General features: G+C 41.8%; 15 protein-coding genes and 2 long non-coding RNA genes across 33 annotated transcripts; 10 read left to right on the top strand and 7 right to left on the bottom strand.

Annotated features, from left to right (window-relative positions):
- Positions 1 to 5,528: 5,528 nt before the first annotated feature.
- Positions 5,529 to 12,883, bottom strand: LOC139629703 (protein zyg-11 homolog). 3 transcript variants are annotated; one of them, XM_071492486.1, is made up of 14 exons: positions 12,721 to 12,883; positions 11,983 to 12,148; positions 10,855 to 11,654; positions 10,530 to 10,670; positions 9,461 to 9,637; positions 9,115 to 9,179; positions 8,732 to 8,831; positions 8,447 to 8,497; positions 7,946 to 8,107; positions 7,761 to 7,808; positions 7,150 to 7,350; positions 7,012 to 7,064; positions 6,368 to 6,465; positions 5,529 to 6,065 (listed from the first exon to the last, which is right to left on the bottom strand). In XM_071492486.1, exons 1-14 carry the CDS (start codon positions 12,721 to 12,723, stop codon positions 5,884 to 5,886), a joined length of 2,247 nt encoding a protein of 748 aa, XP_071348587.1. In that variant the 5' UTR covers positions 12,724 to 12,883; the 3' UTR covers positions 5,529 to 5,883. The 3 variants fall into 3 exon arrangements, with proteins under 3 accessions (XP_071348587.1, XP_071348588.1, XP_071348589.1); XM_071492487.1 differs by having other exon boundaries at positions 5,733 to 6,065; positions 7,946 to 8,104; positions 12,721 to 12,861; XM_071492488.1 differs by lacking the exon at positions 7,761 to 7,808 and having other exon boundaries at positions 5,733 to 6,065; positions 12,721 to 12,861.
- A 1,722-nt stretch (positions 12,884 to 14,605) lies between these two features.
- On the top strand, positions 14,606 to 24,430 carry angptl1b (angiopoietin-like 1b). Its single transcript, XM_071492490.1, has 5 exons — positions 14,606 to 14,751; positions 18,543 to 19,381; positions 20,829 to 21,022; positions 22,120 to 22,390; positions 23,210 to 24,430. Exons 2-5 carry the CDS (start codon positions 18,580 to 18,582, stop codon positions 23,395 to 23,397), a joined length of 1,455 nt encoding a protein of 484 aa, XP_071348591.1. The 5' UTR covers positions 14,606 to 14,751; positions 18,543 to 18,579; the 3' UTR covers positions 23,398 to 24,430.
- A 5,669-nt stretch (positions 24,431 to 30,099) lies between these two features.
- Positions 30,100 to 35,051, top strand: tada1 (transcriptional adaptor 1). Its single transcript, XM_071492225.1, has 8 exons — positions 30,100 to 30,198; positions 30,895 to 30,986; positions 31,096 to 31,161; positions 31,457 to 31,551; positions 31,709 to 31,921; positions 32,729 to 32,880; positions 33,131 to 33,287; positions 33,794 to 35,051. The coding sequence occupies exons 1-8, from the start codon at positions 30,116 to 30,118 to the stop codon at positions 33,944 to 33,946; spliced, it is 1,011 nt and encodes a 336-aa protein (XP_071348326.1). The 5' UTR covers positions 30,100 to 30,115; the 3' UTR covers positions 33,947 to 35,051.
- Positions 35,052 to 35,465: 414 nt separating this feature from the next.
- LOC139628893 (transcription factor Jun-like) lies at positions 35,466 to 37,565 on the bottom strand. Its single transcript, XM_071491050.1, has one exon. The coding sequence runs from the start codon at positions 37,224 to 37,226 to the stop codon at positions 36,261 to 36,263; it is 966 nt and encodes a 321-aa protein (XP_071347151.1). The 5' UTR covers positions 37,227 to 37,565; the 3' UTR covers positions 35,466 to 36,260.
- Positions 37,566 to 41,510: 3,945 nt separating this feature from the next.
- On the top strand, positions 41,511 to 52,939 carry fggy (FGGY carbohydrate kinase domain containing). 2 transcript variants are annotated; one of them, XM_071491047.1, is made up of 16 exons: positions 41,511 to 41,647; positions 41,891 to 42,145; positions 43,063 to 43,174; positions 43,627 to 43,778; positions 44,007 to 44,095; positions 44,492 to 44,607; positions 44,827 to 44,955; positions 46,268 to 46,371; positions 47,185 to 47,292; positions 48,814 to 48,875; positions 49,250 to 49,412; positions 50,559 to 50,633; positions 50,772 to 50,892; positions 50,997 to 51,091; positions 52,267 to 52,328; positions 52,702 to 52,939. In XM_071491047.1, exons 2-16 carry the CDS (start codon positions 41,912 to 41,914, stop codon positions 52,781 to 52,783), a joined length of 1,704 nt encoding a protein of 567 aa, XP_071347148.1. In that variant the 5' UTR covers positions 41,511 to 41,647; positions 41,891 to 41,911; the 3' UTR covers positions 52,784 to 52,939. The 2 variants fall into 2 exon arrangements, with proteins under 2 accessions (XP_071347148.1, XP_071347150.1); XM_071491049.1 differs by lacking the exons at positions 41,511 to 41,647; positions 41,891 to 42,145; positions 43,063 to 43,174; positions 43,627 to 43,778 and having other exon boundaries at positions 44,020 to 44,147.
- Positions 52,940 to 53,679: 740 nt separating this feature from the next.
- Positions 53,680 to 57,490, bottom strand: LOC139628895 (peroxiredoxin-6-like). Of its 2 annotated transcripts, XM_071491053.1 has the most exons (6): positions 57,296 to 57,490; positions 56,512 to 56,668; positions 54,970 to 55,119; positions 54,668 to 54,814; positions 54,392 to 54,566; positions 53,857 to 54,013 (listed from the first exon to the last, which is right to left on the bottom strand). In XM_071491053.1, exons 1-5 carry the CDS (start codon positions 57,385 to 57,387, stop codon positions 54,426 to 54,428), a joined length of 687 nt encoding a protein of 228 aa, XP_071347154.1. In that variant the 5' UTR covers positions 57,388 to 57,490; the 3' UTR covers positions 53,857 to 54,013; positions 54,392 to 54,425. The 2 variants fall into 2 exon arrangements, with proteins under 2 accessions (XP_071347153.1, XP_071347154.1); XM_071491052.1 differs by having other exon boundaries at positions 53,680 to 54,566; positions 57,296 to 57,489.
- A 271-nt stretch (positions 57,491 to 57,761) lies between these two features.
- Positions 57,762 to 60,295, top strand: LOC139628894 (polyisoprenoid diphosphate/phosphate phosphohydrolase PLPP6-like). Its single transcript, XM_071491051.1, has 2 exons — positions 57,762 to 58,289; positions 59,741 to 60,295. Exons 1-2 carry the CDS (start codon positions 57,911 to 57,913, stop codon positions 60,160 to 60,162), a joined length of 801 nt encoding a protein of 266 aa, XP_071347152.1. The 5' UTR covers positions 57,762 to 57,910; the 3' UTR covers positions 60,163 to 60,295.
- Positions 60,296 to 63,333: 3,038 nt separating this feature from the next.
- Positions 63,334 to 65,801, bottom strand: LOC139629754 (myocilin-like). The gene is made up of 3 exons (XM_071492557.1): positions 65,171 to 65,801; positions 64,591 to 64,695; positions 63,334 to 64,460 (listed from the first exon to the last, which is right to left on the bottom strand). The coding sequence occupies exons 1-3, from the start codon at positions 65,652 to 65,654 to the stop codon at positions 63,658 to 63,660; spliced, it is 1,392 nt and encodes a 463-aa protein (XP_071348658.1). The 5' UTR covers positions 65,655 to 65,801; the 3' UTR covers positions 63,334 to 63,657.
- An 8,724-nt stretch (positions 65,802 to 74,525) lies between these two features.
- On the top strand, positions 74,526 to 97,604 carry LOC139629226 (dynamin-3-like). 3 transcript variants are annotated; one of them, XM_071491732.1, is made up of 21 exons: positions 74,526 to 74,836; positions 75,355 to 75,718; positions 77,607 to 77,680; positions 77,891 to 78,040; positions 80,147 to 80,350; positions 81,716 to 81,814; positions 82,068 to 82,228; positions 82,585 to 82,727; positions 82,900 to 83,035; positions 83,899 to 83,966; positions 84,616 to 84,754; positions 84,965 to 85,051; positions 86,670 to 86,740; positions 86,938 to 86,992; positions 88,565 to 88,678; positions 92,552 to 92,661; positions 93,532 to 93,646; positions 93,981 to 94,145; positions 94,305 to 94,540; positions 94,699 to 94,872; positions 95,916 to 97,604. In XM_071491732.1, the coding sequence occupies exons 2-21, from the start codon at positions 75,558 to 75,560 to the stop codon at positions 95,956 to 95,958; spliced, it is 2,505 nt and encodes an 834-aa protein (XP_071347833.1). In that variant the 5' UTR covers positions 74,526 to 74,836; positions 75,355 to 75,557; the 3' UTR covers positions 95,959 to 97,604. The 3 variants fall into 3 exon arrangements, 2 of the variants coding, with proteins under 2 accessions (XP_071347833.1, XP_071347834.1); XM_071491733.1 differs by having other exon boundaries at positions 74,599 to 74,879; XR_011692927.1 differs by lacking the exons at positions 74,526 to 74,836; positions 93,532 to 93,646; positions 93,981 to 94,145; ... (1 more) ...; positions 94,699 to 94,872; positions 95,916 to 97,604 and adding an exon at positions 87,423 to 87,490 and having other exon boundaries at positions 75,397 to 75,718.
- Positions 97,605 to 100,293: 2,689 nt separating this feature from the next.
- On the top strand, positions 100,294 to 115,492 carry LOC139629217 (SUN domain-containing ossification factor-like). Of its 3 annotated transcripts, none has more exons than XM_071491714.1 (24): positions 100,294 to 100,597; positions 103,889 to 104,003; positions 104,312 to 104,434; positions 104,776 to 105,008; positions 105,221 to 105,322; positions 105,463 to 105,601; positions 105,689 to 105,806; positions 105,955 to 106,079; positions 106,186 to 106,253; positions 106,375 to 106,482; positions 106,759 to 106,864; positions 107,368 to 107,388; positions 107,841 to 107,896; positions 108,780 to 108,862; positions 109,036 to 109,101; positions 109,193 to 109,258; positions 109,456 to 109,546; positions 110,675 to 112,054; positions 112,153 to 112,240; positions 113,365 to 113,469; positions 113,779 to 113,936; positions 114,226 to 114,317; positions 114,453 to 114,508; positions 114,626 to 115,492. In XM_071491714.1, the coding sequence occupies exons 1-24, from the start codon at positions 100,533 to 100,535 to the stop codon at positions 115,091 to 115,093; spliced, it is 4,032 nt and encodes a 1,343-aa protein (XP_071347815.1). In that variant the 5' UTR covers positions 100,294 to 100,532; the 3' UTR covers positions 115,094 to 115,492. The 3 variants fall into 3 exon arrangements, with proteins under 3 accessions (XP_071347815.1, XP_071347814.1, XP_071347816.1); XM_071491713.1 differs by having other exon boundaries at positions 100,297 to 100,597; positions 105,460 to 105,601; XM_071491715.1 differs by lacking the exon at positions 107,368 to 107,388 and having other exon boundaries at positions 100,298 to 100,597; positions 105,460 to 105,601.
- Positions 115,493 to 125,589: 10,097 nt separating this feature from the next.
- dab1b (DAB adaptor protein 1b) lies at positions 125,590 to 212,827 on the top strand. Of its 4 annotated transcripts, XM_071491725.1 has the most exons (17): positions 125,590 to 125,851; positions 126,030 to 126,136; positions 168,177 to 168,255; positions 186,687 to 187,298; positions 193,423 to 193,562; positions 196,845 to 196,943; positions 198,898 to 199,029; positions 200,877 to 200,996; positions 201,479 to 201,517; positions 203,115 to 203,180; positions 204,608 to 204,667; positions 206,648 to 206,695; positions 206,943 to 207,051; positions 208,369 to 209,016; positions 210,135 to 210,262; positions 210,667 to 210,771; positions 211,156 to 212,827. In XM_071491725.1, the coding sequence occupies exons 4-16, from the start codon at positions 187,229 to 187,231 to the stop codon at positions 210,754 to 210,756; spliced, it is 1,749 nt and encodes a 582-aa protein (XP_071347826.1). In that variant the 5' UTR covers positions 125,590 to 125,851; positions 126,030 to 126,136; positions 168,177 to 168,255; positions 186,687 to 187,228; the 3' UTR covers positions 210,757 to 210,771; positions 211,156 to 212,827. The 4 variants fall into 4 exon arrangements, with proteins under 4 accessions (XP_071347826.1, XP_071347824.1, XP_071347827.1 ...); XM_071491723.1 differs by lacking the exon at positions 168,177 to 168,255; XM_071491726.1 differs by lacking the exons at positions 168,177 to 168,255; positions 203,115 to 203,180.
- Positions 212,828 to 214,429: 1,602 nt separating this feature from the next.
- On the top strand, positions 214,430 to 221,909 carry c8b (complement component 8, beta polypeptide). Of its 2 annotated transcripts, XM_071491721.1 has the most exons (12): positions 214,430 to 214,584; positions 214,933 to 215,083; positions 216,847 to 216,994; positions 217,578 to 217,719; positions 217,847 to 217,979; positions 218,651 to 218,848; positions 219,051 to 219,291; positions 219,586 to 219,714; positions 219,814 to 219,977; positions 220,448 to 220,601; positions 221,389 to 221,460; positions 221,599 to 221,909. In XM_071491721.1, exons 1-12 carry the CDS (start codon positions 214,502 to 214,504, stop codon positions 221,751 to 221,753), a joined length of 1,770 nt encoding a protein of 589 aa, XP_071347822.1. In that variant the 5' UTR covers positions 214,430 to 214,501; the 3' UTR covers positions 221,754 to 221,909. The 2 variants fall into 2 exon arrangements, with proteins under 2 accessions (XP_071347822.1, XP_071347823.1); XM_071491722.1 differs by lacking the exons at positions 214,430 to 214,584; positions 216,847 to 216,994 and having other exon boundaries at positions 214,962 to 215,083.
- Positions 218,705 to 219,131, bottom strand: LOC139629224 (uncharacterized). Its single transcript, XR_011692926.1, has 2 exons — positions 218,999 to 219,131; positions 218,705 to 218,913 (listed from the first exon to the last, which is right to left on the bottom strand). It is a non-coding gene; the product is annotated as an uncharacterized lncRNA (long non-coding RNA).
- A 182-nt stretch (positions 221,910 to 222,091) lies between the features above and the next one.
- c8a (complement component 8, alpha polypeptide) lies at positions 222,092 to 228,475 on the bottom strand. The gene is made up of 11 exons (XM_071491720.1): positions 228,267 to 228,475; positions 228,018 to 228,126; positions 227,449 to 227,593; positions 227,192 to 227,339; positions 226,176 to 226,365; positions 225,901 to 226,083; positions 224,996 to 225,236; positions 224,774 to 224,905; positions 224,325 to 224,482; positions 223,986 to 224,211; positions 222,092 to 222,434 (listed from the first exon to the last, which is right to left on the bottom strand). Exons 1-11 carry the CDS (start codon positions 228,368 to 228,370, stop codon positions 222,283 to 222,285), a joined length of 1,788 nt encoding a protein of 595 aa, XP_071347821.1. The 5' UTR covers positions 228,371 to 228,475; the 3' UTR covers positions 222,092 to 222,282.
- A 215-nt stretch (positions 228,476 to 228,690) lies between these two features.
- LOC139629218 (titin) lies at positions 228,691 to 237,897 on the top strand. 3 transcript variants are annotated; one of them, XM_071491716.1, is made up of 19 exons: positions 228,691 to 229,091; positions 230,064 to 231,003; positions 231,154 to 231,345; positions 231,577 to 232,120; positions 232,201 to 232,316; positions 232,432 to 232,457; positions 232,611 to 232,648; positions 232,782 to 232,832; positions 233,054 to 233,186; positions 233,427 to 233,586; positions 233,807 to 233,930; positions 234,052 to 234,083; positions 234,431 to 234,494; positions 234,685 to 234,719; positions 235,021 to 235,084; positions 236,646 to 236,744; positions 236,898 to 236,911; positions 237,182 to 237,215; positions 237,385 to 237,897. In XM_071491716.1, exons 1-19 carry the CDS (start codon positions 229,083 to 229,085, stop codon positions 237,452 to 237,454), a joined length of 2,745 nt encoding a protein of 914 aa, XP_071347817.1. In that variant the 5' UTR covers positions 228,691 to 229,082; the 3' UTR covers positions 237,455 to 237,897. The 3 variants fall into 3 exon arrangements, with proteins under 3 accessions (XP_071347817.1, XP_071347820.1, XP_071347818.1); XM_071491719.1 differs by lacking the exon at positions 236,898 to 236,911; XM_071491717.1 differs by lacking the exon at positions 228,691 to 229,091 and having other exon boundaries at positions 230,058 to 231,003.
- LOC139629223 (uncharacterized) lies at positions 230,260 to 239,458 on the bottom strand. The gene is made up of 3 exons (XR_011692925.1): positions 239,390 to 239,458; positions 239,206 to 239,275; positions 230,260 to 230,412 (listed from the first exon to the last, which is right to left on the bottom strand). It is a non-coding gene; the product is annotated as an uncharacterized lncRNA (long non-coding RNA).
- Positions 238,046 to 252,871, top strand: LOC139629222 (phospholipid phosphatase 3-like). Of its 3 annotated transcripts, none has more exons than XM_071491728.1 (6): positions 238,046 to 238,948; positions 245,278 to 245,435; positions 249,182 to 249,462; positions 249,559 to 249,616; positions 249,703 to 249,879; positions 250,777 to 252,871. In XM_071491728.1, the coding sequence occupies exons 1-6, from the start codon at positions 238,810 to 238,812 to the stop codon at positions 250,903 to 250,905; spliced, it is 942 nt and encodes a 313-aa protein (XP_071347829.1). In that variant the 5' UTR covers positions 238,046 to 238,809; the 3' UTR covers positions 250,906 to 252,871. The 3 variants fall into 3 exon arrangements, with proteins under 3 accessions (XP_071347829.1, XP_071347830.1, XP_071347831.1); XM_071491729.1 differs by lacking the exon at positions 245,278 to 245,435 and adding an exon at positions 244,302 to 244,456; XM_071491730.1 differs by lacking the exons at positions 238,046 to 238,948; positions 245,278 to 245,435 and adding exons at positions 239,757 to 239,881; positions 244,302 to 244,456.
- Positions 252,872 to 258,208: the final 5,337 nt, after the last annotated feature.

The following is a 258,208-nucleotide window of genomic DNA, read 5'->3' as shown; positions in this document are numbered from 1 at the left end:
ACATGGTTTATTCAGTCACTTAATGGAGCATGGAGTCATAATTCCTATTATTAATTTCTTTACTACATATTGCTTTTCCTGCTATGACAAGTCAAAATGTTTGTTTTGTTGCACTTAGTGACAATGTGATGTAAGAAAACAAAGACGGTGTAATATTTCTCATTACAGCAGTGATATAAGACGCTGAGGAATGAATCTCGCGTGTGTATGTGCGTTTGCTTGCACTCCATCATCATAAACGAGAGTGATCCTGATTCACAGCAGTATGCATAACTATGCATGTACCGCTGTACTGACCCACACATACTCACTGGCATGGCATGTGTAACTGGATGCCAAAAGTGTCAGTCCATCTACTGTACCACCCATCTACTGTACCTGTAAGCTGCCTACTGGAACAGTATGCTGAGATGCCTCTGAACATTTCAACCATTGGTTGCTGGTTGCTCTTATGGCTTTGAGTGTATTATTTGCATGGGTTCCTACAGTATATACAAAATGCAATGCATCATATGCATGTCTATTGAGGTCTGTGAACTAAACTGCTTATAAATCCTCATACAGTGTGCATCCATATACCAGATCTCCACTGTGAGGGTGTATTGCATTCAGCTAAGCACACTGATAAGGGCCATGTGATGCCACAGGCAAGGGTGAGGGTGCTGCCTGGAAATAGGATAGCTGGCTGCTCTAACTCATGCCAGCACAGTGACACAGATGGAATGACAAGGGATACCCACAATAAAAATGTACATAGTTGCTGTTCTTGTGCGCCTCACACAAGGCGAACACCTGGCTCTGAAAACTCTGTATTGACAGTTCTTGCTTTGAGGAGGTTCTGCATAACAGCTGAATACGCTGTCAACAGCATATACTAAGTGGTATGCTAAGTGGACGAGCTGAATTTCAATATTCTGCACTTTTTACACCCCCACACTACAAAATCACCCCATATTAAGGCACATGTATGCATGTGCTCAGACACACAGACAAAAGCATCAGTTCTGCCTCCATAGCTGACTCCAACTCAAATCACCTCTTAGCACATTGCACTGTGTAAAAGCTTAGAAGAAGTGCTCTATGCTCACAAAGCGCCGCACTACAGACAATAACCAGAACCGCATCAAAAGAACAGCATGTAAAAATTTAAAAGAGTTAGTCATTTTGGGAAATACGCTTATTATTAGCTTTCTTACCGAGACAAAGATGAGAAGAGTGGCACCATTCTGATATGTGTATGGTAAATATGAAGCCACAGCTAGCAGCCATTAGCTCAGCTTAGCATAAAGACCGCAAACAGGGGGAAACTATATGGCACTGTCCAAAGGCAAACAAAAAACAAAAAAGAAAAAGAAAAATCAACCTGAAGCTCAGTAATTAACAAACATTTATCTTATTTGTCTAATCCTTACCAACACAAAGTCTAAAAATAACAAATTGTGGTTATGTGTTTGACTATTTCTTAGCCAGGAGCTGCAGATTAAATTACTGAGTGTCTTTTCTATGGGGAGCAGTGAGTAAGTGAATGAAGGAGTGATTTCTGACACAGCCAAGGATTTTGCTTAGCAAATGTTAGAGGAGCTGGTTGGCAGATTTTTTTATCCGTTCGACAGAGCTGTTTCCCCATGTTTCCAGTCTTTATTCTCAGCTCAGCTTACCGGCTGCTGGCTGGAGCTGGCATCAAACTCTCAGCAAGAAAGCGAATAACTGTTTTTCACAGAATATTGAACTCTTGCTTTAAGTTGACATATAATGCTACTAACAGAGATACTGTTGTGCTTGAGAAAGGATGTGTTTGCTTCTCTCTAACCCATCATTCACCAGCCAGGCTGAGGTAGTGGTCAGGATGTGCTTCAGGACAGAGATGCACTCAGCTGGCTATGCTCACATCAATAGCACAGCTGTGACTGCAAGCCAGTTGAGTGAATAGACGAGGAAATTCACATAGCTCTCGGATACAGGAGCTCCTGCAGCCCGCGGTTGTTTAACTCATATTTTTGCACCATTGTGTGCATCTACTGAGCTGATGGCAAACTGGCCACTGTAAAACGCCTGCAGATGGGAGATGTGACATTAAGTAAGAGCGGCTCTAACCGACCGTAATAGACCTCTGACACATCTACTTACAAACAAGCTCATTCGCGTGCACGCATACGCACACGCGCGCGCGCACGCACACACACACACACACGCACCCAAACAAAATGGGAAGAAAATCCTTCAGTCATGGAGCAGTGGAATGACTTACACCAAAGTTAGAAATGAGGGATATATTTTCCAGTGACTGGTGCTTGGAAACTGGGTGCCTGTTTCAGTAATTTCATGAAAATTTCATCATTAATCACTGCCACATATGGATAAGAGCATCGAATTACTGTCAGCCGAATCCAAACCACACATACTGCTGCGCCAAGCTGGAATATGACATGCTCTGGAGCTGGAACCTAAAGGAACTGCTGCAACTTATATTAAGTTAAACATATTTCTTATGCTTTGTAATTGTAAACATGCAACCAGTGTCTACAATGAGTGCTCCAGTTTTGTACTCTTGTTTGCTTTGATGGTTTGTCGCTTCATGTTTTGACCATAGTGAAAAGCACGGAAAAGAGGGACAGGAATAAGCAAAAGACCTGGTTTTCATTACAGGCAAAAAAAAAAAAAGACTTTTCCCAAGTTTTCTCCAGTTTCATTTCCCCCATTTTCTCCATCATTACCACACTGTAATATCAGCAGAAATGATTTGTCAGCTGGGATTTATTTCAAATGAATGAAATTATTGTGTTCGATCCTCTGTTGCATATTGTATATTTTCTAGTGGACTTGATATTGACAAGCTCTCCTTAGCCCTCCTCTAGGAAAGTGGCTATTGATTGATGGTGAAGAGTGAGCCCCTGCCTCCACTTGGCAGACAGGAGGATGATCCCACTGCTGTTACATATCTGCACAGAGGCTCAGGGGCCTGCCAACTCTGTATCCTTCCCCAGCAATAAAAGGTCATTTGAGAGGAGATGGTGTGTCCTTTTGTGCGTCACAGTTCTGCCTGGAGAAGTGTTTCTTTTTTTTTTTTTTTTTTTTTGCTTTGTCTTGTTGTTCGACCTCTCTTCCTGCTCTTCGAATGTACTTTTTCCCTCTTTTAGTCTCTGGGTATTTAGAAGGTTAGCGGGTGTCTAATTTGCATCCCCGTCAAAAACCCATCAACCTCACGGTCTACACTGGGGCCTTGTTAGCTTGCAGACTGAGCTGCGCAAATACATACATGTACATGCACTGCAGAAAACTGCCTCACACGAGTGAACAGGCGCACACACACATGCATACTCACAGCTGGAGATGAGTTGCATTTTCCATTAGTGTATTCTGGGTGCCCAGACTGGTTCACAGTTGCGTTAATCCATTAGAGCTGCCTGCACGAGTGAGATAACGACACGCTTACTCACACTAAGCTCCAACTCAAAAGCAGCACAATGAAATTTCAAACTAAGACAGGGAATCTGCAAATTGGTCTGAGGTATTTTTGCACAAACAATTGTGGAGCATGAAGGGGTCTTTAATACCCTTTGACTCACTCTACTCCTCTCATCTCCAGCATGTCTCTCTTTATCCCTCCCTTGCTTTATTTATCTCATCTGGAGATATTTTTGGCCAGAAGTTGTTTTCTTTTTTTTTTGTTTTTTTTTGCACCTGTCAGTATCACTTTAGACATCTCTATTTCCGTCTTTTTTTTTTCAGTTCCAATCTTTCTGTTCTTCTCTCGCTTGAAGAATTAGATATTTTGGGAAATTATTTATTATTTGCTTTCTTGATTAAACACTGATTGACTCCTCTTCCATTCCTGTACGGTGAACCTTTTCATATACAGTCTATGCACTGACCCCAGCGCTATAATTGGTCGAACTCTTCTTCTCTTGCTCAGCAGACTAAACGCTGTTGGTCCCTTGAGTACTGCAAGAGCAGAGTTCCTTTATTTGAAAGCTTTTTTTCATATTTCACAGCGACAAATCGTACCTGCTAAATGGTTAACTTTAGTTATTATTGAGCGTAGGTGCTATGCAAGTTCTGTTCTCCTCACAAGCTAGCTGTTTCTTACTGTTTTAAGATTTTATGTGAGACTAAACTCCCTGGCTGAAATACTACATATATACAGACCTTGTTATGTCTTTTTTGTTTAATCTGTACAAAAACCAAAGTGTAAAAACACCAAGAGACTAGACTTTCTGAAAGTAGTTGCTGGTAACCTGTAGACACTCCAGGAAGTTGTTAACACAGTCCGGCACCTGGCTTCCCAAATTGTGTTTTTTGACACTGCAGTTGTTGTGCTGCTTGAATGCGTTACTTATTTAGCTTTAGGTGTTGCTGAGGTGTTGGTAGGTGGATGTTGTTACCTCTTAACTATTTCACCCCAGTTTCAATGCAAAGCTGAGCTAACCAGCTTCTGGCAGTAGCTTCATGTTTAGTTTACAGGCCTGAGTGGTATCAATCTCCTGTTCTAACTCCTGGCGTGAAAACAAATGAGCACATTTCTAAAAATGTCCAAGTGCTCTTACAATTCTTTCCTCTCTTGTTTTTCCTCCTCTGTCTATTTGATACAGACTTTGTCTCTCTTTGGTACAGTCTCATGTGTCACTTGAATATTGATGTACTCTTTGAGCCACAGACAGAAACTTAAGACCTGATACACACCACAATTACCCTTTCGGTCCTCTGTTAACTTAACCTCCTCACTCGCTACTTTTTCCATGTAAACAACAGTCACCATGCACGATGCAGAGTAACCTACAGCCCCTGGAAAGCAGGCCAGTTTACCCACACTTCTCAGGACCTGAACTTCTCACGGGAACATTACACCATGTTCACTACAGGGCACTTGACCTTTGATCCCACAGGGCTGCCACAGTGAGTTTAATGTTTAGAGGTTGAAGATGCTGTCGAATGCTGACCCTGGATCAGTTTGCGTCGCTCTTTTCTAACCTACAGCCTACCACTGACACAGCAAGGACTGACCTGGCTGAATCACAGGCATGCAAAGCCAGATTCTATTGAGTAGATTCCTTTAAATTCCTTAAGCGAACTTGACACTTAAAAGTTGAACATGGTGATGCAACTCAAATATTCATGTGAGCTTGTTAATCCACGTTTCAAAAGGAATTATTAATAGGCCAACTTAGAATAGACTCTGTAGATGCCTACAAGCAGTTCTGTCTTCCAGCTGTGTTACATAAAATATAATGAATTCAGCATCATCTCACCGGGGGGAGAGAGAGACAGAGAGAGGGAGAGGAGTGGAGAGATAACTTGTTTCCAAGCATGACTGGTTTATAATGAGGCCCTCAGTAGACAAAGAAAAACTCAGTGGATTCAGGCTGCTTTAGTATCATGTCATTTCTATCATAGATGATTTTCAATCTATACCTGTAATGATCTAACATTTTACACAAACAGATCTTAAGAGCAAAGCAGCCCTGAAGCTACAGTACTAAAGCACCCTCTAGTGACGGGTTTTGGATCTATGCATGATCAACAGCACAACCTTTGGTCTCCAGCCTCAGTTTATTTGGAACACTTCATTAAACTCGGACACTTTTCAAATCTAGCAGCAATTTCACCTCAAAATAGTGCAATAGTTTTTAGGATATTAACTACTCTCTGTAAACATTTTCTTGTTTTCAAAAGGATTTAAACATTCTGACATCTTTATTAAAGTAGACATGGACTCTCTCTATATCAGATGTGTATGTTTGTATATAGATAGATAGATAGATGGACTCACAAGAACTGTCTGTAAGTCAATACTATACCTGCTGCATCTACAACCCTATGTCTAGCACATTTCAGGCTCAGCTCAAAGACGTTACATCAAATAAAATCAGCTCTTTTACATTTTTGTCAAGAGTTTCGAGGCCCCGCCTGGTTGTCGAAGGCCCCCGAGTGACTCTGGTGTTGCTCTACCATTCGCAAGATGTTCTCTGATATTCCTTTAATGTCGCTGTGTGTGTCAGGATGTGCAGCCAAAACCTTCAGAAGTTCGGTCATTCCTTCCCTCTCCAGCATGCTGCTGTAATGTGATGCTAGAAAATGAAGGAGGAAGAAGGAGATGAGAGATTCTTGACATAGAGAGTAACAGACCCTCAACCACAGCACTACCTGATTATTACTATACCAGACAGGTCTATTTGAATCAATTTAATATTAAATAACATGATCATTTCATGGGAAACACAAAGTAATCAAAGAAAGAATGATAATCAGCTCTATTTCACATTTGCATGGGTTCAGTAATACACACACGATAACCCCTAGATATCCTCCTATGTGCTCCCCATAGTCTGATTTCCCCTGTGATCTCCACAGTAGTGTCTGTGTGTCTTACTGTTTTGACTGCAGACCAGATGTATGGCCCAGACTGCCCACAGCTGCACTCCTGAGGGCTGACAAGTCAGAAGCAGAGGACAAAATGGACGGAACGACCTGAAATGTGGGCATCACAGTACACTAAGATTAAAAAGGGTCGAAGAGTACTCTTAAGTAATTCTTGACATTTTTTATTTATTTGTTCTGTGCTTGAGGTACCAGACGGTCCATTTTCATTGGCATCAGTGCAATCCCGGGAATGCAAAGTGAAGTGTCAATCGCAGAAAATCAATTTCTGCAGCTTTCACAATGTTTTCTTGTGACTGTCTGAGCTTTCTCTAGCACTCATGGATAGTATTCTCCTGTGACAAATCCCTATAGCAGCTATCCAAATAAAATAATCTATACAAATAATTGCAACTGTGTTGCATGTGCTTGTGTTTAAACTATGCATATATTACACATAAAATCAGCAACCACTGGGCAAAATGTTATGTAAGAGAAAGTAGGATGTGTAATTGATGGGAAACAATTTAAATAGTGTTATGCAACATGTAAAATCCATTTGATGTTGAACTGAACAGACAGAATGAGTGAATGCATTTAAAACGAGTGCTTCTGCAAAGCTTCCCCTCTGTTCTGTCCAGTTTGTTTTTCTCTCACCTGTAAGAGACCATTTCTCTCTCCAGTTGGGTCCATGTCATTATGGAGGTATGCTGCAAAGAAGGAGAAAAACATTGAAAAGAGCCAGAGGTGAATTTTATTGTCCGTTAAATGAAAACCAGCATCCAAAACACACACCATCTGCTTCAGTATGGTAGTGCGGAGCTCCTCCTCCAGGGTCCAGGCCTCCGGTCTGGAGGTGAGATGTGCCAGAATCCCCCCGGCAAAGTAACGGACCCCAACCTCCACCTGGGAGTCCTGCAGGAGGCTGAGGATGTGTTCCAGCAGGTCCTCCTCCAACAGGTCTGCCTGCAGCTCCTCCACCTCTGCTATGTTGTTCTGAGACAAAGGGAGACAAATGATAGCAGAGATGACAGCAGCAGTAATGTTGTTTGTAACTTAGCAGAAAGGTGTTGAAAGGACAGAGGGGATACAGGAAATGTTTTATATTAGATTACAGATTAACTCCATTTCCTTTCCTGCCAGCAAATTGATTTAAAATTATTTGGAGGTATTGTGAAAATTATTTGACATGACTCCCATATTCAGATGCTGCCTGTTAAAACAGTATTAAGCCCTAAATCTGGGAACGGCTGCAAAAAGAAAATGAGAATATTGTTATTTTGGTAGACGTTCTCATGCAGCTATGGCACCTATTAGTGCAAATAAGCTATAAAAACAAGAACATGCTGTGCTGTGGTCAAAACACATTCACAACCACTAACACCACATACACACACAGCACCCACCAGGAGGCCAAGAACTTTCTGCTGAATAGACGGTTCACTGTAGTAGGACTGCAACACAAAAAAGGGACAGCAAAAGAGGAAAAATGTTTGTGTGTCTGTGACTCTCCATGTAGGTGCATTTTCATCATCTGTACATCAGTGTATTTTATTTGGGGGGGGGGGGGGGGGGGGGGGGGCTCTTCTACCTCCAGAACCTCCTCATACAGCTCCAGGCCCTGGCACTCGATGAAGTTGCGAGCCGCAGCGGGCATCTCATCTGTCAGGTTCCACAGAGCACTCAGGGCGAACTTCAGAGTGGAGTCCACCACTCCCACCATCGCCTTCTGCTGCACGATAGCCAGCAGCTGCTGTTAGAGCCGAGGAGAAGAGAAAACAGGACACAGGACAGAAAAAAAGGAAATAACAACCATTTTTTGTAAATGGGTTTTAAGAAACACGAGAAGCATCCTCTGGTAGAGAGACATGCAGAACCAGATTTGTTGTGAAATAACAGTAGTTTAGAGAGCGGCTTGAGAAAAATGTGACTGGATAATGTGGTAACAGTAAACTGAGATTGATGAGTTCATGGAGAAATGGGTCGACAGTGAGAAGATGAGTATATACAGTAGGTGATGAAAAATATAAGATACACTCATGCATTTCTAGGGCTAAGTTTGAAATGCAATACATTGAAATTGTAAATGTACCTTCATAATAAAGACGTCCTTGCTGAGCTGTGCGGTCTGCTCTGTGGACAACTGCACATAAAACAAACAGATGAATTGGTCTTTGAGTTTTGTCCAGTTTTCTAAATGTCAGACTTAAACAGGAGGTTTTATCCCACGGGGAATATGGCCCCATTTAACAGGACTAAATGAAAGTACAAAGCCGGCTGTTGAAAGCAGTGTCACAGAGCTACAGGCTCTGACCAACAGGTGCCGTACTATTTTCCTGCAGCAGACTAATGCACAGTAAGTGAGCAGTGTCTTGACCTTGGCCACCAGAATGGAGATGACAGCCACAGTCATCCTCTGAAGGGTCGGATCCTCGTGACTGCTCAGCCAGTTAATCACCAGCGTGGCTGCTAAATACCTGAAGTGTGATCACAGGATGGGTAAAAGGAACACAGCATTACAATAAATATACCAATAATGTACAGACAAGCTTCAAGAAAATCTGAGTTCACATCTGCACTTTTACATCTGGAAGGACTATTTCTTTTGGCAGTTAGACTTAAGGACTAAATATATTCTAGCTGGATCACACTCTGCTGGAAAAACATTATAGCACCTCGCTGTTAGTGCAGTGATTATCTTGGCTGCTGCACGACCATGGGCCCATAACTCATATTATAAGTAAATGAAAGTTAACTAACTTGTCAAAAGGGACATCCTGAAGGATGTAGTCACTGCAAAGTGCCAGCAAACAGTTTTTCTGAACCTGGAGAGATGAAACATTTTATGAATTGAAGAAATATATGGGTGTAAGAAAATATATGAGTATGTGTGTGTATAAGGTTTTATAGAGGAACTACAAACACTGTCTGAAGGTGGGAGAATGGGAGCTGGAACCAAATGCATTACTTAAAGCAGAAAATATGAGATCAAGACGTGATGCATGACAATCCAGCTGGCGGTAACCCCTCTGTCACACTTACGTGATGCTGTTGTGTAACGACGTGATATCATTATGGCTGTGTAATCTGAAATAGAGCCCCTAACCTGCTGGTGGCTGGGGAAGGTCTTCATGGCGTGCAGCAGCTGATTGACAGTGGAGGTGAGCAGGCTGACGGGCATGGCCTCTGCCAGGTCCTGGGTGGTCAGGTTGAATGCGCACGCAGTGGCCACCAGGTGGACGTGCAGGGAGGTGGGGTGGCTCTGCATCCCACTCAGGACCAGCTTCAGGAAACAGGAGGTTTGTGTCATAGTCACATGTGTTTTTAGGATAAGAAACTGTTCGTGTTTGTCACTGTTGTCGGTGGAAAGTGTTGAGAACAATTCCCAGCTTTGTATTAGTGTGTGACCTTCCTACCTCCTACGGCCTCTCACCAAGCCAGCTGCGGAGCTGCGCTGTGCTCTCTATCTGCACGGCTTCACTAGAAACTGCCTCATTATCTCCCCTCTCCTCACATCTAAGTACAGTAATTATAATGTCAGACCACAGGACTATTTAACCGCAGCTGTACTGCATGTTCACACTGAACAAAGTGTTTTAAATTCAACGCTCCTTACACACAGAACTGGACACAAAAAAACTTAATTAAAATCTCTCTTCTGAAGATTTCAATTATACTCAAGTTTTCTGACTGTCACAAGATTTTTTTTTTCATCTATTTTTCTTCTTTTTTAAAAATTTTTATCTATCTACTTTATATGTTTATTCTTATGTCCTGGTCTCTCTTGAAAAAGACCTTTTTACGTTTATCTGTTTAAATAATGGCTTAACTTACTAACTAGTTCAAACTAGGACATCTCATCCTGGAGAAAATAAGTGTTACAGATACTGTGCAACACCATAGGAAAACATCATTAACAGTCGTAGTTTATTTACTATACAATGGAGGTACTGAAGTATAATTCTATTCGGGTCCATGAGTTGTTGAGATCTGTGAATATGATGGTGAAGTATTCTTGATTGAAAAATGATTGAAAAGATTCATTGATTATTAGTTTAGGTGTACATTAATTTTCTGTCTGCCACCTAATTGATTGATCAACTTATCGTTCCAGCTCTGGTCCAGATGTTCTGTGTGACAAGAATGCAGTCAAGGAAGGAACCAGACCACGATACCTGTAGCATATCCGGTCGTGGTTTGTCAATGTCTGTGGTTAGATTGTAGAGATGGACGAGGGCCTCTCGTACGAAACACTCCCTGTCTCTGTACCGTCTGAGGGCCTCACACACCTGGTTCTCATTAGCTTCTCCGGTTACCTGAACATACACAGCAGATCAGCAGCGTCACAGAGACAGGAAATGCAGCGGGCATATTCAGTAAATACATAATAAGGAGCCTCAAGTCAAATTCAAATGAGAAACTTATGTGTGAGAAAAGCTCATGTGTCTACCCACGATGTCCTGACGTCTCACAGACCATAGCGTGACATCCGATCCTTACTTTTAGGTTTTCCAGTGAAGAAAGGACATCACAGGAGCTAACTCCGGTGGCTAGCAGCCCCAAGAAGACCAGCCCACTCCTGGCCTCCGCAAACACTCGGACCGCTGCTTCCGTGACCCTCTTCCGCCCGGAGATATCCAGAGAAACAAGGGAAGGGAGAACCTGGGGACTCCCCTCCAGAAGCTGCCGGACTGTCTCGTCCCCATCTCTCCCGTCACTGTCATCCGCAGCAAAGTGGTCATCTGAAAAGTCCAGATGCCTGAGAGCGTGAAGCTGACTGAGGACAAAGAGCAGCCTGGCAGGTGACATATCCAGCTGCCGCAGCCGGTGGGCGATTAAAGACCTCAGGGTGTTCTTGCAGTCAAGGAGCGCCGTGAGGTTTGAGACAGCACTGCAGGAGATATCCAGAGTGTCCAGCTGAGGGAGAGTGCAGATGTCCTCCAGGGCAGCGTCAGTCAGGTCTGTGTTGGCCAAGTTTAGCGTCCTCAGGCCCCGCAGAGAGCTGAAGCCAACTCGGACCCCTCCATCTTCCTCCAGAGACTCCCAGTCCAGATGGAGCCCACTGAGGGACAACCTCTGCAGGCTGGATCTGCACTCCAGGTTGGAGGCCAGGCCTGAGACAATGTTAGCCCCCGTGAGGTCCCCAGGAACCCAGGAGGCATCGAGTTCCTGGAGACGGTGAGGGCAGAGGGCCAGGCGGAAAGCTTCTGCAGATACTGGGCAACAGTGGATGGAGGCTCGGCGCAGGCGGAGCTCTTTGCAGTTTCGGAAAATCCCAACAGTTGTGTCATTCAGTATCCCTTGTAGGGAGAAGCAAACAGAGCCATGTTGTAGGAAAAAGTAGCATCAGTTTAGCCACATTTATGTTTGTGGAGTAGAATTTTCCCATCATTTCTGCCTGGCATAGTACACTGTGAACTAACAAATCATGAGATGACAGGGTAAGTTAGGGACACTGATATTCTCACATTTTATACAGGAAATTGGGAGCATGAAGAATGATAACTAACTGCAGGTCACAGCTAAGTCACAATTGTCATGTCCCTTTTCTGTAACCATAGTAGCTGCGGTTTCCTACAGCTGTTGATACTGATGTTGCCGCAGCCTTTTTCCATCCTCCTGACCTACCTGTAGTTGCCATCTTTCGCAGCAGCTGGTCGGCCATCTCCTGTGGGAACAGTGGGGCCCAGCTGAGGCTCATGGAGCCGTCTGCTCGCCTGCTGCACAGGGAGCCCAGGCTGCGGCACACCTGAGCCAAACAGAGGTCGCACAAGCCCTGGGGGCCCTCAGCATCCTGCCACACATCACCAGGTAATAAGATGAGTCATACTGCTGGATAATTACATAGGTAGTGCAGCAAGAAGCACAAGTGTAGTGACTTTGAAGGGTTGGTTCAACCACATTACAGGAAAAAAACATTAAATAATATATTATTAAAACAATTTGGGTGAAATGACCCTTTTAAAAGTACAATAATCTTATATTAAGGTGTTATTCCATTTCTGTGTTGTAGCTAGAGGGTGTAATACATCTACGAAGTCACATCCTAAATATGTGTAAGAGGTTTTTCTTTATTGTTTGTTCACATTAAACACATTTGTAAAGCACAGAGAGACCGTGACAGTTGTCTCTCAGGCTTTTTCCCCAGGGCTCAACAGATCCACAGTGACACAGGATCTCTAACGCTGCAGGAGTCTAATTTTATCCGCAGCAGAGGAGCATAAGTAAAGCCCGTCTCAATCACCTAATCCCAGCGCTCTGTGCAGGGCGAAGTGGACAAAAGCAAATAGGTCCTTACAGGTCACTGACACACAGAGAATAAACTAAAAAAAAAAAGGCTACATTTATAGACAGGGTCAAACTCACCATGTTTAATAAGTAAACAGTCGACTGGGAAAAAATGAACAAATAAAAAACACGGAACCACGTCGGTCAGCAACGTTTAGACCACAGGTCATTACTGAAACCCATTTCCTCCGGAAACATCAGAGAAAAAGCAGCGACACGTTCTTGCGTTCAGACTGAAGTTGCTGTTGTTGCTCGAACTGTCACAGGCTGACCGCCTCCCATTGGTCAGTCCGTGTGACGTCACGAGAGCTTGTTTATGTCTGCTAATAGTTTGAATCCCGCTATCTATCTATCTATCTATCTATCTATCTATCTATCTATCTATCTACCATAAGTGTCTGCAAAGGTGAGTGGGCAGTAAACCCATTTAACCACAAGGAGGGGCTCAGAGAGAGAGCTGACTTTTGGACCACTTCATAAAAGACAAAATCCCGCTTCTTAAATTAAAAATAATATTATAAGGTGGCACACTCAGAATTTCCTAGGGGCAAAGATAAAGATTAGACATCTCTTCCATGGGGGGTTGGGCCCCTCTGCTGTGTCCTATTAGGATACAGACGTGTTTTCAAAACTCTCTTTCTAACATGTTGCCACCATATTTGTTAATGAAAGGCTATACATTTAATTTTGATATGCAAGTTTATAAAAACAACATACATATAAAAATTCTGTATGCTTTTATATGTTTCTATTATTTAATCCTCATTCATTTCAAACATGTTCATTCTGGGAAAATGGTCTCTGTCTTTTGGACCCTACTGTACAATATGTACAATATAAACATTTATTATTATTATCTATTATTATTTTCCATTGAACCATTCCAGACAACATATACATGTTTACATATAGAGCAGATACAGAAAATTTCTTTCTCTTCTTCTGCTTCTTTCCATGACAGTTATGTCATTTATTTAAATTGGACAGCCTCTATTACATACAACCGACCACCTGGGAGACCTACACTCTCAATCACACGTACACAAACATATGTCCTCACACATATGTGGGTCACACGCAAGCCTCCGCACTCTTTAATGTGCACGCACACACTCTCCTACATTAATGTCCTGCCTCGATTGCTCATAAGCAAAACTGTCCTCCCACATGCTGAAGCATGTCTCCCCACGCAGACAATCCCCATGCATCAAAGCCTGTGCTTCCTCCTCGAATCCAAAACATTTAGCTGAGGGGTGTTTTTTTTTTTTTTGTCTGCAAAGCCCTCTGCATATTGTCCTCATAACAAAATAAACACAGCTGCCAATGGCTCTTGGATTGCAGTGAGAGGCACACACAACCCATATACGGAGCAAACACAAGAGAAGCACTCAGATCCAAAACAGACCTCCTGTTATTGTGTCAAAGCTACTGAATTGCCAGAATCATTCAGTCATTAGGTTAGAGCTGATAGGAAACAGCTTTGTGTGGAGGAGTAAGTAGACTGTGAGAAATATAGAGATATGAGTGAAGCTGGCAGATGAGTGTGTGTTTCTTTGTGTAGCAGAAAGAAAAAAAAAAGAGAGACTGCATGTGTATGTCATCAATTTCCACGAGCCTTACAGACAAATTGTGTGTGTGGGAGACAACCTAACCTTGTAAACAAGATCTTATGAGAATTAAATGATGACAGCTAGCCTGATTTTGAGTGTCTTTATCACTCTTGCTGACTTCAAGCCGATCTGATTCCTCACTCGGTTTTTCATTTGCAGTGAAACCTTATATTAGGAGGAGACTTTTGACTTTCTACCTAAACTTTATGTGACATCAGAGGAGGAAGGCAGGGCCAAGCCTTCCCTCTGCTCAGACTACAGAGAAAATTGCACCATCAGCCGTCCTCTCTCCGTGCACGGACCACCCTCCACTGTTCTCTCCTGGTGGACAGCCTTCGCTCGTGCAGGCCTTCATTCTCAATGAGAGCAAAGACAGAGGGAGACATGAGAGTGAGAGGAGGAGAATGGAGAGCATGAACCTGCACAGCAACCACAAGTGAGACGCCAAGCTGGGTCTGACCTGCACATCCTGGACCACTGAGTGAACCCGCTGACACAGGTATTTATTTTTGCTTTTTTTGTTGATCTTAAAATTAATGTTCAAGATGTGATGTTTTTTCTATCATCTCTGGAAAAGTATGAGAATAGCTGAAACCTTAGATTTTCCCGGTCATAACTGCAAATATGGAAAAAGGTATATTTACTGGTAAAAGGGAATTTCAAACAATGAAGTTAGATTGAACTTTTAGGTGTAAGCTGGATCCTCTGACAGTTTATGAAGAACTATGAAATCGCTGTGAAGCTTTTAAATCAAACATGTGAGCATCTATATGTGTTAACTAAACTCCATATGTACATAAATCCTATGATGAAATTCACTATGTCTATAGCTCCTGCATCATGTCACCCCCCTCAGCAGACAGACTTAATCAGTGGCACCATCAGAATGACTTGTGGGTTAATTGGCACAGTCATAAAAATCTGCCGGCCAAGAGAAAAAGCCACAACAAAGTTGGACTGAAAAAAAGAGATCGTTCTGATTTGCAATATATTTATTCTGTATGTTGAAATAAAGCTGGAAAGAAATTAGGGGACGCTAATGTGATTTTCCAGGGATAAGGTTTTTGAAGGCTTGAACGTAAAAAGAAAATCTTTTAATTGCAGAGCTTAGCAGCAAACAGTCAGAGCTCAGTGGCAGCACTTAGAGTCAGTGGGCCTATTGGCAATGTCCCCCTGTTCCTCTGGGCTGGGAAAACCAGCAACTGCAAAGTTTGACCCGTCTGGTTGCAAGGACTGCATTAATATAGATGAGGTGGCTGGATCTGGTCAGGTCTGGCTCTGAGCGAGGAGAGGAGAAGAGAGGAGAGGAGAGGAGAGGAGAGGAGAAAATACCCTTTTAAAAAGTCAACAAAAAAAAAGGCTGCTGCGGCCGAGTTGATGAAGACCAGCAGGGTGCGAACGACAGAGAGAAACCTGGTGGTAATAACTGCCGATGAGATTCACAGCCCTGGCCAAGGAGCCTCTGTGTAAACACTGTCACTCCTGTCAGGCTGGGGCCTGTGAGATTCATATTGTGTGGTTGGAGACGTGCAGACGGGCCAATTGCTGAGACCGAGCTATTGAAGGGGATGACCTGTGATTACGGAAAGACAGGAAAAAGTTCTCTCCGCCTAATAATAACTGACTGACAGTGCCAAGGTGTCTCTGAGCTCTGACATATGGCCCATTTTCCTTTAAGTGCCTTTTCCTTTGCCCTTAGAGGGATTATAATCTGTGACAAAACAAACGGCAGCTTGTTCCATATGTTAAAGCTAAAGTGATTCTTATGCTCCAACAACATTAAACATTAAAAATTAATGTTGGTTCAGGTATTTTCTTTCTGTCAAGAAGTCATTGTGCTGGTATTATATATTTCCCTTAAGGCTGGCATGTTTCTTTTTCCTATGACAATGATAAAAGGCAACAATCCTGCTATAGCAGCAGTTTGAGCTTAGGTAATGCTCTGGGATCTGTCCCATTAACTGTGGTCAGGATTCTTCAGTGCAACTAAACATCAAGAGGAGACCACAGAAATGATTCAATGCCCCTGCTGTCTCTGTCTTGGACTTGTTTAATTCTGCTTCTGCCATCTGTTAAAATCCTCTGTGGATTTATTTTTGATGAGCTCTGATATGAAGTCATATTGTGTGCCTGTCAGAGGTGTGAGATGAGGCTTACTTAACCTGCTTGGCCATATCCATCAGTCTGCCTTCTGGTTGGATTTGGCACAACTGCCAAAATCAGCCAGCAGTTGGCTCTCCCGTAGCCCCACTTTCAGAGCCAAGCCTGGCTTTTGAATATGGAAGGAGGGATCTTTCACTTAGCACGCATTTTTGAACGTCACCCACCCTTGCTCCATTCGTTGTGCTGTCAAAACCAATAAGATCAAAACACAGGCTTTCCTTCCAAAAATAGACTCCAGAAAACATTACTCATAAATCAGGGATTCCTGCTCCCCCTGCTGCTCCTCATACATCAGTTTATTTTATTCCTCACCAAATTCAAAAATCTATTTTGTACCAGTCAGACAGAAATGGCAGAAGTTAAAATGAGTTAGTGAGACCCAATCATGAACACCTGCCGACTTCTACCACCTTGTTCATTACTGACAGGTCTGCACCTCAAGAATCCGTCACAGACTGGCAGTAGATGCTAGGCCATTAAGGTGATATGTGATCAGCGTCATCCATGGACAGATGAACTCCATTTTCTGCCAAATATGTTCATTTTTAGTCAAACCTTTTGTCGGACTGAAAGATTTTTTTTAACATACTAATATAACATACTAATTCACATGAGCCAATGCAGGTGCACTGAAAAGCTATATGGGAGGTTCATGGAAGCTCTGACCTGGGGGATCTAACAAAAATATGAAAAACAGATCCCAGGGCTTGCACACACCCAGACACCTGATACAGATGTGGTAAGGGCCTTAATGAAAGACAACCCACGAGGGAATGTATTGAAAATATGAGTTAATGATAACAGATTTGTGGTGGGTGGGTGGCACTGCTTTCACTCTACCACAAGGGAACCAGAAGGCACAGCTGGCCGAGGGCAGGACTGTCTGCAGTACCTGATGTGTGAAACGAGCTGTGTCTATGTCAGAGTCTTCTAATTTTCACTCAAGATTTTAATGCTCACTTACTTCAGAATTAAACAAGGCTCTTGTGTTGACCTTTGACTGGAAGCTCTCTCCTGTATCATGCCAACAGATGCTCCTGGACTATTTAAGATGTGCAGGCACAGTGGTTATATTGGATTATTTTGGATAAGAGAAGAAAAGAAAACAGCTGCAAAGCAGTGTAGTCGTCTGGTAGTGTGCCTGGTAGGAAATTGAAAAGAAAGTACGAGATGAGTGGTAGCAAAAAAGGAAGCAAATACTTGGACCAAATTAAAGTGAAATATCTGGTGATATTCTATATTTCTCTTCCGTCAACAAGTCAAGTGAAAATACCAAAACCAACAATGAATTGATCCTACTAACAAGTATTGTCAGTGTAGCCAAAGCATGATAGAGCACAAGCCTCTGTGCCATAGAGCTCCACTGTATAGTCCAAGAACTATATATCAGTGAGCCAATGGGTGACATGTTCCTTCATTATCATGAACATGGGCACTGTGGTTTATTTTGAGTCATTTCCATTCTGGTGATATTCATACTCCTAGGACATCCGTAGGTGTGAATGTGAGCGTGAATAGTTATTTTTCTCTATATGTCAGCACTGTTATAGACTGGCCTCCGGTCCAGGGTGTACCCCACCCTCAGACCAATGTCAGCTGGGATTGTCTCCAGCCACCCCCACCTCCACCCGCAACTCTATACGGATAAGCAATATAAGCAGTCTAGTTAATGGAATATAGGTATAGATAATGAAAATAGTATCCAACAAATGCTCCTTTTACTCCTCTTTGAGTAATGCTTGCTAAAAATGACAATGCCCAGCTGTTTTTGGCAAATTTAGGAGCCCTTTTTAACAGATTCTACAGCCCTCTACCTCCTCTGTGAGGCTGTACGTACACAGTGGAGCTTTAAGCTAACATGTTAACATGCTCACAATGACAATATTAACATGGTGATGTTTCACAGGTAGAATATTTACCTTGTTCACCATCTGAGTTTAGCGTGGAGGAATGTCATCACTTTTTAAGGTATTTCATCAAAAACTAAAGTACTAGAAATTCTGACCTGATGATGAAGTTCTTAGATGGGCAAACCAATTCTTTAAGTGATTTATTAAAATAAATACAAAATAACACAACTTCATCCTTCAAGTAAAAATAATCTCCATTTTTCTTTTCTTTTAATAGATCTGTAGATTATTTGGTGATAAAAATCAAAACAACCATGGGACCTGGAACATGGAGCCTATTTATTCTGCTTGGTTTGGCCCTCTGGAGCGACAGCCAAGCCCTCACTAAAAACCCCATCCTTTCCCGGATACGAAGGGCTCCAGAGGCCAATGGAGAAAACAAGAAATGCTCTTACACCTTCCTGGTCCCTGAACAGAAGATCACAGGCCCCATCTGTGCTGCCCGGGGTTATTCAACTGACAAGGACAGAGTGACGCGCCTGGATGTGGCTGCAGTGCGCGACCTTCTGTCAAAGCAGCGACGGGAGATGGAGACTTTGAAGCTGGTGGTGGATGTTGATGGCAACTTGGTCAATGAGATGAAGTTATTGAGGAAAGAGAGCAGGAACATGAACTCTAGGGTGACCCAACTCTACATGCAGCTGCTGCATGAGATCATCAGGAAGAGGGACAACTCACTGGAGCTGGCCCAGCTGGAGACACGCATCCTTAATGCCACCACTGAGTCACTACGTTTGGCCTCCAGGTACAGGGAGCTGGAAGCCAAATATGCAGCCCTGTCTGCAGTGGTGAACAACCAGTCAGTGCTGATTGGAGCACTGGAGGAGCGTTGTATGCAGGTGTACAGCCGCAGGCATGAGCACTCACCCATGGGACCTCCGCTGGTGCAGGTGGTGCCTGAGAACATTCCTGTCAATGTGCCGCGTTTCACCAATGAGATCCAGAGGGACAACACCAGAGGATTTGCCCGGGAAAGAGGCTCTCGCTCTGGGCCATCACCCACAAGTGGTACCCTGGAAGTCCAGAAACCGCCTGAGAGAAACTTCAGTACTGAAGGTGAGTGAATGGGTTAATGAGTGACTCTTTCATTCATCCATCCATCCAATCACCCATCCATCCATTTATTCCTTGATTCAGTCAGGAAAATCCAACACAGTCACGTTAGAATGTAGAGCAGTCATGACTTTGCAGGCCAACCATAACAAAACAATAATCCCTGACTTTGAATACAGCTGCAGGTGGGCCGGTGGCCTCGTTTTCAAAGGTTACAGATTTGCAAGTTCAGCTGGAACTCTGCTCCCCTCTCAACAGAAAGAGCACAAACCAGGGTGGAAATAAAAATGTTGTAATGTCTGAATTGAGGCAGAGGGACTTAAACCAAAGCAAAGACAGACCTAACCAGTGCGATTTTGTTCATCAACAGAAATTCCTGACACATTTAGATTGCCCTCGCCCAAGAATAATAAAGTGTGTAGGATTTCGGTGCAGCTGTGTATGGAAATGATCCTGTACAAGACTATTCCATTGCATGTGAGATGTAGACAAAACCCAGGCTGGTGTTATAGACTCCTGCAAACCACTAAGTAGATGCACTTCTGGTATACTTCATGAGGTGAATGGACTATACCTTTACTTTATTATATATTATTAGCTAGAAGAGGGTTGGTCGCCCTTTAAATAAACTCAGTGCCACATATGCTTGTAATTAAAACTCTTGTAAAGAGAATTACCTTGACAAAGGACAGACTCACATACACCCATAAACACTGGGTTAACAAGATATCTATTTTGGTTTTTTGACCTCAAATGTAGGCAATTAATTTCTTATTAAAATGACTTAATTAGCCCCATTCTCCTGTGCTGATCTAGGAGGACTCAATAAACAAGTTAATTTGTAGATATGTGTTTTCTATTACTCTGTCTGCTTCTGCGGTTTTGCTCTTTTTACTGGTCTTTCCTACTTATTTAATCCTCAGTCAGACCCTGACTTTTTATTTTTATTTATAAGTTTATCTGAAGTTGTAAGTATGTGGTTGTTTCCGTCCTCGCCAAAAGAGGCTAAAATTGCCCCTCAAAGCCAAAATGTCGTCACTACATGTTTGGTCAGGCTTGAGTTCAGCCTAACCATGAGAAATGTGTTATCTTAAAAAAAACAAAAAAAAAAACATAAAAACTATATGTAAAGTTTTCACAAATAACAAAACAGGAAAAAATTGTGCCATAACTGCGCCCTAGCTAGCCGAGGCTACTTTGACTACTCTTCCTGGCCTGTTTCCTTTAATTAAAAAGTCTATTTTTATGCTTTTGTGATTTCTTTGTTATACATATACAAGACATTAAATAAATCTAACAATAATAGTGAAAAAATTAACACCAAATAAACCAGTCATACTAACTAGCCTAGCTTAGCTACCTTTTACATTGTACGAATTGCAGTACAACATCTGGCTTTATATGAAAGTGATTACCACATGCCTGCTTCTCTTATCGTCCTTTCTTCCAGGTCCATTCAGAGACTGTCTTGAGGCACAGGAAGCTGGCCACAGCACCAGCGGCATGTACCTAATCAGACCAGATGAAGCAGAGAGGCCGGTGCAGGTCTGGTGTGAACAGGATATAGACAATGGGGGCTGGACTGTTATCCAGAGCAGGAGAGACGGATCAGTGAACTTCTTCAGGAACTGGGATAACTACAAGGTGATGACAATGACACAACCCCTGCCCTGTCTGTGTCCTTTTTCCCTCTCCTCTCCTGGGCCAGCCACTGAATACTTGGCTCGTCCAGAGACAACAGTGGTGCAGTTACATGACCATCTAAAGGAACCATCTGGGGGTCTTTAGGACTATATCTTACGCCTGTATCCTTGTGTTTTCACTTACTGTAAAATATAACGCCCTGTCAGCAGCGCTATTCGTCCGAGGTCATTTGGTCTTAGATTCCCATTATGAAACATTAGATGGCCCACTAGGAAGGTATGTTCCACAGCTCAATTTGCAGGCGTTTCTTTCCAAAACCACTACTACTATGGTGCCTTCCTGGATGGATAGCCGGCTGGCTTACTGCACCACACTATATAGAGTCCACTCATCAAAGCTCTGTGAGAATGAGATGGAGTATATCACTGCTGGCAGCCTCAGCAATTCAGTGTTCCATTCAGTCTGGCCAGGCTTGTGCATGTGTAACTGCGAGTTAAATTGCCCTCCTCAACATTGATTTGCCTCTGAGCTCTCCCACAAAGCCACCACATGTACACACACACACAGCACCAGAGAGGAGGCCCCAGACTGAAACCCTACATCATTCATCATCTGTTGGCTCACCCAGCTAATCCACAATCACAAACCTCAACCTCCTTTACCAAGTGAAGTGTTCTGGAGGCACATGGCCAGACGTAGATTGCTTGAGGTTATTCAACACAAGCACCCATTCCAGTTCCGCCATTCCAGTTGATCCGAGAGATCAGTGGGGTTTGAGCGATGAACCAGTATTCTGGAGATAGATTCTTATTTTCCAGCGCAAATTCTGCAACATGTCTTTCTCGAGAATGTCAAAGACGGTTTCTTTCTTTTGCCACAGTGCTTTTTTCTTTTGAAGTTTTCCTTCTACAGAGCCATGAGCAAAGCGTCATCAAAAAGAACATTCTCATTTGTCCTGTTAACAATCACAGGGCCTCTTACAAAGCTCCTAAACAATTCTCATGTTTCTAAACTCCCTGGGATATCACATAACAAACAATGCGCATCATTTTCTGTAATTTTTCTGTAACATTCCTTTTGATCTTCCTTTGACTCAGAGCGGCTTTGGCAACATAGACGGTGAATACTGGCTTGGTCTGGAAGGCATCTACAATTTAGGGAGGCAGAGGGACTACAAGCTGTTGGTGGAGCTGGAGGACTGGATGGGCAAAAAGGTCTACGCTCAGTACAGCAGCTTCCATCTGGAGCCAGAGAGTGAGGGCTACCGCCTGCGGCTCGGCACCTACCAGGGCAACGCCGGGGACTCCCTCAGCAGCCACAATGGCAAACAGTTCACGACTCTAGATCGAGACAAGGATGCCTTCTCAGGTAGAGAACATGGGGTCCCTTTTTTCCTTTTGTATCATATAGTCTCCTTTTAGGGTGCCATGATATTTAATAAAAATTTTAGGTCTCCCTTTTAATATTGTGGCCTTTGAATTGTAAGGTTCTGTCTGAAAAAATCCGATACCCTTAAAGTACCCTAATAAAAAAAAAAACATCTTTGAAATGGGGTGGAAACTGGTGGATCACAGGGAGACCTATACCTCAAGAACAATTAAATGTTTGTGCCTTGCTGGTCCATCCCATGTCACCTGGAATCCCACAATGCTCTATGGAGCAATTCACTCGCATCTCATAGAAAATAAACAGTGGAGGTGAACAAATAATGTGACATCCCCTTCACCTCTTTTCACTTGATTGCTGTGAGAATGTCAAAGCTCAAAAGCTATAGCTTGTAGCTTGTAGTAGCTTGTTCATTAGCAAACATGGTGTAAATAAGCAACGTACTACTTGTGGGATTCCAAGCAATTCAGGCCTGAGCAGCAATGTGAAAAAAAGCAAGGTGTTGTTAGCTGAAAAATTTTCACTTTATGCAAACAATGGCAAAACTTGCCCAGTGACATGACACTAATTTGCTGAAAAACTGACATACAAAAATTCAGTGGTGGCTGCAAGCACACTTTAAGGTGGATGCAATGACTCACCATTTGCCGTGAAAACCAAAAAAAAAGGCCTTAATTTTCTTGAGGTGTTCTGCCATGATGTTGTCAATTGATGTTTTCTGAAGAAAACCTGAAACGTGTTTCTTTGAATTATTCCTTCTTCATAGAGCTAATCATCCCCATTCCTTTTCCCCCACAACAGGTAACTGTGCCCATTTCCATAAAGGAGGCTGGTGGTACAATGCTTGTGGCCAAGCCAATCTTAATGGTGTCTGGTACACCGGAGGCGTCTACCGTAGCAAGTTCCAAGATGGGATCTTCTGGGCCGACTACGGTGGAGGCTTCTACTCCATGAAATCTGTGCGCATGTTGATCAGGCCCATAGACTGAGGAGATACTGTAAGCCAGGCTGGTCCACGGGCAGCTATGGAAGCCAGGTCACACTTGAACCTCATTCTCAATCTTGACTATATATGTCATCAGCAACTGGTTGATCCAAGTTAAAAGAACCGCACCAATGGAGATTACCACCCATCAGTAGTGACTTGAGTTGCCTCCTGTAACAGAAATAGACCATCTTTGAAGATTGTTGTCTTTATATATAATAGATGCACACATAGAGGGATTTAGGGGACATGTCTATTTATAGTAAGCCATACAGCTCCTTTAACAACCAAATACATATGGCAAAGGGAAATTAAAAATAACTCCCAACATGTTGCAGTTAAATAATACAAGCTGTCAGTCTAATTAAGAAACCACAGTATTTTCCTCATTACTCAGTCACCCTGTGTAGAGGAGGCGCCACATCCCTACAGAACTTCATTGGTATTGATTTAATTCATAATCTTTTGTGTCACAAGATCTAAATGCATCTCTTCCTACCTCGCCAAGATAAACATCCGGGGGAAACGCTCATTCATTGTATTTATCTTGTGCTATACTTGCTGGGAGCGGGAAAATACATTTTGTTAATACCTTTATAGATTTATCTGGACTCTGTATTCAGTTCCAGTTTTGAAAAGGCCAAGGAGCTGGGGAAGGGAAAGTGGTTTAAATACATGTTTTATGTACATTTGAAACAGTACTGATTTTATTTTTTTTTCTCCCTACAGTTAATATGACCTGTCTGTTAAACTGTCTGTTAAGCTACTTTGTCCAAGTGCAGATGACCAGAAACTGTAATTTATGTGCACAATTAACTTATCATAACAGTGAAAAGGGCCAGGTATCCTGAGGGAACAGTGAATGATCCTACAGAAAATAGAGCTAATTTCCTCCACTGTATATATGACAATCATTCTCAAAGTGTGCTTGCACGTATGGAAGTGCTGTTATATGTTTTTCTCATTTGGCTGTTGATTAAATTTCAGTATGACTCTGGGAAAAACAAGCATTGTTTAGAGAAAAAAAGATGGAATTACGTTTTGTTTTGAGTGGTTTTTGACCATGAAAAATATGTCGACCAAGCGTCTTGAGACTTATAGGCACTAGGACAGACAACGAGAAGCACATTGCTGAAAGCCAGACAGGATGGAGAAAGAAAAAGAGGGGAAAAGAGGAGAAGGAGGGAGGGGATGAACTGGGATGGAATCGGTCCAAATTTCCAAGTTATTTTCCCCCCCTCTTCCTTTTAAATACAGAGAAATTTACATTCTTTCCACACAAAAGTGCTTGAACTGTATGTTTTCATAAAAAATATCTGTCATTGACAAAGTCATGGGTTCCTGCACTCTGTAATCACCGGTATGGAAAGAAAGTGGTATCCTTTTGGGGAAACCATCCCAGAGGAGAGGGGAGCTAGGGGGCTTTAACTGGTAAGCCCGCTTTGAACAACATCACATCCACAACACACATGAAAGACAAACAGCCTTTGGTCTCTGAGCTGAAAATAGACTCCCATATTGTGCTGTTTTCTTACTGACCACAATGGCCCTCACACCCATCTCTTTAACAAACTTAAAACAAGGAAAACACAAAGCAGGGAGACGTCAAATCCAGCTGGACACAGAAACATGTTTATGGACATGTAAAAAAGCAGCATCTAATAAAAATGGCATTACAGTTTTAAAATTAAACCAATAAAAAGTTGAAACCTCTGAGTCACAATGCTTGGCAGAACAAACATTGCACAACCAACAGTCAATAAATGGAGAACATCAGGGTCACTTCAGGGGACACTCACTGGAATCCAAAGAGTTCATTGCAAGTGCTGATATATACTGTTAACCAAGGTATAATTAGTACATGACTGGTAAGTGTTCAGTCTGTTAAGATTACATGCACATTCCAGTCTTATCGTGTGGGTGTGAGTCATCCCAATAAATTGCTGTTGTTTCCTATAGTTGTTTTAAAAAGATAGGCAACTGTAAATCTTTGTGGAAGGAGGCACCAAAGAAGTTTTCCCACTGACAATCTGAAGCATTTCTGCGTTTAACATTAATGAGAGTTCTCTTAAATGTGCCTGACTGTGTGTATGTTTTGTTGGCATTAAGAAGTAGTGAGGAGAAAGATGAATGTGACATAAAGACATCTCGTTTTAAGTGGTAACACATTTCTGTGGTCTACTGGGTGAGGACAAGTCATAACCTCAAATCTGGCTCACAACCTGAACTGCATGTCTCTTTTTTAGTGTTTCCTACTTTCTTCTTTTTTTTCTTTCTTTTTTTTTTTTTTTTGTTCCACTGTCCAAACATAACATAATGAATACTTATACTGTACATTTCTGTTTCCTGAGGGTAATGCTTCATTGATAGACCTTGAAACACAGCAGTGTGACAAGTTAGATGGGAAGATTGATACCACTCTCTGTATGGTGATTAAAAGCCACATTAGTATAGCACAAAAATTGAGAGCATTTGTTCTTAAATGAATCGTTTTGGCATTTTGGAAAAGGCACTTGTTTTCTTTGCAGCTAAGAATAAAATAAGGTGATTGATAGCACCCTCGTGGCTAAATGATATATAAAAGGAGATCCAGCAGGTGGTTAGCTTACATTAGCATAAAGACTGAAAGCAGAATCAGCAAGACTGGTTCTGTCCAAACTTTAAATCACCATACCAGCACAACAGTGCTTAACATGTTATATCTGGTTTGTTTATCTTTACAGAAAACAAAATGCAAAAACAACAAGTTTGGGGTTTTTTTGGGTTGTAGGCCTACTGGAAATTTTGAGCTGTGTGTTTGAGTGTCTGTACTCAAACACACAACTCCCGCTAAAACCACAACTCTTCATTTTGACACTTTTGTTGTGGACAGAATTTGTGAGATTCAGAGGTAATGTTTGGTGGATTTCTTTTTTAATTTTGGACCCCCCCCCCCCCCCCCCCTTCTCAAGATTGATGTGCTCCTCCAAGTAATTTATTGAACACTGAGCCATCTGAGCACACTTGTCCTTAAAACACAGCATTTTCTGTTCACTCATACAGTCTGGATATTGTGTCCATCCTGTCCTCTGTTGGCCACTGAGCAGCTCTCCTGGAACAGTTCAGGAGTCAAGTACTTTTTTCACAGACACCTTAACAACTTTTGATGAACGTGATGAAAGCGTTGGTTTAATTTCAACACACATTTTCCCAGCCGGGTCCTGGGAATAGAAACGTGGTTATAACAGGCCACCTTCCTGTCACAAACCTGCCTCTCAAACTTTGGTGCTAAACACCCCACAGGCTGCCAGTGTGGGATGCTCGGTTGGTAACTGAAGTCTTCCAATAACTTTGCCCACCACACACTGAACCCTCACATTTTGAACAGCCTCATGGGCGTATGGAAATGTATGATTAGCCCACAAAAACCAAACTCCTACGCAGTCAAACATTGGTACAGTGAAGGTGACATCGTTGGCTCTGGTGAGGGGACCACACTCAGGCCTGCACCACCTTGAATACCTGGCCAGCAGACTGGGGATGGCGGAGTGCTGCTGCCGTGTGGTCCTCTGAAGGTTTTAGAGGTAAAAGCCCTCTTTGTCACTGAGTGAAGCTTGACTGTCTATGTATTTCACCACCAAAATGGCACCAGGCTCAGAAGATTTCTGGAAGAAGCTGGCTCCACAGGCTGTTGCTGTTTGCTGAAAGACATCTGCTGTTGGGGTAATGTCCGTGAGAGTGACTCATTAGTCCACAAAAGCTCAGTTAGTGTCAACCAGCAAATCAACAGACAGGATGTGGTGCTGTTTTCTTTGAAAATAAGCACCATGACTAATTCTTGCCCTAACTGGGACAGTTAAACAACTCCATAACTAAGTCCATTCCTGAGTGCTTATTTGATTTAAAGCTTAACAGACACTTGTGTAAGATGGATGATCACTTGGAGGGATCTGGGAAGGCTCACTGAGCTGCAGACAGCTAAGATTTCCACTCTCCCTTATTTGTCAAAAACATACAGTAGGATGATATTTTATTAAGCTGTGGAGCACACAAGGGAGTACTGAGATTGTGAAATTGAGATTTATTTTAATGAGGTTTTCCTGTCAGAAACAAGTCAATCTAAGCACAGATTGCAACCCAGAGATAACAAACAAAGGAACATTTGAGCCATGAGACATGTGCTCCTTGAGTTTCAGCTGCTTATTAGCAGGCGTTCAGTCTGTTAAATACATCTATTAGTGACCAAATATTCAGATGGTTTTCATTGTTCATGTGGTTGGCATGAAATGCTTGTTTATTCTAGACTCAAACCTTGAAAACCCTTACATGATCAAACGAATCTCCTTTGTTAGGAAGCAGAACAGTGTGGAGTCAGCATTAGTCACCGAACTGGAGGATCCACTAATCATCTACAGTATGACTGTTAACTGTATGTGTTCTGAATATATGATTCTACTTATTGTGATGAATTGCATGAGTCACAGAGGTCTGTTTAAGGCGTCATGACCGCCTGGGGTAAGAGAGCTAAGGGAGCGAGCAACCTGACTACTCGACTGTTTTTATTCCATAGTTAAAACTGTGAAAAACAAAAGGGCCCCCTAGTCTAAACCTGCTCACATGAGCCACAGAGGAAAACAGAAGGAACCACAGAAATATTTTACATCCAGTCCAGCAGAGAAGAAAAAAAGACTTAAAGCAGTCTCTATAGCACTAATTCAGGTCTCGTCTTTTAGCTACTAACCATGAATTCAACATATAACTTTAAAAACGCAACAAAGACAATAGTTTGCAGTCTCAGTTTATCACTTTGCTTGAAGAGAAATAAGAATAGTCAGAAAACATGACGAAAAAAACCAACAGCACCAAAAAGTGATACAAAAGGATTAAGCTTACAAATCTTTACATAAATTAAAACAAAAAAAATCTTTTATTCTTCTTTATTCAGGACTTTATGTCTCAAGATAAATTGAGCCCAGAGCCAAGGATAGCCAGATGAAATTGAAGTCCCGCTACAGCCAAACCTGAATGTGATTTAATGTGATCAGTAACGTTTTTCTACCAGTTCTGAATTCAGTTGGTGACTCTAACACTACACTTTGATGATAGAGCAGGAAATATTGTGTCTTCATTCAGCAGTAGTCCACATTTTAGCTGCTGTGTTCTGAAGTGGCAGCAGATGTGATTGATTCTCAAATGGGGCAGGAATTTCAGTGGTTAAAATGGGATGTGACATTTTTTTGTTTTGTTTTGTTTTGTTTTAATGATAGCTTTCTTCCTTTTTATTAAAACTCCCAGATTCATGCAGCTGGCTTTAGCTGGAGTTAGAGGACCAAAAAAAAATCCCCCCTAGATTAACTTTATTGAGCAGTAAAAAGTTGGAACATCATTAACATAATTAATAATACATTCCAAGAGTTTGAAGGGGGGATAAACTACATTCACTCTTTCTTTGTTGCAAATTCTTGCAACTCAGCTTTATGCTAATGAGATATTTTTTGAAGGGATTTTTGTGTCTTGTTATTGGAATTGATCAGACTTGTATATCAGCCTTACAGCCATACTTAAAATACATCAGCTCAGGCTCCAGGGAACCCGTGTGTGTGTGTGTGTGTGTGTGTGTGTGTGGAGGGGTGTGTGTGCATGTCTGTGTGGGTTGGGGGTTGTAAAATGCACCTTGACCTTGTTTCTATGATGTGTGTAGACACTTAAATAGAGCATATCAAACTGCAAATGCACTGCTTTAACCCTGTAATGCCTGACCCCAGAAATAATGGACAGAAAATTCAGATGTCTTGAATCTGGAACCTTTATTTGGCCCTTTCACAAAATTTGAAAAAAAAAATTACAAAAAATTATTTGATCATAGGTTTTTCCTAATTTTATACACGATTTTACTACATACTAAAATGCAAAAAAAATATGTAATTATAACTTGCTTCAACAGATTAAGTGTTCATGTTAGAATATTACTAAAAATTTCAAAGAAAATGTCACTGGAAAATCGTAAAAATCGCAATTTTCTTTACCTTGATCCAGTGAGTTGGGAACTATCTGAAGGTGGCCAACTTGGATTGTCCCATGTGCTGTGTTTGAATTGTTGTAGTGATAAAGGGATCCACCAGGGGCTGGAAGACAAGTATCAGATTGGATACAAGAGGGTTTTGAGTGAAGTTTTTACCATAAGGTGATGCAATATGTCTCAGAAATGTTTGTATCAAATTTGATGCATTTGGCATTATAGGGTTAATAGGCTTCTCAGGTTTGATGCACAAGTGGACCGAGCTTTGCAGAATTTAAAAGGTAACATGGTGCCATCTAGTGGATGAGTAGTTTTACTACCAAACCACACCATGGTTTCCACAGCTACAGTAAGCAATGCATTTCACACTAGATAGTGCACTGAATGCAATAAAATGACGTGACGTGGGTCCAAGCATAAGCACAAAAATGCTGATATTAAAAACACTAAAGATAAGAAAAATGAGACACAGTTTTGTTGTTTTGGTAAGACTATAAAGTTGTGTAGCTGTCTATAAAACAGCTGTTGCGTCATTACAGCTGGCTGCCTACAGTTGATAGTGCTGGTGCTGTTTGCTAAACATAGAAATATATAAGTGTATTTATTGTCAATTAATATCTTTCATCGTGTTGGTAAAACTACACGAGCAGTGCAATAAAGTTTACGGATACAAAATGGGGGCGGGACTTGTAGTCACCGGGTGATGACGTCCGTGTAGGAGTTTATGAACACTATGGCGGCTCACGCTAGCGAGCTTGAAATTGCCAAGAAAAATTTAACAGATGCCATTGGTGATAATGTCAAACAGTAAGTTAAATTGTATATGCATGTACTTTCTTTTTCCTGGCGTTGATTTTTGACTTTGTGACTTGGTTTCTTGGAAGTAATGTCGACATTAACTTGCATGCTAGCACTTGCTAATGTTTGCAGCATCCATTACTAAGTGTTCTCGTCGTGAAACGATAGAAAACAAACGTTACATCTTTTTTTCACTCGTTTTGAAGTTTAAGAGAACTATCGTGTAGTTGTACTTTATGTTATTGTTGATTTGTATAAACGCAGCTTGAAGATATTAACAAATGTACCTTTTGTTAGCATGAGGTGAAACAAAAAGAGAGAAAAAAAGATAAACGTAGCTATTATATACTTACATATGGATGATTTAACCAGTCGATACTTCAAGCATTCATTTTTGAGAAGATAATGGCATACAGAGGCTACAGTGTGTGTAGCATAGATATTTTGTTGTCCGAACTAAATAGTATGTATGATTGAAGTGAATTGAATTGAAAGCTTTATTGTCATTGCACTAAATAGTACAACGAGATTTGCTCTGCAAAACCCAAAAACACTATGCATACACGCACACACACTCATTTACACACATTCTCTACATTGTCCAATAAATAGTAAAAAATAAAAAACATCTTATTAAAAGCATCAACATCATAAGAGAACATCAATAAGATGTTTTTTTTATTATTTGTCTTGTTGTCTGTGCAGTTACTGGGCAAACCTGAAGCTATGGTTCAAACAAAAGATCAGTAAGGAAGAGTTTGACATTGAGGCCCGTCGTCTGTTGGCACAGGAGAATGGTTAGTAGCCAGTAAACACATTTATACATTCATAATTTTTATGTTGAAAAATTGGTGCTATGCGTTGAAGTGTTGCTTACTTTCTATTTCCTTCTTTGTTCCTCTGCAGTCAAAGTTCACAATGATTTTCTCCTGGCCATTCTCACACGCTGCCAGATAATCGTCTCCACACCAGGTAGGAAGGTTTTTACTCATTTTGTGACTCTGAAACAGCATGTGAGCTTGTCTTTTTGTTTAAGCTATCCTATGTCCTGTGCTTAAATAATTTTAATTTTGCCTGTACCATGTATACCATGTATAAAGACTTAAATTGATGGGTATTGATCAATAGAGGAACAAATGGTGTTGAAGATTCAGTGCTCAAGAGCAAGAAAGAAACGATAAATACTGAAAGTGCTAAATATTTGACTTAAGAGAAATACTGTTTTAAATAATGTATCTGCTGTTGTCTACTCTGTTATGTCCTGTAGAGGGCACTGGACCATTACAGTGGCAAGGTGGCTCTGCTTCAAAGCCTGGCAAACCAAAAGGGAAGAAGAAATGTTCCTCTAGACAGAAATTTGATGTAAGTTGTCTCAAATCAATTATACCAAAACTGCTTGTTTTCCGAATGATGGCTGGCTGTATTATTTTTTTTAAATGTTAGTAATATCTAATTCTTGAGATGTCTGAACAACTGACTACATCATTTGGATGCTTGTATGTCCTGTTTGCATCTTCAGCATCGTTTCCAGCCCCAGAACCCGCTGAGCGCTGCCCAGCCCTTCAGTCCACGAGAGGCGGGAGGTGACGAGGAGGAGCTGCGTCTCAGTGCCCACACGCTGCTCCTGCCCACGCGGGGCCAGCTGGAGGCCCGCATGATGGTGACAGCGTTTGAGCTGGGCCTAGACAACATCACAGACGACGCTGTCAGCACCATGATCTATGCTGTTGAGGTTTGTAGAAACTGTCCACCGAAAGGGTTGCGTGTGTGTTGGGTGGATTTGATGACCAGTAGGTACATGTGGGTCAGAACACATAGAGTTATGAAGAAGTGTGTGTGTGTGTGTGTGTGTGTGTGTGTGTGTGTGTGTGTGTGTGTGTGTGTGTCATTTATACTGCTGGTTCTACCAACATTCACCCTATGGTCCAGCAATGTGTGTATTGTCGTTTGTTTGTGCATGTATGTCAGTGGCCAGTTAAATGCACAAAACTGTGACCCCATGTGACAGTTCTTTCTGTGGCATCAAGAATGACTGACTGAATATTTAAAAAGTCCTTACAATAGAAAAAAAAATCAAGTATCCTCCCTAAAATCTGAAAGCAAGTATCCATAGTTCACTGTTACTGCAAAATTAATGTACATGCTTGTATATACATACAAGGTGAAAGTAGTAGTAGACACTTAAGCAGACAATATATTTAAAGGGCTTCTTTCCAAAATTCAATGCATCTGTTTTGATGCAAGACATGGCGCTGTAATTAGAAAATGGTATTAAATCTGTTCTTTGGAAATTAGTCAATTTTGTATGCAAATGTCTTGAATTATCTGTAACTTCAGTACGAGCTCAATCAGTGGTAGTCTTGGTTTGGTAGAGATTCATTTTGGAGCTGAACTTTTGACATCCTGTGTTTTAACCTCCATGCAGAGGATTAAATGGGTTGGGAGATTTATTTTCTGCAACACTTATTACGTATGACTGACAGCTGTGTTTATTCAGGGGACTGGGGAAAGCTTTACTCACTGCTCTGATTTATTTCAGCACCACTTGAAAGATGTCCTGACTGCTGTAATCACCCGGAGGAAGGCGTATCGGTTACGGGATGGTCATTTCCCTTATGCCTTTGGCAGTGATGTCACGCCGCAGCCTTATCTGAAAAACAGCCTTGCTGCCTACCACAGTGTGACTGAGTGGTATGGACAACTGTGTTAGCTTTTGCTAGCTGATAAGCACTATGCAGGTTTTATATAAGAAAAAGGGTTAATGTAGACATTGATGCTCTTGCTACGCTGAAATGTTACTTTGCTTTGATTCCCATACAATAATATGTAGTTAACCATTGTTTCTGTAGCTGTCAGTAAAGGACAGTAATACTACTGATCACATTTTTCAACTCTCAGTGATTTTTTTTTTTTTTTTTTTTCTTTCTTTTCTTACATGCAGTCCTCCCCCAAGTGCTTCTCTCCCTGCTGGCCCACCACCTCAACTTTCACCTGATGAGGCTGAGCAACAAGCTGTCCACTTACTGGCTTGCTCAGCTGACAGTCTTCCCGCACCTCTCTCTCCAATCAGCTTGTTTGATCTCCTGGAGGCTTTACAGGTAAGAAAATGTGCTCATGCATGGTCCTTAAGGAATTTCTGCTGGTTTCAGTCTTAAGTGACACAAACTTCATTTTTGGGGGTTTTGAACCCTTGTTGTGACAAAACAAGCTATTTGAAGAGCTATTAGAATATTGTAACAGGCAATTTTCACAAATTTGTGACAGTTTATGGACTAAATAATCATTAGTTGCATCCTTTATCTTTAAAAAACAAAAAAAAACAAAAAACAAAATGAAGAGATCTTATCCGAAAAAAACACACACATACATATATATATATATATATACCTCATTATTCATAATCAAAGAGCATATGAGAGGTAGTGTCATGACCTACTTAATACCTGGTCACAAAGAAAATTATTGTACTTGCACAGAATATTTATTCATTACTAGAAGTAAATATTTCAGCAGTGTAAGTTTGTATTTCTTGTTTGTTGTTCCATGGTCATGTTGAGTTGTGCTTGGACCCTGTAATTGCTGTAATGACATTTGTCTACCATAGGTTCACCACGGTGTGATGCCCTCCCACACTATGTATGCCCTGAACATGGAGCGCATCCTGTCGCGGCTCTGGCACCCCAGCCACGAAGAACTAGAACAAGACCACGTCCACCGGCAGCGCCTCGCTGCGAAAGAAGGCGTGCTCGTCAGCTGAGAACCACTGACACTGAACTGTATATGAACTGTGGAGATCATCAGGAACCAAACACAAAAATAATCCCCAAACGGAAATGAACGGGTAACAGTGTGTTCATAAACCCTTGTAAAACCTGGAAAATCACATTCATGTTGCGCGGAAACATAAGAGGATGAGTGGAGCAAGATGAAACAAAATAGTTGGACAGTGGACAGAGAGAGGGCCGTCAGCTCCAGCCAATAGCCAATAGCTGGCAAATTAGCACTGTAGCGGCTTTATTTTTGTCTGGTCCAGCAGCCATTTTGGCGGTTGACCAGCCATCATTTTCAACTTCTATCATACAGTGAGAATCAAATTTTGCAGATATAATATCTGTGTTTAATTTCAGGATTTAACAGCAGCTATGAGCACTGAACAGGAAAATAAGGTTCTGGCCCAGGTTGCTCGATGTCAGTGTTTAGGTGTGTGTGTGGGTAAGAAGTCTGCATAGAAGGAAACATGGCTTTGTTGCCTACAGTTCATCTTGTACATATTGTCAGATTTGCACCACATCTGTTGATAAAAACATCCTGTAAAAACACACAACAGCCATATCTAATCACGCAGCGTTGTGTACATGACCAGGTTCACCACATACCCTCGCAGGTGTTTTTAATTAAACTGGCTCATTAGACCTCATGTCAGACTGATGATAATTAGCTCCAATGAGACTGATAAAGATGGAAATAGTTTTTTCTTTAACAGGTGCAGCAGATGTCAATCTAGCACACCTTGTATGAGATCCTGACGAGGCCTGATCCAGGAGTAAGTGAAAACACCTGTGTGGTTTTACTGTGGGAGTGTGGGGTCTTTAAAATCCACCAGGCACAGCGGCCTCCTCCTGTGCTTCATAAACCTTCCCAAGTATTCCTGCTCCTAACTTCCAGTGGTGACCCTCAGTGTTAGTGTGCACAGATTAAGCTGAATCTTTAATGTCTCTGTCCGCCATGTTTGTCTAGTTCAGGTTCAAATGTGTATACATTTGTATCTTTTTCTTTTTTACAAAAAGCTTGTTTGTAATTTATTTTACACTCAGTATGTCGTAAAATAAATAAAAATGCATCTTTTTCTTTTTTTTTTTTTTTTTACAAAATATCCCTAAGCCTACATCAAAATATATTTTTTCTGTACCTCAATATGCTGCTTTTGCTTCTTAGGTGTCTTCTTCTAGGAGTCACCGGCTGTCGTAGGACGGTGATTCACTCACACACACACTCACACACACACACATACACACACGTCCCAGTGCTCACTCAGGACCTCTTTCCATATTTGGCTGCCTGCGGCTCACTTCCGACATCTCACTGTCCAATGGGAGGCCGAGTAGACTCACCAGCCATTACAAGCGCCTCACACTGCAGTGGTGACTCAATATCCCGTCCGCCCCAGTTCCTTCAATAACAAACACTTCGCATAAAGACTGTGTTCAATTATCTGACCCCCCCCCCACCTCCTCCCCCCTATTGTCCAGCACACACAAACGTACTGACGCATCACGCGTGTCTAACATTTTATTTCGTCATATTTACAGTCGGAAGTGCTCAAAGTACAGCGTACAAATATTACAAAGTGTTATTTCAGGTCTAACATCAGTTACACCTATATCACAAAGTCGTATGAACATAAGGGTTAAGAAAGTAAGGCAGTTCTTGTCAGTAAACGCTACACACACACCTACAAGAGTCGCGTAAAGGTGTGAAACTGTAAGTGTCACTCTGTACATGTAGGCTAGTCGCTGGTGGGATACTCAGTGCTTGACTCAAGTCTATATGCACACACATACATATATACATATACTTCACATAGTGGAAGATTTGCAGGGCAAGACCTGGTTCACATTGTGTTTCTCTCCATTTGCAATTTGATCGCACTCGAGCTCTGGCAGTCCTGTCAGGATGGAGGACCGGAGGGGCCATAATCAGTTGACAATTAGCTTGTGGCAAGGGATGGACACTTGCCATGTTTCCCTGGCTTGACTGAATACAAATTTGATTTTGTAGTTTTAAACGGAAATTAAAAAAAAAAAAAAAAAAAAAGACAAAATTGTCAGAAATATGTAACAAGTCACATCAGAGGTGTAATATGAGCACATGTTCCCTCTGAGCTGTGCGTCTGTGCAGTAAGTTTGGTGGCCTCTGCTCTTATAACTCATTAAACTGGCTAATTACAAGTGTGTTGTCAGTCACCATCATTTGGTGGAAACTTGAAATGAGACTCCTGCAAGACTGAACAGGCCACATGAAGCTGCATTTGGTCCCCAAGAAATGTCCCTTGGTTCTTTTCCCTTGGCAGTCTAGAAAGCTTGGAGCTGCTGCGTCAAAATGAGCTGGCAGCCGCTGTTAACGTGGTCCATGACCTTTTGCTTGAGCAGAGCCAGCTCGTCCCGGAGGACATTGGCGGAGGAAACCAACTCCGTGTTTTGGCTCTTCAGGTTTTTGACCCTGTCCTCCAGCCGGGAGATCCTCTCCAGCTTCCTTTTCCGGCATTTGGACGCGGCCACCCGGTTCCTCATGCGCTTCCTCTCGGCTTTGATGCGCTCCTGGGACTCCATGTCGATCGGGGAGAGCGGCGGGGTGTCGCCGGACATCTCTGGCACCGTCTGCGGTTCCTCTTTCAGCGCATGTAACCGCGGGTGCTGTGCAGCCGCCAGCTGGTGGTCCATGTGATTGTGGGACGGTTGTGGCGCGGCTGGGTAACTGGAGGGGGGGTGCCTCTCGCCGGCGGGGACAGATGCAGAGCTCACAGCCCGGCTGAAAGTGCCCAAGTTTGTGTACTCAGGCGGCTCGGTGCGCACCGTGCAGCTGTAGGGGATCCCGCCGCTCTCCGACGCAGCGCTGCCGGATACGCTGTTGGGGGCGCCGGTCTGTGCGTCCGGATGGACGACCGGTATCTGCTGCTGATAGTGGAGCTCGGCCAGTGCCCTCACAAACCCCTCAGCGAAGCCCTCCTGCTCGTCGGTGATGTTCTTGGGGCAGATGAACTGGGTCGGGGTGGGAGTCGTCAGCCCGCTGCAGGACTGGATGATTAATCTCTCCAGTTCAGGCGAGGCCAGCTTCAGTAACCCGACATCAGGGGACGTCAGGATGTCCAGGGCCTTGGCGCCCAGATGGGGTTTGAAGTTTTTCGGGTCGTTTAGGTTCAGGGTCATGGTCTGTTTGAGGGTTTTGGGGTTGAACCCGTACACTGGCGTCCCGTCATGCTGAGAGTTGGACGCGTTCACGGCTTCTTCGTAGAACGTCGCTTCCATTTTCCTGGACATAAAGTTTTTATCACCTTGAGGGAGGTCTTTCTCCTTGAAAAAAAGTCCAAAATCGGCTGTTTACATATGTCCTGTGACTCCCTATCTCTCAACCGTCTTACGATAGAGTCCGCCTATTGTTGAAGTTCAACTCACTTGACAACTTAGCGTCCTGAGAAAACTTTTCTCTTGTGACCCGAGCGATCGTCAACAAAAAACGTCGTTCCCCCGCCGCCGAGCCTCCGTGTGTTTACACCTCAAGTGTCCGTCCTGATTTACCCTCCTTCCCAAAAACTAGAATCAGTGCCTGAATAGGGATAATACTTTCTATCACTTCCAACGTGGAGACGAACTTTATCCACCTCTAAGCTGCAGCTCTACTGAAAATAACAATGATGTCATTTCTAGGGCTTCTGATTGGCCTGAGCTGATTTGGTGGGCGGTGCATGTCTAATGACATGCAGGTTGCTCTGACAACGAGCCATAACCACGCCCCCCCTCGCGATGGCTTATGGGATTAGGTAATGCAGACAGTGGAGCAATGTACTCTGGGATTACGTAGTGTTTTTGAATATTTAGTTACCCGCTCAATTATTAGTTACCCATCCTGAAGTGAGGGCTGCTCCAGATGGTCTGTTGCGTTTAGCCTGAGCCACAAGAGCCAAAGTTTCACAGATTACCATAAAAGAGCACATGAAAACAAGACCAGTATCAAAATACTGTGATATGAAATCATCAGTGTTTGCAGTTCGAAAAGTGAGTGCTGGTGGCTGGATGAGAAACCAGTGTGGTTACACTGAGGGCAGAGAGATAGAAATAGAGGGAGAGGTGAGAATAAGAGCTCATACCAGCACCAAAAACTCTTCTTGTAAAGAACAACACATTTTAAATATTGATGTCTACAGCTGTGCATGCTTGGAGGAGCCTTTCTGAGTCCTTGCTGTTGAATGAGGTATAAACAAAAACAGCAATGGGCAACAAACATTTAGTATCTATAGCTTTAAGTCAAACTGATAATGTGAATTGATATTGAGGACAAGCATCACATCTCAGGAATATGACTAATAGGATTGGACAAAAAAAAAACTACATTGATCATAACTGTGGTACAGTTTTAAATAAACTGTCCAAACACCATGTAATTAAAGTAAGAAAACATACAACTAACAATGATAATTAAAGTTAAATCAACCAATCAGCTCACAGTCTAATTCAGAGTCCCAGAATCTTTAACAGGTCACATCTGCGTTCAGATAGATGTATAATTAGATACATAGATGCATTAAACCTAATGGAAAATTGCAATATTACATAATTTGGGCAAATATCTGAAGCTGGCCAAAACAAGAAAGGAAATACGTGCATTAAAAAATGTTATCCTTATATTTATTGTCAATTATTAGTTACCCATCTTCAAGTCAGGCCTGCCCCAAATGATCTGTTATAAAATATTTTTGATCCAGTGCATTTTCCCTACACGAGGTCAAACACAAGAACCCATTCATGATCTGAGGTGATTATTTCATCATCAAACTGTAGTGATATGGAAACATCAATAATTACATAGACATAGTAACAGTTCAAAAGGTGAGTCCTGACAGCTGGTAAAGTAAAGTAGTTCAAGGGAAGAGGAAGAGGCACTGAGAAAGAGGAAGAGGTGAAAATGGCAGGTCAGACCTGCACCAAGAGCACCTTTGTTGTAAAGAACAACATACTTTAAAAATGTAGTCCTACATGGTTTGAAGTTCCTCTTCGATTTCCTACAGTGAAATGAGGATGTGTGTTATTGGAATCCCAACTGACCTAATTCAGCAAGTGCCAAGAACAGGTAGCCTATACAGGAGGAAACAGATAAACAAAGATGAGTGAACACAAATATACAGCATCTATATATAAGACCAACTGTAAACTGTACAGGGATGTGGTATGGTTGGTGCTGCATATACAAGAAGTGCAGTTAATAAATGTTGAATTATAGCAGTACTGGACACTTTATAACACACACTAGTAAACGCATTCATGCATTGCACCACCATTGGTAACTTGTACCTCCCCCTCTTCTATAACTACTGTATGTATTTACATATTATTTATATTGTTTTCTACTTATTTTGCTATGTAAACCGAGCATTGTTTGCCCTACAAAAATGTCTGGATTAATTAAGTTATCTTAATCAACCAATCAGCATCGTTTAAAAGTACATAATCTTTAAGTGGCTGTAACAATAACATCACACCATCAGACGTATAAGAAAATTGGATGAAATGATGCATTAAAAAGAGATTATCATTACAATAATCATCACTGAGGCATATGTATCATGATTAAAATTTGAGCCCTTACACATGATCTTTGCTTCCCCCCGATGCATAATACATGTTCATTATATTCTGTGCTCACTCTCACAGGCCTCATAGGTAAATGTGACGCTGCATTAATGCCTGAAGCCTCTGTACAGCTGCAGTCCAGTCTGTCTGGCCTCCCCCATTGTATTATTCAACATGTTCTCCTCAAGCCAACTATAAATAAGTTAACAGCCTCAGACAGCCTGAGAGAACCAGAGCTGGCTGAGGTCAACACTCTTGAGATGACATGTTGTCCTCACAACACAGCCGAGCAACACCCATTTGGAAGTATTTGACACCCTGAAGTAGAAAGCCAGCGCTGGAATGCTTTAAAAAATTTTGGGTCTAATACCGCAGCAGTAATGAAGGCAAACAAAACCTCAGCCTTTCTTTCTTCTCGTCTTCTCACTTCTAACATAACAGAGCAGCTTCCTATGTAATAATAACTGTCTGAGCCACTTTATTCTCCCCGTGTCTCTCTCTGTACACCTGTGTTGAGCCCCACAGATGAGTATTTTCCTATTAAACTACTGCTGTGCTCCGGCCGTGCTTCCTGTTTCTCTGTCAGCTTTTCCCCTTCGCCGGCCCAACGGGTTCGCCTTTAGATAACAGCGCTTTCCTCCTCCCTGCCCGGGCCAGCTGTTTCCACTGCATGTAGTTTTCTAATCAGGAGCTGGTCCTGCCTCCCTCCCAACAGGCCTGCTTTTGTTGTACAGAGGTGGGACAGACCAGGGTCCATGGAAACACTGACCCCTCTTCATGAGAGCACAACACAAAGAAAGACTATATATGCATGTGTTGATGTATCAACAGAGCAAAGTTTTGATTACCTTCGGGCGTGGACCAGACACACACACACACACACACACACACACAATGAGACACACCGAGCAGTGAGAGAGACAGATGAGATTTCAAACACTGTCCATGCAGTGTTTGTTAAAGACCATCTGTTTCTTCCTGTCCTGCTGCTCAGTTTTTCTCTGTACTCCATCTCTGCTGATCATTCCTGGTCAAAACACGCTGATCACAGCCAGCACTACTTCCTTTAGACAGCTGTTTATCTCCTCGAAGAAAAGAACACAATAGAGGAAAGTGGCGAGGCGGGATGCAGAGCAGAAAGTCTGACATGTCAGTCCTTCAGAGTTATGATGGGAGCTTATTGTCCCTGTTTTTTTGCAACCAAGTCAATTTTGCAGCCCTAACACGACACTACAGTAACAGATTTTTTTAGTTAATGTAGCAGACTCTTTTCACAGCAGACATTTTGGCATATCAAAGCACATAAGCACAGGTGTAATGTATAACATCATTGATGGCTGCATGCCATGTAGGTTGGCCAGTTCCACAGCCCATGCATTGGGCTTGCTATCACTGGGACCCTTATACGGAGCAGAGCCAACATTAATGAAAGTATTACTGAATGATTCCAGGTTTCCTGTGTGGCAATTTGTCATAATTTGATTAAACAAGTTTATTGATGAAAAGCATCATAAGAGCAGTTTTAGCTTCAATAACACAGTTCTTAAAAGGCAAAACCACAAGATGAGGGAATAATACAAGACCCTTATTAGTCTTGCAAAGTCCTATAAAAAGTTGCCATTAATAAAATGATGTGCATTTAACTAGTGAACCAGATGGGCAGAGGTTCTTCTATACGAAAATTGAGGGTTTTTGTTTGTTGTGATCTACTGGCCCATTAGGCCCATAGGGCATTTCAATATCCCACTGTTTACTGCGGGCTAATGCACAAAGCTAGCAGCTACATCTGTGGATTTATATTCTTTGCGTTGCAGTGATTTTTCCGTGGCTCAGCAGTCTTCTAGAAACTCGGTCTTTACAACGAGAGAAAGATCCAGAAGTTAAGACAGAGAAAAGTATTAAAAAACAACACATTCACGGTGCCCGCTTGTCCTGCTACGAACTTCACACGGCTAAACGGCAAAAATGCGACTGTGACCTGTTTTGGCCGCTTTCGCGTTCCGTCGCGACCACTGTGCCCAGCTCAAAGTACGTTTATCTGCAACTCAAAAGTGATGTTTTCTGCGTTGGAATTAGACTTTGATCTGCTGGTAAGGGCGAAGATGTCGTACTAGGTGAGTTACAGCGGTCTTATATGTTGGATAATGCTTTTATGTGTATTTGTAATGTTATTCTGTTATATCTGGAAAATCTCTGCGTCTGTGTCGTTGCTGCTCGGTAGCGCTGCGCGATCACATTCAGCTGAGGACGGTGCAGTGTCCGATGAGCCAGGACACAGAAAACAAATCATTATGAAAAGCAAATGCACGATATGCATATGCTAATATCTGTGTTCACTTCCATCTATTTCGAAATAGCCAGACAGTGTGACCTGGTTGATGATCGACTCCTGGCTCTGCCCCCCTCCTGCACACTCAGCCCGTGTCCTCATGGCAGAGGTCTATTATGTCGGAGTGGACGTGGGCACTGCCAGTGTGAGGGCTGCACTGGTGACCAGAGGCGGTCTGCTGAAGAGCACTGCAGAGGAGCCCATCACAATCTGGGGGCCCCAGCCTGACCACCACGTCCAGTCCTCCACTGAGATCTGGGACAAATGCTGCACAGTTGTGAAGGTGGGATGACGTCTGAGTGGCTGGTTCCCAGCTTTATTTTAATATACCAGATGAGCCTAAGTACCTCAACACAAACCCCAGTCTTCCAAATATGTTCATTTCTGTTGAGTTTAAAGTAGATGTTAACATTAACACAACATAAAACAGGATTGTTATTTTTTTATACAAATGAGTGAATGTGAATGTTTAGGTTGATCTAGACCCATCAACCATTTATGCCTTACTTCGAGACAATATTTAAACTCTTTATCCATCACTGTTAGCTATATCAACTGTTTATCCGTCACTTTTACTTAATTATTTCAGCTGTTTTTATTTACCTTTACTCTTTCAATGATTTCTCTGTTACTTTTTTGCTGTTAAGCTGTTCACTGTTTCACCTCCTTTGCTAACTTGCTGACTCTCAGTGAGAACAAGTGGCTCTGATGTGTTACAGCTGCCTCAGGTTGGTTCGACGTGCGCACTGTACAGTCAGAGAAGTAGCTTACTGGCTTTTTGTGACAATACATTTATTAAACATCAGCATCAGAACAGTTTGTTCTCCTGTCTGCAGGTTGATTTTTCAACACAAAACACAGATATGAAGGCATATTATTTTTTTGAACAACAAATATTCATACTCATACTTTAAGTTGAGCTATGTATTTAAGTTGAGCTAGGTATTGTAATCAAGCCAAGTCAGCTTTATTTATACAGCCTAATATCACAAATCAACAGGACAATCTGTACAGTACACAACACCCTCTGTCTGCGGACCCTCGTTGTCACTGGGAACACACAACACACTGTGTGTACGTGCTTTACTATGATGCAGTGCCTGCTGATGTAATCATAACCTGCCCTCTTATAACCCCTTCACAGATATCACCTTTGTAACTGCAGTGAATGAATGTGACCATACTGTTTATCTGTTCCAGAGAGTCACCCAGGGTGTGGAGAGGAACCAGGTTCGTGGTGTTGGCTTCGATGCCACCTGCTCTCTAGTGGTTCTGGACCAAAGCTTCCAGCCTGTGTCAGTCAATCAGGATGGTGAGTGAGTTACCTGACCAGAACACTTTGCATTTATTTACATCTAAGTTCACATTTATAGGTTATTAAAGGCAGGATTGACTTTGCTTTTGAGATGCTGATAAAAAAATGTTGTAAAATGTTTTATGAAATCTTTCAGTTGGTTAGTTTTGCTCGGATGTGTTGTTTTAGTCTAATGTAATGTGATAGTTTATGGATCCCTGAAGGCAAAGCGCCCTCCTCCACAGTGAGGTCAGAGGTCAGGGTCAGCTACAGAACAGAACCCCTGGAGCTTGTAGAGATTCATGTTTTTTTTCAATGAATCAAGGTGGAGTCAGGGGTCAGGACCCAGATACTCAGGTTCAGTGACTGATCATCTCCCAATAGACCGCTTTAATCTTAAAATGACATCTGGCATGTTCAGTCCATGTAGATTTAGCTATGATTTGTTCACTGTCTTTTCTCTTCTCCAGGTGACAGACAAAGGAACGTGGTCATGTGGATGGACCATCGTGCTGCAGAGCAGGCCGCTCGTATAACCAACACCGGCCACAAGGTCCTGAGCAGGGTGGGAGGGGTCATGTCACCTGAGATGCAGCCCCCTAAGCTGCTCTGGCTCAAAGAGGTGAGAGGTGAGCGGGGTCACCACAGGACCACTGATCTCTCGGGGCTTTATTCCTGCTCTCAGTGCTGTGGCCGGTGTTTGTTTTAGCCTCACCTACCTTTTTCATGTGGGACAGATTCTTCAGAAAACGTTATCGTTTCCGAGCTCTGACCAGTTAGTACATACATGTGTTGTTATAACTCACTAATCAGCAGTTCGTTACCATATCTCCTCTTTTCTCTTCATCAGAATCTAAAAGAAAGCTGCTGGAACAAAGCTGCTCACTTCTTTGACCTTCCAGACTTCCTGTCTTGGAAAGCAACCGGCTCTTTGACGAGGTGAACTTTGCTGGTTTATCATGACTGTGGTGGATTATTCAAACCTTTATCTGTGAGTAACTCACAGTTATTTATTGTGCATGTGTAATATGAAGGTGTATGTAGGAGTATGTGAGTAATAAAAATGTCAGAGGTGGGATGAAAAAAAGGTGACCTGATATTAAGATCTTTCATCATGGCTGCTGTTGAAATATTATCCCGGTATCAAATGTCTGTCTTAAAAGAAAGACCGGGGTTGTCCTCAACAGCAGGGTAATTCTAAGAAATGTTTTATCATCATGGACAAAGTGTTTTTGATACTGTGGCCTTCACAGGAGGCTGTTGATCAGCAGCATGTTTGTTTTACTCAAATATCTTTGGAGGCATGTTAAAGTACTAACCTGTGATGTTCCACAGATCTTTATGTACTCTGGTGTGTAAATGGACGTACTGCCCTCCAGAGGGATGGGATGCCAGCTTTTGGACCAGCATTGGTTTGGAGGATCTCCTGGACAATAACTTTTCCAAAATAGGTCAGAGAATAAAAACAAAAAGAGAACAAAAAAAAAATATATATTTTAGTTTGTTCTTTCACAATGAGATTCTCATTAATTCTATAGTTTGGAAATATAAGAAATTCAGAAAATGTATTGAAAAAAGTTTCTTAAACGTTTTTTTTCATCATCTCTCCAGACAGACTGTCTGCACAAGAGGTGTTCTATTATTTAAGCTGTAGCATTTCTGTCATCCAGGCAGCGTGACATGTTCTCCAGGGAGCCCGCTGGGAGACGGCCTCACTCAGCAGGCAGCAGCAGATTTGGGTTTGGACCCAGGAACTGCAGTTGGCGCTTCTCTCATTGATGCTCATGCTGGAGGCCTAGGTATGACACACTGAGACACAGTCACGGGGACATAATGTCGACTTTTGTCATGAAGAAACTGTCATTGTCTGATACAGTCTACACTGTGTTCACACTGAGTTTTCTAAGGTGAATTCAGTAGTTCCACGTGACAGTGGAAGACAGAGGCAACCTTGTGACTCTGGCACAGTCATGCTTCAGAAGAAGTTAAAGAGATGAGGGAGGCAGAGGGTCTAATGTTGGTGATGCATATTTACCTCCGCCAAGGAGGCTATGTTTTTATCCTTCTCTCTTTATTTGTCAGCAAGATTTTGCAAATAGTACTGAACTCTTTTGCACTGAACTTGGTGGAGGGACAGGAAATAGGCCAGTGAAGATTTGGGGCGGATCTACATTATTAAGTATGAATTTGAACTTTTTTCTCTTAAGTCTGGTGTCTGTTATTTGACAGTGGCCTCGGCAGAGGTCTGCGTTCTCTGACTGCCCTTCTATTTTTTTCTTTTTTCTTTTCTTTTTTCTTTTTTTTGCAAAGTTGACACTTTGTTTCAGGATGAAGCTCCTGAATGGTCAAAAATTGAAAAGTTCATCTTCTAAGGAGCATAAATACACTCAGTAAATTTCAAAACTATTTGCCCAGTAGATTTTTATATTTCTTATGCAAAAACATAAAATTTTGCATTATTATGGTGCTTACTCAAATTCTTACTTAAGGGAACATGAATATCCACAGTACGTGAATTTTCAGTATCATATGTACAAAGTTAAACATTTGAGCTGAGGATGGCACCAGAGGAAAAATCAGGCAAAGGTGTGTCTTAAACTGCTGAAAAGTTACTAACCGATGCTGCTGTTTACTGTATCTGTGAGCACGGTTTCTTTGGCTCAGAGATCCTGACCATCTGGTTTTGTTCTGGGAGGTAAACTGTTCATGAACTCTGCCCTCTGACCTCTGGCTTTGACCTCAGCCGATCACACATTGTTGTATCTGTCAGAGGTTAAAACACGGTGAACTTCTAGTTGTTGTACATGTCACAGTGATGTACGCCCCCCCCTGCCCCCGCACATAGATCAGCCCTCCACCTTAAACTCAAACCAGCTTGACAAACATTATTCCAGCAGTTAGTGTCACTGCTGAATCCCACGTGAAGGTTATGAGGCCGCTTCAAAAGGATTTAAAGCTTTTGATCTGCAAATCAGTGTTATTAGTCCCTGACGGGGCTCTAGCAGCAGTTTGTGTAAGCTAACACCAAAAACGTATATTCAACATTTTTCTTCCAATAGATTCTGATATTGACTTATTATAATTCAAATGAAATATTACATCTCATTCCAGGTGTGATAGGTGCAGATGTAAAGGGCTTTAACCTGCCTTGCGAGGACCAGCCAATCACCTCGCGCATGGCGATGATCTGTGGGACATCAACCTGCCACATGGCGGTGAGTGGTTCACAGCTACAGTTCACCTGCCGTGTTAAGATTTTCTCAACATTAGCAGCAGCGTTTCTGTTCTGACCTGATGACCTCTTTCACACCCGTCACTGCATGACTGACACAACGCGTCCGGTTATTAATCATGCACTCACAGCTTCTGCATTGTAACCGAGACTTAACAAGCCTGAAGTGATGTAAAGGTAATACTAATACATAAGTATGCAGTCTATTTAAAGTAGTCTGATTAATCATCTTTCCCTGTAATGCTGATGACAGTTTTTCTTCTCCTGTGTCATATTTTGAGTGTATTTCTGTTGTATGTAGACTGAATTCATCTGCTTTGCATAGGCCAGTGACAATAACTGTGAGCAGTAGGGCTGAACAATTAATCACAATATGAGTGAAATGGGGCCAAGTGCAATATCCAAATCGCGGGAGCTGTAATTTTTTGTTAAAGGTAAAATGTGTCACAACATACCATAAATGAAGGATTGTGGTGATACAGAGACAACATGGCCTAGAAATCATATTCTCCAGATGTAAGAGAGCATGCGTGTGTGGTACAATCTATATATATATATATATATTTTTTTTTTTTTTTTTGAAAAAAATGAAATGCAAAAATGACAAAAATTCAAGCTGTGACTCACCTGCCAAAATATCTTATTTTATTAATCTGACATTGAAATAGCTGTTTCCACTGTCATTTGAAACGTATTCAGTGCCTCTGTTAGGTTTTAGAAAGGTTCATGTCTCTGTTGATGTGAAAACACCCTCATTGATGTAAATCATTTAACTTTTCACCGTGATGTGTGTCAGATCAGCGAGCAGCCTCTGTTTGTGCCCGGAGTGTGGGGACCCTGCCTGTCTGCCATGGTGCCTGACCTGTGGCTCAACGAGGGAGGACAGAGCGCGACAGGAAGGCTGGTCAGTCCACTGTTACTGAAACGCTTCGTGCTGTGCAGTTACATAGAAATGTGTGCAAGTAGAGACAAAATGTGCACAATCTATGTGTGAGTTCACCCCAAAACACATACACATAAAAAAACAAAGGTCTGAGAGAATTAATGGTTTTTATTCACTGTCGATCAGATACAAGCACTCGTCAAAGAAATGCTTGTAAAGATGAACGTGAACGAGGAACAATAAGACAAGGTGTTACCTGTCTTTCTAAGGCCTGCCACCACGCTACATGGTGTGTGGGACATTATGCCATCATGACTCTGTAGACACATTCTTGTGAACGTGAGAAGACTAACACCGCAGGTACCCCATGTGGAGCAGGTGATCTGATCAGGGTTTCAATGTGGCTTAGCTGCAGAAATTTGCATATTAATGAGGTCCAACAGTTTTTGTTTGTTTTTTTTAACTTCTGTTAGTGTTCTTGATGATAAACCACTTGTGCTGTGAGCATACTCCTTTCGTGGCATGAGGCAATCCAAATGCCTCTTGTTAATAACATTATCAAAAGACATAAAGGCTACTTTCTGGCCCCATTCAGACCTGGTGTTAACATGTGTCTCAGGTGATCTGATCACAAGTGGACAGCTCCAAACACGTTTGTTCACACCTGGCATTAAAATCTCCACTTGTGATCGGATCTCACTTCCCCGCTCTACATGCAAATAAACACGAATGCGTTGTTGTTTTTAGCCAGTCTGACAGATGGGTCCGTTGTCAGTGTGTGTGTGTGAGAGAGAGAGAGAGAGAGGGGCAAGGAGGGGTTTAGGGAGTCAGTGTGCTTACAGTGAAATGAGGTTTAAGCCATTTGAAATAGTGAAATATTTTCGCTTCATTATGAAGCTAATTAGACTGTGGCAGAGGACATAATTTGAGTAGGTGGTCCTCCAATGTGGCCCAGGACACATTTGTGTTCACACTGATAAAAGACTGTGGCCACATGTGGCCCAGACCACCTCTGAAAGTGGTGATTGGATCTCAAATGTGTCCTCAGTGTGTTACAACTGTACTTAGAGCTGTCCACTCGTGACCAGATCACCCAAGACAGATGTTAATACCAGGTCTGAACAGGGCCTCTGTAAAAGAAATCTGATTTGTTTAGATATTAGTTTTTTTTTCGTGATAAGGTTTCAGTGTAATTCAGCTGAAACGCATCTCAACACAAGGCAGATATCGGCATTGTTAATGATCAGATATCAAATGTAGAGGTTTGGTGCTTTTTTTTCTCTTGTAAATTGTTTTTAACCTTTTGTTTTTAAACTGTTGGTTTGACAAAATAAGCTGTTATAAATCATCAGTTTAAACTCCAGTAACTTTAGTTGGGAATTTGTAAAAATATTTTAGACATATTATTGATTAAATTGTTACACAATTAAATGAAATTCTGAAACTAATCAGCAGTTGCAGCCTCACCAGCCTTTTTGCTATCAGCTATATTTGATGTGTGATTCTGTCTCTGGTGGACCTTATTGCTCTCTCCTCCCTCAGATTGACCACATGGTGAAGGGCCACACAGCTTACACCCAGCTCCAGGAACAGGCGCAGCAAAGGTCAGCTGATGCGTTTAGTGTTGCACTTACCACAAACATGCTAGCACAGCTGTCATCCCTGTTCAGATGAGTAAGCTTCAGAAACATTAGAAGCCTAGTAAGGCCGTATATTCTGCACCTCTCTGTTCTCTGGAAGTTAAAAATAAAATAAATGAATAAATCAAAATGTGTTATTTAATTGTTTGATTTTCTTTACATTTACTTGCCTACTTTACTTACTTACCATGCTCGCCCACTGACATGGCATAACGCACTCATCAGTCACGCCTGTGCTTTCCCAGTTATGACAAGTTATAATGTCTTCTGTGAAAAATGCCTCTAGCATTTAACATCTTATCTTATTTCATCAGTTTCCTTACTGTGCTTTTTCCCAGATTTCCCTTTACAGGCGAGAACATCTACAGCTACCTGAACAGCCACCTGAGTTCAATGACTGACTCCTGTTCTGCTGTCGACCTGCTGGGATCCAGTCTCCACGTGTGGCCGGACTTCCACGGGAACAGATCACCGCTGGCTGATCCCACATTGAAGGGCATGGTGAGGAGAATGGACTCAAGGCTTGAAAGAACTTGGACATGACATAAAATGTTATTATTTTAAACATTAAGTTTGGGTGGCACAGTGATGCAGTGGTTAGCGCTGTCGCCTCACAGCAAGAAGGTTCTGGGTTCGAACCGCAGACCTGGGGCCTTTCTGTGTGGAGTCTGTGTGTATGTCTGCATGGGTTCCCTCCGGGTACTCCGACTTCCTCCCACCGTCCAAAGACATGCGCGTTAGGTTGCTTGGTGACTCTAAATTCATCGAAGAGGGTTGCGTCAGGAAGGGCATCCGGAGTAAAACTTGTGCCAGGCTAGAATATGCGGCGATCCGCTGTGGCGACCCCTGAGGGGAGCAACTGAATGACAAAAAAAGAATTAAATTTAAACACTGAGTTTAGTATGAGGTTGAACAGTCATAGTTAAGACCCTCTTATAAACTTTAAGTATGTTTAAGGCCTCCAGTGTTGCTATAGCTCATCATATGGGTAAATGCAGAACCATAATAAGTAAAGCATAGAAACAATGTGAAGAGTTAGATGGGAGGCAGTTAGCCTAGCCTAGCTTAGCGTAAAGACTGTAGGCTGGCTCATGAGAGAGGTGTCAGTCTTTTCATCTAACTTGTGAAAAATAGAAATAGTTCATTACCATGTTTCCAGAAATGTTTAATGATTTCTTTAAACAAAATGAATTCTTAATACAGTTAGCTAGCAGCTACTTGAAGCAGCTAACTTCAAGGGGCCATATGTGCCTGGACTCTATAGTGACTCACTATTGGAAAATGACAAGAACGGTTTGGTCGGACCAGGGTAAGCTGCTTAGCATGCTAACTTGGGTAGGAGAAAACAAGTGATAGAAACAAAAGCAAAGCAAGAGTTAAGAGTGGCGTCCCTTCTCACCTCTGGAGACAGCCCTGGTGAGTGAAGGAATAAGGTTAAATACTGAACTTGTGACGTTTTTTCTAGACCGGAAAGTAAACAGCTGTTAATGCTAATGTTGGCTAGGTAGCAATAGCAAAAACTTACAGATGGCTCCTTTCACAAAGCGCTGCAGTCAGGCCTTTGGTCTTTTCAGATATTTAACAGTGACTCATTATTCAGCAGCCAGTGAAATATCGTTGCTTGAATGACTCTTTACTGTTTTGCAGGTGACTGGACTGTCTCTCTCCCAAACCTTGGACGACTTGGCTCTGCTCTATTTGGCCACTGTACAAGCCCTTGCTGTGAGTTTGTTGTTTCTTGTGTTTCACTTTAACTTCCTCCGAGCCTCAGCCCAACACCCTGGTACCTTCAAGCATGAAGGCAGGTTGTATTTGTTGACCTGTAACCTAATCCCCTTGTGTTTTCCTCTCTGGTTTCAGCTTGGTACGCTTCATATTCTGGAGGCCATGAAAGAGGCAGGACATGACATCAGAACCCTCTTCCTGTGCGGTGGACTGAGCAAAAACTCACTGTTTGTACAGATTCATGCCAACGCTACAGGTATAAAATACCAATAATGGATAATAATAGTATCTTTACATGTATATTATTTCCCAATTATTTTTTTCCCCCATCCCACTTTTTCATAATATCATCTCTCTTAGGACTTCCTGTGGTGCTGCCAGACCAGATGGAGGCTGTGTTAATAGGAGCAGCAGTCTTGGGTGCTTGTGCATCACAGGATTATAGCACTATACAGGTAGAGTGATACGTACACACGCACACACACACACACACACACACACACACACACACACACACACACAGTATTTAAAAACAAATGTTGACAGGGACTCGGGCAGAAAAGGCTTTTGAGACAGCTAATGTGTTTCAACAGAAGTATCCTTGTGTTCATTCAACCCAGGTCACGTTTTAATGAGTCCTTTAAATATTCACATGGGAATGCAAATATTGTCCAACATAGGCCACTGCCTGTGATTTGAGGTAGTGACTCACCAGGTAGAGTGTGAGCCATTTAGGGTTAGTTTATTATTTCATTATTTTTCGACATTGAAGAGACTTTGACTTGAATCCTGTATTTCTCAACCGGATAGTTTCTTTCATTAGACCACTCCTGCCTTCTAAATTGCCTTTGCTTTGTAACCACACATCTCCAATTTTTAATACAGGCTTAATGTAAAGTCTCAAGCCTAATATGAAATAATATTTTTTTAATTTAAGATAGCTCCCTCCAGGGCCACAGAAGACGTCACACAGGCTGAGGAGTACTCTGTGCTGAACTTTATGGGTAAAATCAGTGGTGTGCGCCTTTAGAAGCCTGTTTATTTTTGCATTGCATTCAGCAGTTTGTAGTTAATTTTGTATTCCAATAAAGTTGACACGCACAGCAAGCATCTTGTAATCACTGAGTCAGTGGCTCCATCTGCTGGGTGGAAAAATACAATGAATATAAATAAACACAATGTATAACGTGCGCGGCTCTGCACAGAGAAACCGGATTTGTGTTTAAGATATAAAGTTTGGATTAATCTTTTGCTAGGTCAACCCATCACCTCCTTTGTGTCTCAGTGCCAGAGCTTGCAGCAGAAGAGAGTGACAAGCCTTTAAGCCAGATATACTAAAAATAAGACGTTATTGTTTGGACTGGGCTGCACCTGTCAACCCGTTTCCAGCCATAACTGCAGCGGGCAGTTGCTGTGTCTGATCCTCTGAGCTGAACACAGTCAACTGGCTGGATTTTGTAGGTTTAGACAGAAGAGGGGCCCTGCACTGCATTAGTCATAAACTCAGCCACACTGTTACCACCACTGTTGGCCTGTATTCACACTATAACTGGGTCAGGGCTGGTCCAAGACTGAGTGTATGTGAGACATGATTTATTGAGTGATATTTTTCTGTGCAATTATGTTTTAGGAGGCAATGGAGAAAATGGCTAAAGTGGGGAAAGTTGTTCAGCCTGACCATGCACTCCAGAGGTGAGGCAGGAAGATCTTTTTTTTTTTAATATTCGGGGAAAGTGTGTTTATAATTATAGTCTAATGTCATTATCCATGGCACAGTAACATGAATGAATCAAAAATCCATAATGCTCAATTAAAAAAAATATCACTGAAGTTTTGTCCTAAAAAGACTTTTTCAAAGCTAATCAATTTCTACTCTTTGCTTTGCTTTTTTTCTCAACTAATTTCTAAGTTGCTAAATGATCCATGTAGTTAAAATATTTTACTTTTGAATTACTCCATTCATTCAAGGTCATTTATAATATTGCACTAATATTCTTGAAGTCTTGAAAAATTGAATATACGTTGCTATGCATCAAATTTGTGTTTTTTCTTTTCTTTTCTCCAGCTTCTATGAGAGAAAGTACAAAGTGTTCCTGCGACTGTTTGCCCACCAGAGGGAGTACCAGGCCCTCATGAACCAGAGATGACACTGACGGCGGGAGGGAGGGAGAGAGGCCGAGTCTGTGTGACTGAACAGTGATGACAAATCCACACACTGGAAACAAGAACAGAAAGAAGCTGCTGCTTTTCTTGATATTATTTCCTTTTTTAAAAATTTCTCAATAAACTGAAGGAAAACAGTTTTCTGAGGTTGGATGTTTATGAATGAAAATATGTGTGGTGGCTGGTGGAGTTTAGATTTGAGGTTTGCAGGATTTGAAACGAACCCGTCTGAAGACAGAAGATAAGACCTCTGTGGAGACGAGCTCTCTGTGGCTGTCTCCACCGCTGCAGGTGTGGAGGACGGGACGAGGATGCAGGAGCAAATCAACAGATTGTGCAGTGTTTGACTCGCTCGTGGCCCCTCGGCTCCATCCAAGGTGACGGCTCCATCAGCTGCTGTCAGCTTCAAATATATTTCTAATAAATAATAAAAATGGCAGAACTCTGCTCAAGCCTTTCACTGTCACTACAATCTAATGTGTGTGATATATAATTTAGTGTACTTCAACATCACAAGTGACAATCATTCATTTTTAAAGACCTTGTTCTTTGTTCTCCTCACTGCTTTTTATCTTGTCCCTCCACTTCCTGTGTGCGACGCCTCCACTGGCCTTAAATTCTCCTGTCTGCTGCCCACAGAGAGAGGCCTGTTGCCAGCAGTTCCCAGGATCAAAGTGGGTAAGCTCTTTGCTGATGCTGTTGACCAGGTGAGGGGGGAGTGGGGGGGGGCAAATCCCACACAGCTGAGTGAACAAACAGCTGCCTTCACACAGAACTAAGTGATGATGGAGAGGGACGAGGGGAGCGCTGCGATCCAAAGCAAACGTCAGAGACGTCTTGGTGGTTCTTTGATGCCAGACATTCCTCATCAGTCAATATGTTGGTATTAAATCAACCGTTATGCTTTTATTGTCCCACACTGGTGAAAGTCATACTTCATACATTCAACCATTAGAGCACAGGTTCAGTAAATCAATAAGATTTTCGGTGGAATGAACATCTTTGCCTGGCAGAGCAAATGCAAAATTATTGCAATAATTTATTTGACAGTAGACAATTCAGCAACTACTACACCGTTTAATATATAATGTCATATACATTTGGTTTGGTGATGATACAGAAGGTGATGGTGAGTAATTCAATGGTTAACTGTGTTCTGTGAAGTCTCTACCTCACTCTGTGTGTATGGCAGCAGAAAGCACTTCCTCTTGGTCCTAAAATAAAACAGGGGCAATGGGTGACCAACCTTACTTTTCACACCAGACAGTATCACTGCTTCTAAACACAAACTTCATTATAAGATTTGCCATTCTGTGTTCTTTAAGTGTTCAAAATGTATGTTCCCATGTTAACCACAACCTCTCAAAAAATCATTCCCCCCTTTAGAAAAGCTGCAGCTTTTACTACTGAAGCTGCCCTAAAATGTCTGTATTTGTAGAATCCTACATATTTCTTAAACAACTGTTTTTTATTCTATTTACTGGATCGGGGGCTGATTCGTGGCTGGATTGCCTCCTGACTGTGTTTATCCACCTGTTAGGGGAGGAAAGCAGTAGTAGTTAAGGCCCTGAAAACCAGGGGACCATAGAGACCTGTCATATTAAGGTAGAGTTTGTGCGACAGAGGTCACTGTTGTGCTTCAGCCTGGGGTGTGTAGCGCAGGTACTTCTTGCCAGAGGGCAGGTCTTTGGTGTAGACGCCAGCCGGAAACAAAGAGGCAGCCTCCTCCTCAGACATGCTCGGAGGAACCATCACACAGTCTCCTGGCTGAAGGGAGACGGGCACAGAAAAGAAACATTTTCATCTTTGTAGCCTGCTGCTGAAGTAATTGATGCTGAGGTCACTAACAGAGCTGTGACACACTGTACCTTCCAGTCAGCGGGTGTAGCCACTCTTTTCCCTGCTGTGAGCTGGAGCGAATCCACCACCCGCAAGATCTCATCAAAATTGCGTCCTGTTGTGGCGGGGTAGAGCAGTGACAGCTTCAGCCTTTTGTCGGGGCCGATGATAAACACCTAACCACAATCAGAGAGAGGGAGAGATGGAGACTGAGAGGGCTGATGTCTTACTCTCTACAGGAACGAGCAGCAATAAGACGCACACTTTGAAAGCTGCCTGTAAATGAAGCAAATTAAAGTCTGCGTTAGGCAGAGAGTGTGAAGGCGCTCACACAGCGGGCAGTGACTGGCATGCCATCTTTGTCCTTCTCATCTGGGTCCAGCATGCCCAGGGCCACTGCCAGGTCCCGTTTACTGTCTGCTATGATGGGGTAGGGCAGCGAGCAGCAGTCAGACTCCTCACAGTTGTACGCCAGGATGTCCTAGGTAGCACAGAGACACAGGCCCTTAGTTATTTAAACCAACTAGCTGTCACATTAATGAATCTCTGTCTCACATAAACAAATATATTAAAGGTCCCATATTGTATGAAGTGAGATTTCTTTTTTGATTATAAAGCAGGTCTTAGTTCTATATTAATACTGTGAAAGTATCGACGTGCTCAGTCCACAGAGAAATGCACACAGTCTGTGTTCAGAAACTGAGCCTTATAACGAGCCGTCAGGACTTCTGTAACTTTGTGATGTCACAACAAAGCAGTCACTGCTCTCAGCCAATAACACCAAGGCCATCCCACCTAAATCCACTGTCCAGCCTTGCAGGATTTGGTTTCTCTGAGTGTTTACTTTAAGTCTACTAGGATTTTATTTGATTGCTCAGTATACACTCAGCCAATCAGAGGAGAGGACCTCACTGTTGTTCCTGTACCTGTTGTTACTAGAGCTCCAGAGAGAAGCCTGAGAGAGGAGAAAGTAAAACTACATAGAGATGGTTTTTGGTTCTTAAAACCACAAATAACCTCTTCTTATGGCAACTTCAAATAAAACAGCAGAAATTTGTAAAATATGGTCCTTTAAGTGATATCAAAATGTCCCTGTTAGCGTGAGGCTAAATTTGGTGGGAAAGCAAAGGTTTTTCTTTTAGATACTAATTAACATGTAATTTCAGCAGCATTGCATGACTGTATTTCAGTGTGTAGTTAGGACCTGCGGCATAATACTAATACTAATACTACTACTGCTAATACTACTACTACTACTACTACTAATAACAACAACAACAACAACAACAACAATAATATCCTCTACCAGAGGATCTCAGACTCAGACAGGGGGATAAATGCTCAGAAATATAGGGAGGGGCCATCCCAAACCTGGAAAGTAATTAAAAGATTTTTATTTTTTAAAACAATCCTAAAACAAACAGGCAGCCAGCGTAGGGATGCTGAGACCGGGGTGATATGAACACATCTTTTGGACTGAGTTAGGAGCCGAGCTGCAGCATTATGAATTAACTGTAGGCGGTGGATTGATTTCTGACTGAGACAGGTTTACAGGAAATAAAAGCATGAATCGGTTTCTCCAGACCTGTGGCTAAAATAAAAGCTTATTTTAGCCACTAATCTCCCGATAAAACAAGGCTCTTGTGGAACTAATTTTGTTAAAAAACGAGAATAGCCAGTGTAAAAGCAGAGGAACTTTACAGTTTTGCCAGCTGCTCAGTCAAAACTTTGATGCTCAGTATGTCAAGAACCTCCTTCTAACAGCTACAGAAGTGTACATGCTGACCCATTCTGGACGGCCTCAAGCCTTCTCTGTTTTACCGATGCCAGCTCTGTGTGTGGTCTCACAAAACAGATGCCGTAGCTACCACACCTTGGTCCAGCCGTGGTGATCCTCCAGGCAGTCGACGGACAGGGCGATCAACTTGACAGCACGTTTACTGAACTCGCTGTGCAGTCTGGCCACTCGACCCAGCTCTGTGGTGCACACAGGGGTGTAGTCTCTGGGGTGGGAAAACAAGATTCCCCACCTGGATTGAAAGGGAGAGGTGTAGGTCAGGGTCAGGTGCTATCTGAGATTTCACAAGCAGTTTCACTCTGACTCAGTTTCCTATCATCAGACAAACACCTCCTGATGATGTGGTAACTATTGTTGCTTCTTGTTGGGTTGCACAATTAGCCCTCTGGTGTAGCTGACACCAAACTGACAGGATGTGACCTCTGTGTCAATCAATGCTTAAAAATAATGAAGTCGGTGTAATGACTGTGTGTCAGGCATGTGGTGGTGGAGTTTTAGGTCTGCCCTCAGGCCCGATCTGCTCACTGGCCCTTTTGTTTTATATTATCTCACTCTGATCAAGAGCTCTGTGGTCAGATCTTAAACAGCTGTGCACCTGATAAAAGACAGGGCAAATGAACTTGTCCATTTTTCCAACACTTTATAAAATATTATTTTGCCAGTGGTCACTCACTTATTATTGTAGGTTTACAGCGTCAGGTGATAGGATGTAGGTAATTGGCAAAGGTGAAAAGCAGAAGTCAGGAAGCAGTAACAGGAACTGGACTTAACCCAGCTCTCAAATTCTCTCTCTCTCATGTTAACCACATTGTCCTTCAGCCTAAGATTCGTGATAATCACAAGCAATATGGCTACTTACGAATCACCCAGAAACTCGTGGAGTTTAATTTTGCCAGCGGTGGTCTCTGCCTCGAAATCAGGAAATACATCTCCGAGCAGCAGTCCCGGCATATTCACTGTGAGCGTGGAGGTTCAGCAGCTGCTCTGGTGACAGACAGCATGAGGAGAAGAGGAGGCGGGAACTTCCCCCTCGACAGGCTACTGTGTTTACATAAGCATCTATTGAAAAGGTTTGCATATAACCAACCAGGCTCATTGAATGTGGTGCGTTCAGGGCGCGTTGCGAGACCTCAGCGCGGCCTAGTTTCCCACCGAGGACTGAGACACTTTGTTCCAGTTCATCACTGAAAGGTCACGTTTTATTTAGCAGCTATTTCAGCATAAAACCGACAGCATTTACAGATGCGGTGCTTTTCTTTGAGAAGTCACCACCACAACATTTGAAACTCTGCACGCTTGTAATTGCGTGTTAACAGGGAGGATAATGTGGCCACATGACCGGAGCAGCGCAGCTCTGACCCGGAGCCTCCAGTTTGCAGGATGTTTCGCATCTGAGCGCAGCGGGATTAAAGCGTTGACCGAGGGTCCATAAAGAGGGGCGGACAGATTACCGAGGACACTTTGACAAACAGAAATGTCCTCACTGGCGCCCAGACGGAATAGCTGCCGCGGAGCTGTGTGCGGGAGCCGCGCGTCATCTGAGTGGCATGTCCGCCGCCGGGGCTCCAGCTGTTCCTACTTTCCCTCTGGCTCTCAAACTGAGGACTTCTCCGTCAGTCTGAGTCAGCCGATGTTCACCGTAACGCTCCGGTTTCTGCTGGCGATAGATCTGTGGCTGTCCAAGCGGCTCGGGGTGTGCGCCTGTGAGGAGTCCCCGTGGGGCGGAATCCGGCCCCTGGTGCGGCTGGTGGAGCTGTCGGGGCATGTCGTCCCCTGGCTGGTTGGCGCTCTGTACACTCTTCTCCGCGGAGAGACGGTGGCGGAGCAGGAGATCATGCTGAATTTGGCCCTGGGTAAAGATGTTTGTTTCAGTCAGGTGTGACCCTCAGTAGGTAGATGGAGGACAGAGTCAGCAGTGGTGCTCTCTGCCTCTTAAAACTCAACAGAAACCCATACATTTACCGAACATCCACATTTAGGCTTTAACAAAATGTCCAGCATGTTTTACTTTGTCTTGCAACTGGTACACCAGCTTGAAATTCTTTAAACTACGAAGACACGTATCTGTTTGAGAAATCGACTTTCCTGAATACGACACACTTAGAATAATGACTGTGTCTGTTGTTTGCGCACCTTTGTTTGTCACCATTAGCTGCTGCGTAAAGCCAACGCGTTATTACGCACATTTGTGCCAAATCCAAAGTGATGCCTTTGTGGCTTCGTTGAGCTGAATGATGTTAATATTGAAATAGCACAACGCAGCAGGCCAAAGCCTCGTCACTCCACCCAAGCGACAAATAATGCATTAGTAGATGTGCAGGCTATTTGCGCGTCCCAGTGACGAGACACAGCCACGGCGCGGCCACGGTGGCATGTTTTCTCCTTTGAGCCGCAGCTGACAGCATCTGTGGCCACTGAGCGACACGCACGCCACATGCACGTTGCTTTATTTGCACATATAGGTTATATTTGCTGACTGACCGCTTTGAGGTCAAATCCTGTCTTGCATTCTGCTCTGGTTAAAATCCCAGAGCTGTTGCTGGCACTGCAGCCTGTAGAAAAGAAGATCATTTGATACAATTTCCTGATAGGTCACACTTTAAAGATGTCCAAATGTAGTAACTGAAATTAAAAAAATGACTTACTGGTGCTTTATGGATCAGTTAAGATATTAATAAGTACAACTTTGGGGTTGCCAGGTTGTGAAAAAAAACCCATTTTGCTTGCGCTCATTCTTTGGTAAAACATTGACTTTGTCCTTTTGCTCTTTGAGTTGTTTGGACTTTTGGAAAAAGCATTTATCAATGACTTGGTGACATAAGTGCAGACTTAATGACCTATTAGAAAATAAGAAATTCTCAGAGAGATTAGCAACATTTATAACTGCATTATTTTCAAGTACAAAGGATAGATACTACTTATTAATGGGTTACATCAGTTATTAAATCATATCAGTTATTATTTATAAAGAATCAGTAAGTGATTTATTAAGTATTAATAAAGCAAATAGTTGATACTTGTAAACCCTATATAAAGGTTCTAAAGAACACATTGAGTTCTGCTCAACTTTAAACATAAAGTTAAAAACAGAGAACTTGAGGCCTTGGTATGAGTGAAGAGACAAAATAGAAGAAAATGTTATGAAGCGAGATGTTAGAGACTGAATTCCTTTATAAAGCCACTGCAGTTAGGGCAAATGTTTAACAAATGAAAATGACCTTAGAGTTGCTTTTTGAATAGATTTGTTTTGAGCCAGTGATGCAAACTGAAACCAGTGTTGTATCTCTCTTCCTCCTCCTCACAGCTCTGTTGTTGGATCTGCTGCTGGTCAGGGTTGTGAAGACTCTGGTCAGACGTCGAAGGCCTGCCCAGAACCGCTCCGACATCCTCTCCACATTCTTCGTGGAGCGATACTCCTTCCCTTCAGGCCATGCCACACGGGCGGCCATGTGTGCCCGATTCCTGCTAGCCCAGCTGGTGGACACAGGGTCCATGCGGGTCCTGGTGGTGGGATGGGCCGCTCTGGTGAGCCTGTCCCGGCTGCTGCTTGCCAGACACTATGTGACAGATGTGGGCTTTGGCCTGGTTATGGGTTATTGCCAGTACAGCTTGGTGGAAAGGCTGTGGTTGACCTGGGACTGCTTCCAGGACATAATGCTTATGCGACTGCGAGAGAGACTCAACAGGGCTTATGGTGGACTCTGGATGGCAGATTGGAGACATTAGTTTGGGGGAACCGTGTGTCAACTTATATGTATGGGAAAAACATGTAGCATGAGTGTGTGTAATTCAAAAATTCCCTACTGTTAAAAAATCAAACTTTAATTATTGTGTATTGAATCTTTGTGTATTGAAATTGATGGCCTGGGCAGTCACAGGCGAGTTGAAGCTTTTCACTACAAGATGCACTTGCAACATGTTTGCACAATTATACTTATGATGCATGGACTTATTCTCACAAGGCTGAAACCAAAGCTGAAATGATTAGTGCCTTTTTTAATAAAAAGCAAACTAAAATAAGCTGTGTACAATTTACTGATGTAGATACTGAGACAGTGCGTGATAAGCGTGAAGGCCTTCCGCAGAATTTCATCTCAGTATGTGGTGGCACATTGTCACATAAGTAGTGTCTGGTTTTGTATGCTGGGTTCTCTTTATTTGTGTGACCGCTGGTGGGGATGAAGTCAACTCACACTCACCCAAGTTTCCATCAGCTGCTGCTGAGTCTCCTGACTGTCATTATACTGTAATACATCCCATCTCCTCTTACACTGTTGATAAACTGTGCTGTCACCACCCCCTTTTTTACATACCATTTCAATCTCGGAAATAAACTTCACAAACACGTGGTGAGTTTATGTGGATTCAGCTTAAAACTGTTAAAGAGGCCAGAGAGCAGACAAGTCCTTTAGTTTTGCTTGTGCATGACTGAATTAGAACAAACAGCTGGAAGGTGCATGTGTGTGTAAAAGCAGATGCAGCCAGTTTTCCACAGAGGGCAGTGCATAATAATAATATAGCTCCAGGTAGCAACATGGGGTTTGTACAGTACACATGGATTTGGCAGGTGCAGGACTTTTTCACCATGCATCAACCACAAAGACATAAATTATTCTCAAATCTTATCCATCTGTCTGCCACAACACAGGTGAGGGGTGGGTGTGTATGTGTGTGAAATTTCACACATGAGCAAAAGTCCATCAACAAAATCAGTTTGCAACGAGAGCGAGCAACTTCCATACATCTAAACAGCTCACATTTAACAAAGCTCTGGCCTCAGCTAAAATTAGCATAACACCGGGCAACTGACAAAAATGCAACAAATGCAATACTCAAGAAATAAAAGACCAAACAAACTCCTCTCCTTGCCTTCACTGCACATACTCCTTCAGCGGATTGGAGGGGATCCCGTCTCTACTCAGAAAATACCCACATGTCCACAATTTTATTATTCATGTGGGTGCGACACTACCAATCAGCAGTCTGAGGTTTTAAAACGAGGTTTTAACTGTCTTTTTAACAAACTCAAAAGCTGCGGAAAAGTCTCTCTTCGTCACAGGACCCTGACCCTCGTTGGGCAGAGGGATCAGCTGTTTTAGTTGGCTGCTCTCTTTAAACTCATGGCTGCAGTCAGTCTGGGAAAAGGGGCCCCCGATGGCTCCTCACATTTTGCAATAAATATACACCCCCCTCAAATCTCTCATAAACTTACTATACTATGCACTTCCACTGCCTCAAAACCCTCTGAATGGGCCCCTGGTATTGTATTTGTCTCCTCCTAACTTTTGAATGGTTTCTGTTCATGCTGTCTTGCTGTCATTGCTTATAGGTTCACTTCCTGTAAGTGTGATTCTGAAACCTGTTTCAGCCATGCTTTTCCTGCTGTGACAAGCCAGAAAGGCTAATCTCTCCAGCCTGTCCAGACTGGTGTTGCTATAGTGATTAATTGTGATTATAGTGATTGGCTGAGAAGTGCACCTTTTCTACATAGCCATAAGACACTGGTGTGTTATTTATACTTGATGACAGTAGAATATGATAATGATAGCTAGATGGCCAGTTACTGACATTAATATGACAGGCTGTGCCAGTAATATTGGTGGTTTTAGCCGGTCTATAGTATGGAATATTATTTGCACAAATAGTGTCTTAGTGGTTTTGTTTTTCTTATGACATGAAATGCATGTTAACAGGTGTAGAGTGTGAATTATACAATGACAATCAGGGGGGTCAACTTTTCCTCCAGCGCGAAAGGGAACCCAGTATAGTGCAGGCATGTGTTCCAGGGAACTGAAGTATTACAATCCTTACAGTGCCTTGGTTGTTGAACTAAAGCTGTCAAATAAATGCAATGGAGAAAGTACAACATATACCTCTGAAATGTAGTGGAGTGGAAGTATAAGTAGCATAAAATGGAAATACTCAATTCCAAGTACCTCAAAATTGTACTTCAGTACAGTACCACTGATAATACAATTACTTGGCCTTCAGCACACATGGATATTTATATGTTTCACTTACCCAAGCAGGTAAAACTCCACTGAAAATAAAGGGATGCTTATTATAGAAGCTAATATTATAAAAATAAGGCTGGGAAAGAGACTCATGGAGCCATGACTGCCCATCCATCAGTGTTGGTCCCAGTTGTCCTGATAGCCAGTCCGACTGTGGAGGAGAGACCTCCAAGAGCATGAAGATGATGCAGAAGTTGCTCTGTCTCTGCTTGAAAGGTGAGTAACACAGGAGAGTCAACCGTCTCATCCTCTCTGCATGTTAGCTTAGCAGCAGCAGCTGTAGCCACAGCTCGCTCTGTGGTATTTGTCCATATAATGTGCATATATTATTTTGTTGGATACCTAATTTGAAATGCCACGCCAGACCAACTTTACCTTCCTTGGTAGTGTAGCTACAAACCTATGGTCCTCTCATTTATCATTGTAGTTCTGTAAAAATCTAAAAAACTAACCTCAGCTAGATGTGAGTATGTTTGGAGATGTTTTGTATTTTAAAGTTTGGTGTCCACCTCCATGCTGGTGCTCTGAATTCTGCGATTGTCTTGTTACTTTGGCAATGTGTGTTCATGAGTTTGGGGGACGGAGTTTCCAAAGGAAGACTGAAGGTAGAGGTGTTTGTGTTGCTGTTGAGCTCAAATATCAACGGGCTTTCTCTGTGGCTTGCTCCAAATTTAATGTTTGCAGGTAACTTTATTATGATGGTGCACTGTTTGTCCCCTTTAATATCAGTTTCAATTTCAATATCATCATTAATTATTTCCAAATCTGTCTGTTTGTAATGTAACTAGTCCTACCACTAGATGTCACTCTGAAGGTAGCACAAAGTCTTTGTTGACCATTGGTCAAAAGAGTTAAATTGCAATCCATAATTATGACAAAAGGGTTTTTTTTGGTAAGATTTTATTGAGAACTTAAAGAACATGAAGTTTTATCAACAGATAACAAAAATATGTATTATTACTTTTTGTAATAATAACAGATCATCAGGGCTTCTATCACAACTACATGAATATTTCTTCATTGTCATAATACATCTTATTTACAATAGTAATAGACAAAATAGATTTTAATGATACAAAAACACATACATGACTGAGCGTTGTAATGGTCTCAATACAATGTAAATGACTATATGTTTTATCTCATTCACTTGCTCGTGCATCAGCACAGTCCAGTAAACATCAGTCTCTCTCTGTCTGTGTGCTCTCTAGCTGCTGCCGTGGCTGGCCCTGCCCAGTCTGACATCATAGGTGACCATGTGGAAGTTGTCCCAAGCATACAGCTTCCTCTGGGCGTGGTTATAGTCCAACATGCTGTTATAACCGTACTTGTTCTTGAAAGGCACAGCAACAGCCCGCCCCACGCCGGTGGATGTGTCAAACACAAAGTTGATGGTGGTATTGGGTGCAGTGTAGCTGGCCACCGTGTACAGGTGTCCACACACCATGAAAGTATTGGCCACTGTGTTCTTCCTGATGTTGGTCTCCCAGCTCTTCTTCACTACCAGGCTCTCTGGGTCCAATTGGGAAATCACAATGGCACCTTTTGCCTTACTTGTGCTGTAGATAGCCCACAGGCCTTGTTCATCTACTGCCAGGTCGATGTCGGTGTAGCCTCCCCAGGAGTACGGGTGCTGACCATGGAAGCCAGCATGAGGCAGATCTCGACGTGATGCCAGGCTCTCAGAGGCCAGGTCATAGCGGATCAGGGTACGGCTGCGTTTGCGCTGGTAGTAGAGGGAGCCCCGATACATGGTTGCACCTGTGCTTTCCACAGGCTCAGGCAGGACCAGGACCTTCATAGGGAAGCCTCTGGAGAACTGATCCATGTCCTCATATGCAAAAAGCTGACGGACGTCTTTTCCCACTGCGTTGATACGCCACACAGTATTGTTGGTGTAAGGAGGGCCCTGAGGCTCGGGATCTTGCAGCCACACTCCATATTTGCCTGTTATACTGTCAGCCTTCCTGTGCATCACAGGATCTCCCACTGACAGCACCTCTCCACAGCCTACGGAGAAAAGAGAGTTAAACTTTGTGGTGTGTGTTACAGTGCTTTAAAAGGCATTAAACTACATCACCACCCCACGTCTAGGGCAATTTGAGCAGCCACACTAGCATCAGTAGAAACCAATCTTTACCTGTGAAGTTGTAATTTCCCTCAGGAATGAGGTGGGATGCTGGAACCTCTGTCACCTCAGCCTTCATCTCCTGGTACGCCCCATTTCCAAAATCATATGCAGGATCTGGGAGAGACACAATAAAGGAGAAAGTTATGTAGGCAAAATATTAAAAGTTCAGATTGGGAAGAGATTTTGAGAAGAACATAGCAGAAAATAAGAAATTTTAGTAGTAAGCTGCAGATAAACCAGAGTCAGTTCCAACACACGGACAACATCAAAGGGTATTTGCCTCAGAGCACAGCAGGTTCCCCTATAACCCTGCTATTGCTCTCCTGAAAATGATCACACACGTAAACAGACATGCATGAGTGACAAAGCCATAAAAGAAGAGTCTGTTGTAAATTCCTATCCCCTTACTCAACCTGGGACGGCTAACTGCAACCTGACCTGTTACCCAGGGAGACTTTTCATAACCTTAATCTGCCACAAAAACTTATATAAAACAAACAAACAAAAAAACTCAAGCTGCCACCAGCCAAATATACAGAAAAACATGTGAATTTGTATGACGTTTCCCTGCACTCATTGATGTACATACCACTGGCAGGTCTGCTTTCACGCTCAGCCGCCCCTGAGGTGTGTGTTTGTTTGCAGGGCTTCTGCCTGAGGCTCTCTGCCTCCTGGCTCAGCTCGCCCATTCTCCTCTGCAGCTCCTGGATCTGCCGGTTCAGATGCTCCTTGTCCTGTTGCAGCTGGTTTCTTTCCCCTGTAACCTGGGCATAAGCTTCCTGGAGACCCTCTTCACCATTAGACTCGATCTCAGTCCTGGTGCCTCCATCCACTCCTGCTATGAGCCGGCTGACCAAAGCCTCCAGCAGGGTGAGCCGGGACAAGACTCCATCCATCTCTGGTTTGGCGTTGCTGCCAGGGCAGCTGGACTCCTCTGGACTGGCCACAGTGAAGGTGTAGTGGCAGCGTCCAGCAGGGTCATTGGAGCGGCGTAGGGAGGCTCGGTCTTTAGCCTGGCTTTGGATTGATGGAATCAAGCAGGACAGACACAGGAGAGACACTTGGAGCCACATTCTGGCTGATCTTGTAGTTTAGGCGTCTTTGCAGAGATACAATTGTCTATCTTCCTCTTCTTCTCTTTAGAGGATAGCACCCCTTTTTTCTGTCTTTAGCCTGTATCTTCCTACCTGAGTATCCCTGGTCAGTGTAGGTCAGTGTCTGAATCCCAGCAATGCTCAGAGTAGGATATTTATACAGTTAACTGTCAGGGAGTGGGAGGGGACGAAGAGTGTGGCAGGGAATGAAATACCCAGAGGGGTGTGGAGTGTGTGTGTGCGTATGTCAAGGTCCACGTGTTTCTTCTTTTTGCTGGTGGTTGGGTGAGGTGTGCTGGAAGGGACAAACAATGTGAAACTTGTCCAGTATCAGTGGAAAAATACACAATTTGATGTTTGTTTTTTCCTGTATAGAATTCTTTCATTGTGTCTCAGCAGTCGGTATGTCTCTGCAGGTTGTTTTGACTGGACAGCATCTCTTTATGGCTGTCAGCTGTGGTGCTGTTTACTTCCTGCATAACTGATAGTTTTACTATTAAACCACCTTGTGATTAACAGTTTATGACCTGGGTACGAGAATTCGAGAATCTGAAGCCGACGGTAGCCAACTACGCTCGACAGCAATGCAGCCTTAGTGCACGCTGGTGCTCTTCTCCTCCCTTCACAGCTGGACAGGATGTCTGGCACAGGAGGATAGGCTGGCTGTCTGGCAAGAAATGGAGATGTGGTGTAGTTGCTCTTCCTCTCTTCCCATAAAACCCCATAATTTCCACAAAACTCTACATGCCAGTAAATCAGCAAGACTGAAGGCTCTTTGAGTCAGTGCTCTGGCATAGTGATGCTTTGTGTGGGCAAGTGTTGGGCAGGTATGATTTTTACCTTTTTTTACCGAGCTTAGAATGATATCATGCAAACATTTGCTTAAAAAAGTTATTACAGTTCATCCGGAGAGGGACATAAATGTCTGTACCAAATTTCGTAGCAATCTATCCTGTATTTTACTTAAAACCACAAATGTCAACCTCATGGTGGTGCTAGAGGAAATGTCAAGTGATCACCAAAGGTATTTTGATATATAGTACAAAATCTGGGAACCATGAATCTCTGGGCAGAATTGTCCCATCTATCCAGTAGATGATGAAATATTTCAGAGAAAAATAAAAACTGCTGTGGTGCTACAAGAAAAGTCTGTGCCCACCAAAGGGTTGATTAGGCTATGTGATTAGGATTGATTCTCTGGACACCATATCTGTACCAAATTTCATTACAATTGATCCAAAGAGAAATTTCAGTAAAAATCTTGGTTAAAGTCTGTCGCCTTCATCTTCTGGCAAACATGTATGTGTATAGAGATTTTCATAGGAAATAATCTATTAGTTGCGATATTTCAGACTGCACCAAAGAGATGGACTGATGCACCACCTGACAGATAGTGTAGACATTGCCAGCCCCCTGGAACCATGCCATAATCGTGGCTTAAAACATGGCTTAAAAAGCTGAACATAAAAGCCATGGATTTGTATTCGACTGGGTGCATGATTGTAAAAAATAAATCTTTTAATGATCAAAACCAGAAACCATCTTGTGACGGAATCACGCCAGCCACATCGCTCATCGATATTTTGACCTGTACTCAATAGTGATTACTACATTATTACAACATTATCACATGAGTACCCAGACCTCGTGTTGGTCCACATGCTGTCGTGGTTGTTATCGTCCCATCCCTGGCTTTCTTAACACAATGAGGGCCCACCTGTGTTCCAGCTGTCTACACATGATATGACTTGAACCAGGTCTGGTTCTGTGTTGAACAGAAAGGGGAAATACCAAATATATCACCACTGGAATCCAACACAAGTGAACCCCTTGTAAGTATGCAGAAAACATTATTCTGGTCTCTGAGGGGATAAAGGCCATTAGTCACAGATATGTACTGGTAGCAGCGCTTCCTCCAGTGTGCTCCGCAGTTCTTCACCACTGTCTTCTTCATTTGTCTTATATCTTAATCAACATGTTGTCCTTGTTCAGCCTGACTGTTACAAAATATTTCATAAATACCGACATCAATGAACAGTTTTCCCCCAAAGGCAGCTTGCAGTGCACATCTGTGTTTGGTTCCACAGGAGCTATCTGCTGCCTAGTTAACCTGTCTGTTTTATGGCTCATGGAAAGTCACCAGTATTCCACTGTGTTTTTACCACTGAGGTGCGTTTTTCTTACGTAACATAACGACTCAGGCAACTTGTAAAAATTTGCCCCAGCTCCTCTGTCAGTCCCTAAGAGAACAGAGGATCACAATGTGCACACAAACTTTTCCATAGGCAGTCCCACTGTAGGCTGAAGTAGCTCTCCTGGGAACCAGGACCTCAGTGTTTGTCTGCTGAAACGCTCAACATTTGCATCTTCAGCTCAGAGTACATTTTTGGATGATGATGATAAATGATGTTCTTACTGCATATGACAGCAGGCACACTGACTTTTCTGAGGTTTATGAGAGATTAGGCTTTCATAGACTCAAGCTATAGACATGTGCAGAGCATTTCCTAAAATCTATGGTTTGTTGCTTAACTTCTATTTTGCTCTAACCCTTAAATGTCCAGTCAACATTTTCCTCATTACACTTTCTTACCATATTAAATGTATTCTGTATCAGCTTGTTTAGACTCTTCATTGAGGCTATATGATTTCTACATTTAGTAAAATATTCAGACCCATATTTTCCATCAAATGGAAATGCCCTATATGCCTTGTGCATCATTTTGTACACCTTTTCCCAAATTTAGGCCAGACATCAAGGATATCTTTGAAAACTATGTAATAAAATTTTGTGTGGTTAAAAGCAGTGAGGACTTTATAATGACTGACTACCACCTTTCACCACTGGGAGGCAACAGAAGTAATTTGGGAACACACATCACCTTTTAAGACTTTTAAGGCAGACTTGTTAGAAAACAATTACTCATTACTCAACACGGAGAACTTACTGAGCAACTTTATCATATGTTCAGAGTCGTTGTCCACCTGATGAATGTAAGTCCAATGTCCTCTCTCTTTTAGCTCTGTGTTTGGTTTCTACCAAGGGAAATATCTGGCTCTTAAACTTCTGCCCCACTGGGTTCTCCTGCTAGTTGCAAACTATCTCTCTGCTGCGTGATGCTGAGCAGGTGGTGTGCAGTGGGTATAGAGAGCGTTTTCATTGAGAACAACTTCCTGCTGGCACCGAAAACAACATTATTAGAATTGTGAGGCTAAACTGAAACAGTAGTTGTGGACCAGACAGCAAAACAATGAGCTGAAAGTCAGTAAAAAAAAAAAAAAAAACACAGTAAAGACGGGGAGCTGCAGATTCAGGTGGTTAGCTTAGCATAGCGTCTGGAAACAGGGAATCAGCTCACCTGGCTCATCAGGGCCTGTACAGCTCATTAATTAACACATTTTATTTAAGTGTGAAATGTGAAAATGACAATAGATAGGTTTTGTTATGTGTGGAACTAGTAGCAGCTGCACCTACTCTACGGTTATACAGAAAAATAATCAAGTTTCACTGGTTAAAAGTTATGAATAGACAAATAACAATGAATGATATCACCTGATGGAGAAAGGAGAGAAGATGTCATGGTTATTTTGGAAGTTATTTTAAATATCCTCTGAAAATACAGTCCCAGAATTCTTGGCAGTACAGGATTTCCACTGTGTAATCCTGAAGGGACATTTCACTGCCACATGTTTGAATATGAATTTAATAATATTATGCAACAGGAAACTGAGGGAGGGCTGACAGGAATATTGGCATCACAGAGTAAAAACAAAACAGATGAGAGAAACAGTGTGATTGCCGAATCAGGGTACACACATGGAAAATGACATGCTCACCATCAGAGTTGTTTGCACAACAGCTACCTCAGCTCTGTTTTTGAGAAGAAGGGAGGAAAGCAGGCTTGTTAGGAAATCGAATGATGTGCCAGTTCTCTCACAGTGGGAAGAGAAGGGAATGACAACATAATTTTTCAGTGGTGATGAAGAGCAAATCTGAGATACTCCCACAAAGAACAATCATTGGCTCACCAGACGTACATTTACAAGTGTGCAGTGTTGTGTAACGTGCATTCACATGGGTGCTAGTCTGGCTTTTTGATGTACGATGTCACGCGGACGTAAAGCAAACAGTCACCAGAGCACCACTGGGCGCTCGGCGGTTTACCACCCCTGACCACAACCTCGCACCTTAAGGTATAAGTGACACTTTAACAAGAAGTCTCAGTGCTCAGCCTGGAAGTACAGAGCATGAGCCCGAATCGTCTTCTCTGCACGTCTGTGTGTGTTCAGTTTTAAGAGCGAGTGAGACAGATTTCACACTTGAGTCATGGCGTTTCATTCACAGAGAGCAGCCAGTATAGTAAAGGGAAAATGAGCATTTATGAATATAGTTGTGTAATTTAGTGTTCACTGAATGGACCCAGAATGTGACGTGTTTTTGAAGTAAACATGGCTCACTGTCTGCTGTGACTGTCAGGGTATAATCACAGTGGCTAACACACCCACACACACGAAACCTCAACCTTCCAGCAGCACAGTAGGTGTTGTTTGGTCTTTGACAGGTCAGTACAGGTGTTGCAACAGAAGTTTTCATTACTGATGCAGACAGACTGGCACGGCTCCACAGTGTCCTCTGTGAAAACACAGTCACACCATCATATACAAACAGATCAGATCAGCTGACATAACAGCGCACACACCTGGGATCAGGCACTGTGCGTCTTCACAGGAAGTGTTATGGTGCAAGAATGAAATGGTATCATCACTTCCTTTATGTGGTTTTGGAATGTGGATGTCATTTTAAGAATTTATAACCAGGTACCTGACACAAATTATTATTCAAAGCTGAGATTTTATACATCTTCAAACAAGTCTGGAGGGGATCTTTAAAGACAGAGTTCAACATTTTGGAAAATATGCTTATTCACTTTCTTGCTGAAGGTTAGATGAGGAGATTGATACTGCTGTTCTCGTATTTGTCTGTGAGAGCAAGGGGATTGTTCGCTTAGCTTAGCATAGCATAGCATGAAGACTTGAAACCCACAGTGAACACAGGCTAAAAAGACAATCAAAAGCCAGTTCTATAAGGCTGGATTTTGTAGAAATATGTCTTTTTCTAATAAGTGCTTCTTAAATAGGTTGCAATTACATTTTTTGATTCAAAAGATGACAAGCATCGTAACTGATGTCCACCTGTGAATTCTTACATTTCACTGATGTCCATGTCTCGTGATGTAAATACACAGGGTGAAAATAATGAAATTCCTGCCCATTGCACTTCCAGTAATATCTCCTCACAGAGCGTCACCCTCCAGGCACATTGTTTTTATAAGTGTGGGTTACGAGCAGCTCTAATATGTACATTCACCAGTTTCAGTAAATTCCTCTTTTTGTACCTACAACACAAACTGTCATTCCATCTATGGTTGTGTGTGTGTGTGTGTGTGTGTGTGTGGTGCAGTATGTGACTGGGGTGTTTAAGGGTGTGTGTTATGTAACGGGGCCACTGTTTTTCCCCCAATGATGACAGTTTAACAACAGGGCTTTTCCACTGTCGTGCATGCCAGGCAAACAAATTTAGCAGTTATGAAAGTAGCCATCAGAGTAGCTCAAATGAGTAAAATGGAGAAAATGTGTCTATTCATTTATTATTTTTTCCTCAACCACCAGTGCCCTGAAGAGTTTGCAACCGTGCAAACGTCAATCATTGATCTGTTTTCATTTTGAAATGACACAAGCTCATATGTTTCTCCTTAGCTCATCTCAGTGGCCTTGTAATCTCGTTTAAGAGAGGAGGAAAGGGCAAGATCAGTGAATTCCTTCCCTGGCAACAGTTCAAATCAAATACTGTATCAGATTTAACAGCTGCGTCTGCAGTGCTGCCTGTGACTTCTTGTTGGGCTACGCAGGAAATAAAACAGTGACCTTATGTGCAACAGTGGCTTCTGTTCTGGTACCACTCAAAACGGACACAGGAAGGTCATTTTGTGGACTCAGACATAAGCTGACAGCACCATCCTGTGAAAACACACTGCTGCAATGAAGCATGGGTAATGGATGATTCAGAGCGATGATGGAGTGGTGCATGGAGACCAGCATGTTTATAACTACACTCCCTGGCCTCCCTTTGACCTGAAGCCAATAATCTGTTCTCCACCAGCTCTCCACCATCTGTCTCTTATTCAGAATACACAGGCAATATACAACAAATACACATGCGCACATATACACAAGCACAATGTCCTGTATTTCATGTAAACTGAATGTACATCCTTTCCATGGCTGTTAAATTTTAGCCTTTAACTTCCTTGTGAAACATTAATAGCATACTGTGTATCTGTTTGTTCTAGGATCTACATCAGCCAAGGTGGACAAAATAATAAAAACACATCATGGAAAATACTTTAACTCAAAAATAGCTTATTTGCAGTCACGAAAACCTGAAGGCTGCAAAGCATTTGGGAGATATGTTAGTCATTAAAGTGGTCCGACACTCAAGGCTCTAACACAAAGCAGCTCGAGATTACTAGTCATTTCTATCCACATTGAAGATACAAAAAAAAACTACAATCACACAATTATACTGTATATGTGTGTACGTGTACATGTATGTATGTGGTATGTACAGCATATACTATTTGCATTACATTGTAGTGGAAAGTAAGTAGTAAGTACATGTCCATTATTCTACCTATACCTCTTCTCCACAACATTTCACTGGGAAGTCTTACACTTTTTACTCCACTACATGTGTTTGTCGGCTGTAGATGTAGATTAAGATTTGAGCTACTTGAATGATGAGTTTTGAAAATAAAATGCATTCATATAAATTAAACTGCTGAGTTGTACCTCGACCAGGCCACTGCCATCTACATTAAATATGCTGCTTATACAGTAATGCATCTGTCATAATAATCTAATACACTGTAACACTGAAAGGGACCATTATCAGTTTAAGATTTTTAATGCAGGATTTGTTATTTTCCTATTGTTGTGCCGCTACTTTCACTTCTGAATACAGAAGATCTGACTACATCTTCCACTACTGCTTTGCTTTGGTGTTTTTATATGACCTGGACTTAACTATAGAGCGCTATAAATTCTATATAATACTGTGTAATATAAAACATTATGTACAATAAATAACTCAGAATGCGACAACATTCTGCCAATCTGTTATTTCTATCAGTATTCCTGTTTTGTTGTCTATAAACCATACAGTCAAAGAGTGATCCTTTGACAACGACAGTGACACTGTGGTAGGTCGACCACCATGGCAGGGGTTCCTGGAGAAGATACAGCCCCCCGAAAACATCCCACTAACAGCTCTGACCCAGTAAATGAGTATAAGTGACCCGGGGACCCTGTCCAGGTCAAGGGCCATTTTAAAGGTGTCTCCGCTGTGTAGGTGCACAGGTCAGTGAAGTGACTGCCAGTCCCTGGTCTAAAAACAGGCCCACCTATATTTTTAAGCCTCAGATACTGACCTGGAGACCAACTCTCCTGTTGCCCCAGATACCTCAGGAAACAGGATCTTTGGCAGGAGATGAAAGGGGTGGCTCAGGGCGAGAGAGAGAGAGAGAGAGAGAGAGAGAGAGAGAGAGAGAGTGTGTTGGATTGATGTTGATGTTACTGGATACCCCTGCTCACACATCCTTTCCCTGTCAGGTAAATTCACAGGGGTCGAGCCTGAGATGAACCACAGCAGTCCAGCAGTCAGATGGTTTTCATGTCAGCATAACGCTTCATTATATCCTAGTTACACAGGAAATGTAAACAACAACACACTTCAAAGCAGAATTTATGTTGCATATAGGCCTACAAGTTTTTTTCCCCATTATTGTGACTCTACTGAAATTAAAAGCAGGCCTGCTTACTACTACCCCCTTACATGACTATATTCCTACACCGCCAGTTATTTTTGTAAAAGATCAATTCAGGTGTAATGTGCAGTAACTAAATAACAAGTGGACCCAAACTCACCAGTAGTCATGTCCCTACTGCCACCTGGTGACACCCGAGCTCACTACAACATAATGTGTCACCTCGACCTCACCGTCAGAGGCCTGACCACAATGAAAAGGGCGAATACTGACTAAATCGATAATATTTTACTGTCTTTGGCGGATGGTGGGGGGTGGGGGGTGGGGGTGGGGGCGCACGGCGCTTTGCCTGTTATGTTATCGACGCACAGTCCATCAGATTCCTGCTCAACCTCTCAGCGAAGGGCCCGGAGGAGCAAATTAGATCTCTCCTCATAGATCACTTCAGGATAGCAGATATCAGCCAGCGGAGGAGAGACGCTGGTTATTATCTGGCACAGATGTGGTCCCGAGAGAGGATGAGACAGAATGACAGCGTCCCCTCCGCATGACCGCCTCCACCAGCCTCGGCCTGCAATGACAATCTTGGACCAAGCATCGCACTTTTGTGTCCAGTTAACGCAACCCCCTCCCCGGCTTTATGTTTCTGACGCTGACATTATCGCCCCGATAATGTCAGCGTCAGAAAGGACTCAGCTCAACTTAGCAATTTCTTTTGGTATGCACAAAGCAAAGCGACATAAAATGACTGCCACGGCCTATACCATGTATGAAATGGAAGTGAATGAAATTGACGACAGCTGGTTTCTGCTCCTACTGCGGGGATCTGAACGAGCGCATCCGCCTCTTCTGTTGCAGCGATGCGCAGCCGTGCCGCATGACTCACAACGGCAGAAATGGCACGGATGTAAACAGGGGGCGGGCTCAGGTACGCCTAACCTGTACCTGCCCAGCCAATGGGGCGCTGTGTTCCTCTGCCTCGTCTCCAATCCCGCGCGTCTCATTGGTCCTCCGCCGCGTCAATATGGTGTGGGAGCGAGGCGCAGCTTCGCAATTACACCGCGGAAAGGAGAAGAGGGGGGAAAAATGATTAATCTGTCAAAGGCGAATTTGTGTTCGAGATGAGACCTCTCTGACACCCAGCCGACCGTGACGGAGCTCGCAGGCGAACACAGCCAACACGCAGGAGTTGTGGGATCGAGCCGCAGCAGGTGATGCTTGTGTAACCGACCGGGGTCTGGTCGCTCGTCTTCGCTGCCTGATCTGCGCGTCGTTTCAGCACTGGACAGCGACCGGGACCGCCGGACACTGAAAACAGCGAGGGAATCCTGAGGCGGGGTAGGAGGACAGCGACACGGTCACACAGCCTGGGATTATCACAGTGATATATTTGCAGTGGGCACTGTTCGTATTGTGTAGCGGCGTGTGTCTCCGTGTCAGCGGTTGGCGCTTTGTGTGGCGTTTATTCAGCGTAATTCGTGCTCGGTTCGTGGAGCCCTGGGCGCACAGGCTTGTCCGAGGTGACGAGGCTTCGTGGAGCCTGTGGAGCTCCGCTCACCGAATGCCCTTGAAACTATAGGCTTCGTGCGGCTCGCTGTGTGTGTGTGTGTGTGTGTGTTTGTGTGTGAGAAGGAGAGAGAGAGAGAGAAGGGGGAGAGAGGGGAGAGAGGGGTTATGGTGGTGGTGGTGGTAAGCAACTGCGCAATTGTCTGTCCCTGTCTGTTCATATCTCTCTTTCCTGCACATTTCCCCCCTCTCTCTCTCCCCTCCTCTCTCTCTCTGTTGCTCTCTCGGCCCCCCTCTCTCTCTCTCTCTCTCTGTCTCTCTCTCTGTCTCTCTCTCCTCTGCTTCCACAGTCGGTCCGACCCTCGCTTGGCTCGGGGCAATGCGCGGCTAGATGACTTCCCTACATCAACAAGCACCGCGGTATCCTGGACTAATATAGCAGCGGCACATCTCCCCCTCCCTCCCCAACTCCTCTCTCTCTCTCTCTCTCTCTCTCTCTCTCTCTCTCTCTCTCTCCATTCGCTGATCCCGAGTCCCTCCGTCTAAAGGCACCATGGGAAACCGTGGCATGGAGGAGCTGATCCCGCTGGTCAACAGGCTGCAGGATGCCTTCAGCTCCATCGGCCAGGCCTGCAACCTGGACCTGCCGCAGATCGCAGTGGTCGGCGGTCAGAGCGCAGGGAAGAGCTCCGTGCTGGAGAACTTTGTAGGCAGGTAAAGTTGACCACCAGAAATAGGATAATCCCTTGTCCCGTTAACCTTGAGCGTGACATAAGAGGCCTATGGAGCCAATCTCTGTGCAGAGTTCAAACCATCTCCCCCCCCAGCTTTAAGTCACTGCTGTGGCACCTTGTGATGAGCAGAGTCGGTTATGTTTTGTGCAGTGTATATTTTTAAACACACAACACTGTCTTGTGGCTACTGACAGAGGAGGGCAGTGGTATTTGGGTTACAGCAGCACCTTGGGGGTTTCAGTCCAATCAGCACAACTGCAGTCAGGCTCCTTCGCAGTCCTAGAAATATCCAAGCATCCTCTGTAACCATTTGAAACCACATCATCCCACTGTGTGGAGCAGTGTTAGCTCCCACTCCTGAAAATACATGAATATTCAACAAATAAATCATGAGCAGCTGCAAATGAAGTGATATTTTTTTGACAAGGATCAAGCCATTCCCAAACCAAGAATTATATTGGTTGCGTCAGTTACAGTGCTACTGTGTGCTGTGGTCTTGTCTGCTGCAAAAAACTTTATTTTCTGCTCAATAATATGGTACTGCAGATTCGTCATTTCATTTTCTAACCCTGCATTTCAAAGACATGACCTTTTAAATGTGAGCTAATTATAACGGCCTTCAGTTTTTTTATAATTAAAAAAAAAAGCCCTAATCACTTTATCTCAGGATTTGCTAAAAAATGAAGTATTTAAACTGAGTCATTTATTGCCACATTTCTTTTGCTGCGCAGTGTCTGTGCCAGTTGAAATAAGAAGACAAATCAAACAGCTGTACATTGTTGTGTCTGGTTCCAGAGGGAGCTTCCTAATATCTGAGAAAATAACCCTGGTGATGTAATCGGGATCCTCTGGAGTTTGGCTTTAGACTTCAAATATGTGACATAATTGTTGTTGTAAACTTAGAATATGGAGTTTTAAAGATGAGGATGTTTAACATTGAAGGTCTTCAAAAAGCTGCTACTAAGTTGCATTATGGGAATTGTAGGATCCAGAGTTTTTGGAGCTCAGCCCTTAGCAATGACTTATGAAAGTGCAATACTAAATCAAGCTCACAGTTACGTGCCACTAGCTAGAAAGTCTCCAGTGTGACCAAATAGTGGATTTCTTGTGCAGTTCTGACAGACACGTGCTCAGTTCCAGATGGATGCATTGATTTTGTCCTGTTCCATCCCTCATTTAGAGTCGTGATGCTGAGTAATGGTCCATCTGTCCAGCACAGGCTCTGCAGTGTGCTGAATGGACAAACTGTGGGCTTGTCTTTTTTGAAGTCATCCCACTTGAGGGATTTCCGACGGTCGATATGTGTTAATAAGATTTCTTAGAACAGACCTGTAGCATAGGAGGTAGTAGTGATATCTGCCAGGTGTGTGGCACGCTTGCGCTCACATGTGCAAACATACAGCAGTGGACACACACTGACTCACACACACTTTGTCTGTGTGTGTGGAACGCTCCAGGAAATGGTGAAGTCATTGTTTTAAATGAGAGAGCTCCCTGTCAATGATGCAGCTCTTCATTTTAACCTGTTGTTTAAGGAGTCACACTGTCCTGTACTGATGGAGCACTCGGTTGCAGCGGCAGTAGCAGCTGATAGCTACAACTGCTGTGTTTGAAAATGACCTATTCTGCTCGGACCCTATTAAACTGGCTTCGAGCATTATAGATAAATGACACTAAAGGCTCTACAGTAGCTGGCAGGTCATCATAAAGAGTGTAATTATAAGGTATTTCCCCTTCAAGAGTTACAAGTGAAAAAAGCGACATTATGGTATCATTACGCCACCTATAGCCTGGCCTATACTCTTTGATAAATGTTTACATTGGCTGTGGTTTGATATAATGAGTTTTGATTGGCTGTCTTTCCTCAGGGACTTTCTCCCCCGTGGATCTGGTATTGTCACCCGCAGGCCCCTGGTCCTGCAGCTTATCAGCGCCACTGCAGGTGGGCGTGCACACACATTTACACGCCCACACATACTAGCATGCACACATACACACAAATGCAGCCTCCCCCTTTATTCCTTTTTAAATTGTACTGTGTGTTTTTCCCTGGCTTTTTTCCCTCTCAGACTGCCATTATTTTCCTCTCTGACACATGCAGCACAGTCACCACTAATCTCAGGGAATATGTTCTGTATTTTCATCCCCTCAGAATGGGCTGAATTCCTCCACTGCAAAGGGAAAAAGTTTACAGACTTCGATGAGGTTCGCCAGGAGATCGAGGCGGAGACAGACCGTGTCACAGGGGCCAACAAGGGCATATCTCCCGTGCCCATCAACCTGCGGGTCTACTCCCCTCACGGTGCGAAAGCAGTAACTCAGCTTCCTTCCTTTCACTGTCAAGTCACAGTATGCAATAACACTTGTAAATGAAAGTAGGCTGTGACTGCCAATGAGTCAGCGCACTCTTGCTCTCTGTATGAATGTCTGGCAGAAAATATTTGTAAAAACAGGATCTTTAGAAACAAAGAAAATGGGTTGACTAGCAAAATAATTATATATAAATGATTACCATGTTGTTGAGGACTTAAAAGGAGACACACAGTTTAAACACACTTTAAAGGCTCTCTGTTAATATGGCTGAATACAGCTTCTTTTCAAATATGCTAAACTGACTGATGTCCTCAGATGTTTCAGCATCATAAAAGTGAATGTTGTCCCTTAAATTCAGAACCTTCAAAGGAGTGAATCTTAAATTATGGACAAATTTAGCTTTCTCCCATCTGTGATCCTCTGCCACTTCTTTCATTTAGATTACAACTGATAATTGTGAATTGTTGAATTAGCTAACAGCTATTAGCATAATCAAAACATATTCTCTGGTGTAGAGCTCATAGTATGTACAGTAAACATCCAAGATTATTGGAATTACATCTTGAAATGCTAAATTGACAAATTCAACAAGGACATTTTCATCTTTATTTAGTATTCAAATGAAAGTTGCTCTTCCATTTTTGCCACTGGAGTAAGCTGTGTTTTCTGCATCAGAGTTAGGTTCTGGGAGGGACCTTATATACCATGGTATTCATGTGGTATACACATTTAAAAGTGAGTTCTCTCGTTCCCCAGTGATTCCCAAAACATGTGCAGCAGTTTTCTGAAGCTAGCTGCAGCAGCTGATGTAGCTAAGTGAATGTTAACTAAATTAAAATGCATTTCATTACAAAAACTATTTTTATAAGGTGGCTAGTTGTTGCCAAATATTTACACCAACTAACTTCCAGGTGTACCTGTTTTGTAGGCTAGCTAATGGAACCAACTGATAAAATTAGCTTGCTAACACAGTATATAGCTAACTTACTTAACCTGTTTAAAGGAGCTATTGGTAAGTTTTGCAATTGCTACATAGCCAACATTAGCATTACCAGCTGTTTGACTTCCCAGTCTAGAAGAAACATTGAGAGCTGTCTCCAGCAGTGGAAAGCAACGCTAATGTTAACTCTTGTCTCTATCACGTGTTTTCTTCTCCCGAAGTTTGTATGCTAACTAGCTAGCCCCGGCCTGTCTTGTCACTTTCCGATAGCGACTGCCTGCTCAGAGGGAGATAATAACCTCTTGTATTATAAAGACAACGACCACCCTATCCTGACAAGAAACCATGTTCTGTGGCAGAGAAAATTTACAAATTGCCCCTTTAAGAGTAGAGGACGTGGATAAACATGGAATATGGTAGAGATCTGACCACATCATAGTTGCCTAACACCTGACTGAATTTTCTGTTTAATAATGATGTATAGTGGGACAAGATTTTAACACCTCAAGCTATTATGCCAATAACTTTATCTTAATTGACCAAATATAGATTAGATTAGCATAATCTGATATTTCTTAGTCATAACTACAAGTAACTTATGAAACATAACTCAAATATGAGTCAAAGTAAAATCTACGTTTGCAAAGCATTGTCAGCTAGTTTGCCTTCAAACTAGCTGTAACTATATTTGAAAATTTAGTTACTGCTCTTTGTGTTACAGTGACTTCCTGCTTATATTTGATAGCTTTTGATTTTGTAGTAACTAATTTGTTTCAATGCTGCGCCCTCATAGTAATGACTAGTGCGCTAGTTACTAGGAATTTTGGGGGGGGGGGACTTCACACACCAACTTAATAATGGGCAAATAGCTGGTCCAACCCAATCCTGGTCCCATGATCCGATTATTCACGTTTTGGTCTTTGGATATTTATATTATTTATTAACTATTTATATATTATTTATTTATATAACGAGATTTCTGTAACTACAGTTTTCATTGTTTTGGACAGGCTTCTATTTTTCCCATTTCTAGGGGGCAATGTTGAAGCTACAAGGGACCTTCCAAGCTAAAAAATGATGGAGATCCCGCTTTGACTAGCAACAGGTCCCAGAAATGTCACACAGTTCTCATATTGCATTTCTCTGATTGTGCAGTGCTGAACCTGACTCTCATCGATCTACCGGGGATCACTAAGGTGCCAGTTGGAGACCAGCCTGCAGACATCGAGCAGCAGATCAGGGACATGATCATGCAGTTTATCACCAGAGAGAGCTGCTTGATCCTGGCTGTCACTCCAGCCAACACTGACCTGGCCAACTCTGATGCTCTGAAACTGTCAAAAGACGTTGATCCCCAGGGTAAGGAATGGGTGTGGGGGTAAGGAAGGGATATCGGGAACAAAGGGGCCTGTAGGAGTGATATAGGAAGAGGAATCGAAGGAAATAAAGCATGATGCCTCAACAAGATACAGAGTCTGTATCAGCTGCAGTGATAGTGCTCAGTGTCTGACCTTGTGTGCTGACCTCTCTGAATGTGGAAACAGAATTTCCCTACAGGGATCGATCAAGTGTCACAGTATTATTAGATACAAGGGGCTGAGAGAAGGGGAAAATTGAGGATGAGGACGGCAAGAATCAACAGATAAATTAGGAAAAGAAAGATAGGAAGAAGAAAGGAGACACAGAGGGTGAGGTTATGGAAAAAGAGACAGTCGGATGATGAGAGAGGGTTGGGAAGGAGACAGGAATCGGACAGGAGGGGGACACAGGATAGGAGGATGAATTAGCTAGGAAGAAGAGGAGGAGGAGGAGGACTTGGACAAAGTAACCTTGTAGGAGCAATGAATTATATAAGGAGAGTGAGGTGGAGTATGAAAGGAGGGAGCAGGGAGAGAAGGGATGCCATCATGAGGAAGTGGAATTGATTAGAAGAAAGAAGAAGAAGAAAGTGGTAGGGCAAGACAGAAGGAATAAAAAAAAGAAAGGAAGAGCTGGATGTAAAACTGGATTAGGGCCCAGACACACAGGAGCCCTGAAATTCCCAACTCTGCTGTGTGGTGATTGGATTAAATACAAATACATTTATGTTGAATCAAGTTACAATGAACAAATCAACACACAGTAAAACTGGGCCAGGATCATACTGTATGTCTTATTCCAGTTTAGAAGTACTGGTTGGTTTCTGGGACTGTAGTAAAACTATAATCAAGTTGGTCTGATATGTACAAAAAAGAAAGTTCAGAGAATGGATGAGGAGGGGTTTCAGGGAGTGGGATGGTTTAATCCTTTAAGTATAATGAAGAATAAACAATCGATATTAAGTGGGTTGTGATATGCAGCAGCAGATGTGGCACAGTTCCCCCTATATGCTCAATGTGCTTTGCACTACACAGCATTTAGTGCTGCAACAACTGTTTTCATCAAAAATATACCTTGAAAAATATGTGTCACAGTTTCCCAGAGCCCAAGATGACATCTTCCAGTTGCTTGTTTTGGCTCATCAGCAATGCAAAACCCAAACATTTTCAATTTACAATGAACTATGAGGGAGAGAAAAAGAAAATACTTTACATGTAAGAAGCTTGTACCAGCAAATGTTTTAGGTTTTCCGCTTAAAAGTAACACAAACGATTAATCGACTGTTAAAATAGTACCTTCAAACTTCATTTCTAAATTTCCACCACATCCTTTCTCATTCTTTGTGCTTTTTCACTTCTTTTCTAGGACTGAGGACTATTGGAGTGATCACCAAACTGGATTTGATGGATGAGGGCACAGATGCCCGAGATGTACTGGAGAACAAGCTGCTGCCGCTGCGAAGAGGTGTGTGTGTGTGTGTGTGTGTGTGTGTGTGTGTGTGTGTGTGTGTGTTGCAAAGTGAGCTACGCCAGCCAGATTCTTTTTGGCTGTTGTAGTTTGTTTTGTCTTTTCCAACCTTTCGCTCTTAAATTCCCTCTCTCAGTATCCACTAAATCCACCCTTATTTTACCCTCTTTCCCTGCCACTCTTTGTTTTTCTGTTTGTCTTTGTCATTCATTATTTCTCTCGATGTGTCTCCTCGTTTATTGACTCCCAGGTTACATCGGAGTGGTGAATCGCAGCCAGAAGGACATTGATGGAAAGAAAGACATCAAGGCAGCTCTGGAGGCTGAGAGGAAGTTCTTCTTGTCCCACCCATCTTACAGGCACATGGCTGAAAAAATGGGCACCCCACGCTTGCAGAAAGTACTCAACCAGGTGACCAGAGATTTATTCCCAGTGCTTTCCCACAGTGCACTTTCCATAATTAATAAAAGAGCGGCCTACTTTTCTTTTGCACTTCCATTGTACTGCACTTCAGTGTGGGTGATACTGCCAGTAGGTGGAAAACGCACTCACTCTTTCTAGTTCAGCTCCTCATAATTTATAATTTCACTCCACGTTTTCTCTGCATTGCTATTGTATGAACGAAGCATCCTCTGAGAGTACACTGAAACATACACTCTTGACTATTAAACTGACTGTACAGCGAAAATCCCAGTAACATTATCTGCTTATTGACGGCCCTGTGCGATGATAGTGTGTTTCATCTTGCTGGCTTTGTGTCTCCATAGCAACTGACCAACCACATCCGGGACACGCTGCCAGCTTTCCGCACCAAGCTGCAGTCCCAGCTGTTGGCTCTGGACAAGGAGGCCGAGGAATACCGGGGATACCGACCTGATGACCCATCTCGTAAAACCAAGCAGCTGTTGCAGTCAGTGCCCCATTTTTCTCACAGCAAGAACATTTACATTAGATTTAGTTTACAGAAAATATGAATTTCTTTCTTTCCCTCCTTATTCCCTTCCTCATCGGCTTACATTTTAGACGTTGGAAGTAAGTGCTAGATTCGTTTATTTAATTGTTTCCGTTGTTTTGTGTTTCAGGATGGTGCAGCAGTTCTCTGTGGATTTTGAGAAGAGGATTGAGGGTTCAGGAGACCAGGTGGACACAGTGGAGCTGTCTGGTGGAGCGAAAATCAATCGCATCTTCCATGAGCGTTTCCCCTTTGAGCTGGTCAAGGTGACATATTGCACGTAAACAAAGATGGCAGTGAAACAAATCTGATTGGGTGCCATTATTTGACCAATTTCAAGTACACATTTTTTCCTAAACCTGGCCATAGCCAGGATTTTGAAATGACTGAGGTGATGAGTCCAAGTCCCCTCAACACTCCCTCAAAAAATTCTGACTAGATACGAAAATCCCTGAAATCCCTAAAAATGTTTCAGCTGTTTGATTATAGTGTCTGTAAATTTCACAAGAGGAAGATACATATATCTTCATATAGCTATACTGCAATCCCACCATGTCCACTTTGCAAATTGTTGAATTTAATCTCCTGTCAGATTGTGACAATGCCCTAGAAAAATGCACAAGTTCATGACCTCAGTGTCCTGAATGGCAGATACTGCTCTAATTCGTTTGATTGTGTCAAGACTGAGACTCATTTCTAAAAAAAATCCTGACACAGAGGAAACTGCGCAGGTTTAAGATATCTGCTTTTTTTCTAGTTTTAAGAAAAACAATTTTAGATTGAACACAAGACTAAGTGACTCTCTTTTCCAGCCTATTTCCTCCCTTGTTCTTTGTCTTGATTCCTGTCATCTCCTCAAACATATAATGCTCAATGTTTTTCTCTCTACTGTGATTTTCTCTTGAATGATCCCTGAATAGCTTCATTATTATCACTGTCCGTTCAAACTCATTGTACAAATACAGATTTTCAAACAATTTTCTCACTCCTCTTCATCTTGTAATTATTCTCTTTGTCTTTGTCTTTGTCTTTGTCGTGCTTTCTCTCATGCTGTCTCTCATCTTTTAAATATTTTACGACTTTCTTTTCTGTGTCCACCAATGGAAATCCTCCTCTCTGTTTGCTGCAGATGGAGTGTGATGAGAAAGAGATGCGTCGCGAGATCAGTTATGCCATCAAAAACATCCATGGTATCAGGTAGGACATTGTCTACCAGGTTAAAATATGTGATTTTCTTATTCCCATACCCTCTTCTTCTCTTCTTGCCAAAAGAGGCCACTACCTGTCTACTTTTTGCGCATTTTTCTTCAATTTTTCTTAACATAAGTCTGCCAAATATTTGGCTTATCAGTGATCACCACACTTGACTTTCTTCCTGTTAGTATTAAAAAGGTATAAATGCAATTATTTACAGCCTGTGGCCACATATGGTAAATATCATACAGAAAAACAAAATAAAAACAGCCTAAGCCGGTTTGGTCTGGATGGGAATTCCAGAGGGAAGTCCAGTCCAGCCTCTCTGTGTGTTTCTATATTGATTCAGCAGTGGTTGGCCACCACAACCAAAGAAACTGCCACCCAAGTGAGAGAGAAGCTGACATTTAAAGAGACATCACATTTTAGCCTGAATTCCCTCCAAAAACAACAGCAGGTCCAATATTAACACATCTAAAAAAAGTGTTGGTAATGACCCCTTTATTGTTGCAACCACATATATAGTCTATGGTTATGAATTGTAGAACGCAGACCAAACGCAGGGACACCAGTATTGCTACAACAGCAAAGTACACGTCAACCCTTTTCATCACTGTTGCACCTTTGATCTCTTTTTCTTGGTGGGCTTCAGGACTGGACTTTTCACCCCCGACATGGCATTCGAAGCCATTGTGAAGAAGCAGGTCATAAAGCTGAAGGAGCCCTGTGTCAAGTGCGTGGACATGGTCATCCAGGAGCTGATTAACACTGTGCGCCAGTGCTCTAACAAGGTAAATCATGTGATTCATGGGCAGAGCTGATAAAGGGTGAGGACATAATAGATGGATGAATTAAATCAAAATTCAATTGAAAAAAGATTAAAAGAGGGAAACACGATTCAATTAGTTCACTTAAAGTTTGGTTCTGAGTTCGGTGTTTATCATTCATAATTGCATGTTCATTGTGTAGAATGAGTGATAAACTGCGTGATATGTTTTCAGCTGGAATGCTTCCCGCGGCTGCGTGAGGAAACTGAGAGAATTGTGACTACTCATATCCGAGACAGAGAGAGTCGGGCCAAGGACCAGGTAACACTCATTAGTTTGTAATTATGGTCATGTACATTTAAGGGAGTGTTTGTGACACGTATACTCACAAAGCTCTATATCTGTCACTGTAATGCTCTGAAATTACAAACAACTACCAATGATACACGTAGATTACTATGAATGTATATACAATGTAACATATAATGCATTTAAAGGAGCTATTTGTAAGTTTTGCTATTGCTACATAGCCAACGTTAGTATTAGCAGCTGTTTACTTACCAATCTAGGAGAAACATTGTGAGTTCAGCAACAAACTTCACTCCTTCACTCACCAAGAGCTGTCTGCATTAGTGGAAAGCAACGCCAATGTTAACTCTTGTCTCTATCATGTCTTTTCTTCCACTGAAGTTAGCATGCTAACCAGCTAGCCCCGGCCTGTCTTGTCACCTTCTGTTAGCGACTCACTGTAGCCCCAGTCTACTCTGAAGACATAGCGCTGCTCAGAGGGTCTATTATTTCCTCTTGTATTATAAAGACAATGATGGCCAAAGCTCTTGTCAAGCGACAATCACCACCACCCGCTCCTGGCAAGAAACCACATTGGGCGGCAGAGAAAACTTTGAAATACCCCCTTTAAAGGGATAATTTGATATTTTGAGAAATATGCGTCTTGGTCAGAGACAGATGAAAAGATTTATACCATGCTCACATCTGTCTGTTAAATATTAAGCTGTTGCCAGCAGATGGAAGCAATGGAAAGTAGCTAGCATGACTCACAATTCAATTTCATTTGTATATACTGCCAAATCCTAAAATACAATATCTGAAGGCACTTTACAGGGTAAGAACTTACAACATTGTCGAGTGACTGTTCCCACTATGAGTAAGCATTTGACAACAGTGGGGAGGAAAAACTCCCTTTTAACAGGAAGAAACCTCCAACAGAACCAGACAGCTCTGTCTGAAGGTAATAAAATTCTTCTACCAGAGCATCCAAAGATCACAAATTAACATTTTATATCTTGTTTGTGTAAAGCATACAAAATACTTGAAAAAAACAAACAATACACACACACACACACACACACACACACACACACACACACACACATACTTGTACTTCTATCTTTGTGAGGACACTCATTGACATAATGCATTCCCTAGCCCCTTACCCTAACCTTAACCAGCACAACTGAGTGCCTAACCCTGACTCTAACCTTAACCTAAACCTAATTCTAACCATAACTCTAAAACCAAGTCTTAACCCTCAAAATGTGATTTGAAGGTGTCTCAAAAAGTGAGGACCGGCCAAAATGTCCTCATTTTCCCAAAATGTTCTCACTCTGTTAGTAAAATACTTTTTTTGGTCCTTACTATGTAGCAAGTACAAGTACACACACACACACACACACACACACACACACACACACACATACACACACACAAAAATGTCACTGACAGAGATAAGCCAGATGTTTACCTGCCTCTTTATGCTAATAAGCTAACCGGCTACCGGCTCTAGCTACATATTTACCGTCCAGACATGAGGGTGGTATCAATCAGTTAATTTAACTCTCTGCAAGAAAGCAAAAGAAGTGTGTTTCCTAAAATATTATTATATACATCATGATAAATGTTTTGTGTGCTGTTGTTTCAGGTGCTGCTGTTGATTGATATCCAGCTCTCTTACATCAACACTAACCACGAGGACTTCATTGGCTTTGCTAAGTAAAGACTCTATTAGCTTGGCTCCGCAATGATAAATTATTTATTACTAAACACGTCAAGCTAGTGAAAAGAAATGTTTAGAAGATTTCCTTGTACCCCTGTCATGTTTTTCCCCTCCTCGTTCCTCCGTGTTCACCTTGTTCTCACCATCATCCTTTCTTTCCTACCATCTCTGTTCTGATGTTTCTCCACCGCAGCGCGCAGCAGAGGAGCAGTCAGACTAATAAGAGCCAGAGTTCAGCAGGAAATCAGGTGAGCGTTTGTCATGTCTTGTGTGTCACACACAAATAGCAGAGCGCGAGGTCAAGGGAGTACTGCACACCTACACGGCAACAGGCCGGTTACTGCAGAGAGAATACAAAGAGAGAGATGCTGAGATGAAAGAGAGCTGAGATACTCTCTTTCATTACAATCTTTTGTATTGCACAATTTTTATGTTATATACATTTTAGCCTTATATTTTGTTTAAGATTTTACTATTATTAATTTCAGTTCTAGTCATGCATGCTGTATTATGTCTAGTGGGGCACCAGTTGCGCACAGTGGTTTGTTTGCTTCTTTGGTTTTATGATTTTATCTCAGTAAAAGAATCACTTTGGGTTCTATTACTTTATGCCACCATCATCACTGGTGTTGTTGTTGAGACATTTCCCTTTGTTTGAACCCCTCCTGTGTCATCAAGGTGCCACTTTGCATTTCATCCCCATCCCTTAGTGAGAATCTCAGCTGCCCTCTTATGGGTGTCTGTTGGTGAGTATTGCTCATTGTGGGTTATGGTTTGCAATGTCATTTGTGCCTGCAGTAACACTTCTGCCCATTGTGTGGTGCTCTCCAGCACTGCTGCATAAAGAAGCTTTTCTCGCTTTCCACTCTGACAGGTCAAGAATGGTAAATTGGCTGTGTAGGCTACTGCTGGGCAGAGACATTTTCTTAAAGACAAGTTGCACTGGAAAAGTTACTATTTTTTTTTTTTAGTGCGGCAGGGTGTCTAAAACCCCCACATTCCTTCCTGTTGCAGGCCTCCTCTCCTCCCGCATCAGGCCTGATTGTAAGACTTTACTGTCTAACCATTTACTCTCTAACACCCCCTCCACCCACCAAGGCCTGCAGACTACAAGGGGTTGCCAACTAGACAAACAGAAATGAAAATTTCCTCGGTTTGGCAGCTAAAATATCTTATTATCTCTAACATTAAAAGAGTTAGAAGAATGCATTCCTTTAATATCCTGTCATGGATCCAGCCACAAAAAAGAGCTCTCTCATTTGTGCATATGACAGAAAGGCTTTGTAATGATTTGGGTAACCTCCTTAGTGAGTCTTAGGCGGTGCGAGACTGACAGTAATCTAACCTAATAATCACTTGGCACTGTGCCCGCAGGCCTGTTTATTTAGGTCTTGTAGGGTTAATACACCTAACACAGAAGACACACACAGGCTTTATTGTGTGCTCGAAGCACTTAACTCGGTGGTCACTTAACAAGCTAACACGGGTCTCTGCTTGTGGCTTTGTGAACACAGTTCCTTGAATGCACTGACACAGTCACATGCTAGGCTCTGAGTGAGTCACGAAGACACAATGACACACCTAACCTGACCTTCACACACATTTCATCGCAATTCATGCATTGATGATTTGCACAGATTGGGCTAGTGTTGGCCACAATGTGTTTTACAGATTTGTTGTTTTAGAGGCGGGTGAGTTGTTTTTTGTGGATAAAGAGCACCTGTCATCCTTTAATTTTCTTTTTTCTGGGGTTAATAATTTTTATTTTAATCTTTTTTTTTTTTTGGCATCACAGCTATTTCTATTTCCCCTGCCCTTAGGTCATCCGCAAAGGCTGGCTGACCATCAACAACATCAGCATCATGAAGGGAGGAGCTAAGGAGTACTGGTTTGTGCTGACTGCTGAGAGCCTCTCCTGGTTCAAGGATGATGAGGTGAGTTTAAAGTAGCTATGATCAATGTTTTTATATGGATTAAATGATTATGTATAAAGTAAGAGGAGTTGCCCGCAGTTACAAACCTGCAGCTAATTCACCCGACTCTGCATGTCCCTGTTTTAGCTTCTTTCAGGCGATGTTTTGGTTTCCTGGCAACTTTAGCAGGAGCATTTTGCAGCTAAAGAGCCACATGTTTCCCTGAGGGTCTGTGGTCTTCTTTTCTTTTCCTTTTTTCTTTTTCAAGTAGTTGAATTAATATTTGAGATGTCAACTACCAATTATACATTCTAGTGGAGAACAAAAATGACACAGGTCTCTTTAATATTTTTTAAAATTTTATTCAGAATAAAAAAAATTCCATTATCACTGATAATACAGAATACAGACCAACGACAGCACACAGATTTTGTAGGAAAGGACACCATTTGCGCCCACTACTCTCAGTGACAGGATGCAGCATTTGGTCCATCCTGCTGGCTCTTTTGGCGGGCTGATGTCTGTCTGCCTGTCTGTGCCTGCTGTACAGGTTGGAGGATATTCTGCACAGCAAGTGTAGATAGGCAGACACACTGCAGCTCCTTCAGCCAGTTGGTGTTGTTGCTGCTTTGCTGTTTGTTTACTGGACCTGGTTTAGTCACTTGTCAGGGTATAGTTCCAAGAGAGATTCACAGACGAGAATATTTTTTACAAAAAGACAAATCGATTGAGAGAGTAGTGTTCTCTCCAGCCTTGATTATCAATAGATTTTTATATGTGGCTGCACTTTAGGTCAGCTAAACCCAGGGTTGAATTATTATACGTGAGCTTGCAGTCTGTGCTGAATCATGCATCATCACCATTATGGAGCAGTTTATTGCATAAATTACGTATGTGAAGAGACTGGCCATGGTTCTGTCATTCACTCGTTCTTTCCATTCATCTTTCCTTTTGTCCTGGAGTTTCCCCTCTGTTCTCCCTTTCTTCTCTCCCCACCTCTTTCCACTGGGAGTTGAAGCATTCGCTTCTTCTTAGCAAATTTGGAACAGTCCCAGTCCCAACCAAATGTTCACTCACAGACACCCAAAATATATGAGAGCTCACTCAGCCCTCAGACAGCACATGGGCCGCACAGCACTGGGCCTACAGATTGTCATTTGATACGTTAGTGTGGCAATGTAGGAAATTATAGACTCCGCTGGCTTTGCCTTGTATATTTCTGTTTTACACTCCGTGAACTTTCTATAGTCGCATATGCGTGCATGTGCTTGTGCACACGCACAGATGCACATACACACACTCGCACACCCTCCTCCCTCGCTTGGTGTGGTTGGCAGTTACTTTGGAACGGCTCGCATTCTTGGCAGGAAAATCACAAGTTTTTAATCCAAACATCCAGCATCCAATGTTTCAGCGGAGAGAAACCCTTCTATTAAATATCAATATACCCCCCACCCTCCACCCCCCGCTCTCTTTCCAATCTTCAACTTCATAAGCAGATACCACTTCATGACATTAAGTCACTGTTTTGACCCCTAATGCATCAGAGAAAAAGTTGCATGTCTTTTCATACTTTTCACCACAAACCAACAACACAAAAACTTCACTAAATAAACTATCACTCATTAAACTGAGCAGTCAAATGTATAACATCATATGTTCACATATAGTCTTTGTTTCCTGGGGTTTTTGCTGATGTAGTGATCTTCAAAACACTTTCCCTACCAGCTTTTCGCAGTTATTTGACACCACAGCAATCTAGTACACATCAGTATCCCTTGCCTTAAGGCTTCCAAGTCCTTCTTGGCCACCCACTGAAATAACTTCACTGGAGGTGTCTGACTGTATTTTCAAACTCCACTTGATTGATTGGCCCTTCGTTCTTTTGGCCTGTGTTTGATGCTTTGCAGCCACATTCGCTCCTCCCCCTTCCAGTGGACCACATCTTCATCAGAGCACCAGGCTAGCAGCCTGCACACTTACTCATTCATGCTATAAATTATGTGAGCTGGCTATTTTGTGACTTTTGGCTTTAAATCTTTTACCATTCTGGCTCAAAATTCAGATTTTAACACCTTGGTTTTCAGAGCAATTTGTCAAATCTGCAGTTAGTGTTGAAAACTTGTGATATATGTTTATTCCAAAAAGGAGTGAAAAGGAAGTGGTGAGTGTTAGAATGCACAAAATACAAATGAATACAGATCAAATACAGATAATAAATAGATTAAAAATAGCATAGAGTGAGGAGGAAGCAACAGATGCAAAAAACACACATCTTGGAGACCTGAAATGCCAACAGAGAGACAGAGAGAGCGACACAGAAAGACAGACTGACAGAAGAGGGTCCATGCCCAGTCTAACCAATGTGCAGACTACTGTACACCAGTATGACAATGAACAGGTAGTCTGAACACTGGGTGGACGGAGCCGGAGTTAAGAGTCAGGCCTTGTGTGCTGTATTCTGCCATTCCAGATGCTTGCGGCTCTGTCGTCTGTGCCCTCCCTTCGCCCCTCTCCATTTTGGCAGCAAGGATCCTGTCTATCGAAAACCCCTCGAAATTGCGAATCGCCTCATCCATGTTTGCCGCGTTCCCCAGCCTTTTGGTGCGCGTCTCGTGGCTTGTTTATTTGTTTTGGTAGATGTTTGAGCTCTGGGTCCCCTCGCGGTCCGTTTTGGTCACGCCGGCCATGAAGAGTATCCAGCCTTGACGTGGCATATTCGCTCAGACGACTGGGACAGACTGGCTGCACGTTCAGGGAGGGGATATTACAAAAAAGAGGGAAAGAGAGAGAGACGGAGGGGGGGAGTGAGTGAGTGAGGAAGGGAGAGGAAGAGAGAGGAAGAGGGAGGGGACCTGTGTGACCATATATGGGCTGTAGTGACCCCTTGGGGAATACAACACTGAAGGGTCTGCAGAGTTTTCCTGTCCTGTCTTCTTCTTCTCTCCTCATCTCCTTTAATTCTTACCTGCAACCATCTACCACCGCTTTCCAGACCGTCAGACCAGATGTGGGCTTTCTTCTGCAAATCTTTTGCAAATCCACTTCAGTGTTTCTTCTTCGTAGTCTCTCCTCCTCCTTCACCCGCCGTCTCTTTAACTTCTCCCTCCTTCCCTGCTTCTCTGTGTGCTGCTAAGCACTACCAGATGTTGAGTTTTAACGCCAGGCTGTCATTTAATCTCTCTCTCTCGCTCTCTCTCCCCCCGTCTTCAAAAAAATCAGGCAGGAAGTGGGCCCCTCTGGAATGGAAAGAAAAAATATTGAAAAAATATAGAGGGGGAGGGATAAAAGAAAAAAGACAGAGAGAGTTAAGAAAGATGGAGGCTAGGATGGAGTATAAAAATGAGGAGCAGACTTTCGTGAACCAAAGCATCCATCACAGGCCCTCTTTGAATCTGTCAGAGCTTCTACCTAAGACCATCAGCACTGTGTTTGAGCAGTGCATTATGGAGACCTCTGGTGCTTTCATTTATCTGCATTTTCCCCGTCTTTACAACAGCCAGAGAGTTTCCTCGGCCTGTAGCTTCCAGCCCGGCAAAATGCACCGTGAAGAACGACTGTGTCTTGACCCACACTGTAATGACTTCCACATGTGCTCTGCTTCTCCCTTTTTCTTTCTCTGTTTCTGCTACCCCCTCTCCACCCACTCACCCCCCCCCCCAACTCCCACCTCCCACTCTCATTTCTCCCCCATTCCTCCTCCCTCCTGTCACCCCCCCCCCTCTCTTTCTGCTTACCCCCTTTCTCCCGCTTTAAAAACCTGATTTCACCTTTCTCTTACTGATATCATACACCACCGTTGTTTCCACGACAAATCAGAAAAACAACAAACAGAGAACTGTATAATTCATAATGGGCCTCTTCATCCACACCCTCTGTTTTCCTCATTCACAGGAGAAGGAGAAGAAATATATGCTCCCCTTGGACAACCTGAAGGTCCGCGATGTGGAGAAGAGTTTCATGTCCAGCAAGCACATATTCTGCATTTTCAATACAGAGTCGAGGTCAGCTGCAAGGCCCTTAGATTTCTACTTTTCATTAACCTTTTGCGGTAGCTGAATTTGAAACTCATGTGGCTGCAAATAAAACAAAGCTTTTGATAACTGAGGAGTGAGAGAGTTCAAGGGCCGTGCGCTTGTGCAGTGGCTGAAATGTGTTTCGGATTATGTGTTATGTACAGTATGTATGCGTGCATGCGCTATGCCTGAATGTTGGCCAGAACAAACTGGAAGCATTTCCAACAGATCTAAAGCTCAGTTTGTGAAGTTTGTTTAAAATATTTTAAAATACCACACATTTTACAGTGAATTACTGCATGAAATTATTAAGCAATCGGACTCACGTCAAGGTCTTGATGTTGCAATAACGGCTTGATGATAATAATATAAGGAAAACAAAGGGCTAATTGCCCTGACAGGACTGTAACCTATCCATAACACGATGAATCTGCGTAAAATGTTTAGTATCATGCCTGAACTTTCAGTAATTGGTGCAGGATGCCCTGTAAAAAGTTTTATGGTAACTCAGTTTCTTCATCTCATTAAGTGACTCTTGGCTCGAAACCTAAAAAAGGGTTAAATACCAGAATATCTCACATGGAAGGAGGCACATAACCTAATAGACTGTCAATACTTCCAGATGTCAGAGTTTATCTCTTTTGTTGAACAGTTTTTGAACAATGGGGAGTATTGTCTGGTTTTTGTTAAGTCATCATTCATTCATAGGTCAAATAGAAGTTTTAATATTTATCTGTATATATATTTTAGATATATATGTTTTATATCTCTTGTATTTTGTTTATTCTATGACATTTTTGTGTAGGGTCAAGTTGTGGCTACCACTCCATATGTTCTCTCCTGTGTCGTGGTGTTTAGGAATGTGTACAAGGACAATCGCACCCTGGAGCTGGCCTGTGACTCTCAGGATGATGTGGACAGCTGGAAATCTTCTCTCCTGCGTGCTGGAGTCTATCCTGAGAAGACCATCACGGTTAGCAGACCCATTCACTCACCATTCAAATTCTTCCTTTGGTGCCTGAATGGCAGTTCCTTTGTTTTTTGTGATCATAACATCATCTCTTATTGAGCTTTTTTTTTTAAAACTCAGACCAGTAGAAAGCAACCTTTTAATTTCACCTCTCATGAGCTTTGAACATGTTGGAAATTTCCACATTTTCCATATTTTACCAGGCATGGAAAGAAACATTGTTTTTCCTCCATTTTTAAAGCATTCAAAACATTTAAAGCAGCCTGTATTCAAATGTAACTTCCATACAGAGCAGACAATAAAAGTGGATTGGTATTTCTCCTCTCTCCCTCTACAGGTTGAGAGTGAGACCACCACCACCTCAGATAACTTCTCCATGGACCCTCAACTGGAGCGTAAAGTAGAAACTATTCGTAACCTGGTGGACTCCTACATGGCTATTGTCAACAAGTGCATCCGGGACCTCATGCCCAAGACCATCATGCATCTCATGATCAACAATGTAAGAAAAAAATCACTTAACACAGCTTTGCTTTGGTTGTTGCTTATCTGAGTAAAGCTACTACAACTATATTAATGATCATAATACTGATGTGTGAAACAAATAATTCATTTTCACAATTATAATTAGTCACCCTGCACTTCCTCTCTATACCACCAGGTGAAGGACTTCATCAATGCAGAGCTACTGGCCCAGCTGTACTCTGCAGGTGACCAAAATGCCCTGATGGATGAGTCCCAGGAGCAGGCCCAGAGGAGGGATGAGGTGCTGAGGACCCACCAGGCCCTGAAGGAGGCCCTGGCCATCATTGGGGATATCTCCACCTCCACCATCACTGTTCCCCTGCCTCCGCCTGTTGACACATCCTGGGTGGGAGGATCCAGCGGTGGTCGTAGGTAAAGTGAAATTAAAATGATTATACACATGCATGCTGTGACCACTTCAAATAAAAACAAAAAATACCATTATTATAATGTCAAAACACCTTTCTATTTTTGTCTGTGTTCTTTCTTCCCTAAACATTATTCTGTCCTGTATCCTCTCTCCTCCCCAGGTCTCCTCCACCCAGTCCCACTGCCCCCAGGAGGATGTCTTCAGGCCAGCGCCCAGCTCCCCGAGGTGCCCCACCACCACCAAATCGCCCAGGACCCCTGGGGCCCTTCAATAACACTGCTGACAGCCCTCAGGCTCCCAGCCGCCCGAACAGGGCCCCTCCCAGCATCCCCAGGTAACTGCAGTCCTCACATGTTACCCACTGAGAAGACACCAAGCGTGCTCTTTTGATATTTTAATGAAAGCAGGGATGTTTAAAATGCTATTTCACATTGGGATTAATAAATTCCTCTACATATACTATTTTTTCTGACTGAAACATGGAAGAAACTAGAAATTAATTTGGCTTGAAGGAAAACTTTTGATCCACAAACGATGACACGTTACTCTCCAACTTATGACTTTTGCACATTTATCAAAATTATTCTTTTTACATATGATTGAAAATATCACAGTATCATTGAAAAACTTAATAAAAGTTGGCAGCCTGTGGCAACATACATTATCAAGCTTGAGCATCAGCGAGCTCAGTGACATCTAATACCAGCACATATTAGCCTCTAAATTGTGTCGTATTTTAATATCATTTAAAATTGAACGATACATGTGTTTTTTTAAAATAAAGTAAAATGCAAAGCTAATTGTTTGGAGAAGAAAGTTGTTTTGCTAATGCATTGTTGCTGACAGTTAAATTAAAATAAGATGGACACCACTCTCATATCTTCATGCTAAAAGAAACCACAGCTAGGAGACAGTTAGCTTAGCACACAGTCTAGAACTGGCTGCCCTCGTGTCTGCACACTTAAGATTTAGCGTACAGACGTGGTGTTATCCATCTAACTCTCTTTGGCAAGAAAGTGACTAAGTGTGTTGCCAAAATCTCAAACTCTGCCTTTAAGAATCTCTACAGTTCTCAGGTTTGATGCTTATTTTGGCTGCTGTGTGTGAGACACTGAGGAAGTTTGTACCATTTGTGCTTGACGAAAGAGTCAGACACAATATGATGTGAAAATAGTTGATTCAAGCAAAAAGGAAAAGAAATTTATTTTTCTTTCTGTATCTTATTCATAAGATAAGCACAGAATATTTCTTGAACTTGTATAAACACTGAAGATTAATCATCTTCTCCCCCCTCTCTCTCTCTCCTCTCTTCTCTTTTCTTCTCTTCTCTTCTCTGTGACACTTTCCTTATGTCACATTATTTATTCTCTTCCTCAGCCGGCGGCCCCCTCCATCTCCTACACGACAAGCCCCACCGTAATCGCCCAAAGGGGGGTTCCTCATACCATTATCTTCCTCCCTCATCCACCTCATCCCTCCTCCCTCAGCCATGGCTCTGCTGTCCTGGTCTCTCCTTAGTGCAGATACTGAAGTCTTTGACCCCCCCGACCCTCAATTTCCTGCCAGGTGACGATGTCCATATATCTATGTACAGTATGGTACTTGTCTTGTGGTGTATGTGTATGTGCGCTTGTTGCTCGCCTGTGGTCCAGGTTTGCTTAGCGGATCCACTACCCAGTATCAGTCCCTGGGTCCCCCTCCTCCCACAAACCCTTCACCAAGTCAAGCCACCACCCCCACTTGCTGCTTCTACATGAAAATACGCTCAGCAGTCGTACTGCCCTACTCATTCCAAAATGCAGCATGGCACATGAGCTGCTTTTATTGCATGGGAGTGTGTGTATGTAGAGTGTGTGTGCGTATGTATGTATATGGGGGAGGGACTAATTTGCCTATATGTAGGCTGAGTTTGATTTAGTATTGTATTAATTTATTGTATAATGCCCCCTACAGTAAGTGTTAATTATCAGCTTAATGTTCTCTTAGGAACAGAAGTTGTATCTTAGTATGTGTGTGTATGTGCGTGTTTGTGTGCGAGTAATTTTGTGTACGTGTGTAAGAGTGTGTGAGGACATGTGTGCATGTGCTGTCTGTCTGCACGTTTGTTGGCGTTTCAGTTGTATTTGTTTTCATGGTCAAAGCTGTTAATGATGAATCATACAACCCTCGGGGGTAAATTTAATGTTGGACTTTTGTGAGTTGTTCCTGTGTTGTAGTAGCAGCCGTACACACATAGCAAGGCTGAGGAGCACCTTCAGTATTCTCTATATTGAAACAGCCTCAATAATGCATTTAACCTTGTCATAGGTGTCCACCTGTGCTGTATCAATGGTCAACTTGTGACCCTTGCAGCCTTAAGCTCCGATCCAGATGCTGACTGCTGAGATGGAACTTGCTACTTGAAAAAAGAAATATATATAAATATATATACATATATAAACAGTTACGATTTAATGTGGCAAAACACAAGTTCCTCCACAAATGAACATGTTTCCATTTAGCCTTTGTCTCAGGTTTGAAACATGCAAATCCATGCACATCACATGACGTCACACTCGTTCTCTTTTCTCACCTCTTCTCATTTCCGCTACCCTCCAAACCATTAAAGCCAGTCAGTCAGCTTATGCATCAGAGCATAAGGTGGTATTGTCAATGTTCAAGTGCTTCTCTGTCGGTTTGTTATTGTGTATGTGGGCCCAAACTGTGTTCTGATGTATATAGGTAATGATAAGGACATACTGTACCTGTGGACTATAAAGACCTCATCAAGGATCCTAGCGCTTTAATCGTTCTCTATGTCTCTATTCACTAAATGCTCTCTTCTCTCTAATTTAGACTGCCTTACCGGCATGAATTACAATTCTGTATTGCCAAAGCTAAATGTAGAAGGAGAATCGTAAAGTTAAAAAAAAAAAATTCTGCTGAAGACCAACAACGAAATGGTTCCAGTTGTAGTGAGATGGCATTGTTTAGCAGAGGGCATAATGTTAAACTGGGGAATTGCATCAGTTGTTATTTTCTGTGTCTCTGTATCGCTCCTCAATAAACTTCTTCCTCATAATGTCATGTATTGTCAGCAGAGTCTTCACTGGGGGGAGCACATATATTTATGCAGACTTCTCACTGGAGTGCAACAAAAACAATATATCATTCACAAATAATATGCTATGGCTTGCTTGCTTTTTTTTTTTTTTATTGGCGTACACAGAAACTTCATGTATTCTTGGTGGGTACAGTGTCTACCAGACTCACGAGTCAAATAACTATAGTGATTTTACAGCACATTCTGTGACAGCCTATTGCACAGATATTACAGCAAAATGTTAGTGGCATCATCACTGTGCTCAGCAGATAATTACTACTTCAAGAGCACAACAAACTTGATATTAAATCCAAACACCATGTCTTTATGCATTATTCTCCTTTTACTCTGTAGAACAAAAAATGGAAGAGCAGAGGTCCAACTCAAAAAAGAAGATGAAGGAAATAATAGAAAATAAATTAATAATAAATTAACTTCATTTCAGATTTTTTTTTATTAATATATCCACTTTCTTGACAGCCTAGAGGTGTAGGTGTACTATACTTGTAAAAGTGAATTGTAAGAATCAGTTAGTGATAAGGATCAATAGTAGTAGTAGTAATGAAGTGGTACTGTAATTTAATAATCGTGCCCCTTGTGTATTATATATTACATTGGCTTTCAAAGATGAAGCAATATTTAGAACTTGCATCTTAAATCTATAGACTATAGTGTTCAATATGTCAGTACAAAATGTTGCAGGTACCTCTAAAATATCTGGATTCATGAACAGTGCTTCACACCTTGCATCCTCAGACCATCGTCTAGTCATAGACGTTGAACCAGACTGCTTATGTTATGATGAAAAATCTGAAAAATGAAAAAATATGCAAATAAATATCTTAATATCTTTGTCCCCAATGTCCGAACATTCAACTGTATAATTTGGTATTGCCACATGGGGGTGCATGTATTAAAACCACTCAGTATACATTAAATAAAGAAAGTGACTTCAAGACTGCCAAAATGCCGAAATGCTATCCCATCTGTTGTCTATTTGACGTACTGGGAATCAAACCCTTGACTGTGTGTACTGGCTAAGATGAATTGATAGATGTCAAATGCAGTGAATGTGATGGATTTTTTTTTCTTTGTATAGAATACTATGCACACTGCATACTAAAGAATACATGGACCCCCCCCCCCCTTTCCTAAACACCATGATTAGAGGAATCAAAGCACAGTTTTCCACAGGATGGCAGCAGAGGCCCAGTTGAATTTTGTAGTTATTTCAGTAACATGGCCTATCTGGCATACTGTCATTTTGACACATATATTTTTGAGCATGATCAGAAGGAAAGGTATCAAGTGCAATGACTAATTAAAGGACAGGTGGTATGTTGAAGATATACACATAGAACTGGTATATCTGTGTCCTGAGGTGCCTTCTGTGATGTCTGACCTGTGGTTACAGTAGCTGAAGTGCTGCTCTGGTTTGATCATTCATGGCCACTTTCGTTCAGCCCCTCAGAGTCTTGTGCTGGTTCGTCCCCTGTCCCCACGAAGTCAGTTTCAAATCATCTTTTTGGCGCCTGACTAATGTTGCAGGGCTGAGTAGAGGGCTCCCTCTAGTGATATTTACATAATAATGCATTTACTGTTTTATTGGTGTTTTAAATAGTGGGAACACAGCGGCCAAAATTACTTTAAGAGAACATAACACATGTTACCCACTGAGAAGACACCAAGCTTGCCCTTTTGATATTTTAATGAAAGCAGGGATGTTTAAAATGCTATAACTAGAAAGTAATTTGGCTTGAAGGAAAACTTTTGATCCACAAGTGACACATTACTCCCCAACTTATGAGTTTTGCACATTTATCAATTGTACATACAATTGAGAATATCACAGTATCATTGAAAAACTGAATAAAAGTTGGCAGCCTGTGGCAACATACATTTATCAAGCTAAATTGTGTCTTATTTTAATGATTGTAAATTGAACAATACGCGTGCTTTTTATTCTTCCTACTAAAATGCAGATAAATATCTTAATATCTTCATCCCCAATGTCCTAATATTCAACTGTATAATTTGGTATTGCCTCATGGGGGTGCATGTCTTAAAACTACTCAGTATACATTCAATAAAGTGTATATCCAACATGACGCATAAAGATTAATACTTTTATCTAACAAATGGGCGTGACAAACGGTTTTATTAGAACAACTTTGGGCGTTTGCAAATGATTGCATCAAAGCTGTAGTGCTCATCCTCCTCCTCTCCTCTGACCGGCTGTGACTGTGAAACACGCGATGTTTTCGGTATTCAGACTGAGTTCTGGTATAAATCGGCGGACTTTATTATTTGTATTACTTTATTTTAGCAATCATGCATTAAATGAAATAACGTGGATTCAATAATCTAATTATTGAAGGTCAAATAAATGAAAATTTTTTGAAAGGTTATACTATTTTTTTTCAATCAGCTGTTGACACGAGTGTCCATGTTATCCACCCTTTACACGCCACATCTCGGTGAGTCATGTATCAGGTGTGTCCGTCTCTACGTTGGACTGTTTTTGTCATCGTGGGTCCTAATTCCACAACAACGATAACATCTAAAGGCAGGGTTGACCTATCTTACCCGGTCTAAGCACCTCAGCAGGAGAGGCTCCACCCACCCGCGTCGCAGGGGCGTATGAAACGAGTGCTCCCAAAACAGTGTCAGTTTGAACTGCGCAACAGCCCCTCTGCCTTTTCATTGGACAGCGGTCAGGCGGTGACAGTCGGTGGCAGGTTGAGGGGATGACAGCGGCTAGCATCACACACGCCACTGAAACAGCTAACGCCAGCGAGGTGAAGGAGCGACGGCAGAGGAAAACTCCGTTTCACGGCGGAGGAGACCGCTGACTGAAAGGATACAGAGCTATTTTTGAGCACGGCGAGGATGTCTGTCCCGGCAGGAGAGGGATGAAGATGACACCACTGTTATGGCGAGTTGTGTCAGTGTGGCTATGTGTAGCTGTTGTCTCTTGGTAAGTTGGTTAAATTTGTCCTATTTACACAGAGTGCTGTTATTTCGTAGGTAAACATTGGCCGTGAAAAGTATCAAACTATCTGACTGGTTGCTCATGGTTAAAATCAGTCACAGCGCGTTAGCTAGCTAGCTAGCGTTAACACTGCGCTGTGATGTGGCACCTGGCTGACTTTTGACTTGTTGTCAGTGTTAGGAGTTAGCTTAACTTGCTGACCACTAGCGAGGCTTAACGCTGCTAGATTAGATTAAACAAGTTGTCCTTAAAATACTAGCTAACGTTATACACTCCTCTACCTCTCTGGTGATTTGGCAGAATTTTAAATCAGAAGTTTAATCAGTAGTTTAACCATAAACTTGTCACCTCTTTATGAATCTCCTTTGGGCAGTAGCTAACAAGTGTTAAGTTACTTCATGGAGGACACCTGAGTAAAACGACCGGGACATGTCTACTGGGTCACCTGTGCATCAGTGACCGTTGATTCCCACGACCCGTGCTGTCACAGAGCTAACGTTAGCCGACCTTACACAGATTTGGTTCATCAGCTCTTGACAGGATTACAGGCCTGTCACGTCAGCCCTCTTGAAAGCTGGAGGTTGTTAGGTCTGTGTAAATCTGACAGAACACGATAAAGGCAGTATATAGAGAGAGATTATACAGAGCGATTATGGGCTCTAGCCATGATGTTTGAGGATAGTCACAAAACATAACAAACACTGACCACTGCACTTCAGATAGAGAGACAGGGGAGGGAGGGTGATATGATGTAATATGGTATTAAGATCTGATGTTGACCTGGCCTATTTTCAGCAGCTCTCATTCTACAGTGAAGCTTTGAGTGATAGTATTTTTGTCCTTTTCATGTCTGTTACCTACACAGTTGGCACAGAGCATTTAGTTCTAGTGAGGCAGTGGAGGTTTGTCAGCAAGCAGATGTTCATAGACTGTCTCTGTCTTAGCTCTCAGACATGCCATCGCAGCTCAGCTGTCATTAATAACATGAACAGCAGTTGCATAACATGTAGGTGTAAGAGCGTCAGTCGCCTTGGTATTGTGCATCCTAGCTAACTGGAAGGGCACAATGGGACACTTCCTGGAGAGAATTTGATGTCCATCTTTTTTTGATTGCTTCTGTGCTTTTCTTGTATTGAAGATTTTGCTCTCAAATAGGGTTGGCTGACATTTTATGTGATGATATAAATTTGTCCACCATCAAGGTTTTTGCCATGGTCGACTTACTATGATATATACTTGATTTATATATATCTTTTTAATGTATCTGTTTATATAAGACTAGTACCAAACCAGCTCATCAGCTGGACTGTTTTTATGTTTTTTTGTTGTTATTACAACTGTTTATATTTGTATATTTTAATATCAATGTGATTAAGTACCTTGATTTGACACATATTTATTTTGCTGGATTAGCAAATAACAGACATTCCTGTCCAATCCATTTTTACCATCAACACATTTTCAATTAATCATTGATATCGTGTTATAGAATTAAATACATAATCTGTGATAGAAGATCTTATCTATATTGACCACCTCTATTAACAAAATACTAATGATGTGCTGAAGCATAAAGGATTTTAATAAAGGATTTTAAGGCCTGGGAATCAAAGGGATAACTCATTATATATGAGAGTGTTTGTCAACAATTAAAAATAATATAGTATAAGCATTGCCACAACATGCAATATGATAGTGCCCTAATATCAAGAGGCTGCATCATGATACAGTATGTCACAATGCCAGTTACTTATATATTTAGTTATATATATTCCTCTAATTTGAATCCTTTTAAGTGTATGAAATCATAATGATTATAGGGGTGGAGTCATATTGTCATGTACTGATCTTATCTGATTATTATTCAGGTTCATACCTGGAGTAGTCAATGAGACATCATTTGTCACATACATGAGACAGAAGCTGAAAGACTCACCTATCAGACAGCTGTGTTCCAAGGACAATCTTGATGAGTTGACACCAACATGTGATCTTTGCCCTTGTGGGAGACGTGTATGGTGTATTATGAGCAGTTCATTCCTGCTCTGTAAGAGCTCTGTTTTTAGGTATTATGGTCTGCTTTCCCTTATACACTCCATCCTATTCTTGGTAATTCTTTATGTTTATCTTTTCTTTTATCTTATCAGTTACTTCCTTGAAAAATTAATGCAGAGCATGTTAGGCTTTACAACACACAGAACAGCCACTTCATTATGAAGGATACACCTAAAAACATCCTGTACTTGTTATACAATTATATTATATACCTATGCGAAATTCTAGCATTTCCAACCACTTTGGATGTAAAGTCAACTGCTTTAACTCTTTGTCTATAACCAGTTAGTTAATTATTTGGAAAACCATGCCTTAAAACCACTCTTGCTCCTGTGGGAGTTACATTATGGCTGCTGGCTTTCAATTAGAAAACAAATGTGTCGTTGTTCACTTATGTGTTTGTGACAAGTCTGGTCAAGTCAGATCAACAAAGCAGTTGAGCCAGCCAAGTAAAGAACTTGACCTGGAATCCTGAATAAAATCCAGATAATAGTCTGGATTGTTGACAAGTTGCGGTCACCGTTGGAGTGTGGCCTTTGAGACTGGAGCAGAGAGAGCTTTTCCCCCACAGGAACATGACATTATTCGGTTATTTAAAGTGTTGTTATTGCTAATTGTTGTTGTTTTCCTGCCAGGAGTGGAGTCACTGTAACCCAGACCTCTTTTTTTGGCGCAGTGTCACACAACAGAACTGTAGGGTTTAAAACAAAAGAGTATGGGTTCAATATATTTCTACACAGAAACTTAACAGTGGCTATAAAAAAGTCACAAAAGAAAAAGAAGTGAATGTTATTTGTTCTTTATTTTCACTTCCTAAATAGTTTTTTTCCTAAACAGGTGACAAATGCAGCAGCTTTTAGATGAAGGACGAAAATATAACATATCAAAATTCAAGTAACATTTAAAAGTCACTGCAGATTTCACATTCTTAAAGCCCTACGGTCAGGCAGAGTAATGTGCAAATTGTTTGAGGCATGTGTATGCATGCAGATAAGATAAATAGTCTGTGCTGGGGTGAGAGCCACCTGGACTTTCTCAGTGCGTCACACTGTGACACTGGGATGCAGCTTCCTCTATGTCTGACTCACTTCACTCAAGTAAAATATTCAGTTTCCTTGGATCATTGAGCAAACTGATAAATACCATATTCTTATAATCAGAGCTCCTTTTCTTTATGCCAGTCTTATTATGACACTGACTAGTCTTCCCTTCATCACGTAGGTACCCTAGTTGCTATGTTGGTTGCACAGAGTCGCACCAAGAGGCCCAGAGGACTGTGTCCTCACAGGACGTCGGTTCGGAGGAAGAGTCGGGGGAAAAGACTCCTCATCACAAGGTAGCATCATATATACCATACTGCAGCCTGCCTCATGGCCCAGAGGTTTCACAGGCTGCTGTTTGAGATCACTCATGTGACAATACACCTCATATATTTTAAAGTTTATTTAACACACAGGAAAACCACTGGCTTGCCACACATATCAGATTGACAGCAGTTGCACAACAGTCTTTGGATATGTGGGGCAGCAGACAAGTATACTGAGCTTTTTTAGATTTATGGGTGTTTTGGCTTTGGTGATTAAACCTTTCCTCTCATGGGGTCAGTTACAAATGATGTGTGTGTGTGTGTGTGTTATTCTCCAGGTTGAGGAGAGCTGGGACTTAACTGCCCAGCCCTTGTCTGAAAATGAGCCGTTGTTAGAGGATAATCAGCAAAAGGAGGAGCAGACAACACAGGATGTGGACAGAAAAGAACAATATTCAGAGGTATCGTTGCAGCATTGATATAGATTAAAACATAGGTTTGGGACATTCAAATCCCAACTTAATTCTACAAATGGATTCTGTGCAAGGGCATTTGCTTAATGGATGTAATAATTTCATACACATGACCTGATTTTAGCATTTGGTTGCTTCCTGGGCAGTACAACAGTTTCAGACCTGGATGAGAAATCAGATTCTTCATTCCATTCAATTCTTTTTTTATTGATCGTTCCTGGAACATTTGAAGCTTTAAGTGCTTGGTTGATCAATCCAGCCCTAGGTAATGGGCTAACTGTTTTAGCATTTCACTCAACAGCTCAACTATCTCTCTGTTTTTCCATCAGGCCTCTGAAGTGGAGGAGTCCACTGTAGAGCTAGGAGTAGAGGCAGACAAGAAAATTTCACAGTCTGAGCACGAACCTGAGCCAAGCTCAGAAAATCAACATCATGAAACCCATGACATTCAAGACCAGGATTCAGCTGCTCCCCTCCCATCCTCTGACCCTGTCACTGGTTTTGCTGCTGAGCTTAAAGGTAATCCCAGCATCCTCAACCTCCAAGACAACATCCCACCTAGGTAAGCTATTATTACCTCAAAACTTTTTTTTTTGCTTTTTCTCTCTAGCTCTTTTTTTCCAATCTGTTTATTTATCTTTAATCTGTCAGCTGCCTGTAAAAATAATTGCAGCAAGTAGAACAAGTTCTTTTAAATGTTTTTTTTTCTTTTTTCTTGGATGTTTCCCTGCAAATGAAAAGGACATAAAAAAGTAACATTGATTTTCATGTTAGTGTTTCAGATGATGCATCTGATGTAGCTGCACCTGATATCCTTGAATCTGACCTTCCTCCTGCTGACTGTGAAGAAGACAGTAACCCATATGACAATGATAGGTGCGTACTGTAAATCTTGTGGCCTAGAAAAAATATCACAATTTAACCACCTCACAATGTGGCTGAAGTTCTCTTTAAAAGACAAGTATGACTCTTACTCTCTGTAAAAAGACAACAATGTTTTTGTGTTTCCACAGCAGTCCTCCAATGGTTGTGGAGAACACTTCTAATGTTCACACTGCAGGTACTATATCCCACACTGACCCTCCCTTGACTTCTCCAGCTGTTCACAGCACACAGCATGTGGAGGCCAACACATCACACGTGCTGAAAGAGCAGGTAAGGAACTCACATACAGTGTGAACTATTTTTCTCTCCCAATCAGAGGAAGTGACCCAGCTCTGGTTTTCTCATTATCTTTGACAGGACCCGAACTCCCCTGTTACCCCAGAACCAGATTCCATTGTGAGCAGCAAAGACCCCGAGGACATCCCCACTTTTGATGAGTGGAAGCGGAAGATGATGGAGGTGGAGAAAGAAAAGAGTAAGATTACATGCTGATCCTGCTCATGAAGTTGTGTTTATAGGCATCAAACCAATCTATTCCTATTTCATATCAAACTATAGGAATGTAAAGGCTGACTTTTGAACTTATGCCACAATTCTTTGTTGTGTTTTTTATTTCTCCATAGCTCTGTCTACTCATACCTCTAACAATGGAGGTTCTCATGCAGTGAAGAAGGTCCAGAAGAACTTCAATAACTACGCCTCTGTGGAATGTGGAGCCAAGATCCTTGGCGCTAACCCAGAGGCCAAGGTATTGTGTAAATAATGACTACATCCTACTAGGGAATTTGATGGCTGTGTTACATGTTGACTTAATGACAAATACAAATATTGATATGTTCTTTTGTTTCATACAGAGCACTTCAGCCATACTGATGGAGAACATGGACTTGTACATGCTAAACCCCTGCAGTAATAAAATCTGGTATGTAGTATGTGTGTATCCACTGCTTTCTATCCACAAATGTAAACAAAAATGTAATGTAAACAAAATGAGACAATTACTTCCATTCACTACATTTTGCTTCTCGTTCTCTGTTGCTCAGGTTCATCATTGAGCTCTGTGAGCCCATCCAGGTGAAGCAGCTGGACATTGCTAACTTTGAACTCTTTTCCTCGACTCCCAAAGACTTTTTGGTCTCCATTAGTGATAGGTATGCACTGCAGCTACTACTATGATACAATATGGAAATATTTCTGTTACATTTTCACTGAAGCTGGATATGAAAAGCTTAGCCCTAACATTTAACAGCTTGATTCATTTAACTGTTTTGATTTAATCAGATGTTCCATAAAATTAAATTAAAGCTGGTACCACTAGTAAATGATCAAAACCAGATTAGTGACTGTGTCATAACTTCTAATGACACCAAGCTGTAATCATGACATCCACACTGAACTGACTGCGTCGTATAAACTTGCTCCTCCAGATATCCAACAAATAAGTGGTTAAAGTTGGGAACCTTTCACGCCAGGGATGAACGCACAGTCCAGAGCTTCCCATTAGATGAACATCTTTATGCTAAATATGTGAAGGTGAGCATAATATTTTTTTCCTAGTCACACTACCTCTTCGTCTGTCCTTATTCTATGTCAATGTAGTGTAAAGGATTTGCTGTCATCTGTCAATGTAATTGAATATTTAACACGTACCTTAAGCAGGGCTATTTCTTCACACTTTCTCTCTGAATCTCTTTGAATGGAAGTTTTGGCTCCTGTAAAGCCATAAAGTCGTTCTGTGGTTGGTAGAATGACTATTATGGGACTGCATTGTAATTGTAATACTTGTGGTTGCTTAAAGTCAGTTATGTTGGTTAACTGAACGTTAATTTCAGTGTTGTTTACATTACACATCACCAGCAAAAGTCCTGAAATGTAAAGGCTGACTAGGCCAGTCTGGAAAGCGTGTTCTGTTCCATAGCATAATTTTGCATCTCACATGACTCAAATAAAACCAACACACAGCATATGTTCCTGTTCTGAATGCACGTATAAATCTCCTTAATTCCTTTCCCCTTTTTCTGTTTCTCTTGCTTCAGATGTTCACCAAGTACATAAAGGTTAGCCTGCATTTCCTGTAATGGTCTGTGGTTGAGTGAACTGAATAGAAAACATGGAGGGGAATGGATTTTGCTGATGTGGTCATCTTTAAACAGAATTGGATCTAACTTGCTATGCTACCCGCTAACCCATTATAACATCAAGAGATACCCTTTGAAGACATTCATATTAAACATAATTAATATTTAATAACCCACAAATTGATACCAACGTGATGTAATTGCAGTAATCAAGCATATTCTGTCAGATGATCTAACTCATATATTCAGATGTTTCTCTCAGATTTCCTCACCCAGTATCTCACTGCCAATCAGTGCATCTTTTTAATGCATTGTCTTAATTTTACAACAAAACAAAATCATGGCTTTGCTGTGTGTTCATAACACAACCACTGCTGCGAGTGTTGATTTCGTTGAAGTATAATACAGCACACATTTCATGTATTTTTTAGGTGGAGCTGGTCTCTCACTTTGGCTCTGAACACTTCTGTCCCCTCAGCCTCATAAGGTATGTGGAGGAAAAAAAGGCAATATAGTTTTTCTTCAAGCATAGAATGAAATATGACCTATTGTCAGCTTTAACTTTTAAAAGCTGATAAAAAGGAAGTGAGCATTTTTACTTTAAAACAAACAAGAAGGTTTATGAAAAATGTAGTGAGTGCCATGTACAGTATGTGTCATGTTCTTATGGTTGTATCATTCTTTTGTGTGTGTGTGTGTGTGTGTCTTTGTTGCTTATTATCCATTCTTCTGTCTTTAAACAACAGTAATTAAGTCATTTGGCTTGAAGTGTGTGTTTTATGGACGATAGCTTGTTGCATACTGCATGAGCTGTAGATGGTGTCAAGTGATATTATGTAATATTTGGCATGTGGTCAAGGTGATTCAGCTCACACTTACCAGACCATTAAGCCTTTGGTGGGAACAAGTGGAGGTAATGCATATGTTAGCAGCAGCTGCTGCTGCTGCTGTCAGTCCACTTCTGCAAAATGTAAATATAAATCTGGTGGAGGCTTGCACACAAAAGAGGTCACAGATATTGTTAAAACCAACTCACATATAACAAGTGTTGACTATAATAGCTATTATAAGAAGTAGCAAACTATATGTTGCCTGTTATTTCTGGTGCAGTTTCCAGAAGCCCCCATCAAGGGAAATCAAGCACTAGTTTGTTAAAACTGTCTCATGTTGAGAAAAAGCACCACTTATTATTGGATGACTCATACTCTCCCGTGTGTGTTGTATGCTTGCAGTGTAGTGCTCTGTCCCATAGAGGCTATTAGAAGATTTCAGAATGGACTCCTTACAAATTGCTGTAAAAAAAACAGATGAGATTTTTACTGCTATGTGAGCATGGTTATAGAAGGATTTTGATGTATTTTTTATGCCAGGGTGTTTGGCACGAGCATGGTGGAAGAATACGAGGAGATAGCTGATCCCTCAGAAAGACCAGATGATCAGGATGATGACGTGGGTAAGAACTGAAAACGTCATATAGTTAATACAGTTGGAATTAAGCATTACAACATGCAAGGTACACTTTGTGTATCTAGGCATCATTTTTCATGTTCTGTTTACAAAGATTAAACTGGTTTCATAGTCATATTTTTTGTGAGACTGATTTTTTTTGGGCACTGCTTCCTTCAGATTATCCTCCTGGATATTCAGCCAGTGAGGTCAAGTTATCCAAGAATCTGATTGGATCAGCAAAGGGTAAGTCTGTCAGAAAGGGATTTCTACTGCATACAGATGATCTGGATTACTGTATTAACTTGTTACTCTGGTGTTTAAACTTTCTCTTCAGATGTCATTTTGAACATGGTCAATAATCTTGCTGTCAATGTTCTCGGTGGAGGCCCGGAGATGGAAGGTACCAACACAGTCAGCTGTTTGTTTCTGCTCACTGGCAGCTCAAGCATGTTATAAATGAGATCCAGTTCCTCTTTTATTTTCCCTAAAAGTAAAAAACGTTTTGCCTTTCCACTTCTTTAAATATGATGAAGTTTGTGAATATTAATAATTTCTGCAGTTAATCTTAATGCTTTATTTCTTATTTACATTTTTTAGGCAATGTTTCATCCCACGAAGTGAACATGACTGAGCCATCAGCGCAGCTTGAAACTACCTCCCAAACTGCTACTACAGATCTTACTTCAGTGTGAGTACCTGTCATCAGCTCTCATAGTTACTTTCAACAATGAACTGACCAACACCCTCAGTGCAACAAAAGTCAGTTGACCTGTGATCACTTCAACAAATTTGCTTACATCTGTGATTTCTAATCAAGGCATTAACAATAAATGGCTACAGGCAGGAAGAGCCATTTTACCAGGTGCAGTGGTGCATTCACAGTTCGCATGTAGCATTGCATTGAAAAACAGATGGGTAAGTGTCTCTGACTTGGAGCAAGACTTATCTGTGCTGACTGGTGTTTCAGTGACTGACAGTGTGAAGGACATCACAGTCTTTGGATGGCGTCCAATAAGAAAACCATTACTCACAAAACAAGATCACAAGATTAAACTGAATGTTGGCAGCACATTTTTTGATCAGATGAAACCAAAATCAATTTGTTTGGATCAGCTGTTATCTGGTGAAAAATGGTCAAGTATGTCCCCTGACTTGAATCCAATAAAACACAATTGGAGAATTTTAAAGCAGAGGACGGGCAACACATCCCTTCCAGCAAATAGCAGCTGAAAAGAATCATCTGTGACGAATCACAGAACGTCTCTTCACAGATTTGTGCAAGACTGGTATCATCCATGACCAGGGGGATTAAGTCTGTCATCAAAAATAAAGGTGTACATACAAAATACAAAAAAAAAAAAAACAAGAATGGAATCTCATTAATGAAGTGTGTACTGACTTTTGTTGCGGTTGGTTCTTTAATATGGACCTTTCATACTATTCATTTAGTCAACATTTATGTTTAAATTATTAAAGGGCAAAAAAACAAATTACTAAATACGACAGTAATTACTCAACATTTTAGTTATATTGATCAGGGGTGTACTCAGTTTTGTTGAATACACCGTGTGAAATTGTTTCATTAAGTGTAATTAGACTTCCTTTTGTTTGCTCTTATAATCCCACACTGTAGATTTACATGTGATTGTATTTGAAGGTTTTTTTGCGTTATCCTATGTGACATTGCAGCTAAGGTTGCGTTTCAGATACTGTATATTTAGCTTGAAGTGCCACATATTTGAAGTTCTTGGGTGTAGTATTGTGTCCTATCTTTGCTGTATTTAATATGTCCTATATTATTCTTCTGCCTCTCTAGTCCAGACTCTGAAGAGGTAGAAATATCACCAGACCCTGATATCCCTACAACTGCAGCCCCCTCTGCTGAGACCCCTGTGTCAGAGACACCTGATACTGATTCGAGCAAACAAGAGCTCCCCCCAGTGGAGGAAAAAGTTGCTATTCCTTTGGAGAACGCTGAGGAAGAACCTATCAGCTCTACAATCACCCTTTTAGATAAGGAGGAGGAGTTGGATGAAGAAAAAGAGAAAAGGGATAATCATGAGCGACAACAAGAAAATGACTGTGCACTACTTCCTTCATTTTCTTCTTCATGCTCTTGCTCAGCTTCCCTCCAAGAATATCTCCATCAGCAGTGCTCAGCCCCGCTGTCCAAAATGAGGAAATGCCAAACAACAGACAGTAAGAAAATGATTCCCCCTATCCAAACACCCACTTGGCACCTACCCCTGTCCCCCTCCGCCTGCCCTGAACCTCAGCTGCACCACAGTGGGATACATCAGCTCCGTGAAAAAGAACAAACTTCTGAGCCGGAGCCAGAGAGTGGAGCCAGCCCATCAGAAGCACCACAGCCTCCAGGGAGCACAATAGAATCTCATAAAGAGTCTATGTCCGAACCTCCTGTGCTGGAGCCTAGTCAAACCTCGAGCCTCCCCAAACCCAGTGCCACTGATTCATCTGCTGCCAAACCTACTCCTATTGTGGAGACACCACAGCTGTCTTCTGAGGAACCAACGAAAGAGCTGAGGCCAGAAAAGAGCCTGGATGTGCTGGCTGTAGAGAAGCATACTGAGCCTTCAGTGTCTCTCAGTAGCTCCATCCATGTGAAACCCGGTGTCAGTGACACAGTGGACGATGTCCCAGCAGAATCAGCTGAGGAGAAGCCTAATGTTGATGTTTCTCAACTGGAAATAAATCCCCCTGTCCAAATCCCAGATAAAACAGATGAGTCTCAGGTTCTCCTTCCTACCACCTCCCTTCATTTAGAACATCACTCTGACCCACCAGCTGTACCTGAAGGTAGCACTGCTTCCACTGAGTTGTCCCACCCTCCTCCAGATACTGTCACAGAACTTGAGCCCTCTGGTGGCCCCCCAGTCATCACAGACACTAAAACGGAGGATCTCCCAGAAGACATCTCTTCATCATCAGGTGGCAACGGTCAGCTGCCTCGACCCTCTTCTCCAGCCCCTTCTTCTTCTCCTCCGCCTCCCTCACCTACCTCACCATCCCTCTCAGACATCTATGCAGAGACCCCCAATGGCACAGAGCAGAATGGCAACCTGGTGCACGGCTCCAGCCAGAAGGAGTCGGTGTTCATGAGACTCAACAACCGCATCAAGGCCCTGGAGATGAACATGTCCCTCAGTGGACGCTACCTGGAGCAGCTCAGTCAGAGGTGACGGACGGGGACACACACCAGTGTTACAGAAAGAGACTACTGTTTTTTTTGTTGGAACTGACATTGATGTTTCTTTCTCCATGTTCTGACTCAAGGTATCGAAAGCAGATGGAGGAGATGCAGAAGGCTTTCAACAAAACCATCATTAAACTCCAGAACACCTCCAGAATAGCAGAGGAGCAGGTGAGCAATGCAAAGGCTTAAATGCTAGTCCAGACTGTGTGGAGATACTTATTTCTGTGTGACTCAGACATAGTTGCCCCGAAATGATTTTGTCATGTTCATTTAGAATGCAGTTGAAATTCTTGCTTGGCTGAATGCAGATGTCACTGATGCTGTTGTGTCCATGTATCAGATGTATTTTTCCAAAAGCTTCCTGCTTTGGGATGAACTATTCCATATATTTGTCAAGTCAACTTTATTTCTAGAACATATTTAAACACATCTTAAATTGACCAGAGTGCTGTACAGAGGATGTGATGTAAAGTGGGGCCTGGCCATCAAGAGCCTTAAAAGGAATCAGAAAGGAACTGAATACGGAACTGAATAGAGAACCAATGAAGAGAGGCTAAGACTGGGGTGGTGTGCTCATGCTTTTTAGTTTCATTCTCAATTAATTGTAGTCCAGTCAAGCTGTGATAAAGGCATGGATTACTTTCTCCATGTTATCAGGAAAGAATCGGTTTAAGTTTGGAAATGATTCATAGATGATAGTATCTATTTTTAACAACAGAAGATAATTGTCAGCTGACTGCAGAGCATTTTATCTTCTTTTAGCTAATTGTTTTGGTTTGCAGCCCACAGCTCAGCTGTTTTAGTTCATTCTCACTGTTCTTTTTATCAGCCTGCCTCCAACAGCAGCAAGTAGCTGTTTTTAGTACCGTATGCTAACACCAACACCAAAACCAATTGGCAGACAGACAAAGTTAGTGAATAGCTGGTGAACATAGTGGAGCATTTAGCAGCTAAAAAGGCAGATAATTCCCCCAGGAGCTTGTGGAGACAAACATAGAGCTAAAAAGAGAGTTAATATTAGACTTAAAATCAGCAGGTGTCTAGACACATGAATGAAAATGAATGCCAACGCTGCTCCATGTCTGTTAGATGTGTAAATAAGCAACTGTTTGGTAACATGTTCACCATATCAACTGTGTAAGATGTGTCACTGTGAGGTTTACAGCTTGTTTCTCCTGCCAACAAACAACCAAAAAGCTGTCAGCAGTCCCTGAAATATTGTACCATAAATTATTTATTCCTGATATCTCCCCACACTATTCCAATTAATATGATGTCCTTTTCTCCCATAGGACCTGCGTCAGACTGAGTCCATTCAGTTGCTGCAGGGTCAGCTGGAGAATGTGACTCAGCTGGTTCTCAACCTGTCTGTCAGAGTCAGCCAGCTGCAAAGTGAGGTAGATACAATGCCTCAGGCACAAAGCCTTCATCTGTAATCAGAAGTTTTTCAGTTGAGGATTAAACTGAGTAAATTTAGTCCAATTTTCTGAGTCCAAGTCATCAGGATGTACCAGTACTTTTGCCTCCCAGGTTGTGACGCATAATATGAGAAACATCTTTAAAGCTCTGAAATGCAGTGGTACTAAACTGATTTTACTTCTGAATTACATGCCTTTACATTTTCTCTATGTTTCTGTCTCTTATTTTGTCACATCAGATATTACCATTTTTTTTGCTAACGGTATAATCAACGGCCTTTCTCCTAGGTGTCAGACAGGCAGAACTACCTGCTGCTGTCTCTGGCCATGTGTTTGTGTCTCGGCCTGCTGCTGTGTGCCAACCGCTGCCGCATCTCCACTGGTCCTCCGGCTACAGAGCCAGAGTCACCCATACCCAAGAGCTACACCTACTGCTGTCCTGAAAGGTAGGGTAATAAATTTACACTTCAGCTTCTGCAGAAATGAAAGAAAGTAACATGGCAAAGGCAGCAGATGTGAATAAGTAGAGTGGCATCTCCAAATGGGCTATTACAGCAAATGGCAAGAGGTTACAGTTTATTGAATGGCTTCCTCTCATTACGCCAGTTTATTGATAGGATAATTTATCAAGAACATTGCAGCCGGAATCTTAAGTGATCCCACAGCAGTGACTCATGTCTTAATAAAGGTGCTACATGCAGTCCTTTCCCTCAACCATTACTGTTTCCTTAATAGGCAGTTCTCTTCCTGTGATGAGACGGGCTTGAAGAGGAGTGCATCCTATCCACTGATACGCTCCGAGTCATTCCAGTTAGCCACAACTGAAGGTACAGTTAAACTACTTAAGCGTTATCACAGTAATAATACTAATCGTTTTCATATATCTTGAATAATAGCTAACCAGTCCAGAATTGCACTATTCCCTCTCTTGGTAGAAATTAAAGTCATTCTTTTGCTCACAGGCCCAGAAATGCTGCACCCAGAGGAGACACACAGTCTTTGTCCAGCTAACAGAAAGGTGTGTGAAGACAAATATATTGCAGTGCAGAATATTGGTGTGAAATATAGGTTTGAAATACTGGTTATAAAGGACTAACAGTTGTCAACACTTTCTCCCTAACCTCTCCCCACACAGAGGAGACGTCGTAAGATGAAAACCATAGAGAAAGTGGAGACTCTGAAACCCTCTTTCCATGCTGCTCCAGAACTGTGTAATGGAGCTGTTGTATGTAATGGTGTGCCTATCACCACAAACCCCACACCGCTTACAAAAAGGTTGCTTCAACCTACCTTTAGAGACTCACCGTCAGAGGGCAGCTCGGAGGGATCCTCACATTCAGATGACCCCTCCTTCTGCGGCATCACCACAGCCTGCTCTCGAATCTGTGACAGCCTCCCTCCACCCAAGACCCGGGCGGAGAAACGGGCATTAAGACGTCAGCGTCCCAAGCACAGCTGTGCGGTGGTGGACTTGCTTCAAGCCCCAAAGAGGGACAAGAGTGAACCGTTGCCCATCTCTACCATAGAGGACATCATGAACAGGAAAACAGAGAAAAGCTCTGGGACGTTCAGGGTAAATGTTGCCCTCTCAGGTCCTGTCTGACAGAAAAGAAGAGATACATTTAGAAAGGCTCGCCTCTTTCTCACTCACCGCGAAACTCTTTCAAAAAGAGGATGGATGTTAATTTCTTTAGCCACAGGCAGCTTTGAGCTCTAAAATGAGACTTCACCCTCACTGTTAGTTTTGTTTTCTGTTCATGTTCTCTGTTCTGTTCTTGTCGTACCTTTTATATTTGTTATACTTCAAGTCAAAGACATGTCTTCCCAGCTTACAATTAAAGTCTTTCTCTTTTGTTTGGAAATTTTGACTGTAACTATTGACCTACAATTTGACAAAAAGGACTCAACAGGTTTATTTTTGACAGGCTGCACACATTTGAACACACATTCAACATTTCTTTTGTAAAGAAATTTCCATCTATAAAGCATCTATCACATTCTGTATCTTTTCTTTTATTTCACAGTAAATCTTGTGCCAGGAAGTCACCTCAGACTTTAAAGGACAAGCAGAGGACTTTTACTTTTTTCAGTCTCACCTTCAGAGTAAAAAAGAGAGAAACCATTTCAGAAAACTATCTGGGGTACAGCATAGTGGAATATTGAGAAGAAGACATGCTGTACGAAAGTATTATCAAATTTTTGTATTGAAAGTGAACAAATACAGCTATATAACAGACATAGTCATAGCCATAGTCTGTTGTTATAGTTATGTTAGCAATTGACTTAGTGAAGCAGAAAGAAAAGAGCTATTTACTCATAACATGGACAGACTTCAAGGAAAATGTGAGTTTATTTTATTGATGTGTACACAGAACCTACTGTCTAAAATCTACTTAAATGCAGAGGCCACTCAACCTTGAAATAATACAAGATACAACATTTTAAAAGAAATCATTGATGGTTTCATTTCCATTATGTAGCAGTGTAATTAGATTTTAGCCAGAATGTAAGTCAAGGATGAAACAACTCTGCTTCAACCCGGAGCCTTTGACGTACCTCAGGGCATTTCTCAGTCATCTGAAATATGATTGGTTGGTGTGAACTGTAGACTTACTTTTCAACAATTTAATTCATGGTCCAAGTGATGCTGCAAGTGCTTTCAGGGGAAATTTAAAATTAAGGATCCAGGTGGATTTGAGCTCAGACCCTCTGAGAGCTGTGAGCATCCACTTCACTGAAGTACCTTGAGTGGCTCAATGAGCCCTTCCTCCTTGGGCCGGCCTCAGGAGGGCTGTTCTGTAACTGACCCTGAGCGCTGGAGGAGAATAACGTTCCCCTCACTGGGCAAATAACACTGTTATTGAAAGGTAATGGTAATAACTTATGATTGTTGCTGACTAGTGTTATTCAGATAATATTGTATAATATTTTCTGCTTGCATTGTATGCATGTAGTTGAGCACCCAATAGCAGTGGGTTTAACTTACAGGAATATGAGCATATGTAGTTGATAACTGACATACAGGGTTAGCTATAAAGAAAAAGAGCAGCAATATGGCTGAATTACCTTAATAGGTCACAGAATCTGATGGCTCACAGAACACGGTGTAACATCTTTTAGGTGCCGCTGACATTCATATACTCTACTCTGATTGGCTGAGTGATTTTTGCACAGATTTTTGTCCAAATGGTTGATTTCTCTCAACCTTTAAAAAGGTTAAAATGTGTTGCAGTCACAGCAGTACACAACTGAAATGAGCAACACACATACACACACATGCAGGTAGACATTTTTATATTCATGAGACAATAATTTTAGGTAAAAAAAACAAGCAAAAAAACCCCAGCAATTTCACCCAGGTCTGCAGGTTGCAGAAGGCTAAACTGTAGTAACCTCTCTTATGTAAGTGATTTGTTTCTTTGTGCAGCAGGGGGCAGTGTAATCTTTGCGGAGACCTTCACTGATTTTTGATTTACCATCACCATCAGTTTCCATGTGATGAGTCATTACTCACAATGTCAGTAAATTACTTCAAGGGCTAACACTGCCTTCCACCATGCCAGCTTATTTGCCTTTGTCTCAGTTTTTGCCGCCACTGAAACCGCCGCCTTTGCTCTCTTATTAAATGTACTTGTTAGGCTGATGCAAAGAATATTCCAGTTAAATGTGCTAGTTTTGTAGTGAACATTTGAAGTGTTTGTAATGGAAAAAAAGAACTGACTAAAAATGTGTTTGAAGACAGGATCTTTTGATGTGCAGCCTCAGCCAAAAGCATTTATCGGGTGGCTCCAGCTGTGTTTTTCAAGTCGAAAAACTGGATTAATTCTATTTACTTTTACACACACTGTCTCTTGCTGTGGTCAGGCACGGTCAGAGCGGTAGTGGATGTGAGAAATTAGGTTAAAACCTCTTTATTCATCTGACCCGGTTGGGTAGCAGGAGCCTTTCAGAGATAAGCGTGCCTGATGCTCTTTTTCCCCCCCTTCATTTTGTTAACAGAATTCCTAGGTTTCTCTTTGCCATGCCTCGTCCCAAAGATTATCTGTAAATGCAGAGCTGCAATCCTCTTTTCCCAGGCACTCTGTTTTCATCCGTGGTCTGTTATGGACTGAATATTCACAGTATGCTCTTGTATAGGGGTGGTTTTATTTCGGTATACAGGTGTCTGCTTTATACTTACTGTTAGCTTGTTTACTCCGCCTGACTCTATTAAACTCTATTAAAGGAGCACTCCACCAATTTCACACATAAAGGTCAGTTCGCTTGTCATGAGAAGTACCACTCATCCTGTGAAAACAGTTGTGCAATGCCCTCTGCAAGCAAGTTAGCAGCCGACTGTGTGTGCTGTGGGTTTAGCTCAGCCTCTGAGTGATCTCACCTGATCGCTCTCATTTTCCCTCTTGTCTCTCTATGTTTATGATGAAATGTAAGATTCATAAAACAGGGGATAACCCTTTTTTTTTTTTTTTCCTTTTGGTTGAAACATTTTTACCAGACAGAGAAACATCTCATGTCTGAACATACCTTGAGAACATCCTGGTTATGTTGGTTTACAAACCAGGAGCGTGGCGCCCAGAAAGATGTGGGCATTCGCCTGGCAGGAAGAGTCGAACAAAATGATGCTGTCGGTTGCATTATGGGAAATGATTCAGTATGTTCGCAGCTTAACCCATTCTAGGGATTAAAAAATCAAAACATCTCGGCTGCTGTTGCTGAGATTTTGATCATTTGTTGAATCTCTGTTGAATCTCTCTGTTAAATCTCTCTTGAGAGTCCCACAACTTTATGGAAATCAGTAGCCCTTGAAAGGAGCTAAGTAAGATTTGCCTGTTGCCACACAGCCAACGTTAGCATTAACGGCCTTTTACCTATGAGTCTACAAGAAACGTTACGTGTTCAGCATCAAACTTCAATCCTTTCCTGCTGTCTCCAGCAGTGGCACCTCACCCCCCTGCTTTGCTTCTGTTTCTAGTTCTTCTTTTCTTCATCTGAAGTTAGTAAGCTAACCAGCTAGCCCCGGCGATGTCAGACTGTCTTGTCACTTTCTGATACCGAGTCACTGTAGCATCCAGTCTGCCCCGAAGAAGTAGAACTGCTCAGAGGGTTTATTATAACTCTTGCCTTTTAGATGTAGCGATGACTAAAGCTCTTGCCAGGACTAGTAAGTGAACAGCTGTTAACGCTAACATTATGCTATGTAGCTTTAGAACTTACCAACAGCTCCTTCAGTCTGCTGACACAATTTTCTTTTGAAGGAGCCTGTTGAAACATCTGCAGTATGTTTGATGCGGACAAATATGAAATGATGACGTTTTCGATGTTGTAAGACTGAAGAGAAGAGGTTCACCCGCTTGTGTGTGCGCGTGCATGTGTCTGCGTGTAAGTTGTAAACGCCAGTTCTCATTGGCCCTGGATGCTCACCCGTCCTTTTAAAGGGCAAACACTCTAACCTTCACTCTCTCTTTCCATCTTTCCATTACCTGGTTTCCACCATAATTCCCTTTTTCTCCACACTTCGTTATTGATTGAGTCACACTTTTAGCTATACATTTTTTTCTCCCACTGCTCTCACCCTCCCCTGCCTCCTCCTTCCTATGGCTCGCTCCTCTTTTTCTCTCACCATGCATACTTCTCTCTCTCGGTGTGGGAGGGGGGAGTTAGCGAGGAGTGGAGGATCCCGTCAGAGTGAGCCTATGCGACTGGAGGAGAATAATCCTCTGAGTGCTTTGCTTTCTTAGATTTTTGTGAGAGGGGAGTAGGGGGGTTTCTTTGATGTTCTGCGGATACCATTTGAGACCACGGCATTAAATGCGGATTTACAATTTCTGTCATAGATTCTCCCATCCCCTCCCTCTGCCGTCTTCATGAGTGTTACTGCTCATTTCTTTCTTTTTCTTTAAATCGCGCCACTCATATTTTTACGGCCCAATCTCATCACAATAAACTCACTTGTAGTTGTGATTTAGGAGCAGTTAAATCTTCTTCACAGATGGGCTACAATGGTGTTCTGACAGGGCCGTTTAGCGGGGTGCTTAGCAAGAGGCCGATAAGACATTGGCAGCCACTTGAAATCAATTCGGCCATGCTTTACTCTCAGTAAGCCCACTGTCGCAGAAGTTCCATTCCCATGTGCTTGTGGTTAAGCTTGGTGCGTTGGGCTGAAGTAGCCATTCAGAAAGCTTTAGCAGACATGCCAGATTTGATAAGCCTTTGGTTGGAGATGTATGAATAACAGTCACCTCCAGGGAAGCTTCTGCTTAATGTTTCATGGACTTATTTTCTCTGTGCTCCTCTGTCATCTGAGATTTGCTGCTGTCTGATGCGACACACAGAAACATGAGGTGTTCGCTGTGATCATGGCTCATCTGACACAGAAGCCTGAGGTGTGTGAGGAGAAATAATGGATATAGCCCCACATGCACACTCATACATCCTGCATTCGTGAAGTGCGGACATGGACATACAATATTGAGTCCACATTCACCGGGTCACACTGTGTTCTGCACGCGAAGCCCACATGGGTGAGACACAGCTGAGACACACACACACACACACACACACACACACACACACAGATGAGATGTGACATGTTGACTAAATACAGGATAGGATGCACACCATTCAGCCTTGAGTAAAGAATGATCATGCCTGACGTGCACTTTCACAGAAGCATGTAGCCTAACCTTTCCCCCACTGATGAATGAGTCACAATCCAGATGCCAAAGGTGACCTTACACGTAGCCAAGTACCATGTTTTCAGACTTTTAAATCCATGCTTGTCCCACCGTGCTCGAAATCTTTTTATACTGGTGATTTCAACTAAATAATTTCTTCACTTTTCATAAAAGATCAGCAGGATTGACACATCTTAACACACATTTAGCGTCAATGTGTTAACTAGTTATAATAACATACAGTATGGATATTAATGTTAAAGACTTATGTCATTCGTGAATTAATGGTGAATTCCTAGTTAAAATTTATAACTAAGAAACCGCTCTATTTCACATGAGAAGGAACAGAAATGTTTGGTAATGCTAAGGTTATTAATGAAATAAAGACGCACTCTGTCTGACAGTTCAGACCGATGTCTACACTATGCCAGCTAAACCTGAGAATCATAACACCTAACACAGCTGCTAGCGCTACACACAACTGTAGAGCTAGCAGTTCAACATGTTTTAAGTCAATTCTATTCCTTTCCCTCCTTTTCCTCTGCTGAAGTTAGCATGCTAACCAGCTAGCTCCAGCCTGGTTGGCCCATTTCATTACTGTAGCGTCCAGGCAGCCCTGAAGAAAAATATCTATCTGTGTCCTAATGGTGACAGCTGTGGCAACAGCAAAACTTACAAATAGCGCCTTTAATGACAACACCTGTATATTTATATAGCCTATCAATATATATGATTGGCTATGGCTGGAACACTCTAAAATTAGCAGCTAGTGCTAAAGGTCTGGTTATGCTCCAAAAGAACTACAAGGCGTTTATATTCTTGTAATGTTGATAACTGTTTAATCACGGGGATAATGTTACACTTTTTGGGACAGTTTCAATCAAAAGTGGCACGAATGGAGTCGCGTCAAGTATGAAAAAAGAAAGCTAGCAAGGGAAGATCCTTGACTCTTTTTACTTTCTCTACTCCTGTACTTTATCTCCAGCAGCTCTTTAGAATGATTTATATCAACATTATATCATCATCGAAAGTTATGCAGAAAAAATGCAAAATTTACCAACAACAGAAAAATAAATTAATAGACTAAATCAACATTAAAGGTAACCCAGGAGTATGTATCATATATACAAACATCCCTCCTTCACCCATCCAACTTCAGAATAGTTAAATGTGAAATGAAACCCTTGGCTCTTTTCTCACTTCTGCACACCTAGCCAATAACAGTGCGAAGTGGGTGTAAATGTCAGATTGTCATTTTCAGTCAACTTTTGTAATTGCATTAGGTCACACACACATTTTCTGCGCAGGCAGAACCTGCGACTCTGTAACTGGATGGATCAGGTGACCGGCCATGACGTGGTGCTCACTCTGAATGTCAGCATGTTAGCAAATCCTGGTCGGTTTTGTCCATTGATAGTACCAATACAGTTCATTCAAAGAAGATGACCACGTCTTCAACAATGGTAACTCCAGCTGTTTATTCTGCTGCAAAATGTATTTATATCACACAGTGTCTTAATCAAGACTTTTAGCCACAGCACGTTTCTCCAGTAATATTAAAACAAACCCACTACAGTTTATAACGTATCATCTGACAGCCATGAGGGAAATCAGACTGTGGAACTGCTCAGACTGCAAGACAGTGATCCACACATTCGTCCAACAGTCTGATTGCTGATCATTCAAGCAATTAATAATAAGTCAAGATGCCATCAACCTGCACATCAAATCACAACCAATATCGCAGAAGACCAGCCCAATGCTGATATTAGTTGTGTGTGACCATGCTGCTAAAATTGGGCTCAAATCAACACAGTGTTTGCATGGCTGAAGTATGACACTACTTTCATGGAGATGGGTCAAAAACACTAACTAATATGTACATAATAAAGATGTAACGGTAAATTCTTGCTTTTTTGACATTTAGCAGCTGATTGGGGAAGACTCAAATGTGGTCAGACTTGTAAATGTTTACAGAATTAGTCTTTAGATACTGGTTCATTGATAAACTATCCAGTAGTCAAATAACTTAGCTACTGTTGAAATTGTTCAGGACCCACTGATTTGAGTGTGCTCACAAGATGACAAGTACAATGCGAGGCCAAAAATATTCATAAGAGTCCTGCTGGAAATGTATTGTATTTATTGAATTTCTGGGGCTCCATTTGTTGCTAGGCAAACATCCTAATTCACCAGCAATATCGGCAGTGACTGCTTGGTCTCATGTGCCTGTGTAATGTGCTAATTAGTATTTAAATTAATATGATTCTCTTGTGTAACTGCCTTTGTAATTGTGAATTATAGTGCATGGAACAAACAGTGCAATATTATGTAATGTGACAGGCAAAAGCATTTAAAAAATGGAACGCGTTCTGTTTGTCAGGACAGGAGAACTGTACTAACGAAGAGAAATTGTGTGCTGTTTCTGGTATATTGCTCCGCTCTTACAGATCTAGGTGGACTGTGTGTCAGCACTATGTTCCACTTAAGACTCATACAACTATACACGGAAAATGTGCTCCTGCACAAAAACCTTTGGATGAAATGTCATTTAATTCATCTATCAGTCTTTAACTGATGACTCATTGTACACTCACTGACAGAATGAGCTGTGATTCAGACTGAAAAATAAACACAACAATATGTTCAAGGTGTCGGATAAGAGGGACACAGTCTTCTGAAATCCTTGTTACAAAGTAGTTTTCCTTACATAGTGCTGTAGAGAGGCAGTTTGAAGGCCACTGCGCTGACCCTGACACTGCACCAGCCTCGAGGGCAAGTGGCCCCCTCTCGCTCTGACTGTCGCCATGGTTACACACAATGTGGGGGTGTGTGTGTTTGTGTTGGTGGTGGTTGGGGTCTTGCAGATGAAGATGTGATGATTATGATGATGATGATGATGATGATGATGATGGTGGTGGTGGTTGTCATAGTTTGTGCCCGGGGGCTTCTGTTTTCCCATCAGGCCCACCATCCTCTGCTCATGACCTCTGTCACCTTCCCTGGGGAGACACTTGCCAGGTGAGAAAAGCACGCAACAGGAATTAGAAAGACCAGGTCGACTGTATGTGTGCTCCCCCGAGCAAGGTTGTGTTTGGCTGATATATCTGTCCTTTTTGCTCATTTTATGAGTGCAGGGCAGGTGATTTTCTTCCAACTAAACGGGGAACAGATATGCACTTGCTGATATATTAACAGAAGAATGGAATTGCTTTTAATGAGATTTTACTGTCTAATCAGATTGATTGACGGGAACCATTATACATGGTGAACATATTAGCAACATCAAGCTGCTACAAAGCACTAGTGTGAGTGTTTATCTGGAATCTATTTGCATAGGTTGACAGAAACTAAGTACATTTACTTTACATGCAATGCACTTCAATTCAGTTTAGAAGTACTTATACTTTACCTGATAATTTCCATTTAGGCTCATTTATTTTTTATTCCACTGCATTTTAGACCTCACCAAATTTATTTAACCACTATTACTGTTACTAGTCATTTTTATTTTACATGCAAAACATATCATCTGATAAACTTATAAAATATGATGCATGATTATAGATTGAAGTTCTGTGGCTGATTATACCTACTCAGGTTGGGGTAATGCAAACCTATGCATGGTGGGATTTACATGAGGCCACCATGTACTAACAAGGAAAATAAAATCGCCACTTGCCCAACAACAATAATAACAGGAGAGCCTCTTCATTCAAGAAGAAATGTTTTTTATCTTGTTGCAGAAGATAATATCTTGTGCACATAAGATTAGAGGATAAAAAAAAAATCAACTTTCAGAATCTTTAGGGCTCTGTAATTTAGGACTCTGAGAGGAGTTGTTCTGCATTATATACACACTCACACACACATATGTATATATATATATATATATATGTGTGTGTGTGTGTGTGTGTGTTGTGTAAGTTTACTTTCACTGTCCTTTCAGCTGAAAACGGTCTGATGCTGCTGGAAATAACGCTGATCAGAGCAGGGAGAGTGAGGGAAAAGATCTGAGGGAAACTTTGGCGATAATTATTTTGGGTCGTCACTTTATGGCCTTACATCTTTCACCTTACATGTATTAGTTTGATCCATCATTAACATAACAAAGTGCCGTCATTCAACATTAGTCTGGTCAAAACCTGTTGCTGTTCACAACTTTTTAGTTTTTGTATCCAAACAGCTTCATTTAAAGGTAATGTGAATTGAAAACGTGCCCACAAAGTCACCTTCAAACACTGATGTTTCCTATGCTCTCTGGCATCCTCCCATATGCCATCAGTGGAACAATTCCAAATCTTTCATGTGATGGCCCATCACCACTTTGGCTCCCCTTTTTTTCCTCTTCGAGTGAGAAATGCTAATGCTCACATACCAGAAATGAACTTTTCCAGCTCAATAAAATATCCCAAGTGAAACTGATTTCTCTTCGGACATTAAAAGGGAGAATTGTGTTATGAAGCAGCAGCCTGCCTAAAAAAAACCTTAATTGATATGTATCTGGAGTGACGAGCACCACACAGTGCTCTCTGAGACCATCTTAATTAAACCTCTCTCTCTCCTTTAGTTTTGAGGTTATACAGGAGGATGTTGTTGCTCAGGTTCATATCCACTATGCTTGTGTTGGATACTGTTGATGCCATGTTGGCCCTTGGCTCATACATACTGTAACGAAGGATGATTATTTGGTTTGAGGCTACAAGAAGATCGACGAGGAGAATACGTCCCTGCAGGTTTTTCTAATGGGCAAACACAGACACATGTATTCTTTAGTTATGCAACTTTGATGATACAAGACAAGAAAAAGATATTTCAGGTTCAGGTTCTTTCATGATTTTAATTTGATTTTTAGGATTTTGATTCTATGTTGTTCATCATTCATCATTTGCAATGGATTTAATTGCCTAACATTTCATTGCCTCATTTATTCACCATACCACTTATCCTTTTAGTGTTCACATTCATGCTCATATATATACCTACTGGCAATTTAAAGTCACCAGTTAATCCAAACCTGCATGTCTTTGGATTGTGGTAGGAAGGAGTACCCGGCAGAAACCCAGGCAGGCATGTGGAGAAAATTTTCTTTCACTCATTTTGTTGTTGTCGTCAAATTACAGAATAATGTTGAGAGGTTTTTTGGTGAGGCAGTGTAATTAATAATAATTTAATTAATTATCATTAATCAGTATTAAATAAAACTACACAGGAAAAACTAATTGTATCAGCTTGACTTTGTATGGGTTGTCAACTTAAAAGAAAAAAAAAAAGTTAACACTTAACTCCAATTTAAATCAAAGCAAAAACTATTTCAATTTTTCATGTGTAATCTTCTTAAAATCATATGGTTATGATACCAATTGTTTAAGTTTCTGTAAACAATATAGCTTTATAACCACTATTTTCTATGTAAAGGTATAGTGGAGTGATGGCATCCTGACCAGAGAATGAAGTCACACCGCCTTTATGTGTTGTAATCTGGTAGCTGGTCTGGCAGCACTTGCATGTTAGTGCACCCACATGTGCCTGCATATGAGTCCCTCCCTGTAAAACCATTGGACCTTCCTCCATTTATAAACACACAGGTACCGCCCACATGTGAGATGTGACAGTGCAGTATGCAGCTTTCAGGTGAGGGCCACTCTCCAGAATTTCCAGCAAGAGGACCTCCGACAAAGACAGAGGTAAGACCAGAGCAGAGGTGGACTGGCCATGGGGAACACTCAAATCCCAGTCACGGTGGTGGACCTCAAAACATCCATAAAGTTTTTACCTTAACCGGTTCCATCATTGTCCTTACCAGCTCCATCTCTGTCGATCCTGTGGCCAGCAGATAAATGCAAAGCTGAATTTCTTTTGCAGATCAACCATGGAGTCATTACTGGTCTGTCTTTACCAAGATGGAGAGCACTACAAGCTGCTGAAGGGCTGCATCTTGACTCACAACTGGCTTTTCTACTCCTTCGTCTGTAAGTAACTCGGTGACTAAATATTGTTACATGTCTGTTTAATTAGTAACTAGCTACAGCTGTCGTGGAAACATTAGCTAACTGCTGTTAGCTAACTGTTGTTGGCTAATGTTTGCTTGTTTGGCAAATGTTGCTATCGCTAGCAACATCATATGCCCCTGTGGGGCATATGACAGCTAAGCTAGGATATGCTAATGGTTGTAGCTGGATTGTTTTTGTTTTTTTGTTGGTTTTTTTGTCTCTCGTGTCCACAGGATAAATTTATACAGATGTGCTTCTTGTGTGTTTAGTGGCTGTTACTTCATAACACCTTGCTGACTGAATACGTAGGGGGGTTGTGGCCGGATGGAGGCCACAGGTGTGGCTGATGAAGCATTTCTTTTGGTCTGAAACACTTGTGGTCTAGTGAAACATCTAGTGGCAGAGAGGATGATTTACAGATCCTTTAAGTACATGGTAATGGTAAATTCTTATGAATGTAGAGGAAAAGCTCATTAGAGCTCATCCCCATGTTGCATGCTAACGCACTGAGACAGTGAACGAGGTAAATATTATATCTGCTTAACAGCAACAGCATTTAGCATTGTTATTGTTAACATTTTAACTTGCTTATATTAGCATTTAGCTCAAAGCCTCGCTGTGCCCATCACACTCATGTCATATCGGAGCATATATGAGCTTACTACTTATATCATTCAAGTCAACCTCCAAGTTGTAATTAAGCCTGTGAATCGTGGATTTTTCTGATCTGTGATGAATCCAACTTGTGCTTGAAAACCAGACAAATGTGGACACCTCACCTCAGCCAAAAAACATTATTCATTATAATTAAACCGAAATTTAATGTATACTGTTTTATATTGCCAATGCACAGTATTTTAATCCCCACTTGACCAACTGCAATCATACCATCCGGCTTGATTACATGACTGCTCACAAGTTGTAAACACAGAAATCTTATCTCTACCGTCCATCACATATGATGTGAATGTGATATAAGCAGACACCTTCACAGAGCCTCTAAAATGGCTGTAGACCATTAACTCGACAGCCAGTGAAAGGCTGTCCACTCGCATGAGCCCAAATCCATGCCTTTCGATAAACCTTTACGGGATCTCTGGAGTCACATTTTCCCACAGAACACATGGGCTCATGTTAGCGCATGTGATTTTATGTATATTCTATGTACATTTGTGGTGTGTGCGTGTGTGTCTGAGGTCACATGTGTGCATGTATTCCTTCCCACAGAGACCTCCAGTCTGTCGGACCAAGCAGTCTACTACTGTTTTGTCCAACACTCAGGTCTTACATAACAGTTTTCACAATGAGTCATTTATGCTAAAGTTTACACATGAACTGTGTTTGCAGACAATAGCAAAGGCTTTAAAAAAAAAAACAAAACAAAAAAAATTTCCTGCCAAAATGATTAATTCAGTCTTTTGCCTTTGGGTCCAAGTTCATTAAAACACTGTGTTAATCTTCTTGTGTGGTGGAGCCAATCAGAAATAGGCCTAAGACTTATTTAGCATTTTTCAACTCTTCGGCTATGACTAATCACTGCTGGCTGATTGAGTGATCAGTGATGTTGTCGATGCCCTTACATGATGCCATGTCCCTGGATGGGCTTTTAGAAAACAATAGGCCGTGTCACATGTGGACAAAAGCTTGTTTTACCGACTCATAAAGGCATTCACAGACCCTGTGCGGAAGGAAAAGCCAGGCAAGCGAAATAAAAGACTCATGACAATAGCTCTGATGCATCGTGGGTAGTTTAGACTGCACAGCCATCAGCAGAAGTGGGTTGCTCCACAAAGAAGTGGCAACTGTTACAGAAAACTCCTTGGGCTTGCTGTCGGACATACCCCATAAGCAATTTAATTCCTCCAGAGTTACTTTGTGCTACAGTCCTATCCACTTGAGAGCCTTGACATCATTAATCCATTAAACTTTAAATTCCAGAGGATTTTTAGCCCTCCTGCTCCCAGATTAGCAGTTCAGTGCGTTTCTGTGTCAGTTCACTGGGTTGAAATTAATTTCTCGACTAATTTAGTAATTGCACGCCAAAGCTTTTTATCTGTGTGGAGGATAAGCTGCATCACACTGCCGCTATACTGCAGGCAGGTTAGATGTTTGGAAAAAAAAACTGTGGCTATATTCACTCTGAAACACAAGATTATCATTAGACTTTTGGCATCAGTGTTACAGTCGTCTGCTCATAACGCCTCATGCACAGGCAAATAACCGTCTGACCCAATCAAAGCCAGCAGAAAATAGGCATTTTCTATTCAATCTGTGAAATCCAAATTGTGGAATACTGCATGCTGTGACCTGTCACTGCCAGAAAGCCTCCATCATGACGCAGACAATGAAACATGATAATTTGCCCAAGCTTTTAACCACTTTCTCTGAATGTCTGCTCTAACTGTGAGTACTGTATTATACAGGATGGCTGCTCTGGATAAGTGCTTGATTCACTGCCACAGCCTGCTTTGCCCATTACAGACAAGCTCCTCTGACACCCTGATGTAGAGGCTACTTCTTTCATATGCTGTCGTATATGTGTGTGTGTGTGTGTGTGTGTGTGTGTAAATGTGGTGCAAACATGCTCTTAGTAGTGTGGGTGGTGTAGGCTGTAATGAGGGAGGGGGATGATGTGGGCACATGTGTGATGATGAGTGACTCCCAATCCTTCTTTCCCTCTCTCAATCCCCTCCCCATGTACAATGTGAGTCACTGTGTCTCCCTTGGCACACCCACCCCCTCCTACTCTCTTCAGACGATGTAGCCACACACACACACACACACACACACACACACTAATGACAGTTTTGTGCTGGCACGGGACGGCTGGACAGTGTCCCCGCTGATCACCCGCCACGTCTGACATCTCTGCCTCTCAGCGTGACTCCAGTTCACCCGGGTCGGGGGTGTCACACTAGCATATCACCCAAAAACATGGTGTCACCTCAGCCTCATCCACTAGCTTGCAGCCTTTGAAAAACATGACAGCTTTTCAAATGCACATCGCTGCTGTTGTGACACTGACTAGAATTACACCAAATTACCAGTTTGTCGTGAGGTGTAATAACAGCATTGCTAGTCATTGTTCCCATGACGCTGGCTGCGCTGCTTCACTCATACGAGGCCCATCTGCCAGCAGAGATGTGCAGCTCTGTCTTACAAGATGCATGTGAGCACGAGGTGCACCCTGTTATCACGGCCCACTCACACACACACACACACACACACACACACGTGTTTTGCCTGAGGTGTGAGAGTCGTGATAATGGTGTGTCTTGCAGACCCAGTCATCACGTGTCACTTCTGACAGTCATTGCTCACCTCCTCTGCGCACATACAAAAGCGTACGTGCATCCACAGTCACAGATATGTGATTGTTGTCACGAAGGTATGAACAACAGAGAGGAGAAGGCTGACAGGTGGTGGTGAGAAGCACATTTAGGAATACCTTGAACATATTCCAGCCACACTGAAACCACTGTTTCATTGCTATGTCCCTATCCATGCATTTAGAGCAAATACTGTGTATTTCAAAGAAGCAGATATAATGTTAGCATCTGTTGATAATATACTTGCGGTATGATTTAGGTCTTGGGGCGGCTTTCCAAACTGGCATTTGTGGAGCCAGTGCCTGGCGTTGTGCAGTTGGTTAGAATGGTGTTTTCTCTGCCATCATCCCTAGTCATCCCTAATCCTGTGACTGCAGCTGTACACACAATGGGTAATCCCATCATGACTCAATTGTGTGCGGAAATAAAGACACACGTTGGCTATAAAGAGTAAAGTTATTTGTTAGAGCTCAAAGGGAACAGGGTCTGTTGTTGTGCTCTCACTGGGGAGGAGCGAATGGTATTAAATGTTCACCTGCCAATACGACTCTACTTGGATGGGATCCAACCTGGCTCCTGCTGCTATTAGAGGTTTTTTTTTTTCTCCATGAAAAGAAGGTGTCACCCTTTTCAAAGAACTGGAGTTACTGGATAATACAGACTAATGTGTGCGGTGTGATGTTAACAATACACCTCACATGGCAAAGACTGGCTTTCCCTGGGGTGAAACAGCTTTTTATCCGGTGTTGGCCTATTGCAGAATTTATTATTGAGGAGACAGACAAAAGTGAATTAGAATATTGTTGCTAGCAGGTTATGTACTCTGGGAAAAAAAAAGAAAAAAAAAAGCAAACTGTAGCCTGTAATTGCAACGCTGTAGCTGACAATTTCACAGAGGGATTTCCTGTTTACAGAGGGAAACCACGCACAGCTTGGAAGCTCGGTGCAACCATAGGCTGTCTAAGTTGATGCCTGTTTTTGGTCTACAGAGCCACTGACCATGCTTGTATGTGTCAGCCTGCCATGGCCTCTATTTCTGCTCCTGCTTCACTGACTTTTGTGCACTGGCTCAGATAATGAACAGTCCAACCCAAGGGGGACAATTAGCTTCTTAATGTGTCTGATCTGATAGACGTTTGCTCTGGTGAGTGGAAATCCTGCGGAGGAGTGAGCGCTGCCACACTAAAACATAAGCCTTCTGTCTGACACTGCTGTGTCTCTCAGCTCTACAAGGAACATGGATCCCACTATGCATTTGGGATTTGCTGCCTGGAGATTTTTTGCACAATTCACCCCCACAGATTCCTGCTGCACTTAACACACTCGAAGCCAGCAATTGCCTCAAGGAGCTAAATCCAGTTCACTACCTTTGTCTGGAAACCCCCTTGACACACCAATCAGGAAAAGAGGAAGGGCAGACGCCTGGAATTTTAATCAAAAAGAGAATATTGAATTTGTAGAATTTGAAAATGTGCCTCTCAAACAAAATGCTCCCAACCCTCTTTGATATGGAAAGCTACTACTCCTCCCTCCCTCCCTCCTTCATGAATTAAATTATTTCTCTGTCTGTACAGTGGAGTAGCCCAGGGCACTATGACCCTCATTACATGAGTTGTACATATGAGAGGAAAGCCTCCACATCTCTTTATTTGCCCTCATTTTTTTTTTCCATTTATTTTCTCCTGGGTCTCTGCTGCACAATGACTCCTGAGCCGAGCAGTGACAGGGTGGTGCTCACTCCTGACAGCGTGTTAAATAGATTGTAAGGAGGTCTGGAGGTTATATAAGACTAACAACTGACTGTAATTAATTACTGTACAAAATAATGGAGCTAGACGTGCTGTGTTGTAAGTTAATATCATACCAGCCAAATTTCTTTAAGGAGTCTGAGATATTATTAAACCTAACTTTGCTGTTTGATCCTAACAACCCACTGTGCTCCTGAACGCCTCAAGACAGTTTTGGATTCTTTCCTCCAAAAGAATAAGTTATGAAAATGTAATGAGATACGTGACATTTTAGTCCAGTTTAAGTCTCATTTTTGTTCATATTAGTGGTGGTTTTTAACTTGTATTTTTAAATTTAAAACTGTACTGTAGGGGGACACACACACACACACACTCACACACACACACACAAAATCCCTTCAATGCAATACATTTATATAATGATAAGCTTCTATCGATCTTCACAGATAGATAGTGCCCAAGTAGTAGTTAGTAGTTAGGTGTGGAGTAGCATATGGGAGCATGATTGTCACAGAGGTGATAGGCTTAATATGTATTTTTGTGTTATCTGAGTTGGCCAGCACACAGGCCTGCACACAGCATTACTTTTGCCCTCTGAGCCATCTGTCAGATTTTAAAATTGGAAAACACACATTAAAAAGTTCACCTCTAAAGTTCATCGCTGTGGACACTTTGTTTGCAGTCTGGGAAGGGTCGCACAAAGAATAATAAACCTCCAGTGTTACTTGTGTTACATATTAAATTACTGCACATAGTCAGACCACATCTACATAGTGAGTTTAACTCACCATGCACTGAAAAGAATTATATTTAATGGAAATGCTCTTTATTACTTCAAAATGACCACTGGCACAATGTTCCCCAACGTGGCTCAGTTTATCACATTTTATAGTAAGCCTTAGTTTTTCAGGTGTTTTCGATCATCTCAACATGATACCGATGATGTTGGCATTCATATGGAGTCGTGTTTCTCTTCAGGGGGCAAATGTAAGTCCATTTTTTTCTTTCTTTTTTTGCTCCATTTTAATCTACACCAACCCCTAAATGCTCCACTGTATTCACCTGTCAGTTGCTCATTTTATCCCTTTTCAGACATTGGATATGTAACATTGCAGGCTTTGTAAAGCTGTTGAAATGAGGAGTTGGTATCTGACTTTTACATTAATGTCCCTTACTTCTTTATTGAGATGTCCTAAGACTCCTACGCTAACACAGGAGACTTGACAGTACAGGCCGATGCCTAAATGTTTAAGTCCAGAGGTTGTTTACTGCAACAGGAGGAAATTTCGTCTGATATTATTGCAACTCAAGACATTTTCCAAAACTATGTTGTTTTTTAGGGAGCTGAGCAATTTGTAGAGAATTAAATAACAAACGTCTTGGATGGAGATGGAGACCCCATATGCAGCTAAAGGCTACCATGGCTGTGCTTGTATTGTGCAGCACAACCAAAGAATCGTGGAGGACAGAGACCACATGACCAAGTGACCTGGTCAAGTGTTAGAGAGATGGATGGAAACAACATTTCTGACATTTGAATATCTCTGCAGTCCAGTCAGTTCATCAGAGCTTTTTAAGCAGCTGCTTGCTTTGGTCAGATATGACACTATGAGAGTATCGAGAGTAAAACCAAAACATATAGAACAGAGCTGAGGGGAACTGCAGAGCTTGTGAAAATTCCCTTTGGGTGTGTCACAACATGCAGCCCCTAGTAATCAGATCAATCGTTAATATAAAATGTTATATATTTAAAGACACGTCATTAATGTCATGTCATGAATTGGCTTTAAAGATAGACAAAAAAAGCTGGGTAGTCTTGTTAAAATGTAAGAAATTATAAAATTATAGACATGTAAGAAACGTGATCATGATGATGATGTTTTCATGATGAAAACATATCACAAGATTTGGATTTATTTCATTAAGGTATGTGAACCGTCACCATAGCTTTTCATCTATCATTTGAAAGATTTAAAGAGTCTTGTTACTTTGAAGCGCTTCAGTGACCTGGTCTCTAGTTATTGCTCAGGCATTTTACTCACTCATGAGCCTGTGAGCTCTGTCCAAGTCTCAGCTGTAAGTCTTTTTGCTTTTCCTTAATCGAGACTAAAGATTAAAGGTGACCGGTGCTTTTGCCGTCAGGGCCCCAGTGGGCCTTCGCCTGAGGAGCTCAGGCTGCTGCAGTCAGCCTGGTATTTTAAATCACTTCTTGTACTGTGGGACGTCTTTCTGTTATCTTTGAATTTCTTACTCCTTTTATTTGATTCCTTGTCTATTAAGGTTACTGAATTATTAATTTTTTACCTTTTGAACTCAGTTGTTCTGTTTAATAATTTTTTATCATATGTTTTGAAAAGTGCTATTCCATTACATATTAGCATACATCATTCTTTTGTATCATGTGCAGTGCACAGTATTACAGTTACAGTTACGCATCATAAAACCACAATGTGACGCACATTAAATTAATATTAGTTAAAGGAGTTTTAGGGGTTTTATGATTTGTATAAGGTGAGCAGAAGGCTGTAATTTTTTTTTTAGCTAGGCTCTCACAGCTACTGTATGTCTGATGCTCCAGGTTGTGACACTCTGGAGTTACTGTCGGCTAGAGCATATGGTGGGCTCTTACTCTGGTTTGTGGACCCTTTAATTAGCCCAGCGGTCCAAATGAGGTTACTGCAGTGAAGGAAAGAAAAATCAAATGAAAAGAGCAGCAGAGAGAAAGTGTGCGTGTGCATGAATGGGGTGATGTGGGGCAGCAGTGGGGGTGGGGTATTCTGAGAGCGCAAAATGTTATGTAATTCAGTGCTTGATTATGTCAGGGATCAATAGTGTAACTGCAAGGGGACTGAAGTCCCCAACTGTCCATGCACACACATGCTAATCATTGTTCTCCTCTAAAGTTCACAGCTAATTGTTTCTCAGGAGAGGTGCCTGGCATCCTCTGCTGCTCCTGCTGTGGAAACAGAGACGGTGTTGCACGCTGTGTTGTCAGACATGCACAGGAAGGACTGCACAGCTTTATTAGACAGGTTTCCCCCAGCGCTTTTTAACATTAAAGAGATGGATCATAGTGAATTTTCTGAAGTGACTGGCAGAGGTCTTGTGCAAGCAGCAACTGAAATTAAATTCCACATCCTTTTTCTCTATACAGCATTCAGCCCTGCTCAGTAAGTCATGTCCTGTGCTCTGTGTTTCATGTTTATCGGTTTTAATGATTTCATGAAAAAAAAATATGCAAGATCGCAGGGAGCAAGCAGATTTTCTGGCTTCCTAAATCTCAACAATGTGTGACCAGGACCTGTGCATCAAGCAAGTTGATTGCTTCATTCAGCTTCTGTCAGGAGGCAGGTTCGAGACAGAGATGAAATCAAATATAACATACTAGCCTACATACGTAGCTAACATGCCCGAGTTTGCCTAGTTTCAGCCCGGAGAATCATAACTCCAGCTTTGCAGCAGACATCTCGCTCAGCACCATGACTTTCTGAACGAGCAATCAATCACCTGGGGAAGCGCTATGCTAACGACAGTTGACAGGCTAGTTAGCAAATCATTAAAAAGCATAAAAATGTGCTTGCACATTTCATTTGGGTCAGTTTAGATGCTGGTGTTGTCTGTTTACTACCTAACGAAACACTGTCTGCCTGTGTGATACAGTTTCCAGCATTTGTGCTCTTTGTTCCTCGTTCCGTGTCCGGGCTCAGTCGGATAGCTGCTGTCAGTTTCACCGTGGTTTTTCTTTCTCTTATGACACTAAATTTAAAATTCACTTTGTCATTATTTTTGACTGCAAAAAGGGATGACTAATAGTGATGTCAGTTAATGAATAACCTACATTTCATCCTAACTGGCATCCAAAAGCTTAGACAGCACATTGTATATACACTATACAAATTTTGTAATTAACCAATGCCAGCTGACTACAGTGAAGAACTGGCATTTCACTTCAACTGAATGTCTGTATAAGTGTGTCAGAAAGCCGACATCATGCACCGTGGAACTCAACATGACACCTGTCAAGAGGGGGAAATGGCTGTTCGCTGTTTCCAATTCCCCAGCTCCAGCAGGATGGCCTTGTTCCTTTTCTCACTGTAGACAGAGGATCACAGGCTTTCCTTCTTCTTACAGCTCTCTTTCATTCTCACTCTCTCTTGTCTTATTTCCACACTTTTGCCTTCTGTTTTGCACTCTTACATCTCTCTTTCCTCCCCCTTCTCTCGTCTTATTTCTTAGCTTTTGCTCTCTTTTGCACTTTGTTGTTTTCTATCTCTTTTTGTTTTCTGCTCTCTCTCTCTCTCTCTGTGTCTGTCTGGCCCACTCGGCTTCACCTCCTTCCTCTCAGCTCAGCTGCTCTGGGATCGTCCCTGATCATTCGACATCAAAATATCTTCTCCCCACTGTTGCCCTGTGTTCTCCTCATCTCGACCATGTAATATTAAAGTCAGAGGGGACAGCTCTGCTGTTTTCAATGAGCGCTTGTTCGCGGAAGAGGAAAAGAGACCGGGAGCAGGAGAGGGGAAAGCGATGTCACCCACAGCACAGCCAGCGAGATGAATGCACTTTGACTAAATCTCCCCTTTAGCCACTTATTATTATTCAGAAACCAAACCAAGTCCAAACCCTGCTCTACCACAGCTCTAAAACTGGATATAAAATGTGAAAGATGCATTTGTAGACGGTCGAAAAACAAAGCTTTTTAAGGAAGATTGAGAACATGGCTGGACCTTTCTGATTGATTATGCACATAGATTACTTCTGAACATCTGCCATAAATGCAACAGATTGCCAAATGTGAATAACAGTTGTATTTATTCATTTTTTTCCTGTTGAGTTTTCAAATTTGGATCGGGCATTGAATTTCAGGCTTATGCGTGATGGGTGACCAACTGTTTTTGGGACTAAATGAACCACTCACATTCACTCATTATCTAGAAAACCATAGGGGAGTGCCTGCTGGGAGAGAAAACACAGACTTTTATTATGGGTCCCTCTGTAGTGCAGCCCTCCAATGAGGCCACATAGCAGCACATGTGCAATTAACACAGGACAGATGGTCCAAGTTCACATCAAATCAATGCTGAGGACGAAGTGATGGGGAGGGAAGCCCGGATTGCCCCATGGGGCCGCCACGGCTTCACTGTCACTGATGCATGGTTCAATTTGACATGTTTGATCCAGTGACTCCATGCAAGTGTATCCACTTTGAATTGCATGCCAGAGAGTATTTACTGTACCCCTCTCTGTTTTGTTACGCAGGTGGATCCGCATTACAGAATCCATAATCTTTTTTTTTATCACCCTCATACATTATGCATGCGACATGCCATTAATGACGACAGGTAGGGGTAGGGCCATGGGGTTTTTAATGAATTTTCCAGATGATGATGATAGGAGGATTTGCATTCGCAGGAGGTGACATTGTGTTTGTTCTGGAAAATTGGTTGAGATTAAGGTTCATGGTCATGGTGTTCCTGTACCAGCTAATGCTGTTAAAAAGAACAGGAAGACATCTAGCTGTGCTATGTGTGTTGTGATCCTTGTATTTAGTTAAATTAATTAATCTCTGCAGTAATCCTGACCTTGTTAAGTTAATTTCCATGCCAATGAAAAATGTAATACTGATTACTGATCAAATACAAATATGACAAGGTGTGTCACACAGCGCTGCTTCACATTATTTCTGACCATCATGTCAGATTGTAGCATACTGTATTGGTTTGCATTGTTTTCATGTTTCATTACATGAGCTTTCATGACCATAGATTTGCACAGTAAAAAATTAACACAGGCAAACAAAGTGGCACTGGAGATCTCTCAAAGCTTTTTGAATCTTCTGTACTTGCACCATTAGATAGTAGCTGAACTTGACAGTTTTTTTTTACCATTAGAAAGTTGACAAAACAATATCAAATCAAGGTCCACTTACTTGTTTGTTCCACCGCTTCTCACCACATTACACAGTCTTCATCACTCGATGGAGAGTCTTCAGTTGCATAGAACTGTACATGTAGCAAAGATTAAATGAGGCAAACTCCCTCTGCTGATGAAGCCTGTTTGATATGATTGAAAGCTCCAGAAAAAGCAAGCTAAGTGGAGTCTGAGTGAAGGCTGAGCATACACTACAGGACCTCACAGATCATGGGGAAATTCAAGTGAAGTGAAACAAGTTTGTGGAAAGAGATACATATATGATGCTTGAAAAGATCAATGATGAAACTGCTTCAGAGCTGTGATGGCTACTTTTCTGTCATCACTCACCTCTACAAAATCTACCACTTGAACGCTGTAATGTGCTCTCACACAAAACAAAAGGATCTGTCTAACTCTCGGCAGAAAGTTATACTAGGCAGCTATATTTGGGCTCAGTGCTGCTTTGAGCTATATCAGCTTGTTAAAATGCTCACTATAGCCCTTTTCAGACATGGAATAGATAGCATTGCTGTCTTCGTCTAAAGTGATGGCTTTTTGTCTTTCAGACATAGGTGACTTTTACCCTGTGACTTCATTCAGACATGATGGCACATTTATTACATTTGTGGAAGGTGATATTCAGCGCCTGGTGCCCAAGAGGAGAGAGAGAGAGAAAAGTGATGAAAAGAGAAAAGTGGTGACAAAAGTTGCGACAGCAAGGAAGAAGACTGTTCTTTTTCTCCCGCGGAAGCGAGGTTTACATACCAGGGATCCTGTCAAACTGTGGGGTGTCATGTCGGAGGAGAAGCCAGGTTATCAGATAATTAAGGCAATTATCTGTAATTCGCAAGCTAACTTAGCCACAGTTGTTTAGTCAGAGTTAACTTCTGAAACCAAGGTTTATCTAACATTAGCAACACATTATTAGCCGTGTGATAATGTAGTCAAGCCAAAGGCTCTATTACTATTACGTTTTTATTGTCGTAGAGCGATAACATACAATTCTGATATTGACTTACAGGCGACAATTTGCTCTTCTTCTTCGTCTTCAGAGTCGGTTTCTGGTTCGAACACGTTTACTTGAATTACTCCTATACCACTTGACATCATGCAGCGTAAAGTACCTAGCAAGAGAGAAAACGAACAGAGGTTTGTGTGTTTGATGAGCAGAGTCTGAGCTGCAGGCGAGCAGCTGAAGGGTGGGGCGAAGTTGCATATTTGTAGATCTGCAAATACTAAATGAGGCAAAGGTGTAGAGTTACATCGCAGCCAGTTTAAGGCTTCGAAATATGTAATGTTCAGGGACAGAGATGAGTTTTAGGAGTTTAATTAATGCCAGGAAAGGAAATACAGGAAGTAATCCGAATTACCACACTATAAAGTAGCCTGACACTTATCACACATGTCTGCACCCATGATATGATATAAGGCTAATATTATAATGCATTAGGCCAGGCTAAAAAAAGACAGTAGGCGATAGACCTAAACATGCAGGCTATTTTTGCAGGTTGGGCGGCGCGGGTTGGTCTCATAAGGGCTGGGTTGGGTGCGCGTATTAAAACCCATGCGTAACTACCAACAGTCTACAAGTACTGAATGACAGGACGCTAATTTGGGGCTCATTTAATTCCTGTTTGCTGACATGTTATATGTAAACTGGTTTGGTGAATATTCATTAAGTCTTCTTTACAGTTTGCATGAAGGAACTTTGGAAATAAATGGAGAGACTGTTGGTCAGACTATTATTGTGAGGGTTTTCTTTTTAAACCTCTTCTTTCCCACTTGTACCATAAGGGGAAAATTGTTTTTATAGACTAATCTGATATGACAAAATCTGCTCAGTGCCTTTTAAAGTTGGCTCCTTCACAGTGTTTGCTAGTTTGTTAAACCGGTTTTGTGCATCCAAGACAAATAATGAGCTAATACATTTATTGCAGTGATTGTGGAAAGCAGAGCAAGTCATGAATACAGTCAGTCCTTCTCTCTGTTGCAGCAGCCTTTATGTTAATCTCAGTGAAAGTGATATGGAAATGTTAGGTCTGACCTAGTGAGATTGTCGTTATGATTTTAAATTGAAGATTAAAGATTAAACAGATTAGGATAAAGGGGTGCATGTCTGAAAGGGACTTAATGGCAATGATAATAGGTATGACGTGTTCCATGTTCACCATCTGAGTTTAGGATGTTAGGGTTATGGTGCTAACATTTGCTAATTAGCAATAATACAAAGTAAAGCTGAGGCTGATGGAAAGTCAAGACATCACCACTGACTCACATTAACATCTCAGGGACCACATCACATGGCTAAAAATGATCAATATCATTATTATTTGACACAAGTGAGCAAGAGGGAGAAAGTTTAATAATAATTCTAAATCTGATTTTGTCACAATAATACACCACTCTCAACTTTCAATATGCGACTACATAGAAAAAAGGTTAAATGATTTATGATACAATATATGCTAATTTATTTCAAAGGTAACGCTACGTGGTAAATATTTCATACTGGCCTGCCACTGACAGCTGAACCACAACCTTATTTCCAGACTCTGTCAGTCAGAGATTTGTTCTACATGATAACGTTGTAACCTACTTCTTCCTCCAACAGAGAAAAAGACATCAGAGGTCATAAACTGGTTTCCTCATTTGCTACAGACTGTTAATATTCTCCCAGAGGCTGTAGTTTAAAATCAAAACAGCGCTCACCAAGAAGAACAGAATATTTATATCTCACCCTCTGCCTGTACTGCATCAATGCCGAGCAGCCGTGATTATAACTGAAGTGTTGCGATAATGACCTTGCTTCGGGTACTCAACAAAATATTAATTAGAGGTTGCTGTGTTTATGAGTCAGCTGTGGTCGTTATGCAACCCAGACGAGTGGAACAGCCAACTGTTTGGATGTGAATTCACCAAAAACACAAATGTGTGAGGTTGCTTTTTTTTTTTTTGTTTTTTTTTTTTTGTGCGGAAAATGAAGCCACTGTTATAAAACCACAGCACCATTAGTCGGTACAATGTTTTCCCTGACACATATTTAACAATGATGCAAGGGTTATGTGATGAAAAATCAATACAGTAAAAAAGAAAATATCCATTCAGTGCCAGTTTTAATAGCGGCATGACTCTATCATCCATGATTTCTTTCAGCACCTGCAGTCACAGAGGAAGCTGTTTGCAGGGGAGGACAGGATAGCATTATGAGCATCCCTGCTAATTAACTGTTTCTATTTCCTTAGCCAAAGCCTGCAGTCTCGCTCTCTCTCTTTCTCTATCATTCCTGCCCCTCGTTGCATACGACAGCCCAGTCTGATTTGTATGCAGGTGGCTTCCTCTCCTCCCTGTGTGTGACTCTGCAGAGCAGGTGTCCATGGCTGTGGCTCAGACAATGATAGCCCACTGATAAGCTGCAGCCCACAGACTGACAGAAAGGCAGAGACCTTGTGTTTTACTCCGACGACAATGATGTGTTGTTCAGGAGGGATTTCACAGTTACGGAAGGTCATTTAAATGTAGGGAAAATAAACTCGCAAATCCCCATGTGGTGTGTACATAATGTATGTACATAATGTATGTACACACACACTGGCACTTGTAGCAGCTATGTGTTACACAGGACCTATGTTACCACAATTTTGAGCTAAATGCGAACATATAATGAAGGATTTTGTCTGTTAGATGCTTATTAATAAAAATGTACCTGTTCCTTTAAATGCCCTATTTTCCAGGAATAGTTTCACTTTTGGGGAAATATGCTCATTTGCTGGGAGATGAGAAGTTTGTTACACTTAATGTCCTACCCTTATGTGTACGACAGATATGAAGCTGTAGCAGCCAGTCAGCTTAGCTTAGCGCAAAGATCGACGCAGACAGGTAGTCTAATAAAGCTTGCTCAGGTCTGCCCACCCACACACACAAACGCACACACACACACACACACACACACACACACACACACACACACTCAAACAACATTTAATCTAGCCAAATGTTAGCACCTGTCCTCTATGTAAGTTTTTTTTTCTTTTCTTGTTTCTTTATTTCACCAATATGGTATATGTTGGCATCTGTGTACGATGTCATACTGTACGTTTGTCACATCTTGTCACACCATTTCACCACTGAAAAATAAATAAAAAAATAAATAAAGCTTTCTAATTAACAGGTTATTACATCACCTAAAGTGGAGTGTATGTTCTTGTACAGATTAGAAATTTACCTTGAAGTTAGTAAGAAGTTATTTGGCAGATTTATTTATTTTTTAAATACATACAGTCAAAACTAGGCTAGCTGTTTCCTGCTCGTTTCAGTTTTTATGCTAAGCTAAGTTAACCAGCTGCAGATTCATTGTTATCATACATACATTAGAGTGGTATGGCTCTCAAAAAACAAATTAGCATGTTCCTCAAAATATCAAATTTTTACTTGTAAACATTCCTGATATAAACAAGTGTTAATGCATTAATAGCTTAGATTTAGTTGTTGTCTAGTGTAAGTAACAGTAATTAATGGCCTGTCAATCCCTCTGTAAGTATAGCAGGAGGTTCCAGTCCTGTGTTTTGAATTGTGGTGGTGGGCTGACCCCTCTGTTTTTACATTTGGATCACGGACTGTACCTTTAAGCCAGGTGAAACCTTCGCTGGCAATAGCAGCGTTATCTTTTAACAGTTATCCGACTCCTGGACAGATCCCACAGGTCGCAGTGGGCCAGTGTTCCTCAAGTGATCTGTTCAGTATGTGATGATATTGTGCAGCCTGTTCCTGGCATCCGGCATGATACCACTGCGATTATCTGCTGTAATCTTTAATAACGTCCCAGGGAGGAAGACAGAGTGCAATAAGCTGCATCTGCTGTTTCTGGCTCTGGCTGGGCAAAGAGAGAGGGGGAGGGAGACAGAGATGAAGTGTTAGGGTTAAAACTACCTGTAGATGATGGTGCTCATTTTACAGACAAACAAGGTAACAAAATCAGTTTTTCTCGAACACAGATCGCCTGGTGCAAGGAGCAGCCTCAGGGTCATTTATTCTTCCTACATTTTACTATTTATCTCTTTTTAAAACATTAGTCAAGGGTTTGGGTGAACTAAACTCAGAAATGAATTTACTTTGGTTTTGAGTGTTCTAACTTTGTGACTTTGCTGCAATGTCCTAAGTTTCTTTTACCTCAGGGTTTTTCACTCCCCACTGAGCTGCACTGTTAACGTCAGTGTGTGCATGTGGGTGTATAATTGAAAAATGACTACATATAAATTAAGGGCACCAAAGCAACAGCACGTGTTACAAATGAAAACAGAACAGAAAGTAGGAAAACAATCACAGTGCTGTTTGAGCCTGAACCTGAATGGCAACGTGTAGTTCAGACCAGTTATCATCTTTAGAGAAGTTTAAAGTTGATTTTGAACCTTTGAGAGGAGCTGTTATCAATCCCAAAACATCTACAAAGTTAAAACACTCATATACTTGCTTTTACCAACGACAGACATTGGCGACACCAGCACCATTGTTCACGTACCTGCTTGTGTACTTTGTGTGTATCTGGAGGATTAGATTAGAGTCTGAGTATCCCTGGTGGAAAACAGTTCGGATCTCCCCTCTACTCTCTGCTACTACCCCCACAGGTCATGTGCTGAATTGCATCTCATGGATGAGTACCGTTAATTTTTAAGGATGTACTAAACCAACACTCCCAAGAAACACTGGACCTGTGAGGTAACCATGAGGGACACGCAAACATGTTGTTAAAAGCAAGTATATAACTGGCCTAAGACTAATCTCATTGTTCAGAATACAGATGGGGAAAAATTAACTGTAGAGATCTTACTAAGATCGTGTTGCAGCACCATCACCTCTTCAATGCTCCTTGGCTGTGTTTGTCCAAATCTTTCAAACTTGGTGTTTTGATGATGGCAGTGGAGACCACCGTCTCCCATGGGTGTTCAGTTAGGTTGAGATGAGACTTTTTAACAGACAGCCTGACTTACACCCTGGGGGTACAGAGTTTGAAGGATGTGGGTGTTTTATCTGGCAGGGTGTAGGTGTGAAGAAAGATGCTCTGAAGTTGGATTTTGGGAAATGTAGGATCCAGGGATTGGGTGGGTAGTTTCATACAGAGGACTAAAAGTCAGGATATCTTGGCCTCTGCTACTTTGATGCTCATTCTGTTTTTTTTACCTGTCCCTCACAAGATCCTTAACTTTATGGAAAAGCAATGCACACCTGCTGAAGCTCTGTCTCTTTTAGGAGGAATTCCACAATGCATTTTGCAGCTGCAAGTTCAATTGAAAATAAAAATGCCTCTTTGTGACATAGTACTTAGTGTATCTGTTTCAGTTTACCTTGTCAAAAACAATTTCACCTTTTGAAAATGTAAAATGAAACTATAACTCTGATACACCCTCGTCAGAGATTTTCCTGAATTATTGCCCCTCCAGCAGCAGGAGATTCGCCACGGATAAACTGTTTCGAATCACTGTTGAACAATAAATAACAAACCACTTCATGTTGTGACAGTGCTATGGTACAGGTTCAGTTAGGTCCAGACACAAAATCAACTTTGATTCATTTAGGGAAAGGTCATGGTTTGGGTTTAAATAAGTACTTTGTTATAGGTTCATCACCATGGTTACAATAATAATAATAATAACACTTTATAACTGTGTCACCTGACTCTCCTTTGCTCCCATCATAATAACAATGGTCACTCAGTTGTTTCAGACTGATGCTGAATCACACGACCGTTAGATGTTGCTTAACAATAAAACATGGGTCATAATAAGCTGCTTGCACACACGACCTGTGGGGTTGCTTTTTATGGGAGGACAGTCTCTCTGATACACACTACTGTTAGGCTCAAGACCTACCATCTCATCTGATTTAAGTCAAGGATGTGACTTGTAGATTAGCTATGTCATATTTATTTCTTATTGCTATTTTTATGAAATCATATTGGACTGTGGAAGTATCTTGTATCTTGAAGTATCTACTTTTATTTTAATTGTTTTTATTGGTCGTTATATTCCCTGTGTTTGGAGCTGGGAGTTTAAGTCCCTCTACATTGACCTCTACATCAAAATGTGTGCAGGTACAATGTGCACCAAAGAGTCTGAGTTAGTTAGACTCTAATGCACCTGATTTTTGTGGTCAAGTGAAGCGCTCTTCTAAAGAAAGTGTGGAGCTGAAAGTGTGTTTTCATCTAATAGGACTAGTGTGGGTCTTCTGCACGTGTCCCTGCAAGACACGGCCGTCTGCATGCTGCGTGCTGTCTGCATCATCTGCCCGTGTGAACAAAAAATGGACAAACAATCAAGAACAAGCACTAAACTGACAGTATCGATCATGTTTTCTGCGGAGGGGAGGGTGCGAGGATGGCGTTCGCAGCCACGCTGATGGGCTCATGTTTGTCTGCCTGTGATCATAGAGATTCATGGTGGCCATGGCTGCTCCATGTCCGCCCAATCCAGGAAGGATATTTATGTTGACAGCGCTCCTTCTCCCACCAAGCCCGGGAGGAGGATCACACAACCTGTCACTCAGATTGATATCTCCCCTGACGGAACAAGTTAAAAGGCAAGGAGGAGAAGGTAATGAATAACGGATAGAGGATGGAGAATGCTCCCAGGGTTAGAGACGTATGAAGATGATCTCTTGTCGCTGCATCATCAGTATTCGATTCAACGCATTGACATTCACACACACACACACACACACACACACAAACCATACTGTATATACTGGAAGTTGCATGAAGAGCACTGTTGTGTAGAGCAAAGCGGATCTATTTCACAGAGGATTTGTTGAATATGTCTTTGATGTGTAGCCTGTTCATGAGAAGAGAGAGAAAGAAAAAAAAGCACATGGGGAAGAGCTCGGTCATACAGTATGGATCAAATGAAAAGGAAAATAAAACAATGCAATGTCATAAGCGTGACCCCGTTGTATGTTGTTGCAGTATTTATTACTTGGGATATGGCGAGATGGGCAGCTTCTACACAGAGTGGTGTTATCTAGTTGTATCATCTTCAAAATGGGACATTGTGTGTGTGTGTTTGCAGGTATGTCATTCAACCACAACCAAGAATGAATTTTCTATCTCTGTGTGTTTTGATATTGGAGATGATTTGTTTTCATATCACGGCCCCGCATTGTGCAACAGGCAATTTTTTTTTTTTTTTTGTGGCGAGTGCCTCTACATAATCATGAGAGGAAACATAATCTAATTTCTACTTTCATTTACTGTACAGATTGTTCAAATGGAGTAATAACTATCTCCTCTGCCCCTCGCTGCCTCTCCTCGTCTCTCTCCCTCTCATCCACGCCCTCCGTCTCTCACCCTCTGCCTATTTCGGCCCCATTCATTCCTTGAAGAATGCATTTGAAACCATGCAAATGAGAACAAGTGAACAAATGAATGTTTCATGAATGCTTTTATGATGAGAAAATGCAAATGAGGATGAGTGAATGAATGAATGTTTAATGAACGCTTGTTTAATGAAAAGGACTTATTAACCAGAGCGCTGACTTAGCACTGCGCCACAGCCCAGGCCTACCACGCATGAAAGGATCACATTATATTTTGGCAAGGAGGTGATACAATACATTTAGATGAACAAGCGCCGCTAATCAGTCAGACCTGATTGACAGGACAGAGGCATATTGAATTGCAATTTAACTGTCACTTTCCCTCACCCGCCTCTATTTGTTTTGGATGATATTGCACAAACATACAATCTGTAGGGTGACTGAAATTGGCTGGGCCGTGCCAACCGAGCCACATTTATTTGGCGTCTGTGGCTGAGCCGGGGATAGGAGCCCACGCATGAGGGAGATATATCATTCGCCTCATTAGCTGTTGTCATATTTCCCCTCATCTCACACAGAGAGGTAGGGAAAAATACTAATTTCACCCTCATGTCCTCTAGAAGGTACTAGAGGGAGTGAGAAAATGTGTGTGTGTTCCTTAAATTACCGTTAATCATAATGTTTAAAGCCAATGTGGTGCAACTTTTCTCTCTTTATGGGACCTTCCTGCCACCTCCATCCCTCCCTTTAGCCTGACCCGACCACTGAGGTGAGCCCAGCAGGAATATACTGATGCACTGGGGCTGGTTGCGCGCACAGTCAGCCCAAAAACAATTACTGCAGTTCGACTTTAATAGGATAGAGAACACCTGAGATATTTTATTTCACAAACATGTTATATTCAGTACCAGTAATGGATGAAAACAAGCTCTGAATGAAATCCTCTGCATTAAGAAACACATTGTTGTATTTCTTTTCACACGACATCAGGGCCTCGGTGGTTCTCCTCTAATGTGTGTCTTGGTGATGATTTAATTTAAATGTTGTTCTATTAAAGACGCAAGACGCAATGAAATCCTATCTTCTTAAATATGATGTAATTCCTGTTGGGAAACTGGTTTTTGGGGGCTGGAGTTATTTGTTAAGATAAGATGTACCTGTTCTGGAAAGTGCAGAAGGGCGAGATCAGTTAAAAATGTGTGGTGGTCTTTACATCTTTGATTAGTACAGGATGAGGTCATCACTTAAATTCCACTGTCCACAGGAAAGTTTTCCAGGAAGTTAAAAGTGTCCATTGCATTATGTCTTCAAGGGCGGCCTCCAGCAATTTTTGCAACCTTCAGATCCATCAAGCGAGCCCACTTCACTCAGTAATTGACCGGGTGTGGAGAGGTGAGGCAGGATGCAGGATTTGAACATCTCTCTCAAGCTCTCTGGATTTTTTTTTGACACATTACTTCTGTCACTTTTTGTAGCTGCAACCCTACGGATGCCTTCAAGGAAAGACTGTCCTGAAGGGTGGGCCATTAAGCCAATTTCAGTGATATTTGTGATTCACCTGTCTCTATGATGGCAGGCTTGTAACCCCAACTTTGAGTGTGGCCGTTCTGCCATGTAAACATTTTTGCTTTCACCCACTTTTGAGAGACACATCATATGAACTAGTTTGTTTCAAGTGTACAGAGGCCGTAGCAACGGTATAGATTCCACAGTTTCTTATCAAACAATAGCCATTTTAAATTTGTGCATAAACCTGAATGGAAGTTGTTTACATGTGGCTGAGGTGGAAAAGTTGGTGTGTCAATAAAAGAAAAATGCAGCCAAGTGCAATGGGAGCAAACATGAAGCATGTGGCTCAAACTGAAACCACAGATTTGTGTGGAGCGATGAGGAGACTGTAACCCTCCTCAGATTAAAGCATGAAACAAGCGGACACCTGACTGGACAATGTGCATGACTGGCTGTTTCTCTTAATGAACCTGCTCCTGCTATCCGTAGTGGATGTTGGGTAGAGGTTCTCTTTTGCAGATTTTCTTGAAGTTCAGGTGAAGTTTGAGATTACGTTTGGATGGAAACCTAGTTATTGTCACGAACCTGCACCATTGTCCTTGCACCTTGCAGCCAAGCAGCGGCCCCTCTCTCTCCATGTGGCTCCGAGCCAAACGATTTCACATGTCAAAGTTCAATCAGATTGAAACCTACACAAAGTGAAGGAGGCACAGTCGATTTCCAACCTGGAAGCAAATACACTTTACCGTGACGACTGTCCACACCAATACAGATGTTTTTTTGTTTGTTAGGTGCTTAACTGATTGGTTCCTGTTTTTCTACACTGTATATTCAAGCCTGTCTGACAAACATTTATGAATATATTGATTTGGCAGAATCATGATATTCAGCATTTTGGAAATTTAACTTAAAACAGTACATCCTGTCCTTCGGGTCAGCCAGTGGCTGTAAAAATGGCTCATCATCTAGTGGCAGGGTGGCACTGTTTTATAATCCCTGAATGATTTTAAACCTTTTAGCTCTAAACGGAACCATATTATTCCAATAACTGTCATTATCCCTCATATTAGCTTAGCGGAGAGAACACGCCAAATGGCAAAGACCACTCTGTCTCCTATTTGACCTTCCACACCCACACTATCACTCGCTGCATATGCCCTCTCTCCCGCTCTCTCCCTCCGTCACCAGCCCTCCCCTCTATCTCCCCATTTCCTCTCTCTCCCCCGTTGCTACAGTTGCGTTAGGGGGAAATGGGGCTTAACAAAAATATTGTCAAACTGCCTGGAAAGCCGAGGGGAGGAAGCTGGGCGAGCGTATCCAAATAGCCCCCATTTGAATTGCTAATTTGAGCTCCAAAATAAAAAAATAAAAAAATGTGTTGACAGAAGAAGAGAGCAGAGAAGAGGAGAGTAGGTCCCTCATAAAGCAACAGTGTTAACTCTTGGGTGAACGGCTTCAGAGTGAGATTAAAGCATTTTAAAACAGGGGACCTTTCTCACCCATATGCACCTCTCTCTCTCTCTCATTCCCTCTCTCTCTCTCACGCTCGCTCTCTCTCATGATCACTCTCTGTCTCTCACTTTCCCACTAATTCTGTCCCTTCAGTCACTATCCTGCACAATCCCCTTTTCTCACAGCTTGGGCTTTTGGATGAGAACTGCTACTTCCTCAAAGAGCATACAAATGTGTGAATGTATGTGCCACAGGGACAGAGAGTGAGGTGGAGAGGAGAGGGATGGAGAAGGCGAGCTTTGTTAGAGATGTCTAAATTGGGTTGCCTTTGTGCAAATCCACTGATCTCTTTCAAATGAAAAGGAAAACATCCGCTTTTGTCCCACTAATAGGCTGTCCACATACCATGAAAAGGTCTGCATTGTGTCTACATGTGTGCATTTACACGTGTGTGTTTGTGTGTGTGTGTTAGAGTGTAGTATTGTACGTGTGCTCACGTGCAGATCCTCCTGTGGTCTGTAGATACACGCGGGTCAGACAGGAGGGACCCACACATCAAAACACATAGTTACTCATGTGGAATAGGAGTCAGTCACTAGTGGAGACACACAAACACAACTGGTGGGAGAAACACACACCCACGCATGCATTTACATATACAGTACAACAACACATGGATGTCTTTACCTTCGTGTTTACTTTACAAGTCAGTGGTGCAGTTGTTTAAAGTGCTGTCAAGTACAGTCTGAGGTGTCGTGATATACAAAAAAAACCTCCTTGGCGTGTTATGATAACACACTGACAACACACTGACAACACACTGAGGGGTTCCTATTTTTATATGTCAAGTAAAAGGCAAAAAGAGGAGCTGTGTTTAAATCTTTTTTTTTTTTTTGCAATATATATGTTTAAGCCATAGTTGTGTGTGTTTCACCTGTACAAGTTCACTGGGAACATAATATAGAGCATAATGTTCTCTGTTACCTGCAGTTTCAGTTCTGGTGGTTAACGCAACTTAAATTGCCCGCAAAGAAATATTGAAATAAACAGTGTTGGAAAATTGCAGTTGACAGTTTAGGTTAAACTGGGAATATGTCTCAGATGCTTTGATATGTCTTGAACAGGAAGCTGCCAATGGATCAGAACAGAGATGATTGATGGATGATTTTCCATGGCCGGTGTATAATTGCAGCTATGCACTTTGACGGAGGTAGAGTGCAGTAACACATTACTAAGGGGCTCGCTGTCATTCCAGGAGTTTGACGGAGGGTTTATGTCAATTTTGTCTGACTGGCACAGGATGTGTTAGCGCGGCACAGGAGCCGGAAGTGGCAGGAGGCGGGTCGCCTCTACTGTCTGATTTACATGTTGTGTGGTTTAGCTGGCCAACATTCAGAATCACCTGGTTTTGTTCAGAGTTGGAAGGTGAGCTGTGTACTCCAGGTACACAGATGCATAAACATTTAAGTAGCTTTATGGAACTAAAACTGTGATTTTTAAGGGCATCATAGTTCAAATTGCCGTCACATCATATATGTGGTATTTTATGTTGATGGTATTTTTAATATGTTGTGAGTTTGTTTGCCTGCTATCTTGGCTAGATCTTTCTTGTAAAAGAAGTTTTTTTTTATCTCAATAGGATTCAATAGGAAATTAAAATACTCATTCTTTTTGTCAGAAAAGAAAGCCGCATAAATCTCAGTTATTGTTGATCTGAGCACACGAATGAGCGTCTCACACTTGTTTGCATATCAATACGAGTGTGAGCTCCACCTCCCATTACACCTGTCAGTGAAAACAACTGCAACAAAGAAGTGCAATTTCACTGAGTGTGTCACATCGACGAGCTTCTCCAACAGCATCACTGCAGCTGTCACAACGCCATAACCATTACACATAGCTGCGGCTATTTATATCCCCCCTTACCACTAATTCATTGCATGTACCTGTAAACCATCACCGGCAGTGATATCTCCACCATCATTATATAACATCAGGAAGACGACCAATGATTAATTTATAGCGCTCATATTGAAACAGACTCACAAAGTGCTTTTAAGATCCTTAACACTGATGGTTGAAATGTAAATAAAGAGTGTGATCAATTTCATCACTCAAGTCATTCAAGATTCAGTTTATAAATCTGCCTTTGACATTTTAAAGAAGGTAAAAAAAATAACACAATCAGTGAAATTAGAAAACAGCCCCAATTTTTACAACAAAATCATGTCTTTCACCTGATGTTTCATGTCCATCTTCATCATATCATCATCACGCTATTTCTAGTGAACCGTGTTTATGCCCTGTGTGCAGTGTGCATGAGGTGTGCACATTCTCACTTTGAAAAAACTAGTTTATGTGTGAGAATGTTTTTTTCGAATGTGCATCATTTACACATCAGGCTCCAGAAGTCCGAAAGGGTCACAGCTTTAATCCTGTGTTTGTCCTTCACACTTCAAACATTTGAAATTCATAATCAGCACAATGGAAAACTAGAATTACTGCCTCACAGTTGTACGCCTCCGTCAACCAGCAGGAAATATGGTCACAATCTCCCCTTGATGAGTTACAGCTCTGAATAATAGCCAGAGGTGTTTTTGCAGAACATCGTGATGTCACAGTGAAGTTGACCTTTTACCTTTTGTATATAAAATGGCATCACTTCATTTTATCCTTATAGACATTTGAGATAAATTGTGTCATATTTAGTGTATGAGTTCTGGCCAAAAACAGGTTTTGTGAGGTCACATTTACCTTTCACCTTTGACCACCAAAATCTAATCAGTTCATCCTTGAATCCAAGTGAATGTTTGTGTTAAATTTTGTGTTTGTGTTAAATTTCCTCAAAGTGTTACTGAGATGTCACGTTCACAAGAATGGGACGGACGGACAGACAACCCAAAAACATAATGCCTTTGGTTCTGACTGTCATCAGCTCGGAGCCATAAAAACTAAAGTTATGTACATTGTTATGTGAGCATGTGTAAGCCTGTAACAGAAAGTAAAGAACTGAAACACACCAATAGACAAACAGACACATCCTCCACTGTTTCTTCACTCTCACATATCCCACTGCTCCTCCTCTGGGAACCAACTACTACAACCAAAATAAATATGTCTGCCATGGGATCAAACAGAATATTGTGTCCAAACACAACGTCACTTGAGACTGTGTTGCCTGATCTTTGAATCTTTCTATGAATAAATTAGGCTTCTCACATATCATTCTGTGGTTTTGTGCCAAACTGAGCAAGAGGCTAAGCGTAAATAAGTTAGTTAGACTTTGGATCGTAGCCTCGATGAGGATGATAACATTTAATTTAGAGAAGAAGTGGCAGAAGAAGAAGCCTATAAAACTGAGGATGCCGAATCGGACCATCTGTCCCGACTAGAAGACACATAACTGAAGAATTAACACAATTAACAGAAAATTAAAGTAAATGAGAGCTATAAACAGAAATCATAAGTTTTTATACTAAGTAAGAATCTATTTGGTTTCATGTTTATTAGATCCGAATCAATGTGTTGTTCTTTAAGAGCTGGTCAGTTTGGAGCAGGAATAAAAAAAAGCTGCAAACAACAGAGTAGTTTATATTTATATCACTTATCACGAGCAGGTGACGTCAACATAACTCATCAGTTATCTGGTACACTCGGTACAGCGTTACTGTGGCTTATCTGCTGTTTTTTCAAAATCCGTCCAGAGACTGGAGTGCAGCTCATCCAGGCTGTGTGGAGTGTAATGTAGGTCAAATGTGTGAGCTGCAGTGCCGGTTCACAGCGCTGACCCAGTAACAAGCCCTCTGTTCTGTTTGCTGCCGGCCTACCTTACCTGGCACGTGAAATCACGTTAGTCCCTCCGACTGTGTCACACAGCGTCCAGAGGTTTGACGAGGCAGGAACGTCATCTGCACGATCAGCAGATGAACGCAGCCGGGATGTCAGCGTGTTGACAGCTGGTTCTCAGTGTAAGGACCAGAAAAAACCCAGTGGTCTTTGAGGGGTTTTATTATGTCCTTATCGTAAGTATTGATTTTACTGTACAACAACTAAATAGACCGAATACAGATGAAAGATCAGATTAATATGATTAGATATTAACCATTCCTGTTGGCAGTGTGTCTGTGGATGTGCTGACAACTGTAACAGATTACTTTCTCTTAGGCGGGCTCTGAAGTTAAGGACCATCTTTTCCAAATGATGATGATGATATCTGAGATTAATGGAAATTTTTCTTTTTTTGCGATGGACATCAGAGATAATGAAGTCTGTGGAAACTGTCAGTCATAGTGCATCTAATCAGAATTACTGCCTCACAGTTGTATGCCTCTGCCACTCACACTAGTTTCGGATTACATCCCTGTTTATTCAGAGTCATATAAAATATTAACCATTTGTGTGAAAGCTTTTAAAAAAGTGTTTTGTGCCGTGACACTGACCTTGATCTTTGACCACCAAAATCTAATCAGTTCATCCTTGAGTCCGAATGAATGTTTGTGCAAAATGTGAAGAAATTCCCTCAAGGTGTTACGGAGACATCACGTTCATGAAGCCAAAACTGTGTTTTATGACGTCACGTGACCTTTGACCATTTAAATCTGATCATTGCATCCTTGAGTTCAAATTCCACTCCTCAGCTCTCCCCTGCCCTGTTTCTTCTCACTGCCCACTTAAAACTACAGTTTCCTTTTTCTTCTTCAGTTTATGTCGAGGTTTGAGCTTCTGTGGAGGGGCAGAATATCCACCATCCACATTCCTCCTCATCATGCATCGGCATTTTTACTCTTTCCAGACCTTTGTAAACAGGCTATGCATCATTACTTCCTATGAACCAAACTGAAAATGTATAAGGATATGGTAATTTTGAGTGTAAGTTCACACAACATTAAGATGATCCAAAACTCACATTTCCACTATCTGCTGCCTTCGGTTTATTCTTGTGCTTCGTAAAATATACATGAAATACTGTCTTACTCTTCCAAAAACGCTATAATTACACTGCACATTTCACAAAACTGACACCAGGTAATAAAAATAACTGTGTGTCTGTGCCATTTGATATTAACTGCAGACATGGGATGGTATTTGTTGTACAGGGGACAAAAATACACTGCACATATGAGCAGCAATCAAACCCAATGTCTGGAAAAAGGTCAACCTCTCTGAACATCCTAACATCAACGTGAAAAGATAAACATGTGTGGGTTCATGTGTCCTTTTCACCATACCTGTTTTTTCTCCTGTGAAAAATTGAATTAGCAGGTGGTACATTAAGCAGCTTATGCTTAGTTTATGAAGATCACCCTCCCCCCCGCTCTTTGCCTCTGTTCCTCGCTCCCACTTTTCTGACGGATGTCAAGTCTCTTCTCCGAGCTGCTCCACCTTACTCCTGTACCTGCCTGCGAGGCTCCATCACGGCTCTGTGTGTTTGTCGACTTAATGCTGGAGCAAGGCTCTAATCTGCCATTAAGACAGGGAGAGAGAAGCTTACTGGTGTTTCTCTTACAAATCCACTTCCAGAAAACCCCGGCAGAGATGCTGCACTGCATCCCAACAGATTAGTGATGGGGCTACCACTGACAGGAGAGGAGAGGAGAGGAGAGGGGAGGAGGAGAGAGGGAAAAAAGGTCAAAAAGAAATGATGTGACAGAGGAAAGGTGAGGATAAAAAGAGGTGGATGGATAGAAGGCTTCAAGGACAGCCAAAAAGAAAGGGAGAGGGAACATAGGTGAGAAAATGAAAGTGCACATGTGTTTTCAAACAATACATTTATGAGTGCTTACGTGGGAATACATGATAGAGAGAGAGAGAGAGAGAGGTGTAAAGGAAAATGACACAGGAAGGCAGGGGTGGTAAGAGCAGGAAAAGGAGGACAAAAGGGAGAACAGGGAGAGGTGGTGGTGCTGTGTGGGTGCGCTGGTTGTAGAATGAGGGGCTGTGGGCTGTAACATTTAATATCTGGTATCCACACAGCGTTTACTTAATGTTGTGTGCAAATATCAGTTTTTGACAGAGCCCAGCTCTGAGCCTCAACCCCTTTCAGCCTGTTCAAATATACAACAGATTCACTCCTGCACTCTTCCTTCATCCTCCTTTCTTCGCTCAGCCTTTGCTTTAGTGATAGCCAGGCTGTGCAGCCCTTGTAGTGTCACTGTGATGGAGCCCAGGCATGACTAACACCTTTCTGAAGGCTGTCCATCTGTGGTGGGAACAGCGGAGAGCCAGAGCAGGAGTCTGAAATGGAGGAGCCCTGACAGGCAGATGGCTCAGCTCCTCCGTGCCAGGACTGTGCCCAGTTCCCTCCACCCCCACAACTCACCCCCTCTTGGCACAGCCCATCTGTGGACTGGCCTTGAGGGGAATGAATGTTGCCCACCTGGGCTGACTGCCCCCCCCCCCAGTACAGTGTCAACTTTGTTCTGGTTAATTCTAACAAGTCAGAGCCTGAAACACAGTAAGCAAAGGAAAAACCGCCCACGCTCATCCAAGGAGCTGCCCCTCTAAAGGTAAGTGAAAGGCTTTTTCTTTTTTCTTCTCTACCAGACACTCTTGGCTTTCCGTGGGCAGTTGCCATGACTACGGGAAAGTAAGCGACCACCTGTGGGCTCGCTTCTGATGTGAAGGAGAAAAAGGCAAAAAAGAGACAAATCACCAGATTGCAAACTGATTGACCGAGAGTACCCTGGAATAAATCCAACATTTCAGATCCTCTGATGTTTCGGGGCATTCACGCAGGCAGATAAAAACATCTTGATTCAGCAGACAGGAGAGCCTCTGGATCAGTCAGATAGCAGCTCAGTCACAGTCGGCATGGGCAGCAGATTTTAGCGCGGGTCAGAGCAGCTCGCTCCACAGACTCCTGCTGGACATCAGTCTTCAGAGCTTCTGTCTAGGCAAAGAGCAGATTTGATTTCTCCACTGAACAGTACTCAACCCTTGACCTCCCTCCCCTCAAAGCCCCGGTTGTCCAAAGTAGTTGCTATGGTTACTGTTAATGGGGTGGTAGTGGAAGTTGCAGCCCTGCAGGATGCAGAGCTGCTGTGAATATTATAGGAACAGATATAAATTTGTGCAAGCCCCTCGCAAAGTGTAATTGAATGTAGTCAGGAAACCCGCCCCTGTCAATGAATAACCTATTTATTTCTGGCCTTGAACAAGGTGACTGCGTGTAGAACGTGCCAGCACAGTGTGCAGGGCGATGCTCCGAGCCGGAGCAGAGGTGGATCCTGTACAGAGTCATGTCTGAGCACTCTCCAGTCGTGTGCAGACACAGCAGTGTTAGAGTGTGTGTGTGTGTGTGTGTGTGTGTGTATGTGCTAGTGTGTGTATGCTAGCGTGTACTGTATGTGTATGTACATGTGTCCAAGCGTGTGAGTATGTGTTGACTTGGTGCCAGTGGGTTCCTCGTGCCAGCGCCGCAGTCTGGTGAGGCAGAGCGGCATGTCGGCTGCACAGCTGCGCGCGGGCATCTCTCATTGGTTGAGGTTAACGAGGTAGAGAGCACATCTGCATCGGAGCAGGGCACGGATGAGTGAGGCCACAGCAGAGGCTGTCATGCTCTCTCTCTCTCTCTCTCTCTCTCTCTCTCTCTCTCTCTCTCTCTCTCTCTCTCTCTCTCTGACTTGCCTGCATGTGTTTTTATGTGTGTGACAAGTACATGACTGTGGATTTATTTTTGTGTCAGCAAATGCATCAATATGTCAGTGCAAGGGAAATATGTTTTTCTAGATCAGGATTACTGGCATTAGTTTGAATGTGTGCATATGCACATACACTGTCCCACTGAGCCACGTCAGTTAGGCCCAGTTAGACGGTGCCTCTGGAAATACAATCACTGAAATGCAAGCAAACAGTTAAATGTAACCAAGATCTTTTAAAAAATTAATAAAAAATAAAAAAAAACAAGGGTCCACTTACTAGCTTTTTCCAGAGCTTTTAACCATATAACATGGTCTTCATCAACAAATTTTTTTTTTTTTTTAGGTAACACACTGACTACCTCACACAACCTCATGTCAAAGAACCCAAACTATCACTCCGAGGGTCTGAGTAGCTCCTTCCAACAGTGGCTATTCTGACACTGAAACATATAAACACCTGATCAGGATTTGTGATCATTGTGTGTCCTCAACTCAAGTTATGCAATAGTCACCCAGTAAAACAAAAACTATGGTAGTAAATGATGATGTAATGATGACCTGCATTCTGAAATGAAAGTGTAAGTCTGATGAGGTGAATTGACTCTTTCCTTGTCACTCCTGTCATCCAGTCACTGGTGATCAGGTGAAGAGGTGACCTCCAGCACTAAAGGGACCAAAGACCAGGAAGCTAGAAACCAAAGTGGTTTCATTCGCAACTTTGTACTTGTACTCAACTCCTCCAAGGGGCCTGGGTAATATCAGAATCATCTTTACAGGAATATAAATAACTGGGTCTTAGTGTTTAACATAAACTCATATCCCCAAATGTGGCCATAAACAGGATGATATTCAAAACCATTTCCGTAACCTTTAAATCTAATCTTTAAAAGACAAATCCATAGTGTCTACATGGACTCTCATTACAACAAATAAGGAGTCGGTGCTGGAATTACAAGTGCATCTGTTCGAAAACGAAATCAGCAAACTTATCACGGCGAGGGGTGCAGTCACGCAAAGGCAATAAATTCTGCAAATAAACCTGCAAACTGCCTCGGCAAAGAGGAAGACGTGGTGATACGATCCCATTCACTGCTCATCACCTCTGAGTGGTTTTATAAATACTAGGATTTAGTCACACACACCTTTGCTGAGCATTTTTTACAAACTTCTACATCAAACTGAAGAAGTGGTGGCTTTTATTGTGGAAATATTGTGCAGCAGTGTGTTACAGAATCAAAAGCCTGCTTGACCCACACTGGCTGTATTCCTCATCGGGTACTTGTTATTAGTCTAAATGAGAGTTCCTGCTTGTTTATGCATGTGCTGTCCACGGCCTCACCACGCTCTACTGCAAAGTATGAATGTGAGTGTACTCAGTCATGCATAAATGTGTCTTTATGCTTAATGGTGTTGCAGTGCACAGTAGTATCTATCTAGGACAGTAGCATGTAGTGATTGTTGTTTACACAGCTTATTTACATTAGAAAGCCCTGTAACAATAGACAGTCTCAACGTGTAGAGCCCATAGCCGCGGGTTTTTAACGTTGAAACCCACCGTCCTTATTGTCTGTCTCACCCAGGGAATGTAGAATTAACAGATTAGCCGACCAGGGGGGAGAGAAGAAGAAAAAGCCCGCATCTGCTGTTTGATTTAGAAAAGGGAAGACAGGGGTGATTGTTTGAGAAAGCATGTATGAATTCATATGTCTATTTGAGGATAATGACTGGAATCATATGCACACAGAACCTGATGAATGTAAGCAGGCCCTGATAATGTGCTACAGCAAGAGTCTCCCTTTCTGTCTTTTCTCCTTTTTTTTTTTCCAGTGTGTGTGTGTATGTGTGTGTGTGTGTGTGTGTGTGTGGAGAGGAGCCTATGAACCGAAGCGTGTGTGGAGGGCGAGACAGAGAGACAGACAGCAGGAGAGAGAGAGAAAGCACAGAGATGAGAGGAGAAAGAGAGAGGGCAAACATATTCCTCTTTACCTTGGATTCACTGGCTGAGTCACTGCAGATGCAGGGCATTTTTCATGCTGCATTGCTACACAGTTCTCTTTGCTGCGTTATTTTTTATGACACTCCTCCCCAAGGATGTTGGAGTCTTAAGGAGGCCTCTGACTGTGATTAATATAACAGGCTGCTGTTACTGACTGACATTTGAGTTCTTCTCCCACACCATTACACTTCTGCCTCATCCTCCATCGGACGAGTTATGGCGACAGCCGCGTGTCACACTACAGTACGTGTGGAGGGATGGAAGTTAGCAGAATATTCAAACCTCCATCTGGCCCTTTCTCTTTATCTATTTCTCATTTATACTCTCCTGGTCTTCTGCCTTTGTCTCTCCTTCTGTCACTCACTGCTCACTGATCCTGTCTCTCTCCTCCTCCTTCAAACAACACACATGTAGCATCTCTCTAAGTCTGGCTGATTCCTCATATACATACAATCCTTGTGTTTCCAGTCCAAGTAGGTTGTGAATGTCATCCTGGCAGTCTCAAATGAGATTCAGCTATCCATCTTCAAACATGGTTTGTTTGTGCTGTGAAAGTTTCTGGTGCAATTATACAGCAGATTCAGCCTTCATTAGGATTTAGAGTTGTGTTCTGAAGTGATGTATCGCAACGCCCCCCGTGGAACAAATCAAAACTGGGTCAGAGCCTCAAAATATCAGAAGAGGAGCCTTATTATCATTTCTGTGTATTGTCAGAATTCATATTCTGCCAGATAAAAACTCTCTAAACAATAGGTTGGCACATTTAGGATGGAGATGAGGATATGGTGGGAGGAGAGGCAAACTCAGACTCCAGATGTCAATGCAGCAGCCTCTGTAGTGGTGTGTGTTTGTCCAAAGCAGCCTCCAACTCCTAAATAACCCACAGTGAACACACCGGTGAACTGACTCCTGCATGACGATCAAAGCCTCCAATCTGGGACCTGCACCAGTTCAACTCCCTGAAATCTCCAGTGAATATCTCGAGGCGGCCCTGCACACGTGGAGCTGAGAGTGGGAAAGCCTGCGTGTGCGTGTGTGTGACAGCGTGCCTCGATTTAAAGTATGTGTGGGTGGTTAAATATATATGTAAGTTAGACACAGAGAGGTGTGCAGCAGCTGCACCCATCTGTCTGCATGTGCACAGGACTGTGATGATGTGAGGGTGTGTATGTAGCTGTGCCTGTCAGGGCTGTGAAGGGGAGGTCTGAAGGCCTTTGGATGCTCCTGATGGAAAATCAAATGCTCCCCGTCTCCCTCCTCCCTCGCTTCGGCTCTCTGTGCGGAGCTCCACTTTTCTGACGCGCCCCTAAAAGACGAGCTCCATCTGGGTGCCCCACTGCAAAGTATTCCCATCTCAGCACATCATTTATCTGGGATTGAGTCTTAACATCTCGCTTTCCCTTTTAAAGTAAATGCATATGACAAGCAGTAAGACTTGTTTATAAGGCTTGTTCACCTGTTTCAAAAATGTTTATGTCTTAAAGTATGGCAGATGATTACTGCATTAATGTCAAGACAAACATTTTGTTTTTCACTTGCTTAAGTAGTTTTTTTTTTTACAACTCCAACCAAACTGAACTGATATGGAACCGTGACAGTGACAAAAAGGTTACCAGACGAGTCAACACATAATGACCACACAGACAAATAACATTGTTAGTTAAATGATGTTAAATGAAACATGTGTCAAGTTTTATATTTTTCCTTTGCAAAAAATATTGTCACTACTCACCTGTTTAACACTTTAATAGGTGAAAGCACAGCAGCAGACAGAAACAGATGTGTTTCAACTCCACAGGCTTCCTTCAGTGTTTCTGAGACACATGACCCTCATCAAACAGCAGCCAGAGACCTGCCAGTGTCAGGCGGGATGAATCAAAGTCAAAAGACAAATATTAAGAAGAAAAACATCAGTAAGAAAAAATAATAACAAATATATCATATTATGTTATTGTCACAACCACATAAGTGAACATTAAAAAAAATATAAACTACATGTATGTATGTAAACACATCATATGCGAAACCTCCATAGAGAATATGAATACCTGACTGGTATCTATGTGTATAACAAATCATAACAAATAATTCATTTCTTCTTATGATTTGTTGTTGTTATTTTTCCTCGGCTTTATTCATTTATTTATTTTTGCAATTCCTGTGCCTTTTGAGTCAGAACACATTATACTTTGAAGACACTTGAGTTGAGCACACCAATTTGTCACATTTTTTCTTTACCTCCAATCAGCTGATGAAATTAATTGAAACTTTTGTGTGTGCGGTGTCGGTGGAACCATTGACAGGACTGTGTGGCTTTCTGGCTTACCCAAAAACACTAGTGGCTGAACACACTGAGCACCAGTCTTTTCATTCAACTGATTTCACAGGAGCTATACACTGTCTCGTCTATATCTGGTTGTATGTGTTAATGAATAAGTACAAATACATAGAATAACATAAGTAGCTAATTTTGGCTCTATTTCATATGACTACAAAGCTAACAAAAGGCTAGAATAATGTATGAACAATCCCAAACTGGAATAATGGGAACTTCTGTTCTTCTTCCTCTCCCAGCATGCAAGTATTTTAGCTGGTAAGTATATGCTGACAAAGTTAGCTAGCTAGCACTACCTCTAGTTTACTGACACCATGCCTCTATCTTTTTCACACTGTCGTCATCTGTAAGTGCATTTCTGAAACCATTTTTTGTCTATTTGGGGCTCCAAGGACTAAAGGTCTTCTCAAGATGGACAGTTTTACTGTGCCGCAGTGACAGACACGACACAAAATGTGGAGGACTAATTTCTGAAAGTGGAGAGGCACAGCTGAAGCCGAGGCTCCCCCCTGCCCTGCGTTTACTGTCTGCAGTTTGTCCTTCTCTGATGGATCGCTTTAAAGAGCACCAGGGAAGCCCGTCTCTCTCTCTCTCTCTGGATTCATTTGACACTTGTGTATGTGTCTTGGGATTTTATGCACTGAAATGTGCAGCACACACCCACATGACTCACTGACAAACACACAGAAACGCACACACACACACACACAAACACACCCCCTGTATGCAGTGCAGTAAATGCAGTGATTGTATTTTGGCTCCATTTTCTCCAGGGTGGTGACAAGTCTTTTTTCCTCCACATGGTTGAAATGAAATCCAATTATATCTGTAATGGCTCTTCAACTCTTCTTCTGCTTTGAAGGAGTCAGCTTGCTTGAGTCACCACTGTTGGACTTAAATGTGCTCAGTAAATCAGTGATGCGCAATGGTGCAAATGTGCGATGGAGACAGATGTAGTGTGTGAGTGTGTGTGTGTGTGTGTGAGCGTATGTGTGTGTGAGAGTGTATGTGTGTGTGGTCCGATGCCTCTATTATAGGCAGCTAACATCCCGAACCATCCTGACTGAACCCCCATCAAACTTTGTTACTCTGCTAAGTGTGTTGCATGTTACAGTGATGGCTGTCTATTTGCATATTTTAATTAAATAGCTGGAATTTGGAATTAATCACTTCCTAAATTTATGGGGTAATTATATGGTGTTTGTCCTTGACTTGGCAGCATCACCCACCCATGAATAAATTCATCATAGTCTTGTGATGGGAGACAAAGTTACGCTGACACCTGCAAACTTTATTTCCTCCACTTACCCCTCAATTACCCTCTTTTACTTTCTCTTCTGACACAATAAATCACATACTGTCACGATGTCTTTGTCATTGGGCCCTGTGACAATTTGATCGCTGTCATGTGTGGGTGGAAAGATCCCATACAATACATGCTTGTATGCATGTATGTGTGTATGTGTGTGTGTGTGTGTGTGATCCAGGTATAAGGCATGTTGTGGGGACCCAAATCTCAGTCACATTATGGGGACTTGTCTTTCACATGGGGATAAAAAGTCCTAATAAGGTAAATCATTCAATTTTCGGGTGACGTTTTAAAGGTAAGGGTTTGATTAAGGTCAGGCTAAGGTTAGGTTTAGGCAAGGTTTAGCTAGTAGAAATTAATGTAAGTCAATGTAATGTCCTCTGAAGTGTGTGTGTGTGTATGTGTGTGTGTGTGATGGGATTTCTAAATACCTTGCACACTCTCTAAAATAAAGGGCCTCTTTGATGTACCGGACATAAATGAGGTCTTGCATGTTTCCATGGTAACCCGAAGAAGCTGCTGTGTGCTCAGAGTTGCTGATTGGGCAAAGAGAGGGCCATCTCACTGTTTTCACTTCTTCATGAGTAGTGGAGACTTACATCACTGGGAGATTGATGTGTTGGTCTGTTTACCACTTTGTAGAGGGTTATCGCCATATAGTTTCTATGGTTACATACAACATCTACAATGTCTATGGTCCACTGCCACAGGACAAACAATCTCACATGATTGTTTAATATTTGAAACTATGTATGTCTGCTCATCTATCCATAAGAATATGGTGTAAATGCAGGAACAAAAAAGATGCGAACAGCCCACGGTTTCTAAAGCAGACAATAATCAAGATGTTCAGATGCCAAATAATTGGCATTAGATATCTGTACACTGTTCTGTGTCCAAATACTGCACAGATGCAATGTAACCACATTGTGTTAGTGCTTCTAACTGAGAATGCAAGTTCAGCAGATGGGTATAAATCCACTGCATTTTCCCTCCCAAAATGCAAACTGGCACCTGTCATTGTCCATCTGCTTTATTTCCTGTTCTTGTCTTTTAATATCAGCAGCTAATAAATCCTCACACCTTGAGCTAAAGCTTCAACCATATGTATCCACCATGTAATTAGAGTGAGTGATTTCATGCTGTACGATGGATGATTTTAACCTGTTAATTACCCAAAATTTAACCTGTAGTTGCCATGTAGTACAGCATACACATGGTTTAGACTGGTCTGAGATGATTTCCAAGATTTTGTCATAGACCTGAACTACTGTTTGACATTCATACATATTGAAGAAACCCAAGGTTATTTAGAGGGCACAAAAGCCTGGTTACACTTCAAACCAATAAAACTACTGCACACAGACCTTGTTTCTACCCAAATAGAGAACTAAGTAATTGTATCATTGTCACAAATGAGTATTTTCAAATTCAGTCGAGTGGTTGCTTCAGGATCTCCATTCATTCGACTTTCTCCAGACCTCTGTGAGCTTGACAAGACAGCTGGTCTGGTTACATGAGATTAATGAGCTGGTGTTGAGGCTTTCAACTTCAGACAAGTCACAACAATGAATGCAAAAGCACAACAAAGCTAAACATGTGACACAATACACAGGCACATTGTCAAACCCCAATTAGCATCAGCACGGCACGTGTGTTATAGCAGTGTGACTGCATCGATCCTGAGTGGGGAAAAAGAAGAGCTAACAGTACTACTCCTCCTCCTTCAAGGTGTCGCTTATAGCAGTATTCATTCATTCGTCTGACCACTCTGGCTATTAGAAGAGGCTGTAAACACGACAGCTGCCTTTTTACACAATCCAGCAGACACAGTAACATTAGCATTCATCCGAGGCATGTTTGCATTCACCTGATAAAAAATTAGTCCAATATTTACTCTTGTTCTTCCAGAGGGAACAATCTCACTCTCTAACTGCTAATTTTGTCTGTCTGCTGTTTTGGGCTCAGCAGGTGGCATACAGTGGGATTTATTTTCTTTCAGCAGTCTTGTGTCTTGTTGCAACTAGACAGAACAATGATGAGAGCAGTCAGACTGAAGCAAAACAGAAAACAGGGCAGAAAACCAAAACAATGAGCTGAAAGACACTAAAATGATCTGTAGAAACTGAGAGAAACTGCAGAGTTGGTGATAATTTTCCTTGGGTTTGTCATTGCAAGTGGCCACTTTTAGTTTTACTCTACACATTTGATCTATTATTGACTGGGCCACCAGTTACACCAGTGATCATCAGAATGCCACATGACTGAATGATAAAGTTACACCATTGGTTGGCTGGCAGAGTGTTGGAGTTTTCCCATTGGTCTTTGCTTTTTCAAAATGGTACAAACAAACAGTTTTGCAAACTTAGCGCATTCGTCGTTTTTCTCAACTTGAGTGACTTTATTTCAAAAAAGCACCTAGTGACAAATTTAGAAACTTTTTGGACAAACCTTAGCAACTCTCTGTGGAAGAGAGCTTCAGTATTTCCCAGACACAGACACACCTCCCTATGCTGTCCATACAGCACCTGACGTATCTGAGTGATCGTTTAGCAAGTAAATATCGCCAAAATCACAGGGCAGTTGTGTCTTTAACTTATGTGGTTGGTGATTTTGTCAGATGATGTTGTGGTTACAAAATCAGGATTTTAGCAGCAGAACAGCAGCGTGGAAATGGTTGGTTAACATCTTGTCTTTCTGGCTTTTTATGCCTTCATTTATAGGTAGAGTGAGAGAGAGACAGGAAAGTTGGGGAGAGAGAGAGAGAGGAGATGACATGCAGCAAAGGGCCACGGGTCGCACTCGAACCCCGGGCTGCTGCGGTTAGGACTAAGCCTTAATGGTACATGCTTGAACAGGTGCGCCACCAAGGCGCCCCTAACACGTTGTCTTAATGTGCCATGTTTCGGTCACTATTTCAGACTTGTTCCCTTCTCAGACAACAGAAAATTGTTCAGAAAATTATTGGAGAATCGGCTGAGATACTAGGAGCGAAACAGTCAGATACAGGACTGAACACAGTGGTCATTAGGCAGAATGCAAATATGGCATGGTCCATTCCATATACTAGGTTTTGACCTGGTCTTGTTAATATAAAAATACTGACAACATTTAGCAAAACAAGGTTCATTCAGTAACAAATGTGTTGTATCCACAAGTCCACAACAGCAGGACAACTCCATCTGCCGAGGAAGATTGTGTGATACAAAGAGGAGGATTGTACGATACGATCGAAAGCTCCAGAACAACTTATTAATGGACCTAGTGGTTTGATATTTTCCAACCTACCTTACTCACCTTTTCCAGCTTAAATGCAGTTTTAGGATTATGAACCTTTTCGCTGTAACACTGCTTGTGTCTTTAAATTTTGTGAGAATACATTCTCCTGAGTGAAAGATCTACATGTGGCCTTTAGGTTGAGTAACTTGCTTATTTCCTTAATAAAAATAATGTGTGTACTGCTTTACCACAGGTGCTCTGGCTTTGTCCCCTCAGGCGTACGGCCTCCAGACCTCCCGGTGTCTCAGTACATTATGATTAGCCGTGCTACAGGAAATTAAGCGGCCTGGGGTGAGACTGATAAAAGGAGGGGAACTTTTCAGCGGTCGGAGCAGTCAGGGTCAAGGGTCACACGACATTTATCGATGTCAGGCTTCTCCATGCCATGCCTCTCTGAATACTAATCACTCACGCTGCTATGACAAAACGATTTGCTTACAGCAGTCCATTAGCATAGAAGCCTAAGTAGGCTGAGCAAACAGTCCCCTCTCCTCATTGCGTGACTGTTTACTTGTGTCAAGAATACAGCTGAATGTTCCAGTCAGTGGTCAAGTCTTCAGTGAGCTGCAGACCCTCTGAGGAGCAGGAAACACTGGCAAATCAGCAATCAGTGCATGTGTGTGTGTGTGTGTGTGTGTGTGTGTGTGTGTGTGTGTGTGTGTGTGTGTGTGTGTGCATGCATGTTTTAAGCACATGTTGTGATCCCAAACAACTCCTCTGCCATTGTAACCAGGAACTAGTTATTCATCATGTTTCACTCCCAGGTTTTGCGGAGGGGCCACCAGTTAACCACCTCTCCTCTGGGAGATGACTAATCATCCGCTGGGTTGTGGCGATGTGGATTTTGACTGCGCTAATCTCTGGATTGAATGGAGATTAAGCGCCATGTGGGGTGATGACTCTCCTCTTTGTCTTTTTTGTCTGGATGGGGATCTGCTCGCCTTATCTTATCGCTCTGCCTCATTTCTTCGGGGCAGTTCCCCGTCGTTATCATCGCAGCTCCATCTACATGGAAATCAAAGCCTTTCCAGAAGTGGAATACGATTAGGGGAGGGGGAGAAAAGTCGAATCTTTCTCCTCTTGATTCATGCTAATAATACACTGCAGCAGCCTATGAAGGGATGAGAGACTGAACAACAACAAACGCTCCCTATTATTGGGAAGCAGCATGGATGGACTAACAAGGTGACACAAGAGCGATGTGTTCATGTGTAACTCATGACACATTTCATCTGCAAGGCTTCTTTTTGTCTGTGGGCCTTGGAAACGAGGATTAACTCTCGCCTCACAGGACACAGCTGCCTGATTCCAGTGCTGACACTGACCTCCTTTGTTTTTTTAATGACCAAAGAATAGATGCCTGTGTGCGTGTGTTTGTGTGTGTGTGTGTGTGTCTGTGTAAGGTAGCAGGGGTGGCTGCTAAAGGGAGGGCGGGTTACAGAGGGGATTAAAACCCACACAGCAGCCTCCCTCCACTGTAAACAAAAGTACATGCTACTGTACTGTGTGTGTGTGTGTGTGTGTGTGTGTGTGTGTGTGTGTGTGTGTATGTATGTGTGTGTGTAAATGTATAACATGCCACTGTCACTGCTGGTAACACCAGACAAAAAGAGAAAGACTGAGTCCATCTGTGAAAGCAGCGGGATTAAGCTTTGCTCCAGCCAAGAGCTTCACGTCAATCAGCTGCTAAGTGTATGTGCGGGAGTTTGTGTGTGTGTGTGTGTGTGTGTGTGTGTGTGTGTGTGTTACATACACAACTTTACACCCATGTACACACACACATCTCCTGTCCGGCAGTGGGGGAGGGGGGACCCCAGCCCTGTTGTTTTCATGTGTAATCTGTGTGATACAGTGAAGCCAGCAATACATCAATCACACTCAGAGGCAGCAACACAACAACAAGAAAAAAAAAAACTTTTTTATGACGTGTGAACTCCTTCTGCTCCCAACACTGGATCAGATGTGACTGACGTCTTTCTGCCACCGTGGTGCTGAGCGTAGGAAAAGCTTGACATATGAGACATAACAGAAAATATTTCATGCTCACTATTATCTGCTGGAATGAGACCCAGACAGTCTTGTGCATGGTCCCAGACACGCCCCCAAAAGCATGAGAAGCTTGTTGTCCCCCTGTCACGACCCCCCACTGTTCCCCCATAATGCACCAGCACTTCTGCATGGCACCCTGTGGAGGCCTGTCTGAAACCACCAGGGTGAGCGGGCCGCAGCCAGTCACACAGGCCAAGGCTGTCTTATAGGTGTGTGTGTGTATGAGAGTGTTTGTGTTGGAGGGGCTTGACCTGGATGTAGTAGCCCCCCTCAGTGGCAGAGCGTGAAGGTGGGGGGTCATTATGCCCCCACGTGCCGTGTAGGAATGATTGAAGCTGGCTCTCTCCCCTACACCTTTCACCCCGGCTGCAGGGGGAAATTGAAATCAATACAGCCTATGATGAGGCGACTGGAGTGGGACAGGGGGCGAGAGGGAAGAAGCGGGAGGAGGGAGGGAGAGCCTTGGCTTGATGGGTGGCTGGTTAAAGGGGGGGGGAGGGGGTGATCAATTACTCTGATGGATTGCTTTTTGGGGATTTCAGAAATGAGACGGATCTCTGCTCCTTAAAGACTGACCACTGAGGGGGAAGAGAGGCTGCATAACACCCTGCAAGGCTGGAATATCATTCACTTACATCTTTGTTGTTGCGAGAAGTGGCAACTGGTCCCTCCTCCTCTCCCCAATCCTTTATTTTTCGAAAATGTTTAATCCCCTCCGTCCCCTCCCCCCTCCACACATTCTCCCTCTAACGGATCCCCTCTCTCTACATTATTCTCTGTGCATTTTAATTTTTTTTTTCTGTCACCGGGGGCCCAGTTTCCCCGCCCACTCTCCTCATTTTAGCCTGAAACTAGAATAGTGGAGCCAAGAAATAGTTAATCTCTCCGGCTGCTGCTATGATTGGCCGCTGTATGCAGCGCTTCAGCCTCCTTGAATGAGAAACGGGGGTAACCAGGCAACTTCAGTGCTGGAGAGAAGGAAAAAAAGAAGAAGATAGAGCTTCATGGGATGTTAGAATTAAGGAAAAATTTTGAACATGTAACAAGCAGAGGCAATGTGATTTCACCTTGTGTGTCCGGCAAATGGAATTAACAAATGGATTTTCTTAAACACGCTCTCTCCCTCTCTCTTTCTCTCTCTGGCACTGGGGGGAAATAGAGCGCTCAAATGAAGGGGACACAGATGTGGATTAAAACGCATAAATGGGACACTCAAGAAAAGCATCCGCTGAGAAAAGGTGAGTGCCATCTCAGTTGCGAGTGTGTTTTTTTTTTTTTTTTTTTGTTAAACTGTAGAGCTGTTTGAAGATGCGAGGCAGCTCAGCGACATGTCAAGATTTATGGATAGGATGCGTTGGCCGCTGAATGAAAATGGGTTGCGGAACAGTCCGCTGTGGATGACTGAGGCAGACACTGTCACATATGTAACAAAATGAAACACATAGGATCAGAAATGAGCCTGTGGGAGAGATCATCGATGGTGCTTTGGTGGATTTGAACGTGGAGTCCTTTAAAGAGCAAACGCCGGTCGCCTGTCAAATAACCTGCTGTCCCATATTGAATTGCGCACAAATTGGGGATGGACATGTCGTTTTGAAATGATTTCGATGCGTAACCTACATGTAGGCTGTGGGTCATGTTGCTTTGCAGGATGCCATCATAAGATGCAATTGTAAGAAAAAGACTAGAAGCTTTTTCCACCACGTCTGTGCCCCCTCCCTCCCCAAATATTCAAATGAAGAGATGTCCTGCTGCAACAGCAGTAAATCATCTTCAAACCGCTGCGCTTTAACCCGCTCTGATGCTGAGTGAATGAGTGAACGATGACGCATCTGTTGATACATGTATTGATTTCTGTGCAGAAACGGTTAGAAAAGGCTCAGCCGGCTGCACCGGGGGCTGAGTACCTGTGGAGGGTCGCTTGGATGGGAGCGCGCAGCGCAGCGCGGCGGCGCCGGTCTGACCGGCAGCGCTGAGCCAAAGTCTGCCTCAAACCTGTGAACAGGCCTGTACACGGGTCCTCTGGGGCTGGCTCGAGTTCGTGGGTCATTGCGGGGATGAAATTGTGGGGATGGTGGAAGCATCTGGGCGTGGGGCTCGTCTAATCTGCGACATGGTGTGTAGTTGCGCCCATTTTTGGATTCTCCTGAGTAGAAATGGTTGCATTGGAGCGGCCAGTGGTCCTGTTTTTTTTTTGTTTTTGTTTTTTTTTTGCCAGAAATACACTTGGGTGAAAGTTTTAATAGCTTGTAATTGTTTTTGATTTTACAATCTATGTAACCTCAAAGACCCAATTAAACTACCAGGATCCAGCACTGTAAAAATATTTATGGTAACGAGTCATTTCATCTTTTCGTTGTGAGTCGTGTTTTCTTAATTAAAGTAATAAAAAAAGAGTTATGCTTTGCAAAATACCCACAAAAGACTAATCTTGAACAATTCGTTAAGAAGTTTTCATAATAGGCTACTAATTGACTTTCATCTGTGTTTTTTCTGTGTTTTTAACCTCTCAAAAGCCAAATCCCTCAAGGGTGAAACTGAATATGAGCCAATATTACCAGTTCAAATGCACAATTCACTATTGGACCATATGTCTATCATGATGCCCCATGTTTTCTGCTTGAGTGCTCATGCAAGAGCAGGCCTACATGGGAAATGGCGTTCTCTACGGCTCCTAACGAACAGCTATAGAACAGGCTGCTGGTGAAATAATGTGGTTCACCTACATCCATGTTGGTTCAAATGATCACAAGTCATGCTAATGTTGTGTCCTGGTGGGTTAGTGTTGTGACATTGGTGCCAAAGTTCACTGGCGACTTCTGCCAGTCGGCCAAACTGCCTTTAGTAATCTCCTTACAGAGGATGTTCTGCAACAGATCCTAAGCTGCACTCACTGGCTCGATTGTAGGACACATTTGTTGCACACACACACACACGCACGCACACGCACACACTAACACACATACAGTACAATTTCCAGTTGTCATCCCAAGACAGTTCTCTGCAGCCCAGTGTGAGTTGCGGGGCTTAAGATGGAGCTGCACAAAACACTAGAGAGCATTAACTTCTCCAGTAAGGGCTTCTTTGTTAGGTCTCCCAGTGGAATCAAGACACTTAATTTAGCTCCTGACAGCGAACGCAGCACGTGGATATGGGAGCTATATCTTATCCGATTAAGGCCATAATGCCTTTTTCCCCTTTTACAATTATCATAAAATATTGAACGTTGTTTGCATATTCCCTTTTCATGTTAACTCAAAACAATTACAACAATGCAGGGACAACATTTCATCCAGTAGTTGTTTTGTACTCCTTTGAAAATCCTTGCCGTAGTGTTGCTTCTTGCCTTTTGTCTTGCTGAAAGCCTACTGTATTATCACATTTGTTGTTTCCTCTCATATTGCAGTGGCATTACCTCAACTTGAACTCCCCTAAGATTTCCCAAGTGCTCTGAGATAATGCATCTAATGAACAGAGGTTACACTACATTAATGTAGCATCTCCACATTAGACACACGATTGCTGGAGTGGCCTAAATCTTTTATAAAGGTAGTTTTAATGAGCTTGCAAGATTGTGTCTGAGTTCTCATTTTGCCGATGGCCTTATCACATCTAGTCTATTCATTAATTAAGATGTGGCCCCTGGCAGAGGCAGGTCAGAGGTGATCCTGGTTGGCCTTAGTTGAACAAAAAGAGGCAGATTGTTCAGATAGTGGTGCATTGCAGGATGCTGAGTGATGCACATACTCCACTGGGGATGTAATCAACATGACAGGTGCATCTGAAGTTGAGAGTGCATTGGGAGGGTTGTGGCAACTAGATGTGCCGGCAGCAAAGACTCAAACTACAAGCCATGAGAGTAGCTGAAGAAAAGGAACTCAGATCTCTCCTATGGGAAGTATAAAGGAATAGTTTGACAGGTGGGGAAATACATTTGTTTTCTTGCAGAGTGTTAGATGAGAAGATCTTTACAAAAAACCAAAGTGTAAAAACGACCACTTGCAGGGGTTATGTGGCACTCTCTTTCTTTGCAACAACCTCCTGGAGTCTCCGCCAGTTGTCTTTCAACTGGTCCCAGCACAGAAACTGTTCAGCACATGTTATTTTTACAGTCACGTCTTTGTACAGACTAAACAAACAAGATATAAATTCTCAAAGGAGCTATTCGTAAGACTTGCTATTGCTACATAGCTAGCGTTAGCATTATAAGATGTTTACTTACCAGTCCTGAAGAGACGTTGCGAGTTCAGCATCAAACTTTACTCATCAGGAGATGTCTCCAGTCTTCCAGAGGTGGAAAGCAACATCAATGTTAACTCTTGTCTCTATCGTGTCTTTTCTTTTACTGAAGTTAGCATGCTAACCAGCTAGCCCATCTAGGCTCTTTCCAATAGTGACTCACTGCAGCCTCCCATCTGCCTAGAAGATATAGTGCTGCTCAGAGGGCGTATTATTATTATTATTATTATTATTGTTAACAATAATATTGTTAACAATAATATTGTTAACAATAATAATAACAACAACAACAACAACGATTTTATTATTATTATTATTATTATTGTTAACAATAATAATATTTATTATTATTATTATTTTCTCAGTGACAATAATAATAATAATTATTATTGTTAACAATAATAATAATAATAATAATAATAAAATCGTTGTTGTTATTATTATTATTATTATTATTATTATTACTTTTTGTCTTGTAAACGCAGCAATGGCCGAAGCTCTTGTTAAGCAAGAATCACCACCACAAGCTCCCAGCAGGAAATTATGTTCAGTGGCAGAGAAAACTTACACATAGCCCCTTCAATTAATTAACTTTAGAAGTGCTGACAGGTAGATTTTTTTCTAATCTTCAGACAGTTTTAGGCTAGCTGTTTCCCCCTTTTTCCAGTCTTAATGCTAAGCTAAGCTAGCCCACGGCTGGCTCCAGCTTCATATTTAGGGCAACATTCTGAGTGCTTTATCTATTTTCTCATCTAACTCTCTGCGAGAAAGCGAATAAGCATATGCCCAAAATGTTGAAGTACTGCTTTTACATCCTCTGGTAAAAATCATCCCACACAAACACAAACAAACAACAACAGTCACGAACAACATCGACAGTTATGCAAAATACTAAACCGGTGTTGGAAAATGTTTAAAAAATAACATTTCCTCTCTAATATATTTTGTCTGGCTCAGTGCATACAGCCCCCACATAATAGTGGATGTTATCATGCACATTAAACTAAAGTTTTTTTTCATAATTTGTTTTTTTTCTGTATCGCTTTAAATATGAATTCATTAAATTCTGTCTAATATTCATTTAGACAATATGCAAGTAAAACTGGACCATTCTCTTTACAAAATGTCAAACCTTATCAAGGTTCAGCTCAATTAGTATGATTCAATTACATGTTGAAATGAGAGAAAACAATGAGGAAAGTGCAGCCAAGCCTGATTTAATGTTTCCATCAAATCATATGGAATTCACTTCACTGTAGATGTGTGTGTAAATTCTGTAAAAACAGCAGTCAAGCATCATTGACTTCAAATGTTTTCCCACCGTTATGTCCCTAATGGCACTGACCCTGTTGAGTTGACAATCAGGCGGCGACCTCACCACCATGGAGCACGTTACTGGAATCAAATGGGGCAGTGAATTGCCAGCCCATCACACAATTATTTCCATTGTGTGGAGCTTGGTGGCGAGTAATCCTTGTGCCTTGGCCTGTAACATCTGGTGAGTGAGTGAAGTGTTCAGTGTGAAGCCGGCAGTGTCAGCTCCTGCCTCCCATGTTCACCCGGAGCAGCCGTCACTGCCCACTTCACTTCCAGAGGACTGGGCATCTTCAATGCATCAATGACACCAGCCATCACAAGGGACATGTAGCATGCCAAACCAATGATTCATTAGGACTCAATTAGCTGGGAGGCATGGGGCGCCCTGCCATATGCCTCAAGGTTCTATGGCAATCTGTACCCACTCCCTACTACTGTACTCTCAACCGTCTTTGGCACTGTACAGTCTGTACATGTACATGTGTGCTGCATCAGTGTTGTACAGTACAGTACCAGCACAGGGCGTCAGTCTGCCCCTTTCACAGAGCCGTCTTCTTTGTACTATTAAAACAAGTCAGAAGAAGAGATTTAGCAGCTCTGTGTCCAGCCACCCAGCTTCTGAGCTGGAAATGAGTCACAATGACCTTCAGCTCAACTCATCTTGAGCCAGTTGGCACCGTATGAAATACTCATCCATCTACTAAAGTATGAGGCTGTGGAGCTCCAGATACTGTAAATCTTAGGAGCTAAGAAAGGCCCCGCTCAATATCGACTTTACCTTGCTTGCCAAGAGGCAGCGTGTGCTGCCGACAAGATCTATCCGCCCTCAAATCTAGTTTGTCTTCTTATGTGTGCCAAGGTAAAGGGCCTCCCTCACCCCATCGTCTGTGCACCCACCACCACATCTCGTGATTCGACAACCTGAAATTAATGAAATTAGATTTGAGCAGCGAACAGTCCTAAAGAGAAGAAGGGCAATGAACATACCAAACTGTACTTATCCAATGTGATATGATGTGATGTGGCAGATGCACATGCTGCCCATACACTGCTGCCCATACATGTCATATGTATGCATTAATGATTGACACTTCTATATTTTTAAAGGTCAATACTTCTAATTTGATATAAAAGCTGCCAATGGGCTTTATCTTTCACTGATATTCCTTCACCCTTAAAAGACCAGCTTGTGTGGGGTGTCATGTGTCATTGAATCGTGAAAAAGTGGCTTCGATATCTTGAGTCCATGAGAACATGGACCTTTACAGATGACTTCTGGCTTCTCTCCATCCGTCCCTCTGCTGAATTGTTACACGAAAACTTGGAGAGAAATTAATGAATTAGACCTTAACGATACACCTCTGACCTTTGATATCATTATAGCCAGCTACTAAGACCCACAAGCTAACAGGTCAAGAGCGGTTTTATATGTATATGATGGGATAGCTTATCCCAAGCTTCCCAAATCCTATTTGACTGGATGAATTTATGTGTACAGGATGAGTCATCAAAAACATCTAACAGGATGCTAACAGAAACGGATCTGGATATCAAAACAGTCAAAATGACTTTAACATATATTTTTGACATAAGAGACACTAAGAGACATGTTTAGTGTTTAGTAGCAAATTTCTGATCATATGAAGGCCTAATATCACTTATCTGCATTTGCATAAATGTATGCATTAATCTAGAATTTGTGCATATCTGCTACTTGTCAGTATAATTTTTATTAGAAAGAATAAAAGCAAAGCAAAGTATTTAAAAAAAACAAATTTACATTTCCATTTTAAGTAGCTTTAAAGAAATTAGGGGTCAAAGCATGTTTTTGCAAATTAAAAGTGTAACTTTTCAACAAAGCCAGGAGCCAGAGAGAGAGGAAATCAAGTCAGGTTAGAGCAGCTCTGCCCCAGTTGTGGGCACGTGCAGCCACCCAACTGCACTCCTCCAGCATTTTCACCGCATTACCCAGAAACGCTACGTTCGTGTGACCCAATTTATCAGCCTCTCCTCCCCATTCATCTGCTCTCACAGATGCTCTGCAGGAGGCTCCATAAGCAGCAGAGCATTCATCACCTCTGAGTGGTGAGGTCCTTCGGTTTCATCCTGTCGGCCCCTTCTACAACCCTATTCCCCACAGGCAGGACAGCAGCTCCACATGAGGCTGACGATTATAATAGTGTGGCAGGCTGGCAGCAGCAGCAGCAGGCACTACAGTAGCTGAGATGCATTTGTCCGTGCATTTGTGTTTGTGTTCTATAAAATATGTAATCAAATATAAGCTTAGCAAGGTTTTTCCCTCCACTGACAGTCAATTTAAATATTGTATCTGCCACATCTCCTTACTGCAGTACTTTTTCAACCCCCTGGAGGTAATTGAGATGTTTAACTCAGCCTAGAGGAGCTATCAGGCTCAATTCTCATGTGATTTCATATCCCCTGATTCATGTTTTTTCTCACTGTGCACAGCGCATTCCCTCTGTTTCAATCATTTACAGTTTTGAGTAATCAAACATTAAATGACGGCTTAACTTTATTCCCTCCAACGCAAATGTAAACTCTCCTTAATGAAAATGCTTAGATTTAACTTTATGGTTATTTTAGAGTAATATGTCCTTTTAGTCATAAAAAGAACCACTTGTGGGAATGACATAATACAGTTCAAGAGCTAAAAACTGACCATGAAGTTGAATCAAAACCTCTCTAATACAGTTTCAACAAAAACTGAAAATTATAATCATCCTGAAGGTAAGATTTATTACAGGAATTCTGTGTAAGCCTGCATTAACCTGAGTTATGTGTAAAAATGTACTGGTTACTAAGTGTAGAATGAATTGGATTAAGCCTGGAGGTTGTCACTGTTAGTACTAGATTCAACACAGAGGATGAGGAGAAGGTGGCAGGAAAGTTCAATATCTCACTGTTAAGATTTTGGCAGATACTGCTACTGCGATTTCACGATTTCAGCCGTAATTTCCGTCGTCATTTTTGCGTTTTATTTTAATTTTCAGTGAAAAAAGGGATGATGATGTAATTGATCTTGTTTTTTTCAAGCCTGTGAAACATAGGTGTACCGGACCTTGGTGGTCATAGTGACAATAATAAACATGTGGGCTGTACCAAGAGTGGCGTGCCTACCTCTGTGACCGTGGTAACTATAGAAACGGTCGTGGCTTGGTTAGGTTTAGGAAAAGATCGTGATATGGGTTAAAATAGTACTAACCCTAACCCTCAACATTATACGGTCTTTGTTGTCATGGTTACAATAATAACAACGTGGTTAACTTTGTCAAACTGTCATTGATAATAGAAACAATGTAAACTGCTGCTTTCACATGGGAATCGAACACTGATATTCCTGTGTTTTGTTGACCCATCCATCCACCCCAACCTCTTCCTGACGAGGACTTTGTGGCTCTATAAACTATTTCACTGCACTTTACCCTTTGCTCCTGTCATAATTACTACAGCCACTAGACAACAAAACGGAGGACAGTCTCTCTGTAGAACATGAGTTATAGGGTAGAGCATCTCTGTATCACTACAATGCTTCATTTATCTTATGTTGTGACACATTTTACCTTTATCAAAAAAATTCCAGCTCTTGCGATTTGGATATTGCACTTGGCTATATTGTGATTTCGATAATATTTTGATTAATTGTTCAGCCCTAACAAACAGTATGAAAAGTTACTGTGGAGAACTGTTGCCATGCCTCATACACCAAAGTCATTTGACCATATCCCTGTCTCCTAAAAACTACATACACTTTGAGAGAAATATAACAACACCTTAGTTACAATTTTGATAGATAAAATACATGTTTTGATGAGCACATCTTCCAAATCATACTGAACATATCTGTATTCTCTAGCAACATTTTTCTTTTTTTTTCTGACAATATTTAACTCTAGCAGCTAAAGCTCCATGAACTTTGTTATGATTATGTTTAGACACTCATTTGTAGGCAATATGGTTGCTAACTCACTTTATTGAAACTGATTGAAAAAATGAAAAAGTTGTTTGTTTAATAGCAGTCACATAGAAAATGACTCCAATAGAAGAAAAATGAACCCTGAGCATGCAGGACTAAATCAACCTGGTAGAAGCCCTTAGGCAAAAATAAGTTGAGATGAATAAGCAACATGTGCACACAACATACACTCAAATAATCCTGTATTAAGGCCTTGAGGTTAATGATATGAATGTCTCCTGAACAGCCTTATTATTTCAGTCTGTACGGCCGAACAGTGAACCTGGAGCCCTCAGATCCTCTGAAGATGGGCCCCGGCCTTGTCCCTGAGTCATAAGCAGCTCTAAAGGGAGCTGACCCTTAGATTGACCTCCGCTGAGGACACCATACATTTCTGGATTTGGTTTGTTAATGCATCATTATTTTCCCTCATTTATTCACGTCAGTAGAAAAATGGGGAGAGAAGCCTATATTTATCTCCACGGCTATCAATTAATCTGGCATGTAAGGAAAGCGTAGCATGAATATTTCACTCTTAATGGCTGATGACGTTTGATTTTCCTGAACGTCTGCCCAGGTCGAGTAATTGCAGTTGTTCTAATTTGGAACTTTGTACCTTTTTTAATTAAAAAGCGCCTGCAGGTAACAGATCCTATACTTCTGATGCGGAGCACTGAGCGGCAAGCATCTGGCGCAGCACCATCGGTCAGCATGACGTCTTGTGATGAGACCCTTTAGATCACTTCTCATCAGAGCATCACAGTTGGAGATCACCCTGATGTTTTGCTCTAATCAGCCATCAAGTGTCATATTCAGCAGGCTTCACTCTCGTGTTCGGCCTCTGCTTTGGGTTTATACAAAACAACATGAACAACTGAAGAGGCAGCTCCTCAGAGAGACAACAAGCGGCACTGCTTGTGTGTTCGCGATCTATGTGAGATCTTGACCTTGCGGTGCCATTGTAATGAGAGGCAGTCGAATATTTCACTTATCATTAGCAGCATGATTAGCTGCCAATGGGCTGTGCCTGGCATGGTTTAATCCTCCCAGTCTCCAGAGTACGATAACATATGAGATGACAACAGTTTCACACCCAGTTTCACACCTCCCGTGGTTCCATACGTCGCAGCAGCCTAATCACTCATATGAGATTAATGAGAGACGTTGAGGTGTGGTGGGAGATTCACTAATTACACCCCCACATATTGTAGAGTAGTCAGGGAATAGCATGTGAGTGTGAGTGAGTGTGTGTGGGTTGTGGAAGCTTCTTTTAAAGTACAGTTTTACAAGGTACATGTAACTTCACAGTGGGAGAAGTGAAGCTACAACAAAGATGTACTCAAGAGGAAAGAAGAAAAAATTTAAAAGTACTTTGTGGAAATGATGATTTCTGCAGCTGCAAAAACAAGAGTGTAATTGATCTGAAAATATAATTCTTTCTTTGCTTTGAGTGGCTCCGACACAAAACTCCTACAAGAAACTGCAAGAAACTAGTAGGGTTGTGACAGGAAACCAAATAATCCATCTGAGTTATCACAGCAGGAAATATTGGACATGTTAACTTTTCTCTGTGAAGTCAGACTCTCTCTCTCTTCCTGCAGATGCCACAATCTGAAAGAAATCCCAAACTAAATATGGTTTTCATAGTGGAAGAAGAGAAGTTTCATAGATGGGGAAGTGTGAAATCTAAATCATGTAAAACTTTGGCAAACAAATGAGCAAAGATGAAGATAATGACGTTTTTACACTATATACAAACAAGGTTGACCCTTAGGGACTGTATAAAAATTATTATGGTTAACGCTTTGAAAAAGCAAGGTCATGTTGCTCTTTTAAACTGCTGGGTGGATAAATAACCAACTGTTTAACATGTTTGCTATATCAGATTAAAATTTGGTTCCCAACTTTGTTTCTGCCAAAAAAAAATCAGCTATTGCAGTTTTAAAATTCAAAATGCTGCACCATTTCAAACTCTACATCTGTTAATGGAGCAATCATTTCCACAATATCTGCTAAATGGCAAATTATGTCAAACATAGAACAGTGTGTTTACCTGTGTGCTAAAATCCTGCCATTCTGTTTTTGAGCTATGAGCCAAACAATAGCAACCACTATCAGGGAATAAATGCAACCAGACACAGGCTGTCACTCTGTGGGGAATCTGAGCAGAAATATAAAAACAAGGTAAGAAGGTAAGAAAAATTCAAAGTCCATGTGTGAGTGTGTGTGTGTGTGTGTATAAAATGCTCCCTCATTTTCCTTTTTATAGTGATAATTTTCATACAGTCCCCCAGTCAGCTTAAAATGACAGTAATAATGAGGGAAAAAATGTATAGTTTTACTTTAGTTAGTCCAAAATATGCCACACTGCTTTTTCATTTTCATTAACAGAAACTATGCATCAAACACTGTGTGTGTGTGTGTGTGGTGCGTCACACACATGACAACATCAATAAAGCAGTGTAACAGTAAGTAGAAAAACAAAAAGGTTTTGAGATGCCTGTTAGGTGCTTCCCTTCAGCTTCATTAATGCTGTCTTGCAGACTGCAGGTAATGTTTTTGTGCTCAGCGGTTTTGATCATAGCAACTTTTATCTCTGCCACACTGGATCTTTGTTGTGTTTGATAGTCATGTTGCCAGTCCACAATGCTGCTGAATCAAATTTGTGTCTTTCAAGACATGAATACAGTCAGAACAACAGACTGTGAAACAGTTATTCACAGTCAAGTTTCATAAAGAGGCTGCTTGCGTATCTTAATTATATCCATGACCCATGTGCAATTAGAGAGGACACCTTTTGGCTATTTATTTAGTTCAAAGAGAACACAAAGGGAGGAAAAAAACCTAATTGTCTCATTAATTACTCTCTGCATGAAATAATGACCAAAGCAAGGTATCCACTGTTCTTTTGTAACTCACAAAAGAAAGCAGGGGTGGGGGTGGCAGCAAAATAAAACACGCTTCACCCTCTTTTCACAAATAGGCATTATGTTGGGAGAGAGGGAGACAAAGAAAAAGGAGGGCAGGGGAGAACAGGGGTGGGAGGGAGAGAAAAACATGATAGAGAAATGAAGATAGAATAGCAAGAGTTGAAAAAAAAGGCTGCAGAGATTAAAAATGATAAGTACAGAGCAAATCAAAAAGAGGAAAAAAAGACAGAAGGAAGAAAAGATTGGCTGTGAGGTTACATGGTGTTTGTCCAGGCCTTCTGGAGCCGGCCCAGCTCTCTCTCCCACTGAACGTGGTAAATAGCCTGTTTTAACACACTGTTCAGACACTGAGACACAGCACAAACAACAAACCAAATCAACAGTGAATTAAAGACTCTTCAGGGAAGCCACAGAGTAACATCAGAGGAGTCGTTTTGGAGAGCCAGATCCACCAATTAACTGTTCTGAGAGAGGTCCAGGAGTCCTGGTTTCCAGACCTGCTATATTTTGGTGGGTGGAATTAGATGAATAAAACAGGAAACGTAGTTTATCTTGTTTTCATGCTATTGTTTACTGTCACCATAGGGAGCTAGTGACACTTTATTAGCCTGAATACGTCTGTCAGACAGGCAGAAACAGCCTATGAAATGCAAACTTTCAAAATAAACCCCATTAATATTTGCATCTTGAGACCTCTACTGTGTGAGCGTGAGTGTATTTGTTCATTTATGTCATGTATCTCAGACTTGAAGAGATCCCCCCCCCTCCACTCCTCCCCTCACACACACACACACACACACACACACACACACACACACACACACACACACACACACACACACACACACACACACCCTCATTCCCTCCTCGCTCTTCTTCCATCTAAATTGGGTCCAGTTATCCTGCAGCTGAGCTGGTAAAAATGATAATGCAGGAGCACTTCAGAGGGCAGCTCCTCACTGCCCTCTCACTTGCCATGCCCGGCCATGCTGGAGCCACGCCTAACTGAGTGCACAGCTCCGAGGCCTTTACTGACATAAATCTGCACAGCAAAGCAACTGTGTGGCAACGCTTATTTAGTTTACCAGCTGTAGCTGCTGAACCTGAAGCAATGAGGCTTCTCTTTCCCCCAGAAAGTAAATGAGAGCGCTTCAAATGGCCAAACTGAATTTTTTTTGTATGTATTTTCTTGCTCCCTCCTCCCCGCTTGCACACTTGACTGTTCCATCGGCAGAGGCCCTCCATCTTGTCAGAATGAGGTGAACTAATGGGCCGTGGCTGAACAGCCTGAGCTCAGAGGCTATCAGTTCCCCCTGGAAGGCCAGGAAGGCAGAGAAAGGAGAAGAAGAAAGGAATGGTTCTTCTCTTCTTTGGCTACCATATTTCAGTTCTGCCTCAGATAAATCCTTGCAGAAATCAAAAGGAATGGTTTAGTGTAGGCTTATAGCGCGATGTTAATATAGTGTAGTTGTTCCTATTTCTTCTGCTTCTACTTTATGTTAATGTTATTCACATTTGCACTTGCTAAAAGAAAGGCTGCTGATTTGCTCAGTTTCATCACCGACCATCATTAGGGAGTCCTCTTTATCCTTAATGCTCCTAAAATCCTATGTTAGCAGCACCTGCAGTGTGGCACTGTGGACGGCATGCCAGTCTGTGGTAATCTTGGCTGGTTGGTCCGTCCACCACTTCGATCCAGGGTGAAATATCTCAGTCGTTATTGAATTTTGCCGTGAAATTTTGCACTGACATTCCTGTTCATCAGAGGATGAATTGATGAATCCTGCTGATCCTATTGGTCTGCAGAACTCTACTGGTGATCCCCAGATTTTCAATAGGAGCACCATGAGGCTCACATTTGCAGTTTTTCCTGAAATATCAAAAGCTATGTGATGGATTGCCATCAAAATTGGTACAGACATGTTCCGCTAACACAACCCAACCTTTTCCAAATCATGGCCCACTTGAAAATTTCAAAGATATTGGCAGCCCACAAATCCGACCTCATAACAATACGCAGGCCAAATAATGTGTTCTAAGAGCAGATTTTAATGATAATGATCAAACATTCAAGATGGAACTTAAAGCAGGGGAAGCTCAATTTTTCTATTTTGTTTGACAGCGGGGAGATGACTGGTCGATTCAGCATCTTTCCAAACATTATTTATATTTTTAACGCATTGTCCAAAGCACTGGTTCATGACTAAATACCAACAAAACTGATATTCTCATCAGCCGCAGCTTCACTTTGTGTTTAGTGCTAAATAGCGAATGTTAGCATGCTAATATGCTAAATTAAGACGATGAACATGTTAAATATAATACCTGCATAACACCAGCTCACTTTAGCATTTTCATGTTAACATGTTGCTCAAAGCACCGCTCTGCCTTTGTAAAGTCTTGTTACTGTGCATTTGCATATTTTCTGTGGCTCTGTGTAGGTTGCCATGACTGTGTGTAACATGATTAACCCACTGAATCATATGGTCAGAAGTGTTAATAGATTGCAGCATTACCCCAAAGACCCATATACCAGTCATTCACTAGCTCGACAGAAATCTAATTAGTGCAACAAACGCAAATTTACCCTATCTTAGATTCAAGGGCTGTTAGCCACTTCTAAGGCCACATGAGACGACCTTATTGTTGATTCTGAGGCTGCGATAAGAGCTGATGGAGAATAGAAAAAAAAAAACCCAACCCACGGAAAAATGTAACATTTCACAACAACACAGATTAAAGGCATAGACAGGTTATGGCAGTAGCTGGTGGGCCTTCACTGCCATAGGTGACACAAGGTAACACAGCAGGGCTATTTAGAGGGGCTTTGCTAGGCCAGGTTGTGACAGTTGTGTCCCACTCCATAAGCTGGGGGGAATTTTGTAACAAAGATGACCAGCGCGAGGTGCCAAAGCCAGTCTGTCGAACAAACGTTCCACCAGCCCTGGGTCATGCCAGCCTTGGCCCGGAAGAGTTTGAGATGGTCTAGGGATGGGGGCCTCCCCGCTCCAGTCACATGCAAGCTGGAGAGCACAGACTGCGCCTTCCGTCGGGACTGCAGTGAATGGAGGTGTAATTGGCCATATCCAGTGATAGATGGCTGTTCAACCTTTGTTACTCATCGGCAGCAGGATGCAGGAGGCTTGTCTCACAATATGAGGTTGATTGTGCAGTCTATTAAACACCAGTCTCAGGAGGAAATGTAACTTACTGGAATGCTGGAGCTTAAAAGAATCTCAAGAATGATCTGAGTTAAACGCTGGCTCAGTGATTGCCCATTATGTCTCGGAGACGGTAAACATGACTGAAAATCTGATCACGCTTAATGAATCATTTTCTTCCATAGAGAGTGAGAACTCAGTATAATTGTTGGAGATTACAGCCTTTTGTTTCTCTGTAATATAAATCCAAATCTAAATTATAGTTTTAAATTTACACCAAGTTTCTTATTGTATTGTATATGCGTTAATTAGATAATTATAAAGAACGTAAAACAGTAACAACACCGTATATGTTATTTTTTGCTGACCACAACAGCAGGGGCCCTATGAACACAAATGTTGCTGACTGACTGAGTGATGAATTTACACCATTGAGTGTTGGGCTTTCCCCATTGGTCCCTGCTATTTTTAAATGATTTTGTACGAACAAGCAGTGTTGCCAACTTAGCGTCTTTGTCACTGGATTTCCTGACTTTTCAGATCCTCTTTTTTTTTTTTCTTCTTCAAAAAATCACCTAAAAACAAATCTAACGACTTTTTGGACAGACCTTACCTACTTTCTGTAGAAGAGAGTTGCAGTTTTGCCCCACACACGTGAATGAGCCTCTAACTTTCTCTGATCATTTTTAATTTTGTAAGTAAATACAGCTGAAATCACACCACAGTCTTTGTCTTGAACTTGTGTGTTTGGTGATTTTGTCAGATGACCTCACGGCTATAAAAACAGGGTTTTAGCAGCAGATCCGCAGCTTGGAAGTGAGTGGTGACTAACATGTAGTCTTAATGGGTCACGTTTCAGGCACTGTTTCATTCTTGTTCCGTTGTCTGACAGGAGAAAACAGAAATTCAGCAGTATTAAAATATACTATAAATATAAACACAGAGGTAGGAGGGAAGCAAACAGATGACGGGCTAATTACTAGTAGCCTACCAGGTTTTGACCCAGTCTTGTTGATTGTGATACCAATATATAATGTGTATTAATGTGTATGGAAGATGTGTAGAGTGTTTTGATTGACCTGTACTCCAGTACACTAAAGGTTACAGACAGCTCTATGACAAACTGATCAAAACAGCACAGAAGGAATGGTTTCCCTTCACCAGAAAGATTCAGATCTCATCTCATCCCAATGCACAGAAGCTGTATGACAAGATATATGTGCCTGCATATTACCTAGAGGGGTCTCTAGTTCATCTTGTGAAGGTATACACTCAAACCCCTCTCCTGAAAAATCAATGGCTTGCATGATTGATGTGCTTAATGTTAAGGAAAAGAGAGTTGCCATACATCAGGTTTTCTCACATCAGCATGCCTGTTTTTGTTCCATAATGCGGTTACGGGGTAAAGACTCGAGCAGGAAACAAGCATCTCCAGAGATGATTTGTGAAATTCAGGCAGACAGGCAGACAGAGACAAAGAGAGCGGTGGGTTGATGGAGGGAAATAAAAAAATGCAAGCAGAAATGAAATTGACTTCCCTCAAGGAAGTTTTCCTTTGCACTTGAGAGAGGTAGTACTAAAATGAACAAATTAATAAATAAAGCGTGGCTTTTGTTAAGGGCTTTTTGACATCCTCTAACAGTTGAGAGTAGCTAGAGAAACGAGTGATGCTCTTTAACTCTGACCCAAATCATAAGAGACACTGGGAGCTGTTAAAACACGGAGCAGATTGGGGAGTCTGGGTGACCTAGATAGCATTGGTTTTGAAAAGCAGCCGTACATCACATTAAATCGCTCTTCCGTCTAATACAATGAGGCATATCTCCCTCGTTGGTAATGAAAATTACATTCTGATAAGGTTCTTTGTGACATGGAAAATACCTCTGCCGTCGCTGACACTCTATTGCTCTGTCTGAGACATACTTATGGGGAGATTGCCCCTTTGCCTGGACCTTGGTGTCATTATCTGCCTCATAAGCACACATGAAGGGTGACACATGGTCTAGACAGCTATGCAAAAGGAGAACCAGAGTTGATGAGGTAACCGCACTGACCTGTTGTTCGAGGAAATGAAATGTGTCTTAACATCACAGCTCATTTTGGAATAATGGGAGGGTTGAAGGAGTTGTCTGCAGGAGAGAGAGGAAGCAGATATAGCTGTTAGATGCATACATACATATATGAATGCAGAAAAATGTCTAACTGAAAAAGCTGTTTCACCTATACTGCAAAAACAACAACAACAACATATTTTCTCACTTCCCTTCAGTGATCTCTAGCCGTGTAGCTCCATTTGTGGCCTCAGCACTTTGTAAGTCACAATAAGTATAATTTATAAGTACATATAAGTATAATAGACCTGGCGAGCTTTGTACCATTCTGAGTTTAATAATATTTGATTTTTTATTCCCCAAAGGTTTGTGTAACAATATGAGACCAGACCACAGACTTATGTAACACTGAATGTGAAGTGAATTTTAGAGGCTGAGCGGTGGTATTGGAAGTCGATAGAAAGATTCAAGTTTAGCATGCTGGGCCTGGGTGACATGACTGAGACGAAGATGTGTGAGTTATTAAAATGTTTAACTTCCAGCAAAGAGAAAAAAAAATCATGCATATGCTAAATGGGAAGAAACTGAAAGATGGTCACTGACGTCAGACAAAGGCCTGAAATGTCACTTTAACACATGCACATGCACACTCCACACATTGTGAGCTAGCTACAGGTAATGTTTAGGCAGTCTGGACATAAGGCTGGAGACACACTGGATGCGTCGCATGTGCGTAGCATCTGCGGAACGTCTTGGTTTTCACTTCAGTGCCCATGTTAATGGATTAGAGCTGACACACTGCCTGCGAGAGCCAAAAAAGACCTCTTGTCATTGTGACATCTTACCAGCAATATTACACAAAACTGACACCTTCCACTAAAGTGTCTGACATCAAAAAATATAAATATATATCATTTTTAACCATTTTAGCAGCTGCATGTGGAGACAGTTGTGTTTTAGAGGCGTTTTTTGTCACAAAATAAATGAGAAATCAATTGAAAATGAAGAGAAATCAAACAATAAAGTAGCCTATCCTGCAAATTCCATGTAAACAGATAGAGCTGGCGGTAGCAGCGACGGAGCAGACACGCAGCTGGTGTGAACACACGTGTGTTTCTCCGCAGCAGATCAGCAACGGCAGCCGCGCCACGCGCCACACATCCAGTGTGTCTCCAGTGTTACAAGCAAATAAGCAGGGAGTGCAAAAACAGACCTGAGATTTCTTCCTGTTTGGATGTTTGTTTACTTGTTTGTGTGTTTGTGTCTTAAAATACATTTTAAATCAACAATACTTATCTACTCACTCTCATTACAGACACTCACAATGTCATACAATGTCACACAGGATAACGTGTGCCCGGTGCTCCATGTGCAGCCGCTCTTTTCAGGCCATGGTAGGCTGAAGGCCTCATTTTCCAACAATGGGCCGTCACCATGCCAACAGAAGCAGTGCCAGCCACTCTGCCAGCTTGGCATTGCCCCCGTGTTAGCAGTAGATGTTTCAAGGGCATTAAAGCACAATGTGGGGGGTTCTAGTTTATAGACGGCTGCGCCAGGATTCCCACCACAGTTTGCTTTGAAACAGCCTGTCATTCATCGCTCTCTGCTACTTCCCCTCCTCTCGTGCTGTTGGCTTGAGCTCGGAGCGTTAACAATCCATCTTCTGAAGATTTGCTTTGCATGCACAGAAGCACCGGTCATGCTTTAATGTTCTATATTTACTCATAAGCAGCACATAAAACAGGAGCATCAAATATTTCGCCACAGGTCTCCTTCAAGGGTGGGCGCTGAACAGCAAGCATCTCCTGCACTCTCATTAAGGATTGATGATCCAGAAGAGATAATAACATCTTTGTTGATCTGTTAAATTGGTGCCTGCCATTGTGTGTGTTAAATTAATGTTGTAATGACTGATCAAGGGGGTATGTGTTTGTCATTTTAATTTTTAACCACCTCCATGGTAACATTAAATGTCATCCCTGTCTTCTTGCCTTGCAGTGCTCAGAGCAAGTGACTGTGATGGGCTGTCGGACTGCATCTGAAGTGCTTTGCCCAAGAATAATATCCACTCCTGACCTACTCTAAAGAACAATATTTGATTCAATCAATGTTGCAGTCTCCCCTGGGGGGAATTACACCTGAGCGATAGGTGGACCCTCAGAAAAGAACAACAGTGGACCATGTGATACTTGACCTTCACGGAGAGAACTCAGGTACACTCCAGAAGATGTCAGTTCTGATCTGAAGCTGCTCTCGAGAGGATCACCCAGTTCATAATTCAATCATCTTTTCATCTGTTAATAATCGGACACCATGGGCAAACAGTGACGGAGCGCAGTTATCAATGCTGGATCTTCATTTATTGAGGAGTACCAGACGTCTCACCATGGATTCAAAGGAGATTTTCTCCACCAAAGAGCGACTGTGAGAAAGACGGCAGCGGGGGAATCGGAAACACTGGGAGTTGGGAGGATTAGCTTGCGTGCTGCTAACCCATGGTGGATCTGCTGTGAGCAGGACAAGGGACCCAGCAGTGGAGGATGTCAGCAGAGGCCGAGCTCCAGCCGGGTGTCAAAACCAGCCAGCGAAAGGAGTCCAGGAGGATCAAAGGTACGGGAGAGTACTACTTACCAAATCTCTTTACAACATAATTCTGCATGTACAGTAGATCTGTGTAAAATATTCAGCTGTTAGGGTGTGTATAATTTGCTGGATTGAGAAAAGGACTGATATATAATACATATATATACATATATATATATATATATATATATGTATGTATATATATAGATAGATAGATAGATAGATAGATAGATAGATAGATAGATAGATAGATAATGTTGAGGGAAAAGTACTCCAAAGACAACCAGTAACGTGAAGAAGACAAAATGGGGAGATGGCAGCTTTCTCATGTTTGGCAGGCAATGAACATAACTTTAAGCCATGTTTGGATGGAGCTAAATAATGCTGGGAGCTCTGCTCAGGCAAGCCCACTGAGAGGCTCCCTGTCTCATCCCAGGGATCTAGATGTAGTAACAGCTATTCCATGTAGCCCCAGGGTTTGGTAGTGCCATGATTTAGGTGTCATGGACAGGGTAATTCACACCCTGTCGCTTTGATGAACAGTGTAAGTGATGTAATAGGACGAGACATTCTCCGAACGTTCACTGGGAGATTGAAATGGGATTGAATTGGCTGAGAGGAGGAAAGAAGAGGAGATAGAGAGGCAGAAAGAGTAAAAATCACAGGGAGAGGGAAGAAAGTGTGTAAGAAGCTGATGCTTTTTCCTTTGCCCTCCTTTTCCTCCTCCTTTTTTTCCCCTCATCTCTCCATCCATGAGTAAAGCCACTCCAGCTAGTCCAGTAAATCTGGCTTCTGCGGGCTGGCTGTAACGAGGCCACGGGGCCAGGTCCTCTGTGGCTGTTTCTCTGGCTCTGTCGGCTTGCTCAGATAAATGGCCGGGCTGGAGGAGGGCCCATCGATTTGAGTTAAGTGGAGGGGGGAGAGCAGAGCAAGGGGGCTATTACACACGTGGCCATGTGGCTCATCGGAGGGGGCTATCAGCACAGGCTATCAGACTTTACCATGTTAATCACATGTGCTGCAGGGACCATTGTCACAATCAGCAAAGATGCTATTTAGATCCATATAAATGGAAATGGGGACGCGTAAATGCATGCAGACTGTCAGGCAGCACAGCCGGGGGGTGAGAGCAGGCTGGGGCCAGGTGAAGGACTCTGTTGAGGATGAGGCTGATGACATGCAGTACATTAAGACAAAGATCTGTTTATATTCATATGGGTGGGAAGCAGCAGAAGGAATTGATGTGATTTAAAGGATAAGGCTGCTGTTATTTTACATTTTTCTTCTTATCACCAAATCCCATGAAGAGACTAAAATCAACTAAGTGTAAATCTGCCTCTTCAGTGAACCCCTCTTCCCTGTCAGTAAGCCCAAACCCAGCCACTCCTACTGATGACATAAATCTTTCAAATGTGGCCATTTTTCAAATGAAAGAATATATATGTTAATTTTATTTGAAAGAGCTACACAATACATTACTTAAACTGGAGTAAAAAGTGAATTTTTGTGGAACTATTTTCAGCCATGGATTAATAGACATTTAGTGCCTTAGTGACTATTTACAATTGACTTTGTCGCAATATAACAACGCACCTGACTTCCTCTTTTGCTCCTGTGATAATCACAACAGCCACTAGAGGGCTTTACAACTTGAACGTAAATATGCAGTTTTAGGGGTATTTACTGAAAAGACTGACGCTGTCTCACATGAACGTTAGATGCCGCTCAACAATAAAACTATGGGTTGTAATGGGTTACTTGTAAAAATAACCTGGAGGGTTTTTTTGAAAGGAGGACAGTCTCTAAATAAGACAGCTGGTTACCTGAAGGCATATTTCTGTACCTGTGGCTCGGCCTAGCCACCTCCAGCCCCTCAGCCAAGCTAACACTTACTGGACAAGGCTGAATATAAAAAGACAAAGTTGATATATCAGCCCCTCATCCACCACCTGGTATGGCAGTCAACATACTTGACCCATCAGATGTTTGAGTAGCAAAGTGTTAGTATGGGCTTTAGAAACTCTATTGCCGTTATTGTACTTTAAACTATAATTCCTTATGCTACTAAAAAAATCACATTACTGTGATGTTTTATTCATTACTGCATCATTGACCAGTTAAGGTTTTAGTATTGTTGTGGGATTTGTTGATAATAAGGAAAATATAGACTATCGTCACTGTTATCCTTTAATGTATCCTCAACTGATGGTGCATTTTAGAGGAAAACAAGACCTTTATGGTAGTGAAAAAAAGACATAAAACCCGATATTACAGTAACAGGATGTACTGGTCACACCAGCTTGTGCTTTGTTTTCAGGATGCCATAGCATTTCCAATTGTCACTCGTTTGAAAACCATTTGGAAATATCAAATCTCACTGCAGCAAACTCCCATTGTAAAGCCAAAGCTCCCCTCTACCCATCGACAGAAATGCTTTACATGCGTGACTTTACTCCATCTCCATAGCAACTGTTGCTCTCCCACTATAATCTGTGCACAAAAAAATGATTCATTTCAAAAAAGAAGACGGTAGACAGCGAGACACTGAGAGAGAGGAGCAGAAAGACAGAGACACAGCAAACAGACATAAAGAAAGAGACGGATGGGGACAAACAGCAGATTAAATCACCAGTCACCTCTCATTCTGAATTTGCAGTATAAATACAAACCCATATTCGACCAAATCATTTGTTGGTACACTTATCTAACTCTTTCATCACACTGCACCACCACCAGCGTGATAATAACATAGTGGGCCCCCCACCCCAAGGATCTCCCCCATCACCACCCAGCACTTATCGATACCTGCATGTAACTCTGCAGCGAGTCAATGGTCTGTCTGCCGCATTGATGATGTGCACAATACCCCTCATTAATTCTGTACTGCTCTAACGATCAGTCATTTAACCAAAACCCTGATTGTTATGTTTAGCGCCAAAGTTGGGTAGAGGGATTCTGATGTGAGTGTGGGCTCGACAAGTGAACACGTGCTGTTTTTAACGTTTGTGAATGTGTATCTGTGTGTTTGCTGAGGCTTATGAACCGTAGTTTGTGCACATGAGGGAGGCAGATGGCGGGGACAGATTTGCCTTCCTCAGACGCCCGCTCTCTTTACTATTGCTTAAAGTCATCAGCCCCCCTGCGCTGATAGGACGACATACCTAGAGTTTTCATTTTAGGGACATGAAATGTCCTGCGCAGAGATGCATAATATAATTATTAATATTGCACACTGCATGTAGGTGAAAGTATGGCTCAGTAAGCATCACTGAGCACTCTCATTACTGCTAAATGGATGGAGTGTGTCCTGCTGACAGGGACTTTGATGGACCGAGACATGCAGACACAGATCCACGCTCAGAAAGGTTCAAAGGTTAAGCTGCCTCGATGCCCGGATCCCCAACAAAAAGTTTCTTGTTGCCAAGTCCTTATATCTGGAGGGGCACTTCTGACTCTCCATCTGTTGCCATCTGTCCCTTCACTGTCCCCATTCTAGTGTGGCGAGGAGGAGGATGCAACACTGTGATCAGAGACCAGCCCTGAGACAGTATGGAGCAGGGCTAACAGTAATCGTTCTCTCCATGGTCCTGGTGCAAGGCCTGTGTGTCAGGTGGGGGATTTCAGTGTTTGATATGAAACCCCCTGACATCCTGGCTGTTAATTCTCTGCTCCATTTCTGAAGAATTTGCTACTTTATGGCACTTAATTATCTAATGGCTCGTCGAGAAATTAGGGCAACAGGAAAAATTAGGAGGAGAGAGATGGAAGAAAGATTGTAACACAGGACACATCCACCCGAGACTACCAGGACTCCCAAATGGCAGGCATGTTGTACAATGTGTAGCATATCCTTAGACACGGATTAACAGTAGACAATACTTTAAGCGACCCTCTGTCAGACAAATTATGAGCATCAGGCTTGTGGGCCAGAAATATTGTGAGGACATTTCAACCTTGGGTAATTGTAAATCCAGGAAGCCAGAGGAATATGTGTCACCCCGTTTTACACACACACACACACACACACACACACACACACACACACACCTTCTCCCTCTCTCTTCTTCTTTCCTACAGTGTGTAACAACATGAAACAGCATGCCCCGCAGCACTTTAGTTTTCAAATACAGCACACTCGCTCGTCTTGATCTGAACCCAGAGCACGTAGTGTACGAGTTATGCCACTGTGTCAAGACTCTCATTCGGTATGCAAGGCCTACTTTTTTTTTTTTTTGAGGAACTGTGCATAAACCTCTAAATCTCTCCTGAAGTGTTATTAGGGGGAATGGCACGCTGTATGTGAAGAAACAAATGGCACAGAACATCTGGTTAAAGCTCATCTGAGAGAGCTGCGCTGAATTGGACCAATCGTGTTTAAAATGCAACTGGAGCAGCATGCATTTTACATTACATTACAGAGTGTATGAGTCAGTAAAATCAGGATGGAATGCATAATACTGTACGAACTGACTACAGCCACTGTGCGAGGGATGGTTCTCGAATCAGGTGCAGCTATGATCATTGCAGGTGTCCACCCTCCTTCGCATCTGTTATGCAGGGTTTAGCTCCGCTGCAATCATGTATATACTGTATGTCAAAGCAGAGTCTACAGTGAGTCTCTTTAGTGAGTCTGTCATCAAAGTCTGAATGTTCACTTCTCCACACGGTTGCGGTGTGCACGCCAGGCTGTATATAAGACTCATTATCCTCTGGCAGCGAAACAAGTCTGAATTAGACCCAGATTTAACATTCACTTGCTTAGAGACTTTAATGACTTTAGCATCATCAAGCCCTCCCCCCCTCTTCAGAGAATTGTGCCCTCATGAATTAGTGAGAGGGTGTGCGTAGCCAAGACAAGCGCTTACATTAGAACTAAGTCTTTTTTTTCTCCACATGCACAAGCCCTTTAATTTGCTCTTTTTCAAAAACTTCCAATTTTAATTTTTGATTTTTCTTTCCTTGGAAATTGCAGGGATGGAGAGAGAAATTTCATTTGTGTGAGGGTAGATGTAGTATGGATGGCAGTACCGTGTGTTTCTGGGTGGAATAAGCTCATTTTGGTGTAATATGGCCTTTGAGTGCAGCTTGACAGTCTCTGTTAAGGATATTAAACCTCATCCTCTTCTCATGCACAGCTTAGCCCGCCACCTAAATGTGTCGTTAACTGATGTAGTGTACGGGCTCCTGACCTAGAATTGAGCAACCAAAGGGGGCTGAAAACTGTTAAATTCTCCAAGGTGCTGGTGACCTTGATTTGAAATCCTGCTATCTCTTTGTGTGAATGCGGTGGGAGTCGGCGTTGAAGCTGCCAAAGCCTGCACAGGTTATGAGGGGATGGTTTATGCACAGTAGACGCACGAGACAGTGCTCGAGGCTCGCGCCGACATAATCAAAACAGTACAACGGCAGCACAGAGACAAAATGAGAAAGGTGTCAGTGTCAAGGTGGTGTCAGGGCAGCTGCAGGGACTGACAAACAGAATAATCAGCAACAGGGATGGGAGGGAGACGGGAGGGGGGTGACAGCGTAAAGCCCGAGGCCATCCAGACACACACTTGCAAACGCCCCCCGATCTCACACCACCATCCTGCCACCACCCAACATCCATCACCCAGGGAGGGCCTGGTGGATTGTGGGTGAGCGCTGGACCGAGATGATTCCTCTCAATAGCTGCCATTCAAGCTGGTTTGTCACCACCAATAGCACCCATGGGAACTCTGGGCGTGGGTGAAGCGTAGGAGTAGGCACCCCCCACTCAACCACCCTGTAACCTTCCACCCTAGCTTTGTGTGCAAATGACCCACAATGCCCTGCAGTAGGTGACGGTAAAGTGGTCCCAGTGTTTCAGTTGTTCTCTCATTTAGTCCACTGGCTTTAGTCCAACTTCATTTTCAATTTCAAGTTCAATCTTCTTTCAATCTTTGCTCGCTGGTGCTAATTTGTTATTCATTCTTAATTTCCTATTCCATAAATATTTATATCGGCACACACACGCACGAGCACACACCTCAACACACACACGGCAGCCTCTCCAGCTCAAAGCAGGGCATGATACTGAAGTTGCATGATTGTTGTTCTTCCTGTAATAACTCTTTCATTTTCTCCCCCTTATTTTTGTCCTCTCTCCTTTTCTCTTTCTCTCTCACCATAGGTCAGGACCGCAGTGAGGCGGGGCTTATTAAGCGTTTCCGTGGAGATGGCGTGCGGTACAAGGCCAAGCTGATCGGGATTGATGAGGTGACGGCGGCTCGCGGGGACAAGCTGTGCCAGGACTCCATGATGAAGCTGAAGGTGCAGACTTATGTGTCTGTCTGATTGTGTGTGTTTGTGTCTGTGTGTGTGTGTGTGTGTCTGCAGGGACATCATTGAGCCTCTTCATTCATCAAAGACAGATTTTGAAAATGCATGCTCGGGCATGACTGTATTGTCTGGTGACTCATGGGAGCTGTCTTGTCCTGTGTATGACTCACTGAAGCTCTGTAAAGAACTGACCGGACAGAACAAATAAAAGTCCAGCCATATTATTCTGTAGATCTTTGTCATGTAGAAAGCTACTGTAAGGTTGCGTTTATATCTTGTGCAAAATGGTAGCAGCTTTTTACTTTATTTTCGCTCTAATGGGCTGCTGTATTTTTAGTATTGCTCAAAGCTCTCAGCATTAACTCATACATCTTTTTTGACCTCAGAGGAAATCTGGCTTCCTCTTCTGAGACGCTTAATGTAGTATATCACTAAAATTTTCACTCCTTAGCCTGTTACTGCAAGAACACTAACACCCCCAATTTGTCAGCCTCTTGTATGTCTTCTCACGTCAGTCACAGTCTTCTATTTTTACAACAAAGTTCATACTTGTAGCACATATGCAAACTGTGATAATGTGACCCAGATAATATTTAGCAATGCTGTTAACAGGATGCTGCAAGTAAATTGGGTCAAATTCAGCCCCACAATAATAGAGCCAAAGCTGGAGAAAAAAAGTCTGAGCACTGGTGATTGTGGATGAAAGGGTTAAGGATTCTTGAACTTATTTTGAAATATGCGAACTAAAAATGTTTTGTAAATTCACTGTTCCCGAAACCCCACCACCCTTGCCATTGTTAAGCTTTCCATTCTTGCACATGTGCCTTTTACAGTGGTAACAGGGTAGATTTAGCTTTTGAAATGCTTAGTTGTTTTCAAAACAATGGGCCCTTGATATAAGAAAGAGAAACAAAAGCAAACTTCTCATTTCTAGCTGATGCCTGTGCCTCTGTCGGCTCACAGATCTTCAGCTGTCTAGCTTATAATGAAGCAAACCTTAGCTCTGTGAGTTGGTTGAAATTATTTTCCATTGACTTTTGTGATGCTGATGATCCCTGCAAAAGACATGGAAATGAAGCAACAGCTAGTTGTTCCTAGTATTAGAAAACATGTAAAATTACATAACACTGTTTTAGCTGATTAGTTTATATACACGGATAAGAAAAAGGTAAGCTTTACATTTATATTTTGTTTATATTTTTAAGCCGTATGTTTCACTTTTAATGAAGCAAGATTTTTGAATGAGAACTAACGTGTTGTTAGGCTATCTCAGATAACGAGTTTGGCTGAGGTCGCTGGAGTAAATGTCCCTATGTCCCTATTAGCCTGATGTGGTTAGCATTCAGGACCAGCTTACACACAGTGAGAAATACTATAAAGTGGATGTGCTTGTCATGAATGGGACCTTTTTTTTTTTTACACATAACTACTAAGCCTACAAAAAATGTAGTATGAAAGTCCCCTGATCATGGTGGGTAAGGTTTCTACTGTAGGTAAGCCAGTTAGCTGGACATGCTATTGTTTGCAGCTAATATTGAACACAGTGTTTAATCCATTCTTTTTAGTTTGGCTTTTATTATTACTTGTTTTAGTTCACAAAAGTTGATAAAATTAGTTAATAAAATAAAAGTTTGATATACCTGGTTTGGCTGTATCAAACCAGGTGGCTAGTTATGGTCGCTAAGCTATGATAAGACAATTACTGTTCAGTTATTAATATAAACTACATATTCCTCAGAAATAACATACTTCCCCTTCTCAAAAGTTTATTCTGTATCCTCTTAAATGTTTTACTGGCGTCAAAGTAAAAGGCAAGAAATACTTTTCACTTTCTTTGTTGGAGGGAAAAAGCACGTAAGCATCTTTGCAGTAGGTGGCTACGGGATAAATCCCTCTCCAAAAGAGGACGTATATGTATGGCTTTTTAAGTATATGCTCACAGATTTTGCGGGAGCTTAAATGTGTGGGAAGCCCTGTGAGGAGAGCAGTATATAGCCAGAAGGCAAAGCCTCTCATCACCCATATCCATTTAAAGTGGTATGTCCAATAAAACAAGTTTTTCGCTACCTTGATCTGACATTTCAGCAGTGCCCTCCACATGACTCTAATAGTCACCAGCCACCAGCCAGTTACAGTCAATGTAGCAGTCAATACAGACCTGCTATTATCTGGATAGGGGATAGAGGAGGGGACGGGGTCTGTATTGAGCTGCCTCTCGCTGCCTTGAGGACTAATCCACCAAATGGAGAAGCCGATGGCTGATTGACAACATCCATCGACTCTCCCACCTGCCCACCTCTTTCTCACTTACTTCATTCTCTTTCTTATCCCTGTTGCTTGTTCTGCTCTTTATCCTCCTCTATATACTCCCTACTCCCGTCAGCTCCTCATTTTCTCATATGAATATATATTTATATAAATATTTATGTAAAGATGGATGGATATTTTTTTTTTTTTTCCTCACCATTTCTCTGCAGAAACAACTCATAATGGATTTGGTATTTAAATATTAGCTCAGCTTTAAAAGAAAAGGTTGAGGTTGAAGGCAGCTGATGTGCAGAAGAGGTCAACCACTCATCAGAGTAACTGGGCCTGCAGTTTTGTCAGACATATTCAGAGCAGCAGATCCTCCTTCTCTTTCTTATCTCCTCTGTTTTTTTTTCCTTCTCCTCTCTTCTCTCACGGGCTTTGTTCTCTGAAAGACATGTCCAATACACACAAATGGCACACAGTGGGAAATGTTAATTGTTTTCATTATTAGAGTTGAGAATATAAGAAAAAAGGAGCTGCTGGGAACCATGGGAAAAAACGTACTTCAAAGGCTGGATTGGTTGTTCAGTCAGCAGTATGTGAAGTTGCGAGCCGGTCAGTCAGCAGCGAGATCCATTCTGTCAGCAAATCTCACCTTATTGTTGTTAGCTTGCACTTGTGTATGTCACGTTGAAGTGCAGTAGACCTACTTCATGAAAAGGAAGAGAAAAAAGGTGCTTGGGAAATAATAATAAGACTCGCTGCACAAGGTGATGTGTGAATTCCTGTGAGAGTGAAGCTTCAAGAAAAGGCACATGAAAGAACACTCTGTCCTATAACACCTTATGTAACTCCTGTCACCCTGCTCCCCCAGTCTTCCAGCTGAATCTTGCCCCTCAATCTCTCCCTCTCCATCTCCCGCTGATACAGTCACCTGAGTTGGAAGAGAGGAAAGCTCACAATCCTTCATGCTGAGCTCATATCCTTTCATCTCCTCATGTCATTTCCTTTAATGTCCTTCAGGGAATGGCTTCCTCAGCACGTTCCAAAGGGGAGCACAAGCAGAGGGTCTTCTTGACGGTCTCTTTCGGCGGGATCAAGATTTACTGTGAAAGATCAGGGGTGAGTACCATATCAGCGAGTGGGCCCGCCGTGGCTGAGCTGCAACTGTGAGGCCTCTGCCAGCTGCTGTTCTGTGAACCTGCGGTATAGGACATCCAGAGGGCAGGCAGACGCTTGCACGGTTCAGTTCACGACGACTGCCAGGGCCGCCATCTTGTAAGCCTGGTTGGCACGGTTGACATATTAGCACAGCAGCAATACCTGCACAGACATAGACATGATTCAAAAGGTTGTGCTGAAATAAAATGTGTTATTTTCACAGCAGTGTTTGTAAAAATCTAAATCCTTCTCCAACACATCAATGCAAAAATAAGCAATAATGCTGCAAACAGGCTTTCCACTGGACAGTTTACCCTTTGGTCATAAAGACTGGACTTGACAGCATTAAATTGCAGGTCTTGCATTTGATATTTGACCCTGACCTTAACTTGTTTAACATATACCCTAGTAAGATTAGGGGTATGCTGCAGGACCTACTTAAGATCACTCAGGCCCTGTCTGCCTGCTAATGATAGCGCAGTGAGCAATGTTATGGTGATGTTATGAGACGGGCTGTTTCCGCCTCCATCCTGGCTTCCATCCCCCTGGCGGACTCAGAGGCCTGCTGTTCCATTACAGGATGATCGAGGGGCTCAGCTCTTACCCGTCCTGGGGCGTAGTGTTGGCTAGATAGGCCCACTCTGCTCATCAGCGCTAACCGATAATTAGCAGCCAGTTCCACCCCTTAATGATCATTGCCGCTAATGCTAATTACACCACAGCTCCACCTCAGCTGTCGTTAGTGCTAAACTGATAATTATGCAATAGCGCTTGTCCCGTGGCTGCCGACCCCCACCCGACCACCAACTGTTTATTCCCCCAAAAAACACCCATCTTTGGTAATATCTCTTTTCAATATGACTGGTGGTGATAGTGGCGTATCTTTCGCCTGTAATGAAAAAAAGAACATTAAGCCTCTCGCCATCACCAACCAGCTCACCAGCTTTTGACAAGCTCATTTGTTGTTTTGGAAATCATGCCCCCTAATGCTCTTCATTTTATTTACTGATTACTGGCAGTAAATAACACTCCACACTTAATATCCCTCTTGAGTGATTATGGTAGAAATGGTGATCACTCCAGCGCAGCCAGCGTCAGCAAGCATTTAGATGGAAATACTTTATGTAAAGCTGACATGATTCTCTGCTGAATCGAGTAGAGTAGTCATATTAGTTTTGTATTTTACATTAATCTGAGGCGTTACTAGGGACTGAGTATCGTCTAATATTCAAATAAAAGCTCCTCCTCAGTGCCTAAGCTTATCTTTGCTAATAGAGGAGCAGCAGGTAGGTGTGCCTGAGTGACAGCTCGATTATTCTGTGTGTATATATGGGTGTGTAGTTAGGTTCTGTGAGCTTTTTGGTTTTCTGTTTATGCCTGGTTTTTCAGAGCGGCCCATCAACCACCAATGTTGCGAATACATCATACAGTAGATTTTGAAAAAGGGTTTTGGATGAACAATTAGAGCCCTTCTAATCCTGCTCATATTGAAGGTGGACATTAACACAGAAGAAAAGTAAACAAACATTATGTTATTGGATTCTTATTCTTGATGACAGAGAACTAGTTCTGTAGTTACCATATCATCTGTAACGGAGACTTGAACACCCTTGAATCTTTCCTCCATCTGTCTGAGACTTTTAGCCTCACTCTGTGTTGGTTGGTTGCGTTTAGCTTAACAATATGCAAAGATGTTTAAAGTAGGTTTGACCTACTTTTTCTGCCAACACAGGGTTCAGTGCTTATTGTAAAATATTATATCAAAAGGCAGATTTTCAAATGAAACAAGACATGTTGTTTTTGTTTTTTTTGCATCTCTAGGAATGAAAAGAACAGACAGTAGATGTGTGATTAGCATATTTCTCCAGGCCCACATGATCTCATCTGTACAACACTTCACGTTCCTGTTGTCTAGGTGCTCCTGCATCACCACTCAGTCCATGAGATCAGCTACATCGCTAAGGACACCAGGGACCACCGAGCCTTTGGCTATGTCTGTGGGAAAGAGGGCCACCACAGGTTTGTGGCCATCAAGACTGCACAGTCGGTGAGTACTTTTCCACTCTGCTAAGGCTGATTTTAAATCTTTCCCACTCCATCAGCAGATTTGTATATGAAATAAGATAATAATGAATAATAACATAAGAAATGCTTTATTTATCCCTATAGGGAAATTCATACCTATAGAGAAATTCTTTAGATGCAAGTCTTTCTATTAAGTGGCACAAGATTTTAACATTTTCCTTTGAATTGTGTGTGAAAGCAATATTTTTTTTTATGTAAGTAAGACCAAGTCTTTTTAGTGCATAGGCCTAGCAATTAAATTTTCAAGATGTGTGGCTATGCAAGGCCCACCTGGCACTGTCAGAAAAACTTTTTGCTTTCAAGGCCCAATTCAAGTGTCGGGGGAGTCAAATCCTCATTTTCTAAAGAGCAACTCAAGTTCAAGTCTCAAGTGTCAAGTCTACAGATCTTCAAACTTGACTGAGGAACTCCAGCGGAAAAGTGTGGAGTGCACAAATGTGGGTTTAAACAGTGTAGGGAGAGAAGAAAAAACCCCACAAAGACTGTTGTGGTGTGAATGTATGGTAATACAGCTACATGTAAAAATGAATTGTCTGTATTTTTCTAAACAACTGTGGTGCAGGAAACTGCGCTCAGAGTTGTAACACAATTACTGTTGTTGTAATTAAAAAAACAAACCAATGTCAGTATTAATGCAGCTACATGTCACCACTAATGCTTGTTTCTGCTAAACTAGTTTGCTAGTTTTAAAACCAGGCGTATTACAACAGGACACTAGTTGACCATTATAAATTATAATCATTACTCCCAACTCCCTGCTGTGCTGGACTTGGTGTTTCTTTTTGGGGAGTGACAAGATCAGAGCCAGACACCAAACATCCACGTTTTGCCATACATATTCTACATTAACATCATCAATTCCATGTGAGTTTACCAACTAAAATAACATAAAAGACATCAATAAATACATAAATAAAAAACATACCAATGAAATATATAAATTGCATAAAGGTCACTCCCCATAACAAAAACATATTCATTAAGTAAAAAGAATTCAGGGGAGAAGACATAATTTAAAGGAGCTATTTGTAAGTTTTGCTATTGCTGCGCAGCCAATATTAGCAATATCAACAGCTGTTTAATTATCAGTCTGAAAGAAACTTGTTGAGTTGAGTTAACTGTTAACTCTTGTCTCTATCAAGTCTTTTCTTCTACTGAAGTTAGCACGCTAACCAGCTAGCTCTGGCCTCAGATCAGCCCTGAAGAAATGGCGCTGTCCAGAGGGTGTATTATCACCTCTTGTCTTGTAAACGCGGCGATGGCCAAAGCTTTTGTCGAACAACAATCACCACCTGCCCCCGGCATTTGGCTGCGAAGAAAATTTGAAAAAAAAGCACAAAAAATATGCCCTCATGCATGAGGGGGAGTGTGTTATAAAAAAAATGATATAAGAAATCCAGGCACTCAAGTGGGTGGTTAAAAGTAAAAAAAGCCTGTAATAAATATGGGCTAACATATTAACAAATACACCAATCACGGATAAAAAATATGTTTTCCTCCTACTCGGCTCACAGAGCTGTTTGAGGGTAAATTATTTGTTTTTATTTTTTTTTATTTTCTGAAAATCTTAAGAACCTTTTTGCGCTGCTCCTCTTCTTCTGCATTTTCCCTCTGTCTCCACCTGTTTTCCTCCATTTCTTCTTCTTCCTTGCTCTTCATTGCTCTTTGCTCCACTGGATCTCTTTACTATACTCCTCCACATCTTTCCCTTTGTCTGTTTTTTTCTTAATTCATTTCTCCCTCTTATTAATTTCCCCTCCTCAATTTTACCACATCCTCCTCTTCCCCTTCCTTCTTCCTTCATTTCAGGCTGAGCCTCTCATCATTGACCTGCGCGACCTCTTCACGCTCATCTACGACATTAAACAGCGGGAGGAGATGGAGAAAAAGGCTCAGAAGGACAAACAGTGTGAGCAGGCGGTCTACCAGGTAGGACACTCAGAGCCCTTTTTTTTTTTGCTTTTTTCTCAGTTTCATTTCCCATTTGGAGGCGAGATCACACGCTATAACTCAGCCAGCAACGCATTCACACAACAGAAATCTTAACACTTTCAAGCTTCATCTGAAGTGCTCCACAGACTGTGTTTGTCTGCACCACCGATTTCTGATTTGAACATCTAAATATAATAGAAGCGCAACAGGTTTGGATGCTTTTTTTTCCCCCCGAGAATCAGATATGTGTGACAGGAAATGTTCTGTATGTGTCAGTTTGTTTATGGTGCAGCAAATTGCTGTTTCATTAAAACTCACTGTCAGTCTGTAATTATGCTTGGTTGATGGGAAAAGACTAAGATTAATTTATTTTGTTCTCTGTTCTTTGTCCATTTATTTTCCAATGAGACTGTGAATTCTCAAAAATTACTGATGAAAAACAAAATGTGTCGTCTGCCTTCTGTCCCAAACCCACACAGACCATCCTGGAGGACGAAGTGGATGATCCAGTTTACCAGGTAGGTCCACAGGCACACAGAGCAGGAACCAAACACTGCTGACTTTTAGCTTCACTGGAGCTGTTTTCACTTTTAAAGCTTGGAATTAAATGAAAACAATTAATCCTCAATTTAAATATCTTCTCCAGTCGCTGATCTGCTTGAATTAATGATTCATGATATTCCGCCATTCCAGTAATACACAGTAGACCATCCTAGTGGACAGTTTTGTTCAACCATTCAACTCCCATTTGCCAGTGCAGTGTTGTAAAACCATATTTTTTAAGTTGATCTGTGTCAATGTTCTGATTTCTTCCAAAGATATGCCCCCAACCCGGACTGGTTGTTACTCCCCTCCCTCTTTTTTGCCCTGTGCATTTATTTGGCTGAACATGATCTTTTTTTCTCTGTGTTTGCTCACACTGAATACAGACAACACTAACTCTTACTCTGAATGCCTTGTTCAGTAGTACGTCCAGCCACCTCCCAGATCACCTCTGTTCTTTGCTCTTGAAGTGTGTTTTGCATAAAGTCATTCCATTTGCAGTTTTTCAATTTATGTTGATGTTGGTTGACAAAACTCCAGACTGTGGCCAGAGTCTTAAAAGGAATAATTTGACATTTTGGGAAATGCACTGATTCTCTTTCTTTCCAAGAACTGGATGAAAGGATTGATGTCTGTATGTTAAACTTGTAGATGGAGCGAATTGGCTTAGCTCAGCATAAAGACGAGAAACTGTGGAAAACAGCTAGCTGGCTCTGTTGAAAGGTAACAAAATCCACCGACCAGCACTATCTAAAGTTCACCAATTAATAGAATTAGGTCTCAGAAAAAAAAAGGTAAAAATGATAGTTTGTTGTTTTAGTGGGGGGTTTTGTGGCAGGCTACTTCTTGGGTGGGACGAGTAACATTTTGGACTATCCACTGTTTGCTGCCAAGAAATAGTCCAACACACTGACCCCTACAAAACAGTGATTTGTTGTTTTTACACTTCAATTTATGTACAGAACAAACAAATGTGTTAATGTGAAGCTAAGTAAACCACTAAGCTAACTAAGCTTTCTCCAGTGAAATAGGCACCATACAGATATGAGAGAGGTGTCAATCCTCTCATCTTACTACGACAGTGAATAAGCGTTTGTCCCAAAATGCCAAACTATGAATTTAATGTGAGATCCATAAAGGAATATATAAACCTCATGGAGATACTGACAGATTTCAGGACCTATGAGATCTCAAGCCAATATTCTGACCTCCGGCTCCATTTTCTCTCAAAGAGGTGGAGCATCACGTTGCTGAGCTAAGACCTCCACATTGCCTTGAACTACTGCCTGACCTATTATACTTGTGCTCTTTCCTCTCCCCACCTCACTCTTTTTTCTTTCTCTCTTCACCACCCCGTTCCTCTTTCACATGCCCCCTTTTTTTTTTTTTACACCCTTTATATTCCTGCTCTCATTTCACTCCTCCCTCCCTTGTGTTTTCATTTATTCTCATCATGTATCATTCCCTTATTGTGTTTCTCTGTTTTATATGCCAACCTCTCTCTCTCTCTCTGTCTTTTCATCTCATTATTCTCTGCACCTCTACGCCTTGCCCACTACTTCTGTTCTGTAGTACATAGTGTTTGAGGCTGGACACGAACCCCTCCGTGGCCCCCAGTCAGAGGAGAGCGTTTATCAGGTACAAAGACAAGCATTGCCCCCTTTTTTTTCCTCCCTCTTGATACCCTGTGATAGATGATAATAGTGACATTACTAACATCTTTAAAAAAGAAAAAAAAGTGCAGATTGTTTTTGAAGATTTAGAAGCAGATCAAACTAAGGTTTCTGTTTTGATGTGGCTGTCTCCTGCAGCTTCTTTACAATGAAGGCCACCCCATTTTTTGCCAGTGGAATACTTTTCATTTGCAGCAGCAGCAGCAGCACCAGCAGCAGCTGCTGTATTCTTGCTTTGCATTAGCAGTAACTTAATATAGCTCTGATGTGGGGTTAGGAGAGTGAACACTGAACAGAGAGGCTGATATCAGTGAAATAAAATTATAAACATCATTGGATTAAATTCAGTTATACTTTAATGTGAATCCCTCTGGCATTTGAAGGCAATTGAATCCAATGCAGGGATAGTAGTGTCTGTCAGTGACAATAAAACCTGCTATATAGAGAGGTAAACACTGAATGTTAATACATTGAATTGTTATTGCTAAACAATCGCTGACAATAATTAGTAGCAAAAAATGGGATCTGATTTCATGAAAATCTTAATATGCTAAAAAAAAAAAAAAAGGCAGCATCTTTATGTTTAAATGTATGATGCCTCATATACAGTCGTGTCTGAAACAGCTGTAGCAGAGTCAAGGTCAGTTGTTTAGTCTGGGTAGTTTACCCACGGCCTGCAGACCAAGCTCCTTTTATATATCCAACACTTTGACCTTTTGATTTTAGACCATTTGAAGGACCAGCAAGGACTCTAGGGACCTGTCGTATGATTTAATCCTACCCCCCTCCCTCCCTCTCTCTGCCTCTGCTCCTCCTCCTGCTCTTTTTGCCTCTCTGTATCTTGCATTCCTCTGAAGATGAAAGATTCAGAGAGGGAGATTAATCACTCGCCATGCCATTTGATCTCAGAATGAAACAAGATCAATAGACTTGGGGAAAACGTAACGGAAAGTTAACCAGTCAAGGGAGCATTTGGAGAGACAGGCAGCGAGGTTACGAGCAATAGATAGTTCGGATAAATGTGAGAGAAATATACAAAGATGGCCAGAGCTTGTCAGATGAACCAGTTGAGACATGCTGGTGCAGAATAACAATCGGCTTTCTTAATACTCACAGAACCAGCATTGTTTGCAATCAATATTGATTTAAGTAGAATTGATTCAACAGCACAACTGTAGAATTTGCATAATCCCATTGCTCTAAACGATAAAATAACATTTTAAAAAATTGGCTAAATCCAAATTGATACGGTAGGCTTTTTCTAGTTCAATAGACATTTTTCAGTTCTTGTAAGCGCCTGTTTTAAATACCCAGCCTGTAAAAAAAAAAAAAGAACAGAAAAAAGGTGTTGCTCTGTTACTTACATTTGAATCGACCTCCAACCCAATGCAGGTCCCAACCAGTCAGCAGAAGGAAGGGATCTATGATGTCCCAAAACGCCATTTCATGACTGTAGGTGTTTTTTGTTTTCTATTATTTGTTTCTTTACTCTTCTACTTGCAAACCTCTCTTTAACATCCTCTGGAAAGAAGTGCCTGAACCCCCCTTTTACAGTATCCATTTGTAACATTTTGCTCCAATGTATTTAATAGTCAACAGGCTCTAAAACACAATTTCCCAAGCTAAGGGCGAGTCAGACAGAGGTCTCTGTCTGCATCCGCTTCTGTGATGATGATGAAACAAAGCTACATTGGTCATGCCGAGCCTGCTTGAAGAGATAAGACTAACTGATTGGTCGACCAAAATCAGACATGTCAGCAATTTCACAGAACATTAGAGAGGCAGGCTTCGTATCCAAAATCCATTCCTGTGCGGAATCTGACGCATGTCGTGACCAGATGGTTGAGACAAAATCAGTGTGGAGTGTGTTTGCTGGTCCCATTTTTGCTGGTATGAGTAGATGAAGAAAAGGTGGCTGTGCCATCTTCCTCAGAGGATGAGGACGAGAGGTTTGTAGGTGGGGTGGGTGTTGGGTTGAGCTGCATGCAGTGAAGTCACGGCTACATACAATCAAGGCCACCAAACACTCATGAAAGCTTTACCTTAACGAGTAGCGATATATTTTTATATTTTCCTCCTGTTGATCGGTTTGATCAGAAAACAGCACAAAAAGCTTTTTTTTTTTTTTTATTTCCCCTCCTGTCATCAAACTACAAATATATTTCATCTCATCCTGGTAGGTTTTATGAGTTCTTCACCACCATGCCGTGACCACGCTATTACATCTCTCAAATCGCTTATAAAAAACATTTATTCAAGCCTATTTCGCCAAACATTCACCCAGAAAGAATTTCCACACAACTTCTGAAAACAGCCCTAGCAAAGTGCCTCTCTGCTCTTCACTGTTTGTGTGCTTGTTGCTCAGCATATCAAGCAGATAAACTGTCCCGACCCCCTCACTATCTCGCCCAAACAGCCCATGCCAGTATAAGTAGCAGCGCTTCCATATCTCTAAGTGTTACTGCTTGTCTGTTCATTCAGTTGGAGCTTTTTGAGAGCCTCGAACTCCCCTGACGTGTGTCAGTGCCTGCAGGGAGAGACCTCTGTGTACAATGTTTACCTTTTTCCAAATTCTGACTCATTCTGTGCCCCTCAACGGTTCCAAAGTGCTGTGCAAACTGTGCAATCCGCCATGTCCCGGCTTATTCAGGGGAGACATAAACACCCTGTTTATGTGCAACACTGATTGCTGTGATTCTCCCCTTTTCCTTTCTTTCGTTAAATATGTTGCCTTTGTATCTGTTTATTTACAGCATGCAAATCCTGTGTGTTTCTGTGTGTTTCTGTGTGTTTCTGTGCTTTTACGGTGATTCATTGTCTGCTTGTGCATGGCCCCAGAGACATTTCATGCAACTTAGCCATCCCATAGTCTCTCTCATAGCCGCGTCCCCTCTCCTTTAAGTAGTGCAAATGGATCACAGAGGGGACTAGAGCAGGGGTCACGTCTGCCTATAGGGTGAGGTGGCCTCATTGTCTCGGTTGGGTGATTCCAGGAGCTTCTTCTTTTCTTTCATTTGATGAAATAAACACACTCCTCTGAGTATATATATGCTCACAGAGTAGAATCAGCATGATAAAGCAGCCCGGGCTCTCACGGGGGCCCTTCTTGATTGGCAGACATAAGAATATCTAATCAGAGCCTGTTTTATAGGACTGAATAGCCTTTTACCCACTCAATTATACCGAGCCATGAAAGATTCATTTTAGATCCATTTTCTGATAATGAAACGAGGGGATAGTTGTTTCTTGCCATCCAGAGCACGGGCAGCCTTTGTGAATAGATTTCACTCCCCACACCTACCCACACATGCAGCCACCATACCCTATTTGGAGATGAATTCAAGGTTTCATGACTGTGCAGTTCTCATTGTTGTGATGTATCACTGGACTTTGTCTCTCTCTCTCTCCCTCATCCCTTCGTTTGACTCACAGAATATCAACCACTTTGATCTTTTCGGCGACATGTCCACTCCTCCTTCGGTGAGTACAACCATACATATTGAACCTTATTTCAGGTTTGCAGGGTTGGAGATATTGAAATCATATTTTATCTGTAGTTCAGTCATTTCATCGGAACAGTTGCAGGGATCTAAATTGCCTGAATGTGCCACAGTATTGCAGATTAAAGATAAATGTGCAGCACTGTGACTTTTAGGTGACTTTGATAGTTGTGACATCTGTGCATGTGTGTGTGTCTGTGTGTGTGTGTGTGTGCTTTGCCTCCTAGATGCCTCCATCACCTGCCAACACACTGGACCCAAGCAGGAGCAGCCGCCAGCAGCAACACACTCCTGCTGAGATGTACGCCCCGTTCAGCCCCACCTCGGTGCCGTCAGGTAGTACTCAGACTGAAACGCTGCATCTTTTACACAAAGCAAAATATAAAAGAGGAAAAAAAATGCTGGCGGGGTTATGTTTATTTGATGGTTAGTTTGTGAAAAACCTCACCAGGATTAAGCAGGATGTGGGTTTATCTGTGTTTTTAAGGACCACACATGGAGAAGCAGTGTATTTATGCTGTAAGCCAAGATGTTTCTTAAAGGACCATAGCAGTGGTTTAGCATATTTTAATAAAACCTTTGTCAGTGTGATTTTTCCATTAACCAACATCACATCACATCACATCACATCACATCACATCACATCACATCACATCACATCACATCACATCACATCACATCACAAATGTTTTAGTTTACCATGTGCCATTTTCAAAAGTAGATTGATTTCCTACCCTCCTGTTGTTTTCTATTCATTTTACTACAAAATAAAAATCAACTTGCAGAGATTTGAAATTTTCCTTGAGACATAAAATCAGTGGCACCATCTTCATTTCTTTATGCCAACATCATTTCATAACAGCAACCTAACCAAACAGTGACTTTTTCATTGCAATAAACAGGCAAACTCTCATCATCCTTTTTCCCAGTGTGCTTCTCTGTTATAATAAAACATATGAAGTCAGTGCTTTGGAGCAGCTGACCCTCAAGTCTCTCTTGTTTCCCTGGAACAGTCCAAGAAGGAGTCCCTGCTTGCAACTGTGTTACCATGCAATATTAAAAATAAACTGAAAAAAAAAGAGTAATAAGTGCATGCGTGCATTTTCTTTTCTTGTTTTTCCTTTTTTGACTGTCTTGTGAAGCAAGTTTACAGGTAAAATCAGTGGGAGCTGTGGCTCTTTGGAGAACAGGAAACTATGTAAAAATGATGAAGATTTGCTTTGGAAGTTGTCCAGTAGGAATAAAAAGAGTATGGGACTGGTGGCCAACAGGCTACATCATTCAGTACCTTGAGTGTTTTATTTAAGAAACATGGCCCAAAATGGGTCAGAGGCCTGTTTGACACGGACAAAAAATATACATAACATCTATCAGCTGAGTCTAAAGATAGAAAGCTGTGAAATGCTGTCCTTAACTGCACTTCTTTGCTATTAGGCATCGATTAAGAATTAAATAGCTCTCATTGTTAGACAAAGATGTCAAAACAACAATATTGACAGAGGAACATGCTGTCATTTTGAAAATCAATGTGTTGAACTTGTAATCACAGGAGGCAAAATGAATTCTGTGCTCATAATAATAATAGTCTTTGCCTCCCTTTTCTGCTTTGATATCCTTTAATCATTTCCTTCCTTCTTTTTTTTTTTTCTCCAGGTTATATGACCATGGGACCGGTGCAGGCGGCCCAGTGGGCGCAGCAGCCGTTTCCTGCCCAGGCTCAGACTCTGGCCTTCCCCGTGCAGGGGCCCCTCCAGGTGGCTCAGGTCCTCCCCGGTGGTCAGCCGGTCATCTGGAGCCAGGCCAACATTTTCCCAGCCGCTCAGCAGCAGTGGGCGGCCATGGCGGCCTACATGCCGGCCCAGACTGTGGGAGTGGGGGGCCATGCCATCCCAGCTGCCATGCTCCAAGGCTTGGTTCCAATTACCACCATGTGCCCCCAAGCCTGCGACCTATCAGCACCGTCCTCAGCCATCACCAGCCCCCAGCACACAGCCGACCCCACCCTGCTCCAGAGGCAGCTGAGCCTGGGTAAAGAGGGCCTCAGCGTGGACTCAGATGCAGGCGAGGGCCCCTCTACATCAGGAGCTGGAGCAGCAGGTGTGGGACCTGGCGTTGCGTCAGCAGCGGTGAGCAGGTGTGGGACCCCAGGCCTCATGAGTGTACCGGACACACTGGTCTGCAGTCAGCTGGTGCCACCTTCATCTGCTACAGCCCAGGAAGAGGAAGGGAGCTGTAGCGACCTTGATCTCTCTAGGATGACCTTGAGTCCAGGTACATCCTCATCACCGTCCACTGAATCTCGTAAGTTTCCTTCCCCCTACATAAACACAGCTGACTAAACCACTTGATATGAAAAGCATAAAGCAAAGCAAGTTGTACTATTTTTTAGCTTTACCAACAGCGTAGCTCTGGGGATGGAAATGTCACTCTGGTTAACCATCACCACTGTGGTCCAGACTGGACTATCTCAACATCTGTTAGAGCCATTGCTATGGAAGATTCATGCTCCCCAGATGATGTAGCCTGCTAACTTTAGTGATCATCTGAGTTTTCTTCTTGCACCAATATGAGGGTGATATTTTTGCATTTTGGTAAAATATCTTGACTTAAATATTTGATGGATTGACATGAAATTTGGTACAGATGTACATGGTCTTCAGAGGATGAATCATAATGACTTCAGTGATCCTCTGACTTTTCATCTAGCGCCAGCAGCTGGTCAAATATTTCATTTATTCAGTGAAATATCTCAACATATCCAAAATATATTGGAACAAAATTGTGTTCACATTCATAGTTCCCAGATGATGGATCCTAATGACTTTGGTGATCGTCTGACTTATCCTCAACTGCTGTCAGCAGGTTGACATTTGTGGTTTTCAGTGAAATATCTCAATGACTGATGATTACCATGAAATTTGGTGCTCAAACTTAAATCCTGCACAGGATGAACTGTAATAACTTTAGTGATCCCCTGATTTTTCAGATTTAGGTTAAATGTTAAATTTGTCCAGCCCTTTGGTTTAGGACTGATTTAGGATTGATTCTCACAGCATTGTGTCTCACAAAAAAGAAAACTGCGTGTGGCCAAAAACTCCACTGACCTTTTGCAAGACAGAGTTGTGGTTTTATTTGATGGTATACATAATGCAGAATGTCAGGTATAATATAAAACAAGTAGCAGAGACGATGTGCAATAAAGGTCATGATTTAGATTTGAATCCACTACCTCTCAGTATACGTTAGGCATGTTATTAGCGTGATGCTAATATATGTTAACAGGTGAGATTAGCATTAAACAGTAAACATTCCACATTTGGAAAATTGTACAAATCAAAGTTGAATCCTACTGTGTGTCCTCTTATTGTACCTCACTAATGTTTTCATTACTGAGTCTATATTATTGTCTGTCTTCACAGCATCCACTCCAGCCCCTCAGCAGAGCTGTTTGTCTGACTGCCCCCCATCCCAGGCTAGTGACCCCCCCACAGATCACTCCCCTGTAGACCCGGAGGGCAACCCAAGCAACACCAAGGAGGAACAATCGGTGAGCGCCGTCACCCTGGGTCACATCCCAGTCAATAAGAGTCATGGATTTCATTTAACACCAATTCACTTGTTAAATCAAATCATGATGCTATAATCTGTTATTGTCATATGGATGATGTGCTCTCAACTACATCACATGTAATTACACAGAGTATAATGTCATGTGATTAATATGACCAAACAGGATTGATTTTACCCTTTTTCAGAAAAATGTCAAGTCAATTAAGCATGAAAGGTCAAAGATGATCTAAGTGTGTTGATTAGATTATAGTTGCTGTTATTTTGCTACATGTTTGGGTAATGTGAAAAATGTGGACGGAAAAAGCTTTACATTGGGCTGATTTCAATGAATGCATAACCTTCAGGATAGAAATTTCACAGCTTTTTCTCTCTCTCTCTTAGGGATCTGATGTTGCAAGGTCGGTCTCTCCGGTGCCCAGTGGAGCTCCTGATCCTACACAGGATGAGACTTGTCCACAGGAAGACAGCTAGAGAACAACAAACTGAGTGGGTATTTCACAGTTCGATTTTCCTGACTATCTTCACATTGTTGCATTTCATGTCTTTTCTCTTCTGCTTTTTTCATCTCCACTGTCCAACTCCTCCTCCTCTCTCACTGTTTCATAACCCCATCTCTGTGTTTCTTTATTTGCTTTATATTTTCATTTGTCCCCCTTATGTATCTCCTTCTTCCTTGTGGATGAAGGGTTTGCTGCCAGTTGGAAAAGAGCCTTGGTTTAGTTCAATGTCTCAGTCATTATGTCCCTCTGCGTCACCCAAATTAAAGAGATGGAAGGCACAACGTTGCCACCTGGAGGTCAGATTTGTAACTGCACCAATGCAGCTTCTTGCTTTGTAAGTTTTTGCTGTTTGTGTTTTTTTATTTTTTAGGGGATGGAAGCTCTCAAGGCCAAGTGAAGTTCATGAGACAGAGAAAAAGAGAGAGGAGAGAGACTGTGAACAGCAGCATCTCACACAGCTGGATTACACAGACTTGTTCTGTTTTTTTTTTTCAACCTTTAAAGGATATTTTGGCAGTTCTGTAATAAGCTGGCTATCCTAGGATCTGCTTTCCTCAAGAGGCCGCATACTGTACTGCACTCCTCAGCATGACAACCAGACTTTGGCTTTATCATCCAATCAAATAACCTTTCAACCAGGAAGTGACCTTTGATCTTTGACCGAAACCTGCAACAGGAGGCGATTGCTTCCTCCTGTGATGGATTTATATCTGTGAGGATACGTGAAAAGGCCATGGTGACACTGATGATGCAAATCATTTTTTGGAGAGGAGCAGCGTCCTACCGTATGTGGTTGACCTTCAGTTTGTCAACTGCCACCAGCAAAGACTGTGCGCAGCAGATGGATTTGCCAAATGTTCTCATAATGTTGCTCCACTGACTCGTCCATTTGCATGAACAGACTTGATGTGGATTCAGCTGACTCAGCTGTGAGCGAAACCGTTCTCTGCAGCTTCTTCCTAGGTCTGAAACAAATCAAAAGATATGAGTTTTCTTTTTTCTTATTTTATAAGCTGTGAATTCTTAGTTGATGACACTGAGTCATTAGGAATATCAAAATGACTTGGAGACATCAATGTCAAAATCAAAATTTGCCAAACATCTATTTTGTAAATAAGAAACTCCCCAGCCCCCCATACCTGAGCCTCTGTGCCATAACATAGCTCTCTGCCTCTTGGATGCCAACTACCTGTGTTTCTCTCAAGCAATGCCCTACCAGCACCTCCATTTTTGACGTCTGGATGTTTGTTTTGCTTTTGCAGCCATTTTTTTTTATTATGTCTAAAAAAATGTCTTTGTTTCTCTTCGGTTGGTTGAGATATGAACTGTGAATCTGTGTTACATGGTCATTCAAAATAAAGCCTGCTGAGCCTGTCTCAATGATTATGAACTTGAGAGATGAAAGAAACGAAGGGGTTGAAACAAAAATCCTGCTACTTCTAAAAGGTCACAGACTTTTTTAGTCACAGGAGGCAGATTTTTCTGCATCTCTTTGTTTTTAGATATTGCATATTTCCAACTAAGGTCGCATTGTTTACAATTTGCCTTTCAAAATCATATCTCTTGAATAACTGAGCAGATTAAACACACTCTGATATGATATGGCTTAAAAACCACAAGCGCAGAGACAGTAGAGTGCATTTCTATGCCTTACCAGGTTTATTTTTGTTGTCGATTCACTGTTCTTCTTGTCAGGTCATTGTATACAGTAAAGAGGTCATTGTTCTAACAAAGCACTTGGGCATATTGTAGCTCTGCTCCACCGAATCAAAATGGTCAAAAATAAAGGTAACTTTATATAATACAAACAATAGAGATATCACTATTAACTGCTAGACTTACAATAACAAAAGGTAGCCTAACTGTACCCCTGCTCGTGTAAGAAAAATGAGAAATAGTCCAAAATATTTTGTAAATTTTATTTATGGAATTAAGAATTGTCATGGAAAAGAGAAAAAAAGGACTTTTGTACGTCTATGACTTCCCCATACACTGTACCCATGCCACTGTTCAGTCACAAATAAAATATCATGTGATTCCCATTTTTCTGCTTGGTTTCCCTTTCTCTCCATAACCTGGTAGCTTCTTTCTAATGATCTAGTGTAATGGCCACAAAAGCAGCCAACAGAGGTTGCTCTCCTCACACTAATACTTCAGAAATCATCTGTGCAGTCAGTAATTGTCCTGTGACTACTTATGCCCTATATCAGCATAATTATTACTTGTGTTTGTGCTTGTTAATCACATGCAGTGTGTCACATTGTTTTTGAAATACAACATCTACCATAGGTCAGGACCCTAAAAATGATATACTGTCCTTCAGTGATGGAAGATGTACTCAGATCTTTTGCTTAAGTAAAGGTGCCAGTATGAAAATGTAAAAATAAATAAATAGAAAGAGATAATTTATAACTAAAAACACTGCATTCAAAATCTAACACAAGTCAAGAGTTATCAGCAAAATGTACTTAAAGGACCAAATATAAAAGTACTTATTATGTGGAAAATGGTCCCTGTATTGATAGAATGTTAAGGTGTTACTGATGCTTCATTGGATGGGGTGTGTCTAGTTTTCAGCACTTTACATACAGTTAGGCAGATTAATCCAGTGACTCCAACACACTAAGGCTCGCAAGATAAATCTGAACATAGATAAAGTTCTGAATATAGATCCATGTTCTCTTTTTTTTTTTCTTGTCTGTGCTTTTGTTTTGAAATTAACCTTTTTTTGAAAGAAGTTTTTTGAATGAAGCCATCTGAGAAGTTACGAGGGGGAAATTACTTTTGGTGAAACAGTGAACAACTCATAGACATCTGGTTTTTGTAAGAGATCACAAGCCAAAAAGTTTGGAAACCACTGTTAACCTTTGACAATGCACACTATTTTAGAAGCTCATCCGGAGGCTTTTGTACAAAGCTTAATCTGAGAGGTAACTGGCTAGGCAGCTGGCACATAAATGTCACACAGGAAAACATTTCCTTCTGAAATGTAGAGGAGAATAAGTGTGAAGTAGCATGTAAAGGAAATAAATAAATAGTGTGAGTACAGGAAAGTCTTTACAGACATGGATCTAGCAGCCTCACCCCAGTGTACTTGCTACAGTGATACCAGATCTTAGCATTGTGTTTAATACATCATTAGTAATATCAGTTGTAGCATATTAATATCACTTATTAGATGTTAGTTATTATTAGTTTTATGTTGCTCTTTGCTGAGTTAATAAACTACAGCTGAGTCATGTCATTGTGTCATGCTGTAAAATCCAAATCAAAGGTCATAAATACACAAACATGACTCAAATAATGTGACCACACAAGCTTTGTGACAGGAAGTCACTTTATCCCAAAGCCTTGTTTATCCACCACTGTTAAGTGATCTAAAGTCTGTTTTGTTGCATCCCTGGCTCATTGCAGAAGTGCTTATAGATCATATACCATATAAAAGTGGATGATGTTTTGAAAAGACATTAAGACATCTGGATTTATAATGCTGCTGTTGAAGAGTCTTCATAGTTTTTCTAAAGTCTCGTCTGCAGATAAACCTTCAGTGCTGAGTTCTGGGGCCTTGAGGATGTGCAGTACCGTGTATTCAGCTCCACCTCTGAGTCTAATGGCACCAATGAGTTCATATCTAGGCCACTATTGATCATTGTGTGTTTACACAGACAGCAGAGCAGTGTTGTCTCCTTGTGCACACTAAGTCATGATACACAACCATGTTCTCTGTGGTGATACAGAGGAGTGCACTCAGTTTGCACTGCTGTCTTCTCCTTGTTACTTTGAGCTTGGTGCTTATAAGGTAGGAGTTTTATTTGTCTGTTAAATATAATGGATAGTCTGAATTTCTTGTGCATATCATAGTTCGATTTGCATTAGAGTTAAGTAATGTCTTGACTGTCTTGCTGTCAAAGACAAGTTGATACCTTGCTAATAATGTTCAAACTTCATTTTATCCTCTGTGAGAATAAAAGTGATTGATTTCACATTGAACTCTGTACTAGACTGGTTGTTTTGTATCTGATTCAGCTGTATCAGTAGTACCCTCAGCAAGACACTTTTGAGAACCCTAAAAACCTTTGTATCCAAGTGGTAAAAATGCCTGTCACTGTCCGTTTGTGTTGATTTAATTTTCATCTACATGTCACAGTGAAGTTGGCGTCACAACAGCGAGCAATGAGAAGCCCAGTGTTCGTGAAGTGCGGTCAGTGAGCGGTGAGCAGGTGGTAGTTCAGCCAGTGGACTGTGTTTTATCAGTGTGGAGCTCATGGTCCCGCTGTGACACTTGTCAGAAGAAAAGAGTAAGTATGATGATACTAGACAGGTGGTTGTGAACGTGGGGAACATGTCTAGCTACAGCTACAATACATGGCCTGCATTTGTTGGCCCATCAGAATGCCCCAGTGTTTTTAACGAGGAATGAAATCACATATATACATATACTGTTCACCCTCATATACAATAAATCTTAGTTCAATCAACAATACAATAAATATAGCACATAGAGTCTGGCTAGTTATAATTGGTGTCCTGTACACCTGCATGAATAAGATTCAATCAACAAGTCCTCCAACCTGAACAACCATACTGATCGTTTTTTCAACCCTCTGATAGGACCCTAGGGGTGTCTCCTCAAAGAGTGCCCCTACGGCGGCAGGTGTACCAGACCTTCACCATGGTTACTATAATAATGGCTATGGCTTGGTTGGGCTTAGGCACTAAAACTACGGGTTAGGTGCAGGAATAGATCGAATGATAGAATGATCAGGGTTAAAATAAGTACTTCCTCAACATTACACAGTCTTTGTTGTCATTGTTGACCCATCCATCCACTCTAACCTCCTTCTAAAGTGTTCTGCTTGAACTAACTCTATGCTTCATTTTTAACAAAACGAAACACAAAATTGATTGTTTGCCCTGTAATGTGGAAAAGCCGCTGACTCAGAGGCACCAAAATTCACCAGTGCACGTTGATGCTAACATCTGATGGCAGCAGCCTCTTAATGTGCTCCTCGATCTACTTCCTCCGTTCAGTGGCAGGAGAAACACATTTTATGTTTTTAAGTTTTGGAGAACATTTTGGGAAATACTGTGTGTTCATTGATGTCTTACCATGAGTTAGATATGAAGATGACTACCACTCTCGTGTCTGTACACTAAAGGTGGAACCAGCAGCCAGATAGCTTAGCTTAGCACAAAGACCAGAAACAGCTAGCCTAGCACTGTCCAACGGGAAAAAAGGAATCACAATCAGCACAAAACTCACCTATTAATATATGATGTCTTGTTTGTATAATTCGTACAAAAAACAAACATTTAATGGGCAGTTATGTACTGAGCAGTTTCAGCCTAGAAACGGTAAACGGTTGGCAGATTTTGTTACCTTTGGACGGAGCCAGGCTAGCTGTTTCCAGTCTTTCTGTGAAGCTAAGCTAGCCAGCTGCTTGCTAGCTTAAGTGTACAGATATGAAAGGTCAGTCTTCTCATATAACTCTCAGCAAGAAAGCCAATAAATATGTTTCCCAAAATTTCAAACTTTCTTAACTAAAAACCGTTGACCCAGTAATCAAATGAATAGCCTATACAAAACAAAACCAAGTTTTATGGGCTACAGTGACCTAAATATATGGTCAATATCTAACTAAACTAAAAGCCAGATGAACTAATCTCACCAGTTGTAATACAGCAGTCATCATAAAGGAGATTAGATTTGGATACAGTCAGATTAAGAACTGGATGAATAAATCATCCCTAAAGTGCTAGGACTGAGAAATAATTGGAATTCTGCATTCAACGTTGTGAAATGTTTCTCTGTAAGGTAGAGACCTTCAGTGCAGGCAAAGGTCTCGGATGATGTACTTCAGTGCTCTATCTCATCCACTTTACAAGGAGGGGGATTAATAACCTCGACATGACAAAGTGAAAACAGCCCTCTAATGTGATTTCCGGGGTTATAGTTCCCTGAGGCAGTTTCCGAGCTCTTCCACAACCTTTATTGGGATTTGGCGAGCCTCCCTCTGTGTTTTCCTGACCATTTATATGTTTCTTTCTCTCAACCATCCAGTATCGCTACGCTAAGCTTGAGCAACCGTCTCAGTTTGGAGGGGAGCGGTGCAATTTTCATGACCGGGAGGAGCAGGCTTGTAATGTTTCATCCCGCTACACCTGTAACAATGTTCCTTTGTGTGAGGGATTTCTCTGCACCCAAACAGGTATCTCCTGCACCAATTTAAATGTACTGCATGTAGAAAACCGTACAGAATTAGAAAGTTTTGTGTTTGCTTAAGAATTCCAGTCACACACAGAGGAGCATTAATATTCTGTGCCTGATGTGAATGAGTCATTTCTTAATCCCAGTCAGGAAATGTCAAACTACTTTGCATTTAAGAACTTTGTTCTTACAAGACATAGTTCAACATTTTGGGAAATGCACTTATTTGCTTTCTTGTCAAGAGTTAGGTGAGTTGTTACCATTCACAGGGTGAATATGCACATACCATTAGCAGCCGATTAGGTTAGCAAAAAAAAACCCTTTTTAATCTGTACAAAAACCAGTGTATAAACAAAGTTGTGGTTTTGTGATGGACTATTTCTCAGCCAAGTGTACTGACTTTATGGAGTCTTTACCTTTGGACAGAGCCTGGCTATCTGTTGCCCATTGCTTCCAGTCTTTATGCTAAAATAAGCTAATCTGCTGGAGGTTTAATGCTTAATATTTCGCATAGAGACATAACAGTTGTGTTGATCTTCTCAAGATAAACTTTTAGTAAATGTCATCTATTTCCTCTTCTTCAGGCCGCTGTATTCACAGAACTCTGCAGTGTAGTGGGGAGGATGACTGTGGGGACATGTCAGATGAAGTCGGCTGCAGGAAGGTTCCCAAGCCCTGCAGGCAGGAGGTTGAAGAGTACTGGGGAATCGAAAACCTTGCCAAAGGGTGAGTCACATTCCCATTAGTCTATGATGTAAGTCAGAGATTTTTCAGCACTTTCATATGTAAACATGTTGCTCCTCCCAAAGCAGTCTACTCATTGTTAATGCTGTCACTGTTACTCTTCTTTCAGAATCAACATTTTGAACAGTAACATGGAGGGAGTGGTGCTTGATAACAGATACTATGGTGGCAGCTGTTTGCCCCACTACATCCAGAATGTCAGATTCAGGAAGCCTTACAACTTGCAACAGTACACTCAACAGGTAGAAATGCTCAACACTGAGAGAACTGAGTTAGAGTTGATTTCGGAGATCACGGTTTCTTCTGTAATAACACATACCTTATCACAAGTTGTAACTAATGGCTTTATTCACGGTTAATAAATGACTTACTAATGGTTTACAGATCAATTATAATCCACTTATAACAACAACCTTTGGGTTACAAATTGTGGAAAATTTGATAATTTACCAAAAAAGGGCTACAGAGGCTCTGATTAATTGACAACTTAATAAACATGTATTAATGGATTACTAACATTTATTACTGCATTATAACAAAACAGTCAGAAAAATACCAACCGAATGGATTTTTCACAACCTGGTAACCCACAAATTGTTCTTATTAAGGCTTTTTAACTGCTCTATAAAGCATTAGAAACTGATTTATGAACAATATTTATCAACAATAAGAAAGCCATTAGTTACAATTTATAATACCTTTATAAAGGGAGCGTATTAGAAAGCTGTTTTTTCCTTGTGTTGATTGTTTCAGCTAGTATTAACTTTTAACTTTTAACTTTTTCCTTCATCTTTCTGTTCTTTTATCTGTTTTTCCATGTTCCAAACAGAGTTTACAGTTAATTAATTGTTAATTAATATGGTCTTGCTCATATCTCACTAAAGGTTAAATTTTGCTCTCCACCTATCCACAGACAAAAGGCTCATATGATTTCACCTTGCAGTCTTTTAACTCATATTCTGAATACATGGACTTCACCACGATGGAGCGTAGGACCAAAACCAGTGTTTCCTTTGGCTTTGCCATTCCTGGCGTGTTTGAATTTGGCTTCAACTACAATAATGCCAAATACACCAAATCAGTTCAGAAGATTCGCAGAGCCTCTGGCAAGGTGAGATGGTGTTTGTTTTTTCTTCTCTCCTGTCCTCCTTACAATCCACTGGTTCACCCACTTTTCTGAAAAACAAATAAAATTTGCTACATCATTTACAGTTTTCCCGTAAATCTAAAAATGTCTGAAAATTTCACCTGCCAGTCTTACCCTGCAAGTGGTTACATATCCTTCACCTGCCTCCCACTGATATTCTCCTCAGTTAAACAGCTTTGTGAGGGCCAAAGCAGAACTGGAGTTTGCCCAGTACATGCTGAAGTCAGACGAGTTGATGCTTCACCCCGAGTTTCTGCAGCGCCTGCGCGCTTTGCCACAGTCCTATATTTATGGGGAATACAGACAGATATACAGAGACTACGGCACCCACTTCATCACAGAGGCTAGCCTCGGAGGAGACTACGAGCACACCATCATCATAAACAAAGAGAAGCTTGAGAAGACAGGTAATAATTAGTACTGGTTCTCAAACTGGAGTCATGGGCCATCCTCTGGTGCCATTTCATTCTTTCTTCGTTTACTACATGTTGAAAGAATTTATAAAGATAATTCATGGGGTTTGGCAATGGCAATGACATCATCTATATCTTGTTATCCTGAACACTGACTGGCTGGTGTGGTAAACTGATACACAGTTGCCATGAAATACTCTTCCTCATAGACAATTTTGTGAATGATTATAAAATTTTAAAAGGCAATAACTTCATGACACACTCCATGACAGAGTTTTGTTGTTCTAGATTATTCTTTGGATGACTACAAATCCTGCACGCAGGCAGGCCTTAAGGTTGGGGCCAACATACAGGGTGTTTATTTGTCGTTGGGAGTTCACGGTGGATCCTGTGATGGCCTGTTGAACGAGATGGGAGGTGAGGTTCCATCTTTTATCAAATGCCCCATAGTCTGCAAAGTATCCAATCAGACACATGAACCGATGCTAAAATGCTAAAGTCTTTCCGTCTCTGCAGAGGACACAGTGCGTGGGAGCATGGTGGAGGACTTTGTTGCTGTTGTACGGGGTGGCAGTAGTGAATCCATCACTGCTTTGGTGTCTAAAAAGCTTCCCAGCCCAAACCTCATGAAGCTTTGGGGTGAAGCTGTACGTTTTAACCCTGACTTCATTCGTATGCAAGTGAGTTTCTCTTTTCTTCACTGAATCTCATGTTTTTGTTCATGTTACATGCTATACTACCACTTGTAATGCTCTCTTATGTGTTTCTAATCTCCCACAACCTCTTGTGACACTGACATAACTAATATCTCTTTTGCTTTTTCTTAATGTATCTCCATCTCAATTTACAGCTGTAATAAAATAGTTTTCAAAGCATTTGACCTGACTAATTGATGCAGAAACATTTACACAAGAGTTGGTCAGTGATGGTAGCATGATGGGCAGAAGTACAAAGAGGCAAAGTACAGCTAAGCTAATCAATAAAAAGTTGGAAAACAAAAAGAAAATGTTGCCAAAAAGCAACCGTGCCAAATACAACTGGGTACAGTATGGTCAAGTTTCAGCACATGTGGGGCTTTGCAGTTGGCTCTATCTGAGAAAAACTCAGTCCAAGAGAATTGAACAGTAACAAGATCCTTATTTTTCATTAGACTCGACCACTGTATGAGCTGGTGACCTCCAGAGACTTCTCTCAAGATGCCACTCTGAAGAGAAACCTAAAGAGAGCACTGTCAGAGTACCTGGCAGAGGCTAGTCCATGCCGTTGTGCCCCCTGCCACAACAATGGAGTGGCCGTTTTGAGAGGTAACCCAGAGGATGTTATTGTTTGTATTTTTGACTGAAACTACTTCTGGTTCCATGTCAATCATTTATTGACAAAAAGCTTAGTGCAGTATACTTTCTTTCCTTAACCATGTTTCACTTAGTGTACTTTTTCCAATTTACGGTACTGGTGTGCATAGGCGTACTTTTCCGGGGCTGGTGGGGTTGCAAGGGATGCACACCCCCCCGCCCTCCCTCAATAACATTACTCACAGATGCAACAAGGCCTCCGATAGGGGTGGGTCCTTTTTATTCAGCACTGGGTCTTTTTGTACTCCCAAAATATGAATATGAATTAAGAGCTCATGCAATCACCAAATCTTTTGTGGCAAACATAGTTATCCCCAACACACACACACACACACACACACACACACACACACACACACAGTGTTGTGATTTCAGTTAAGAGTAGCACAGTGTGTCCTCCTCTCCACTGGAGCTGTGCACACACAGGCTGGTTGATAACCATGGAGGGAAGGGAAAAGGAGGGGGAGAAGGTCTGATATTAGAACATTTTTTCTCAAAAAGTCTCAAAAACCACATATGTTGTGAGCCACTAGGTAATGAGGGGTGTTGTTTAGTAGTTTGCTAGCTAGTCTTAAGGAAATAATGTCCCAGACCCCCTGCTTAATGTTTCCCCTCCAATATTCAAACAAAACCTAAGACCATGCTAGTATGTTATCTTTTCACTCCTACTTTATTTCTCAGCTTTAGTTTTAGATTCAGTTAAAGGAACATTAAGTAATATTGTTGTTTTCCTCAACAGGCACAAGGTGTGACTGTGTGTGTCCTATTGGCTACAGTGGACGGGGCTGTGAGATCACTCAGAGGCAAAAACGTAAGTTCTCCAGATCCAAAATACAAAAAAAAAAAAAATGTTAAAAAACTGCATAAAACATAACATGATTTTTTCTTCTTTGCACTAAACCTATTGAGACACTGACATAATAAGACTTGATATGACCCCTTCTGACAGAAATTGCCATTGACGGTACCTGGAGCTGCTGGGGCGCATGGTCTCCCTGCAGGGGAGGAACTATGTCAAGGAGTCGACAGTGTAACAACCCAGCACCCAGCAACAACGGCCTGGCATGCAGGGGACTGCAGCAAGAGTCGACTGAATGCTTTTAAAACCTGCTCAACAGCTCCAATGTCAACACTGATGCAAAGATTTATAAAAAACTTCCTTTAAAATAGGAGATTAGTCTGTAGTGTCTTTTGACTTGGGAGTGTTTAGTGTGACATCATGGTTTCTACTGGAATAAAATAAAACAAAAAAATGTTAAACCATGTGAGCCCTGTCTTTATTACTCTAACTGGATTAAGCTTCTGTTAACCTTATTTAACCTTCATATTGGAGGCAGTTTACAAAATGTCTACAAAATACAAATGACAATTTCAATTTTGCTGCAAAAAACAATTAAAACGAATAAAACAAAACAAATAAAAAAATACTGACAAACACAAAGTCTGCACAACACACATTTATTTGATATACAGTATGTCACAGTGTGAGCCTGAGAAAGGCAGATGTAATTTTGTTTTTGAGGGCTATGACGTTTATGAAACTGAAAGCGGTTTTTATGGATTTAAAGAAAAACAATACGCTCACTTAGCATTCAGCAGCATCTTTACCCTGGAATCTAGAGTGAACTTCTCTTTAACAGAGCTGAATCTGAGAGGACGAGCCCAGGCAGGTTGCTCCGCCCCCATTAGGTGGGGGGTTATTACAGGTTCTTGCCCGAGTCTTCCTCCCTGATGTGCAGGGTGACCAGGCCCCCCAGCACGACCATGCCCCATCTGTCTTGGCATCTGTTGATTAACATTAACAGGGTTTAATTTTAATCTGAAGCAACGAATATGGATTTGGTAAGAGGAAATGTCTGCGCACTGCCATTACTCCATCACATCCTCTGACCCAAACACTACAGTTTTATATTTTTACTGCACAACATTCAGCTGACTGGTGTAATTACCTGTTACTTCACACATGCAAAACATATTGTAAACTTAACAGCTGTAACTATTCGTTGCAGCCTGCCACAATATCTAAACTGACAGCCACATATTAGTTGTGTCCCAATTCAGGGGCCGCATTCCTTCAGAGGCTGCATTTGAAGACTAGACTGTCCCATTTCAAAGGCTCCTTCATATGCAGCCGACTAATGTGCCCTCCTTTTCCTGGACAATGAAGGATCCACCCACTGGAACCTTCGTTGTCCAACCTATCCCAAGATTTACTGTGCACCGTTAATAAAAAATTAAAAAATAAGGCAGCAAACAACACTGACAGAGAGCCTGAGGATTATAAGTGTGGGGTTTCAGCTCAGTGCAACAGCTAATGGTACAACTGTTGTCACAAATCAAGGGCCTTAAAACCTCACGTTTTTGTGAAAAATATTATGTGTTGTCAAGTTAATAGGCAACAGGAACAAAGCAAAAATCCTCCATAGACCTGATCGTCTCACTTTGGTTTTGCAGTGTACAGCCGCATGAAGGACCACTCCTTTGTAGATTGTGTCCTCCAAAGAATGCCCCCCCCCCCCCACCCCCCCCCCACCCTTCCGAGTTTGGACACAGCTATTGATTTTCAGTTTTATTTTCTTCTTCAAATGGGCAAAATCAAATTTCTTTGTCGAGCAGGGCACACAGCACACTGATTCACTCTGCCCCTCCGTGCACCACTTTCTCTCTCTCTCTCTCTCTCTCTCTCTCTCTCTCACTCACAGCCTCTCTTGCTCGTAAACACATTGACAATGGACACATCTGTCATAATTGGACTGACTATGGGGAGCACCCTGAGACATTGGTAGGCCAGTGGACTGTGAGAATATCCACAAAGTTTACCACCCCTGACTATCTCTTTACCAGCCCTCTCTGTGCCTGTCATTCAGGGTGCGCAGAGTGTACACTGACCCAAGTTGTTGAGGGTTGTTATTTTTGTTTAACACACCATGATGCAGTGGAGCTGGGTATATTAGTCAGTTATTTGTCACAAAGTACTTGGCAATTAAAATATTTTCGCTGAAGCACCTTAACCTACAGTATTATTTAATAATTAAGAAAGGCTCCCCCATCAGCTACTGCCACAAAGGGAATCTGATTCTTAGGGAAACACGCACATTCATCTGACTTGAGAGCGAAAAAAAAAACATGTGAAACTGTAAAAATAAGAGCAGGAGGAAACTATATCCTGCAAACTGTGTCACACGACAATCATCACTGGAGGTGGAAATATTAATGAAAAAAACACTTCTACTACTTTTAGTAGGGTTATTATAGGGTTATCTAATTTCTGCTGCCCCCAAGAAGCCAATAATTGGAATGTGTTAACCTCAACTTCTTTTAATGATGACATCTCACCTCTTCTGAGAGTTTCTTCACAGGCATCTCCGTGGTAGCCTGACTTACAGATGCAGCTACAGGAGGTACCCGAGAGAACAGGGATCCCACTATGCTTGCAGGGGGTGCAGCGACACGAGTGAAACTGTTGCACATACTCATCCCAGCCCCTCTGCAAGTTGGCCAGTCTCGCACCTACATGGTCAGCAGCCGTGCTGATGCGCACTAGCTCATAGATTGGCATGATCTGGTTAACAGGGGAGGAAGGACAGTATATGTTTATGTAGTACATGTATATAAGACCAAATGGCCAAATTTGAGAGTGAAAATGTAACTTCTTTTTGTGTGAAATTTTGTCACCTCATATTCGATGAGTACTGGGTTGTATTTGAGAGTCGCTCCCCATTTCCTGTAGGTGTCTGGATTCCTGATAGCTAACAGGCTACCACTGCTGTATGTGACCCCTCCCTTCACCAGAGTAAAAATGTCCTCAATCATAGAGGAATCAGAGTTACTTTCTATGTTTCAAAAGAAAAGCAAACAAACAACAACAAAACATAACATCACTATCATTACCACAGCAATCCTTCATATAATTTATCAGTTAAATTAAAGCAAAAGATAGTTAAAAAATAAGCTAATAAACTAAAATTCAATCTAAATTTAGGTATTATGAGGACCTCAGGCAGAAATGGCTTCATTAGTCGGGCCAGTGTGACCTTTATTAATAATTATTTTTCTCTCCTCTGTGTTGGTTTTGTTGTCCTTAAGGGTCAAGATGATCTACCAATAGAATTTCGATGTCTCACCACCATGATATGATCCGCCTTTGCCACAAAGATTCCCACCAACTTTGAGATCTGCTGTTACAACGTTGCCAAGTGGTTGGCTAAAACCAATAGAGGCACCAATGCACCTTCCAGCTTCTTCACCATTAACATCTGTAAGAGTTAGGAAAGAGAAATGAACAAGGGGTACGTTACATCTCCAATTAGATTACATCGATTACCAAACTGGAAAGCCCACATTACTTGATTTTGCCATTGCGGTTTTGTTCATAACCACAACATATTCAAGGGATCCTCCCATAGTTCCCTCTGTGACATAGTGGGTGCCAAAGGTGTTGAAGAAGCGGTAGTACATCCCAAAATCATACTGCTCGGGGAGGTCCATGAGTGAAGTATAGAAATCTTCATGAAGCATCAGCTTATTGGTTCTCATCTTGAAGTGGGCTGTTTGCACTTTAGACCAAAGCCTAATAAACGATCGGTCCTAAGAAAGAGAAGGCAAGTTTTTTTTTCCCAAAAGAATTAATAGTAACAATAATGAAAAAAGTTTTAAATTTCTTTTCAAGAATCATCAGTAAAACTGTAACTTATTTATAACTTTATAGCATTATTTATAGATAATGTCTTTTTTTTGCCACAGATACACAACACTGTTCAAAGGAGTTGGTAGTTTTGGGAAATGCACGCACTTGTTTTCTTGCTGACAGTGAGATGAGGTCATTGGCACTATCATATCATCCTGCTATTTGCCCACTTACTAATAAAATCCCCACATTTAGTTTGAACAAAAACCAAAGCACAGGGCATGTGAGGAGGACTATTTCTTGGCTGAGAGCGGTAACTTCCTGGAGTCTCTGCTGTTAGTGGTAATCGTATGTAAAATCACAACTTGGTCTTTACACAACTTGGTTTTTGTACAGATTTAAAAAACAAGATATAAATGTGTCCAGTCTTTATGTTAAGTGTTAACCGAGGTATCCACCTTCCTATATTGGACAGGCATCTAACCCTTGACAAGAAAACAAACAAGCGCAACTCACAATTCTCAAATAAACAAGGTTAAAACATAGTTAACACAAACAAACAAACAAAAAAATTGCTCTTGTTATCTTGTAGATCAGGTAGATCTGTGGGTCAATAGATTATACCTGGCTTTTAGACTGTGTTAAGTTATGGAGAAACTTAGACTCTTCACTTCCACTCAGTCCAACTTCAAAATAATTGATCCCGACTGTGACACCACCATTGGAAGAACTCATACTTTCCCTCGCTGTCAGCAGACTAGCCATATCTTCATAGAACTCATGAGAGCCCTGTGATGTAGCATGAGCCTGTAACAGATTTAGTTTTATGTCATAATGTCTCAGATGAAACAGTCCAATTATTAAGTTACACAAAGAAATAAATCTCAACATTACAGTACCACAAAACGGTAGTTGTGATAGTTGTAAGGTTTCCGGTAGTTTTTATCTTCCTCATTGTAGCTCAGCTTCTCACAAAATGAGTCATAAGTGAATTTCCTCCATTCACCATTATAGACATATTCACACTGCCCTCCAAAGTACTTTGGGTCAAGTACATGATCCATAAAATCTCCAGTCAAGATATTGTACCTGTACAAAGACAAATAATTCCAATAAGTCATTAAAGGAAAGGACATTACAGAATTTACTCCTATTGGCTTTCTTACCAAGAGTTAGGTGGCAAGATTGATTCCACTCTCATGTCTGCATAGTATTGGGCTACAGCCTAGCTCTTTGCCACTTTTCTGTCATTGTAAATAAGAAATTGTCTTTAATTTCTTGGCTGGTGAAATAAATGAAATAAAATAAAAAATAATACATTTTCTGACAGAATAGTGACTTCTTGAAATCTCTGCTGCCTACCACTAACCTAGCCAGTGCACTGTTGCAGAAAACCCCAATTGCCCAAGAAATAAAACAAACAAGGTTAAACAAACAAGATATACAGATGTAAAACGTTATTTCGCGATCTTTAGAGGAGCTTTGGACAGAGCCAGAGCTAACATTTTCCCCCTGTTTCTCTTTACGCTCAGCTAGCCAGCTGCTGGCTTTGGCTTCATTAATATACAGACATAAGAGTGGGATCAAGCTTTGAATCTAACTTTCGGCAAGAATCAAATAAGTGTTTCATTTAAGAAAAAGTATGAAGATTAAATGAAATCTAAAACAAATATATAAAAATATAAATGATGAATGCCAAAATTACATGAATATGTATACATGCAATATAATGAGAATTAACGGGCTAGCTTTTCCAATATTTCAAAGTAGTTTGTTCAGCAAAGAACATCATTTTCCAAATTGGTATTCAAGTGTTTTTTACAGCCCACGTACGCTATACCTTGCATTGCATGTGATGTAAACTCAGTAAAATGAATAATAACAATAACAGCAGCAAAAGCTATCCAGTATTTACCCCTGAGTGCCGCGCTCAGCACCAGGGATCGGCATCAGGGTGGAACACTTGTCGTCTCTTTGGTTGACTTGTTCACAGTCATCTTCATCAGAAGAATCATCACAGTCTAGCTCTCCATTACAGCGAAGTGACTGGCTGATACAGCGCCCTGGAAAGACACCAATATACTATATGTCCTCCATACGCTCACATAAATAAAGAAAACACCTTCACCTTGACAAGGATGTGTTGTCTGAGTGGTTGTTGGTGAGACTTGCCGGTTTCTCTGCAGGTGAAGCTCTCTCCACAGTAATCTGGCACTGTACACTGTGTGGTTGCAGTTGGGCATTGCAACCTCTCCCACAAATCAGAGCAGCCTGTGCCTCCAAACTGTGAGGGTTTCTCCAAGTATCGGAAACGGTACTAAGACAGAGTTAAAATTAGTTTTTTGCATCTAAACTCACTCACTATGTTCATTTTGTAATACCATTAGTCTACAGTCCAAGCTGCTATATCTACAATTGGTTCCAAAGATCCTAAATGAGTTGTGATTTTTGGAGATTTTGGGGGAAAGCCTAAAATGTCAGTTACATTGTATAAAGAAAGCTCACCTATTGACATTATTGGAGCAGGAGTGCTGATTTGGGATAATCACAGCACCCTTTAGACCTATTGAACATCTCATCCGTAATCTATTGATCTGAGCTACCTGACAACTGGGCAGTTCTAACTCCAGTCTTTTTAAAGAGAGTTCCAGTTGTACTATTACCAGCCTGACACAAGCCACCCATATTGAATATGAAATATTGTAATGATATTTAAAAAAACAAACAATAAAAAACATTACCTTTATATCTGTACAGGAATTACAAGGAGTCCAAGGAACCCAGTTTCCCAACTTACAGTTGACAGGCACTGGTCTGTTTGCAGCTCTGGCCACCCTTGTCCCAGCTCCCCTGCCCCACAGAAACACCCATTATCATCTCAGTTCCAGATCTAGGCCTACTACTAGTGCGTGGGATGGATTAAATCACAGTTATTAAAGTGTTATTATATCCAGGGGATATAAAAAGTAGTGAAGCTAAGAATACTGCACCTGTTGTCAGCAGTTGTCCATGGCCTCCTGGACGCATCCACAGTAAAACTGATAAACAGATGCAGTGCGCATAAACCCAGGAATAAATGAATAAATAGCCCCATGCTGAAAATGAGTAGCTATTCCAGAAGATTAAAATGGCACATCACAAAACAGCTGTTGTGATCCTCTGGGGAGTTCTCCCACTGCACTCTTGACCACCCACAGTGAATCATTGATCAAGAGTAAACAGCTCTTACAACAGTAGGTAAAGTTTTTGTTTGTTTTTTTTCTATAACCCCATTTCTCATCATCAGCCCACAAACATTCCAATCCATGTCCCAATGAGGGTTCAATACACAAACACTTCCGAGAAATCGAACTGTAACACAAACAATAAAGAAATTAAAAACCGAAACACAAACGTTTTTATTCCGACACAACTTGAAGTGAAATGATCCATTAATAAAAAAAACTAAAAAAATAAATAATTATTACTATCAAATGATGGTAATGGTATTATAAGTAGAAGTAGAAATCATTTTTATATCATTAACACCTGCACACTGACTTAGCGGCTCTCAACGCTTCTGATTCGTCAATTAAACTAACGTGAGCGCGCACGCAGGTTACGCGCAGCACGCAGGCGCGCCTCACACACCGGCGCTTTCAAATTGTTTGTATTAGCATCAGATTAGCATCATCCCTGACAAGCACCGCCAGGTTCCCGGGATTCATCTCTCAGGTTGTCAAAGTAGCCGATGGCGTCGCATTACCTAAGTTTAGACCGCTCTCCAAACGCGCAGTCCTGAACAGTGATGAACAAGAGGAGCCACAATGGCAGAGGTAAAGTTTAAAGAGTTTTCTGAGTAATTGTTTGGCCGGAGGACCGTTAGAGGATAGCTAAATTTAGCCTCGTTACCGTGCCCTGTGCTAGCGAAAACACCCCATGTTTAATAGATGGTGTTTCGGATTTGTTTTTCTTGTTCTGTGCAATTAAATGATATGACTTGATGTTAGTTATCCCCTCTCTTACTTTGCATATTAAAGGTTCTATTCACTCAAGTACACATTTCTATATACCTGTAGTATCTGGCCATGCAGATGTCGTTGTCCAGGCTTTTAACCTCAGTACAATGGATGCATTTTATTTGTTTATTTATTTACTTATTTTTGTGGTGCTCACAGCATTGGAAAAGTACGCCTTAAATTCAGCAGCAGCATCTTTTGAGTGAGACAATGTACCTGCTATTCTGGAAAACACAACTGCCTAATTGGCAGAAGTCAACAACTTGTTCTCAAGTTTCTAATCTGTTTAATGTTTTTCCTTGTTTGATGATTATTTGTATGATTTATAAATTGTCAGAAAAATACCAATTGCAATTCCTTGGGAAGTCCTTGCATTCACTTGTCTTATTTTGTCTTCCAAATTGTAGCAGGACTAAGGAAATACATTTATGACCTGGAATGACAGGATTTTCTCAGTTTTCATTGAAAAAACTGAAAGCAATTAATTGGTCATCAAAATATTCTGTCTACCAACTTATCAATGAAAGATGTATTAGTTTTATGGAAAGAGATGCTCTAGAGACAAATTCCATTAATTTGTCTGTTGTATTGGGGTGAAAGCAGGATGTGATATCAAATCTGCATAAGTAGATACCACTAGGAAGTGAATCAGAAAATGTTTTTTGTAATTTTGGTAAGTCCACCTTTAAATTATGTTGTTTGACTGCCACAAAACGTACCCATCTTAGGCAAAATGTCTGTGAAATTTCTAAATTTCTATTAATTTAATGATTTATGATTTTTATGGAGGGGCCAATCAACTTCAAAGCTCTGAGGGCAAAGTTTCAAGAAGAGGCCCTTCTGGCTGAATGTAAAACTGGACGACCAGCTGTTGCAGAGAAACCTAAACACCTCCCACCTCCTGGAGGTCACTGCAGCTCCGTGGTTAGCAGTATTAGTATTGCTGTCGAGAACAAGACACCAGTGGTTCCCCGTGTCATCTTCAGAGATGGGCTGCGGGCATCTGGAGGCAAGCGACCAATTTCCTTTCCACCACAATTTCAGCAGACGTCCCCCTCATCCCGGCCTGCTAACGGAGACAGCACAACAAGGCAGTCCCTCAAAGAGCGACACATGCCTCTGGTGCTTCCTGTCCTGCCTGTAAAAGAGCAGAAGATAGAAACACCAGTCAGAATGGAGCACAAACTGGAACCAGAGCCAGGAAAAGAAGTCCTGCCACAAACAAAAATCAAGAAGAAGGGTTTGCTGCTTCCTTTCAAGTCTGCCAAAGCATCAAAAGTCAGTGCAGACATTGGAGAGGAGCCCACTTATGCTGATTTGACCACGAGACCTTCTAGTGCTCCCGGCGAGTTACCCTCAGTGGAAAAACAAACCACAGAAGATGGAGTTTCACTCCAAAGTGACCAATCAACTGCTGAGTGCCCTCTCTCAAGCCCAGATATACCGATCACCCCTCCTTCTGCAGAGACAAGTGTTGACTCCGACAGCAGATTCATTAGCACCTTGGAGAGGGCCAAGAAAAAGTTCTCACGCCGGCAGATGTTGATATCCACAAAACCCAAGAGCTTGCGTTCCCCTGACCACACCTCAAGAGACAAGACGTTCCCATCGCCACCAAAGAACACTGCAAGTGTTGAGTCTGACCTCCCCATGCCCCCACCAGTCTGTCTGCCACACCTGGCTTGTATTTCAGCCCGGCCTTTCTTCAAAGCTAACAGCTCTGCACATAGTAAGTTATATTAAAAGATCAACATTTTTGTCCACATCAAAAAAATTTATCATCTTATACTGTCAATTCAGACAAGTGTTTTATATATATATATATATATATATATATATATATATATATATTTGCGATAATGTTTTTCCTGATGCCTAGAGTCTGCATTGGCTAAGCAGTTTGGCAGAGATCAAGCTGAACTTCCCTCTGTGAGGACTGGTGAACCTCATCCACCATCAGCTCCTCCAAAGAAACCTCTACCTGACCTACGGTCGCTGGGGCCACTGCCAGCAAAGCCCCCCAGACCTCCATTAGTAGATCTCAGCCGTTACCATCTACCCACAGTCCATGGTACTGTATGTGAACTTGCCTTCTTTTTTATTCCTTTTCCATTTCTCTAGTTTTGCTTTATTTCACCTTTGCTTCTCCCCTTCTGTGGCCACAGAAAGAATATAAAGGCAAAACGTTGTATTTTACTTGGACATCAATGACTGTGTTTTAGCCATACTGCAGTTTACATTATTTTTATTTGTGGTACGGATGAACATCTGTTCCAGTGCAGATTTTTGTTTCTTTTTATAGAGGTGTCACCAGGCCTTAGCCAAGCACCAACCGAAGAGCCAGAGTCTGAACCCCCATCCATTTCCAACCCTGCGCTGGACGCTCCAGAGTTTCCAGAGTTTGAGAATTCAGAGATGGAAACAGCAGAGGGAGAACCTGTTGATATTGCTGCACTAGAATTGGAGGCTTTAGACTTTGTCAGCACTGACCTTCCTGTACCAGTTGACTTTGAAGTCACAGATTTTGAGGCTTCCCAACCTGATTTGTCAGTGTGTGATCCTGCAGATCCCAGTGTGAGCTGTGTCATCCAAGATCTGAACCTTGGCATTCAAAACATAATACCCTTTGATCCAACCAGCTTCCCTGAACCAATAAACCTTTCAGAGTTCCCAGAGCCTGCTGCACCAGAGCAATGGTCTCAGACTGAGGAGGCGATCATAGATGCACTCTCTAACTCTCGAGCTGATGAGACTGATCCTGGAGCTGCTGAGTGCCGCTCTTTCCCAGAGGAAACAGAGCTTAATAACCAGGCAGAATTGAATGGTGGCATTCAGCCACATCCAAGGTGAGTTTTGTTGTAGCAAGAACCACCACAGTTGTTTTGTTTTTTCACATCACAAATTTTATCGATTTCCTCCCGTCTAGTGTGTATCAACAGGACAGTTACTATGAAACGTGTGATAATGTGTACGAGGATGTTGAAAACATCAACAAATTCATCTTGGGCCAGAACTCTCGCAAACGTAAAGCTGGTCTGAAGAGTAAGAATGTTTTCTTAACACACTGTTTTATTCTCATGATGTGACCCCTGGCAGACATTCATTCTTTCCACTTGACTCCTGTGTTCATTTTTTTTTTTTTTTTTTTTTTTTACAGATCCATATGCTGACAACCACCCTATGGTAACTCCTATTTAAATCTAATTGAGTTTATAATCATCTTGGTGAATAATAAGAAAACAGTTAGGATGAATTCTGTGCAGTGAATGAATAATGTGCTTCACTCTTTTAATGATCATCTGTGGGAAATTAAAAATCATCTGTGTTTATTTCAAGAAGGAGGAGGCGTGTAACATATGGCCACGGAATCCATGGTATGTCTTTTTGTTGTTGTTTTTTTTTTTTTTTTTTTTTTTTTTTTTTCTTCTGTGTTTTATCACAGACATTGATTTTTGCCAGATGGAAGACAGTCATTGATTTTCTCTCACTGTGGTAATCAAACTGCAGGGGCAGTGTATCAGGAGAACTTGCTCATGGAGCCCATAATCATGTCCACAGGTATGTTAGACACATCACCCGTCACTCACTGATGTGATTAAAAACAAGCTGGTCATATACCCGATCCCTAAGTTTTCTCCTTGAAATTTGTTTTTGTTATTTCTTATTCAGTTATTTTGTTACTAGCATAGGTAAATCTCATCTTTATGGAAAAGAAGTGCTGCTTTTTTTTTTTTTTTTTTTTTTTTTTTTTGCCACTGAAGAGTCCATTTTGTTTTCAGTAAAGAACGCCAAAGCCCCAACACTGCTGACTATAAAGAGCAGAAGAAGAGGGACAAGCAGCGACTGGAGAAGGAGAAAAAGGAGCAAAAAGAAAGGGAGAAGAAGGAAAATGAAATGAAAAAGAAGTTCAAAGTATGTTAGCCCATCATATTACCTTGAGGTTAATAATTTCTTGTAGTGGAGCTGTATTTTCTCTAGTCTGCTTTTGTCATGGTATCACAATGAAGCTCAATAAACATTCAGTAAACAGCTCGAGGCTGTAATTTACTAGTCAGAATTGTGCAAAATGAACTGCTTAGCTGTTCTGAAAACAATGTAAACACAGCCTCTCCTTAATTAAAAAATTAAATTAAATTACATTTTACTGTCTAGGTGACTGGCGATGAGGAGCCCATGTACCACGCCAAGGTGATGGTGGCCAGTAAAGTCCGCAAGAATGACCTGCCTGTGAAGAGTGGGGACACGGTCAGCATCATCCGCACTACCAACTGCCCCAAAGGCAAATGGTTGGCTCGAGACACTAACCACAAATGTGAGTTTAGACACAGTGTATTGTTTTATTTTCATGTTATCACTCCCTAAAAAGCACTTTACATTTTCAGTAAATATCAGGATTTGACAAAAAAAAAGAAAATGTTGTATTGGTTGTTGAAATGAAGCCATTTCACATAATTATATTACTCTCCTGTTTACACAGTTACACAGTGTTATTAGCACCTCTATGTTTACTGCTCTGCTTTTGCTATTTGCAGATGGTTATATCTCAGTCATGAATGTGGAGCTAAATATCAAAGAGATGCTGGAACTTGGCAAGAAGGCCCAGGCAGCAGGACGAGGAGGAAACCTGGAGGGAGATACCATCAGCATAGGGAGCAGGTACTGAGTAACTCGCTGATAAACTTCTTTGATTTCTTAATTAAAAAAAGATTTGCAACGACCCTTTGCTTGCCAATCTATCAGTGTGTCATGATAAGTGATTCAAAGCTTTGTTTTGCAGATCCTCCAGCCACCCTATACTAACAAGCAGCTGTAAGTGTCACTAGGCTCTGCACAAAGGGTGGTTGCACTGTCACCTCTAAACTTTGCATTAGTTACCTCAACATTTCAAAAAGCACTACAGCCTAATTAAGACAGTACAAAGAACTTGATTGGTTGATATAATGCATGGACTTGTTGACTGACGGAGAACACTGGAAACCAGCCCAAAGGCCTGGTCTGAATAACTTTACTAGTTGTCATCTGCTTGACAAGCAATATGTTATTGTATGATTGTAAAGGAATTCCATGTAGGCTGAGGGTTTTGGCTCCTACGCTGCCAAACCTCTATCATCAGCAAGCACACTGCACTTAATCGAACTAATTTGTTTTTCCCACAGTCACAGATGACAGTGAGGAGTGGGCCTGTGAAGATGAGACTCTCTCACCCTCCAATGAAAGCCAGTAAGACTGACACGTTTTTACTGTCCTTTACTGTGTTCAACATTGCTTTTAGATAAGTGCCATTTCTTAGAATAATGACAAAAACCATAAACCACATAACAGTTGTTTACAGTCTTTCCCTCTGAAGGATGATTGAATTTATGTGGTACACAGTATATGCAATTAATTTCCTTCTCTTCTGTTTGTATAGTTGCTTTCCTCAGCAGACTTCCATGTCTGAGTTATGTAAGTACATTTTTTTTTATCTTTTTTTTTTTTTTTATCTCTTTTTAAGTAAAGGCATGAGAACAGGAGACCCCACCCCCATCTCCCCCCGGCCTTCTGGTTTAAAAGGAAATGCAAACTCTGCCTCTGGTTACTTTATGTTCTGCATTGACATATGGCAGACAGTAACATGCCTTTGATGTGCACTTTTACCATGCCATTTCCTCCCTCCCTCCTTCCTCTGTCTTATTGCCCTTGCATAACTCGCCCCCAACCCCTCCTCATCCACCCACCTCTGCCCTTCATGTGTTCGCTTTGACAGCTTGTGGCCATGTCAGCGCCCAGCACACTCTGAGCGATGCCAACCTGGAGGACCTGCACACACAGTAAGTCTCAACACAGGTGTCAAAGCAGATACCTTGGCAGGTTTCTCTTGTAAGACCGTAAGTACATAAATCTTTCTACATCCACCTCTTTTCTAGACTCTTAGTGTGAACATGGGATGCTTGTGCATACTTTTGTAATTCTTCATAAGTAACAAAATGTGGAGAACTAAAGAAATAGAAAACAGGATTTTAACATTTTATACAGGGGTCTTTGAAGAAAGCAAAGCTATTTGGACTCCAGTGTTTTAGGGAGTGCTTCATGATTACAGTAGAGGCCAAAGACAGATAGTTTGTGGAGTTACAACTAACTCTAACACACTAACAAAAATTCCAAAGATCTCCAGTTCACTATCACTTAGAATGAAGAAAAGCAGCAAATTAGCACTAGTGAGAAGCTGAAACAAGCAAAAGTTTTGCATGACAAATTACTGATAAATGATTAGTTGCAGATCAGTTTTATATTTGATTGTCTAGTAGATGTATCAAGTCATTTCAGCAAAAGAAAAGTCAGAAGTCAGTATTTGACCAACACCAAACAGTCCAGAGTCCAATTCCATCCACTTGTCATTAATGTAATCCAAAAGTGTTGGAGAGTTTTTTTTATATTCCATCCAATATTGTATGTATGAAATAATTTTGAAATGGGATATGATAGTCATGGCTTAAAATAACACACTTGCTGCCTTGTTTTGGACTTAAAGCACCCAATTTATCTCTATAACGCAATACAATTGCAATAAATACAATAGGAAGACTAGAAAAAATGATCTATCATCTAAAGTTTCTATCACAGAGCTTTGACTTTGGAACTGAATATCTATTTAAAGAAAGGGGGAAAAAAACGATAAAATTTGGCGATAGTGTCCCCCTGCAGGTCTTATGGGCTTCAGTAATATAGTGATATTTAGCACGAGACATTCATATCGGCTCAAGCTCCAATAAAAAAAAATGAGCTTACTTGGGTATTTTCCAAGGAAAACAAAAACAGACGAGTTAGGTAAACAGAGCAGCATCAGGCATTAGTAAAGGGCAATGATGCATCTCTCTCCTTGCCCTCTTAAAAAGATCGGTTAGCTAAACTCTCTTTTCTTTTGCTAGCCAACTATACTTAGTTAGCTAAACACTGAAGTACAGTCAGCCATAAAGTGTTTAGCCTGATGCTGCTCTGTTTACCTAACTCGTCTGTTTTTGTTTTCCTTGGAAAATACCCAAGTAAGCTCTTTTTTTTTTTTTTTTATTGGAGCTTGAGCCGATATGAATGTCTCGTTTGACTACTGGTGCACACTTCACTGCGGTAACACACTGGAAGGCTGCTTCTCTTACATCCAGTACAATACAACAAAAGTGCAGCCTCAAAAATACATTGACACCGGAATCAGCTCCTCTTGGAAACAAACGCTGATCATAATAAACTTTGTAAATGTATTATATATTTCAGGGTCAGTGTACTGGATTGTACGGGTGTCCCTCACCCACCCCCTGTAGGCCATTGAAAAGAATGAAACATAGTAGTTATGGTAGTAAAATGAGTCCTAACAGTTTCTTGTCTTGAATCTTTTAGGACCAGACATGAAGCTCTGCAGAAACTAGCCATCTTCTTTCAACACAGCAAAGATGAACTTGTTGACGTTGCTGATGGTGAAGGAGCAACACCCACAAAGTACAGAATTCTCCTTTGCATAACATGACACATTAGTTTTTTGGAAGTTTTGTAATCTTATTTTGTTGCACCAATGTCTTCCTGTTTAAAAACCCTGTTAATGATAGAAAAATTGTTTCTTTTTTTCTTTTATCCATTCTGTCCTGTTTAAAGTGCTGAGCCGCCAAGTAAGTTTACAGAGTTTAGTTGTTTCCATGACTGTACTGTTGTCACCACTTCCATCACACTCACTGATACTGGTGACGCTAAGATGAGAGCACTTGCAAGTCACTTTACAGTCTAAACACTGGTTGGTGTCTGGTCTGTCATGGAAAATAACTTGTGAGGAGCATTTATCTTTTTCAAGTAACTTGGAGATAGAGTGTTGGTGTTGGACATTTTGCAGAGACAGCAGTACAAAGCTAATGTCATCTTTGTATCTTCTTGTCTTTATCCAGGCTTCTTGCATGCTGTTGAAGAGCCTCCATATCCGTAAGTGTTGAGTTTCCCCTCTAATCAGCAAGTGAAGCTTGGTTCTGCTTGATCTTTATTTGTATTAGCAGAGTACTGTCAGGGTTTGCCAAAGAAGCACACACAGTACCTCAGGTGCTTTGGCATCCCCCTCATGAGCTGTGATGTTCTATTCTGTTTTGTATCACAGTGAACAAGAGGTCGACTTCACAGAGCTGGCGCTCCTTCCTCCCCCACCACTGTATGCTGACACTTTCTGATTACCACATCAGCTAAAGCCGGGAATGTCGGTGTGGAAAAACCTCCACTGTACAGTTAACCCATGGGATTTCATACCATGAGGAAGATCTGCCATTGAGACTTCTTTGTCAAGTATTAGAAAATGTTTTCTTGACCCTCTACAGTGGACCAACGAAAACATGATCATGAATGAAGAATGGAGCTGCTTATGCGACTGTATTATAGTCCTGATTTCACTGTTTTTGTTTATTTTTTCGTGCATATCGGTGCATTTTCACTTTGTGTTCTGCACTTTTTCCTTTCTCTGAAGTTGCCGTTAAAAAGAGCAAATGGTGCACAAATAAAATAACTGCACTTCATCATTGTTCACTTGTAATAGCTTATGTTTATGTTTGTGAATATGTTTTTTGCATTTAGATTTTCTCTGGTTTGCTTGTAACATCTAATAAATATTTGCCATTGATTTATGTTTTGATGAATTTTTTTTGACATTGCTTGCATTCTCCTGACTGAAACACACTGCTTAAGTTACTACCAACTTACTGTATATAGTGTAACTCATGAAGACTGAAACTACAAACCCATAGACTCCCTCCTTTCTAATGCAGTTTCTTTTCATGAACAGTACCAGAGTCTTCCATATGTTTTATTGCTTAAAATTTATCTTATGGAAGTTCAATATAGTGCTCAGGGTTTCCATTTATCATAGTGTATATCAGACTGGGAAAGTCTGAATAATCTGGGAATTTTTACTTACTCATTTTCATGTGTTCTGTTTTTCCCAGGAAAAGACTAGACTGTTTAACTTGTTCCATTTCCAATGAAAAACAACACTAGCTCACGTAGTAAAAAAAAAAAAATCATGAAAAACAGAACCCTAAATATGTAAAACATACAAATTTTACTCCAGACCATGGAAAAATCCCTCTCACAGTTAAGTGGCTCATTTTGTGCTTTGTGGAATCCCCCTTGTTATTGCAGCTCTGTTGTAGTGTTTTATCACTGAGAGGTGAGTGTGGGAATCAGCCTGTGTGAAGGAGCTTGCATATGGCATTAATTGAAAGGGGAGGGTCTGGAGGAGGGGCTTTCTTGGAAGGCTGTCACAGGACACCCACTACCCCCTTGGAAAGGAGTAAAGGATGGTTAGAAGTAAGAAGAAGGCGAGGAGCGATTGTAGTTAGAGAGACAGTGACTAGATTCAGAAGGAGCCTATCTTCTCCATAGACTTGCATGAGTACTCCTCCTTAGGATTCATGTAGAATCGCTGACAATCGCTTGAATAATATAAAGTAAAACATAAAGTAACGCTGCACTGCGATTTGCTTGTAGCAACATTTCTAGTTCCTTCACATTTGAAACATACAAACTGTTTTAAATGCAACGCTGTTTGATATATGAGAAAACGATGGCAGCCGAGGCGAGGAACGGCGGGAGTTCGCTGAACAACAATAACTGCAAAGACCACCGCAGGAGAAAGTTACTGGTCGGGATGGATCTCTTCTGCTTGTTTCTAGGTAAGTGTCCCGCTATAAAGTCAGAAAGAAGTTAGAAACATGTGTGACATTACTACTTCTCTACCCTTCAATCGTCCTCTTGTTTCATTGAACATTGTTAACGTATGCAGGACCTGCGGTGTGTTCAGGATGACTGACACTAACTTACTTTTTTGTTCTTCAGCGTATGTTGTCCTCATCTACCAGGTTTCCTACACATGTGCCTTGATATTCATTTGTGACATTTAAATGCTGTATTATATGATAATAATACTTACATTTAGAGGGAAATCCTTTTTTCCACCGATGCTGCCCTGACAGGTTAACCTTAAGTTGGCGAAATGTCCTCTGAATAGAACAAGTCATACGAAATATCACTTACTTACATTAATTAAACTTAATTGAAACTGTTAGTAAGAAATTGGAAAAACGAATTTAAAGTTAGCTATCATATTTAAACACCTTTGTCAGCCAAATATGAAACGGTTTAGCCTCAGCAGCTCCACAAGCGGCGTTACTACAGCAACAAGTGATGTCGCAGTGGTAACTGTTAGCTAGCTAGCACGTTTAGCTGTTATAACTGTACAGCTACATATTTTCCAGAAATCGCTTTAGCTTAGCAAGTGGATCTGTTTTCCCTGAAAATAAAAGTGCTGGCAAAGGGGAAACTAATTAATAAATGGAGGGATACATTTCTTTGGTCTCCACCCACACCTGTACTGTTACCTCTGCTTTTGCTCATTATATTTTCCAGAATGGCTCACATTCCACACCAGGAATGCTTCTGATCCCAACATCTGGCATAACATATATATGTGTGTGTGTGTGTGGAGTAATTAAGGGAAGTGGTGAAAAGGTCAGGCTTGTGTGTTTGTGTGTGTGAGTGCATGTTCAGCAGCGCAGGTCCTGTGATGTTCAACAGCCGCAGACATTGGGTGAAGGTTGTTATTGCAGGTGAAACTTTTTCTTACACTGTTTGAAGTTTGAACCCGAGTCCTTCAAAGGGTTAGCCGCTCTCCTTTGGGCTTAAACCTTTGACTTTTCACTAATTTCACTCATTTGTTTTCCTCTCTGATATAAGAATGTGTCCAATGTGCTGTTCTGTAGTGTAAAGTCATGACGGCAAAACAGCAAAGGACTGTTCAACTATGAAATAAGAACTAAAGCATGGGAAAAGCAGCAGTCCAGCTTTTGTTAAAATATTCCATGAAAGGTCTATAGTATAAACAGTCATTTTCTGACAAGCTATATTTAGTTTCAGTCTAGTTTTTGCCACTGTGGAGGGTAAATCCCCCTGATTTGCTCTGGATGTACATACCTTCCCACAGAGAAGCTTGTCAACAAACCAGAAGTGTTTTTCTGTCAAAAGACATGGTTTAAAGGGAACGACCACAGGGAGGAAATGGTGGGCCAGCTCTGGTAAGCACCACTCCTCCACTCACTGATTGCAGTGCTCGTATCGCTGCATGCAGGGATATCTCCCTCCCATCTCTCTTGTGCACATGAACCGTCTCCGGTCGCTGTGATCCCAGTAGACCACCAGTGCCAGTAAAGATAACATTAGTCAGTAGGCCGGAGGTCCACGTCACCCTGATTCAGAGGTAACTGGAACTAAATCCTAATGAATGATGCTGAAGAAAGCAGAGGGCTATTATTTATTTGTTTAATTATTTATTTGTTTGTTTGTTTTTTTTTTGCTTCAGCCTCTGGCAAGGTGATCAGGTTCAGTTTGCAGTAAGCCGTAGCAGGTGGCTTTCATGTTTTCCAGTTAATCGTGTTATAATGTTTCTGTGTGCCTTTGTCCTCGTTCAGCAGTAAATAGAAGGTGGTTAATCGCCCACACTTGAGCCTGTGTTTTTCAGTTTTATGAAAACAGATCATGGTGACCCAGGAAATCAGGGAAACGATGTTGAAAGTTCAGGTAACTTGTGTTTTTAGGGCTTGGTTCCCTTTGTGTGGGTGGTATTTCCTGGCTAGTCGTAATTTGAAATCTCAGTGACAAACATCTCAAACTCTCATCAAGTAAAACTGAAAATGAAACATTTCGTTCAACTGACCCTCTAAAAATAATAAACATTAGCTTGAGCTCAAGAAAAAAACAAGTGCAAACCAGTTATACAGCAATTATTGGCCTCAAGTTAGTTTTTTAGGTGATGAGAGTTAAATCACAGACAATTTAAAATGACACTGGGGCATCGCTGAAAGGCCCCAATTCAAGACAGTTCCACTCAATTAAAGATTGTACTGTATTAAATTTGTCATATTATACAAGTAATCAAACATAACAATTAGGACGTGGGATTTATATGTGATTTATCACATGTAAGACAGAGACATACAAATATACTGTATCTGCTTTTCAATTTATTTGAAGGTTTAACTTGAGTGAAGTTAAGATGAATTATTCAGGCTAATATTTTCTTCTTAGCTCAACAGGTGTATACATACATGGTATATCCATGTATGTACATAGATCCCCCATGTTGTATAAATGTCTGTATGCTGCATGTGTTGTATTGCTGTTCATGGTTTATGTAAATGTTTGAATCATTTGTGAAACTGTATTGTCTGCATACTTTTTCTGTGTTTGTCTGTTTATGTGTTTAATGGGGTTGTGGGAATTAAAGAGGAGCAGATACCTACATTTAGAATGTGAACCGTAAACCCCTTTATGTGTAATACCTACTCCTCTGAAGAAATAGGCATAATCAATGAAAACATAAGCAGCAGTTTTAGCTGCTAGCAATTCAATGCTAACACGATTGTTTTTAACTAAGCAGGCAGACCAGGTTTCCCTTCCACAGTGGAGCTATGAAAGTTTTGCAGCAGGACAGACAGACAGACAGACAGACAGACAGACAGACAGGGAGCAGGTTGTGTGGGGGCCGCTGCGAGTAAAAACAACTGCATCTGTGTATACACCACAACTACCTCAGACATGTATACATTTCTACGCCAGACAGTGAGAGATCCCTGCAAGTGGAAAATGTGCGTCTGTTTATTTTAACAGTCACACTTGGTGTTTTGGTGAATGCCTCCAAAATATGGTGGGGCTTTAGTTCAGCGTGAGGCTTATACATTGATTCTAGTTTCCACAAACTGCAGCTACACGGAGCTGCCAGGGCTGAGCTGGGAGAAAAGCAAACCGGACAGGCGTAGGAAATTCTAACCAGTGTGCTCTTAATATTTCTTGAGCATATTTTGATGTGAGACGACGCTCAGTAATGTGCTGAAAAAGTCATCATCATTATTCATTTACTTTGTTTGCTTATTTTCAGTTAGGGCTCCCCTGTTGATTATTAAGCAAACTGCTTTAGGGCGAAAACCGAGCAGAGGACACCTGATGTTTACATTAGGAAAAAAAAAAAATCTCTCCAACCATTTTGTTTGTTTCTGTTGTCTTTGGGTTGATGTTGAGCTAATGTAAAAGACATACCCGTGCTTGCTGACTGGTGTTGTTGTTGGCAGGACCAGGACACTATCCCCCTCCTCCTCTGCCCCCCAGCCAGCTCTTAGTAGCGGGAAGGGAGGAAGAGGGTAGGAGGGGGAAATCCCAAGATGCCGTACGTAGTGCTGATGCTGCACTGTTTAGATGGATGGAAGGGGTCAGAGGACTGAACAGAGAAGAAAAATCCAGCTGAATGTCTGGAAGACAGGACCTGACAGTGTCTCATTGTGTTTTTTCCGTCTTTCCAATCAGCTGTTGGAGACACTTGACCTTGTGTAGATTCCTTTATAAAGTCAAGACACTTTATTTTATCAATCCATTCGCCACTTCTCTGTCTCTTTCTATCAGTCTCTGCCCTCTGCCTCTGGCCTTGTGGCCCATATCAGGTCTGTGAATGTGTTCAGAGGCGTTCACAGGGGTCAGGACTCTGGGGTTTACAAGTTTCACATCCAGCACTTTCAGCCCTGTGTGCTTTTTTTCCCCTGACTGCTTTATATCAGCATTTATATGTCCCAGTGAATGTGTATTGGTAAGGCCTGTGTTGTTCTGTTCATGGCCAGGCTAAGTAAACTCAAGGATCAGACAGTGAGGCTTTAAAGTACAGTATATTTTTACTGTTACAGAACTCTGAGACGTATCACCCCGGTCTCTCTTTTGCTACCAGACTTGCTTCAGTGCCGTTTGTAGCTCCGTCCAGGTATTTGTTTTGAGAAGGAGAATGAAAAAGCGAAAGTTAATAATCTGAATCCTGCTGAATGTGGAGGGAAGGCTGGTGTTCTGGAGTTCCCATCAAGCAGCAGAGCCCTGTCTGTAACCTGAGCTCAACCCAGCTGGACCTTCAAAGGCCAGTCAGCTGTGTGTTTTTGTGTGAGTATGTGTGAGTTAGTGTGTGTGTGTGTGTGTGTGTGTGTGTGTGTGTTTGTGGATGCAAAGGGTTGAGGGGCTCAGCAGCAACTGAAGTCTGTGTTGACATTTGGCTTGAGAAATCATGCCCCCCCCCCCCCCACCACCACCACCACCACCATCCTGCCTTCAGCAGCTCTCAGCACTGACCTCTACACCCCAGTGCTTTTTAGCTTTTTGACACGGAGAGACAGTGGGAGAGAGTGTGTGAGAGAGAGTGCTGGTGTTTGATTTTCTTTGTATCGGCAGATCGCAGAATTATTCAAAGAGTGACTTGAAAGCTCCAGCATCTGTTAAATGCCGCTTTGAAGTGATTTGAAAGTGTGTTTTCCAAATTTGAGGCATCTCCTGGGTACCATGTCCACACTCAAATTTCAAAGTCCTCCATTGAAGCCTTTAGTACATGGAGAAAATAAGCTGTCCTTTTTGGCTTGCATCTGAGTTACACCCACTCTATGCTTGTTGTCAGGAGATAAATAAGATCCTTTTGCCACTTTAAGCACACAGAAACACACTAAATTGATCAGACGCAGACACCCCCCAAGGCATCTTAAAGTGGGCCTTTTTAAGTGCACTTGAAAGCCTCTGCGGGAAGGGAAGGAAGACCCTGATAGTGTTTGTGTGTTTTTCTTGTTGGTTGGCAGCAATGGTCTCTCTTATGAGCATGACACATCCAACCCTTTTAGCCCTAACACAGTGTGTTTGAGAGCAGTTGATGCTATTCTAAAAAAGGATCACTTAAGTCAAAAACAATGGTGTAGCTTTGATTTTAGCATTTATATCCGCCAATTTTATTTTGTTTCGTTTAATCAGTGTCAGGTCAGAAAACAGGAAGAGATTCATTACTTAAATTCCTGTCTGCTGGGAGTTTTTAATCTGTTTGTCTGACTGTCAGAGATTTCTGTCTGTCTGTGCCTTTGTGTGCTTTTCTTCCTGTTGATAATGTCTATTGATGCAGCGGTTCACTGTTTTGGTTTTTAAGAGCTGTCTGACCCGCGCTCATGTGTCTGTCCAACCATGCAGTGTTGCTTGTAGCTGTGTTGTTGCACAAATCTCCCTTCCCACCTTACCAGAGAGGATTCTTCTGCAACGACAACAGCATCAGGCTTCCTTATAAGAGCAGCACAGTGTCCACCACCGTGCTCACAGCCGTGGGCGTCACTGTGCCCATGGCCTCAGTAAGTCCTGGTTTGGTGCAGCAAGAGAACTAGAGAGCATATGCTGGGACACTCTCAGTTGATCCATTGGTTGGCTTGAGTTACCTAAAATGACACGATTGGAACGACAGGCTCTGACTCACACTCAGTGGTGCATCAATGTTGTACCTCATTAGCTGTAAATCATGTATGCTGTACATAACTGCCAACCATTTTCCAACACATGTCATTGTGAGCTTTCAGAATGATTTTCTATCCTTCGGACAGCCATTGGTTTCCAGAATATTGTCAGAATATTGATTAATTGTCAAAGTAACAAAAAGAGACTTTTGGAGCACGCTGTTGGTCAGCTGACTAAAATTTTATTTTTATTTTTAGGTTCCCTCTACTTACAAATGTCTTTCACTTGTCATTGTCATTCTGTAGTTAAATTAATGGAAACCAATGCAGCCTGAAGAGATAGACTGGTATAAAATATATGGTGTTGTTTGGAGGATGGTCAGCAGTACAGTAAAGCATACATGATTAGTAGTTCACAGGCTGAAAGTCCAGGCCTTTAATACATCCAAACATGTGCTCAGAAATCCCCATTAAAACTGAATATTGAGCAAAGCTGGAGTCATTATTTCTTCATTAGTCACAGATAACAGCCACAGAATGAATTGAGCCAGTCCCAGATGTTCCCTTGTTACCTCTTGCTTGTACCTGCGACCTCTGTAATTTGCGTATCATTAACCCAGCGCCTCCATCTCTCTCTCTCTCTCTCTCTCTCTCTCTCTCTCCCTCACCCACCCCCACCCCCTTTCTTACTCTCTGTGCCGCTCACTGCTTCTTCACACTAGCCGGCCTGCCTTTCTTGGTCATTGAGACCAGTGCTGTTCAGCCTTACCGTAGAGGGTTTTACTGCGATGATGAGTCCATCAAGTACCCAGCCAAAAATGGAGACACCATTAGCGACGGTGTGCTTAGCGCTGCTGGCATTCTTATCACCATCCTCTCTGTAAGTCACCTCACTTTGATCACTAATGTCATCATCACCTCTTGTGTTTCAGCAGCCTTCACCATTACTAGCAGCACCTTAACACACCTTAAACTAGAAGTTGACCACATCATTTCTCATCCTGAGTGCACAGTCTATTCTAGTAGTTCTCATAAACTTTCAAACGGGTTCTAATTTGTTTATGATCATTGCAACATCTCTAACAAGGGAGATATTTTACAAATGTGCAATAAGGGCAATGACTTAGAGATTTTTAAACTGTTGAATCAATTACAGGTGCAACATGTGTTCATGTTCCTCTCAAACCAAACCATGTACATTCCCACTGCACTTATGTTCAGAGAAATACACTTCTGCACGCTCCATCAGAGGGATTTATCTGACAGTTGACTCACTGTGGGTATAAACAGAGATTATCCTACATGATTACTGAAACAACACCTCTCCATACCTGTGCTATCAGCCTCTCTGATTGGTTTCAGCACATGCTAGATAACAACCAGTCAACAGCATTTGTTCAAGGCTTTCTTTTCAGGGGCTTAAGATGACTCAGCTGATAAAGTCACTTGAGAAAGTGAGGTGTTAAATTGTTTCTCTGTCTCAGATCTCCTGGGAGAAAACAGTGAGGATGAGTCCAAAATCTGCACTGAACAGTTATCCCAACATCCTGTAATTCAAAATCCTTTTTCTTCACCCCATCTACACCAGATGTTTTTCTGCCGTGGTTTTCTAATATGCTTCCATTTTCACCTATGCACCTGTGTACTGCAGCCTCGCAACAGCTCATACTCCACTCAGGTTTTAACGGAGATAACTGCGATTTTTACCCCCTTGTGCAAGATTGTTTTTTGGCCTGTAAGGTTTCTCAAAACACTTCTGAGCACTCAGCAGTACTGTGGCTCAATACATTCAGTGTAGACATTGATGGAAGACTACAGCTTCTGTTGTGCTGCTGACGAGGTGTTGTACCAAGTGTAGACAAGACAAAGTATAAGAGCAGTATCCATTGCAGATGTCCCCTTTGCATCTCTACTAAAATAGTTTAGCAAAATATAACAAAACAAAACCCTACATTGTGACATCAATGACCAAATCTAGCCATATATACTCATAATACACAGAACACAAAAAGAAAAGAAAAGAAAAGGAAAAAAGGAGAGAAACTGCAATATTATTGCAGCAGTCTTAGATGGTAAGTTATCAAATTGCAAATTATCCCAAATTCACTCATCTCATAAAATCATGGGTGAGGCCTCACACATGCCTGACTCAATCTTGTAAATTGACCATTGGACTGCAACTACACAACTTGGCAGCCACCTAGTGAACCTATAGAAATCACCCTGAAAGCCATAGCAACCAACTGGCTATCACAAATGTAGTAGTAACTAACTAGAAACACTTTAGAAACCTAACTAGCTATCACACTGGAGTCTCTCATAACACCTTAGCAACTATTAAGCAATGTGCCAAACACCAAACATTTAGCAACGTCTCACTCTCAACAGGTATCAACACATTAGCTACCACATTGGAAATGCCAGTTATTGGGAATGTGCTAGCCGTGGACAAGCAAAACTAATTTCCCTGACATGCAGTGGTCACCCTTAAATCCTTCAGAAACTTTCTAGTTGGTCTATGGTGTTACTCAGCACTGCCATAGCATGTGCAGTTGTGACCTGGCAGATCCTCGGTGGGATGGTGCCTTGCCTCATGGCATGGCTTCTTCATCAGCTCTCCCTTCTCCTGGAGAGCAGACTACTCTACAGGCTTAGGGCCACAGGGGTTTTCATGGTGAGAAGGAGTCCTGGCCCCGTGTAATTATGGTTGACGCAATGGTTGTTCGGTTAAATACTGTAATTGGTGGGGTGGAATTGTGGTGAAGGGCCCAAACAAGACAGCTTTGCCAGATATCTAATTTTCCCCTGGCAAAACGTGACTTTGTAATCTACCCCCACCCCCCCACAGAGCGTTCTGCCAAGCTTTGTGTTTTCTGAACCAGAAAACAACAACATTAGGTCATGTAGTGCTTCATTTCCCCCTGAATAGAGCTGAGAAACACAAGAGGCCACATCCTTTATAATTTATGCATATTTTTTTTTAGAAGGAGGGAAAACACCATGGTGTCGTTTTTGAAATACAAGACATTTGACATAAGCCACAAATCAGCATCTAGCACCATTATTATCTCTGAGGTTTCAGTGTAACAGCAACATATCCTACAATGCCAATTCATTTATTCATTCACATCGTTAAATCTTTCACACAAGGGGAACCAGATCTGTTTTCTCCCCCTTCCCTCTCTCCCATGAAAGCAACTGGCCTGTGTTGAGCTGGCTCTAAAGGCCTAGATGGTGGAAACAACATACTCTATCAGCTTGTTAAATCTCCTGAAGGGCTATCCCTCTGCAGAGAGTGTTTCCAAGAATGAGACTTATTCCTGCGCCCCTTGCAAGAATGTCTGATGAAACCAAGATACTAACATGAAAACAGCCAGACATCCCTTGTGAAATCGGAGACATTTCAGAGAGACAGCCGGAGCAGTGAAAAACAAACGTGCCCCCGACGTGCGCCTGGTGGAGTCTGGCCACCAAAATCAGACACGTCGCCTAGCTCAGCGTTTCTGCTGATTAGAACCAGCGGTGCCTCCCCCGCTCCCTCACTCCCTTCTCCTCCTGCTTCAGTCCTCATTCCTCCTCTCACCTTCCTCTTCCTTCCCTTTTCTCCTCCTTGTTCGCACTCCTCTTGTCCTTTTTTGTACACTCTTTATGCTTTCTATCCTCCCTTCCTGTCACTGTGCCTTTCATCCCTCCATTTTCTCCCTTTCTCACTCCTCTCCACTACTTTCATTTGTGAGAGGCTGGAAGACAACAGGGGAGAAGAGAGGGGGTTGGGAAGGCGTATTTGAGCTTGAACAGCTGTTGTGAGTTATGGCTATCCACCTCCTCCTTAGTGCGCCTTACCCGTCAATCGTCGGTTTTAGACGGTGGTTTATTTACACATTTTCACAAAACTAGACATGGCGGACAGTTTGGGTTGCCTCCCACGTTGCCTCACTGTTTTCTCTCAGAAGTAGAATGGCACAAGTAAACACGTTTAACTATAAAGTAACCCTCTTCCAACCACTTCAGAGGAAATCACAGCATTCCATTGTAGCTTTCATAATAACATTTTGATCATGAAAAAAGTTATTTTTGTCATATATCTATAACTTATATTCTGTACTCTGAACATCAGAGCCCAGTATGTCCTGGTTCCATCTCCACAGACTTTGATGCACATTTCCAATAAGTCCATAAGAACTTAGTGCTATCCTTCTTGTTTAAAGGTTTGTTCATGAACACTATTAATCCAGTAATGCTGCAGTCTTTGCTCGAAGGAATTACCTCAAGCAAAAACCTGCATTCATTATTAGCTATGTCCTAACATTAAAAAAAGGGAATGAGAGGAAAAATCTGAAATTATAAAAATGTTTATATATTTTATTCAGATAATGAGTAACAAACAGTCAGTTGGATGTTAAATTACGTGTGAAATAGGAGCACTCCACTTAACTAGCAAAAGGAATTCCTCTGTCCAAGTTTCAAAGTGCTGTTCCATTACTCGTAAAGTATTTTGGCCCTCCTGCACTCACACATTTTCACTGAGCACTCAGGAGATTGGAAATAAGTACTTAGGAATTAGGGACTGGGACCACGTCGAAATCATGATTTTCACTGACATCACCGCCTCTTCTGTTCCTTCAGATCATCATCGGCGAAAGCTACAGGATCTACTTTCTGAACGAGGGATCCAAGTCTTTTGTAGGGAACCCCTACATTTCTGCTCTCTACAAGCAGGTTGGAGTCTTCATCTTTGGCTGTGCCATCAGTCAGTCCTTCACTGACATTGCCAAAGTGTCAGTGGGCCGTATGCGCCCACACTTCCTTGATGTGTGCAAACCTGACTTCTCCACTATCAACTGCTCCCTGGGCTACATCACTGACTACCAGTGTCAGGGACCAGAGAGCAAAGTTCAAGAGGCCAGGTATTGTAACAGATTTAAAAGTATAACATTGATTTAAATGTATTGTTTACAGATTGTAAGGTGTAGTAAAAATGTTGATTGTCCTCTGTCCCTCAGGAAGTCCTTCTTCTCTGGACATGCATCATTCTCAATGTACACCATGCTTTATCTGGTGGTGAGTTACTGAATTGTTTTAACATGCATACATGCACATACCCTGAATACACACTATATAAACGCACAATTCTGTCTCTTTTGCAGTTTTATCTGCAGTCTCGTTTCACCTGGCACGGAGCCCGCCTGCTGCGCCCTCTGACCCAGTTCACTCTCATCATGATGTCTTTCTACACCGGCTTGTCCCGGGTCTCTGATCACAAGCACCACCCGACTGATGTCCTGGCGGGCTTTGTACAGGGGGCCCTGGTGGCGTACTGCATAGTGAGTAGTTCCATTGTGTTTTATTTTTTTAACATTACTATATCAGATTAGATTTAAGAATTGGCGAGGCCATAAAAATGTATCTAATTTTCATGTTATTTTTCACTTTCCAGTTAAATAATAATAATCATGATTCTGCCTTCATTTATGTAGCCTTTTTCCAACAACAGGGTACAAATTTCTTCACAAACAGAAAAGCAGGACTGTAAAAGACAAACAAAAAAAAAAAAACAGATTTCATAGCAGTATCCTAAAATCAATTCTAATATCCAATACATGGATTGGTGTCTATATGGTCAGTCTTTCTTGTTCACATTAAAACATTGTGGTAATAATCACTGTTAAGACAGGAATGAGCATTACCATACACCTAAGGCAAACAAAAGGTTACAGTAATGACTATGTGAGGAAATAAAGTCAAAATGAAAGTAGTTTTTCGTTGTAAAAATTGGACTGAAACATTAATTGTATGTGATCCACGAGCCTGAAAGTAAGGTCAGGGTGCACTGAGATTTTTGGCAAAGGCAATGAAGCAGGCAAAATCACATAAAAGGTTGCTCTGTACTGTAGATTTGTCTTGATTCAACTGAGAAAGTTTCTAAATTAACATTGTCATGTCAGCTATTTGAATTACACAGGTAAACAGGTGGATACAATTGGTTGTTATTAGCATAATAATAAAAGGAGAGACTGCGTTTGCAATTTATAATGGAGAGAGGCTGCATGTAAATGGAAAACAGAAGGGCACCTAATACAGAACCTTGAGGGACTCCATTGTGTATCAGTTGATGAAAGGGAGTGAAAATACAAACAGAAAACTGTCAGAAAGAAAAAGGAGAAAAAGGAATATGATGATTAAGATGCTTAAGGATGTTTTTCTTTCTATCCCTTCCATAGGTATTCTTTGTGTCAGACTTGTTCAAGCCCAAAGGTAGACGTTCTACCTTATTGCCAACTCCGGTGAAGAAAGACCTTGTTCCTCCAGCAGACATTAGAGAGCGAAGCAATCATCTCATCATGGCATAGAGAAGACTGCAAACTGACTGTATATAATCCTGACCTGTGCCATTCAAATCACTACTATAGCCACTGGTCAATACTGGATAAAATAAACTCCACCAATCTGGATAATACAGACAAATATGGAATCTTGAACATCTCAAAGGACGAGAGGAGGCTACGGAAAAACAGTCAAGCAAGTTATGCTCTCTCAATGGAAAGTTTCATCTTTTCCCTCAGTCTCACAGACATCTTAATGTGGAAAAGAGAGAGAACCAGGGATGTTTGTCCCTCTTCTCCTGTTGTGAAAGAGATCTGCCTCATAGACTCTTCTCTGTCAAGGCCTTTCCATGGACTAAAGTCTGAAATGAAATAAAACAGAGAAATGGCAGCTGTAAACAAAGCTCTGTGTAGCTTCTGTGCCTTCTTCCCTCAGCTGTATCCAGCATGGGAGCTATACTCATATTCCTGCCACTCGCTCACTGTGTGACTCATGCAAACAAACCATGAAAAGAAAAAAAAAAAAAAAAACAAATTCCTTGATTTCGGGAAGGATTGTGTTTTAGTGTGGTTTTGTTACAAACATAAGCATTGTATGTATGTGTGATTTATAGCACTATTTTAGCTAAACTCAGTACTGTTTGTCACCACTTGAATGATCCTGAAGTGAAGCTTTTGGAAAGCTTTGTAAGCTTTTATTACGTCCATAATGTCGTGTTCCTTAGAAGGTGCACATGAGTTACAGTAGGTGGAAAGTACAGTGAGGGCGTATGTGTTGGATGTGGGCCTCTTTCTGCTGGCTAGGACGAGCCCCCACTGAGCCATTTAATGAAATGACTGTCTGTTATATGTACCAGACGGGTGCCCACAAGTGTTAGGTCACAGTGTGTGAGAGTGTGTGAGCGTCTGGTGTGTCCCTTGCATATGCTCATGTATATGTCTGTGTGTGTGTGCGTGTGCGTGTGTGTGTTTGGGTGAGGCCTTTCTGTGTGTGTGCCAGTGTGTCTTAATGTCATGTCTATATATTTCAGTGTTTATAGCCTACAAGTGTGTCTCTCTCCAGCCAGAGAACAGGCACCTGCTCCAACAGCCACATGTAACTTGAGACTGGAACACTGTGGAAAAAAGCATCATATACAGTACACGTATTTTACTGCTACTAATCAAAGTGATTATTCACATCACTGAGACATCCTGTGATATACTGTATGCTGTACAGACATTTATTCAATGCAAGACAGGGACAACAGCAGTGGTTAGGTACAGTCTCACAATTTAGCAAAACAGTGAAAAAAAAGAAAGAAACGACTTATTTTGGCACATTGTAACTGCGTAATATCTCATAAAGTCTTGTGAAGTAATACAACAGGGCTGGCAATGAGGCTGTATATTATAATAATAGACGAAAATCATTACATTGAATTTTAAAGTAATAATCATGCTAATATTTTTGCATGATATTGATGTAATTAACTTTTTAGCAAAAATAATAATAATACTTTAAAACCACTGACTCTGACTAAAGCAGCATCTTTAAGTCACTGAGACAAACTTTGATCTGACGCTTATACAGAAACTAGTCCTGTTCTCTTTTCATACATATCTTGAAAATCTACTATATACAGCATCAGAAAACTCTGCATGCTGTCATACATTGTACAGTACTGTATTGTGTGTATATATACAGTGTATCTTTTGAAGAAACACCCACTATGACTTAGTGTCGAGACCTGTGTAAATGTAAAACATGCTGCTTTAAAGAGGCAAAGCTTGGCAGATGTCATCCAGTAATGTTGACAACTTGTGAATATTATGTTTTCTAAAAAAAAAAAAAAACTAAAGAAAAACAAAGCTCTCATAATAGACAGCTTCAGTACATTTTTATTGAAAATGCCTTTCAGTATTTTTGTAATGTTGTGAAATTTTGTACAATGAAACTGTAAGACGTATCAATGATAAAGTGTCTTTAATAAAACACAAAAGATCAAGAACATTTTATTGTGATGTTTATTTTATTCTTTGTGTCTTACATGACAGAATAAATATCTCTGACTTTTGTTCTATAATTTAGTAGTCGGCTGACTGGGTGTGCGATGTAGAGATCTGGGCGTGGGGCAATGGTAGACTTCCATGCTCAACTTCCTGTGGGGAAATAGTGTACATTCCTGACTTTAACCCCTCTCCCCAATGGCCCTCTGGAATAATATAGACTCCACACAGAAACTACGCCAGAGTGGCAAAGTATATTCACATATGAGAATTCTTAGAAGCAACATTATTTGCCTTTAGAGTCTTGTATTATCCTTTAAGGGTGCTTTGTCTCCATGAAATGTATATATACCATTCTGTATATACAGTGTAGACCATCCACAGGTTGCACCATGTAACTCAAGCTTTTGTGCCAGCGTATCATGAGCTGGGTTTTGGGCCAGTGTGTTCACATGATATCCTAATCTGACTGATTTCACTGTGGATCAGGCACTTTGCCCAGAGGCAGATTGGAGTTGATTAGTTTAATAAGCTGCAAAATGTGCTTTGTTTTTATGACCACGCCAGGGGTGATACTATTGTGTAGCAGCTGCTTTTTGTTATGACTACTACTAAATGACTGTTTCCAGTGTCTTAATTGAGCACAAGACTACACCCTACAGAATATGTGTGTTTTGTGGTAGAGGTTTTTTTTGGGGGGGGGGGGGGGGGGGGGGGGGGTTTACCCATGTAGTCAGGATCTTGAGATGGCAGTGTTGGGCCAGTCTACCACTTAGGTCCAAACTGAAATATCTCAACAACTATTGGATGGATTGCTATAAAATTCATAAAGTCTACTGACTATGGTATTCCCCTGGTTTTTCCTGTGGCACACTTTAAGGCTGATATTTTTGGTTTTTAGTGAAGTTTAGCAGCTATTGAACGGATTGTATTAAATTGGGGGCAGCTATTCATGCATGTTTCCCAGTGGATGTACCTTTGTAATGACTTTGGTGATCCCCTGATTTCTCAGCTAGTGACACAAAGACAAAGACAAAGTTTTCCCTATCCAGTTAAATATCCAAATTCTACTTCAGAGATTGTCAGAAATGTGTACTAATTATTATTCATAGCCCCCTGACAGTGTATCCTAATTGCTTTGGTGAGCGCCCGACTTTTCCCCTGGCAGTGTTTTAAGGCTGATTTGCAGTTATGAGGGAAATTATATGAAATGACATAGAAATTATCCCACTGAAGACCATTTGTAAAAATATGCTTCCTTAGTGTCAACATTCGTTCATCGTTTCATTTAGCACAATTTATGACCAAATATCTACAAAACTAACGTCTTATCAGTGTCAGTTGCACTTTGTTTGGTGCAAATGTTACCCTACCAAACTAATGCCATGCTAAACATCACCCTGTTAGCTATATGAGCATGTTAGCATGCTGATGTTAGCATTTAGCTCAAAGCTGTGTCCCGCAGAGCAATATTGTGTTTTGCTCTGACCATCCCAGGAGTGATACACGATTGTGAGGCAGTTTTCTTCTGACAACTAAATAACTGTTTTCAGTGTCTTGTTTGGGCACAATGCTACAATCTGGAGGGTGTGTGTAACTTTTGGTACATGTTAGTGTCTTTTGTAATCATGCTAACTTGTTCCCATCATTTCCAGCTCTTGCTGTGTCTTCCTCCCTCCAAACCAAACATGGAGTGTGTTTGATCTAAGTGGAGGTGTAAAGACTTCTCTGCTACCAAACATGGCAGCACCTTTACTTCCCCGACTATTGCTTTCTCTGTTCAACAAATGTTCACTTCAAGTGCCAAAGGCTTGACAGAATGTTTATCTTTGTGAACCAGTTCTGTCCCACTACATTAGACCATCAGCCGTGAAAGATTTTCTCAAAGATACAGTATATTCAACTGTAATTGAAAGTGATAGAGGCTGCATGCTGAGTATATTTTTAGTATTAACCAGACCAACAAATGGCACAGTCCTATGTTTTTTCACATTTTCAGCTGGACCCATTTTTCTCTTTGGGATTCAAAGAGGCTTTCTTGATCAGCAGTGCTTAACACTGTAATAATGGAATCCTTTTCATGTGGTTTGGAGGAAAGAAACAGTTGTTGTTTTCCCACCGCAGTTTAACCCCCATTATTTGTGAAGTAATTACCCTGTGTGATTTACAAATTCCTCTCATGAACTCTGTAGCACTGTTGTGGTTGCTCTGAAGTGATCAGTTATTCTCTTTCTTGTTTACCCCATACACACACACACACACACACACACACGCACACAGGCGCACACAGGCGCACACACACACATACACTAGTGGTGTATTTTCTCAGCAGACAAACACACTGGACTGCTTACTCTGGGTTTATAGTGCATCTTTGACTTTGCGAGCTGTTTTTGGCTGTTTATGTGCTTTGGTCTGGTTATTACGAAAAAACAATATAATAAATAATAATCAATTTATAGTTTTTCTAAAAGTCGGTTGAGTTAAAAGCAGTTTGAAGAAAAAGAGAAAATCTGAGCTGGTTCATTCTTCTATAAAGGCTGTACGTCAGAAAGTTTGGCCTGTCTGCTCCGACATTCAACTTGAAGCCTGTCATACAGTCTGACGCCACATGACATTATTGGCAGTAGTTGCTGAGGTCATTTGTCCACTCCCTGACAGATGGAGGGATGCTGAGAGGAAGTGAGGCGCACCCTCCAAATGCCCTCGCTGATAAGTGACCTCATTACAGCTCCACTGGGCATGTTTTTTCTTATTCACAGAACACCATGGTGATGACTGGCTCCCCAGGAGACTTCAGCTTTTGAGCCATGCCAAGCTCTTGGACTTTCTGAGAGTTTTTCTTTACTTGGCTCATGGCACACAATCAGTTTCCAGCACTATCGCTATCAGGCTGAAACACATACACACAGACATGCACCACATCCCTTTAATCCCTCTACACTAGCTGTTTAGAAGAACATTCATCGCTTGTAAATGTTTTGTTTTGAGTGGCCTAAAACAAAAGCAAGGTGAAGACAGCAGGCCTTAAACATGTTGTGTAAGTCTCCTTTATCTGCCCCTCACTCATCCACTCACAATACACGCAAACACCCCTCATAAAAAGTACTCTAAACCCTAATGTTAGCCATAATATGTTGTGTCCGTGCCCAGAAGTTCTCAGTCATGGAGGACTTTGGGTTGCAGTGCCACAGCTGTAAGTAATTCACTCTCCCTGTTTCCTTCTTGCCTTCTTTCTCTCTTCATCCTCCCCTGTGTCTGGAGAATGTAAACATCGAGAGGGAGACCAAATCTCTGCCATCACAACCTTTCATACAGCAGATATGAAGACAGGGCCACTCTGACTGGAACAGTCTAATGTACACAGAGGGTAGAGTGTGATCAGGGTTTGGATTGTAATGACAAACATTTTATTGACAGTCTAACTCCTGCCCAGAGGTTTTTCCAGCTCTACATCAACATCTCAGCCATCCATCTCCTCTGGGACATCCCTTGAAGTTCTGGCCATGAAAGTCACACCGTGGATGCAAAGCCAACCATCAAAACCATTCCTTCTTTATAGCGTCTTTTATGACGGGGCCTGAGGGTGTTGATGTTGGCCAGTCTGTTGGTCAGTCACAAACACATTGTTTCACAGAATAATATCTCAATAAGTTCTGGTATACAGTTACTGCTGTTAACTTTGTTGTAAACTTTCATTATGACTACCACAACCTTTTGTTTTGTGCCAGGTGAAGATTTTTCCTTGATTAACTTTATTCCATGACAAAGTTCTCAAAAATCTAATGGTTGGATTTCCCCAAAAATTGCTGCAGCGTTTGTGGCCTTTCCTCTGGCACTGCCACTGGGTAATATTTGAATGCAAAATTTAAAAAAGCCAGATCTCCATTAACTTTTAGTGTGGTGATTCATGATTTCTAGAGGACAAACCCTGTGGGCCAGTCTTATGTAACAGTTTTCTTCTTGCATATAAGATATTGTGTATTATATTTGTTGAATAAAATCCTGTTCCCCAAGGTAAGATCCATTTTTAATTTGGTGAAAGAAAGAAAGCTTTTTTGTAGTAATGTCCTGAGATGAAAGATTTCTTGCTTCTCCATAATTCCTAATGATTACAGCCACCATCAGGTCAAAATCTTTACCAAGACAAACTTTGTTTCATGACAAGGCATCAAGAAAAGTAATAGCTGGATTTCCAAAAAAAATGCTATTGATATTTGTGAACCATAGAGGAGGATTATAGGAAATTTACAGGGCAGATTAAAAAAAAATCTACTCTGCAAAGTCATGCTCCCCACAGGATGAACACATACGCTTCTTTCTAGCACCACAATCTGGTAAAATTTCAGACATGAGATTTCATAGGCAGCTGCCAGATTTCCATTAGATTTTAATGCGTCTACTCATGGTTTCCATAGGATACATTTTTTAGTTTGTTGAGGCTGTGGGCTTTCTTTTGGGCCAGGTTAATTTTTGTCAACCCATGAGGATAAAAGATAAGATTTCATTAGTGCAGGAAATTGCAGGGCAAATTGGGAGAAATTTACTCAGTATATTCATGATCCCCAGAGGATGAACATATTTCATTTTGGACACTCTATGAACTTTCCTCATGTGCAATCATTGGTAGAAATTTAAAATACCAAAACCAAAGATTAATTGCTGGCTTTCCAAAAAAAACACTGAAGATAATTCTGGTCCCCGGAGGATGATTTTGATCCTCTTGTGGGCAACCTTGGACCAAAATTTCCACTGTGTTTCAGAATGCAATGGGTTGACTGCCATTACATTTATAAGGAACAAACTTTCTCCTCAGATGAACCTTTTACATTTGGTCTGCTCCATAGTAACGGCCTGACATTCACCCCTTTAGCAGCAGAACTCTAACAATAGCGTGGTGCTGTTGGTTTCATCCAAGTATTGTTGGGAGTTGCAGATCTTGGGGACTTTTTGTGTCGCTTTCAGTTTGCTGACACAGTCATGTTGCAACTTCCATAAGATCTCTAAATGCACACGAACATGTTACATGAATCTCTTTAAAAGCCATTTCTCACAGAACCCCCCTCCACCTTTGTCCCCTCAAAGATGTGTACTCCCACCTGGTCCCAGCCTCTCAAACTGATTTCCTACCCCAAAATCCCAAGGCCATTTTTCCCCCCTCTTATTTCTTTTGCTGCTGAAGAATTTGAACAAATTACCCCCATATGTGTCTGAAGGAGCCCCATGGGAAAGGGACCAAGAAGAATATACTGCTGACAGAACACAAACGTTGACTTCATCAAACATTGCAAGCAGCGTGCTCTGATGCTCTCCATATGTTCACCTGGCACCAGCAGCCATT

Source organism: Trachinotus anak, unplaced genomic scaffold (genome assembly GCF_046630095.1).
Source record: "Trachinotus anak isolate AG129_WGS33_773 ecotype Australia unplaced genomic scaffold, CSIRO_AGI_Tana_v1 ptg000012l, whole genome shotgun sequence".
Classification (NCBI taxonomy): domain Eukaryota; kingdom Metazoa; phylum Chordata; class Actinopteri; order Carangiformes; family Carangidae; genus Trachinotus; species Trachinotus anak.
The sequence above is the reverse complement of the archived record's forward strand: the minus strand, read 5'-3'. Positions and strand labels throughout refer to the sequence as shown.

What these genes read in the sequence shown, in the direction of transcription:
- c8a (XM_071491720.1), bottom strand. Translation starts at nt 228,370, where the DNA reads ATGGGGCTATTTATTCATTTATTCCTGGGTTTATGCGCACTGCATCTG. An exon ending in ATTCCTGTACAGATATAAAG is followed by an intron (nt 227,594 to 228,017) that starts GTAATGTTTTTT and finishes ACTCTGTCTTAG; the next exon opens with TACCGTTTCCGATACTTGGA. An exon ending in TGAAGAAACTCTCAGAAGAG is followed by an intron (nt 222,435 to 223,985) that starts GTGAGATGTCAT and finishes GTTAATCAACAG; the next exon opens with ATGCCAAGACAGATGGGGCA.
- LOC139628894 (XM_071491051.1), top strand. Translation starts at nt 57,911, where the DNA reads ATGTCCTCACTGGCGCCCAGACGGAATAGCTGCCGCGGAGCTGTGTGC. An exon ending in CATGCTGAATTTGGCCCTGG is followed by an intron (nt 58,290 to 59,740) that starts GTAAAGATGTTT and finishes TCCTCCTCACAG; the next exon opens with CTCTGTTGTTGGATCTGCTG.
- LOC139629218 (XM_071491716.1), top strand. An exon ending in CCCTATACTAACAAGCAGCT is followed by an intron (nt 234,084 to 234,430) that starts GTAAGTGTCACT and finishes TTTTTCCCACAG; the next exon opens with TCACAGATGACAGTGAGGAG. An exon ending in GTTGAAGAGCCTCCATATCC is followed by an intron (nt 237,216 to 237,384) that starts GTAAGTGTTGAG and finishes TTTGTATCACAG; the next exon opens with TGAACAAGAGGTCGACTTCA.
- LOC139628893 (XM_071491050.1), bottom strand. Translation starts at nt 37,226, where the DNA reads ATGTCCAGGAAAATGGAAGCGACGTTCTACGAAGAAGCCGTGAACGCG.
- c8b (XM_071491721.1), top strand. Translation starts at nt 214,502, where the DNA reads ATGTTCTCTGTGGTGATACAGAGGAGTGCACTCAGTTTGCACTGCTGT. An exon ending in ACACTTGTCAGAAGAAAAGA is followed by an intron (nt 215,084 to 216,846) that starts GTAAGTATGATG and finishes TCAACCATCCAG; the next exon opens with TATCGCTACGCTAAGCTTGA. An exon ending in ATCGAAAACCTTGCCAAAGG is followed by an intron (nt 217,720 to 217,846) that starts GTGAGTCACATT and finishes CTCTTCTTTCAG; the next exon opens with AATCAACATTTTGAACAGTA.
- fggy (XM_071491047.1), top strand. Translation starts at nt 41,912, where the DNA reads ATGATCGACTCCTGGCTCTGCCCCCCTCCTGCACACTCAGCCCGTGTC. An exon ending in ATCCCACATTGAAGGGCATG is followed by an intron (nt 49,413 to 50,558) that starts GTGAGGAGAATG and finishes ACTGTTTTGCAG; the next exon opens with GTGACTGGACTGTCTCTCTC. An exon ending in CCACTGTACAAGCCCTTGCT is followed by an intron (nt 50,634 to 50,771) that starts GTGAGTTTGTTG and finishes CTCTGGTTTCAG; the next exon opens with CTTGGTACGCTTCATATTCT.
- LOC139629226 (XM_071491732.1), top strand. Translation starts at nt 75,558, where the DNA reads ATGGGAAACCGTGGCATGGAGGAGCTGATCCCGCTGGTCAACAGGCTG. An exon ending in AAAACCAAGCAGCTGTTGCA is followed by an intron (nt 82,728 to 82,899) that starts GTCAGTGCCCCA and finishes TTTGTGTTTCAG; the next exon opens with GATGGTGCAGCAGTTCTCTG. An exon ending in ATCCTGAGAAGACCATCACG is followed by an intron (nt 93,647 to 93,980) that starts GTTAGCAGACCC and finishes CTCCCTCTACAG; the next exon opens with GTTGAGAGTGAGACCACCAC.
- LOC139629217 (XM_071491713.1), top strand. Translation starts at nt 100,533, where the DNA reads ATGAAGATGACACCACTGTTATGGCGAGTTGTGTCAGTGTGGCTATGT. An exon ending in ACTACAGATCTTACTTCAGT is followed by an intron (nt 109,547 to 110,674) that starts GTGAGTACCTGT and finishes CTGCCTCTCTAG; the next exon opens with TCCAGACTCTGAAGAGGTAG. An exon ending in CCAGTTAGCCACAACTGAAG is followed by an intron (nt 114,318 to 114,452) that starts GTACAGTTAAAC and finishes TTTTGCTCACAG; the next exon opens with GCCCAGAAATGCTGCACCCA.
- LOC139629754 (XM_071492557.1), bottom strand. Translation starts at nt 65,654, where the DNA reads ATGTGGCTCCAAGTGTCTCTCCTGTGTCTGTCCTGCTTGATTCCATCA. An exon ending in TGAAAGCAGACCTGCCAGTG is followed by an intron (nt 64,696 to 65,170) that starts GTATGTACATCA and finishes TGTCTCTCCCAG; the next exon opens with ATCCTGCATATGATTTTGGA. An exon ending in GGGAAATTACAACTTCACAG is followed by an intron (nt 64,461 to 64,590) that starts GTAAAGATTGGT and finishes TTTTCTCCGTAG; the next exon opens with GCTGTGGAGAGGTGCTGTCA.
- angptl1b (XM_071492490.1), top strand. Translation starts at nt 18,580, where the DNA reads ATGGGACCTGGAACATGGAGCCTATTTATTCTGCTTGGTTTGGCCCTC. An exon ending in GAGAAACTTCAGTACTGAAG is followed by an intron (nt 19,382 to 20,828) that starts GTGAGTGAATGG and finishes CCTTTCTTCCAG; the next exon opens with GTCCATTCAGAGACTGTCTT. An exon ending in GGAACTGGGATAACTACAAG is followed by an intron (nt 21,023 to 22,119) that starts GTGATGACAATG and finishes CCTTTGACTCAG; the next exon opens with AGCGGCTTTGGCAACATAGA.
- tada1 (XM_071492225.1), top strand. Translation starts at nt 30,116, where the DNA reads ATGAACACTATGGCGGCTCACGCTAGCGAGCTTGAAATTGCCAAGAAA. An exon ending in ATTGGTGATAATGTCAAACA is followed by an intron (nt 30,199 to 30,894) that starts GTAAGTTAAATT and finishes TTGTCTGTGCAG; the next exon opens with TTACTGGGCAAACCTGAAGC. An exon ending in GATAATCGTCTCCACACCAG is followed by an intron (nt 31,162 to 31,456) that starts GTAGGAAGGTTT and finishes TATGTCCTGTAG; the next exon opens with AGGGCACTGGACCATTACAG.
- LOC139629703 (XM_071492486.1), bottom strand. An exon ending in CACGACCGGATATGCTACAG is followed by an intron (nt 9,638 to 10,529) that starts GTATCGTGGTCT and finishes TGTTTCCTGAAG; the next exon opens with CTGGTCCTGAGTGGGATGCA. An exon ending in TCTCCATTCTGGTGGCCAAG is followed by an intron (nt 8,498 to 8,731) that starts GTCAAGACACTG and finishes TTTTATGTGCAG; the next exon opens with TTGTCCACAGAGCAGACCGC.
- LOC139628895 (XM_071491053.1), bottom strand. Translation starts at nt 57,387, where the DNA reads ATGCCGGGACTGCTGCTCGGAGATGTATTTCCTGATTTCGAGGCAGAG. An exon ending in ATCACCACGGCTGGACCAAG is followed by an intron (nt 55,120 to 56,511) that starts GTGTGGTAGCTA and finishes TGTGCTACCTAG; the next exon opens with GACATCCTGGCGTACAACTG. An exon ending in CTACACCCGCTGACTGGAAG is followed by an intron (nt 54,567 to 54,667) that starts GTACAGTGTGTC and finishes GTCTCCCTTCAG; the next exon opens with CCAGGAGACTGTGTGATGGT.
- LOC139629222 (XM_071491728.1), top strand. Translation starts at nt 238,810, where the DNA reads ATGCAACGCTGTTTGATATATGAGAAAACGATGGCAGCCGAGGCGAGG. An exon ending in TCTCTTCTGCTTGTTTCTAG is followed by an intron (nt 238,949 to 245,277) that starts GTAAGTGTCCCG and finishes TCTTCACACTAG; the next exon opens with CCGGCCTGCCTTTCTTGGTC. An exon ending in AGCAAAGTTCAAGAGGCCAG is followed by an intron (nt 249,463 to 249,558) that starts GTATTGTAACAG and finishes TCTGTCCCTCAG; the next exon opens with GAAGTCCTTCTTCTCTGGAC.
- dab1b (XM_071491723.1), top strand. Translation starts at nt 187,229, where the DNA reads ATGTCAGCAGAGGCCGAGCTCCAGCCGGGTGTCAAAACCAGCCAGCGA. An exon ending in GGAGTCCAGGAGGATCAAAG is followed by an intron (nt 187,299 to 193,422) that starts GTACGGGAGAGT and finishes CTCTCACCATAG; the next exon opens with GTCAGGACCGCAGTGAGGCG. An exon ending in TTTACTGTGAAAGATCAGGG is followed by an intron (nt 196,944 to 198,897) that starts GTGAGTACCATA and finishes CCTGTTGTCTAG; the next exon opens with GTGCTCCTGCATCACCACTC.